The 252,874-nt window shown below is 36.4% G+C and overlaps 12 protein-coding genes across 16 annotated transcripts; 9 read left to right on the forward strand and 3 right to left on the reverse strand.

Moving 5' to 3' along the window:
• The first annotated feature begins 4,296 nt into the window (after positions 1-4,296).
• Positions 4,297-11,677, forward strand: LOC114247140 (protein obstructor-E). The gene is made up of 6 exons (XM_028180003.2): positions 4,297-4,450; positions 7,520-7,674; positions 8,674-8,794; positions 9,563-9,757; positions 9,830-9,905; positions 11,170-11,677. The coding sequence occupies exons 1-6, from the start codon at positions 4,408-4,410 to the stop codon at positions 11,420-11,422; spliced, it is 843 nt and encodes a 280-aa protein (XP_028035804.2). The 5' UTR covers positions 4,297-4,407; the 3' UTR covers positions 11,423-11,677.
• Positions 11,678-14,698: 3,021 nt separating this feature from the next.
• LOC114247141 (protein obstructor-E) lies at positions 14,699-17,055 on the forward strand. The gene is made up of 6 exons (XM_028180004.2): positions 14,699-14,799; positions 14,882-14,991; positions 15,704-15,824; positions 15,916-16,116; positions 16,235-16,310; positions 16,837-17,055. The coding sequence occupies exons 1-6, from the start codon at positions 14,760-14,762 to the stop codon at positions 17,000-17,002; spliced, it is 714 nt and encodes a 237-aa protein (XP_028035805.2). The 5' UTR covers positions 14,699-14,759; the 3' UTR covers positions 17,003-17,055.
• Positions 17,056-19,107: 2,052 nt separating this feature from the next.
• On the forward strand, positions 19,108-23,618 carry LOC114247137 (uncharacterized). 2 transcript variants are annotated; one of them, XR_016324299.1, is made up of 6 exons: positions 19,108-19,272; positions 19,380-20,923; positions 20,998-21,122; positions 21,203-21,394; positions 22,268-22,343; positions 23,455-23,618. XR_016324299.1 is itself a non-coding variant. In XM_028180002.2 (6 exons), the coding sequence occupies exons 1-6, from the start codon at positions 19,215-19,217 to the stop codon at positions 23,600-23,602; spliced, it is 2,139 nt and encodes a 712-aa protein (XP_028035803.2). In that variant the 5' UTR covers positions 19,110-19,214; the 3' UTR covers positions 23,603-23,618. The 2 variants fall into 2 exon arrangements, 1 of the variants encoding a protein (XP_028035803.2); XM_028180002.2 differs by having other exon boundaries at positions 19,110-19,272; positions 20,998-21,118.
• A 918-nt stretch (positions 23,619-24,536) lies between these two features.
• LOC149501440 (uncharacterized) lies at positions 24,537-27,234 on the forward strand. The gene has a single exon (XM_089733076.1). It carries the CDS (start codon positions 24,865-24,867, stop codon positions 26,416-26,418), a length of 1,554 nt encoding a protein of 517 aa, XP_089589202.1. The 5' UTR covers positions 24,537-24,864; the 3' UTR covers positions 26,419-27,234.
• Positions 27,235-30,365: 3,131 nt separating this feature from the next.
• LOC114247182 (uncharacterized) lies at positions 30,366-33,601 on the forward strand. The gene is made up of 2 exons (XM_028180067.2): positions 30,366-31,007; positions 31,092-33,601. Exons 1-2 carry the CDS (start codon positions 30,849-30,851, stop codon positions 32,670-32,672), a joined length of 1,740 nt encoding a protein of 579 aa, XP_028035868.2. The 5' UTR covers positions 30,366-30,848; the 3' UTR covers positions 32,673-33,601.
• Positions 33,602-33,676: 75 nt separating this feature from the next.
• LOC114247144 (peptidyl-prolyl cis-trans isomerase-like 3) lies at positions 33,677-34,685 on the reverse strand. Its single transcript, XM_028180008.2, has 4 exons — positions 34,453-34,685; positions 34,254-34,352; positions 34,058-34,176; positions 33,677-33,874 (listed from the first exon to the last, which is right to left on the reverse strand). The coding sequence occupies exons 1-4, from the start codon at positions 34,591-34,593 to the stop codon at positions 33,748-33,750; spliced, it is 486 nt and encodes a 161-aa protein (XP_028035809.2). The 5' UTR covers positions 34,594-34,685; the 3' UTR covers positions 33,677-33,747.
• A 904-nt stretch (positions 34,686-35,589) lies between these two features.
• On the reverse strand, positions 35,590-52,251 carry Sardh (Sarcosine dehydrogenase). Its single transcript, XM_089733075.1, has 16 exons — positions 52,001-52,251; positions 51,546-51,656; positions 50,609-50,751; positions 50,222-50,434; positions 49,233-49,356; positions 46,671-46,879; positions 45,234-45,417; positions 44,514-44,604; positions 43,043-43,295; positions 41,343-41,462; positions 40,751-40,893; positions 39,881-39,986; positions 39,049-39,197; positions 38,032-38,306; positions 36,898-37,064; positions 35,590-36,386 (listed from the first exon to the last, which is right to left on the reverse strand). Exons 1-16 carry the CDS (start codon positions 52,134-52,136, stop codon positions 36,060-36,062), a joined length of 2,751 nt encoding a protein of 916 aa, XP_089589201.1. The 5' UTR covers positions 52,137-52,251; the 3' UTR covers positions 35,590-36,059.
• A 1,433-nt stretch (positions 52,252-53,684) lies between these two features.
• On the reverse strand, positions 53,685-75,253 carry mtm (phosphatidylinositol-3-phosphate phosphatase). Its single transcript, XM_028180065.2, has 12 exons — positions 74,996-75,253; positions 74,494-74,682; positions 67,807-67,881; positions 67,123-67,308; positions 61,709-61,924; positions 60,728-60,864; positions 59,474-59,599; positions 58,423-58,504; positions 58,160-58,330; positions 57,100-57,307; positions 55,861-56,075; positions 53,685-54,775 (listed from the first exon to the last, which is right to left on the reverse strand). Exons 1-12 carry the CDS (start codon positions 75,119-75,121, stop codon positions 54,629-54,631), a joined length of 1,878 nt encoding a protein of 625 aa, XP_028035866.2. The 5' UTR covers positions 75,122-75,253; the 3' UTR covers positions 53,685-54,628.
• Positions 75,254-75,900: 647 nt separating this feature from the next.
• On the forward strand, positions 75,901-81,097 carry LOC114247176 (uncharacterized). Its single transcript, XM_028180054.2, has 11 exons — positions 75,901-76,564; positions 76,667-76,917; positions 77,464-77,635; positions 77,761-77,938; positions 78,307-78,494; positions 78,585-78,732; positions 78,821-78,998; positions 79,220-79,433; positions 79,508-79,641; positions 79,729-79,818; positions 80,468-81,097. The coding sequence occupies exons 1-11, from the start codon at positions 76,396-76,398 to the stop codon at positions 80,570-80,572; spliced, it is 1,827 nt and encodes a 608-aa protein (XP_028035855.2). The 5' UTR covers positions 75,901-76,395; the 3' UTR covers positions 80,573-81,097.
• Positions 81,098-81,862: 765 nt separating this feature from the next.
• Cip4 (formin-binding protein 1-like Cip4) lies at positions 81,863-134,047 on the forward strand. Of its 4 annotated transcripts, none has more exons than XM_028179987.2 (15): positions 81,863-82,130; positions 113,588-113,703; positions 113,959-114,009; positions 114,935-115,079; positions 117,717-117,868; positions 121,280-121,436; positions 122,634-122,771; positions 124,034-124,240; positions 128,035-128,064; positions 129,414-129,512; positions 129,814-129,907; positions 130,333-130,489; positions 131,249-131,511; positions 132,577-132,749; positions 133,266-134,047. In XM_028179987.2, exons 1-14 carry the CDS (start codon positions 82,107-82,109, stop codon positions 132,744-132,746), a joined length of 1,803 nt encoding a protein of 600 aa, XP_028035788.1. In that variant the 5' UTR covers positions 81,863-82,106; the 3' UTR covers positions 132,747-132,749; positions 133,266-134,047. The 4 variants fall into 4 exon arrangements, with proteins under 4 accessions (XP_028035788.1, XP_028035789.1, XP_028035790.1 ...); XM_028179988.2 differs by having other exon boundaries at positions 128,038-128,064; XM_028179989.2 differs by lacking the exon at positions 128,035-128,064.
• A 7,837-nt stretch (positions 134,048-141,884) lies between these two features.
• Positions 141,885-217,029, forward strand: LOC114247172 (nose resistant to fluoxetine protein 6). Its single transcript, XM_028180046.2, has 13 exons — positions 141,885-142,123; positions 161,802-162,129; positions 177,880-178,061; positions 180,183-180,382; positions 186,183-186,309; positions 189,074-189,146; positions 192,987-193,095; positions 193,628-193,783; positions 194,777-195,265; positions 195,840-196,009; positions 201,534-201,710; positions 210,499-210,695; positions 215,563-217,029. The coding sequence occupies exons 2-13, from the start codon at positions 161,880-161,882 to the stop codon at positions 215,692-215,694; spliced, it is 2,262 nt and encodes a 753-aa protein (XP_028035847.2). The 5' UTR covers positions 141,885-142,123; positions 161,802-161,879; the 3' UTR covers positions 215,695-217,029.
• A 16,659-nt stretch (positions 217,030-233,688) lies between these two features.
• Cyp332a1 (cytochrome P450 CYP332A1) lies at positions 233,689-245,576 on the forward strand. The gene is made up of 8 exons (XM_028179991.2): positions 233,689-234,110; positions 235,371-235,526; positions 239,130-239,314; positions 240,024-240,178; positions 241,033-241,151; positions 242,763-242,868; positions 242,949-243,197; positions 245,301-245,576. Exons 1-8 carry the CDS (start codon positions 233,736-233,738, stop codon positions 245,456-245,458), a joined length of 1,503 nt encoding a protein of 500 aa, XP_028035792.2. The 5' UTR covers positions 233,689-233,735; the 3' UTR covers positions 245,459-245,576.
• The last annotated feature ends 7,298 nt before the right edge of the window (positions 245,577-252,874 follow it).

The raw sequence follows: 252,874 nt of genomic DNA on the forward strand, positions 1-252,874 counted from the left end.
CCTTCTTATTAGATGGCAGCAATGTATAGATAATAATGGTAGATATTTCGATTATATAAATATGTTAAATGAATAAGAAAATGAATTTAAAATGTTTAGTACAAATCGGCAATTTCATACTTTAACCCCTAATATATTACCTAACAAAAAAAACATAGGTAATTATTCCATAGGAGCTGATATTAAAAGCATTTAGGTACATTCTAGAAATTTACAGAAAAACATAGCTCATCATGAATGACCACGCCAACCATTTTGCGATAGCAACTTGTTCAATATTTATCAAGTTACTAAAAATAGCCCTGGTGGTAGGAGGTCTTGTGAGTCCATACGAGTAAGTACCACCGCCCCAACTAATTCAGCAGTGAAGCAGTAATGGGTTTCGGTTTGTGAAAAGTGGGTCAGCCGTTATATTATAAAAACGAAGACTTTTTAGAACTCATGTCTCAAGGTGGGTGGCGGCATTGACGTTGTTGATGTCTATGGGCTCCGGTAACCACTTAACACCAGGTGAGCCGTGAGCTTGTCGAACCATTTACGCAATAAAAAAAATTCACGTCCGCTTAAATCAGAACTAGTAATTCTACATCTGCAAAATTCCAAATTATATTAAAATACCAGACGGTAGCAGACATGAATACAAAAATATAGCGGGCGAGATGATAAGGAAGTCGATCTAACTATGCTAGACCAGTACGTGACGTGCATTAGATATTCAACTACGGTTCTCCGAGACATATATGTATAGGATATGGAATACGAAATAGCAAAATAATTTAATTGTGAGTGAAATTGTTAAGAATCGTGAAGTTTTTAAGCCCTGGACATTTGATTTCCGTTCTAAAAAGTCAAAAACCTGTAATTTCAATATTTTAAATACGGTAACCCCTTTTCAAAAATTCTCTTTATTTAAATATCCTTAAGGAAATATAGAACATAAAGCACATTCTAGCCCAAATATTTCTAAAGATTTCAGCTAGAACAACAATCAAATGGGTTCAGTCATTGTATTATTGATTAATTATTAGCGTGCACAAACACTTAAATAACGGGCAGATACTCTTGGAATTATATGGAGATAGAATAATCAATATTATATAACTAATTCAAATAGAAATAAACGAAAGGTAAACGGTAACAAAATTAAAAAGATGTCCTTGACTTATTTTTTTATTATACGCCATCATAAATTATCATGACGTATACTATAGGTAATTAAAAAATAGTTCATTAATTCGTCCATAACTATGAGAGAAAATTACCTAATTAACATACATATTGTACATTCGGTATCTACAATCCTTGACATTTCAGACATCCCAGAGGCCTTCCTATTATGAATTCAAAAACCATTTTACTATTTTATTAACGCATCCAAGCGTATTTTATGATTTATTATACACATATATATTTTTAGAAACACAAATGGAAATTATTTGACTTTTGACTATAATGTTGACTGACTTTGTTTGATGTGATCAATTTTAAAACTTGTTTTAAATAGGAAATCACTAACGTAACTGGAAATCATGAAATCAAGCAATAACATTTTCGAACAAAAATTCACTGTTCAAAGCGAAATACGGCCATTGAACGAACAATATTACCGCTCCGAATGTCAACCATAGAATGTATCGTTTTTCGGGGTGAGGGGGTGCAAGGAGGCATTTCCAACTTCATCGTAACGGATAGGGGAACTCAAAGACTTAACCGGGAAGGAGGGTTTTTGCTGACAAGTGCCCAAGCGCATTCAAAGGAGTCCTAACAACTCGAGAACACTTTACGAATACATTTGCAAAGGGATTTGAGTCCCGAAACAATTATTATAGTCCGGCGAGAAGTTAAGAGAGCTGATTCTATGCGCTAAGTCTCATTTCGAACTATTCAACGAGCTCGACCAGTACCGACTTTGGCTGTTACTAGCGTTAAAACTAGCACTGATACTAGATTAATTACATTGCCGGTGGTAGGACCTATTGTGAGTTCGCGCGGGTAGGTGCCACCACCCTACATACTTCTGCCGTGAAGCAGTAATGCGTTTCGGTTTGAAGGGTGGGGCAGCCGTTGTAACCATACTGAGACCTTAGAACTTATATCTCAAGATGGGTGGCGCATTTACGTTGTAGATGTCTATGGGCTCCAGTAACCACTTAACATCAGGGTGGCTGTGAGCTCCTCCAACAATTTAAGAAAAAGAAGAAAAAAAAAGGTCCATCAAAACTTGTCTAGGAAATCCATGGTAGCTAATTGCAGCCGCAGGCGGGCCAGGAATGTAGTTAACAGCGGCCACAATAACAATGTTATCGTGCCGCGTCGCTGTCGCGATTGGAATTCTGCCGTTGCCGTCATATACTTACACAAGGGTTCTAAATCGTCGTGAAGTGCCACTACGACTAATCTAAAGAGGCGGGATAATTTGTTGGGTGTTTATGTGGGTGCGGGCCGCATTAGCGAACCCCACACGCACATAAATCACGTCATGTTATAACAAAGGGACATTTTGCTCCGAGTGCAGATCATTGGATAGAGGGCGCAGATAATGAAGGCGGCGCGGTCGCGGACTAAGTAACTTCATGCGAGTTTGAATACAGGGAGGGTGCGTGGACGTCTTTATACTGGGTCATAATCGTTTATTTCACTCTAATGTTATATTGTGGAGAACTACTAATTTAATACATTGTATTCACTGCTACTGAAACGATATGTTCATTTGATTAGAATCAAAAATATGCCACGTAAGCGATTTCACACCAGTACAAAAGGTCAGAACGTGGGCAGAATTGGAATTCAGAACGGAACTGTCTGCTTGCCCTGATGTTTTGCGAATTACTTTATATAAATGTAGTAAATAACTGAAATATTAGTTTTTTTTTTACAATGAACCTTGTTCCACCGAATAAAAACGATAACGGAGCTGCCACTCAGTCAGCACAGACGTTTTCATATGAATATGTGCATACATATAAGTACATATATCTGAAAACTCACAAATATTTATTAAGCAGATTTTTTGCATAAATTTAGTCAAATATATTCATTATGTATGATTATCTATGCCAAATAATTATATATGAGTATGATATTGGATTAGTGGCAATACATTTCAATGATCACGTATGTTGGTACGGCGGGTGACGCGTCATTGTTTTTTCAACCCACGTTTTGTTACTCGAACATATGTTATATCCGTCGACATTTAATCCGGCCAATTGAAGCCTACATCAAACTTCGCTGTCATGTCTCAATGTGCCATATTCGAAACGAGCCCGCTTCTGACCGCCGGCCATCGTTCTCGTCGAACCTGTCGCTTGCGACGAAGGGCTCGACGAGTAAATTAACCCTCAGACACAGCCCACTGAGTTTCTCCCCGGATCTTCTCACAAGGTCGCGTTTCCGATTCGGTGGTAGATTCTGCGAAGCACGGCTCTTGCTAGGGTTCGTGCTAGCATCGTCGTCAGGTTTGAGCCCCGTGAGCTCACCTACTAGTTAAGGTTACGCTGAAATAGCCTCTCAAGGCTCTCAGCTTGGTAGGATAAAAAAAAAGAACTTCTGACCGTCCATAAGTTAAGGTAGTGCACATCTTTAGACGATTCGCCTCACTGAAACACGTTCGTTTCACTCATGCACGCTTCTTAATCAAATCTACAACAAATGCGAGACTTTTCTCTATGTAATTATCTTTAAATGAGGCTTAGAGACTTGTGCTATAAATTCTGCGACATTCGTCAGAGATCGCCGATTTATTCTACAAAAAATCTGCCTCGCTTAAAATTTCAAATCTATCTTAACGGTCATACATTGCTTCAATGGTTCGGCATCGAAAATATCAGTTCTCTTTAGTAGTGGTAGGGCGTCATGTGAGCCTGCAAGGGTAGGTCCACCAACCTGCCTATTTCTGCCAGGAAGCAGTAATGCATTTCGGTTTAAAAAGTGAGGCAGCCGTTATACTATAAAAACTGAGACATAGAACTCATACCTTAAGATGGGTGGCGGTCGTTACTTTGTTGATGTCTATGGGCTCCGGTAATACGTGAGTCGTGAGCTCATCTACCTATGTAAGCAAAAATTTTCACACTTTCCATTAAACACTTCACCCAGTAATTAAAATCCAACGAATTAGCATTAATGTTGCCCTGATTTGATGGATTGATCTCTTCGTAATTACGTAATATGTTACAAATTTAACATGGATTATGCTAGCCCTTTCTAAAAAAATTCCGAGAAAATTCTGAAGCGCGATGCTTTGCAATGTACAGAACTCTGATGTAAGACGAGGTGCGGCCTGAGATGAGTCCGGGTGTCGCAACCCGGTCTTCACCAAGGTCGCTTCTCCCCATCTCTTAAGTAGTGTCATTCATTGTCCGTGCGAAGATCGTTCGAACGTGTCAGTACACCTGTTGTCCAGACATGGAGAGGACTTTTGTGATCTTGACGTGCTTTTGCGCCTTTGGTGAGTTACACATATTTAATAGACAACGGAATCTTTAACGTTTTTCTTCTGTTTTCATTGTGGCATTTAATAATTGTTGTTTGAAAACATCAAATCGATCTTTGATATAAAAACTTTTTTGTACGAGATACAATTTAAAAAAAAAAATTGTATTTCAAATTAGATATAGCTCGTTGAATTTAAAAATAATAATATCCCCGCGGTTTCTAAAAGAGAGCTACACCTGGAAAGAGTGGACGTAAATAGTCAACGTGCTAATTGATAATTTTCATAAATTTGCACTAAATCACAGAAATAAAAAAATTTACGATAAAAACAATTATTATCTAAATAAAATAAATTAACTGTGGTTTATTAGCCGTGGTACAAGTTATGATGTAATAAACATTTTAATGAATCTGTATTCCAATTCAAAACACTTAAGTTTTTCAATGTACTTGTACTTAAGTTTTTCAAGGAACTACGTATTTTATAAATTCACGCTCGACCTGTTACAAACAATGAAAACAATAGTAAAACAATTAAACAATAGCATGTAAAAATTCAAATAAATTAACGAATATATTAGTTCAGTCACGGATGAGACTTGAGAGAAAAAAAAAAAACAACTTCTAGGTCATACCGAATCTCGTTTCTTGGAATTTATTATTTGATTTTATGCGAGTTTTCTGTCTTTTAACTAAGATTAGCTTTAGTACAAACATTACTGATATCTATAAATATTGAGGATAATTTATAAATAATATAATTTATAAATTAAATAAATATTTATAATTTATGCTATCTGCAATAGAATTTCCTTTTTTTTATTTGAAATCCTTGATCGTACATATTTTTTAAAGATTTCCTTTTTCTTCTAATGTAGCTTTGGCCAAAATAGATGGTCTTTTCGGATAGTTGGATAATCAAAAACAGAGAGCAAAAACAAAAACTAGCGCTCTGGGTATTTTATTCTTATTTCGTGTATATTCAGTGCACATAAGAAAGAAGCCTAATTTAGATCCGTTTAATATAGAAAAGTAATAAAAAACTACTTTTCATAAAATTGAGACTAATACCTAATAACAAACGTGTTTACAAAAACTCAATATCTTGAAAGTGTCATTTATTTGTAGCTTAAGCAACAGTTCATATATTTATAGAATGAAGACATTTAAATGCACTTACATACTGTCGTATGTCTCAATTTGTATTGAAAAACCTAGAAAATAATATTCCTCAATGTGCTTTTGACGTACATTTAAAAAACAAAATAAAACATTCTTTAGTCGTTCGCATTTGACCTCCAATATTAAAGGACATCAGAAATGAACATAAAAAAATACTATGCTTATTTAAAATTCCAAGAAGCGTGATATCCTTAAAATATTTGCGTTGGTTATTATAATAGAGGTGCTAAAGGAAAATAGATTTTAAAACACAATGTTGATGCTTAATTTTTCAACTTTATTACCTCGATTCATTATTTATTGATTTTTAATAAAACTACATTGCGGTACTAGAGCATTGTGTGTAATAAAAATAAATAAGTGGTCGAGCAAATCGGACAGTATACAGAAAAAAATCCAGAGCAAAAGTACGATATCTCTACCGAGCTACTGATTAGATTCAATAAGCTTTGTCTTATTGCCTACATGGGTGATTGATTTCTCTCCGGCCGATCTGGCGTTAAATGGTTACCGTAGCCCATGCAAGTCTATCCCGGAACACCAGCAGCCTGGTAGGGCCGCCGTACCGCGCAGACCGGTGTCGTTGGTCGTCGACTATCGCCTCGACGACCCATCGGTCGAGCGTCCTCGGGGTGGCGCCGCGTGTCTGATTGTGGTGTTGACCGCGGGAACCCCCTTACTCTGACCGGGTTCTGACTCCAGGCGGAGATCGGCCGTCGGGTGTCAGAGTGCAGGAGAGTCGTCTAGTGCGGTAGGGCCTTAAAACTCCTTGGGCTCGGGGTCTGCTCCCAACATCAGCAGATCATCAAGTCCCACATACCGCCCCCTAGGCGCGGGGACCTTGCGAAGTTTCGGTTCCTAGCCCGAAAAAAAATCGCCCATGAGAGATAATGTCGATACCTATGATAACGACTGCCCCAGCTTTGAAATCAGAACTCATGAATTTTTCACGACAGAAATAGGCACCATGTTGGTACATACCGGCTTGCAATACTATCAGTAAGTAAAACGTTTACATGTGGTGAAGTTTAAGGCTATTTAAAAAATAGTAGTAGGCAGCGGCTTGGCTGTGCCTTTGGCATTACTGACGTGCATTAGCGATTGGAACCACTCACCCTTAAATGAACTGTAAACTCGTCTACCTACACTGGGAATAAAGGAATGGATACTGTACGACAGTTTTATTGAGCATACTAACGTACTCTATCTACAGAATGTTGGTCTGAAAATAATTTAAACCCTAAAGAATAAACTTCGTCACTCTTCAAAATCTTCTAAAAAGTATTTCACAGTAATGGTTTGCGATAACTCACAAAACCTCATATTAAATTTGATAATGTGATATTATGTAAACTTATTGCGCATAAATCAAATGCCAACATCAAGTATTGAGTTTAAGAACCAATTTGAACTATTATGCAAAACTGCACATGATGACACGTATCACTCGAGACTTCGACTAAATTAATTTGGTCAATACATTTACTATATGATTTCGTTTGTCATGAGTTTTGTAACTCAAATAAAATAAACGACAGGAATAAATACTATTTAACACAAGAACATTCCTCTTTTTATAATTCTGGCACGGCTTCAACAGCTTCTGGCACAACCTCATCTTTTCGTCGTCTGCCATTGATATCGTAAAAGGTAACTAAGGGTTTCACAGAAGAATTTTCAATATCATTCTTTGAGTAATCTACCAACAATTTATAATATCCCGAAGTTCACCACTGGCAGGACATTTTGTGAGTTGGGAGTACCACATCCAGCCAATTACTGTCTGATTGTTTACAGCCATAATACAATGAGACTTAATTTTCGATTTAATGTTACAAGAACCATTTCATACCATATGCATCCTGAGATTCTATAATTTGGTAACTCAAACTTGTTACAGTTTACACGCAAACACAGTACCAACCTTTTGGACAGACAAATCGCTTCCAAAATCAGTACCAGGAACAAGCACCCGTCAGGCCTACTGGACAATGCAGGGAACTGAACGAAAGGTATCCAGTGTCTGGAAGCTGCGACAGATATATTGAATGCATCGTAAGTAATATCGATATTGTATTCAGGTACAATTATTATAGATGTTACTTCAAATTAAACAAGATTTAAATAGGTCAGAATTAGGATTCGAAACAAAAATTAGCATTGAGACAACGATGAAACTCAGCAGCTGAGGAATGTTGCAATTGATTATGCAATTTCGAAAAGGGCACATCTCTGAAAATGTAAAATGTTCAGGAAATGAAAAAAACTGATTATTTTCTAAAGCATGGCAAAATTTAAAATATTAACTTTTTGTAGATATATTTTAGTGTTAATTAGCAATTGAAAATTCTGGAATTATTATAAAATGGGTGTAAGTAAGCCTCAAAACTACATGTATATGAAAAAACGTATTTGACAAAATATACGACATGTGCCCTTTTCGAAATTGCATATTCAATTAATCATGACTAACAAGAAACCATGTACATTTATTCGATTTTCCAAATAAGCACAGATCACAGATGGGTATGGATTAACAGCATAAATGGGCAGATATAATGTTAAATGTTCACCGGAACTCAGAGATATCGCAACGTGATTTCCTCATTGTAATCCAATCGAAGCCACTCACACATTAGATTAACAACTGTAATTCCCATCAAATGAAAAGCACAATTTATTTAAGGCAAAAATAGACAGGGTATCAATACCCGCTAGTTCCCGAAAATGATCAAACTTGGAAAAGAAGTTGAAGAGACCGCGCGGTCGCTTTTTATTTTTTTTTTTATTTTTTATTGCCTTTGTAGGCAGACGGGCATACGGCCCACCTGATGGTGAGTGGTTACCGTCGCCCATGGACTTCAGCAATGCCAGGGGCAGAGCCAAGCCGCTGCCTACCGAGATTTACATTTTTAGATTTTTAGATTTAGATTTAGAGATTAACATTTTTACATTACATTATTAGTTTAGTCTAAAAGACTGTTACCAATAAAGGTCCAACGGCTTCAAAGGACCATGCGCGTGATATTGAAACATGACCTATTTTGCACACAGAATGGAACCGCTGAAGAGAAACTATGCCCCGATGGTCTCCGTTACAATCCCAACGTGAATTTCGATGTATATCCGTGCCAGTACCCTAACGAAGTTCCCTGTCTCGAACGATCCTCGCTACGTGAGTAAAATAACCGATTCTTTAAAGCGCACATATCAGAGATCAACCCTGATATGGTATTTTTCCCTTTGCCCAAAGCCGCAAAGATTTGTCATCGCTGATTTTAAACTTTGTTATTTTAGTACCGGTTTTACACATTGCGATACAGGTCTTGAATACGTAACGTACTGATGACACATATACTCGTGATGAATAGGTTTGTACAGAGCATTCGCTTCTTAATCGACTCATTAGGTACCTACTAAAGCGTGTGAGTATTTCAAAGAGCTCGATAACATTCGATGGCGATGATGCCATTAAATGTAACGATCCGAATTGTACTGTATGTCGGATACCTATGGCTATAATCATACATCCATTCTACCACTTTAGCGCTTCAGGATAATTTGATGGTACGGGCATGCACAATCAAGGCCACCTAAAGGTACCTCTTCGTCGTCATAGTAGTAGCTTATTTAAATCCATACTAATAATATGACCTCATTTCCTATGTAACTGTGTCCTCTATTGTCAGCTCTATTATTGGTAATACGATGGTGAAATTGAAAAGTCATGAGGTTTAAAAACCCCTGTGAAGGTATATTTGATTAGAAAATATTTCTGCACATTGATTTCAGTATTATGGTATCTAACAACCGTTTATAATCAGATTGAGAGTAGTATTGTCCAAAAGATATTTCAGAAACTGATTAGGTGCCTTTTGGAAGCAGTAAAGTAGTAGTAGTAGTACCTATAGTACTCTTTTAACATATTTTAAATATATTCCAGAGCCACCGCAACCGACAGAATTGTGTCCCCATCAATTCGGATACTTCAAATTAGGCGACGCCCGCAATTGCAGCGGATTCAGAAACTGCGTGAACGGTGTAGGCTACGATTTTGTATGTCCCGACGGACTGGCTTTCAATTCTGAGACCTACCGCTGCGAATGGCCTGATGAAGTCGCTGACTGCGATGCTGAAGGTAAGTTCCATTAGATTAAAATAAACGCATTATATAAAAATAAAATATAATCATTTAAAAAATATTTTTCAGCTTTCCTCGGATTCCGTTGCCCCGAAGTACCAATAAGTAGAGAACTTGGTCCCCCAGCCGGATATAGATACTACAGGTATGTTACAAACGCATATGTAGCGATTTTAAAGCAGATATATAAATCTTCGCTCATTAAGCGATAGTGTTATAGACGCCGAGAACAGGTTACCTAATGCCGACCGGTCAGCCGATGTCGTCGGGCGGTTAAATGTCAGAAGATGAGCGGTGACCTTGCTTATATAACCTCGTTATTAGAAATACCAGCAGAGGTTTGCTAACGCATCGTATGTACCAAAGTTACGTGCGCGTGCCAATTTGTTGTTCACAAATTTGTTCTAACAGGCCACTAATGAATGCGTTCGCAATATCTACATTGCTATTGTCGAGTGATAAATTTATATGTAATATTTACAGTATTCGATAAGTATACGCATATGATCGAATACAGTAAAAAAATTGATAGGTAGATAGTAGATATGTATTTTGCATTTACATAAGCCGTTTTCCTCATATTTATGTTTCAATTTTATCTTAGCAAAAACATTGAATACTTTCACTGGATTGACGGTTTGATTGTTTATAAATTTTAACAGTACATTTGGACACCGAAACTTTGTTTTAATTTAATGTAGTCAGAAGTGTTTTACAAATAAAGTCTCCTGCGAAAATTTTCATTACATTCGACGAATTTGTTTTTATAGCTTATTATAATATTATATTGATTGGATGTACGTTAATAGGTTGTTATGATATTGTAACATGTTTTTCTATCAATCAATTTTATACATATTAGCACCTAGCGGAACAGATCCTATGTCCTATGTCTCTCTCGCTGATGCGGACCGATTATTTCAGGTGTTTGTAAGATTTCAATACCGACTGTATATTGTTGCAAATTAAAGAATTTCAATCTACCTTGTGTTGGTAGGTCAAGAAAGACCTGCCACGCACTGGTGGAAATATCTTTGGCACATTTCGACCCATCGCCGCACCAGGTGAAGATTTATGATTTTACTTGCCACAGCTAACTTGAAATAAGCTAAGCTAAGCAATTCACTGGTGGTAGGACCTCTTGTGAGTCCGCACGGGTAGGTACCACCACCCTGCCTATTTCTGCCGTGAAGTAGTAATGCGTTTCGGTGTGAAGGGTGGGGTAGCCGTTGTAACTATAGTGAGACCTTAGAACTTATATCTCAAGGTGTGTGGCGCATTTACGTTGTAGATGTCTACGGGCTCCAGTCACCACTAAATGCTAGGTTGACTGTGAGCTCGTCCACCCATATAAGCAATAAATAAAAATAAAATAGAAAAATAAGCTATTAAAACATTATTTTTTATAGGGCTGAAAACAATTGCCAGAAGTATTTCCTGTGCATCGATGGGCATCCTCGCGTCCTCTATTGCGGTGGTGAGTCCGCATTCGACGATCTAACATCAACATGTGTATCCGCCGATGAAGTAGGAGCATGTCCTGCTGAGCTAAGGGCCGCAGCAGTCCGTGCCAAGGACGACGCAAAACAACTGCTCGCCAAAGAAGTCGAATTCAATGCGTATCAGCTAACACGAAAACCGTCATTAAGCTATAGAAATTAAGTCTTGCACTTGGCACATTAAAATGGTTGGAAATAAGACTATTTCTAAAACACATTTTGTCTAGTCTAATTATTAAGTTACCTATTTTTACAATTTTTTGTAATTAATAACTTCCTGTTTCAATATAATCAAATCTAGAAGCATAGAATAATAATAATGGAATTGTTTATCCAAGTTCATTAAGCAATTTGTTATTAATTATGTCACACAAAGCTATGTAATAAATAACATTAATAAAATACGTTTTGTAGTTAATTTTTATTTTTATTTTTACGTAAATTAAAAATTCCCATACTTTGCTCTATGCCTTTTTAAAATCAGCAGTGAAATGATTCAAGTAATTGGGTTCATGCAAAGATATAAATAAAACTAACGGGCGTGATACCAGTTGTCGGGTGTGATGCCCATCACAAATCCTCAACACGCTCCAAAAATGCAGTAACTTTTTTTTTTATTTTTTATTGCTTAGATGGGTGGACGAGTTCACAGCCCACCTGATGTTAAGTGGTTGCTGGAGCCCATAGACATCCACAACGTAAATGCGCCACCCACCTTGAGATACAAGTTCTAAGGTCTCAAGTATAGTAACGACGGCTGCCCCACCCTTCAAACCGAAACGCATTACTGCTTCACGGCAGAAATAGGCAGGGTGGTGGTACCCACCCGCGCGGACTCACAAGAGGTCCTACCACCAGTAATTACGCAAATTATAATTTTGCGGGTTTCATTTTTATTACACGATGTTATTCCTTCACCGTGGAAGTCAATCGTGAACATTTGTTGAGTACGTATTTCATTTGAAAAATTGGTACCCGCCTGCGGGATTCGAACACCGGTGCATCGCTCAACACGAATGCACCGGACGTCTTATCCGTTAGGCCACGACGACTAAAACTTTTTTAAATTGAATGTGTAGTGGCCCCTTAATATGCCTTACGTACTGGATGCACTAGTAGGTGGAATATCTAGCAAATTTATTTACAAACGAATTCAAGCTGAGTTGGTTTAGACCAATCTTGGAAATCTGCGAGCAAGAAAGTTGCACTAAACTACAAGCCATGTTGCGGTTTTTGCTAGGTTCTTAGTTTATACATACGGCTGGATCGATTTTGACGAGACTTTAACTGATAGGTAGCTGATGATATAAGGAGTAACTTAGGCTACTTTTTTTTAGCAGCTTCGCCCCGCGGCGACAGCCGCGCTTCCACAATAACCGACGACAGTAAGATCGCGGGACTCATTTATCAATAATAAAATTTAATGTTTCCGAAGCGAAGCGAGGGCGGGTCGCTAGATAATAATAATACGGAGGCGCGCGTCAAATTTGTCCATTATATCTATCTCACTGACGCTAGATGAAGCTTTTTAATTTCAAAATAGTCTATTTAAATTTGTAATATTAAATGAATTAGATACGAAACATATTTTGCGGATGTAGGAAGGCAATATCATTATTTACAATGAAAAGATAGTTTGGTAAAGATACGGTACGCCGTGTCGCTTATTGTTATTTAAAACATTGTAATTTGAAACTCAGTGAAACGTAAAGGCTAGGTACACTAAAAAGCGTCATCTATAGGATCTAGCCGCGAGAGAATGGGATAAAGGACTTGGGAAGATTTTACTTCTACCGTATGGGAATTGCATACAATTTTTATGACTATATATGGGCAGGTGAGCTCACGGCCTGCCTAGTGTTATGTAGAACGTAAAAACAACATGACAGCGTAAATCTCGACACTCCTCGGAACCCTTCGTGCTGGCTCACAAGATGCTTTACCTCACCCCGATAGAAGTTAAAGATCTAATCAAAGGCCTACGTCCTCGTAAGGCTCCCAGTTCCGACGGTATATATAACCGCGTTTTTAAACTTCTGTTCGCCCAACTCATCGTGATGTTGGCATCTATTTTCAATGCCGCTATGACGAACTGTATCTTTCCCGCGGTGTGGAAAGAAGCGGACGTTATCGGCATACATAAACCCGGTAAACCCAAAAACCATCCGCCGATTAGCCTCCTCATGTCTCTAGGCAAACTGTATGAGGGTCTGCTCTACAAACGCCTCAGAGACTTCCTCTCATCCAAGGGCATTTTCATCGATGAACAATTTGGATTCCGTGCAAATCACTCATGCGTACTACAGGTGCACAGCCTCACGTAAACGGGCTCACGGAGCACATTCTCGTAGGGCTTTACTGACCAAAACCATTATACACGGGAGCTCTGTACTTCAACGTTGCAAAGGGGTTCGACAAAATCAACGGTACTTCGATAAGGCAATGCGTCATGATAACCACCTTATCATTACCGCCGCTGACTACTCCTCGATTATGATCACGCAGGAGCCAGTCACCGTCAACGCCCTAGATACGTCTTTACGGATCCATCAGAACCAATAAATAACCTTTGCATTAGACGCCTTCAACTCTAACACTAGAAGCAGGCTTAGGGATTCCAGCAACCGTACTCGTCGAACTCAGTAAAGAGTTCGACGTGCAACCTAATCGCCCGCCTACACCAACCCGCTGAGTTTCTCGGCGGATCTTCTCAGCGGGTCGCGATTCCGATCCCGTAGTCGATTCATTCGCGAAGCAACTGCTCTTGAGTTGTTAGGTATCCTTCGCAGGCGCTCAGGCAGCAGTTAGCAAATCCCACCCCTCCTGGAAACTGGAAAGGCCTCCGGGCTACCAATAATCCTTCAATCATAAAAAAAAGAAGTTTTACCACCAGAATTCCGCAAAATATATTTTTTGCGGGTTTGATTTTTGTTACACGATGCTATACGTTCACCGTGGGCTTCGGGCTCTAGTCCTCTTGACTTTTATTTTACCATTCACGATGAGCCTTTCGAAGCTATCAGGGTTTCTGCGTTTTATATAAAAAATAATGCACGACCCAATGAAGACATATGATTGACAGCCGTTTATCATTGGCACACCTCATTCAAAGACCCAAATAAGCTAAGAAAGATTTTGTTCAAGTCCAACATATCGATTTTGTTCATTAATTTTATCGATTCATTCACGTCATGATATACTGAACACTTACTTCTTACCATTTTCTCAAGATTGGAATGACAATTAAACAGCTTCTGTAATGTAACCGCACAAAAAATGCGATCGATTTCATAATGATACAAATACTTACTTACATCTTTAAAAAAACCGCTATTTTGAATTTCCGTAATGTACTAGATAGTTTACTTAATTAAAGTGTAATTAAAAATCGTTTGTTGATGACAATAATTCTGTATAAATTGCGATTTGGCCGTTGCCTATTTAGCATTCGCTTGTAGAGTAGAACTCGTGTCAATACGCTATCTATTCAAAGAAACAGGATGCTCTCCTACATCTACCTCGCCTTGCTGGTAGCTGCAAGTATGTACATTAATTCATTGTATTAATATTGTATTTTCGGTGTCTTTCATGTCTAAGTATTAATTTTCAATACTGTTTACAGGTCATGTCCAATCAACACCCGCTGCTGCTACTGCCCAGAACGTAATCTGCAAAGCCCGCAATGGTTATTACAAATCAGACGCGAATTGTGATACATACATTGAATGTCGGGTAAGAAACTTTCTAACTTTATGTATTACTAGCGACCCGCCCTCGCTTCGCTTCGGAAACATTAAAACACACATGAAACCAAAAAAATAAATAAATAAAAAATAAAAAAAAGTAGCCTATGTTCATCAGGGACAATGTCGGCTTCTAATGGAAAAAGAATTTTTCAAATCGGTCCAGTAGTTTCGGAGCCTATTCGAAACAAACAAACAAACAAATCTTTCCTCTTTATAATATTATTATTATTATTATAGTATAGATAGCGACCCGCCCTCGCTTCGCTTCGGAAACATTAAAACACACATGAAACAAACAAAAAAATTAAAAAAGTAGCCTATGTTCATCAGGGACAATGTCGGCTTCTAATGGAAAAAGAATTTTTCAAATCGGTCCAGTAGTTTTGGAGCCTATTCGAAACAAACAAACAAACAAATCTTTCCTCTTTATAATATTAGTATAGACTAGCGCAGTTTTCAGCTTTTCTGAATTTCAATAAAGGGTCTACTTCTAAAATGTAACTATACTTGAGACCTTAGAACTTGTATCTCAAGGTGGGTGGCGTATTTACGTTGTGGATGTCTATGGGCTCCAGTAACCACTTAACACCAGGTGGGCTGTGAGCTCGTCCACCCATCTAAGCAATAAAAAAAAAATTACATACCAAGCTATTAAGGTGCTAAACCAAATCGAAGTATGAACACGCTTAACTTTTCAGGACTATCAAGCTACTAACATGATATGCCCGGATGGTCTGCACTTTAATCCTAGCGTGGAATGGCCGGCATATCCTTGCGGTTATCCAGTTGAAGTGACATGCGTAGGAAGAGGGAACATCCGTATGTTGTATCAAGCTATTAGTGTAATTTTCTTGGATTTTACTACAATCTAGCCTTTCCACATTTACCGAACTTTTATTAAATATTTCAGAGCCTGCCCAAACAACACCGGATTGCCCGCACCAATATGGCATCTTCCAGCATCCTAACGCTTCGCCAACCAATTGTGGCCAGTACCGAACGTGCGTAGGTGGTCGTGCTTTCGACATGGTATGCCCGCCAGGACTAGCATTCAATCCAGACTTCAGCCGCTGTGACTGGGCCGACCTTGTACCTTCCTGTGATGCTGAAAGTGTGTAATACTTTTCTATTTAACCAATAACTTCCACCATTACAATTCCTATTCAATTTTTATATACTTACTGCTTAAATATTACGATTTACATTAATGCCTTATGATCTTTTTCCAGAATTCTTGGGTTTCACGTGCCCCCCTGCTCCTTTGGATACTATCGGCAATCCTTTGAATAATGTGATAAACTACAAGTAAGTTTTTGTTTTTTTAGTTTACATTTTCGGAAATAGGTGCCTCAAACTCTACGTACCAGGTCCAAGATTCCGTGGTAGGCCCAAGAAACGCTGGTTAGATGTGGTAAAGGCGGATGTGGAGGAGAATAACATCACCCAGAAAGATGCCGAAGACGGGGCAAAGTGGAGGAATTTAAGTAGGAAAACAGACCCTGGCACTAGACCCGGAAAACGCTAGGAAGAAGAAGAAGTTTATAATCCACTAGCTTTACCCGTCCGCTTTGCTGGGCATTTAAAATTAACATTATTATTTCTCACAAAGATTCTCTTCATTAACGCCCCCGCAACTGGTGTAGGGAGTCCAACACTCATATAAATGTTAGCCTATCCATTAACTGCATGTATTTTTACATGGATACCAAGTTTCAAGTCAATCGGATGCATGGTTCAGTAGTTATAACGGAACATCCGTAAAAACCACTGTAGATTTATATATTAGTATAGTTTAAGATAGGCTTTACTTAGTTGTGTAATTTCTTGACAGGTACGAAGGCAACTGCTATTACTTCTTCTCCTGTGAGCAAAATCGGGCTAGATTGCTGTCCTGCGACATCGGTCTTGCATTCGACCCCACGACTGGACTCTGCGTCGACGCAGACAGAGTCCAGTGCAATGCAACGCAAAACACAAATGACAAGAATCATATATGAACTAATTTGAACCTATACGTTGTTTTTTCAAAAATAAAATTACATTCCTCGTACTGTTTTGTTTATTGATTTGCAAAAGTGACGTGCTTAAAATTCCAACGCCAAAATTAAAACATGTTTCTTCAAAGGCATCGATGAGGCAATAGCTTAAGGCCCTCGTGATGTTAATAGTAAGGGGTCTAGTTAATACCATTAAAGATCTAAATCTCCATTGCATTACTTCCAAGCTCACCGAAATATGACCTGCCATTTGTACACAAAATAAGGTAAATTTTATTGGCGAAATTACAGCCCCCTAAATGTGTTTATGATTTGCGTTTTAAAACTACCGCGTTTTTATTGCTTCTCTTACGACATAAATGGGGTTCCATCTTCGTAAAAGATTAGAAATGCAAGAGATTACTTAAGATCAGGTCATCACAAGAAGGGTCAGGCTCTTCGAATTTCATGCCTCTTATCTCTTATCACGATATTTTATCCTTCCTCAAAAGCGATAGGGAGGATAGCTTTTGAGTTTTCTTAAATATTACCAGATCACAAACCGACCATATCCGCCAAATCATTACAAATACCAGTATGTGTCTTATAAAGAAAACTCTGTGCAGAACACCTATCTTCTTTATTTTTTCAACAAAAAAACCTACAATTTTATACAAATTTATTAAATATTTAGGAGAAATTGCCCCAACGAATTTATTAAATCATAGTTGCTGCCAAATAGGTAGGTACGCAATACGTACATCTACATCCTAAGCTACCCACATCATTGAACTTATTTTATCTTATTACATTCATAAACATTGTAACAGTATTTATGGCCAGACTAAGTAGATTTACTGCTAGATGGGTGAACGAGCTCACAGCCCAGCTGCTGTTAAGATTTCACCGAACCCATCGGCATCTACAACTTAAACGCCACCACCCACCTTCGGACATGAGTTCTAAGTCTCAGCTTTTAGAGTACAACGGCTGCCCCACCTTCCAAACCAAGAGGCATTACGGTTACACGGCAGAAATAGACAAGGTGGTACCTGCCCATGCTGCCCGTGGGCTCACAAAATCCCCTACCATCAGCAAACATAAACTGTGACTTAATTTATTTACCCAGGATAGTTAATCCTGAAGCTGTCGTGGCCTAAAGGATAAGACATCCAGTCCATTCGTGTTGAGCGATGCACTGATGTTCGACTCTCACGAGGGTACCAATTTTTCTAATGAAATACGTACTCAACAAAATATGTTCACTATTGACTTCCACGGTGAAGGAATAACATCGTGTAATAAAAATCAGACCCACAAAATTACAATTTGCGTAAATACTGATGGTGGAACCTCTTGTCAGTCCGCGCGAGTAGGTACTACCGCCCTGCCTATTTCTGCCGTGAAGCAGTAATGCGTCTCGGTCTGAAGGGTCGGGCAGCCGTTGTATATATAATGAGATCTTAGAACCTTAGATCTTATTATGGGTGGCGCATTTACGTTGTAGATGTCTATGGGTTCCAGTAACCACTTAACACCAGGTGGGCTGTGAGCACGTCCACCCATCTAAGCAATAATCTAAAAAAAAACATTTTTTTTGAGCCTTTCTCACGAAGTTGGGAATCTGTCTTGGTTGGTAAACTGTTATGTCTCCAGACGGGCGGTGTTTGCTTTGTGGGTTCTGGTAGAAGCTTTATATTAGAAGTGAACTCGAACATATGTTTCAACCTCGAACCTACCGCGTAAAACTAAGTGACGACAGGAACTGCATTTCTCTTAAATACAAAAATGAACATTTTAAGCAAATTTTCTCTAGGCAATTGATATCTAGACTGCGGTGTTTATATAGAGATAATAGAGCAGAAGTGTAGAGTTTGGAAATGAAAAGTAAAGGGTGGGTGACAAAAATAACTCTCAACTGTCAATGTGGCAGTCAATCATTTACTCGGTCTTTGAAGAAGAGAACAAGATTGCGTAAATACAGTGCAACCTTAATATAACGAACTTCAATATAACGACGTCGGCGATAAGCAAATCTTGATTTCTCTTTTCGTCATAAAAATATACAAAACCAACCAAATTCCATTCAACTTGTTATTTATCTATCGATGAATCGATTTAAAAACACATTAAATTAACATTTGTTTAATTATTTTTAACATTAATTATATTACAATTATTTAAAAGGCTTTTCAGTAGCACTCCAACACCAGTTTCATTTTATACGTGAATTATGTTAGAAGTCATGTCAAAATTCAAATTCATTCTTATTCTGCCACTCTTGTACCACGGTAAGAACTTTTAATTCTATTTCTTTTATTTAATGTATCTGTGCCGCTAAAACGCTAATACGGTATATTTATACCATATTATAATGTTTTTATTATGATTATCACAGCAGTAAATGCAGCGGAACAACAGAGCGGCTTACATTACTATGGGACTTCTTACGTTCGGGACCAAAGTCCAAGCATCACTACATCAGAGGCTATCAAATCTGCTTCTCCTCAACCACGATACATTCTGGCACAATCGCGGACGGTATCCAGACCTATTATGATAGATTTTCTCCCAGGAAGACAACAACCTGCGGTTGTAATATCCCGGACAACACCAACAAATGGAATTAATCCCTGGACTCCGCCTTCAGTGACTACCTCTTCAACTCCGCCGCCATATCCGAAATCACCATGGACAATTACAAGTAACGCAGATCCTTCACCATCATTGACAGTTACCAGCAATTCGGAGCTGATTAATTCATATCGACCATGGCAATCAACACAGAGACCATACTTCCCGACGACACCGACACAGACGCACATCATAAATGCAACAATCTCACCCAATTTAATCATAATGTACCCGGGAGCATCAGCGGGAACTTCAATACCACCATTTCTTCCAAGTGGAACAGGAGTGACATCGCACATTACAGGAATAACAGATGGTCAAGCAAGACCCACAGTTCCGCAGCCCATTCAAACTAACTATCCGTACCCTCAATCAAATACATTTCAGACAACAGATAAACCACTGCCCGCATTGGTGTCATCGCAAACTCCTCCTCTTTCTATAGTATCAGTCACAAGGCCTCCTCCAACAACACCGTGGACAATATCTACAACTGTAACTGAACCTCCAACATCCCCTCTGTATACTGGGTCCCAGAAATCAAACGAGCCTGAAACAAGTCCGCCAAATCCTTCGGTAACAGCGCAACAAAACGTTTTGTTTGGACCAGGTCATTTATCGACGAATACATCCGTTCCTGAGCCTCAACCCGAACAAGTACCAATATCGACTTTACCCGGCCTACAACCAAGCCCGATAACAGGACAAACAATTGAACTACAGCCAGATATAAGTTCCAGGCCTGCCTCAATAATACTGCCAGTTCGTCCTACTCCTCAACCAATCCCTAACCCTATATCCCAGCCACAATCAATTCCAATTTCGGAACCGAACTTTGTTTCTGTGCCACAAGGAGAATTACCGTTACCACCACAACATCCACTTTATCCAAACATAACACCGCGACCTGTTCCAGTTCTTATTTCACAGCCAACAGAATTCCTAACGACAACTACTCCTTTATCAGAGCTTCAGCCAGTTTCAGCACAGCCAGCTGTGCCGCCAATAAGCTTTGTGACACAAGAAACTGAAACAAGGCTCGAGCCACATCCAATCCAGATACCTAAACCTAACCCTCAACCGGCACCGGTGCTTTTACCAGTTTCACCACCAACTCCTTATCCAAACATTTGGCCACAACCACCACAGCCCACGCTCTTTCCCGCTCAAAAGCCAATAGATGTACGCCAGCCTCCACCGCCTATGACTTATGCCGCGTCATATCCGAAAACGACTGATTTCGTTTGCAGAGAGGCCTATGGCTATTACCCTGTAACTAATGAATGCGACACTTACATTGAATGCAAGGTAAAGCATGATGTTGATTGAAAATCTCTCAAATAATAGATGTGAGCAGTTTTAAACCGTTTATTATTTTTCAGCAAGGTATAGCCGTCAAACAAAGTTGTCCCGACGGGCTACATTTCAAATCGAGCACGCAATGGCCAGATTATCCGTGCGCATACCCTTCAGACGTTCAATGCACATCGGGGTCCATCAAGCGTTCGTAATTTGATTACTTTTATAGATACCACATACATTTTTCTTCCAAATTTACTAGTCTACAATATAAAATAAATATTTCAGAATACGCAAATCCGACGGCAGAATGCCCACATGAATACGGTTTTTATCCGCTTAAAGAGAGTAATTGCAGCAACTATATCATGTGCCACGAGGGAAAACCAACAATAATGCACTGTCCTTACGGCCTCGCGTTCAACTTCGATAAAAACAGCTGTGACTGGCCCGAGAACGTACCGGCTTGCAATGTTGATGGTAAGTCATTCTAAAGTATCGAATCAAAATAATTTCCTATCACAAATACGTCAAACGCGTTCAACGTTAAGCACAACTTGAAACATTTGGAACAAGATGGAACGAAACCTTTCCCGATGCAGAACACAAAATAAACCACTGATCTAGCTTAAATTCAAAACATTAATCATTTGCTAAGTTAAGAATAAGTAGCTGTCATTTACTAAAAAATTGTGATACCATAAATATTGTGCGCTACCTATATGTATATTTTTATGATAATAAAGATTAATTTTTTTTATTGCTTGGATGGGTGGACGAGCTCACAGCCCACCTGGTGTTATGTGGTTATTGGAGCGCATAGTCATCTACAACGTAAATGCTTCCACCCACCTTGAGATATGAGTTCTAAGGTCTCAGTATAGTTACAACGGCTGCCCCACCCTTCAAACCGAAACGCATTACTGCTTTACGGCAAAAATAGGCAGGGTGATGGTACCTACCCTTGCGGACTCACGCGAGGTCCTACCACCAGTAATTACGCAAATTATAATTTTGCGGGTTTTGATTTTAATTACACGATGCTATTCCTTCACCGTGGAAGTCAATCGTGAACATTTAATACTTACGTATTTTATTAGAAAAATTTATACCCACCTACGGGATTCGAACACCGGTGCATCGGTAGATACAAATGCACCGGACGTCTTATACTTTAGGCCACGACGACTTCATGTGATCATTTTATGAATTTTCAAAACCGCCATATATCCCTAGCCTTTGGAAACGGTTCGAGACATACTGTTGATCAAAATTCTCTTTTAACTTTAGGGCAATTCAATTTTTCGTTGTTATTCCACGTTCGTTCAACAATTGCTTTTTTTATTATTTCAGCGTTCAAAAATTTCACGTGTCCAACTCCACCTATAAACGAAGTCGGCGATCTTTCAGACACCATGCATAAGTACAGGTAAGTTTTCTATCTCAATGCATTCACTCAAAATAAATCACAAAAGCTCACTACTCAATAATACAATGAAACGCAAATAGTATGTATACCATGCGCATCTAACTTTGACATGATAATGCATGAAAATATTAATGTTAACACATCGAATTTAATAGTATGATTCACTAACACAAATATTAGACGCTTACAGCTCTAACACAGCTTAAGATTAACAACTTCAGAGTAAGCAACGGCGGATCCAGGGGGGGGGGGTCATGGGGGTCATGACCCCCCCCTGAGCTAGTTCCAGGACTTGAACTAACTTGGACTAATTGAAGAACATAATGATTTATATATTATCTATTGTTATCAAAATTAAATTATAAGTTCTTAACTTGCCCACGACTATGTGACCCCCTCCTGGCGCCAAAGCTGGATCCGCCCTTGAGAGTAAGTAAGTATAGGGAATCTTTGTGTTTAGTGCGAGTTTTTTAACTTCTCGACCGCGTAAAAGTTAACTTAAATTATTTGTACATAGACACTATGTACCTAATAATTAGGTACATAGTCGCTATCAGCTTATAAATGACATATTACCTACATAAAGTCTACACTAATTCAAAGCGAGTTAAAATATAAGTACAACCTGATTTATTAGTATGAGAGAGCTATGATTTTATTTTATTTGAATACTATATTGATCGACCACTTTTAGCAGGCTCCACATTATGTTTTACCGAATAGAACAAATATATCTGGAATGCATATGTTTAATATTTAATTGAGCTTCGGATACGAATAAGGCATTGCAAAAAGACGATTGCCATATAAAAATAAGATTTTTTTACTGGTGGGTACCACCATCCTGCCTATTTCTGCCGTGAAGCAGTAATGCGTTTCGGCTTGAAGGGTGGGGCAGCCGTTGTAAGTACACTTGAGACCTTAGAACTTTATCTCAAGGTGGGTGGCGGATTTACGTTGTGGATGTCTATGAGCTCCAGTAACCACTTAACACCAGGTAGGCTGTGAGCTCATCCACCCATCTAAGCAATAAAAACAAAAAAAAGGAAAAACAAGTAGAAGAATTAATCGAGAATTTTAATCAAGCTAACAATACCACTATTATTTCTAGGTATGGCAACAGCTGCAGCTTCTACATTGTCTGCCATAGAGGATATCCACGTCTGTTGAGTTGCGATCCCGGCCTATCTTTTGATCAAGAATCGGAATCTTGCATAGATTCTGCTCTTGTACCTAACTGTAACATGGGTCAAAAATAAATTTTGTTTTACTTCATTTTGTAGGATTTTTTTTGCGACACCTTTCGATATATTATAATATTTTTAGTAAATAATACCTATCTTTTGTTTTTGTTTTTATTTACTTTGTCCAAATGGATAGCAAAAAGAAAATAACCTTTAATATAGAATTTTGTAATAAAGGGCCGCATCCGTGTCTATTTTAAGAAAAAGTTAAATTACATTGTATTATTGTGTATTGCCCCCTGTTTGCTTATTGTATTATTTAGAATCTTTTTTAATCAATGCAAATAATTAAACTGGCAATACAAATAGAAATGAATAATTATAGTAATAGAACACAAAGCATCTATAATCAGAATTATTTTCTCTCTGAATTATCTGTTTTGACCTCGCACATCGCTTGAACAACTGATCGCAGCTTAAACAGAACGACAGATTGAAATCATTACAAAAATATAGGTTTTCTTTCAATAAAAACGGATATTGCAAAAAGTCGTCATTTCATTTTTGGATTTCACTTCTTCGCTGTTAGATGTTACAATGATTACGATGATTATAGTAATAAAATTAATACAAAAGTAAACCTGTCACCCGGCATTGTCGATGAAAGTAACGCTTTCATGTCTTATGTTCGATTTGAATAGTTTTTAATACAAAATTACAACCCACCAAAAGTTAAAGCAAAGTTATAAAGTCTGCGGTAGGCAGCGACTTGGCTCTGCCCCTGGCATTGCTGAAGTCCATGGGTGACGGTAACCACTCACCATCAGGTGGGCCGTATGCTCGTCTGCCTACAAGGCAAAAAAATAATAATTTCAGAGCTTTGTATTTTTTGGCTACAGAGCTTTGTATTTTTAACACATATTACTTTTTGAAAAAATAGTGCATGCATATTTTGAACCACCAAATAATACTCAGCCTCCTAGTAAGACTCCTAGTTAGTTCTCATTTTGTTTATTTTTATTTTTTATTTTTTTACTTTATTTATCCTTTCCGCTTTTTGTGTTAATGACTTTGCCTTTTAGGCGGTATTCCCTTTGCCTGCTCAATTCGACCATAGAAACCAAGTAAAAGTTTGTGGTGCTTTTATGATTGGTTGTGAGAGGCGGGAATCTTCAAAAAATTTGGGACGGAACTTGAGAAGAGGGCCAATTAAAAAATTCATATCCTTTTTAATTAATTTAATTTGATATTCTGTAGATATTGTAGCATATTTTAGTTTATAACTGTATATATGTTTAGTTTATAATTGTATATTTTAGTACTTTAGCGTAGATAGTATGGAGTTGGAGGCGGGAACGGATCCCCCGGATCCGAATATTACTGAGGAGACAACTGATACGACTAACTCAAGGTTTAGCCAACCAATATTTTTCTGTGATGAGTTCGACCTTTCCAACGTATCTGAATTTGTCAACGTTAAATCGAAGAAATCCCAAAAAAAGAAACAACTTGTTAATTCTTTTAAACCAAAGATCTCGGACAAACAACTTTCGTTGCGCCCGCTGCAGCAGGCTTTGGCGGGAAATCTTGCAAATAACGTAAATAAGCTTATAGTGCCTCCTCGCCAAATTGTACAGACCTCACCAGAGCCTACTTCAGCGAGTCCTTCTATGACACCATCTGAGACCCCAATGGCTGACTCTGTTTACAGAAAAAAATACACTGAACAGGATCCTGGTCCATATATGGTCCATGTTACTTTAATCTCAGATTCTAATAGTACTACATCACTGCACCCACTTAAATTTGGAAATTTTCTAAAGAAAAGCAATCTTGGTAATATCTTACAGGATGGAATTAAACGAGTAGGTCGTAATCGCCTGGCAATAACTTTTAAAACACATAGTGATGCCAATATTTTCATATCCAACATGTCTATGAATCCATTGTATAATGTAGTGATTCCTACATATAATATATGTAAAATGGGTTTGATAAAGGGTATCCCTCAGGAGTGGACTCATGAGGACATTGTAGACAATCTGCAAATCCCAGAAGGCTATGGACAAATTATCAAATCCCGTAGATTAAACAGGAAGTCTGTCAACTCAGATGGAACTTCATGGATTCCTACTCAAACTGTGGTCTTAACTTTTGACGGACAGTCTCTTCCCTCTAGAGTGTATTCCTTTTTTTCAAGTATTCCAGTTGAACAGTATATTTATCCAACGGTACAATGTTTCAATTGTTGTCGCTTTGGACACACTCGTGTTCAATGCAGGAGCAAACCTAGATGTAATAAATGTGCTGGAGAGCACAGCGGACTGGCTTGTAATACTGAGACTTTTTCTTGTGTTAACTGTAGAGGTGAACATATGGCTACAAACAAATCTTGCCCTGAGTTTAGTAGACAAACAAATATTAAAAAACATATGTCTCAAAACCCCATTTCATACCAAGAAGCCTCTAAATTGTTTCCTATTGTAAAGAAATCATATTCGCAAATAACATCATCTATTCCACTATCTGCCCAAAGTTTAAATGATGTAGATAGTTCAAATTCTGTCTCTTACAAAAAAACTGTTATAAAGAAGCCTAAACAGGCATCTATTTCAAATAAGGGTTATGACAAATCAGAATATAAATCATTGATCCGCAGCATTTTATTTGATGAGTCTCAAGGTAAAGTAGGTTCCGCTTTGCAATCCAAGAAAGAAAAGGATACACAGTTGCCATCTTCTGACACACTAAATAAATTGTTATCCACACTTATAAATATTATTGCTAATTCAGAACTACCAGAACACGTTGCTCTTTCACTTATAAATAATATTTCACTATCAATTTTCAATATTTTTAAATATGGACAGAGTCCTCCAGTGGAACTGTAAAAGCATAGTTCCTAAAAAACATGAAATTATATCTTTAATTAATTCACATAATATTTTTTTACTAGCCATATCAGAAACTTGGTTAGTTCCAGGTTCCAATTTCCGTATGGCCGGTTTTAATATTCTCAGACATGATAGACATGATGGGTATGGTGGCACAGCCCTTTTAATTCGTAATAATCACAGATTTTCTTCTTTGCCAATCCCAGCTTTTAACTCGGATATTTTACAAGCAGTGGCTGCCCGAGTAGGCGAGGTAACATATCTATCTGTGTACATTTCAGAAAAGGATTTATCTGTTCTGCCTATACTAGACAAAATCATTCAATCATTACCCAAACCAATAGTAGTTCTAGGGGATTTCAACGCTCACCACTTCTTATGGGGAGCACCCAACGATGATGGCATGGGAAATGGCTTAATGGAGATAATAAATGATCATAATCTTTGTGTTCTGAATGATGGGTCCCCCACTCGTCGCCCAGTTCCGGGTCAAGCCCCAAGTTATGTTGATATAACACTTAGATCAGCCAGTTTGTCTTCACTGTTAAACTGGGAATGTTTAACGCTGTCCTGTGGCAGTGATCATTATCCCTTATTAATTTCCTTGCCCTCTGGTAAAACAGGCACTTTTAATCCACTACCGCCGTTATTTAAGTTCAGATTAAATAACTATGATTGGGAACTGTTTAGTCAAGAAGTCGAATCGAAAATTATGTCTTTTCCAAGTTTATCTACTCTTGATGATTATAACAACATAAACAAGGCGTATGATAACCTTATTACGGCATACTTAGCAGCTGCAGATAAACATATCCCCAAAAAGAATGTTGCCCATAAGAAAATATCTTCTCCCCCATGGTGGGACAAAGAATGTACAGAAGCTGTCAATAAAAGAAATGATGCAGAAAAACTTAATAAGCAATGTTTGACCATGCATAGTTATTTATTTTATAAAAATGTTGAAGCGGCCACTAAAAGGCTTCTTCGGAAAAAGAAAAAAGAGGGATGGAAAAGATTTTGTTCCAAGCTTTCGCCTGATTCGCCATCCTCCCTAATCTGGAAAAATATAAGAATGTTTAGATCTTCTTTTATAGCCCCATCTAGAAATTATACATCGCAAGAATGGATTAATCCTTTTTTGGACAATATCGCACCCACTATGGTTCCTAAGTTTGACCAATTGCCTTATACATACTCTTATATATCAGATAACTCTAATATTAATAATAACTTAGCGTGTTCATTTTCTTTGCCGGAACTTCAATTAGTTTTGAACCGGTTATCAGACTCCACTCCAGGATGTGATGGTATTCCTTACTCTTTCTTAATTAATTCAAAACCTATAACCCTATCATATTTACTGAATTTAATTAATTCTATAATAGACACTGGTATAATACCTTCTTCCTGGAAACATCAAATTATAATACCTATATTAAAGCCTAACAAAGATTCAAATAATCCTTTATCTTATAGACCTGTAGCGTTATCATCTGTTTTGGTAAAATTAGCAGAACATTTAATTAAACAAAGATTTGAGTGGTACGTAGAACATAACAATCTTTTGCCTTGCTCTCAATATGGGTTCAGAAGAGGTAAAGGTGTGTCCGATAGCCATGCCATTTTTGCATCAGACATTTTTTTGTCTTTTTCGAAATCTGAATCGGTTGTAGGAGCCTTTTTAGATATTCAAAGCGCGTATGATAATGTAAACTTAATTAAATTAAAAGAAAAAATGTCGGATTTAAAATTACCATTAAAATTTATTGATTTCATTTTTAATTTATATACTGGAAGAACTATTTCTTTACATATACCTGGTTTTGAGGATAAAATAAGAAAAGTTTGGAAAGGTATCCCTCAGGGTTCTGTTCTAAGTCCTCTATTATATGACATTTATACTTTCGATCTCCATTTAAGTGTTGATCCTTCCTGTTCCATCTTACAATATGCAGATGATGTCTTAGTTTACTCTGCTAACCGTGATATTAAAATAGCAGCGGAAACTCTTAACGATTCATTAAACAAGTTATCATCCTGGCTCTCTGCCCAAAATCTTTCGTTATCTAAATCTAAAAGTCTCATAGTTGTTTTTACGCGGAAAAGAAAAGTTCCCACCGTAAATATTTTTGTTGATGGAGAACGAATACCAGTGGTTAAAGAGGCGAAATTTCTTGGTCGCATTTTTGATTCTAGTATGAACGGTAACGCTCATATCAACGACATTGTAAGAAAATGTGAGAAAAACATAAATATTATGAGAGCTGTAAGTGGCGTTTGGTGGGGGTCTCATCCTGGTGTACTTAGGTTAATGTATAATGCTTTGGTACGTAGTATATTAGACTTTGGCTCCATAACTTTTTGTCTTGAAAACAAACAACCTCTACATAAATTAGATTTATTACAACATAAAAGTCTCAGGATCGTTATTGGAGCCATGAATAGTACTCCAATAAATGCTTTACAAATAGAATGCTCTGAACCGCCGCTATCTTTGCGTAGACAATACCTTTCTGATAGATTTATATTTAAAATTCAACAATATCATGGACACCCCTTAATTTTGAAACTACAAAATCTTTGTGAAGTTATTAATGGACGAAATGCTTTCTGGCGTAACCGGAAAATCCCTTACTTAGTTTCTAGCTATAGAAGATTTTTAGAACTACGTTGTTCAATTCATAAATTTCAATGCCACTCAACTTTTTCATATGATTACGAGACTTTAATGTTTGTACCCGATATCAAGTTATCAATAGATATCCAAAAAGGATCAAGCTCGGCAAACTCAAAATTAGCCTCCTTTATTAAAAACTTAGAACCTAAATCGGAGGATTTCTATACTGACGCGTCTAAATCCGTTTCCTCGGATGAAAAAAGCGTAGGAGCTGCTTTCTTAAGACTCTCGTCAGGTCATTTTCGTCTTTATAAATATCCACATCTTTCTTCAAACTTTGTTGGAGAAGGCATGGCTGTCCTTGAATGTGTCAAATATATAATTTGCAATAAAATAGAGAATTCATATATATTTTCTGATTCATTGAGCTTTCTTCAGTCTCTTTTATCAAATCCATTTAAAAAGAAACCTCCTTGTCCGCTTTCTCTTGAGGTAAAACTTAAATTAAAAGAATGTCATGATTCAAATTTACGAGTCACATTAGCATGGATTCCTGGCCATTCGGGCATCCAAGGAAATGAATTGGTAGATTATTTAGCTGCTATGGCCGCAAGGCAGGGTAATACATATATTGACAAAGTGTATACTCAAGACCTATTAGAAAAGCCTCGGGAGTATCTTTTAAAAGATTGGAACTCCGAGTGGGAAAAGTCTTGTTTATCAAAAGGTGGACGATATCGTCGTCTTCATATCAAAATTAATTTAAAACCTTGGTTTTCTAAGTTTAATTTCCCAAAAAAAGTAACATCTACCATATCGAGATTAAGATTTGGCCATTGTAGTTTACCCAGTCATTTATCGAGAATTGGTGTCGTTGACTCAGATGCTTGTGAACATTGCAATACCAATGGAAACATCGAACATACATTATTTGAATGTGTTAAATACAAATCCAAACCACTTTATGAATTCCTTATAAAATTTCGTGCTCCTCTCCCTTGTGACTCCTACACTATACTTTCCTTTGTTGATTTCAAATATACTAAAGCTCTTATTTCTTTTCTAACCTTCCATAATATTTTATTATAATATCTTTTCTTCTTTACATTACTATATTTTACTATATGTATATATTGCCCTAGTTCCTCCTATACCGCCTATTTCTAAAGTCCCTGCTCCTATCCCTCTACACTGGAATATCATGGCAACTTGACATTTCAAGATGAAGTTACTATGTCACCTTTGGCTGACTCGACTCTGGCTAAAATAAGCTTCCGAATGAAGTTTGATCGCCATATTGAAGAAAAAAAAAAAAAAAAAATGATTGGTTGTAGCTAGTAGGTAAAACCGTAGAACCAATAGGATAACAGAAACTTAAAAAATGGTAGCAAAAAGAACAATAAAATCATTTTTCTGCGAAAATAGCGCGATTTTGGAATTTTCTCAAAATATCTTTAAATTTAGTGGTACATTAATCCATTATTCTTGTACCTTGCTGTGCCAAAATTGTAAAATCAATGTGTAATCACCATTTACTCTATGCTTAAACAAAGATATTGCAAGCAAATTAACGGAAACAGGCGGCCCCTCCGAGATGTTCCGCTAGCGCAGCCCTGGCGGACATCGTCCCAGTTGTCTCAACGGATCGAACAGCTGCGTAATCGTGAAAACGGACCAAAGTTACACCACATAATAAATATTTTCTTCAATTATAACTGGAAGAACACTAATAAGTGATGATGAGAATAATTTAGTGAAAAGTGGTACATAACTACAAGAATAAGAGCGGCATTCGTGATTTCAATGAAACATGAAAATGGAAGATTCCTTTATTATAGCCAATTTTAATTCTCTGTGTCGCCTTTGCCTCGGTAAAAGTAGACTCGCCATCTCAATATTCGGAGCTGCACCTGATGACATTAATAACGTATCATTGACCTCCAAAATAGCTGAATGTTTTGAGTTACAGGTTGGTTTAGCTAGATTGTATTTAGTGAAGACCTAAGTGCCTAATAATATAATTTAACATACCTATCATTATCCATTCTTGCAGATCGATCCTAATGATGGTTTACCTGGCAGGATTTGTTACAAGTGCTTATTCAAAGTGGACAAGTGTTCAAAATTCAAATTACAATGTATCCAAAGTGAAAACAGACTCAGACAAATCACAAATCGTATAAATGAAGTAGATACTTCAAACTCATCTGAAATTACTAATTACACATACAGCAATTCCCAAGATGAACAGAAACATAAGCCTGAAGATTTTATTGTTGAAGATAGCGTTGTGATGGTGGTTGATCCTAGTCTTGATTATGATTCTTCGGATGATTCTGAAAATGTAGAAACTGTGGAGCAAGAAAATACTGATAGAGGCAATACTCCTGATGCGGATGCAATTCCGGAAACATTTTTCAAGAATGTTTCAATGTGCCAATATTGTGATCAAGCTTTCATTTCACAAGAAAAATGTAAGGAGCATGAACTAAACTATCATGATCCAGACATGCCTTTTAAATGTTATGAATGCAGTTTGGCTTTTGTGGAAAGAAATCAGTATGTACAGCATACGAAACATGTCCATGGAAATGACAAGCCCTATCATTGCCCTGAATGTAATAAATGTTTTGGACGAAGATCTGATTTAAGAAAACATTCTATTGTACATACAGGTATCAGACCTTACCAGTGTCAATTTTGCTTGAAGAGTTTTTCACGTAACACAAACTTGAGCAAACACTTGAGAATACACGCTGGTCACAGACCTCATGTTTGCCCTCTGTGCCCTCGTAGCTTTGTAGCCAAAGGTGACCTACAACGACATGTTCTTGTTCATTCTGGCATGAAGCCTTATTCGTGCAGAAAATGTCCCTCTACATTTGGACGAAGAGATAAGCTCATTAAACATGAACTAAAACATGGAATTGTTGTCACTGAGGATAAACCTGAAGACTATGCCAACAGTGTTAAACAGGATCCAAATGACATTGTTGTCAGTGTCAATCCTTTCAGTAACCTCATGACTTCTCCAACACAAAATTCAGATCCTTCAATCCCTACTTACGAACTTCCTAGTGTTCCTGACCATATTTCTGGGGAAAGTAGTTTTATAAAGATGCAAAAAGATCCCTCCACATCACATAAACAACAAAACTCATCACCAAAAAAGGCTACACCAGTTAAGAACAGACCAAAAAACATAAAATGCCATCACTGCACAAAAAAGTTTTCTTCCCTAGATGCATACAAAACTCATGTTTCAATTGCTCATATGGGATCAAGAGGATTTCAATGTAAAATATGTTTTAAGAAATTTTCCAAAAAAAGGGAGTTAGATCGACATGCTCCAATTCACACTGGAGGTAAACAATTAGCTTGTGACCACTGTGATAAAAAGTTTACTAAAAAAGACAAATTTGATAAACACAAACAGTCACAGGAATGTTTGGTTGTGAATATGCCTTGTATAGAGTGTGGTGTTACCTTTGAAAAGAAAGCTGACTTGGTTGCACATATTAAATCACACTTCAATGATACCTATGATAAGTTACAGATTCCAGATGTTGAGATTAAAGTAGAGAAAGATCCAGAAATACCATGTGATGAAAACTATTATGATTTGGGAACATGAGATTTAGACATAATATTTAGGAAATGTTATTTATTGAAATAGTTTTCTAAAGATAGTTAGTTTAATAGTTAATGGTTACATATTTATTGGTTTTATCAAAATAATGCTAGAATCTTTCTGTTTAAACTACAATACTTTCTTAAATTATGTTTCAAAGTATTACTAAATTAATTCTAATCCTATATTTTTTCTGTTAAAACACACAGTAGTGAGAAAGTATTCATTTAATATAGGAACCATGGTAAGTATCATAAAATAGCCTAGACTAAACAGTTATACTCCCCAATAAACTATGTTATTAATATTCTTGATCTCTTTTGTATAACAGTATGATCATATCGACGCTTGAAAGGCAAAAGTGACTAAGCGACAATGCGTGAACTTTACAGTAGACTAATTTAAAGTTGAAATACCTGAAAACAAAATTTATTTTATCGAATCTAGCTCTAGTAGAATCTAGCTAGTAGCTGTATGATTGAAATGATTTTAATAGACCTAAAAATATATATTTTTTGCGCATTGAATATGATTATTGCCTATCATTTATGTACAAAGCAGTTATTGTCGCTTAGTCACGTTTGCCTTTCAAACATCGATATGGATTAAATAAATAAAGTAGTGTATCTTAAAAGTAAAATGTATGGACGATTTCTAATGTATTGAAACTCAGTACCTAACTAATTGTGTAGTTTGATTTGTAAATATTGCAGTTAATCCAAAGATTTTAGAAAACTAGCTGTAGTTAGTCATACATGTGACATACTCAGATATTAGTTAACTAGTGTGATACATAATAAATAATGTGACTGTTGTTATGAAACACGAAATGATTTGGAACACTAAAGCATTGCACTATTGATCGAGATACATATTCTCTGTAATGTTCACAAAAATCTGAAACTTCTAATAAAATGTTCATTTCCATGTTATCTTTTTTGTTTAATTAGCACCAAACAAGTTATTGAGGTAATTCTTCATTCATTGGCAAAAGGATAAAAAAAACATAGTATGCACATTTGATTTATTTACTTAATAAAAAGTATTCCAGTCTCAATATGCAAGCCTATAGTCTTGATCAACCAGCTAATGGATTTGCATGGATTGTGACAGATGTGATCTTGGCTTCTGTCAGTGGTCTAAAAGATTTGGGGTTTACTGGCATCTTCTCTAAATCATCTAATGCTTCAAAACCATCGATTACCCTAAAACAAAGCAAAAGATTACCTAATTGTTTTACTCATTTATTGATCTGAGTACTTGAACAGAACACATTGTTATAATAGCTAAAAAATATCTTGAAATATTGTGTGTATTTCATTTTAAAAATAATGATTTATAACTCATATTGGTGAATGAATTTATCTCATTCATAAAGTTACACTAACCTTCCATAAATGGTATATTTTAAATCTAGATGAGGTTGTTCTCCATACGTAATGAAAAATTGGCTTCCATTCGTGTTTGGCCCATTATTTGCCATACTAACTACACCTCTTGCGTTATGCTGAAAAAATACTTAGGGATTATGTGTTTGAAATCGTTTTAAATCATGAGTGAAGATTTCAATTTTTTTTTGCAAACCTTGAGTTCATCCTTAAATTCATCTTCAAATTTTCTTCCCCAAATAGACGTACCGCCTTTCCCAGTTCCCGTGGGATCACCAGTTTGTACTATAAATCCCTGAACAAATAGAATTTGCATGGACATTTATTAACTTTACTTCATAACGACCCTTTACTCAATCTTTACAATACTACACTTATAAGATTTATTCAAATACCTTTATATTCCTGTGAAATAAACAACCATTATAGTAATCACTTGCACATAGAGCTAGAAAATTCTCACACGCTTTCGGACATTGCTCGCAATATAATTCAATCTTGATATCTCCGACATCTGTGTGCAAAGTAACTGCCATTGTTTCCAGATTATAACTAATTAATACAATTTTACATAATAAATATTTTGTTTAGGCAGTGTTATTTTTTTAAGTTAATATGGACAACTGACGTTGACGTAAAAAGACATTGACCAGTTGACAGTGACATTATTTGTATCGAATTGAAACGAAGGGGAAATGACTGTAGATTAAAGCATATTATACCTTGTTTCACACTAACATTATAAATGTGAAAATGACTTTGTTAAGCTTTCACGTCTTAACTACTCAGTGATCACCATGAAATTTTGCATATACGATGCTTAAGGGACACAAAAACATAATGGTCAGGATTTGGCATGGCAGTAGATGGCGGATGAACTGACGGCGTTCAGTCTCAAATACGTTGCGAACATCTGCGAGTGTAACGTTTTTGCTGAATCTACCAACGAATCGAAATCGCGACCCACTGATAGGAAACAGATTAGTGAGTTGTCCGCAGGTTAAGTCGCACGAGAACGGTGAACGGTGGTTGGAATGCCTGAAAGTACGGATTGGGAAGATCCAAAATGCCGCGCTTAGGTCGACGGCGGCTGTGCGTTGCCCCGTCATCTGGGTCGGGTAAGCAATTAGAGACGGCCACGATAAGAGGATTTAACATAAACGAACCCACCAGTATTGTACGAAGTTCGCGTTTATAACGCATATCGGAGCGGTAAAATTCTATTAATTATCTAAGCTTAAGACAAAATCTTATTTTTCATTCTTAGAAATTTCTCTTCAATTAGAAATCTTATATCTTTAAACGAGCAATTCTTGTATATAAATATATAATATATAATCTGAATCTCGGAAACGGCTCCAACGATTTTCATAAAATTTAGTATACACGGGATTTCGGGGACGATAAATCGATCTAGCTACGATTTATTTTCAGAAAATGTTGTTTTATTCGTGTTTTCAATAATCAACTTTATCGATAATCAACTTAAACATAAACTTTTTTTTTTATTGAAAGAAAATAGCAAGTAATATACCTAATATCAATATGTAATTCGTATTTAAATATAATTTCTAAAAAACATCGGTCATGCAGGACATTCATAAAAAACGGTCATCCTCCAGTTGCTCTTAAATGCCGAACGGATTCAAATTGATATTCAAATTTGTGGGAAAGAGACAACGTACTCTCATAAAATATTTATGTATATCGGCAGCATAAATCGCCGAAACATATTTCTGAGAAATTGAGTTTTATTTCTTAAGTATTCAGTGTATTCTGCATGGTTTTATTTCTTCAATAAATTTCAATGTGCGCATTGTACATATTTTTCAAAATTATAGTATTTTTCAATCACATTTAAGCCATTTGTTTTTACAAGGTTCGTATTAAGGTTATATTAAATTGTGTTAAAAAAAATATATTTCAAACATCAGTCACAGAACGTTACATTTATTTAAAAAAAAAACATTGTGCAAAGAGTTGTTGGTATGATACGTAGCTATTATTCACTGCCGCCAGCCCGTTCGTTTTGTCCGGCGTGAGGTTCGTGCGTGTTCTCATCCATGCCCTGATCTCCGTAGTTTCCGAGCAGCCTTTGCCCGTGAGGGTCGAAAGGGGATTTGAAGTGAAACGTCGCCTTGTACTTCTGTCCCATCACTTCTATCTCGTAGTTTCCCTCTTTCAAATACTCTTTGGTCACGATCGAGTCTTTGTTCGTAACGTAACCAATCCCTATTGGTTTGTCTAGATAGTGACCGTAGTCTCCGCGTCGCAGGTACCCGACCGGCACGCCGTTTCTGAATATAGCTTCGTGGCCGAACAAAGCAACCTGGAATTCGATTGCGGTGTTAGTCAGTAAATTCGAATAAATTCTATACATATTCCGAACTGTAATAATGTACTATAGTTTAAAATGCGCATTGTTAGCCCCGATATCGGCACCGTATGCTTAGTGCGAGTTTTTTAACGTTCTTGATAGCGTAAAAGTTAGCCCAATTTTATATGCAGTTGCAGCGCCCCTAGCGGCAAACGTACGCAAACAATCCCATTCCATACAAATATGAGCTAACTTTTACGCTATCGAGAACGTTAAAAAACTCGCACTAAGCGTACTGAGCATGCTTCATTCAGTTAACGGAAGAAAGATGGTTCGTTAATTGACACATACAAAAAAAGGTTATTTACCTACAAGTTCACGTAGGCATCATTAAATGCACATTCAACTTCTTTTTGTTTATAGCACTGATATATTATGGATTTAAATATTTTTTTTTTTAAATATTTAAATGTCGGTTGTTTAATTTAAATAAATTGGGTGTTGTATAACTCAGTTTACTTACTTTGTCGTCAAGTGTGAAGTAGCCATATTTCTTAGTTACGCCATTAGCGAGGGCCTTTGTTACGTACTCGTTTCCGATATACTCGCCACCTTTCCTGCAAGTGAAACCAAGGTTCGCCTCGACGGGGTTGTCGTCCGGTCTTAAATCAGCATTCCATAGATGATATCCTGGGAAAAGTTTATTATTTTGGTACATGTAAATATTGACGACACTTTTCAACACAAGTGTACTTTCTGTCTAGTACAAAGTGGGTTTCTGTGGGACATTAAAATTGATCAGTTCAGAGACTATCATTTTTTATTTAACTACAGATGCTTTAAATTATTCTTAACTAACGACCCGCCCTCGCTTCGCTTCGGAAACATTAAATTTTATTATTAAGATAGCTGAGTCCAGCGATGTTAGCCGCGGTTATTGTCGTAACGCTGGTAACGCCGCGAGGCGAAAATAGTCTAAAACAAGTGGCCTAAGTTACTCCTTATATCATCAGCGACCTATCAGTGAAAGTCTCGTCAAAATCGGTTCCAGAGATTAGCCGGAACAAACAGACAGACACACAGACAAAAATTGTAAAAAATGTTATTTTGGTATATGTACCGTATATATATTCATATGCATGTAGTAAAAAGCGGTTATTTCAATATTACAAACAGACACTCCAATTTTATTTATATGTATAGATTAGAAGCTTTTTTTTTCATGTCGCTTTCCTCGTACAACTACGTTCTCCATTCTCATTTTATATTAAGAAAACAAAGGCTACACCGCAATCGATAGCAGTCCGTCGGTCAACAGGACTTAAAATAAATTGATTGCATTGAAGTCAGCGGTTAGGGAACCGGGGTAAATTACCCCAAATGGGGTAAAATGAAATTTTGGGGGGAAAAAATGAAACTTTTGTGGGTAAAAAGTATATATTGAAGTGAAACTTCTTTAGAGTCGTTAAATTTTTAGTTATTGTTTTCTTTTCAAAATTATCATGGGGGCTATAATATGAAAAATACTAAAAAGAAGCGATTTCGTTTTTTTTGTTCTTCGCCATGAGGTAATATCAACTTACACAAAAATATTTTGGGGTAATAATTAAAAAAGTTCCCCGACCGCTGATTTAAGTAACCACTTAAATTCACTCACCCTTTTCAGCACTGAGAGAGGTCAGAGCCCTCCATCCTGCATTAGTCAGGCCTTTCGCTTTCCTCAGAGCCTGGTACACCTGCACAGCGTTCGCGGAGGGGATGTGCAGCTCCCAGCCCAGCTCGCCGGCCCAGGCCACGCGCAGTGCTCGGCAAGTGTAGGTCTTATTCTCGGGGGAATAAGGAGCTTTCGATACGTGGATACTCCGATGCGTGTTAAGAGGGAATGCGTCGTTCGATAGCCCTGCGTCTGTGTAGCGCTGGAGGATTCTTTGGCTAAAATTAAAATATTACCTTTATTCTGGTTTTTTATTTATTTTCCCGACCTATTCTAGTAACCTCGAGGGGTTATACTAGATTCTCCGATTGGGTAGGTGAGTTCACGGACTCTAACCTGAAGACATTGCTAACATTAGCCCTAGCAAGAGCAGTGTTTCGAAGAATCTACCACCGGATCGGAAACGCGACCCACTGAGAAGATCCGGCGAGAAACTCAATGGGCTGTGTCTGAGGGTTAATTTACTCGCTGAACCCTTCGTCGCCAGCGACGGGTTCGACGAGAGCGAGGACCGGTGCTTGGGGTACCTAAAAGCACCGTTAGTTGATCGGGAGGATCCGAAATGACGTGTTTAGGGCGTGTTTTATTAGCTGTCCTCTCGAACTACCCACGTACGAGAAGACATGAGCTTAGTAAAAAAGAATATATTTTTTTTTTATTAAAGTAAAGTTTGATTAAAGTATAATATATGTATATAATCTTTAATTACATCTAACTTTGATTGATTAAAGTTTCATGAGTAATTTTTATAAGTATTATTATAAAAATCAACATCTGGATCGTTGAAAAGAAAAAAAAACGAACGTTAATTTGTAATGTTTAATGATAAATTTAATGTTTTTTTTTTTAATGTTTATCTTTAACTGTGTACCGAAATACAGTGTCAAATCGTCCATCACATTTTAACTTTCTCGGTGAGACTAGGAGTATTATGGGTTCGAGTCGACTCAGAGAACCTACCTGTTAGGTCCTTGTATACTGAGGATACAAAGTTGTTTCGACACATCAGTGATGGTGGCCCTGAGTTTGTGGGTTTGCACGATCCGCCTCAAATGTGCTAACGTGTGGTTCGCGCTGAAACCGCTCGTCACCACGTAGTACCCTCGACCCTAGAATTGACAAAGAAAACAACATTTATTTTTTAACTTTGAACAGTATTTCATTAGGGCGACTCTCGTCAAGTAATTGGACATATTCACGGAAGATATTGTCGTAACTTAAATAACCCAACTTTACCCCAGAGCCATATATATAAAGATTCGATAGAGGAAGAGGTAGAACTAAGAAAAAATGGATGGATTTAAATAAATAAATATTTACTAACAATCACACCACGTTAACTGGTCCCGTGGTAAGTTCGTAAAGAACTTGTGTTACAGGTACCAGATAACGGATATAAATGTAAGATTTTTATTAATAAACATACATCTATTCAATATACATATCCATAACCCTGGAAAAGACATTTTATATTTATCATACAAATATCTTCCATTGGCCGGATTCGAACCCGCGACCCCCTTGTGTAATGACCATGTCACTTACCACTACACCAGACGGCCGATGGATGGCATGAAAGACGATATGTGTAAGAAGGGAGTGAGCGAAGAAATTGTATATGATAGAGGAGTATGGAAAGAGAAAACATGTTGCCCCGACCCCAGGTGACTGGGAGAAGGGCAGGTAAATGATGAGTATGGTAAAGAGCGATTTAGTCCAAAATGCAAGTTACGACATTTCCACTTTTTTCCATCAACATATAACCAGGAGAAGGATGCATGTCTGTACGTACTTTGAATATAGGTTCGTGCAGTTGTCCGCTGCCACCGTCCATAATGCTGACAGTGACATCGGCTTCGACACCGCCTTTGTCATTTAGAAGTAGAGAATACATCACCCTGAAACATCAAACCTAGATGAGGTTAGATAATCTTACAATAATAATGGTTTATTCTGATGAATAAATCAAGAGTTTAATTTGTGTTGAAATTAAATAAAACGAACTGATATGGGATGAAATAGTCTCACTAAAATTGTGGTTATTTACTGAAACATTTTTCATTTCAGCTTTTTAGAAGACCCCGAGAAGCCACGTCGTCCAGTGGCTTTGTTTTCATTTACCCACATTTGTGTACTTTAACAGATGCTATAAAGTTAATGAACCACCCTTATTATATATTTAAGTCTAATTTTTTTTCCTACCTATGCTGATAGCCTTGAGAGGCTATTTCAGCTTCGCCCTAACGTGTGTAGGTGAGCTCACGAGGCTCAAACCGGAGCGTTGCTAGCACTGACCCTAGCTAGAGCAGTGCTTCGCAGAATCTACCACCGGATCGGAAACGCGATCCACTGAGAAGATCCGGCGAGAAACTCAGTGGGCTGTGTCTATGGGTTAATTCGCTCATCGAGCCCTTCCTCTCAAGCGACGGGTTCGACGAGGACGGTGACCGGTGCTTGTGGTACTAGAAATTCCGTCGCCTTAGCAACAGAAGTCAACATAAGTACTTCAGTGCGCCACGTAGGGCACGCGTGGTCTATACGGTAGTCAAAGGGTTAATAGTGCTCAGTGGCGTGCTATCGGAGAGACCTATGTCCAGCAGTGGACTGCTTTAGGCTGATGATGATGATAACTGTCAAAGTGGGTTTACTTATCATAGAGTACCTTTCGTCTCGTTTAGTTAAGTCAGCCGTGAAGGCCAGGTCGGCGGTGCGCTGAGCGTCGGGTCCGGTCAGGTAGAACTTCCCGTAATAAGACATGTTGAACAACGCGGCCTCGTTCCGGCAGGCGAGCGCCTCTTTGCCGATCTACAATATCAACATCTCTATATAAATACCTACGTACAATCTACAATATGAACATCTCTATATGAATACATGAATACAAAACACAGTTAAGAGCTATCTTCTCATGTGTTCTTCGACTTATTAGCTTTTTATATTTGGTTCGTATCCACTGACGAGATTTAGTTTGATCAAATAAAATGTATGTAGTTGTTTTCATCAAAACGCCAATAACGAAGCAAAAAAGGAAATATAACTTATGTAAAGTTCAAAAAGAATCTAAATTTTGTGGTTTCAGTGATTACGGTCGAATTTCAATCGAGGAGCGCACATTACTTGTATTATATTGTTTAAATATACACATATTATTATATAGGTAATAAACACCAAGACAAAACAGACCCCCGGCGCTAATTACTGCACCCCTGAGTCAATTAATCGAGATATAAAACAAAAAAAAAACCTAAGCTTACCAAATCGTGATGCTTCGAGAAACCGAAAGTGTATTCTCCCTTCAAGATGTCTTCGTAGCGTTGGTCGATGTTCCTCGGATAATCGTTGGTACCGCCCCAGTCATACTGCTGAACTCTTATCTGAAAGCGTTCAAATATTCTGTGACTGTGTGCATAGGTAATACACATAAATTGGTTGCTGTGTGTGTGTGTGTGTGTGTGTGTGTGTGTTTGTGTGTGTGTGTGTGTTTGTGTGTGTGTGTGTGTGTGTGTGTGTGTGCGCGTGCGTGCGTGTGAGTGTGTGTTCTTTTTAGTTCCTCTCTTCAAGGCTCTAAAACTGCGATTCTTTAAGACAATTTTTTTATGGAAACTAACGACTTCTTGTAGTGGGTGCCCATAAACTTATATGTTGTTAAAGTTAAGGTATTTAATTACTGTACAACTAAACACAGAAAATAAAAAATCATACTAGTATTTATTTGTTATGGATAAATTGATTAAATTTTATCAATTTGTGGTTTCTGAAAACTAAAAAATTCCTTAGCTAAAAATAAAATATAGAATAGGTAACATGTTACTGCCATCTACACGAGCAATGAGAAACTAACCGAAGCGAAGCCATCTAGTGGTCGACGCCCGTTAACATTTTTGTTGAGTGCTTGAGTTGCTTATCTATAACTAGTTTATGAGTATTATCTATGTCTCTCTTTTCTATTGCAGAAGAATATAAATGATAAGTCTGGCCGTCGTTTCCCTTACTTTGTTTCCTACTAAAGATAATTTGATGTATAAGGTCGTGTTTACTTTAAAACGAAAACAGATATTTCAATTTATGGGTTTCAGTCATTTTATTTTCATAAATCCTTTCCGAACAATAATCACATAGATATCTATAATAAAATCTGGTATAGCTCGATTTCGAATCTCTTATTGTACAAATGTTTACAGTACACTGATGTTTTGATATTTGGGTCTAATCCATAAGGAGAAGAGAGTAACAGAATACGTTGATGTAAACGGCAGATTTGTAAAAACATATTGGGTGCGCAATTAAGATCTCGGTCAATAAATGACGGCAGTAATAAATGATCTAACACACTGAAAACCAGTACTACCAGAGCTCGGATATATGGTAAACCGCTTTGACACATTAGTGATTCTGTTGTTGCGTGTTATATGTGTTTTTTTTTTGCTTAGATGGATGGACGAGCTTACAGCCCACCTGGTGTTAAGTGGTTACTGGCGCCCATAGACATCTACAACGTAAATGCGCCACCCACCTCGAGATATAAGTTCTAAGGTCTCAGTATAGTTACAACGGCTACCCCACCCTTCGAACCGAAACGCATTACTCCTTCACGGCGGAAATAGGCGGGGTGGTGGTAACTACCCGTGCGGACACACTTTATTGTATAACACACATACACACACACACACAAACACATACACAACACACATATACACTCACACGTACGTACTATATTCTTACAGATCGCTCTTCCTGGTTAACTTACTTACCTGGTGACCTAGCACTGAACCACTGACTTTTGTAACACAGGTTTTCCTAGCATAAAAGTCAGGGAATATTGTTATTGTATACCTCATAAAAAAGCCATGTATTTTATTATACTGGTGTTAAGAATTCTTGTACGTGTTTGTTTTTAAGAGGCTTGAATAAAATATTATTATTATTAATGATGATGATGATTACTGAATCTAACCTTTTCCCCGGGTATATAGAAGGCGGGTCTCTCCCAGCCGGCCCTGGCCTGCATGACGGCTCCGTCGTCGACCAGCTCCTGGTGCAGCGCGTCGTGGCTGGCGTCCCTGCCCGCCAGCTTCTCGTCGTTCGGGAAAACGATGTTGTAGTTCCGGACGTACGACTCGTGGCTGCTCTCGCGCATCCAGTGCGCTCTCGACATTTGCGCGGGCGTGAAGCGACGTATGTCAAACGAGAACATGTTGTAGTGCGGCCTGATGGTTTAACACAAAAATGAAAGGCGCCCAAGATATTTAATCGACTTCAAAAAAGTAGGCCGTTCTCGATTCGACTGTTCTTGTATGTGTGCTACCGCGAACCTATCCTCTAAGTCAGTGATAGGCAAAGTAGGGCCCGCGGGTCAACTCTGGCCTGCGGAAGTATTTAATTCGGCCCGCCGAGAGTCCATCCATCCTAAATATTCTAGTCAGCATTTTGGCGCCTAAAATAAAATCTGACGTTTTTAATTGAAAATCTTCAAAGTTTTAATGAAAGCTCCAATTCGTCAGGGGTGTTTTGAGCTTTCATTATCTCATAATTAACTTGCCATTATTATAATTATCTCGGCAGTCTGTCACAGGTATTAGTTTATTTATTGGAAAAAAACATTCTTTTCACCTATCTATCACACGCCTCACGTCTCACACGCCTAACAAGGCGTAAAAGTAAAAGGTATTTTGTTTATTAAAAAGTTTTAATACAAAATGCATTTTTTCTATAATTCTGGCCCTCCTCTAAAATTTATTAAACTTTGTGGCCCGCCATTAAAAATGTTTGCCCACCACTGCTCTAAGTGAAACGATTATGGTTTTTTTTATTTGAAACCGAATGTGTGTCATTGATTTTTTTATTATAATTACTTTATAATTTTATAATTATTAATTCAATTATTAAATATTTTATAAATTATAATTATAATTGACTTCTTTGTTGTATCATTCGTGTATTCATTGTTGTGTGTATAAAGTGTAAAATTAATTGTTATTTAAGTTTATTCATTAGGCCTATTATTTTTTTGTTTTTATACTACATATTTTATTTTTGTTCTGTTTTGATTCATTTTATCAAAACATAATACCGTCACTATGTAAATTCATGAAAAAATAGAATCAGAAATAATACGACACTAAAGGTTATCGTTTTAAAAACAAACAACATGTGAAAATATTGAGAATAAACATTGGTTTAGTTACATTGTCCAATAATTATGTTCATCGTTTTAGATATTTTATTTTATTAGATGGTTGGACGATCTCGCGGTCCGCCCGGTGTTAAGTGAGCACCGGAGCCCATAGACAGCAACAACGTGAAATTAACGCAAAAATAAATAAACTCAAGCTCACAATACGCTTTATCGCTGTTGTTTTTTTTTTTGGAACTCTTTTACTGCGAAAGAAACCTATCATGTGCTATGAAATGTTCTGAGTACCCACCTGCCCTTAGTGATCCATTCCGCCATTTGTATGGCGCAACCAGCGGAAAACATCATGCCGGCCGAATTATATCCGCAGTTGTGGTATAAACCTGCATGTTTATTAACGAAGCATTTTTAGGTGACATTCCAGTCAGCCTAGTAAGCTGACACAAATAAACCCTTTTTTTTACTAAAGAGAATATCGCCCAAATGCCCCCTAATTCTAAGCGGTTTTTTTTTTGCTTAGATGGGTGGACGAGCTCACAGCCCATCTGGTGTTGTGGCTACTGGAGCCCATAGACATCTACAATATAAATGCACCACCCACCTTGAGATATAAGTTCTAAGGTCTCAGTGTAGTTATAACGGCTGCCCCACCCTCAAACCGAAATGCATCACTACTCCACTATCACTATCACAAAACAATTGAGATTACAGTTTGAGGCCAGAGATTGGCCCATCAGGCCGCTTGCTAATACGTACGTACAGTCATAAGTTTCGGTTTGAAGAATACCACACTGATAGTATATAGATGTGGATCCGTGGGGGTAACTACCGCCATCCTACCGATTTAAAGCACTTTGACCACTCTAGTAACCACTTAACGCCAGGTGATCCATCGGCTCGTGCGCTCGTCAAACTCAACTAAATTGCAAACACTCACGTCTTCTTTTTTACAACGATTCTGCCAACGAATGAATAAGTTTTTGGATAACCATCGCTAATGATAATCTCTTACCAAAGACGTTGGTATCTTCTCCCAACAAAGGTTTGTGGTCAGGCGTGAACGACTCTGGACCGCATATCGTACTCTTGATCCCCGTCGTCCCGAGCTTGGGACACAGAGACGTGGCGCTTTGCATATGAACACCGAACACATCCCAGTCCAGTTCGTACAAGTGGAACTGCAGATTGTCTGGTACCTGTAAAAAAAATTGATATTTTTTTATTGCTTAAATTGAGGGACGAGCTCACAGCCCAACTGGTGTTAACTGGTTACCGGAGCCCATAGACATCTACAACGTAAATGCGCCACCCACCTCGAGATATAAGTTCTAAGGTCTCAAGTACAGTTACAACGGCTGCCCCGCCCTTCAAACCGAAACGCATTACTGCTTCACGGCAGAAATAGGCAAGGGGGTGGTCCCTACCCGTGCGGACTCACAAGAGGTCCTACCACCAGTAAGGCTTAATCCAAAATTCTTGTTTTTTGGTAAACGCCAAAAATTTAATTGTACTATTGTAGTCTGTCAGTTTCGATTTTAATACTTTAAGCCTTAAAGCCCATACCTTAAAGTTTAAAGTATGCGCTTGATTTAAAAGAGACGGAAAGTGTGCTTTGTCCTTTTTCAAATTAAAAACTTACTTTTATAATTTGATAGAAAACATGTTTATAAGTCGTCCAAAATACAAAAGTATTTTTTTTTAAATGATTATCTTAAGGCGTTTCATTTCTAAAGGTGCGATAGATACACTCTTTTATTTTTCGTACGACCATAGAGACAAAATCTTTAGGCGTTAGGCATGAGTTATTTGTGAAGCTAAATTAAAATCCTTTTTGATATGCCCAAGCCCAGAGGACATAGTATAGAAAAAATTAAATAGTAGCAGCTCTGTCACATAAAAAATCAGTTAATATATAAAACGGAAACGTACTTAATTACGTTATTAAGAAACAAAATAGGTTATTAACAAACAAAATATGGTAAATGTTTATTGAAAATATTATTTCTTAATTAAGTACGTTTACTTGTACTTGATTAAGAAATATTATTTTCAATAAACATTTACTGTATTTTGTTTGTTAATAACCTATTTTATAATTAATGGTAAAGTTATATTAATTACTTTTTCTTTTAAAACCTTCATTTAACATACAATTATTTATAGGTCAATATTTTATTTAAGGACCGAATACAATGCAAGAATTTTATAAGTATGCTCTAATTTCCTGACCAGTATGAACAGAATAAAAAAAAATGTTAGAACTACATATATGACTGCAGAAGCTAATAAAAATTTTATCGTAAAAATTTAAAGAAAATAAATTGTTAGTTCGGTTTGTTATTTAAATATATCTTTTTTTAATCTATGTACATGCTTAAATGACTGCAGAATCTAATTCTATTCCAATTTTAATTCAAAATTTTATTGTAAGCTACAGCTCTTCTATTACCTGATCTAACATATGTGGGTTTCCCTCGTAACCTCCAACGCTGCAGGTTTCCCCTTGCACTTTTATATATAAGCTCGTGTCATGATCCCTGATGTTGGGTCCACCTCTTATTTCAGGGATAGCTTCGCACACTATATACGCGTGTTTGAAAGGTATCAGTGGCAATGAAGGTACTCCCGCAAACCTGGCTACTCTTGCACCCCAAGCACCTGATGAAAAAAAAATTGTTTTTATAATATACAGGCTCGGGTGGCAATTTTACACGCGGGAGGAAATGTCCAACTTTTCTCCCTTGGTGCACAATGTACTATTTTGATATGCACAAGCCCAGAGGACATAGTATAGAAAAAATTAAATAGTAGCAGCTCTGTCGCATAAAAAAAATTAGTATCAGTTAATATATTAAACGGAAACGTACTTAATTAAGTATTGCTTAGATTGGTGGACGAACTCACAGACCACCTGGAGTTAAGTGGTTACTAGAGCCCATAGACATCTACAACGTAAATGCGCCACCTACCTTGAGATATAAGTTCTAAGGTATGGTTGTCTATGTATGGTTACAAAGGCTGCCCCACCCTTCAAACCGCAACGCATTATTGCTTCGAGGGAGAAATAGGCCGGGTGGTGGTACCTACCCATGCGGACTCACACGAGGTTCTACCATCGTATTTTCGCTATGACTATGGTATTATATGAAAATATCGATTTACTGAACCTATTCACGTGTCAACTATTTTATACTAATGCTACTGTGACAGAAACCTTTGCTAGAGCGCTAAACATGATATAACTCTGATATAAAATTATTATGCCGATAAGCTAACTAACACCGTCATCTGTTAGAAACCTTAGAGTTCACGGGTAATAACAATTCTTTATCATATTTGAAACAAATATTTACAATAAATAAAAATGGTAATTATAAATTGAGATAAACTATCCTATTTCGCAAGTTGGACTAAACTACATACGGACTAAATAATATTAATAATAATAATATTGGTTGTTTCCAAGTAAGTATCAGTTGAATGGAATTTTACTGGTGGTAGGACCTCTTGTGAGTCCGCGCGGGTGGGTACCACCACCCTGCCTATTTCTGCCGTAAAGCAGTAATGCGTTTCGGATTGAAGGGTGGGGCAGCCGTTGTAACTATACTGAGACCTTAGAACTTATATCTCAAGGTGGGTGGCGCATTTACATTGTGGATGTCTATGGGCTCCAGTAACCACTTAACACCAGGTGGGCTGTGAGCTCGTCCACACATCTAAGTTATAAGAAAAAATAAAAAACTAAAAAGAATGTATAGTAACCGGCAAACTTCTTGAGCAAATGACCTTGACTGCGCAGAACCGAATTTTAGATCACTTTGGTGGTGAGGGTGAGGCGCGACGGCAGGGGAAAGCGTATCGAGCGCGTTATTGGTAGATCAGTCGAACCTTGCGTCCCGCACCGCGCCCTCGTTCCGCTTGCTCCCAAAAGTACGCTTGCGTACAGTGAAAAGTCTATCGTTATTAATCGTTAAGTTATTTGTTATAATTGCTTGTTGACTTTGTTGCCATTGCTATTTGTTGAGTGTTTGTTGATTTTTTATAAAAAATACACTATGCCGCGACAAACTGGTGTAGTATTCAAAAGAAAGGGTAGAAAAATTGTGTACGACGTATATTGCTTCATTATAAAACAGGGGAAGAATGATATGGGAAAAAGTAAAATAGACTTCGGAAGCAACAAAAACATCCGTGAGTACTGTTAGGTGCATTATTAACGAAGCTAAAGGCTCTGGCTTGCTCGCCGTGTTTCGGACTCCGGGTAAGAAAAGATCAGGGAAGAAGAAAGTTACCGGAATGGATAGTTTCGTTCAATCTGTAATAAAAATATGTAATCATAATAACTACATAACAAGCAGCGAAACTCCGTACCGTAGAAAGGCTTCGAAAAATTTAAAGAAGATATAAATTTTAATGGCTCGGTATGAAGTTTACGACGAATTATGAAAGAGCTAGGCTTCAGATGGAAAAAACAGAACATAATCGGAAGCTGATAATTGAAAAAAGTTACATTCGATTACTACGAATCGAATATCTTCAAAAAAATAATTAATTATAGACAAAAAAGTAGACCGAACCGACCGAGTTGTAAACTACACCGATGATCCCTATGTCGACTCATCACGATGATAGCAACTCGGGTGATAAAAACAGTGATGATGATGGTCAAGATTATGATAACGAAAAAAAAATTACAAATACCAGCTTCGCTTCAACTGAACCAAGACCTGGCAACAGCTCTAGTTTTGACTTAATAGAAGGAATATCTATTTTACCCCAAGATTAAATTATTACAATTATTAACCTATATTTTTTGTTGATGTTCTCATAAATATATAAATAAATACATATGTTGATTTTAATAATTTAATTGCATTATGACGCAGAGTAAATAATGTTTTTGCACGTGAGTGTACCATGCGCAAACTTACCCCCACTACGTCAACAAATGCTCAAGAAGTTTGCCGGCTATTATAACTTAACTCAAAAATCAATATTTCTACACACTGACCTCCACAGTTCACCACGCATTTGGTCTTAATGAAACCTCGGTCCGTGTGTACCCCGGTTACTTCCTTATTCCCGAGCAGGTTGTGCGAATAATGAACGTCAACAACCGGACAGTCTTCGTAAACCTAAAACATAACTACAATATTAATTTATTTTAAGTTCATCTCGTGACATATTATTATGGCAGTGGGGCGTGGTCGCTAACAGCGGGCCTTGTCACAAGGCTCAAAACTCAAACAGTAATGGAAAGGACAATGCTCGGGGTTGGAAAACCATTATTACTTATATAGACCCAAGGATTGCGAGGTTGAAGTGGCAGTGGGCAGGACACATTTCTCGTAAAATAATATTAACACATGTAATAACCTGTCACTCTTCAAACGAGGCTTGTAGAGAGTACTTAACGGTAGGCATTGCTGACTAGGGAGGAAAAGTTAGACTTTTTTCCCTGTACAGCGTGACGAAAACCGAACTTTCGGCGTAGGTAGGAGAAAAAACTATATACTTCTCCTACCTATGCCGAAATATAGTTTTTTCTCCTACCTACGTCTGCTCTCACGCACCTAAAATTCTCCGCCATTGTTGTGCTCGGGTAATTTGCAATATTGTGTTTAGTGTAAAGTGAAATAAACAAAATGCAATAAAATTTAATACTGAAGTATTAAACAAAGATGAGTTCATCGGTTCTTATTCAATTAGTAGTAGTTTATTTGAAAATTTAAAAAAAAACAGTTAAATTGTTTTTTTATGAGTACGGGGGGGATCCGCCCCCACTACCCCCGGACAGCGCTTCGCCCCTGGACCCGGGTTCGGTACTCCACGAACTTTCGGCTTGGTAGGAGAAAAAATAGTATGTGCACCGCGGGAAAAAAACGCAAGACATCTCATCCCGCGTGTTTGCAATTTTACACGCGGGAGGAAATGTCCTACTTTTCTCCCTTGGTGCACAATGTACCTACTAATACGGTATTCCAAAATATAAATACCTACCTTTGCACCGTTCTTCTTAGCAACTTTGACAAGCGCACTGCAAGCCATCGCCGGATCGATAGTACCGTCTTCCGTTGCGTAAAGAGCCATTTTGAACGCTGATGGGTCCAACAGTGGAAAGATTTTCTGCGCTTCATGAGGGTCCAACACTTCACTGGGGATTCCCATTGCTTTACCCAAAGTATGAAGACGTAAATACTCTTGTGTACGAACCTACATATAGTATTTATTATTTAGTCAGTGGCAGAGAAAAAATAAAAGAGAAATAATTTCAAAAGTATTTAGGTAACAAAGGTACTGGATCCTCTGGTAATAAAGGTAAATTGGGTCTCCGGACCCATCTTAAGCCATCATAATGCATTATTACCTAGTTAAATTTTAACTAACCGTGCTTCTTGATATGAACATGCCTCCATTGTTTATCCATCCGGCGTAATCGTCTACTTCTTTCGCGAGCGCGCTGTATACAGTTCTCGAATCTCGAAGCAATTTTACTTCCAAATCGCACGGTCGAAGGGACCATACCATTCCTATACAAACCCTATATATAATACGTAATTCCTAGTATTCTTTTACTAATATAGGTTCTATCAAAAATGGTATCTAAGCAGAGCAGTTTAATATAAATAGCTGTTTTGTAAAACGTCATTTTTTACATTTGTCTCTAAGCAATTGCGTTTAATAAATGCAGAATTCTAAAGTATTCCTCAATTAAATATATCCTTAATTAAAAAGAAACATTTAAATCTATAGGATTTAAAGCTGTGTGAGAATGAAATAGAATGTTTCTAAATGTTAACTTGGGCATTTTACGTGAATCACAGACATGTCTAATTAATTATAGAGAATTAAAATCTACATATCACATCATAATATCAATTATGATTGTCAATTTATTTATTATTGAACAAGAAATACTAATAAAAAAACAAAGGAACGTTTCACATTGACAAAGAACAAACAAATCTGTTCATCACAGAATATTTGCCCGATGTGGGAATAGAACCCACGACCCTCGGCGCACCAGTCAGGGGCGCGAACTACTGGACCAACCAATCAGTCATGAATATTAAATGCATAATCAAATGAAAATAAAAACGTGAGATTACACCGTTTAAAGTTTTAATTAAATTACTTGTAGCTAAATCGTCGTTTTGTAACAATAAATATTAAAACATTACACAAACTGTCGCTACACACAGCAACATTATCTAAACCACTAAAGCCAATAAAAAATATTGATTTGAATTAAATCATTGTCCTAATTTATACGTCCTTCTATCAATCGTATCGTTACCAATAATAGTAATTTACGAATACGCACCGGCGGTGTGCCATGTCGTTCCGCTTGTTAATTTAGCTCTTTCTAATAAAACTGCATTCACGCCTCGCTTCGATAGCTGGTAGAGCGTGTTACAGCCCGCTATGCCACCCCCTGGAATATTATGACGTCATTAATGTAGATTCAAAGGTTTTTGAAATCGCCTTATCTTCCTGTCCTATAACGCAACCTCTTGAGAAACAAAATTGAACTTCGTACACTATCTGACCGGCAGTTGACATATTTATCGTCCCAATTTGGATAGATCACTTATACACATTATTATTGTCTGAGCATCAAGATCGCGCAATTGTTTAAGTATTTGTATTTTTTTTTTCATTCCAAATTACCTTCCGACTCCCGTTACAATTTGGTTGAGTATTAATGATTTCACATAAAGAAATATCCGTGTGAATATTAATTTAAAACTTAAGTTGATGTCACAAAATTACACTCACCGATAATAACAACATCGGCCGACGACACGACCTCATCTTTGGAGCCGGCGCCACTCGAAAATCGTATCGTATTGGATCGTTTTAGGAAATTACTTGCTCTTACCCTAACGCTGCCGTCTCGTATGACTTTGAACATTTTTTTCGGAACACTAAATCGAATACGCGGTCACTCCCGGCGCGATTGATTGAAGAATGTTTTGTGATGTATTCCCCGAGGGCACAACGAGAGACTGATGGCGGTGTCATCTGCGCTATCTCATGCCTAGCAAGTCAAAGTTCAAATCGATGTAATTTATTTATCGCCCCTCTATGTTTTCGGTTCAAGATTGAACCGGTGATAAGTGGTGGCCAATTGTTTATAAAAAAGCGTTTGACGTAATTATGAAGTTTTAATTAGATTATGTAATATATTAATCCTGTAAATATAGACAATTACTGAGAAGTATTCAACAATTTTTTACGAATTCATTTCTACAAACTAAAGAAAACACACACAATTAAATCAAGACATTTAATAACATATTAATATTTTTCATATTTACACAACTATAAACTTAATAACTAATTACACGTTTGTCACATATTTTGAATAATACGTATTATAAGACGTTTTCAGTGCACTTTTAATTTGTCTAGAGTAAATATTAAAAACATTTAAATTTTTCGATATGAAATACGAGAAAATGACCTAAATAAAAATGTGTTAAAAACTTAAGGGTTTCTGATAACAAAAATACTTTAGTTTAATAATAAATATCTTTAAAATAATGTATACATTTCTTATTATGGATATTTCGAAACGTACCTAGAGTATCGGACGTACAAATTACGTAGGCTGCTAAAGGAGGGAGCCACTTACTACAGTGAAATAATTAATTACTGGTGCAGTGCACTACAAGTCCGTACCATCATCTTGTTTCTGCCACTAAGCAGTCCTGCATTGAGGCTTCAAGGGTTGGGGGCAGCTGCTATACTCTGCTATAATGTACAAGCGAGACCTAATATCTCAGGAAAAGAGGTTGGAATCACATATTTTTGGCTATGGGTTCCGTTAACCGTTTCACACCAGATGGAAGCCCTCCTGGCTGAGCCCGTGCTCGTCCACCTATCTTGGTTAAACTGGAGAGGCCTCCGGACCAACAGTAATCCTTCCTTCATAAAAAAAAACCAGGTGGGACATGAGCACGTTCACTAATCTATACAATAAAAAAATTATGACCAAAAAAAGATATTTTCAATTCTCACAAGTAGTTAATGTGATTAACAATAAATTTAGAATTTATTCTTGCCTTTATGTTCCTTATGACTTAGATGTTTAGAAAATATTAAATAAGGACCGAAATTAATCCGTAAATGTAACGATCAATACCTACGTACATATTTGAATATCAAAATCTCGCTTTTTTTTCAATTCATAAATCCATCCTAAACGTATTTGGTTTGTGACACAATAACTGCTGCTATTGCTGTGCTACTGCTATTTTTATCAATTACGTTTAAGACTTTAATGCTACCGGCTTAAGAATATATTCTTAAGGTTGAAAATCGCATAGCAAAATATTTGTTGACAGCTTGAAGTGTTTGAATTTCGTTTTTATAGAAATCATTAGTAATCATTAAAGATCGTTGTTAGCTCTTTGTTGGCGATGCAATATCGCGAAGTTCCAATATAAGCGAACGTCACATAAAAATATTCTTTTTTACACATTACAACTTAAATATAATATTGATTTTTATTTTCTTTATTTAACAGTGTATTAAATTATTGTAGTGTTTAAATTACTTAACTAAAATAAATGCATAACTCGTTATTTCTATTTAAAGGCAACACTATAATTTATTACAAAAATACACAAAAAAATTATTAAATAAATATTTCATATTTAAAATTATATATTTTAACTTTTACGCTTCAATATGTTTTTTAGACATTGGTGTTGACATTGTTTGAACAATACCACATAGATTAAAAGACTTATCGTTAAGACGGGACGGGAGTTCGGGAGGTGGAGAGGGGTGCGGGAGGGGGGACACGACAGCTGTGTACAATAGTAATCACATAACAAACATATTCAGTTCCTTAGTACTTATTCCTGACAATATTATAAACGGAATATAAAAACAATTGAAATGCTTGCGTGATTTGAATGGCTGTCCATTTTCCGTCTTGACTCATTACTGTTTAACCTCTTCAGGGAAAAAAATTAAAGTACAAAAAACAATAATTTAATTTATTATTTATTACGATTTTGGTCATTCTGTTTTGAAAACAATTCAACAAGTAAAAAAATATATAGTTACTAAAAAACAAATATAGTGATTATTCATTAAAATAAAATACCCACATAAGTGGCCATTTAGCATAGAATGAAACATAGATAATTAAAAATAAAATTAAATGTACACATATTATGTGCCAATGTCCCTGAAGAGGTTAAAAATGTAAAATATGCTTTTACAAAACTATGTGGCAAGGATATTTGTATAAATTTTAATAGAAGTATCCTGGCATTCTTTCGTAGTCTACAGGTGTTTAAGAAATTTCATCCGCAGGTTACCTTCTAGACGTTAGGATTTTTCTAGAACATCTTAAGATGTGAGCGGGGTCCGGTGGGGTTCCCGTGGTGTTCAGACATGGTGCGGGCTGGCGACCCTGGGCGGCGTGAGGCCGCGGCGGTGTTGCTTGGCGGCGTGGTCCCCGGCGGCCGCCGCCACCGCCGCCTCCAGCTGCGCGCGGAGAGCCACCAGCTCACGTGATCTTTGGTATATCGGATCCTGTTCATACATAATACAAGGCGTATCATTTAACCGTGCCTTGCCGTGAAGCAGTAATGCGTTTCGGTTTCAAGGGTGGGGCAGTCGTTGTAACTATACTGAGACCTTAGAACGTATATCCCAAGGTGGGTGGCGCATTTACGTTGTAGATGTCTATGGGCTCCAGTAACCACTTAACACCAGGTGGGCTGTGAGCTCGTCCACCCACCTAAGCAATAAAAAAAACACACAGCGGCTTGGCCCCTGGCATTGCTGAAGTCCATGGGCGACGGTAACCACTCACCATCGGGTGAGCCGTATGCTCGTCTGTCTACTAAGGCAATAAAAAATAATAATAATAAAAACACGCACTTCACAAGGTCCAAATATATTTCTCCAAATGTCATTGTTATACGATTACCAAGCAAAAACTACATTTTGTTCAAAAATAATAGATACCAATAATAATGACATCTAAAAGGGTAATTGGGGTTTTAATTGTGTGGGTGGTATTGTGATAAACACAAAATACAAAATTTTATTTGTAGTGGAATTTAATTTAGAACTTAGATAATTTTTAAACAGTTTTGTGACACAAGTAATTCTTATCCAAGGATAACGCTATGTTCCATTATTTCTGAATAACTCAATTCAACACACGTACAACAACGATCCTCGTTTAGCTAGTAAATAAACAATCATTTAATCCAATAGTAATCACGAACTTTATTACCGATAGGTTATATTATGTACGTGCACCGTTATCCTGCTTAGGACCATCATTCTGTTTATTTAGGCCTCCAAATGGTCATTAATTTAGGTTTGGAGAGTTGGACTACAAGTTATGTATTTGAGTTCCGTAATCTGATATACATATATGTATGTAATATTGCTAAGATGTGTGGGTGGATAAAAAAACTATAATTTACGTAATTAAAAGTTTTAGAAAGTCTTATGGGCCGGCATGCGTAAATACCACCTTCTTTTACTATAAAACTGAGACTTAAAACTATGTGGTTTTATATACCTATATTTCACGAACACAATATACACAAGCGCTCAGAATATTCGTTCCGAATCATAAACCACGAGGATATTATATTTACCTGCTGCCTCATTATTGGGTTCCATCTGCAGTACAGCGCTTTCCACAGTTTGATTACCCTTAATGAAGCGACAGGAACTAGCACGACGGGCGGCCTCGAGTACGGCGAGGAGGGTGATATGGCGCCGGACGTCGAGCCCCAGTAAAGCGCATTCAAATACAAATCTTGACGACTATTTATATACGACCATAGAGATACGGTCTTAGTCTTCACTTCTGAAAAGCAAAATTAACATATTTTAATGACAATCACTACATTAAAACGAGAAAAATGTTTAAGATTTTATTGTTGGAATGACTTAAAGGTCTCGTTACCAGCATATAAAATATTTAAAAAAAAACAGAATATTCCTAATGACATACACAAAAATAATAAGAGACGGTGTTTTACGTTAAAAAAATTGCTGTATATTTTCAAACACTTCCTCTGATAGAGATTGAAATTCACAATTTCAAATCTGACTGAATATGTTTACGTGAGAATTCCAAATCAACGGTTCATTCATTCTTCACAAAAAAAAATATTAAAGCTTCTTTGACAAAGTTGTGGTACAAAACTCGATAAAAAAAATGACGCTGGAAAGCGATCGTAGAACTAATATATATGTATAACTATAGGGTATATAGGTCGGCAAAACAATGAGATACAAAACTTTTACCGCATGTGAACTGCAATTTTATTTCCTAGGATTAGCATAGTAGACCAATCACGACATACATTTTCAAAACTTAAATATTTTATTTATATTTTTTAATACGCTTTTATAAGCTTCAGACGTATTGTTAGTATGTAACGCAATCTTTGAACATGATTTTGACCTCTTCAAAACGTCGGATTAACTCGAAATTTGGGATACTTATTAAGGACCGATGACAATTCAATATTTAAAAACAAAAATAAAAAAAATCGAAATTTAACTACTATAATAGTTTAAAAAAACTACAAAAATACGCTTTTATAGAAAATCCAACTAAAAAATAGAAAATAAATTTTAATAAATTTTATTGTAAAAAAGTGTGGGGTGCTTTTCAGTATATTATCAAAATAACCCTTCTACTCATATCTGTTCATAAAATATTTGTAACTACTGATACCATGCACCCCACGCTTTTTTTACAGTAAAATCATTTTTCTTAATAGAAGCGTATTTTTTTTTAGTTTTTTAAACTATTATTTATTTTTTTAAATTACTTGGTAAGTACCTACATATTCTATATAAAAAATAAAAAAAATAAGTACCTTCCTTTACCCTTTCCCGTTCAGTATTGAACAGGAAGGTTCCGAAGCGACACGAATATAGATGATCGACTATAGTTATTAGGAGTCGTTCTGTGAATTCGAACGCCGTCGGGAACTGCTGCTGCAGCTGCCACACGCAGTCCACCCACTGCACGAACACGGGCGAGCGGTCCGCGTCCGAGTGTCGCTCGTCGCCGTGCCCGATGCGCTATCAAATCAAATTTGTATGCAGTTGAAACAGCGCCTCTAACGGCAAACGTAGACAAACGTTTCAACTGGTTACTCAACTGGTTGGTCAACTCAACGTTACTGGTGGTAGGACCTCTTGTGAGTCCGCGCGGGTAGGTACCACCACCCTGCCTATTTCTGCCGTGAAGCAGTAATGCGTTTCAGTTTGAAGGGTGGGGCAGCCGTTGTAACTATACTTGAGACCTTAGAACTTATATCTCAAGGTGGGTGGCGCATTTACATTGTAGATGTCTATGGGCTCCAGTAACCACTTAAAACCAGGTGGGCTGTGAGCTCGTCCACCCATGTAAGCAATAAAAAAACTGTATCGCCTATTAGATAGTTATTTATGACCTTACGGCTTAGGTCGCTTGCACCTATTGATTACTGCTTCACAGTCATGCTTCCGCAGTACGCCCCTCTCACTGAACTCCTCCCCCTAATTCATAGCTCAATCTCTAAAACGGCGTATTGTGAGCTCGTACTTTTACCACCGAATTATATACAATAATTCCGCCTATAACACGGTAGATTGGTTCATTATAGAAAACGCGTGTAAGGAGTATTTTTCTTGCATAACGCTTTTGTGTGACTCCATATAACGCGTTACATATGCGGTACCTACTTTGGTTTTGTCTAAGTATAATATTGTCAATGTTTTTGCAATTCTAAAAGTAAAAAAAAAACAAATTTGTAAAAAAAAAACTAAAAAATTCTTCATTCACATTCTATGGGCTCCTGTAATGGTCTAGTAATTTGAGATCGGATGATACCCCATCCAAGTTAGTATCATTATGTTCGTACAATAATCGTGTTAGCAAAACAAGCTTACCAATTGAAATTTATGTCCAAAAGATAACCACTCCTTTTCTATTAGAACTTGGAATCCTCGAAGTGTTCTGTAGTAAGGGTCGAGCATTAACATCGACAGCGCCGTCAGTTGAGCCGTGCGGTCCCAGCCATCCGAACAATGCACGAGCACCGACGTCTTATGATTCTCAACCTACAGCAAACGATTTATGTACCATTTTTTTATGCCTTCAATAAGCAAATATTAATAACAAAAAATAATATATTTTATGTTGAATCATTTACCTTATCAACAATACGGACAGCACCAGCCAGAATACATTTGATGTGCTTCAGCCAACAGCTGGCTTCTATTCCGCTGAACCATCTGTAATGTATCAAAAAAATAAAATAATCGATACATCTGAATTGGTTTACAGTTACATGGTGAAAAAGGGTGTAGTATAAACTAGAAATAATTTATATTGTACAGTATCAGCGTCGACTGTTTTGTTCTGTAGCAGAAAGGGGCAAGATGGTACTTCCTGGCGCAAGTGAATGAAAATATTGTTAATGCAAATAGATGATTTGGAATTGAGTGACGTAATGCAAATAGAAGATAGGAATTAAGTGGAAAAGTGGCATACACCTATCTTAAAAGATACTGGTATGCCACTTTCGTGATTAGGATCAATAGCACTACAAACTAATACCTCTGATATTTAAAGATATTGCAGCCATGGTACAGTTTGTGTGAAAAAATAATTATTTGTCACTTATGATTTCATCTTGTACAGAACTTTAACTGTTCTCGTAAAGATAGATAGCGCACTCTTAATATTTTACGATTTCCTTAAGTTTAAGCCCTAGGAGACTGGTAAGTATTTGGGGTTGAATGGTTAAGATCGTTCATGAACATCAGCAATCCCAAGCGTGTGTCTAAGCTAGCACTGCTATCGCTGAGGACACATCAAATCCCATGAAACACTGTGGATAGAAGCACATCAAATTTTTTTTTGCTTAGATGGCTTGTGAGTGCGCTCGCTTGGTGGTACTTACCCGCGCGGACTCATAAGAGGTCCTACCACCAGTAATTACGCAATTTATAATTTTACAGGTTTGATTTTTATTACACGATGTTATTCCTTCGCTGTGGAAGTCAATCGTGAACATTTGTTTAGTACGTATTTCGTTAGAAAATTTGGTACCCGCCTGCGGGATTCGAGCACCGGTGCATCGCTAGATACTAATGCCCGGACGTCTTATCCTTTAGGCCACGACGACTTCAGAGCCGATATTTTATCACAAAATGTAAGCAGGATGAATTCTAAAACTGATTTTAAGTAAAAATAATTACTTGGATTGATCAATCTGTGGAAAACATAATTCCTTTAGTTTCCGCAAGCTTTCTCTCATGACGTGAATGTTATGAATGTCCAAGAACACCAGATCCGCATTCTGATACGCGTCTTCAGACTCGTACCTGTAAACAAATATTAATTTAAACTGATACCAATGCATGAAAACGCATTTAACGTCCGTCTGGTGTAGTGGTAAGTGACATGGTCACTACACAAGGGGTCGCGGGTTCGAATCCCGCCAAGGTAAGATATTTGTATGATAAGTGTAGAAATGTCTTTTCCAGGGTTATGGATGTTTATTAAATATATGTATGTGTATAATAAAAATCTTACATTTATTTCCGTTATCTGGTACCTGTAATACAAGTTCTTTACGAACTTAGTACGGGACCACTTAATGTGGCGTGATTGTTAGTAAATATTTATTTATTTATATTTATTTTTATACTTATTGTACACAAAAAGAAAATACAATAAAAACAGATTTAAAGAATGTCTAAATACCATGTACAAAGGCGAGCTTAACTCATTCATGAGTTTTCTTCCAGCAAACCATTATCAGAGAGAAATACGATGTATAAGAGGGGAATAGTGTACAATATAAGAGCTATTAAAGCATGATTTTTAAACTAAGCATTAAAAAAAATAATCTAATATTTATATTTATTTATATTTATATTTATATATTTAATAAAAAGGACAAAGCTATAGAATTCAAGGTTCTTTTATATTTCTTTAATACGCTGCTCATGTGCTAATCAATATATCAATAAGTAGCAACTTGGCAATCAATATTCGCTCGATTCCGACCACTCTGATGAACCAAAATAAAACTTTCTCGATGAGTTGTCACCACTTCTGACGGGCGATGAAGCGCATCAGTTATTTTTGTTATAATTATTCTGACAATTGAAGTTTTCCCTTACTCGTTATCATTTAATATTGTTAGCAGGTTTTCTCAATATGTTCTATTACTGGAGCACTATCTGCAGGTAGCCTTTGGTATAAATTTTAGTACTTTCAGGATCGACAAACTAATGTTTGTACGACATCGCGCAGTATTATTTTCGAAATGAATAGATAAAATTGAAACACCAAAATGTCGTAAATAATAAACATGAGATTTAACAGCAAAAAAATTAATATATATTTTACCTCGTAAACGATAAGAATAAAAAAAATATTATAATAGTATATAGTACAATAGTATCGAGTATATAGTTTGCCTACGGGAAATATTAAGTACGAACCCTCCTCCTTTGGCTTTATTGGCGACAGCATTAGCAGTGGGACGAGCATCCATGATGAAAAGTTTATGAGCCTGGGCATTTGCATCCATAATTAGTTGAATGTACCTTTCATCTTCACGACTTCGCTTGCCGCTTACCTAAAAATGTATTAGTAGTCAACATAGAGACCCCGGCAAAAGTTTAAAATTATACAGGGTATTGTCTGATCCATGTTTTTATATAATATTTGGTATCAATATATTGCACATTTAGAATTGAAGTGGCTTAATCCAAAAGCTCTTATTTTTTGGTAAACAACAAAAATTTAATTGAAGAATTGTAATTCTTCAGTTTCGATTTTATTACTTTAAGCCTTGTAAGCATTGGTTTAAAAGCGACGAAAACTGTATTTTGTCATTTTCTAGACTAAAACATAAATTTAATTTTTAATTTAACAAATTTAGTTTTATAATCAAAAAAATTACATGTTTATAAGTAGTTCAAAGTACGAAACTACTTTCTTAAAAGTTTTAGTTAAGCCATTTCAATTCTAAAGGTGCGATATGAAGCTTCACACGTTACATAAATCAAAATAGCCATTATGGATTTCAAACAGCTTAGAAAGTAGCATTGAATGAGCTGATAAACGCCGACGCCAGTACGCATTGGCACATTCTAATCTGAGTCATTACTTTGATAGAACATACTGCAAATATGGAAGAACAGTGTCACTGTACAACATATCCTCATTTTACCAAATCTGATATTTTTAAAATACCCGTTTACTAGTTTGCATTTTGTGACACTTATTTTTGTACTTCCTGATTATTTGAGCTTATATAGTCATAAGCAAAGATTTTTAAATAAAAACCAAATTATACTGCATTTATTTTTAGATAAGTGACGTCATCATCATCATCAAAAGCCCACAGACTATCACGGCAAGGCAATGGCCTTACCTAAGATTCACCGTAAGTGATTTTATAAATTTAATTAACTTACCCCAACTAACGGTTGACTGCACCTGGTTATTGTAGCTTGGGAGTTAGGATGAATCCAGGATAGTACAGGAATGCGGCCACGTGATCTAAATGTTGCCACTGATCGTAGTAGATCATCATCAGCTGCAGAAGGAACTGCCCATATAGACGGATAGCTATCACACACTTCATACTTATCGTTTATTCGTGTTATGCGCCACATGTCATTGCTTACACCCTGAAATATATAGATGTATTTTTGATGTGCTCAGCATATTAATTGGTTTGTAGGGATTGTCTCTCTGATATTCCCTACGGCCCACCACATTTGGTGATTATAAGGAATATGAAAACCTCAGACTGTGGTAAATTGAGTGGCCTATATTCCTGATGGCACCAGTCTAATAAGCTATTAGTACACAGAAATGTTGCAGGCGTCACTATGAAAGCTATAGACCTTGAGACATAAAATCCAACTCAAAACCCTTACGCCTAACTGGCCAACTATGTGCCAATATATCCTAAAATCAGCTTAAATCTGCCAATAAAAAAATATTAGTTTAAGCATGAGCCTTTCTGAACTGCCTGTACAGCATGCTTTTTGGCTCCACAAATTATTTAACTGTACATTCCTCAGGACTGTCAGCTATATGAGCTGATTGATGAAGATTTTCATTTACTTCATTTTACTAGATACTTCAAGATTTCTACTAGGCTGCACTAAAAGTATCGGGAATGGAATATTTCCACTGTTCCTGTTGTGGCGGACTGTCATATTAAAATATTTTTAATTGAAAACTCCTTGGTTTTAAAAATCGAATACCATTTATTTATTTAAAAAAAGATTCTCGGTCTTGTCACGAGGTTTTGTCAAACTTGTTTAGTCGTTGAGAAAATGGAATTGACTCGAGAAAATTCAAGAGCGATGATTTATTATGACTTTCGAAGTGGTTTAACACAAAAACAGTGTGTTGGCCGGATGATTTCTGCATTTGGTGATGAAGCCCCATCCAAAACCACAATTTATCGCTGGTTTGCTGAGTTTCAACGTGGACGTGTCAAGCTCAGTGATGATCCACGTCAAGGTCGTCCAAAAACTGCAGTCACCCAAGAAAACGTTGATGCTGTGCGTAAGCTGATTGAGGAAGATCGACATGTGACATACCGCGAAATTCAGGCAACTTTAGACATTGGCATGAGTCAAATACAAATAATCTTGCATGAACAATTAGGTGTAAAAAAGTTGTTTTCCCGATGAATACCGCATTCGCTCTGTGAAGAGCAAAAAGCGGCTCGCGTTACTTGGTGCGTCAGAACTCTCGAAAGATTCCACGCAGGATCCTCAAATGCTGTATACAACATTGTATCAGGTGACGAATCCTGGATATACGCGTACGAACCCGAAACAAAAAACCAGTCACGAGTTTGGGTGTTCGAAAATGAGTTAAAGCCAACAAAAAGTGTTCGTTCACGGAGTGTTGCAAAAAAAATGGTGGCCACGTTTATCTCCAAAACCGGCCATGTTACGACTATCCCTCTTGAGGGACAAAGAACGGTTAGTACAGAATGGTATGCTAGCATTTGTTTGCCACAGGTCGTTTCTGAACTCCGTAAAGACAACTGCAACCGCCGCATCATCCTCCAGTACGACAATGCGAGTTCTCACACCGCGCACAGAACAAAAGAGTTTTTAGAGCAAGAAAACATAGAATTATTAGACCATCCGCCGTACAGCCCCGACCTAAGCCCTAATGATTTCTATACTTTCCCTAAAATAAAGAATAAATTGCGTGGACAGAGATTTTCATCACCTGAAGAAGCTGTGGACGCTAGGAGTGGGTGATATAAATCGTATATAGATTCAATATATATATATCGCAGCAATATCGTTGAATCCGATATCGCCCCGCACGAAATCTATATATCGATATCAGCCGATACACGATATTGCTCGATGTGATGCGCATCGCCATATCGTACCGATTCGTGAATCGAAATCTATATTTCGATATCAGCCGATACACGATATTGCTCGATGTGATGCGCATCGGCATATCGTACCGATTCGTTAATATCAGCAATATTCGTTTGGTTCGTATCGAATCGGCCAGAGTGAGTGAGCGCACGATAGGGATATCATGTGATGAATGAAACAGAAACAGGCATTATCCATACAATTGTAAACCTTATATTTAAGTCCATATGTCTGTAGATTATTCTTAGCGTATCAGCAGGATACAATTAAGGAAAGAAGTTTCAACTTTCGACCCTAACTTGAATGCAGTATAGCCTATTTGCATCGTTGAATTTAATTTCACGCGCTTTGACCTTGAACTAGAATAAAATTTTTGGACAAGTGTTTATAAATACTTAAAAGTTTTTTGTGTTTGATTTTTAAAGTACACATTTTTCTATTTTTAGTTGAATCCAAATAATTGAGTTTATTTCTTGTGTTTGTATTAAACTTTTGAAATCTACACTCTTTTGGTATATTTTGTAATTTTAAATTAAGACACAAAATACTAAAAACTGAAAATAATGTAGCCAGTCCTAAGCCTGGTAAAAGCATGAAGGAAAGTTTTTTTGATATTTTTATTTTCATGTTCTTTTTATTACTTTAAGATCATATTATAAATTGATATCAGAAAACCAACCGTATAACGTTGACTTAAATCTATATCTACTACGATATTATATCAGCGTATCGTTTCAAATCTCAAATATCATGAATCGAGAAAATCTACTAGCATCCATCAATATATAGATTCAGAAAATATATAGATTCAATATCCGATATTGATCCTCGATATATAGATACGATTCGATACGCGGCAAAACCGATATTACCCACTCCTAGTGGACGCCTACAAAACGGCCATTTTGGAGACCCCAACTTCCGAATGGAATGGTTGCTTCAATGATTGGTTCCATCGTATGGAAAAATGTGTCAAATTTCGCGGAGAATACTTCGAAAAGCAATAAATACATTTTTAAATAGTAATTCAAATTCAAATTCAAATTCAAATTCAAAATCATTTATTTCAACTTGGATGTCATCAAAAACACACTTGTTGAATGTCAAAATGTAAAAGAAAATGTTAACTCTACCACCAGTTCCAAAAAAAGCCACAGTCCTGAGAAGAACCGGCGAAACAAACTCAGCGGGCTTTTTTTTTTTTTTGTATTTTCTCAACTATTTTCTTTTTTTTTTAAACAAGAAAACATATTTACAGTATACAAAAAAACAAGTCAAAAAAATACAATTCAAATAAATAATAATAATAATGAAAAATGAAAAGGCCAGGAGCGAACGCCTCATTCCCACGTAGTGCCATCTAGTAAAAAATCCTTAACTGTATAATATGCCTTGTTGCACAAACGTTCCTTGACAGTTTTCTTAAATCTATGAACAGGTAGTAGTTGAACGTTTTGTGGGATCTTGTTGAAAAGCTGTACACCCAGCCCCCTGAAAGAGTTGCTTATTTTCTTAATTCGAGCCGCCGGCAACGCAAGCCTATGTTTGTTCCTAGTGTTCACATTATGCAAATCGCAGACTCTGGGGAATTCTACAATGTTTTTACGCACGTACAATAAATTTTCAAAAATGTATTGGGACGCTAAAGTTAGAATTTTGATTTCCTTAAACTTGTCCCTCAAGGATTCCCTCGGGTGCATATAATAAATAGCACGAATAGCCCTCTTCTGCAGGATGAAAATCGTTTCGACATCGGCAGCATTGCCCCATAGCAAAATGCCATAGGACATAACACTATGAAAATAACTGAAATAAACTAGACGTGCCGTATCTTCATCAGTATACGTTCGTATTTTTTTTACCGCAAACGCTGCAGAACTAAGTCTATTCGCTAACTTGCATATGTGAGGACCCCACTGCAGCCTGGAATCAACTGTTATACCAAGAAAAACTGTCGAATCAACAAGCTCCAGTGTCTCTCCACTTACAATGATATTAGTGTCTACTTGTCTAACATTAGGTGTGGTAAATTTTATACATTTTGTTTTTTTGTTATTTAATAACAGATTATTAACACTAAACCAATGTACCACGCGCGAGATAGCATCATTCACATCGTCATAATCTTCCAATTGTCGTTTAATTTTAAACAATAAGGATGTATCATCAGCGAATAATACGACCTCGTGACGGGTTTCAATAAACTTTGGTAAATCATTGATATACACAAGAAATAAGAAGGGACCCAATATGGAACCCTGAGGAACACCCATATTAAGTAAGACACCGGAAGATCTCTTTCCTTTAACGTCTACCTTTTGGATTCTTCCGGATAAATAAGATTTAATAAGTTCTAATGAAACGCCCCTAATACCATAATGGTGTAATTTCCTCAACAATGTATTATGCTCAACACAATCAAAAGCTTTAGATAAGTCGCAGAATACCCCAAGGGCATTATGCGATTCCTCCCAAGCCTGAAAAATATTTTTAATAAGATCTACACTTGCATCAATAGTCGAACGGCCTCTAGTGAATCCATATTGTTTGTTATGAAGCAGGTTATTGGAATAGAAATGGTTCAAAAGCTGTTCCAAAATAATTTTTTCAAAAATTTTACTCAAAGTTGGTAGTACTGAAATGGGTCTAAAGTTAGTGGGGTCAAAAGTACTACCAGATTTAAACAGAGGTATTATTTTACTATATTTCATTAGATCAGGAAACACACCACTATCAATACAGTCATTAAATATTGTAGCAAGGTAAGGTGCGATTATATCAATAATGGATTTTATAACCTTAATTGATATTCCCCATAAATCACCAGTTTTTTTAATATTAATGAGCTTGAAATTATCAATTATGTCCTTTATAGCAATATTTGTGAACTTAAAGTTAACACTGCATTTATCAACATGATCTTGCAGTAATGATTCGGCGACGGTAGGAGATGAAATTAAAGATTTTGTAGTAGAAGCTGGGATATCAGCAAAGTAGCGCTCAAAAGCACTGGCCACTTCTTGATGAGAAGTTATTATTTTATCATTGATTTTCAAAATTGATTCAGCATTGCTGTTTCTGACATTCCCAGTCTCCCTATTAATGATATTCCAAGTCATTTTAATTTTGTCAGGTGCATTTTTTATAAGTATATTAATATATAATTATATTTTTATAAGGTGCATAATGTTGTGTCACTTCGTTAATTCCCGAAATTTTCAGTGCCGCCCTCGTATTCTTCATGATTTCCTATTCCACTATGATTTCTTATGTATGATCCAGTCAGATGAATCAGATGAGTCAGTCCATTATTTTTTTGTTTCTGTGTAATTCTATATTATTTTACCCTATTGACTGAACTCTTGAGTTTACCAACTTGTCTTGGTGAAGATAGAAAGACCTACCAGTTATCCTTCAGTTTAAAAAAAAACATACATATTATTTAACTTTAAATATCATACCATTCGTCTCAGCTCAGCAATGGGTTCATACACATGCCAACCATCTTCAGGGAAACTTTCGGAATAACTGAATGCAAACATCGGAAGTCGGTGTGACAGAGGAAAAGCTAGCTGCTGCAGTTTTTCAAATATACCACGACGTGAATGATTCTCTTGTCTGTGTGCAAATCTTAAGTTCCTCATATCCTATAAAATTAATATTAAAATCATGTATTTTTTCATGATTTTAATGATGTTTATTATACTATGTAATTATATAAATTAATATTTGCTCTATTTATATATAAATTTCTGGTTTTGGTTCCAAATTTGATGAACTGAATCCCAAAATCAGTTTTACCATCGTGAAAAAATATAGAGGGGTGAACGGCTATTTGGTTTAAGTAACATTTCGCTTAATAAGCGACATTTCGACATATTTGTAAATAAAGGTCCATTATATTCAGTATTAGCATCAACAATTCGATGTTTTTAATTGAACTTCAATTAAGTTTACCCCATCCTAATAGCTGAAGTAGTTATTTTATTAAAATAGTTTTCCCAAATTATAAACTTTAAACGGCTCTCCTGTAATGTTGCAAAATGGCACTTAAGCCTACCAGCCTTTCACCCCTTGATATAACTTGTTCTTGGTTATGAGATAAAACATACTCTTCACTTTAATTTAAATCAAGTAATAGTTACCTTACAAAAAATTTCTATTCCGTATGAGTTTTCACCTTTGGAAGAAGCACCACCAACTTTTTCAATTCGAGAAACCTATAACAAGCAATATATTTTTGTTTGATTTTGATCAAATATAATGTTTAGATCATGATATGTTTAATGTTGTTCCTTCATTGTTGTTCCTGAGTATGTATCTGCTTTTGGATAAATTCTCATAATTCAGGTTTTTTTTGTTCAGTTTTGACAAATTTATTACTTGGATCAGAAATTTTACTCTATCATACAGTTAGTTCCCCAACAGGGTCATACTAGCCTGCTATAAATATCTAAGCAGCACACACACTAAAGAAGCCATTTTTTGCAAATTAATGACTTCATTTTGATTTGTATTTGGACTGTGTAGGTATCAGGATTGTGTAGGGTTCATATCAATTTCACCAAAAAGCCTTGTACACCAAAATAGCTTATGGATAGTTTTCTCAACCAGGATTGTGTAGGTACCATATCAATTTCACGGCAGTAGGCAGCGGCTTGGCTCTGCCCCTGGCATTGCTGAAGTCCATGGGCGACGGTAACCACTCACCATCAGGTTGGCCGTATGCTCGACTGACTACAAAGGCATTAAAAAAAAAAAAAAGCAGGTGTTCAAGACACCAAAATTTCTTATGAATAGTTGTCTCACATGCCTCACCGTTAACACTGGAGAGACATCTGCATCATTAAATAGCCTGTTACCAATGTGTACAATTTTATTATAGTATACCAAGAGGTCCTTTAATTAAAACAAATGAGGATAAGTTTTTTTTTTTTTTTTTTCCTTTCTTTCTGGCTTTTGTTACTTAGATTAAAGTACAATTTTGCCAACGTCGGGTAGTGGAGGTATCAACATAATTATGCTAGGACATTTACATAACATTTACAGGCATGAACTGAAAATAGAGTTACCTATTTAGTTTTACAATTTTTGTATTTAACAGTTAGTAGGAACTACAATTTTATATTATTAGTGTCTATGAAAGAAGCAAGCGAGTAGACTACCTTTTTACTGGGGAATGTTAATAGGAAGTTCATGTTGATGGGGAAGGGGATTATGTTTTTTAATAAAGTATATAGGGAATCACAATTATTGTTAAGAATGCAGTTGAAAAATATATGATCCACCGTACCTTCCTCGGATCCACAGTCGCATATTGCTGTATTTCTTACTTTGAATTTGTACAGCTGGACAGGAGAGCAAACGTGACCCAGTCGCATTCTGATAAGAATGCTAGTGGTACTTTTGTTAAGATTTCTGTACTTAAAAAACCATGGGGAATGGGGTATTGATGGTTGGATTATAGAATACTTATACTTAAAAGATTCCCATTCTATGCTCCAGTCACGGAATAAAGTTTTCTTAGCAATACTTAATATATCAGTCATTGTATTATAAAAAAAAATGTTATCACCATGCAATGTAGCCTTTTTTGCCAAATCATCTGCATACTCATTTCCTTTAATGCCGACATGAGCAGGAACCCATGCTAGTTCAACAATGATATTACTGTTATGGCATCTAAGAAGGCATTCCTTTATTTTACAAATAATATGGTTATGGATGCAAGTTTTAAAAGGGTGACCGGAAATGGCCTGTAAGGCACTTAGAGAGTCTGTAAATATTACTGAAGGGTTGATTGATTTTTCCAGAATATGAGTAATGCAGCTTAGAATAGCTATACATTCTCCACTAAAAACACTTGCCTCGACAGGTAATTTATGTAAACTCCAAACTTTAGTGGTTGCATTAAGAAAAGCAGCGCCCACATTGCTATTCGAATTCAATTTTGATGCATCAGTGTAAAATGTATACCAGCCAGGCCATTTCTCATTAACAGTATTTAAGAAATTAGAGTTAATATCAAAGTTTTCATCTAAGCCAATATCTTGTACAATTTTAGGGACGTGGCAGAGAGCATTGAACGCTGTCTCATAAATTGGTAGCACATCAGATTGTACAGCTGGTGCTGAGAGGCATGTTATTTTTTCTAAGCTTCTAAGAAGGCAGGGCCAATTTTTATTTCTCCAATATTTTGAGTGCATGTAGGTTTTGAGTGAAATGAGTTTAGTAAGTACGAGGTTAGACTTTATGTGGGATACTTTGAATAAGAAGCGATCTGCTAGGTATTGACGTCTTAAATGTAAAGGTGGATCAACACTTTCGACCTGCAATGCACGATTGGGAGACGATTTCATGGCCCCCAAAACAACCCGCAGGGCTTTTACTTGTATTTTATCCAAACGTGATAAAGTTTTTTTATCGCATGGTTCTAACATAATTGAGCCAAAGTCTAATATACTGCGTATTAAAGCGTTATATAGTAGTTTCTGAGAGTATGGGTGGGCCCCCCACCAAGTTCCCGAGAGAGTCCTCAATAAGTTTATATTCTTTTCACATTTGTCAACTACCGTATCGACATGAGCTGTCCATTTAAGATGCGAGTCTAGAGTTAAACCGAGGAACCTAACAGTATTACAGATAGGAATAAACTCATCTCTGTATTTTACTGTGACAGGTGGGATATTTTTTTTCCTTGAGAATATAGCTACAGAGCTTTTGTGGGCTGAGATTTCCAAACCATGTTCTTCTATCCAGGTTCCGATAGATATCAGGCATTTGGTTAAAACAGATGCTGCCACAGGAATGCTCTTATGAGATGTGTAGATGCACATGTCATCAGCGTATTGGATCATTTGGCAATTACCTGTTAGTTTTCTGTGAATATCATGAGTGAAGATATTAAATAGTATCGGGCTTAATACTGACCCTTGGGGTAGGCCTTTCCAAACGTTCCTTCTATCTGTAAGTGATCCGTTGAGGAGTAGATGAATCTTACGATCATTTAACATATTGCATATAAATTGTACCAACTTGCAAGGTAAACTCAGCTGTAGCAGCTTGCTTCTGAGTACTGAAATTGGGACGTTATCATATGCAGCGGAAATATCGATAAAAGCAGCTACAACAGAAGCATTCGAAGAGAAGGCACCACGAATATCAGTGGTCAAAATAGAGTGGCAGTCTGTAACACTTTTACCTTTACGGAATCCAAATTGTACAGGTGGTAATATTTTTTGGTTTTCCATATACCAGTCTAGTCTATTTTTAATTAAATGTTCTGCTGTTTTACTTATAGTAGAAGAGAGAGCTATGGGTCTATATGAAGTATGTTCATTAGGGTCTTTGTGTTGTTTCAAAACAGGGATAATAATTTGGTCTTTCCAAGAACTAGGAACAGAGCCTAAGCAGTACATGTGGTTGATGAGAGAGAGAAAATATTTAAGTGGTTTCGTTGGGGAGCGTTTCAAAAAGGAATAAGGGATGCCATCAAGTCCAGGAGCCGTATCCGGTAACTTTTGGAGGATAAATAATAACTCCTGGAAAGAAAACGGCTCGGAGAGCACGTCATCTTGAGGTCTGGTAATTTGGAAGGATGAGTTTCCAAGAGAAGGGGGTGCATAAGGAGGTGCGAGTTTATTGAGGAAATCGTATTTCCATTCATCGACATTAGAATTTGGCGATTGCGTTGTATTTTTAGCCGATCTATATCGCTTCACAGACTTCCAAACTGTCGAGGAAGGGGTACGCGGGGAGACGTTCTTACAAAAGTCCCTCCAACTCAGGGCCTTTTTCTTAGAAAATTCACGCTTACAGCGTGCTTGTGTTCTTCGCAGGTTAATAAAATTATCTAAGGTCATTGAATTTACAAATGTGGCTTCCAGAGAACGTCGAAGTTTAACTAAATCTGAACATTCATGGTCCCACCAAGGAGGTGAGGGTAATTTATTTGATGCCCTTTTTATGGGTATTGATTGAATTCCTGCCTCATGGAGTGTTGCAATAAATTGATTATAACATGTTTCGACATTGCTGAAATTTACAACTGGTAACTGTTCGATTCCTAAGTTTAAGCAATGGCTAAAAAAATCCCAGTCAGCATTAGCAAGGTTATATCTGACATGTGTTGAAGGTACAGTATATGGGCTGCCCCTAATTCTACCAGGAAAAGATACAATTATGGGGGCGTGATCACTGCCATAGGTGCAACATTCTATATTCCATGAAAGTAAGGAACCGAGTGAACTAGAGCAGAATGAGAGATCAATAGCGGAAGGCTTCTGAATCGGTGAGGTCCTACGGGTAGGCCTACCGTCATTTAGGATGACGAGATCGCAATCGTCTGTCATTTCTATTAGTTTCTTCCCCGGTGCATCAGAAGATATGGAACCCCAGATACGGTGATGACAGTTAAAATCACCTAAAATTATTTTAGGCGAAGGAAGAGTGTCTAATGCTATCTTCAGATTGTTTATAGTGGAAACCAAAGGATGTGGTAGATAGATGCTTATAATAGTAATCCATGATGAATTTATATAGATCTTTGCGGCAACGATGTATCCATTTTCTACAGGTGGACTGGAGAGTCTGACATACTCGATGCTAGTTTTAATGAGTAGCGCTGCTCCATCCCATCCCTCGTGCCTGTCGTGTCTCAAACAAGCATATCTTGGGACAGTGAATCTTGTGGAGGGCTTAAGCCATGTCTCAGAAAGAGCTATAGCTATGGGATTATATTTATTAATAAGGTATAAAAGATCGCTTTTATTCCGCGTTACACTCCTCGTATTCCATTGAAGTATCTGGTCCATTAATGTGTAGTAAAAGTTGATTTAACAGATTCATTTTTTCGGCAACGTTGGACGGTAAAGACAAAGTTTTTGATGTAATATTAGTAAGATTAAACAGTAAAGAGTCCAAAAGCTCTATGACTTTTGAAATAGCTATATCAGGAGGAGTGGAATTATGGGCTTTTTTTTGAACTAGCGCACAGCCATTTTGGGGTGTTGGAATTGTAAAACTGTGAATGAGTTCAGAATGGGTTTTTTGGTCGTAACCTGACTGTAGTTGAGTTTTGGGTCTGGGTTTCAGAAAGACGGTCTTTTTGTAAGAAATGGGGTGGGTGTTATCTTGTGTAGCTTGGTCTAACAGGTTTAGATGGTGACGAGAAGGGGGTTGTTTTACTACGTCAGCATAAGGTCGTCTGATGGGTGCTAAGCGTTTTGAGGCTTCTTGGAATGATATGTTTTCGGCGGACATAAGTGATTTAATTTGATATTGTCGCATGTATTCCGGGCACGTTTTGTCAAGGGCTGAGTGATTAGCATGACAAAAGGCGCAACACATAGCATCGGGAGCGACATTGCATGTCTCTGCAGGATGGTCCTCTGAACACTTGTGGCACCGAATTTTCGACCTACATTGAACTTGTACATGTCCATACCTACAGCATTTGTAACATTGGACTACCGGATATTTATAAGATTCGACAACAAGGCTATTATGGAACAGAAAGGTGTTATGAGGTAATTTTTGACCATCAAAAGTTAAGACAACAGTTTCGCTGGGTCTCCACTCCGTGGTACCTTCTGAGCGAACTTTGTAATTCAGACGTCTTGCCTTGATTACTTTTCCGTAACCATGCGGTGTTTCAATAAACTCCGTTATTTCTTCATTTGAAAGTTCCGTACATATTCCTCTAACAATTCCAATACGAGTAATATTGAAAGTGGGTATAAATGCTTTATAGCCTTTCTCTTTTAACAGGGAGTAGTTATGAAAATCATTTGCTCCCTGGGCTGTAGAAAATTCTATCGATACACGGTTTCTACCAATCCGCTTAATACCACCGTTTTTCAGAGATTGTACTTTATTCTTATATAAAAATTGTCCGAATTTAACTGGGTGGAGGGAAACCGGTGATGCCGGATCTTCGGTTACTCTAGAAACATGAACTATATAAGGTCCCTGATCTGTGTCGGCATATGGTCTATAGTACGAATTTAATCCACTTTTAGTGGATGCATTTTTAAAAGTATCAATTTTGGAGAGTTTTTTGGAAGCCAGCTCATCTGCATTGTTATCATATGGTTTACGTTTTCGGGGGGTACTTGTAACTAGGTCAACTGACATGGTTTCATTATAATTAGATGGTGAGGGTAGGTTGTCAATATCAGACTGGGCACTTAACGTTGAATATGATGGTGAATTAACAGAACCGTTTTCTAAACTAATATCTATGCCTGGGTCAGGCGGTTCATTAGGTACAGAATCCATGACAAATATTTATCTCTATGTGTAACTCATAGAAATAAAAATTTGTTTTCAATTTGTATTAAAAACAATTCTGTACAGTAGACTTACTTACTAAATATTATTTAAAAAATATATATTTACAACTTACTGACACCGTTGATTAAACAAAACAGACAAAGAAACACAAACATGCAACAAAAACTATAAAACAACAGGTATAAAAAGAAAGAATACAAAAAAAAAGAATATTAAAAGAAAAAGATATTCGTTAGCAACAAATACGTGATACCCGCACTGACGCTGTCTATCGAATCGAGGATAAGTTAATTGCACCATTCATTTTTATAAGGCCATTCTTAGTTGTTGATAATCTGTGTTGATTAATAAAATGTTGATTTAGGATATACATAAAGGGTATGAATAATTATATTTCTAATGCTTTTATAACAGAATCTTTGCAGACCAGTTCCATTGCCTCCATTTCTTATAGAACTATTTCTCATTTAAACAAGCTAGGAAACAAGGCAGATTACTTTTGTATAAAATATAAAATATAAATATAAAATAATACTCACAACCCCCAGTGGCACACTCAATGTACCTAGAGTAGCACTAGGATCAGTTGGTCTAAAGTGAAGTTGATAGTTTGTCACTTTCAGGACTCCCCTCGTTGGTCCACTGTATGGGCACAAATAAGTTACATCACGAGCTACACTTGTAACCTTTTCACCATCCAACAGCTGTATATCTCCGAGGACATGGGGCTAGAAAGAAAATTAAATATTTTATTTTCAATTAGGTTTATTAAATATTTCTTTCTTTTCTAATTTTTTTAATACTAGCCTTAAAGAGCTCAGAATGAAACTTTTGACTATGAATTTGATTAACAAACAAGCAGACATGTATAGCTCTAGATTTACTGAAAGCGGTACGACAGTCTCTTTGAGTAGCCATTCTGAGATTACAAACAATTATCCTCAGAAGGTGAACCTAAACTAAAACTGAGTTAAAACTGCAGGAAATAACGGCCTGCAATAAAATTCAATAAGAATAAATTAATCGTTTTAGGAAACTTACGGAGTCCTGTCCGTGTTTAGAATTCAATGAACTTGATTTAGAATCAGAATCCAATGAATCAGAACTTGCATTCTTGGATAGCGAAAAGTCGGAACTTAATAGTTCTGAACTGTTATGTTTATCCATTATTGAATAACAATATATTTTATTGTCTAGTACCAATATAAAGAGAAGAATTTTGACAAAATAAAGTTTAAAATATGTCTAAAGATTCAATTCACTATTCAGCGAACTTCATTTTTTTAACGCGTTCCAGTTCCTGCTGTCATTATTTCAATCTTTAGCATTTAATGCCGGATTTACACGCAAGTCCGAAGCCTCAAGCATCTGCAAACAAGCAAAGCTGAAGTTGTTTTGCTTGGGATGAATTTATTGTTGATGACTCGGAAATCTTTCCAGCCTCGCCAGTTTGGATGAGCGAACAAGGGCACGCCAGAAAGCGTAGGGTTTGCTATTTGCCTAAGAGCCTACGAAAAAAATATACCAGCACAAGTTAAATTGCTTCTCGATTATCTTAACTGCCGAATCGGAGCAATGACTCGCGGAGAAAATTTGGTGAGGGGTGATGCTATGGGTTAAGTAGTAAGTACCCCGTAGAATCCTTCGATGAGTTCAACAAGTTCATTGATCTGTTTTTTGGCGGCAGGAAACAGCTAGTGTTAAAAATAGATGCTACGAAGCTCTGCTCTTGCTAGGGCTAGTGTTAGCAACATCCTCAGGTTGGAGCCCAGTGATCTCACCTAATCCCCCGGTCACGCTGACATAGCAGCTTAGTTAGCAGCGGCCACATTAACTTACAGTTATGGTCGAGGCCTAAAGTGTCGTAAATATATTTCACATACCAGGATACTTCAATGACTTACCTACAGGAGCGGTACTGTAGAGCTTTGAGAGCGTCTATGTGAGTAAGGGCCGCATGAACGAACCACATTCACATAGGGCAAATACTGCCATGGACGAAAGAAAGTCTGATCGCAGACTAAGTAGGTTTCGGTGGAGTGCGAATCGTAAGCCTAAACAAAGTTGTGCTAAAACAAAGTGTTTTATTAATTTCCTAATGTCATCAGGCTGTTTGAAGCGGTACAGGAAGTCCTCTACCACTATTCGTTTTGATAGCCTGTCTAATATTCAAGGTAACCTAGGATCCAAGGTGTTGGACCGGGTTATAAACTAAAACTGAGTGATATTCCAACAAAATATATTACTATTTCCGTTACTAAGTAACTAAAAGTTATTTTATTTATTTTTTTACTCAATTTAATTTTAATAACAGTTAATAAACACTAAAATCAATATACAGATCAGTATGTTATGTTGGCAATGTGAGAATTGATTTAACATTCTGAGAAACAAATGGTTGCCTCGGAACTCCACTAAAAAAATTAAAAAATTGCAATACAATGTTGAATTTACCAGAAAGTATCAGTAGAAGCACCTATTTTACTTATATGCAAAGTGAAAATTTAGAGCCAGCAAGAAAATTAAAATCAGAAAATTTTGATTGGGATGCTCAACATCCAAAATCCTTAGTTTCTATTTGCATTACTAAGTTAGCAGAGAGTTGGATTGGTGAGTATAACAATAAGCAAAATGAGATTTATGATTTTTGAAAATTCAAAAAAAACCGAGCACCTGCAATATGTTATATATTGTGATATTTATTTTTCACAGGCTATCCGAAACTTGAGGAGCTCATAGCGAAAGACCGAGAATTGTTTTTACAGGTTTTAGATACCAATGTACCGCTGCAAATTTTAGCTGATAATATAAAAAGCAATATGTTTTGGAGAAAATGTTATTATTCCAAATGGATTGAGGCGCCCCTCGTATCCAAAGATAAGAAATGGATAAATATATTCATGGAAAAATATTATTCGGATATATTAGAAAATTTGAATCCTCGTCATTATGATCCAGAAAAGGTTAACTGTTGAGGGAGTTCATATAGAGTCCCATCTTTATTTCGCCGTAAAGTCGTGTTTTAATTGTAATTAACACCACAGTTGAAACAATATAAATTTTATTGATGTAGCGGCATAAACAATTCTAGCTAATTATATTATATTAGTTATTTAACACATTATAAATTATTTTTTATGTTTTAAATATTTGGCGGTAAAAAGGTCCCGTGTCACAGACTATATTCTTTTTCCCACATCTCGTGCGTTCCGGCTTACGCATCATAAAAATGTGCGTTCATAAACGCCACACTGTTTTTGAAAACTTCGTTTTGCACAGTAGTCAATATTTGACTACAATCACCTTAAGTTTTAGATTTATTATACGTATTACATATTTTCTTTTGTTTTGTTCTTCTTCTTCTTGAAAAAGTAGAAAAAGATCACCCAGGAGACGCCACTGATGCCTCGGGGTATCCCACTGGGTCGGAACGAAGCCGGCCGATTACAGACCGAATTTTATGAAATATATAAATTAAATGTAATGAAATATAATAAATAAATTTGCAGATAACTACACTAGTGAAACTTTGTGGACCTTATATACAAACACTTTCTATTAGAAGTCTAATTCCTTCGGATATTCCAATTCAAAGAATCACGTCACCGGAGATGGCAGATTTAGTTACAAGTCAAAGAAAAACTGAGACTAAAGTTCTACAAAAAAATAAAATCTGTAGAGGTATATTTGTATAACTTTGAATAATTTTAACGCCAATAAATTTTATTGATCGTAAGGTGTGCTACCACCCCACTCTACTCCGCTCGCCTGTCTGCTTATACCAAGACTTTGATTTTCATTCACAGATCATATTTCATTACACGCAGCTTTAGGAAGTTTGATAAATTTAGTAGAATTGCATATTACATATCAATTAAAGGCAACTGGAACTGATTATCGATGTGATCAATTTCAATTTACTAATAATGATGCAAAGAATCTTTCTCGTGGTTTGGAAAAATGTGCACTGTTGAGAATTCTCAGGTAATTTTGTTTAGCTTAAGTATTTACCTATATCTGTATGAAGTTATTTATATATATCATAAACCACTAATGAAGGCATAACGCTGTTTTCTCTAAAGTAATGAAAATACTTATTCCATAGCTTATTTAGCATTATTTTCATTCAATTATTTCCATGCGTGTTGATGATAAAATGATAAAATCGTCGAGCTCGAACGGCCAAAAACTTTAACTAAACCGTATAAAGACTTCCAGGTGCATTTGTCGTGTACAAACAAGTTACTAACAATTACTTTAAATGGTTGAAATAATACATTGAAGCCATTTTCCCATTTAAAGAACAAACTTTTTTTGGGAAAATAAACAAAGTCTAACATTTTATTTTCTAGAATTACAAGGACTGATATGAATTGTCAAAAAGTCAAATATATCTTGCGAGGTCTCTCCGAAAAAGAGCATTTGGAAACATTAGATTTTGGTCACTGTAAAATTGGCGACGACGGTGCAGCTTCAATCGCAAAATTCATTACAAGAAGTGACAATCTCAGAAATTTGAAGATAGCTGATAACATATTTGGTAATATTTGTATCGGTTTCAGTAGATCTAACTTAAAAATTAAAGGTAAAATTAACGTTGTTGTTATAATCTATTTACGTCTTCTTTAAGGTCCATTTGGTGCTGAAAGTATAGCCCATGCACTCAATAATTCTGGTTGCGGAATTCGAAGCTTAGATCTAAGCTTAAATACTAATTTAGGATCTGAAGGGATAGCACATATCGCTGTGTCGATAGCGAGAGGATGTAGTCTAACGGAGTATCATTTCACAATTATTCTGATAATTTTTTTAAAGTAATTTTTATCAAAATGTTCTGTGTTTTTAAAAACATTCTTAATATTTTAGATTGAATATATCTGGTTGTGGCATCAAGCCTGGGCCTTTAAAGAAGGCACCAATTGGAGTTTGGTCTGCAACAAGTGCAGAAAATCCACCAACATGCGGAGACTTACTGGCCCGAGCAATAGGTTTGGTAAAAACGCCTTTAAGGTCTTTGGATATTAGCGTGAACAATATTGGGACGGTAAATATATAAAAAAATTTTTAAAACCTCTTCAGTTTTTATACTGCCAGAAAACTATTATCCACTGAAATCCAACCTTGAAACAAAATCATTACAATCATAATCGGAAAATATAGCATGAAAATTAGACAGTGCTATAAATTTTGACACAATATATTAATTCGTTTTCCTGAATTGTATACAATCACCTTTACTATTTGTGTTTTATCTCTGATTTACAGCCGAGTGACAACACTCTCTCGAACGCTATTTGTCTAAGTTATATTACGGACGTTAATTTAAAAAGATCGGGTATGGTACCTCTATCAATGGCTATAGCTGAATCAGCAGCAGCAGCTCAGAGACTACGAAAAGAGGCCGAAAAGGGTATAAAATTCAGAAGAAGCGCTGGCAGGGTCTTACAAGCTCGGAGAGTTGCAAAAGGAATGAATATTGGTGAGGACTAAAGTCTGACCAGTTAAACATACTAGATAAATGTATGGTTAGCCATGTCAATTAAATTTTTACAGATGCGGATCCCATTTTGCTAGCTCAACAATTATCAGCTCGACCTTCTATAGTATCAGTAGCTTCAGAAGAAGGAGTTTACAATATTCAAACACAGCCCTTGCCTACAGACTTTGGCTTTGTTCCTGCGTTCAAGGTAATTTCAAGTCGTTAATTTTCTTAGCTTGTTATTTTTAACATTAAATTTAAATGGCACATAAGGTTTCCACATCATTACTTTCAGAGTCCGTTGCCATCTTCTCGTGCTTCGTCCATAACAGGGCCACCAACATCACGACGTTCAAGTCATCATATTATTTTAGAACCAGTGAAGGTAATTTAATAAATTAATGAACAATTTAATAATCGACGTTCATTAAGATAATCATACAAAGACTGTACGGTCTCCTTTTAACTAACATCAACATTTTTTTATTTATTGCTTAGATAGGTGGAGGATTCACGGCCTGCCTGGTGTTGTGATGCCAAATAGCAACTGCCGGAGTCCATAGACATCTACAACATAAATGCCGCTACCCATCTTGAGACATATGTTCTCAGGTCTCAGTTTTTACAGAAAAACAGCTGCCCCTCTCTTCAAACTGAAACTACCGCCTTACGGCAGTAAAAGGCAGGGGGTTGGTACCTGCCCTCACGGACTCACAACAGGTCCTATCATCAGCAATTAGGCAAATTATAATTTTCCGGGTTTGATTTTTATTACACGATGCTATTCCTTCACCATGGAAGTTAATCGTGAACATTACTTGAGTACGTATTTCATTAGAAAAATTGGTACCCGCCTGAGATTCGAATACCGGTGCATCGCTCAATACGAATGCACTGGACATCTTATCCTTTAGGCCACGACGACTACAAACTATTTAAAGGCAGAAGGCTCTCCATAATAAATCAAATCATGTTTTTATATAGTTCTGTGTAAAATTTTTAATTGTTATGATTGAATATTGGTAATATTTCAGGAAGTGCGACGTACTGCTTTAATTCGACGTGGGTCTGATGGATCTTTATTACAGCCACGTAGTAACGAGGATAACGAAAGACATATCAAGATTTTTGTGTCATAAAACTGTATAGAAGTCTACCGAGTCAATTTTCATTACAGGAAATTATCATCCGGTATGACATGTACCGGAATCTATAAATTGGCTCTATACCCTAGATTATTATGTTTCCTGTATTCCTATTTTTCTTCGAATTGGAAAACAATTATAGATTGGTTAAAATCATCGCTATCGTCATTTATTGATGAAATCAAACCTGCTATCATATCAACGAACTTTTTATTGTTAACTTTTTATTGTTGTGCAATTAACAAAACAATATAAAGTAGTGTCTGCCATTTTTAAACAGGATATTTAATTGTTGCTTTCAATAACTTAAATGATATTTTACATTATTAAAATTCATTTTTAGAATATAAGTTCAAAATATGAATTAAATAAGTTTAAATTGAAATTTTCACCAAAATATCCTATATTAGATTGTAGGGCAAGACTATTCATTAGTTATTGTGTTCCAAATAAAAGCCTATTTGTATTACATATTTGCATAGCAATAAATCGCTTAAATCCTTTAATAAAACCAAAAAAGGCTTTACGTGTTCATTCAAAACCGATCCAGGCGATCAGTTTGCTTGGTGTGAGTTTTTTAACGTTATTAATAGCGTAAAAGTTAACTCATATTAAATGGAGGTGGAACGTTTGCCTACGTTCGTTGGTCCAACTGCATGCAAATTTAAATTATCTTTTACGCTATGGAGATCTTTAAAAAACTCGCACTAAGTACACAGGTAACGTCGAACTCAAGAGAGAGAGAAGAGTTTGACAAGTGAACTAACCCACAGACAGCCCACTGAGTTTCTCGTCGGATCTTCCCAGTGGGTCGCGATTTCGATCTGGTAATAGATTCTGGGAGGCACTCCACTTGATAGGGCTGGTGTTAGCAAATTTTCTCAGGTTGAGCCCGTGAGCTCACCTACCTATCCACGAGAAGCTGGAATAGCCCCTTAGGGTACCAGCGAATACGTAGGGAGAAAGTACTTGTACAAAAAGGTGATGATTTATGTTTATGAAAATATAAAATTAGGTTAGTAAATTTTCATCTTTTATTGACCAAACCGTGAACTGAAAATTTGTTTACGATCATAGGAAATACGCTAAATACTAGCTAAGTTTACGATTATATTGATATAAAGTTTATAAAACAGATGCGGACTACTACTTTAGGTTCGCCATTGTGTCGCAGTGCGTCACTGCTATTGGTTTTAGTGCTGCCCTCTATAATTTATAGATCCGTCTCAACTCAAGTCATGGCATGACAATAAATTGATTCAATCTTTTCGCCTCCGTTCTAGTCTTGCTGTCAACTTTAGGTGCTTATGGTGTAAGTCCTGCAAACTGCCAGTCTTTCGAACGAATGAAATGTCACGTCAGTCAGCCATGTTTATTCTTGTGGAATGTGTTTCGAAATGGTGGTAGTGATTAAAAAAATATTATTTGTGGAATTTGTTCTGTAATTTTTTGTGTTTACCACTATTGTGTGTCAGTGAAGCTTCAATGTGTTTTTTGGTGTATGTGAAGTAATTTTGCTGCCACTAAGATGAGTTGGGGTGTTGAGCTTTGGGTAAGTTGCGAACAAAGTTTCATGTCAATTAAAATAATGTTAGTTTTTAGAAACACATAAAATATCAGAACGTTTAAATTATAGAAAATTAATTAAATTGACCGAAGAAAATCACCGAAATATTTCTAATTTCAAACACTAGTTAAACCCGATTTGCAATATTGTAAAACTTTTTAAAGTAGAATTAGGGCCATCGCTCATAAAATTACCACAAGTGACAAATCAAACCCCATACTAAGAAAAAAAACCTATTTAATTTGTGAACCTAATAAAACAAAATACAAAACTGGTATAGAAAACATCACGACGTAAGTTAACATGCTGGGCAATAAATATAAACTTGAATTAGAATATTCTAAATCTGTACATAAGGTATCTTAGGTACAAAAAAAAATTAAGTTCAAATTTAAATAAGCAAAACAATGTTTTCATTTCTTATCTTGACTTTATATGCGATGATTATAGTATTCATTTAACATGAAACTAGTTATCAGCTGAGTAACATATTATCTGTTGATAAGTTGCATTACAGTGTATAAATACTTACGGTATGACTCATTATTTACTATTTTTCTATCTAGGTACATTCAACAAATCCTCTATAATTTATATTGCAATTAGATTTAATTAAAAGATTAATCAGTTTTAGGCTTCATCCTCAAGTTATTATGCTTTACTATTATCCGACTAACTGACAACTAAAATTAAAAGATAACAAATTCATAAAAATACTAAATACTCACATTTCATGCTGTATACTACTTTGATGTATATATTGAATGAATGTATGTACCGATGTAAAGGAAACATTCAATAAAATTTACATTTTTTAATTGGATATTTTTGTATACAGGTTGTACTAGTAAGAAGACCAACTCAATAGTAATATCAATGATAATAGTAAGCATACCTTCAAGCAAAGTCATTTAGTTTAAGTTTGCCAGATTTTAACAAGTACTATTCATAAAATCCAGTTGTTAAGGAATTTACCAAGCAGTAGCTTTTTTCATTCAAGCCTATTCAACAAGACTGATAAGAATGCTGGTTTGATAAGTAATAATAAATAATAAATAAATATTTACTAACAATCAGACCACCTTAACTGGTCCTGTGGTGAGTTCGTAAAGAACTCGTGTTACAGGTACCAGATAACGGAAATAAATGTAATATTTTTGTTATACACATACATATATTTAATATACATTGATAACCCTGGAAAAGACATTTTTATATTTATCATACAAATATTTATGCTGGTTATTGTTAAGGAATTAGATTCTGTATTTGAGGTGATGTACAATACATATAACACACTCTTTCCAAATCTTCGGGCCCAAGCAGCGCTTATTTGAGTGTCAGTGGAAGATCCTAGATGCGCCATATCACGTTATTTTGGATCCTCCCGATCCACTAACTGTGCTTTTAGGTACCTCAAGCACCGGTCATCGTTTGTCGTCGAATCCGTCGCTTTCGACGAAGGGCTCTACGAGTAAATTAACCCACAGACACAACCCACTGAGTTTCTCGCTGGATCTTCTCAGTGGGTCGCGTTTCCGATCCGGTGGTAGATTCTGCGAAGCACGGTTGTTGCTAGAGTTCGTGTTAGCAACGTCGTCAGGTTTGAGCCCCGTGAGCTCACTTACTAGCTCGACGAATCTAGAATAACCCCTCGAGGTTACTAGAATAGGTGGGGGGAAAAAAACGCCATTTCAGCTTCTAGTCTACGAAGCGACTTTCGTAGCCTGAGATGTGGAACCCAGTAGATGGTCTCGCCTGTGCTGTCGAGTAGCATGTGTAGCACTCGTCTGCTTTTATGCCAGCTCCGAACAGAGGACAGTCAGAAATACACCCAATCTGAACATATAATTATTGTTTGCCAATGATTGCAGCAAATAATTCTCAGTTGTCGTCGAATAAGACGAGATATCTCACCGGCTAACTCTGGTTTTATTTCCGCTAGGACCGCACTCGTTTGTCGGCAATCTATTAGTTGAGTCCAATAAATAAGCTGTTTTTATAAGTCTCAGTAGTGCTCTCAATTATTTCATGGGTTCACAATGGGTTTAGAACTTATTATTCTGGCGTCAGTCTATAGGCCAGAACATCAGTTCAATCACTTTTGACCCACTATCTGAAGGCAGAAATTACTTTAAAATTGCATACTTTCATTATTGTCCGATGACATTAGTGAATGATATTTGTAAGATGGATGTTAAAATCCAGTTCTTGTTGGACTTCTTCGTACTCATAGCCGTGTGATGACCGCTTGCAACGTTACGATTCATTTTCGTATATTCAAAATCCACTTAATGCATATAACAAACTTACTAAACAAAATCTCTCTAGAAGAAACTGTCTTCTAGAAAGAGATTTTCTTAGTTCGATCTTGCTTGCACGGTTTTCCCGCATTTCACTGAATACCTATGTGATTATGTAGATTAGAATGAATATGTTTATTGGTAGGTCAAACACATAAAATTCCTTAGTGTCTATTAAAAATGTGCTTTTTAAAATATATACATTGACAAGGTCACGATTTCCACGCCCAGCACATTGCGGATAATGTGTTTCTAAGAGAAATTTCGTAGAAACAATTTCTCTTTTTAGTTAGTAGCACACGCCGTCATTACTTGTGTACATATATTATACGTCTGTTTTATCTCATTTTGTGATTTCTGTAATGGTCGTTATATCAAAGTACATTGACCCGTCGCACAAATGTAATAAAAATAATAATTATTGCAGTGTTTTTATTTTTTATTATACAACAGATAAGGAAAGAATATGAACAGATTTTATGATTCGAAATACGTGGCGTGCCCCACAATTCCATTCGCCTGGAATAAGAAATGTCATCGGATAATACCAAGGTGGTGATGAGAGGAAGGCAATTATAATAAAACAAGCCTGGAATTATAAGTCGCCACCGCAAACCCAACAAGTATTACTAATCGTCTTACCCTGGTTTACTCTAATAGGCCACACACACTCTAGTAAGCATATATGTAGTTTCACTAAAATCAGTGAAACTAAACGCAACAAACAGAAAAATAAAGAAAAAAATTAATAATTTTCCCCACGTAGGTATAATAATCTTGTATTAAATGTTTTCAATGTAAAAATACACTGTTACGTTTTTATAATAGTATACTTATAAATACAATAAATAGTTCATAATTAGAAGAGCAGGTGTTACACAACTCGATCACAGTGCTAGCCCTGAACTAGATCGAATCGTTTAGCAACACAGCTTAAATAGCGGTCACAATGGTTAAACATAATATCTGATTTAAAAAGTACTCACTACAATTTAACGCGTTCAATAAAAATAAACACGAACGGTTAATAAATATGAAGTACACTAATAATAAATATACGGTATTACGATTGGCTAGCATTTTTCGTATATGTGTGGAATGAAAAAAATTTAATACGCGATACAAATTGATATTGGAAATCTAAAAAAAAAAAAACGTGTGGCACCCGGAGACTGCCGCGGTAAAGCTATTGCATAGCATTTTTTATCAACTTATGCAATTATAAATCGACAATAATAATTTAATATTAAAACAACAATAAAATAAGACAACGCTATATTTATAAACATTAACAAAAGCAAAACATTAACTGTCCTCTTCACACTCATAACATAGACCGCGCGAGGGAGAGATGGGCAGACTTTTCAATGTGCATGCGGCAGTACGACGTCACGCCGCGCGCTTATTCACAAACACTACACAAGCGCAACGTGTGAATGTGTTGAACGCGAGCTACATAGTAGGCGTAGTGGGGGTGTCAGGTTATTTTCGTTACGGAATTTCTTGATTCAGTCGCCGCGCTTTAAGCCCGCGATAAAAGCTATGCAATAGCTTAAAAAGTTCATCAAAAAGCCAGCGCCCAGTGCAGACCTGTTTCTTTTAGTTCAATTCATTCTTATAAATGTACTGATTTAATAATATTTCGTAAATTTTGTGGGTACACATATATTTGGAAATAGCAAGCGCTGCGTTTCTTCTCGATTCTTCTCAGTAGTGAAACTGCATTCTGTATTGATGGTTAAGTTCGAATTAGAACCGCTTGTGAAGGTCTACTTGAATAAAAGAGCGATTTGATTTTTATTTCGATACCTGTCGATTGCATTCGAGAATAACGGGTGTGCATAGTTGGAATGCGTTATTACTCCGCCGCCGATGCGAGGTCTCAACACGCACTAACATCAGTTCTCAAGACTTAAGTAAGAAAATAAAGCGAGGATGTTTTCTATAACGAATGCTTGGTAAAAAAACCAAAGAACTAGTACTCTCTCGAGCAGGTCTTGTTTTGTACCAGTTCTGTTGGAAGTTCATATTCTGTTCGAAGACCGAATCGTTAATTATCGCAGGTTCATCGCATCACAGGTCTGCTGGCCAGAATTGCCGAATTTTACCTATAATTTAAATGCATTTGTGATCGCGACAAATCTAAAGACAACATCCAAATTCAAATCAAATGATGTAATAGTTGTATGTCATGATGTCCTCAGTTGGCTTTACGCTTGAATGGATTCTATTGGTACACAACGTTACTGGAGCATAATCTGAAAGTGTCTAGAATATTTGCGAAATGTACTCTTTTAATTCTTATCTCGTTTGTTTGTCCTTTAGATTGCCGCGATGTATACTTTTTGATGAAGCTTTATCATATAATCGCCGTGTTATATCTGTGATATGTCCTGAATCATTTCATGAGAAAGACGGTAGTATTATTTATATATAGATAGATGTAATAAATTCACTTTTTTCTATAGAAAAAGAACCACTTACTATCATCAATATTGATACAATTTATTTATCGATAAAGACAACACAACTAAAGCACTACAATATTGAATAATCTAAAACTAAATAAATCTATTCTGACTAGGAAAGAAACGTAAACATCACGTATTTAAGAGCTATAATGAATGAACGAGTTTACGGCCCACTTTTTTTAGCCCTGAGGAATCCGTTTACAGATTCCCGGTCGAGGGGGGTGTTATGTGGTTACTGGAGCCCATAGATATCAGAACGTGAATGTTACCACCCACCTTGAGACATGAAGTCGACCTCCCAATTGAATTGTAGAACGGTGTCCCACCTTCGAAATCGGATTGTATGACTTTTTTGCGGTACAAATAAACAAGACGGTCGTACCTAAACACTATTAAATATAACAACACAATAAATACTGATAGGTGAATTAGTTTCGTTCATAATTGATCTTTGTTTATACATTAACACGAAAATTCTTAGAACTAGCCAGTTTATTACCAATGCGCAAAGAACTAGTAGTGCTGCGTTTGAAAATAGAATTCTTTTATAGTTCAAAGATTTATAATGAGTCTACTTGTCGTCTGTTCTAAAAATTTCATTCGGCCAATTAAAAAAATCATGAATTGAACACGTGAATTTTTTCACAGCATGATTTTTTATCGCTGTGGCCTTAGTCCGCAACCAGTATTCCAATCGACTTCGTTCGGGGTATCAAGATGAGGCTCCGTCTCGTGCAACTGCATATAACTGGTTTAACACATTGAAGTACGGTCGCATCAGTCTCACTGGTGATGGGAATGAGAGCCACCTTGCATTTGCGAATATCGAAGACGAAGGGTGGAGTAGCCGTTGTGCTATCAAAATTGACACCTTAGAACACATATCTCAGGGTAAGTGGCGGCATTTACGTTGTAGATGTCTGTGGGCTCCGGAAGCCACTTAACACCAAGTGGGTTGTGAGCTCGTTCAGCTATCTAAGCAATAAAAAATAAAATAAAAATAAAATGGATGATGCTACCTGGATTTATTTAAGTCGCAGTGGGCTTTTTCTTCTAAAGAATTACCAACAAAAGCGAAAAGAGGACGGAGTGTGGGGATGAACATGATAGCCTCATTTTATTCGGACGAACGGGTCAATTTGACATGATTGTGCTGGAAAATAAGAAAACCATCACTTTAGTGTGGTATACTGATATTTGTTTACTTGATGCTTTGAAAAAAGTTCAAAAGCTGCTTCCTCGCAGTAAGGTCCCCTTGCATCACAACTAGGCGTTGACGCACTGAGTCAGATGAACTACCGATTTCTATAAATCTTCTAGAGATTAATTATTCTGTTATCCGCTAGATAGGTCAAACCTCGCGACTAGCGATTTTTATTTTCGAAATTTATTCGAAAATAAAAGAAAAACTTGGAAAAGCTAAAGAAGAGTGGGCTCCTTCATACTTATTGGCTTGATCGTATGCAACTAGTACGAATGAAATTATTTCGAAAACCAATAAATGAATAGATAGTTGCTGCTTTTTATTATTTTTATTATAAACTTTCAGTATCATCCTGGTAGTTTCGGGTTAAAGATATTCTTTATACTCAAAAGAATTCAATTTGCAATTTGCCAATTCCATTCCAATGCATAACTTGTGCAATGCATAACAATGCAAAATACATTGGAATGCATATACAAATATGGGCACCCAAAATATTATGATTTTTTTATTTTTATTGCTTAGATGGGTGGACGAGCTCACAGCCCACCTGATGTTAAGTGGTTACTGGAGCCCATAGACATCCACAACGTAAATGCGCCATCCACCTTGAGATACAAGTTCTAAGGTCTCAAGTATAGTAACGACGGCTGCCCCACCCTTCAAACCGAAACGCATTACTGCTTCACGGCAGAAATAGGCAGGGTGGTGGTACCCACCCGCGCGGACTCACAAGAGGTCCTACCACCAGTAAAAAGTATGAACAAGTGGAAAGTAATGGTGTATTAAATCACAGTAATAATTAGTTGGCATAAAACTCAATTCGGATATCAGGGGCGAGCCCATTTTGCACTATGCTTAATTACGTAATTGGAAGTTTAGTTTGAATCACCTTGAGGTGTGACCTATCGGTTTTTCCATCAATATCAACCGCACCTCTGAGCTTTGTTTCTAAATTACATTGTTGTTCAAGGTTCTTGTGTTGGTATCACTAATATTCATAGGGTTGTTTTTGTGATTGGTGTTCGTAAAGCCGTTTAGGTATTTGCGTGTAGGTATTTCATTACAACGTTTTTTTGAGATGTAGGCGCGCCGAGCATATTTAGCGACTGGTGGCAGGTCCAGTTGTTGGTATAAAACGTAGAACCGGTTCGACCAGATCGCAGGACCGCGCCAAATAATGGTAAACATTCTGAGACTGAAGCAGGCAAAATACAATTTTAAAATGTTATCAATAAGATTTAATTTAAATTAACGAATGAATCTCCAGCTTTACTGAGCTGTTTTAAAATCAAGTCTTTGGAGTCGTGTTATTTTTGAATTCACTGAACGCTCTACCGTATCAGTAGTGGTCGTTGTAGCATCGGGGTTTTTGGATTTGTTACGCAAATTAATTCGGTAGCTACTCTTCTTATATTTGTATGAAACGTTCGAAATGAAAAGTGGATAACAGTATTAAAGAAATAACATCGTGTAATAAAAATGAAACCCGCAAAATTATAATTTGCGTAATTACTGGTGGTAGGACCTCTTGTGAGTCCGCGCGGGTAGGTACCACCGCCCTGCCTATTTCTGCCGTGAAACAGTAATGCGTTTCGGTTTGAAGGGTGGGGCAGTCGTTGTAACTATACTTGAGACCTTAGAACTTATATCTCAAGGTGGGTGGCGCATTTACGTTGTGGATGTCTATGGGCTCCAGTAACCACTTAACACCAGGTGGGCTGTGAGCTCGTCCACCCATTAAAGCAATAAAAATAAAAAAATTAAATGTTAAAATATATGCGACGAAGCGACGATTTAATGATTAAACTGAAAAACGCTTTGTTTTATAAATATTGGTCGATTCTATAGTATTGATAAAGAAGTTTTGCACAATCTTTATTTTTGGTGAAACAAAGCATGCTTATTACGAAATAAGTGAGAGTAAAATGCAAATTTAACGAGATGTTTGTCGATATCGCTTGTCTACGTATAAAGATAGAACGAAAGTGTAGCGGCGACGTAGGAATTAAAACAATCTGTACCTATTCAATTTTCTCTTTATAAACTAAATAAATGTTACACTTCGCCAAATACCAGACTAAACAACACAGCAACTTTTCGGTCGCAAGCCAGATCGTCAAGTCTACGACGTAATTAATTAATCTGTTAATGGTACAGCCTCATAACGTTCTCACACGACAAACAATTAGGCATGAATATAAACTGCCTCGTGAGTGTGGTGCTTTGAAAAAAATAACACAAGCACCGCACGAGTTCTGATGAAATGCTTTGAGCAATTACCTGTGGTGCAATTACACAAAACCCGTACGTACGTACGCGCTGGTTCATTCACATTACTTCCATGCACAAATATCATACAAAGAGCTCTAAGATTTAGAGATTTATTAAATCAGACAAAAAAAAAAGAAAAATATACAGGTATGAATTTCCCCTGTGTCAATTTTTTATTATTTAGTTATTATTTTTCAACATCATATAGAAATAACCAGTATGAATCTTTCGAAAATAAAATTACGTCATACCGGATTTGAGCTCTTATATAGAATGAGACTTTTTGGTTTGTCGCGTGAAAGTTTTTCAATTTAGTTTATTAGCGTTTTATATTCCGACTGAATTAGTAGTAGGTACAGTGGTTAACGCCCCTGACCAATGAGTCGAGAGTCGTGGGTTCGGCTCCCATATCGGACAAACATTTGTTTGCTCTCTACCTGGATTTTTAAAACTATGTTGAAAAATAAACGTATTTAAACGTATAAAAGTTTGTATATCAGCCGCTGGTTTCAAATGTACAAGGAATGCTAACTTGAGCCCACCTGATTGTATCTAATTTGTCTGTTTATTATTTATTAATTATTTTTAGATCCAAATTATGTAAAAATATTAACGGATAACTTTATATAGTTTTATTTATCTTTATTGTATTTTATTTTATTTTTATTGCTTAGATGGGTGGACGAGCTCACAGCCCACCTTCTGTTAAGTGGTTACTGGAGCCCATAGACATCCACAACGTAAATGCGCCACCCACCTTGAGATATAAGTTCTAAGGTTTCAAGTATAGTTACAACGGCTGCCCCACCCTTCAAACCGAAACGCATTACTGCTTCACGACAGAAATAGGCAGGGTGGTGGTACCCACCCGCGCGGACTCTCAAGAGGTCCTACCACCAGTAAAAGTTATCTAAGCAATTTCACTTTCATTCGATATAACTCTTGTATTGAGAAGATAGGCTTGGAATTTATCAAAATACATTATTAAATCTAAACACATTATAAAGGAAACAGAGGATTATATTATATTCAAGAGTTTTTTACTTGTTTTCTAATGATCACAGATCCAATTTCTTGATGCATCGCAATGGCTGTTTGCGGTTAACAGAGCTACTAGAATATAGTTACAGCTAAACCACACGAGATTACTATAATATTCAACAGGCAATAAAATAGTTTATATCGTGACTATATTAAAAAAATCTTGAGCTAGTTTACGTTACGGTCATAACGATAAACAGAAATGGCAGAGCCGTTGGAAAAGTGGATATAAAATGTGGTTATCGGGTGTGTAACATGTTCGTGTGGGGAGATACAAGTGAGCGTGTACTAGTGTGCTGGATTTCTCCGGCCGGCACGTGTTGCCCGCCGCATACACGGAAGCGTGCCTCTCATCAATAGGAAATTTCATTTGCCAGAACTCAGTTCTGTTTACATACGGTAACTGCTTCACTGTTCAAGTTCGAGGTCATTCACTCGACTCAGATTGTGTAACGTAATTTACGTCTTAACGAACTGAAAATAAAAGTATGCCTCACCCCAATGAGTAATATAGTTTATCATAGTGGTTAGTGTATTGTTATTATCACTTCGTACCGGCTACCTCGATTCCGCGTTGCCAATAAAAAAAATATGCAATAAATATGCTAACTAATGTTTTTTGCTGTTGTTTCAGGTGAGTAGGTACATCTGTTACGTAATTCATCGCATGTGCTCTGCATCAGGTAACGATCAGTTTATCATCATCACTTACGTAATGTGCACATGATCATTGTTAGCATTTGTCAATGAAAAGGCCATGTAATCCATGTTTTGATTTTCTCACTACCAAAATACATCAATTGTTTTGTAGTAAGGATGAATAATGTATATGAAGTAGCTTAAATGCTAGAGGAGCTTATGGCCTATCTGATGATGTAAGTGTTTATCAAAGACAATAGACACATCAGCGTGAAAGCCATCACTCTTGAGATATTAGGTTGGAAGTGTCAGGGAATAACTATTCTGTGATCTAATAAATAGTTCATTATTTTAGATCCTCTGGTCTGAAAACATTCATACGATATTTGGCTTATCAATTTATCCTAAATCACAATACTTTTGTACGTTATCGAAAAGTCAAAAATTTATCTTATCTAACGTCAATCAAACCGATGGTGAGGGTCGACCCCATACTCGTTATTCATGTTTACCCAGCCATTAGCCTCTGCACTGTTGGATCGATTTCCTGTTCCAGTCCTATATACTAAGTGCTGTTTTGAAATTTGGAAATTTGCAAAAGAACTGTAAAATACCGGTAAACTAATTTAGAAAAAGTTTAAGTGCTAATCCGAAATAATAGTTACGTACTCCTCTGAAATTATTTGGTATACATGGATTTTTATTTTTATTTTTTATTGCTACGATGTGTGGACGAGCTCACAGCCCACCTGGTGTTAAGTGGTTACTGGAGCCCATAGACATCTACAACGTAAATGCGCCACACACCTTGAGATATAGTTCTAAGGTATATGGATATAATATTTAGGTTATAATATGTAGTTGCAATTGTATTTTAAATAACATTTGAAATAATAATACGTATTGAATTTGAACGTGTTATTTGTTGTCTTTAATAAAATTATGGAAACCTACGTATAATCTCAACAAAATGTTGCCCGTTATCAGTTATTTTATTTAAATCAGTAGGAAAAAAAACGCAACGACTTGTTAATTGTAATTATAAAATGTGTGAGTATAAAATGTTTTGTCAGATGGTCGGTATATTCCATAAAACCAAGGACAAACCAATACTGTACACTCGCAGCACGTACTGATTACTTCAAACGAGTTATGACGCTTCATTCGTATTCTTTGTATTTGCAACAGCGACGACCATAAAGATACTATCAACAAAAATGAAGAAATAACAGAAGCCTTTAAAGTTTGAAGCGTCATGCCTAGTACAAGCATTTTATTATGGTTCTAATAATATATCTAGTATGTTTAGTGAAACAAACTTTACTAGTACATATATATTAAAATATACTCATGGAGGTTCCTCTAGAATCAACTATAAAATGTGAAAAGAATCTTTTTGCGTGAAATTTCATTAACCAACAACGCCTCAACATGTTTTATACCGCATAAATTTTATGAAATGTGTTGAACTTGTTCGAGACTCGTATTGAATCAAGGTCATTAGAATTTTAGGCCTACAACTCTCTAAAAAAAGTCAATCGCCGACAAAGATTTAAAAACGTGTCTCTAATAAGAAAATTGAATTCAATTAATTTTAATTTATTCCTTTTGATAAATGCATAATTGTTGAATTAATAGATATCGTGAGAGTGGTCGTTGCTTGTTCACCTGTCGGCGAAAGTGTCGAATGAGGTAAAGACATTCGAGCTGTCCCTCGGGCCTCACTTGCGAGCAAGTAGGTGATGCGGTGCGTTCCACATCTCTACACTTTACTTTTGTACATCGTAACGCTTTCTTATAAAGTAATTTTATTATTTACAGTTACGTTTGGCGGATTAGGCTGTAACTAAAAAGTCGTCGTGGCCTAAAGGATAAGACGTCTGGTGCATTCGTGTTGAGCGATGCACCGGTGTTCGAATGCCAGGCGGGCACCAATTTTTCTGATGAAATACGTACTCAACGAATGTTGACGATTGAACGATTTCACGGTGAAGGAATAACATCGTGTAATAAAAAGCAAACCCGCAAATTTTAGTTTGCGTAATTACTGGTGGTAGGACCTCTTGTGAGCCCGCGCGGGTAGGTACCACCACCCTGCCTATTTGTGCCATGAAGCATTAATTCGTACGATTCCGATCCGGTAGTAGATTCATTCGCGAAGCAATTGCTCTTGAGTTGTTAGGTCTCATTCGGAGGCGCTCGGGCAGCTGTTAGTAAATCCCACCCCTCCTGGCTGAGCCTTTGCTCGCCCACCTGTCCTGGTGAAACTGGAAAGGCCTTCGGGCCACCAGTAATCTTTCAATCATAAAAAAAAGTAATGTGTTCCGGTTTGAAGGGTGGGGCAGCCGTTGTAATTATACTTGAGATCTTAGAACTTATATCTCAAGGTGGATGGCGTATTTACGTCGTAGATGTCTATGGGCTCCAGTAACCACTTAACACCAGGTGGGCTGTGAGCGCGTCCACCCATATAAGTCCACCCACTAAACAAGAAACCAACGTTTTAACATGCCCACTTCCTTAATGTTTAATGCGAGTTAAGTATGTGATGTATGTACGTATATCACTAATACGAGTGAGTCTTAGTGAAAGGTTTCGTTCACAGCTGCACTCTGCTCGGAAGACAGTAAAACATGATAATAAAATCAATCAAACATCATGACGTTCTCCGTCCGTTCACAATTTATTTAATAGTTGCTCACGCCACTTGATTGTGGTGACAACAGTACATTGTATTCATATGTAACTTTTGGCAATATGGATATTTTTTTTTATATGGGATTGTGTCTATTAAAATTTTAGACGAGCATGAGGTACATATGTTAATCTGTCAAGTCCGTTATTGGTAGTTTGAATGTGATAAACAATCGCCACATGTACAGTAACAAGTACTTATGAGAATTAATCATGGTGCTCGGTAGTCGGTGTGATCGCGCACATTCCGCGTGAGAATTTGCCGTCGACCGATGTTACCGCTTCAATTATATGTATGTTGTACGTCCATTCGCACAACTGTTTCATAGCGAGCAGTATCTCAAGGTTTAATTGTGAAAGGAAAACGCTAGTTTTGTTTTTAGATATATTTTTTTTAATTTTTTTATTGCTCAGATGGGTGGACGAGCTCACAGCCCACCTGCTGTTAAGTGGTTACTGGAGCCCATAGACATCTACAACGTGAATGCGCCACCCACCTCGAGATGTAAGTTCTAAGGTCTCAAGTATAGTAACAGCGGGTTCGCCACCCTTCAGACCGAAACGCATTACTGCTTCACGGCGTATTTCAGATTTTGTCGTAAATACTATGAAATTAATTCAAGTCTAAAATACTCGATATTTTTAAATAGTCACAAGTTCCGATTTGTAGGGCGGTACATCCAGAATGACATACACCTGAGACTTTGACATCATGTCCAAAGATGGATGCTAGAATTTACGTTGTGATTTCTACGGTCTCCGATAACGAACACAGGGTTGACCGCAAAAAGAAAGAATTAAATCTAAATAATACATATGTCATTGACAGCAATGAACGCGTCGCGTGCTCATAACGAACATTCACTGCGTACAGTGGCCCTTAATTTAAGCCGAGTTTATTTAGTGCTGCTCATATTTCTGGGGTGAAACTGGAAGGAAGTCGAACTTGATTTAGAGGAATGATTCATGCCGATTACTAATCACGTACCTTGGCTCTTGCATCGGCGTAATATGAACCGATGAAGGTTTTATAAACTGAAACGGTTTTAATTCTCGTATAAAGCTGTGCCGATGTTTTGTTGTGTTTATTTTTACAACGCACCGCTGAACTGTAGTAGTATACAGTGTACGGATATATCGCGTGAAACGTTAATCGGGTGGGTTAACGTACTCTTTAGCCGATCTGTTGTATTATATCTGATTCTACCCGATTATTTATTTCCACTTTGTATGAGAACGCGGTTGATGATTTAATTGTTATTACTGGCGGTCACATGGAGAGTGATTGATTTGAAGATATAGCCTTCGCGAATGAACATGTTGTTATTATTATCACTCGTGGATAATATTTTGGATTCTAAATACGTACGATATTTATATTGATTTAAAGTAACATTGTAGCTGTTTTACTTGTGATATACAATAAATTACGAAAAAGGGCCTGAAATTTTGTAATTTTCTTGATAGATACTTGTTATTTGTTTAGTAGTTTTTTACTGGTGGTAACTGTAAAAAGCACTGTGTGATCGTCATGGGTTCACAATAAAATTATTTTTACTGGTCGTAGGACATCTTGTGTGTCCGCACGGGTAGGTACCGCTACCCCGCCTATTTTTACCGTGAAGCAGCAATGCGTTTCGGTTTGAAGGGTGGGGTAGCCGTTGTAATTATACTGAGACCTCAAAACTTATATCTCAAGGTGGGTGGCGCATTTACGTTGTAGATGTCTATGGCCTCCAGTGACCACTTAACACCAGGTGGGCTGTGAGCTCGTCCACCAATCCAAGCAATAATAAAAAAATAATTGTAGATGGTCTTGCAATATTAAGAGCTGCTTGACTTAGAAGTATGTAGATACTCAGAGTTAAATAAAATTTGGTGGTATGTATATATAATTTTAGCTGCTCTCCAGTTGTTTTATTCTGACCACTTGAAATACCAAACGTTTTTGGTTGATCAGTCATCATGCATAATATGGGCGCCGCTGAAACCCAAAAATAGCCGCTCGAACGAGTTTTCGGCAAACACTAACGTCAGAGAGTGGGCCATTTGGACAATGTAACACAGAATCTATGAACGTATACTGTATACATACACACGCTTAATCGCTTTAAATTTATAGAAAATAAACAAGTTGTAAAAAGCGGATAGCGTGCACGAGTGTATACATCGACCCCCGTGACCGCTGCCATTACACCTGCAGCGATGTCCCGGCTTCCCTGACCGGTCCCGTGTTCACTCCACTGTGAAATTATGCACATCTGCTGTCTACGGCATTTTTTTTTGTAACTCACGGAATATCCACAAGACTATGTTGATTCGGCACTTGGTAATTCAAATTTTATTTTAATTTTTTGTACTGTTTAAAACCTGAAAGAAAAGCATGGTTTAATAGAATTAGTAATTATAACAAAAGTCTATTGTTAGTATGAACGCTATGAAGATTTGCGCGTCATTTCCTGAGATTTGCACCGGTTTAAACTGATTACATATGTATTACAAGTGGTAGGACGTCTTGTGAATCCGCACGGGTAGGTACCACGACCCTGCCTATTTATGCCGTGAAGCAGTAATGCTTTTCGGTTTGAAGGGTGAGGCAGCCGTTATACTGAACGGAGACCTTAGAACTCATATCTGGGTGGCGGCATTTACGTTGTAGATATTATATATGTGCTCCGGTAAACACTTCACACCAGGTGGGCCGTGAGCTCGTCTGCTTAAATAAGCAAAAAAAAAAGTCATAAAGATAACATTGAATTATTTAAATATCAAAAGTATCCAAATAATTATTAACAATAATTAACAATACAAATATTAATTGTAGAATTCTAATTTAAAAAAAAAGCAATTGAAACAAATATGGGACCCACACTGAAATTTAAATGATAATATCATTCACTTTGAGACATGAGTTCTTTTGAGTAAAACAACAAATCCAGATTTGTTTTCAGAAACAGTTTTAATATAATTACCATAACATAAATAATGTTATTGTGTTTGTAAATATTGTTTGTCGATTGATTATTTCGTATGGATAAATGCGTTGTAATTGCCTCGGTCACATTCAAGAGCCAAGAACAGTGGATCCTTTTGAATGATGGAACGCCCGGCGCCACTTTGACGTAACCTTGCGTAGGTATATGTTGTACGATCATGGACTAACTTTGAAGTGAGGCGTACTGAATTATTAAGCGCACATCACTAATAATAGCGAGATTTGAAAATAAATAAATAATTTATTTATTTGTTTGTTACTGGTGGTAGGACCTCTTGTGAGTCCGCACGAGTAGGAACCACCACCCTGCCTATTTGTGCCGTGAAGCATTAATGCGTTTCGGTTTGAAGGGTGGGGCAGCCGTTGTAACTACATATACTGAGAGCTTAGAACTTGGTGGGTGGCGCATTTATGTTGTAGATGTCTATGGGCTCCAGTAACCACTTAACACCAGGTGGGCTGTGACTCGTCCACCCATCAAAGCAATAATTTTTTTTGCATGAAATTCGAATTTTATTTTTGAACAGAAACATGAGCTCTAAAAATCCGTTGGTTTATGCACAAAGTGAGGCTCCTGAACTATTATATCGATTCCAGGTAAACGGTTTATATTTGTTTTCTCGAAACTTCGCGCATAAACCGAACGTTTGCTCCCCAACAATGCGGCTTACATTTTTCCACGAGAAAGCGGAAACACGCGTGTCTGAACAATTGTTCGCCGCTCGTGCTGAGCCACATTCTGCACTCGGTTTGTATATTATTCTAGAACCATAGAAACGTAAACTTAAACTATCAACATACCGTATACGGTCGTCAGCCAACGAGACGAGAACATGTTTATTGCGGTTGTGTATTTAAAACAAACCATACGATATATCTAGTGAGGTATTCGGATGAGGGTGACGTAATTTAGAACTCAAATATTCATCAGTGATAGAACAATAAACAATAGCGTCTTATGCGTTGTAAATGTCGAGAGTCGGGCTACGTTCCGACCAGTGTTGGAATAAAACGTTTGAAGAATTCGAAGTGCCCGATTCAATCGTACCATTTACCTACACACCCTAAAGTTCTATACGAAGGGGGTCTCGCCTTCTTGGGGTTACGTAATCCAATCATAGAGTTTTAGTGGCGTCCTTGCATTCTAGTGGTCTGTATAACATTTTCTTAAATCTGATATTTTTTCAAGTTTCTTCGTCAAAAATCATTAATTGTTCGGTTTCGTCTGCTTAAAAAATATTGTTAAAATTAACATAATGCACCTTGCATTGTTGTAATATGAGTTGTACGATCTTAATAGCAGGAAAGAAGCCCTTTTGTGTTTTAACAATGAGCAATAGAATGACAAAAAAGTTTATCCAGGCCTGGCACAATGCGCCCGCGGCCGTCTGCGTCCGTCCTCTGAATATTTACGTCATTTGTAATATAATATTAAGTATTACTAAATACATTATACTAGTGGTCCCGCAGTAGTCGAAATTCGACTATAATTAATTGAAATGATAAGTTTGAACATTATTATAGTTCTATTATCACATTTCTATAATCACAGATTTCGCCAAAACTACACGCATAGATAAATAATATTGAAGACAAACAATATTAATCTATTTTCAATTTGACCACAGACTTTAAGCAATAACAAAACTTTGAAAATAAACTAAGAGTATGTGTGCACGTGTGTGTGTGTTAAATATATGGTAGGGTGTGTGATGTTTTTTTTATTGTTTTAATGATTTTTTTATGTATAATTTTAAAAAATATTAGCATTCTGCACTCCTTTTCTATATTCTCTATAACTGTGAGAAATTTCATATTCCTCCGTCCGCGCAATTTTTGTGAAAAGGGATACAAAGTGTTTGCTTCACGTATTAATATATTATAGATAATTAAAAGTTTTCACAAAAAAAAACTATATTTGTTGACCATCAATTTTAGTTTCATTTTCATTCAGACGTTTTGAGTTAAATCATCTCTAATATTAATTGACTAACAGAATATAGTTTCTTATGTAACAAATTCGCTCTGGTACAGTTTTCAAGTGTTTCAACCCAAGGTGCTGCGGTCCGTTGCTATCGTGTGCGACTTTCACAACTCCAACCGCTTTGATATTGAAAGGCCTTGTCTAGTTGTGTGCACGATATGACAATAAACATTAATATTATTGTTTCCCATATTCGAATCAATGCGTTTTACGGGTAAACAAGGCGCAGAAATAATATTACTTGCTATAAGATCAGCGCCGCAGTACCGATTGTCTCGGTACTGTTAGGCATTGCTGAGCCGGTAACCGTTTCCAAGCCTCGTTATTTTTCTTTTATTTTTGATTTTTTTTTTTGTAAATTTATGTTTGGAATAAATGTTTATTATTATTATTATTTATTTATATTTATTTAAAATCTTATTAATTACACAATATTTTTTTAAAAATATATTAAAAATACAATTTTTTTAAAACACTATATAAAAATAGATTGCCGCTGATGGCGGTGTCTACGACACAAGCCACCAGTGGCTAGGACTCCAGAGTGAGAAACCTCCTCACAATGCGTGCAGTATCGAGCATAACTGCTTTCTGTATTAGGCCCTTATTATTATTATTATTATTATATATTTCGGTATCTCAATCATTTACTGTATCACAGCTAAAATAATAAACCGTCCTGATACTTTCTATCAAACTAAGAATGTTCAACTACAAATGATTTAATAGTCCTCGATTACATATTATTATTTGAATTGCTCTGTGAATTCGTGTTCTTTGAAATATTTGAAATAGATAAATCTGAATTTATTACCGATACGATTCTTTACACATGTGCTTGCGAAATGCTTGGAACAAGTTGCACACTGGATACTTCTCGTGTACCGTTTAATTATACGTTATTGCATAATTGCGCGGTTAAGTAACGTGTGCCCGTCCAGAACGTCGATACCATAAAAATTACATTATGCTTCTTTGCATAAACGTGAACAAAATAAACACAAAGACACACGGTGAAAGTATTCGAAGTAATGGCGGTAAAAAAAAATATCGTACGTGCTTTAATAGTTTTACGAAGGTTTGAGACAGACCGTCACGAGAAGGCCGAACTGACACGTTTCGCCTAGCTGATTTTAGATTTCATAATGCGAACCGTGAAATTGATTGTTAACTAAACAGCAGTTACTGGTGGTAGGACCTCTTGTGAGTCCGCGCGGGTGGGTACCATCACCCTGCCTATTTCTGCCGTGAAGCAGTAATGCGTTTCGGTTTGAAGGGTGGGGCAGCCGTTGTAACTATACTGGAGACCTTAGAACTTGTATCTCAAGGTGGGTGGCGCATTTTCGTTGTGGATTTCTATGGGCCCCAGTAACCACTTAACACCAGGTGGGCTGTGAGCTCGTCCACCCATCTAAGCAATAAAAATAAATAAAAAAAAGTTGGTTTAATTACAAGTTCGTTATACGTAAGGTTAATAATATCTAGTAGGGAAACCATATACTCGAAGCGATATCCGTTCGTTCGGTGATTTTAGTTTTTTTTTTTTAGTACGCATTCGAGTACATTTGAGACCTATAAAATCAAAGGCAGCTTTTTTTTTTTTTTTTTATTGCCCTTGTAGGCAGACGAGCATACGGCCCACCTGATGGTGAGTGGTTACCGTCGCCCATGGACTTCAGCAATGCCAGGGGCAGAGCCAAGCCGCTGCCTACCGCTTAATACTCTCCACAAGCCTCGTTTGAAGAAGGACATGTCATAGCGCTCGGGAAACACCGTGGAGGGGAGCTCATTCCATAGCCGGATGGTACGTGGCAAAAAAGACCTCTGGAAACGCACTGTGGATGACCGCAGTGGCTCCAGGTAGTATGGATGAACTCTACTCCGGTGGCGGGCGGTGCGATGGTAAAAACGAGATGCCGGTATCATCTCGAACAATTCCTCAGAGCACTCCCCATGGAACATACGGTACAAAATGCAGAGGGAACCGAAGTCCCTCCGCAGACCCAGAGGTTCCAAACGATCTAGCTAAATCCAAGTCTGTCAAATATTTAGGTAAACTACAAAAATCGGCGCTAAGCACATCATTACGGATCCTCACGATCCATCGAAGTACTGCTCTTGCTAGGGCCAGTGTTAGCAACACTCCCGGTTTGAGAAACTGAAATAACTTTTTTCGAATAGCTACGATATTCTTTATTTTAAAGCAGACTTATAAAGATTGAGAATATTACTAATAATCTGAATTTTAAACGATAAAACTTCGTTTTTTAGTACTTAGTGCAGAGTAAAAATAAAATATTTGAACTGAATTTGTTAGAGATTTAGCTGCATTTGTTATAACATGAAAACACGAAAGCGTGTTCAACTAACTAAACAAGATAGTGCCATTGTTAATCCATTTTACGACATTAAGGCGTTTAGCTAAGCCTTTGATTTTATAGGCCTCATTTATTCTTCTTGTATTATTTCCACAACCATAACACGGCCCAGCTTAGGTCGTTGAATCTAGACAACTTAAGTTTCAAGATTTTATCTCGTCATGACCTATACCTATTTTGAAATACCCCGCTCAAACAAATTTGATCCCAAGAATACGAGTTTTCATTTAATTACCATTAAGAGCAATAGAAAATACTGTTTATCCAGTGCTTAATATTCACGTTAAGTTACGACCTACGACAATCTGCTTCAATAAAAGTAATTTGCTAGTAATATAAATTCATTAAATACACACACACACACATATATTCATGCATTAATTCAGTTTTTTTTAATGAACAAATTAAACATATACCGCGTCACGACACGTACTACAAGTAAAAATAGTTGTTTGCATTGCATGACAAAACATTTAATTTATATTTTGTGAGTGAAGATGAAAGTTATATTGTTACGTATGTGCGAGTATGTTCGTATCGTATGACGTGCCTTGCATCGAATTGCTAAGAAATTTGAAAGCGTTCATCCGAATGAAAGTAGTTTGTGGACATTTTCGATATATGTATGTCGTATTATTGAAACTTTTGAAAAATATACGCTCATAATTGGTACTTATAAAAAGTGTTTGATTCTGACACCAATCTTTTAATCTCGCCTAAACATTAGCAATAAACAATATTTAGAAGAAGACTTGAAATAACTTATCGACTAATCCATTTTCAACGGATGACTTTCAAGTTCATTACAACGCACTTTGTCATCCAATAGGTGAACGACTGAAACCTATTTTAGAATCAAAATGATATTTATTTGTGTCTGGGCGGCCGTCTCACCGGAGGCGGGCGGACCGCGTGCTGAGTCACAGGGTGACGCCGGCAGGGGTGCACACCCCGACGGCACGTAACGTCACTGCGAATGGTGACTCATTACTAGGCGATATAGAATTCGGACAAAAATAATCCCTTATCGGAACGGAAATCAAAAAACTTGCGAAACATTCGACAGGTATTAAGGCTATTTAGACACTGTCTTTAATATCAGATAGTACACATGAGAATGTCAGTTTATTTTGTTAGATTTTTTCGAGTTGTGGACAAATAAAATAGTCTTCACGTTATTGCTTTCCGCGTTTCCGACTTTTAGAATACTCCACAGTTTTCGTAGACGACGATTAAGGTAATAAAAGGTAATAACGTCGAAATTTGTTTCATTAATGCATGAATGAGCCCATGCCCATCTGGTGTTAAAAGATTACCGGAATCTATAGCCGCCACAAAAAATTGCCATGAAACCTTGGAGCAGAAATAGCCATGATGGTGGTATAAAGTGCTATACAGTACGACCTATACTTACTACCAGTAACATGGCAATTTCATTAAACTTGTGTGTCTGATTTTTATTACACGATGTTATTCCTTCATCGCGAAGGTTGATCGCGAACACCTGCTTCGTGTTTCCTCAGAAAAATGGCACCTGCCTGTGGGATTTGGTTACCGGCACATTCGCATCGTTTGATACGAGTTAATCCTTAAGATCATAAAAACTTTAGATGATGTTTGAGTACTCTGCTCATGTATTAAAAAAAAATGAAATGACAATAATTACACGTTTCTTTGCATATCGATAGATATCAGTATGTTGAGATCAGTAATGCAGTTTGGTTTGATTTTTGGTTTCAACTTCACTATGCGATGTTCCACGATGTTAGATAGGCACATCTCATGTATAAAAAAAATAAAAATACAAAATTTAATATCATATATCCCCAAAGTGCTTTAAGTAATACAAAAAATAATATATTAAAATAAAAATAATTCACTCACAATACAATAAGATACTTAACTATTTTTTGTGTTCTATTTGAAGTCTCTGAACATTCAACAAGATTCGGTTGTTATTAAGTTCACAATCTGAATTGGAATGCAGTTGTTTAGAATTAAGCCGTACAAGAATTCGAAACGTTCCATGAGTACTTGTGTGCTACTGTTTAAAGGGCGAATATTACATTATTTAAGTTTCTATTGACCTTTCACGTGCGTTTGTGTTGTAATATAATTATTTAATAAAATCGTAAATTACGTACGCTAAAAAATATACTGTTCTTGTCTATAATTTTATGATACACGTTTACTGAGATCACGACTCAGCTGATTGCAACTGTCTACCTTGAGAGAAGATTGAAGACACCTTTATACATCAATTATTCTATCAATTCAGAACGTATTATTAGTTGACGGCTGATATCGGTACCTTGATGATGGTACCTATCCGTTAAATGGCTATTGGGCCACTTGTGGTCCAGGTAGAGGTTAAGGGTACCAGGTCTCGAGGAAGATCGCATATGATGTGGACTAATCAGAAAAAAAGCGGCGGTAAATGACTCATCATCACTACACGAATGCACAAGGAGGGCGACCGTCAGAGTATTGGCATGCTGTGAAGCTTACACCAACTTCTAAAGTGATGACCACGACCACTATGTCAATACCGACAAAGACCGTGAATAAAAGGACTTCTCCCCAAAAATCGTATTATTGTCTCCTAATTTGGTAATTACGCCCGTGAAGCGAAGGATGCACTTATTTTGATTCATGATGTCATCGCCATTAAATCTTCGATCCACTGCGTCATTTTACAACTAATTTTAATACTTTTTTCTGAAAAGGGTATAAGATGTTGTGTAAAAAGTAATGTGCACACTCAAAGAGTATCTATACATCCCTATTGAAATTGGATAGCTCCATTAAAGCATGTTACTCGGGTGTCTTATTAGAGACAGTATTAGTCTGTTTCATGATTCGTATATGTCGGTAATTTCACTTAACTGAGCGACATAATGAAAGGGTTCTCAGTGGGAATTATATTTATGGATTATCCGATTTTTTTAGGGTTTTAACTAAGTTTTAAACTTTAAATCTAAGAAAAACAACGGGTAAGTTTTACGCATTTGTTAGAATTGCTCGTATTGCGCTTCTAAGTTCTCATACCAATATCAGAGGCTACCGTAAATCATTATTTATAAGCATATACCTCAGAACATAATTGTGCCTTGTCGTCACTGGAATCTCCATGATTTACTTTTATTTTTAAATGTAAAATATATTTAAACGTTTATAAATATAAATAGATGTGTAATGTATGTCAATAAGTTATTGTATTCGATCCGAGTTTAATTCGAGTTATTGTGCTTATTACCACATTCAAATATACTGTAATGAACTTAATTGATATATTTATAAAAGCTATTACTGTCTATATAAATATATAAAAATGAATTGCTGTTCGTTAGTCTCGCTAAAACTCGAGAACGGCTGGACCGATTTGGCTAATTTTGGTCTTGAATGATTTGTGGAAGTCCAGAGAAGGTTTAAAAGGTAAATAAATATGAAAATGCTCGGAATAAAATAAAATATAACTATTTTGTTTTTCCTTTGATGTGTCCCCCGTCGAACGGATTCCTTGTTTGTTTATTTTATACAAAAGTTTAGGTCTTTTATTTATCGATTGAGGCACTAGGTACGAAGTCTGCCGGGTCAGCTAGTATTACTATAAAAACCTCATTCAAGAGAATCACTAATAGGCACTTAGGCTACCAAAGAATAGGTAGGGAAAAAAATTGATATATTACTATAAAATCTATTACTTTAAAGAGAATCCAAGGCTCAGATGTAAACCGTATTTTCTCACAACAATAGCGTTTGTCTGTTCTGTGATCGAAACATGTATTGTGTCAACGAAACTGTCTTTCCACGATGACGTTAGAAGGTGACCAAACCAACCGCAGACACGCAATACTAAATACCGTGAAAACATTAAGCCTCGTCTATCGGGCCTTAATGTGACACAGATAGTTAAAACTCATTTACTAATACGTTCGTAAATTAGTTCATAGTCTGTCATAACGTGCTTCTGAAAAATGTAAGGCAATACACGAATGTCATTCAAATTTCTCATACCATTAAAAGTAGTTGTTATTCAATAAAAGTAGAACCACTAGCTCTCTCTTAAATCTATCGTATACTCTTCTTTGTCACATGGCTAATTTCCCTTTTTGGGCGGGGGGTCCGACTAGTTCGTCGAATGACATTATCTGAGATGTCTCTCATTTATAGTGTCGGCTCTAACCGCTAGATTGACCTAGTTGGTTTTACTATGGAATGAATGCGATATGAATATTACAGTTTAGGTACCTAACGTAATATAATAAATAGCGCTAGAAACGCGACTTGTCCTCTTATTTAGGAATTGTTTTACGTTTTATTCGACGAAATTCGACTATAATTAATTGGAATTGTAAGTTTGTACACTATTATGATTGTATTTTATACTTCTATAATCACAAATTTCGCCAAGGCTAGTCTATAAAAAAATATTAATAATGACAAACAATATTTAATCTATTCCACTGAAGTAGGAAACCTATGGAAATGAAACGTCAACAAAAAAGTCGTGCCACTGTGACGTCATCTGGCCACAAAACATGGCGGTTTTAGTGCTGCCCAGAAGATTTTAATGTTAGTAGGTTTTATCGATAAACGTTCTTGGCTCATTTTATTTTAAATATTGTTGAGTGAATGTATTTGTAGAATTTATACTTTAATAGGAAGTAAGTATATTGTTATGTGCAAAGATGATGTGATTTAGATATTATGTGAAATCTAAGACGAGTTGGTGCTTCAAATTTGCCAAGTAAACGATATGACGATTTTTTAAATTTGCTATACTGATTTTATAAAGTTGTCGTTTGCCGCAAAACATAAAGATATGGCGTAGTACAGTGCCATCTGCCCATTTCTAGCATGCTGAATGTTATCGTATTTTGAGTACGTGTTTTTCTTAGACTATTACAATCTATTTTAATTGTTTTGCTGACTCTAAAGTCCGTAACACACTACCGCAGCGCACCTCAAGGAAGGTACGCCGCACCATTTGAATCACTCTCACTTGAGAGTGATTCAAATTTTAAACTTATCAAGGGACCGCCTGATAAAAAAAAACACAAGAACATTTATTCGTTAATAAAATTACAAACGTTATTCCTTGTGACTTCCTCTCTAAAATCACTTAATTATTAAATATTTAACCAGTTGACAATAGTGTTATAAAACTATTTTATTTAAATAGTTCCGACGACTTTCTTGAGATCCTATAAAATATGTTTTAATTATTATTTTTGTATGTTTTAAGCATGATAAAATAAGAAATTTTATATAAGCAATCATATTAAATCGATATCAAAGTCAATAAATAATGTACAACCCAAAACAGACGGCCGAACTGACGTGCCAATGACATTTGGCGCGCTAAACATGGCGGATTTTCGGCCTCATTAGACGGAGACGGAGACATTTACGTATATTCATGTTTCATTTTATGTACGCACTGAAATACTGTTATATTGTTTTCCTGCGAGTTAAAGTGCTGAGTAAGAACGAGATAGATATATGTTTATGTATGTGCCTTCAAAATGGGTGCTATTTATATAAGCAATTGTACGTATAGAACAATATGTCGTGTCCCTACTATATAGGTCTATGATCTATTCTCAATTTGACCACAGACGTCAAGATTAAAAGTTTGACAATAAATAGCATGCATGCGTGTGTGCGTCAAATACATGGTATGTAGTGTGTGTATTGTTTTCTTTATTGACTTAATGTATCTTTTATGCATTATTTAAAAAAAATATTAGCATTGTGCACTTCTTCTCTATATTCTCTATAAGTGTAGAAAATTTCATACTCCTCGTTCGTTTTCGTAATTTTCGTAAAAAGGGATACAAAGTTTTTGCTTCACGTATTAATATATAGATGTCGCGATTTTGTTTCGAAGCGACATGTGAAATATATTATCTTATCTTATGGAAACGTTGAAGCTATTGTCTCATTAGTTAATGATGACTAACAAGTGTTAATCAGCAAAGGACGGGCGTTCCTCCGTCGTGACTCAGAACAAACGGACATTCGATCAAACAAATCGCTTTCGACGAATGAGACGCTGTTCCGGTATGACTGACGACTGCACGGTGCATTTGTGCCAATATGATTTCAAAATTGCATGGCGGAAGTTAAAATTTAACGTCAATATTACGTTCTAAACAAATTTAAATAAGGTTTTTTTTTATAATTGAACGATTACTGGTAGCCCGGAGGCCTTTCTGGTTTCACCAGGACAGGTGGGCGAGCAAAGGCTCAGCCAGGTGGGGATTAAATAACGTATATTTGCTATGTTCGCACGGAATCCGTGAACATTTAAAGTTTTGATTCACTGAACTAGAACGTGAAGAATGATCACCATTTGAGTAGAAATTTGCACTTATAATCTTCAAATCTAATCTTTAAATCTTATAAGCCGCTTTTAGGCGTGTTCTGAAGAAAAAAAAACTTACTTCGTTTATTGTCAGTTAAACCTGTTGTTTGTGACATTGGCATTCAAGTGAGATGTTAAGTTAGATAGAATGCAAGGTCATTTGCTATACCTGTTTGCATCACAATTATGAGGTATAGTCTGAGTTATAGGAAGAGAATTGTAAAACTGCTTAGTTTGGTCAAAGCGCTGGCCAGCCAATATATAGCTAAACATTACTCTCATAGGATAAGACGCCCGATTTACTCTTTATGTCAAAAATCAAATTCCCCCAAAAAAGTAAAAGAAATATCTAAGGAAATATGTTAACGTCACGCAGGAACCTCGTGCAAAGAAAATTAAATCCGCAAATATTAAACAATACAATTATTACAATTGAAAGGTCAATTACGAAGTGGGGACCGGTATTTACCTTATAATAAAAGAAAAAGTTTCATATCATCTAGTAGTAGACAACGGTATTGATCAGTGGTAAGATCCATACATAGGTGGATCCATCCACGCTTACAACTAATCATGAAATATGTAAAACACAATATATTAAATTTATTTTTGACTGTTGGAAAATATATATTAATAAATAATAATGGTGTGTCACCGCCAAAGTGATAACTTCGTTAAGGAAACAATAATCGGTGTCGCATGTATTATATGTGCATATGTACGTACTGATGATGGACGCTATGCAATCTGTTTTCATTCTACCACTCAAATTGTAACTGTAATTTTTCAATTTAATTTTGACACCACATTTCGATATAAACATTTTAAGTTCTCATTTTATTGTGTATATCCGTTCCATAAATCGGTGTGTGGTATATACACAGATAATTTTTCATTACGACGATTTCTCAAGAAGATCGTATTTACCTTTTTACTTCTATGTCAATAATAATCATCCTCGATCCGCTAGACAGTGTGTTCTCATTGTGCGGAATATTTGATTATCACATGGATACGCGACAGTTACTGATTGTTGACTATAGCTTTGGCATGCGAATACCGTGGCTCGCACCTTCACAGGTTCAGTGACACACATCGGGTGCCAAATAAATGCGGTCGTGATTCACGACACACTTAAACACATAAATACAAACACGATAGGTAAATAAATTTGAAAACACCTCTCAAGGCTTTTTCTTTTATTGTTGAGGCAGGTTGAGTTAGTGCTTATTGTTTAGTTCCCAAAAATTTAAGTACATATATTCAATAATCATATTACATCAATCATTTATTTATATGACATCTTAACGTTACAAGTTTGTTTCCACTTCATTTGACATTTTGCCGGTAGGCAGCGGCTTGGCTCCGCCCCTGGCATTGCTGAAGTCCATGAGCGACGGTAACCACTCACCATCAGGTGGGCCGTATGCTCGTCTGCCTACAAGGGCAATAAAAAAAAAAAAATGACCTTTTGCAAATCGAAAATGTTCTCTTTAAAGTATATTGTTGGTTATTCATGTGAATTTGTCTTATGATACGTATGTACACAATAATACAATCGAGTTGTTTTACCAAATCGATATGTCGCGATACTTTTTTCGAATAGTCACGTATCGATTATAATAACATGCATCTGGATTCCAATAATTAGCCAAGGCAACAGGGACCCGTACACGTGTCGGTAACCGAGCTATCCGTGATCTGCATACTGATGATGCACTGAACGCAATGTGTACGCATTCCTCAGCATTGGCGCCTCCCATAGCGCACACGTTTTAGACCATAATAAATGGATGTTCTAATAATGATTAATTGTAATTATTTATTAACACCAACACCTTTTATTAACATGTGTAAAATCAAGTATTAAATTATTATTTTTTATTGCTTAGATGGGTGAACGAGCTCACAGTCCACTTGGTGTTAAGTGGTTACTGGAGCCCATGGGCACATACGACGTAAATGTGGCACCCACCTTGAGATATAAGTTCTAAGGTCTCAAGTATAGTTACAACGGCTGCCCCACCCTCCAAACCGAAACGCATTACTGCTTCACGGTAGAAATAGGCGGGGTGATGGTACCTACCCGCGCGGACTCACAAGAGTTCCTACCACCAGTAAAAATAATTTTATTGTGAACCCATGACGATCACACAGTGTTTAAAATAGTCCTATTCATGCACTTTTCTGCACAAGCTCCCCCTTCGTTGACTTGTCTAACAGGATAAGTTAATGACTCCGAGAATAGCGCGTCAGGTTTAATATTTCGCTGAATAATTGCAACTCGCGAGTCGAGTCTGCCGTTCCTTAACCGCTTTGTAAATGAGCTAAGTCGTCCCGTTTCCAGTTCTCCCACGTCCAGTCGGAGTCGAACGTCGAGTCGCTCTCACATTGCCAACACGCTACCTCGCCACACCAGACGGGTTATCGAACCAGGCCACGACACTACCACCTCATCCGAACACTTGTTAATTTATATCTATCTCTCTCTTTTAATCTTGCTTCGTAATTTTTAATGTATAGTACAGTGTGATTAGCAATTGTTATTAAAAGAACATTGCATTTTACTAAGCGCAAGACATTTCTACCGCACTCGTACAGTGGTTTACAAAAGCTTTTTTGTAATCAAATTCTTTTACGAACGTTGAGCTATTCATTGTTGACGTGAGATGTAATAGCGAAACTTCAATGACATGCTTCCAGCGACAACGGTATATTACCGAGTCCACACATCGTTCAGAAATAATATCTATCTCTATTCAACACATACATCTCGGTTTTGTAAATTAATAGTCCCGTTATATAGCACGATAAATTTGCAAAATATCGTATGTTAAAATTTAAAATTTAGCTACCTATAAATCTCACTACTTCATTCGTTCCTAATAGTAGTATCCACTTCAAAAGTCCTTATGCCGATTTCCCAATCTAATTCCTAACATTTCTAAGAAGTGACGTCAGCCCGACCTTGTCGGTCGCCAAACAGTAAGGATACATTTTGTTTGGGACAGAACTGCATTTAGTAGAATCAAGTAAAAAATTCGATATTATTTGAAGTCGTACTACTAAATTTAATCTGTAAAATAAACTATCTCTTATCTAACTGTGAAAATGATATAATTTTGTCCATGAACCCACGCCGTGCGTTCAAAGTATCGCACACTACTACGGTACATTGACCATCTTCTTTATTGTCCCATTTTGCTTTTATTCATTCATCAACATTCATTCAAACGGGTTGTTGTCCATTTGTACAATTCAAAAAATTAACGTGACCGTAATACAATTAATTTGAATTCTCTCTCAATTAGTTCTTTTTTTGGCATATTGCACACGACAAACATAATATTTCGAATAACATTGTATCGATATTTTTCGACGACATCCAATGTTCAACATAATCGAGACAAATACGTTGTTGTTAATGGCAAAATTAATTATTATTATCGCATCCGTTCGTGGCCAGAATTTTTTTGTGACTAATTGTGACTAGCAAAACAAGGATAGATAAAATAGAACAAAAGCTTCTGTTAAATAAATATTTTCATTAAAGTAATGATTTTAAAAAGTTTGAATTAAAAGTGAACTAAATTTAAATAGACTTGATTACTTTACGTTTTTTGGAGAATTGGTGTTTAGTGATTTTTATTTTATGAATATTTTTACATAACCGCTAGCGATCAATTTTAAAATACCTTCGCCTAGGAATATGCGTGTAAAGGCATTGTAAAGTCGTTGCCCTGCCAGCCACTCGTTGAAAATTCAAGGGCGGATGACTGCGGAATTGCGTGCGCATCAAGCATGCAATCACAGCTACCGACTATTTCATCGTATGACTGTGGGAACGAAAGGTTTTTTCGCTACCTCTCATGATGTAGACGTAAATGTAACGTCCATTAACTCTATGGGAATGTTAAAAAATCTACGTGTTAAATGAAATCTCCACGCATCGCGTTAAATGGGAAAATAGCCTAATTTGCCAAACAATTAAAATATGTGCTTGTTAACGATTTTATAAGTTGATCTTAATGAATGAAGGTTAATGTAGTCGCGTCATAATTACCAGCAATGTACAAACTTTTTAGTACGTAACGGTCATATATTACGTGATGATAAACCAGTAAATTTAAATTACTTATATGCAGCATATCTAAAATATACTAGATGCATTCAAACCAGCTCTGTTAAAGTGTTTATATACTTCGTATATGCGATGGTATATTTATCGAACCAGTCAGTTTTCCGCTGAGATGACCTCATATCGCTAACCATTTCCTCTTGCTCTCATAATGATTAAACTGTTCTACTCTATCAAATTGCCAGGTTCTAAGTACGGAAAGGGTTTTTTTTTGTTTTGAGGTATCATTTTGGCCAGCACGAAATTCATGTACTTTTTATTACAATTTCCCATTATCTTTATGTATCTCACTGAGTATACTTAAAATTCTAAAAACATTTTATAAAGCTTTAATGTAGAGTATACGAAACGGATAGAAACAATAAAATTAACGAATTTAAATTCAGTGGTCAGTACAAACAGGCTTATTACTAGGGCATCCCACATACTATACGCTGTGACCATCATTTAATGTCAGACATAACCCACTTGTTGAAATGGCTCTATCTCTCTCGCCACCTATCTATTGCACGTCGGTGCTACTGGGTCAGAATGCTTTTAAATTTTAACTCAAGCGCGAATGCACAGAGAAGAACAGATATATTATTATACTAGCTAACCCGGCAGACTTCGTAGTGCCTCAATCGATAAATAAACAACCTAAACTTTTGTATAAAATAAACTTAGATCAAACCAAAGGAATCCGTCCGACGGGGGACACAACAAAGAAAAAACAAAATTGTTAAATTTATTTATTTCTGATCATTTTCATATTTATATACCTTTTAAACCTTCTATGGGCTTCCACAAATAATTTAAGACTAAAATTAACCAAATCGATCCAGCCGTTCTCGAGTTTTAGCGAGACTAACGAACAGCAATTCATTTTTATATATATAGATTATAAACATACGAGAATTAATTTGCATCTTACAATAGTGAATTATAATAAAACTGTATTTTCTTTTTCAGGATCAATATGATAACTTAGCCGCCCATACGCACAAAGGAATCGAGTTTTTAGATAAATATGGAAACTTCGTCAAGGAGAGGTGCGCTATAGAACTAGAATATGCAGGAAAACTCAGGTCAGTATAAATATTCATCACGTTATGTTATCCTCCTAATAATAATAATATGTTAAGTAATGCATGTTATATAAACTTAATAATGGAGTCACGAGAAAGTTTAACAAGGAGCAAAGAACTGGTTGCACCAGTTTGATTATAAGAACAAAAAAAAACTGTCACTTTTACTATGCAAATAATATACATATTATACAAGTTAGTTTTCGATTAAATGATTGCATGTACTATCTATTATAATTGATTTTGACATTGCAGGAGGCTTGTCAAAAATTATCAACCAAAAAGGAAAGAAGAAGATGAATACCAGTGAGTAATCGATATAAGAATAAAATAATGTGATTATTGGGATTATGTGTTAGAAGCTTGAAAAAAGTGATTCTAGTATCTAATTAATGTAGCTGATGCCGTTGTCTTCATGCCCCGATCATCGTTCTCGTCGAACCCGTCGCTTGCGACGAAGGGTTCGGCGAGTAAATTAACCCACAGACAGTCCACTGAGTTTCTCGCCGGATCTTGTCAGTGGATCGCGTTTCCGATCCGGTGGTAGATTCTGCGAAGCACGGCTCTTGCTAGGGTTCGTGCTAGCAACATCGTCAGGTTTAAGCCCCGTGAGCTCACTAGTCCGGTGACGCTGATATGGTCTCTCTCTAGACCATCAGCTTAGGTCGGTTTTTCTATTAACTGTATTGCCTAGCTGTTAAGCGGCGACATCCCAAAGACTCCCCAATGTATGCCTACTGCCCACTTTGAGTGATTAGTTAAAATCTCAATCGAATTGATACAATGGTTGTGGAACACACTACTGCTTCACGGTAGTAAGATGCTGTTACCGTACCGTATAAAGAGAAGAAGAATAGGTAAAAAACTTTCCTTTCTAAGATTAGAAATATTGCTGCCAGAACCGGATGACAGGAAGTAGCAGAAATATCCCGATCACGAAGCGCCCACGATCTTCGTTTAGAATATGACTAATAGGAATACATTTCATTCTTTTCATCTGGATTTTTACATCTGACGTTTGCCATGGTTAACAAGATGTACAAAAATAACCAAAAAACTTTCAGTTGCTGCAGACTTTAACTCATTTTTTGTTAAAATGGGTAATTCGCATTTTAAGAAATTTGATTAGAAAATAATTCTGCTGATGAACAAATAATATGTTTACGTCCTGAGAAACGGAAATGTATTCGAGTAATAAAATCAAAAGCTTTTATTCGTGTTACGTTTTTAGGTATACAGCATGTAAAGCATTTAAACAGTTACTGCAAGAGTTAGGCGATTTCGCAGGACAACGGGAAGTTGTCGCGGAAAATCTTCAATCAAATGTAGTCCGAGAGTTGCACCTGCTCGCCAAAGAATTGCGAGAGGAAAGAAAGGTTTGTTTATAATTTTCATTCACTAGTTCTAAACATGTTTAACGTTTTGAAGCAATTGATTGCACTCCGTTTTGACTTTTTTTTTCTTTTTTTTTTTTTTTTTTGTCAGGAGGAAATCGCCAGACTCCCACCCTCCACTGGGGATGGAGGGTGGGGCATGTCGGAGTCGAACCGACTAAAACCTCCTGTCGCTCAACAACCAACGTCCAACCCTCGCATGAGACAGAACTCATGAAAAGGCAAGGGGAGGAGAGTGAAGCGTTTAGTGCGGAGCACATCTCTCCCATCACCCTCCCCCTCGGGACGCCGGGCCAGCGATCGTCGGCGCCACGACCACCAGCCCTCTCGGTCGGCAGGCTGTCCGAAGCCCGCCTAGATGGCGCCGGTTTGAATAGGTTATCCTACGAAATACCCCGCTGGGTCAGAACCAGCGTGGGTCGAGGATAGCCGGCCTTCCATCACCCGGATGCTCTTGCGTAAAACGCGTGCAGAGCAGCTTGCACGTCGTCTTCTTAGGCCCCCTTCGCCGGGCCCCAGACCGACATATGAGGGGGACCCGAAACACTTAGAGGGCCAGGGCTAGGGCGAGATCCGCCTCCCTGGCCCCCGCTCGACGGCGACGGGCTTGTGCGTCTCTCACGCGCCCCGCCGCCTCCTTCTGCGAGATGGTGCACTCGCAGAAGTCGAGCATCGCCTTCCACGACTCGTCGTTGCCGAGCATCGATGCCACAACACTCGGCAACGACAAGTCGTTTCCTATTTTTGCGATTATTATGTTTCCGTTTTGACTAGTATAGTTTTAGTGCTGTATTATCTATATCTATACCAATATATTATAAATCTACAGTGGTTTTTACGGATATTCCGTTATAACTACTGAACCATGCATCCCATTGACTTGAAACTTGGTATCCATGTAAAAATACATGTACTTAATGGATAGGCTAATATTTATATGAGTGTTGGACTCCCTACACCAGATGCGGGGGTGTTAATTATGAGAATCTTTGTAGGGGTGAGAAATAATAATGTTAATTTTAAATGCCCAGCGAAGCGGACGGGTACAGCTAGTAGTTTAATAGAAACAAACAAAGCTTCAATATTAGCGAATAAACTTTACGATTTTCTAATTATATACACGAGACAGTGAAAATATTGAATGATTTTTGTCCGCAACCATTACTCTAACTAGCAAATTTAAAATAAACACATAAGTTGAACATTGTAAACGACAGTAAGTTGGTTAATAAAATACGACCACGATTCATTGAACTAACATTGCTTTGTGGTTGGCACGATAGTTTCTTGGAAATATTGATTAATACAAAACGTTATGATGTTTCTCTGTAAACAGTCAAGAGTGGACATGAACTCGCCTATTCCGTACGTGTCATGCTTGAACCCAACTACATTGTAATTTCAGATAAACTGCACAATTGCACTAAGCTAAAACTAAAATAATTTTGCGTTTCGAATTATAATTAATAATTTTGATTTATTATTTCCTCGCTCCGAATAATCAAAGAAATGTCTATCAGCGTCACATTTCATTATGAGACCCACATACATTTATTTTTAAATCTATAAATCTTGTAAATGGAATGCAAACAAGTTTCTTAAGATATGCCGTTATTTGCATCGCGTTTGAGAATTTGTTCTGTGTATTTCTTTTTATTGCTCGATTATATAATGTATCATCAAAAATGTTTTTTTAATTATCTGGCCAGCAGTTTTTTGTCTGTGCTCCTCGCGTTAACGTAAGTAGGCTATACAAGGGTCTTTCAACCACCGCGTCACATTGGTGTGTTGCAAGCCCCTGTCAAGGATATCACGAGGTTTACAAATACGATATTTTTATCTAGAGTGACACCCCCGAATTTGCATTTCTTGTATGTAAGTATGGTAATGCGTCGCTGAACAAAAAATATTATGAGGTTATAAGATGTGAAGCCAATCAATGTCCAGTAAAAGAAATTGATTAAAAAAAGAAAGTATTGCCAAAATACGAACAGCTATAATTCTTCGGTCACAGGTCTAATAAGATGTCTGGGTGAATAATAAATGTCAGATTTACGGTTGATGTCGTGCTTATCTTGTTTAATTTTTTAGTTGGACATTTCAAATACTTTAAAGTTTTCCGGGTCACGGAAGGTAAAATTGATTGCTTTTAAAAATCGACACCAATAAATCAGTTAACTGAATGATAAATATATTGAATTACTTATTTTCATTTATTTTTTTAATTGGTGAAATTCTTCAATAGTTGAACATGACATAAATTTCAAATTAAAGAAAAATATTTAAACTCATTTTAATTTAGAATAATTATATATAAAAAATCTACAGTGGTTTTTACGGATGTTCCGTTATAACTACTGAACCATGCATCCAATTGACTTGAAACTTGGTATCCATGTAGAAAATACATGTACTTAATGGATAGGCTAAAATTTATATGAGTGTTGGATTCCCTACACCAGTTGCGGGAGCGTTAATGATGAGAATTTGTTGTTAAACTTAAAAAATGTTAATTTTAAATGCCCAGCAAAGCGGACGGGTACAGCTAGTAAATTCATAAAAATCTAAAGAAATCTGATATTATTTTTTAAATAATAAAATAAGTTTCGTTTCTTCCAGCAACATTTAAACGAAGGAGCAAAACAAATGGGAGTTCTGAACACTTCGATAGGTTCACTGGAACGAGCCAGGCGAGCGTACGAACGTGCGGCGAGGGAGTCGGAAAGAGCACTCGAGACCTTCCAAAAGGCAGACGCTGACCTCAATCTAAGGTGATTATCTAATAATACTGGCTCTCCCAATATTTCTCTCGACATTTTAAACATCTTGAACGTTTTATTTTATTTATTAGTTGTACAGCTCTTTTAAAGTTGTAGTTAATAATATCAAAGATACGCTGTTTTTGCCATTTGAATATTTGATAAACAGATATGGTCTCAAATGATTTCCACAAGATTTGAACATGATAACGTGTTAAATTGATCGAATTTTATGTAGCATTAATTAAATTTATTATTGTACTTAAAAATAAATTCACTATATTTTTATTTGTGAAAACACGAAATTTTTCGATGTTCATTCCAGGACATAAATAAAATTTAACGTGAACATTTGCAGTAAATGGCAACACTCGTATATTTGAAGCATACGTTATACAATCCAAATGGCACACATGAGAAGTTCTATACGTATATTTTTATACTTTATTATAAAGGCTTTGAAAATCTTGAAAAGTTTACTACTTAATTGCTGATCAGTGGTCACCGTCCCTGAAGGACGAACAAGCCGATGTCTACTTAAAATTAATACAGTTTACGATTTGATTCAGCTGGGATTCCTGATCGCGTTAACTTCATAGTTGAGTAACATTATACATACTTGGGTACATTTAGTGTTGGCGTCTGCACGTGAACTGTCTACTTAACAGGCGTCGTGCGTCTACAATACATCACGACTGACAGTGCCTTTGTCTTGAACATGACGATATGGAGTTAATGCATAATGAACTTTATAAACGTTATAACGTATGCCAATGTTAAAAGGCAAATTTATTTCAATTTCATATTATAAGGAATAGTCTGTCTAGCTAATGAGAAAAAGATATAGGTAACCCTTTTCTTCCCCTTATTCGTTGCGATGCCCATGGATCCAGTGGCAACTTATTGCCAGGTGGGCGGTGAGGTCATCTGCTTATGCCATGTGGTTTAAAAAGTATAGTGGTTATATCGATTTCCCAATCCAATTATTACTGGTATTTCCAGACATTGAGGTCAGGGTTGGCTGATTGAAAAACTAAAATCAAAGTAAATGGATATCATTGTATGTGGAACTCCCTTAAAGAATTAATTATACAGAGAAAAACAAAATATTCGTGACTATGTTTTATTGGGATGTGAATTATTTATACCCGTATTCCAAGAGAAGTCCCCATGGTATAACGTGTACCTTACTATAGATCTGATGAATCGTGTCCTATACTCGATATTCTGATTTTTTTTATAACGCCTAGACGCGTGAATAAGTTACGGTATTCCATCTGGTGTTAAGTGGTTAATACAGATCACAACGTCAATACCGCCCAACTTGAGACTTGCTCTATTTGCGTGTTCAAAATCATGTTAGGGTCACCAGTTTGGGAGGTTTAATGACAAAGTGAAAATCTTCTACCGACCTGGTTGAAATTGTTGGGTAGACCGATGATCCGAATGTTGTTGTTCGTAACTTGTATATATAAAAGCTTATCTTAAAAATGTTGTAAGCGAGATTCAGGTATCTGTCAAATATCTTGTGTACTATGATGGCTCCCGATACAGTCAATGTCTCGACTTCTATTTCATCAATTTAGTAATTGCGCATATAGTTTCATTTTCATTACATTGTTATTCCTTCATCGTGGCAGCCATTCGTGAACACGTATTAACTACGTGATTCATTACAAGAATTGGTACTTCTAATTAGTAAAAAGTCGTTGTGGTTTAAAGGATAAGACGCGGGCTTCGTATCGAGTGATGCGACTGTCCATGTTCAAATCCCGCAGTCTTACTATGAGTATGCACATTCTTAGATGAAATGATTCACGAACTCGTGATTTTTTATTACGACTTTACGGGAATGTGCTAAAAAATTTACTGCGAACATTAAAACATTGGTCTTTTCCTTATGTGAATAAAAATATCATTACAAAATAAAATTATTTTTCCTTAGAGTTTTAAAGCGCTATTTTTTATAAACCTAACCTAGCTCTATTATATTTGTTTGTCACAAATATATGAGTGTGCTTTTAATTCCTACGAAAGCAGCCAGGTATATGGGCTACCCGATTGTTAGAACAACATTGTCGATTTCCATTGGTAATAAGCCGGGAACGAATCTAATCTGCTGCATAACGAAGTGTTTTCGGGAGTACTTACAACTTGAAAGTCTAATAAAGGCGTTTTATTGGTTGCGTTTGTTTATTTTTTCCTTCCTAAACTGATAGCCTTAGGGGCTATTTTAGCGTAACCGTGGCTAGTAGTGAGCTCACGGGGCTCAAACCTGATGACGTTGCTAACACGAACCCTAGCAAGAGCCGTGCTTCGCAGAATCTACCACCGGATCGGAAACGCGACCCACTGAGAAGTTCCGGCGAGAAACTCAGTGGGCTGTGTCTGAGAGTTAATTTACTCGTTGAGCCCTTCGTCGCAAGCAAAGCTCGCTCGTCTGTCATTGGAAATTACTAAATCTATATATTAATACGTGAAGCAAAAACTTTGTACTCCTTTTTACGAAAATTGCGCGGATGTAGGAATATAAAATTTCCCACACTTATAGAGAATATAGAGAAGGAGTGCAGAATTCTAATACCCTTTTAAAAGTACGCATAAAAAAACAATTAAATCAATAAAAGAAACATTACACACACTAAAATGTGTTTGACACTCACACGCATATAGACTCTTTTATTTATTGTTAAAGTCTGTGGGCAAATTGAGAACAGATTAATATTATTTCTCTTGGCAAAATCTATGATTATAGAAGTATAAATAGTCTTTGACAATAGAATCATAATAATGTTCAAACTTATAATTTCAATTAATTATAGTCGAATTTCGACTACTGGGGGACCACTAGTAATCATTCAAATAGCAAATCTGAATAAAAATATCTTTCATAATATGTCAACCAGTCTATCTGGATATCGATCGGTGGAAACGAGTTTAGGTCTCTGGTCACGTAGTGCTTCTACCACTTTCCTTTCGTCAGTCCGTAATACGAGTATGTAGTTCACATATTTTCTTACTAACTCCCCGACACCCATCTTGAGTGTATGTTGCAAAACGTTTTGTTGTTTTAATCCGACACAATCACTCGTTCCCATTTGAGGAAGCAGCCGTTGTAGTAACTTTGATTGTGGATAGATTGGACGTGGATTCTGCAATTTGATGCTCTTTACAAATGCATATTCCGCATTTTTTTTATTACTGAACGACTTCATGGCCCCCTGGTGTGAAGTGGTTGATGTAGCCATTAGATGTTAACAACCTAAATCCGCCACCCCCCTTGTGATATGACTTCGAAGTCACAATTTAATAATAGTACAACGACTGCCTTTATCTTGAAACTGAAACGCATTAATTAGTGCTTCACGGCAGAACACGTCCTACCACTAGCGATTTGACAGGATCAACAAATTTTCTTTCCAGTCGGGCAGAGTTGGAGAAGCAAAAAGCGAACATGAAACTCAGGAGTCAGGCGTGCGAAGATGCGAAACAGGAGTACCTAGAACAGCTTCGCAAAACGAACGAAGCCCAGAGGCAACACTACGAGCAGAGATTACCGCACGTGTTCAAACAGTTGCAAGTACGTGTAATGCAAGCCTTCATTTTGTGCATAAACTTTTATGTATATAGGCGAAGATACAACGTTTTATTACGTTTTTCCCTTCCGTTTGTCATCCGATTTTCTTCTTTTTTGTATTAAATTGCTATTAACGGGCTCTCATGTTATATATATACATTTAAAAGCTTAAATACTTTTCCGTATCTTTATGAGAAATGGTTTTAGCAACTAAATAGCAACAAAAAAGCTACAAATATTGCATAATTTCATATTGAATTTTGCTGATTTGACGCTGCTACCTTGATAGCGCTGAAAACATGTCGCGATGCCTTCAGTCAGAGCAGATGAACCGAGAGTGCTTTATATTACATTATATATGCGATTTATATTACATATGAATATGTTAAAATATTCTTATGTGCCTATTTAATTTGATCGTTATTTTATTGAAGATCCGTGACCATTTCAAAGTTCATTATGCAAACATAAAGTTACCGCCTTAAATTATTTAAGTCCATATAAAAAAAACCTATGAAAAAATAGTTCACGAAGTTTCGTTTGCACGTGAGCATAACATTATAGTATCAATGTCGCGCATCAGTCTCTTCGACATTAATATGCATAAGGTGAAATGATATCTCAGAAATTCAGATGATGATGTTTTTGCACTAGTTCACATGACTTTTTAACGTGTCGCGGGTTTTTTTTTTTGAGAGAACTCAAATATTTTAATGTGTATAAATATTATGAGCCATCGCTTCGTGTCCTATCTGACGAAGTCAAACCTGAGTATCTCCCGTTCACAGACAACTACATACATTTTGTTACATCTAGGAACTGTTTGAAATTGGGATACAATAAATATAATCCATTATTGAAATCCTAGCCAAATTCGGTTATTGTATGTAAATAATCGACGGTGGCTACGCTTACATTCTCCAGAATGCATCGTTATTTAGTGTGCACTCTGGCCGAACGCCAACTAGGTCGGGTAGACAGATACGATTTTAAAATGCCTATAATTGTGATATGTGACGTAACCTGCTTTCGGAAATGTTGAAATTCGACTAATTTAAAAAAAAAAGAAAAAAGAAGCATTGATGTATTTTTTTACAACGCCCGAATTTATGGAAATTGCCCAATATATTTATTTTTTCGTCGTAGGTAGAATTTGTTTTTTTGTTGTTGTTTATTCTATATTCAATTTCTTCGCAACAGGACTTGGACGAGAAACGAATAAAGAATATTAAGAACTTTATGTTAAGTTCAGTGGATGTCGAAAGGAAAGTTTTCCCGATCATCATTCAGTGCTTTGACGGGATGGAACTGGCCGCAAATAGTATTAATGAAAAAGAGGTAATTTAAAAAAAAATAACACAAATCTTATGAAAAGTTTTAAACTAGTTTTAGTGAAATTATATATAATATATGTATGTACTGTGAATTTTATTAACATATTTTATTCAAAGCCATTCACTTTTCGCATTCTTCAAACCGGACGTGGCGGGTTACTAAGCGATTTGTTTCTTAAATATCTTTTTTTACAATCTAAAAATATTTTAATGTTAAATATATTGTATAATATTTGTAATAAAATAACAATCCGTATTTACAACAATAACGAGTTTTGAGTTTTGAATTTTCCTGTTGATATCACACTTGCGGTGATATGATCAGGAAGATTCATGCCCTTGGTTGCAACATGGTAAATGCTTTATAATTAAAATATAAATATTAAAAATGCATCTGTACTACTGATTTGATTGTAACACAACTTTTGGTACAGTTATCGACACTTTAGGGCTTAGCCGCTACACCCGCTCCTGCCAACCGAAAGGTTAACAGTCGCCGTCGTCTAACACACGTAATTCCGGATCCTCTCGATCCACTATCAGTGCTTTTAGGTACACCAAGCACCGGTTACCGTTCTCGCCAAATCCTTCGTCGAATACGACGAAATTAACCCTTTGCCAAAGCCCACTGAGTTTCCCGCCGGATCTTCTCAGCGGGTCGCGTTACCGATCCGGCGGTAGATTCCGTCAGTCATCTAGTATAACCCTTCGAGATTACTAGAATAGATAGGAAAAAGGCCTAGTTTCATCAACGCTCAATAGATGTCGTACGAGTCGTTTTTTTAAATTTTATATTATGGCCACGGTATTTGTGTCATTAATTAACTTGTTAGGTTACGCTGACATAGCCTCTCAAGGCTAGCACCAACTTAGGTAGGGAAAAATAATAATTATAATAAACTAGCTGACCCGGCAGACTCGAATTTTAGCGAGACTAACGAAAAGCAATTCATTTTTATATATATAGATATAAACTGATAGTTTACTGGTGGTAGGACCTCTTGTGAGTCCGCACGGGTAGGTACCACCACCCGCCTATTTCTGCCGTGAAGCAGTAATACGTTTCGGTTTGAAGGGTGGGGCAGCCGTTGTAACTATACTTGAGACCTTAGAACTTATATCTCAAGGTGGGTGGCGCATTTACGTTGTAGTTGTCTATGGGCTCCAGTAACCACTTAACACCAGGTAGGCTGTGAGCTCGTGCACTCACCTAAGCAATAAAAAAAATAGAGGCTTAACGATTTAAGTTACTCTCTTCGTTTCCAGGACACAAAATTAGTTATAGACAGGTACAAGTCTGGTTTCGTTCCGCCCGAAGACTTCCAGTTCGAGTTGGCTTCCGGGGCAGACACAACAGACTCGGCGTCGACCCATCACCAGCCGCACAACCACCTGACGGCGTCCCGGGGGACCGTATCCGGGAACAAGCTAAAGAAACGCGGCGGTCTACTCTCCATATTCAGTTCAAATAAGGTGAGGCTATAGAGTGGAGTGGAATGGTCCTGGAATACTTGAGACCTTAGAACTTATATCTCAACGTGGGTGGCGCATTTATGTTGTCGATGTCTATGGGCTCCAGTAACCACTTAACACCAGGTGGGCTGTGAGCTCGTCCACCCATCTAAGCAATAAAAAAAAAAGAATGGTTTGGAACGAGCCGAAAATATAATAACAGCATTGAATTAAAATAATCGACATTGTTTTCAGATGATTTAATTTCGGTATTAATGCAATCATTCCCAGAATTATGGTTTATGCATAGCTATAGATATAGAGCGGTGGATAGTTAACGCGAAAAAAAAAAGTTATGAAACGCGGAATTGCGACTTTCATAGCGTGGATTTAAATAGTACTAAATTCAAAATTACAATCTTCAACTCGGATTTTTTTTATTTTGTCGTCCGACCAGGCAGACTAGCATATGGTCTACCTGATGGTAAGTGGTTACCGCTCATGGACTTCAGCAATCTCAGGGGCAGCCCCAAGTCGCTGCCTACCGCTTTTTTGACTCGGATTACTCATTGATGAATGACATATTATTATCTACCACTGGTCAGTTCCAAAAAAACCGCAGTAGGGCTGGACCGATGACAAAAACTATGGTGTCTTCTTTTCTTTTCTTTTTTAAGCAAATATTGTATTTTTTATAGCACAATTACAATTATTATTCCAAAACAATTGAAGAACGCTTTGGCACGTGACTCTATTTCGTTGAAGGTCGTTTCCTTCATGATACTTGTTGCTCAAAGGAAGGAAGGTTTTTTTTTCCTACCTGTGCTGAAAGCCTTGAGAGGCTATCTTATCACCTTGACGTATAGGTGAGCTCACGGGGCTCAAATCGAGTGTTGCTAACACTGGCTCTAGCAAGAGCAGTGCTTCGTAGAATCTACCACCGGATCGGAAACGCGACCCATTGAGAAGATCTGGCGAGAAACTCAGTGGGCTGTGTCTATGTGTTAATGGGAAGGAATAATGCGGAAGCGTCCTTGCATGCATTTTTAATTTTAATTCCGATCAAAGAATTTTTTATTCGTTAGTTAGTAGTTCGTTCTCGTTTCGCCTTGGAAAAACATTTCTGCACACCCTGTATAAACAGTTGGCAGTGCCGTCACCGACCTTCAGTTGTGAGTTCGAAGTCATTGGTTCAGTATAAAATCGCCAATTCGGATAGTTTTCAAACTAGTATAAAATACCAAACTAAACAGAATACCTATCAAAATATGGATTATTCTGTTAAAATAATAAAGTAATGAACACTTTTGTGCCGACTAGTACTTAGGTAATTGTAGCCATAGTAATTATAAGTGCAAAAGTGTTTTTGTGGTTTGACCCTCTTTCAAGAACCAACGTTGGTACATTAGTTTCGAAATACAAATTATATGCGGATGAAACTATTTCGCACTCCTAGTATAAAATAGAAAAAAGAACTACTGCTTAAGAATTTCGATAGTAAAATTGTTATCCTCAAATAATTATACGCCTCTTAAGAATTTTCTGTTTGAGATACTAACCGATCGTAATTAAGTTAGAGATTTTTTCTTTATTTAATTATAAAGGTTGCTTGATGGTTTATGCTTTTAGAGCTTCGTCATGTTATTATCTATTATATTCATTTGGGTATGCACGTATACGTATATATAATAGTATATTTATAGTACATTTTTTAAGGAATTTTATGACCTGGTAACTAAGACCTTTTAGGCCAGTCTTATTTTAATTTATATTCTTATTTTTACGAAAAATGAGAATGTGAAGTGAAATGAAGATGATTAATTTGAGACATTAATCAACTGGGATGAAATAAAATGAAATGAGATGGGATGAAATATAATATAATCTCAGTAAAATGGTGGTCATTTACTGAGATTTTTTAGTGGACTTTTTGGAGGATTCCGTGAAGTTACGTCCAGCGACTTTGTTTTTTTTTTCACACATTTGTGCACTTTCACAGATATTAAACAGTTAATAAATCACCGTCATTACAAATTTAAACGTGAAGAAACACTAAATATACAAAATAGAACAAATCACACAACTTCACTCCTCGCGGTACCGCCAAAAAGTCCAGCTATAGTACAGTAAAGTAAATCCTAACAGATTACAGTACAATACAATCTCAGTTGCAGACGCTAATCCATCTTATTGGTCTGTGTAAATAAATCATATGAAATTTATTTTTGTTACCAGTCTCAGTCTACCATCAAACTTGAAACACAAACCTCAACAATCTCAAATTTTTTTTTAGCAATCGAACGGCATACTTTTTATATTATATGTTACATTATTCATACAAGTTATGGTTTTACATGGGTTTGTTTACATTTGACCGACTCGGTGGTGCAATAGTTAGCGGATCTGACTGTGGCGCTGAGGGTCGTGGGTTCGATTCCCACATCTGGTAAACATTGTTTGATGTATAGGTTTGTTTGCTTTTTCTCTGGGTGCTAATTATCTATACATGTATATATGTAATCTCTGGGACCGGATGACCCTGCGTGATTTGTTTCCAGCTGCTATTATTGTCACATGGAATTTTAATTTATTAATACAACGTACCGGGTTTACGTGGAGGTACTAATTATGTTTTTTTTTTTCTTTATTTCAATCCCCGTACAATTCCTACCTCTAACACGGGTACAACACACGTTACAACGTATCGGTATGACGCGCTGCGGGCGGCTACGTTACTGATCTAATGGAAAACGTAAGTCGTCTCCGTCGATTGAATAGCACGAGCATGATGACTCACAAACTCACAATAAGATTGATTACGTACACCTAAACATCCTTGTTATATAAATCATACATTGGTGTTTCATTATCCTTGATAACTTAGCAAACACGATTTGTTTTTGTTTTACTGTAAATACTACGTAACCTAGACAAACATAACTGACAAGCTTTAGTCTTTATAAAGTAAATCAATAATCTAATAAATAGTAAAGTTGTAAATCACGGACACCCAAAGTCTTACTGTAACAACCACATTCTTAACACATTTTTTCCTTGTAAAGTAATTATAACTATATACCTACTTAAAAACTTCTTCGTTTTGAGTTTGAAATATTAGATGACTTTGAGAATAGCTGGTCTAAACGTACGATATAAATACGTATATAGGTCCAAATGTTACGTAGTCTTAAACGAATAGAAATACTGGAATAAAGTCTGCAAGTAAAAAAAAACAGATTCGAAAAATACCTACTGCAGAATTTTATGTCATCAACAATAAGGGGTTTTCCTTTACTAATTAATAACTATAGTTTTTTTTTCTTTTTTTGTTTTTTTTTTTTGCAATTAAAATAATATATATTCTGAATATAAGTATTGTATTTTATGCCTTTGTTTATTTAATTTTATCTTGCTGTGTGCATATTATCTATTGATAGTGTCGCTTTAATGAATATCGCCTTGGTGTTGCGCTATCATTTCAATTTAATACTTCGACTGTGATCATAATATTCTAAGTACAGCTTGAAACGATGTCGGAAAACGGAAAATGTATTTTTTTAATGTTATAATTTAAGTAAAAGCTTTTAATAAAAAAAATCCCTATTAAATTTTCTTACGTATGAGTTGAGAGTATATTATTTTTTATGAAAGCGAATTTTATTATTTAAAGTTTTTTTTTTTTTAAAAATCGTTTTATATTTCCGACATCGGGTATTCACTGTACGTATACTCGTATCCTCTCATTTTGCCTAAGCCTAATATTTTTTGTTTGCCTCTCCTGCGCCTCGCTCCGCCGTCCTAACGATCTACCGTAGAAGATTGTCGAGGCGTGCAACTCTATAAAGGTCAGTCTTCGTTGGCGTGTTGATCTCTTGTGTTTCTGATTGTATTTTGTATTGACAAGAAACCAAAACATTCGGGTCTCAAATGAAATGTTTAGGTGAGTTTAATCTGATCGTAAAATCGTAATTTTGATTGTCTCTTTAAAATTAATATCGATAATTAAATTAACGTTAATCAGAAACGAATAAAGAATGACACGACTGTTTGTTGCTTTTATGGAGGGCAGAGGTAAGGAGAATCGTCTCATATGGGAGGAGCTTGAAAAAGTGTCCCACTTTCAGCACTAAATAACAGTTCAAAAATCCTCCAGAATGGCGCTAGCATAGGCACAGGGTATGATATGAATTAAGCAGTTGTTAACTGATTGAAGTATGCTGAGTTAGGAAATTTAATATATTTAATGACTAGAGTAGTTAGTGACAATATAAAATAAAAGACCTCACATGTTTACGTAGTCCAAACTAATTTCGTCAATATAACTTAAAATTATTGCTTTGGTAAAACGTGGAGACATCGATTGCATTTTCTTATTAGCTTTAAATATTAAATACTTTTTGTGATTTTGTAGTGCTTACAGTTCTTTCGTCCTTTTTTATTTCTCTATCTTATTCTAATAACTTTCAGCGCCTTTTTTAAAATTTACCCGGTTGCGACTCTAGTGCCACCCTTATTTAGCAGATTTTAACGGACACTTTTTTACATACAGACGGTTTTCCTTACCTCTATACTCCATAGTTGCTTTGTGTTGCTTGGTTTTACCGCAGGGCTGCCACGGCTTTGATTGTTATAGCGCACTACAGAATATTGATGTTCGTATACGTATTTTTTTTTGTCTTTTTAATTGTAACTACTATCTAACTAATTGTCTACCCGTCTATATTATATATTGTATATAATATTATATAATACAACAATAAAGATGTGCTATATTGTGTTCTTCGATGTGAACGAAATGACGATAAAATAAATAAGAAAACGTCTATAGATTAAGTGAGCGACGTTAAAACCTTTGGTACGATGCCTAGTTTAGTTTTAGTTTATACTTCACGGGGTCATACTAAGATATGTTTGTGTTAACGTATTAATAATTTCAGATATAGTACAATATAAATACTCAAATACAGTGTACATTTTCTTAATTGATATCGGCTAAGGCGTGTTGATTTATACAAAAAAATTACTACAAGAGCGCTAATCTACTCTTGTTTTGTAAAAGCGCGTATGAGCTACACGTGTGTTGTTCCTTTTTTTTTTAGATTAGCGTTGGTATGAGGTTGCACTGTGCACGTTTCATTGGTTCTGTTTGAACACTTGCACTAATATTATTATTTTTTCATTTTGAATATTTCAGAACAACATGTCTACGGATGGAAAGGAGGACTATTCAGATTTGCCACCGAATCAAAAGAAAAAGAAACTTCAAGCTAAAGTACAAGAACTCAGTAAACAGGTACACGAAATGTTAATAGGGCCACCCGCTTTGATATTCTCAATGAATATTCTATACTAACGAAATAAAGTAAGAAGGAAAGGAAAATAGTATGTAACTACAAGGAATCTAATTTTGTGAACTGCCCCTATCTTTTGGCTTAATAAATTGAACATTACTAATTCTTTCCTCTCTGCCCTTTAATAATAATAATGCCTGTAATATCACGAATAACATTCTCGAATCGTTTTGAAAGTTTTTGCATAGTGACGTCATAATTTTGTGAACCACAAAAGTTTTAATGATTGAAAATAAAATTTAGGTTGCGCAAGAACAAGCCGCAATGGAAGGTCTTATGAAAATGAAAGGAGTGTACGAAATGAGCCCCGCGTTGGGTGATCCAATGACTGTAGAAGGTAATATACTAAAGTTGATCTAATGAAATTCCATTCGCGACATATTTAAATAGATTGTGGCGAAGTAAGAAATAATGACTATTTAATTTACTGCTTTGCTAGTTTTGTCATGAAAATATGTAGGAGTTACTATAACATGTGTTAAACTCATAAATAAATATGTTCCCGTTTTTTGCGTACATATGCAATACAATTAAATTACAATCGCAAGAGATTAAACAAATAATTTAAATGATGAGCCGCTGTTTTGATATAACATTTTATTTTATCATTATTGTGCCCATGTAGGCAAACAAGTCCAGAGCCCATTTGATGGTGAGTGGTTACTGATGGTGTTTAATGAACGCCAGCAATGCCAACGCCATAGCCAAGTCGCTGCCTGCCGCCTCACCGGATAATGTCGCTCATGAGATCACAATTTGTAGGTCAACTTAACGAATGCTGCGATAAATTGAAGAAACTTCGCTCGCAACTGAACAAGTTCGAGGAGCTCTTAGCCGAAGCGAACAGTCAAGTGAACGCGGCTAACTCATTACATCCCGTCGCCAAGACTAATGGCGCGCCGCCCACGCAGGCTACAAGGTAAACGATACGGACGCCTTTTTTTTTTTGTCGTAGGCGTACGAGCATACGGCCTACCTTATGGTGAGTGACTACCGTCGCCCATAGACGTCAGCAATGCCAGGGGCAAAGCGAAGCCGCTGCCTACCGTTAAGTACTCTCCACAAGCCTCGTTTAAAGAAGGATATGTCATAGCGCTCGGGAAACCCCGTGGAGCCTATTCTAAAGCCAGAAATAAATAAAATATAAACAGTATTTATTATCAACAATTTTAGTGCTGAGCTGAGAGTTTCACTTACTTTGCAGATATTGCTAAAGGATTCTTGAAAAAAGTACCTGATGAAAAACTTTAATTTTAACATTAAATTTATGTAATGATAATTGATTGGAATTTGTTTCAATCGAATAAGCAAAATAATTTGTTTTCATTATCTAATAGAAAAAAAGTGACGTTTTGTGAGACGTCATTTTTATTTAGACAACACACACTCGACGCATTTACTGACTTTATTTGTATTAAGCCCATTGGATTCGCACATTCCCTGCGTACTTTATGCACACATTATATCTTGTCACGATAGGCAATATCACGAGCACAGATATTTTAATACATTAGATTTTAAAGAAAAAACGTAACCTGTAAAGTCAAACAAAGTTGAGCATGAAATAGCATAATGTATGATTACTATTCATCGTTAGAAAATTGCAGCTTTTATTCTAAAAATAATTATACTGTGTAGCAAAGTCGATTTGCAATAATTGTACTGTTGTTTGTTCCAGTATCGGTTCGAACAGCGAGTCCCTGTCCCGTTCGGCGTCGGAGTCATCTGTGAGTACGGGCACGGGCACGGGCGGAGGGGCGGGGGTGCGCGCGGCGGGGGGCTCGCCCGAGTCCGGCCTGGGCGGAGAGCTCGCCGCCGCACATACTGACCACGCCAATGGCGAACACGACCAGGACGACCGCGAGTCCGACCTCGACTACTACTACTGCGAGCCCGATCTGCAACCCGTCGGCTACTGTAAGGCGCTTTATGCCTTCGAAGGTGAGCGTTGCCGTACATACACAACACCATACCAATTCCGAATCCTGATCACGCAGGAGCCAGTCACCGTCGACGCCCTAGACACGTCCTTACGGATCCATCAGATCCAATAACCTTTGCATTAGACGCCTTCAACTCTAACACTAGGAGCAGTTGCTCCTGGCTGAGCCTTTGCTCACCCAGCTGATCTGGTGAGATTGGAAAGGCCTCCGGGCCACCAGTGATCCTACAAATCTTAAAAAACTATACCAATTTTTATTTTTTATTGTGGGATTTTATGACCTGGTAACCAAGACCTTTAGGTCAAGTCTTATTTTAATGATGAAAATGATAATATGAAGTGAAATGAAATGAAGTTGATTAATATGAAACATAGCATGAAATGAAAATGTGATGAGATGATATGGGATGAAAAAATGGTAAAAGTAAAAAATTGTGGTCATTTACTGAGAATTTTTCAGTGGACTTTTTGGAGGATCCCGAGAATTCCCACATTTGTGCGCTTTCAGTTGTCCTATTCCGTCAATTGTCATACTAAACAGCTAATAAACCACCGTTATTACGCATTTAAACCTGAAGGAACACTAAAAAGACAAAAAAATATATGAAAAAACTGAAATTCAACTAAAAAATTAAAAATAAATAATAGTTGAAAAAACTAAAAACCACGCTTTATATAAAATTAAACTAAAAATAGAAAATCATTTTTTAAGAAGTTAAATTGAAAATAGTGTAAAAAAATATTTCTATTATTAGTTCAATTAATTTTTTTTTTTTCAATTTTATAAATTAAATATATTTTTTAAGATTTTTTTAATATTGAATTGTCATCGGTCCCCGATAAATCTACAAAGTTTGAAGGAAATCTGGCCATTTAAAGTGGGTCAAAATCGCGTCTAAAGGAGTCAGTTACAAACATACATACAAGTGAAGTTAATATAAAGCGTGTAATAAAACAGATCACACAACTTCACTCCTCGCGTTTCCGCCATAAAGTCCCCACCATACCAACACTGTTCTATAAGCAAACATAGCGGCGCTCACAAGCCAGTGTTGGTTGTTTAGGTATCGGCAGCGGGTCCACGATGCGGATGGAGTGCGGCGAGCAGCTGCTGGTGCTGGAGACGGACGCGGGGGACGGCTGGACGCGCGTGCGCCGCAACCGCACCCGCGAGGAGGGGTTCGTGCCCACAACGTACATCGCGACCACGCTCTACTCCGACGCGCAACACTAGCCGGTGAATAACATACACTCTACTTACATTTTTGTTATCAGTGTTGCCAGCATTTTGAATTCTCTCCCACTAAGACGTACAATCCATTCCACTAAAAAACCACTAATTCGCTCTGGTAGATTATATTAAAAACACTAGCGACCCGCCCTCGCTTCGCTTCGGGAACATTACATTTTATTATTGATAGGCGAAGCCCGCCATGTTGCACGCGATACGACAATAACTGCGGGTGACGCCGCGGGGTGAAGCTAGTCTAAAAAAAAGTAGCCTAAGTTACTCCTTATATTATCAGCTACCTATTAGTGAAAGTTTCATCAAAATCGGTTCAGCCGTTCTAGAGATTAGCCGGAACAAACAGACAGACAGGCAAAAATTGTAAAAAATGTTTGGTGTATTTACCGTGTATATTTAACATAACTACATACTAACTTTTACGCTATTGAGAACGTTAGAAAACTCGCACTAAGCACACTGTAGGCTCTAGTGATCCGTTAGTATGATGTGTTATGATGTTTCCAGGGACAGCAGCGCGCCCGAGTCAGATGACGTCACGCCGCCCTGGACACTTCACCGCGCCGGGAGAGCAAAAAGCCTTCTCTAATTATAACGTTCTCGTGGCCTATAATATAATAACACATATTATTGCTATAATTTATCGTAATGAAAATGTTAGCATTATTTTTTTATCGTGCCCTTTGTATTCCAATATGTAACGGCGCCGAATAAGGACGTGAATGGACTAAAATCATAATAACATTCCATGATCTATTTATTGTGTATATTGTTGGTTATATGACATACATATTTTTCATGTATGATATATATACCGTATTAGGGTAATGTTAATTGTAATGTGTAACTCTCGTCTAGATTTTCATTGTGCCAGCCCTTTTTACATGTTAAGGTAATCTTTTGTACTTACGAATAGTTATTTTTGTTTATGTTTTTTTTTTTTATGTGATTCATCCTATGAAATTATAGCAAAAATAGTATGAAATGAACTCAAATGTGAAATGTAAAATATTTAAACTAATGTTGCTTATGTGAAACTATAGGACTTCATAAACTGACTTGAAAATGAGTATTGTAATATCCGATGTCACATAAAATAATTGTATAATGCTTATGTTATTACTAAATTTACGATTCTAGTTGTTAATGCTAGCTAAATGTCGCAATTAGCTAATGCTATTTTCTGAATATATGCTGTATGCGAGGAACGTATAGTTAATGTATTTATAAGTGGGGAAGGATGAATGAACGTGTATAATTTTTCTATAAAATAAAACTGTAAGAAGACATTTCGATTTTTATTTTTAAAGCTACAGAAGGGAAATCCGTCGCGTAGATTTATCCGCGTCGCTGGGCGTTAAAAGGTAATTAAAAAATCGTTTTTTATGTATTTGAACTGACCAAATAAAAAGACAAGTTGCATTAACTGTTTTTTATACATAATGAGTTTTCGGAGCTTTGGAACGTGCCCGTTCCAAAAACATTGTCTAAGAGTTTTTATTGTGATTACTATATCGATACTTTGATAGTAGGTATTATAATGAACTTACAAAACGGCGATAAACTATTAAAAATATGAACAGAAAACGTATTTACTATAATAGCTAATATGTTTCACTGTCCCCAGTATATAAATATGAACAGAATTTGCTAGTCCGCTTGTAAAAACGAGATTGACGAAATCATCTCATACAATTCCTTGTAGCACTCCCCAGGGCCCTGAAACTGTCATAGGTACTTCAAGACAAATGTTTTTTGTATGGAAACTAGCGACATCTTGTAGCGGATGCCTCTAAACTTATATGTTGTTAAAGTTAAGGTATTTAATTAGGGCATAACTAAACAGAGAAAATAAAATAAAAAATCGTACAAGTCTTTATTTTTTATAGGCAAATTGATTCAATTTCATCAATTTATAGTTTCTGAAAATTTACAAAATCCTTGATTAAAAATAAAATATAGGATAGGTAATATGTTACCGCCATCTACAGGAGCAATGAGAAACTAATCGAAGCGAAGTATCTAGTAGCCGACGCCCGTAAACATTTTTGTTGAGTGCTTGAGTTGTTTATCTAACTAATTTATGTGGCACTCCCCATGGAACACACGAACAAAACAGAAAGGAGAACCAAAGATAACTTTACGCTGTTTAGAAAACGGGATTATCGATAAATCTAACGTTCCTCTTCTGTATGGAGACGAATGGAAGTAGCTTCTATTTTAGGAACCCCGACTTAGTACTCCACACGAGGCTGAAAGTGTGCTTTACGGCATAAGTCTGTCCAAGCCTGAAGCTTTGCTCTTTCGAGTTCTCCCAACGTTTTAGTTGCCAACTATGCTGTACGTGCCAACAGGTTCGACAATGAACACGCCGCCACGCTCACGCCAAAACACCGACCCCATGAATTCTAACATCTTCGGAAGGTTTCGAGATGCTCCTTGAAATGCGGGTCCATGACATAAGTACCTTTTGCAATGAACGCGTAAACCTGTTTGGCACATTCCGACTCAGGACAACGGCACCTAATCTCTCGTAAGTGTCCTAAAAATAGACTAAGGATTATTGTTTTTATTGCTTAAATGGGTGGACGAGCTCACAGCCCACCTGGTGTTAAGTGGTTACTGGAGCTCATAGACATTTACAACGTACGCCACCCACCGCCACCCTCGCCATCCACCTTGAGATATAAGTCCTAAGGTCTCAAGTATAGATACAACGGCTGCCCCACCCTTCAAACCGAAACGCATTACTGCTTCACGGCAGAAATAGGTGGGGTGGCGGTACCCACGCGCGCGGACGCACAAGAGGTTCTTCTACCAGTAATATATTATTTGACCAGTAGATATTTGACCGGCGAATGAATAACAACTTCTGTGAGTATTAATCACACCAACATTACTACGAGCGCCTACTATAATGTATGTACGTGTGGTAGAACATATTGTGGCCTCGCTAGGGTAGGATAAGTATCTTAAGGTAGCGGCCAAAACGCTAGTTCGCCAAAGCGGCGCGACACGATAATCCTCTTATCATGGCCGCCCCTGAGCGAACAAACCCATAGACACAGCCAACTGAGTTTCTCGCCGGATTTTCTCAGTGGGTCGCAATTCCGATCCGATGGTAGATTCTACGAAGCTTTGAACTTGCTAAGGCTAGTGTTAGCAAATTCTCTCACGTTGAGCCCGTGAGCTCACCTACTCGTAATGGCGTACCTGGAATAGCCCCTTCGGCTTCTAGCGAAAAGTTAAGGGAAAAAAGTAAGATAACCACTCAGCCTGTTTCTACTGTAAATCCGGTTGTGCATTCCGGTTCGTAGGATATTACAGTTGCTCAGCAATAGAATCGAGACTTTAATTCCATGTCTCATGGTAAATAAAAAAATGTGCGTTTCGAGAACCACATCAAGAACAAAATTCTTTCTAGAAAAAATCCATTATCTTTGTTCACTGATCGAATCTTCATAGTCGTATGTACACACATATACGCTCATACGTAATGGACTCATAAATAAATAAAAGAGAGAAAGTAAGTGAGAAATTTGCATGGACGGTTTTTGACGGTTTTTAACGGTTTTTCGTTACGTGACGTTTTTATCAGCTAATCTGGGCAACGCAGGCTTTGAAGAATTCATCCCAAAAACAAATGTAAATAATCTAGATATAAACGAAATATGTAGATAATAACTATTAGATTGGATCTGCTTATTTTAGCTACTGAGATACGCAGGTACTGAGCCGGAAAGCCGCTTGAACAGTAGGTACGCATTATGCTTGTCCAAAGTAAGCATTTTAAGATCAGGCGTAAAAATACCCTTCGACAGTAGCATGCTTGCATTGAATTGCATTACATTTACAAGAATTTCTGATGTTCCTTTCTAAAAGTCAACTAGGGCAACCTTGTGGAATTAATAACTTCATTATTATTAAGCTAAGTGACGGAATAAAATTACAATCGTGATGACAATAAATAGGACATGGTTAGAAACGACTTTATTTTTAATTAAGATCACCTATAAAAATATTTACATTTTTCTGAAATGTATCACGCTTTTGTGAGAAAACAATTTTCAACTAACGAAATGTTCACGAAAATATTTGAAAATAAATTGATAACATTAAATTCCACGAAATGAATGGAGCCGAATATTAGTTTCGTTCAGACTAACCGAGAGAACTTTGTTTTATGTTTCAAGGGATGTCTGAGGGTCTCAAAAATTTTAAATACAAACTGGACGAGCTCTGATCTGGAAAATTTCAAAAAGTTTAGAACATGAGTTTCAAGTTTAAGCGTTACGTAAGTAATACGAAATTCTAGGATCTTGTATTATATCAATAGAATATTCTAGAGAGTAAGTTTATCAACACTTTCACTCAAGTTTAACTGTGCACTTTTACACATGACTAAGCAAATTTGTAAACACGTATTTCCGAGTTCAAATCCGGCTATGTTACAAAGTTGAAAGAAAATGTACGACGGTAAAAAAGTAAAACTTAATGACTTTTGTGTGGAGCATATTCTCCAGTATGTATCCAGACTAAACGATACATATTTAAAATTCAAGAGCAACATTTTCTTTAATTTTCAAATACATCTGAAAATCTCAGCGACTTTTTTAGTTTAAAGATCTAAGTGCAACAAGTAATTTAAAAATAAACACTTTTTTATGGCTTAATCTGTTAGTTTCCAGGCCATTTCACTACTGTGATAAATTAAATTTAAAAGATTATATAAACATAAACTTTTAAAATTATTAGATAGATACGAGGTTGTGTGTATATATCTTTAAAGATAATATCTTTGTTTAAAGATATGATATATACAGCAATATACACAACCTCTTATTTAACAATATTTACTTATCCTCATTGCTCATTATGTCTATTTGACTTTGCTAAAAAAAAAGTATAATTTGTGGTTCGCATGAGAGTCGAGGCAGTTAGTTACATTACGTTCGTTGCTCCATTGGCCGAGTGCTGCGCCTTCCGTGTCATGCCACGCAACTATTACATAATTCACTAAGCATGTTGTATGATGGGATTAAATACTCTCGTTCATTGCTTGATTCGAATCAATTTACAGTACGTTTCATTGTTCAAAATGAACAATGTACATAGCTTGCGTAGGAATCCTCCTTTTGACGAAAGTGTGGGCTTCGTTTTATGTCTTAAGTTAAACGGGTTTTGCAGGAAATGCGGGCCGAACGCACGATCCCGAGATCGGGGATTGAGCAAAGCTTTGAATGACTTTCGTTCTCGACTAGAATCGTCATTTATCGGCATCAATCACATTTAAATTAAAATTCCAAATATTTTTATTTTAATGCGCATTTACACCCTCCCTAATTAAAGTAAATGTACCTTGTGTTCGCAATAAGACTGGTTGAAATATTGAGATAAACATTTAGCATTACCTAATAGCATTTAGCATCTGTTTAATTTAAATATCAACTATGAGACAAGGCATTGCGTATGACGCTTTTTTTAGCCTATCACTATCTATAAACATCATAAAATTAGTCACCCAAACTAAATATATAAGGTCGAATTATAAATAGTATTGTATACAACTGTCCTAACTTTTGAATAGGAACGATCTGCAGCAGTTGCTCTCGCTGAGTTGAGAGACGTTCAGGCACTTGTTAGCAAACCCCTCCTCAAGTGAGTAAACCCTCGAGCTCGCCTGCCCGCTCTAATCCGTTGTGACTCATGTTAGGTACGTAGATAGGTACGTATTTACTTGGAAGAATTGTAGCTGCATTTGAACCCCGACATAGCTGCATCGATCGACACGAATACAAATATACAGACTACATACATATCTAAGTTACAATTAGTTACAATTAAGTTACAAATTATAATTTGCGTAATTACTGGCGGTAGGACATCTTGTGAGTCCGCGCTGGGGGGGTACCACCACCCTGCTTATTTCTGCCGTGAAGCAGTAATGCGTTTCGGTTTGAAGGGTGGGGCAGCCCTTGTAACTACCTATATACTTGAGACCTTACAATTTATATCTGAAGGTGGGTGGCGCATTTACGTTGTGGATGTCTATGGGTTCCAGTAACCACTTAACACCAGGTGGGCTGTGAGCTCGTCCACCCATCTAAGCAATAAAAAAAGTGAATATTGAAAAGAAACACAACATATGAAACATTAATTTGAATCAACGAGATTGAAATGTTTGCGAGAGAATAGTCTAAAATTGTACAATAGAAACACTGGTTCGTACATGTAATTAAGTATGTAAAACACGCTAAACAAACTAACATCTCATACGCGATTATGTAAAACACTTAACTGTTTATGTAATTGCTGATTGCTTGTAGGATTACATTTCTTTTTGTTAATGCATGTTCTATTGTTAATGGATGTTCTATTGTTATAGTGTATGCATGTTAGATATCGTTATGCTAGATATCCCAAAAGATATTGATGCCGCATTATTGACTGACCAATGAATGATTATGTCTGTAAAAGTCAACAATTTAATGTTACTAGTGGTCCCGCAGTAGTCTAAATTCGACTATAATTAATTCGAATTGTTAGTTTGTACACTATTATGATTGTATTTTATAGTTCAATAATCACAAATTTCGCCAAGGCTACACTATAAAAAAATATTAATAAAGACAAACATTAATTAATCTATTCTCAATTTGACCACAGACGTCAAGAACAAAAGTTTGACAATAAATAGTATACATGCGTGTGTGCGTCAAATACATGGTATTTACTGTGTGTAATGTTTTCTTTATTGATTGAAAGTATATCTTATGCATTATTTAAAAAAAAAAATACCATTGTGCACTTCTTCTCTATATTCTCTATAAATTTAGAAAATTTCATACTCCTCCGTCCGCGCAATTTTAGTAAAAAGGGATACAAAGTTTTTGTTTCACGTATTAATATATAGATAAAAGATTATACCACCATATCAAGAGTATTAGATCTCCCTTTTTCTTATTTGAATCTAATTTGACTAATTAAGATTCATTTCATTGTTTATTATATTAGAAATAATGTTATTTTTGTAGTATTTTCTTTGGCCTTCGCGAGTCGTAGACTTAAGACTTAAAACTATTTTAATGGCTTAATGTCGCGTTTATTATTGTCATTCTTCATATTTCCAACGTTTCCAATATTTTACAGTTCTCGTGGTCACAAATGAATCAAGTAGGTTCATTACTGGTGGGAGGACCTATTGTTAGTCCGCACGGGTAGGTACCACAGCCCTGCCTATTTCTACCGTGAAGCAGTAACGCGTTTCGGTTTGAAGGGTGGGGTCGCAGTTGTACAGTAAAAACTGAGACTTAGAACTCATGTCTCAAGGTAGGTGGCGGCATTTACGCTGTAGATGTCTATGGGATCCAGTAACCGCTTAATGCCTGGTGGGCCGTGAGCGCGTCCACCTATCGAAGCAATAAAAAAAAATATATATATTTTTATTTTTTGGATGTGAACGTTTAGAGTAATAGAATGATATCGCCTGCGTCTGAGCATATTATCAATTATTAATGCAAAAATAATAATTCTGCTTACAGCATAATATTAATAGACCAAACCGTCGCCCGTTTGCCCCTTAAAAGGTTAATAAAAATAAAGTTGCCCATTTGGCACCTCTTGGTCAATGTACGATATTGGCCAGACATAAAAAATTCAAACACGTTTCGGTTATCAAAGCTACTGAAATATTTACAACGAAAATAACTGCTTTTCCTTTTCGGGAAAAGGTTATTATTGAACCTTTACATTCCTTTCTAACAGTCTTCTCCTCACGTATTACGAAGGATCTCAAATCAACGGCCATTTTCTCCGACATATTTCTGCTTCCTATTTCTTCCTATCTTTTGTTCGAAGTCTAGGACGTTCCAATGTAATAGAGATTACATTGTCATGTATCAAGGTGAATGGCGAAACTCATGTTTATACTCAATATGTAATAAGCATCGGAGGTCATAAAGGTCCGATGCTTGGTTAAAAACAGATGAACTTTGAATTCATGTGCACTTATATACCCAAAATTTTGTATGAGCTTTGAACAAACTATAAAATACATTTTCCCTTCCTACAAATACTAAATCAAGGTTTAAATCACGAAGGGAATATTATAAAATATTAAAACCGAATTCCTAATATCTGGAACGAGGGCGGATTCATTGAATATTCCGCTGTGATTCAGTTGCTTTGCGACCGCAAACATTCCACCTCCGGATCTGGGCTCTCAACATGGAATTAATTCAAGACTCAGATAAAGAATTCTTATTATTCAGGTTGAATTCGAGGTATTCGAAAAATCTCTCCTTTCTAATTGGTATTTTATAAAGGTTACAAGGTTTGATTTCCTTTTTGTTTTTTTTTTACAGCCGCCAAACCCTAAACGCTGGCGTCAGCTATGATAGCATTCTAACTAATATGGCGCAGTGGAATGGTGTATTTGCTTAAGACGTTGAATACTAAGGGTCGGTAATTTGTCAGAGTTAAATATTGGGCGCTCGCACTGTCATTGCGCTACGCATTATTATTCTAGTCTCTTTCATTCAGTTAAGGCAAAACTCAACGACGCTTAATTAATTTTATTGTAAATAAGGGATGTCGCTTGAAATTTCATTTTATGTCAGTAAATTGTTAAATCTATAGTAACTATACGTGAAGCAAAAACTTTGTACTCCTTTTCACGAAAATTGCGCGGACGGAGGAGTATGAAATTTCCCACACTTATATAGATATTATAGGGAGTGCAGAGTGCCAATTTTTTTTTTAAATTACACATAATAAATACATTACGCACACTACCATGTATTTGACACACACATGCATATATATTTATTGTTAAAATCTGTAGTCAACTCAATTTCACTAGATAGATTAATATTGTTTGTCTTGATTATTATTTGTCTATAGTGTAGCATTGGCGAAATCTGTGATTATAGAGTTGTAGTCTTTGACAATAGAACCATAATAATGTTCAAACTTATAGTTTCAATGAATTAAAGTCGAATTTCGACTACTGAAAGGCCACTAGTATACATAAATTCGGCTGGTGATTTAAATTATTTTATATCATACACGCATTTCGCTGTATAGGAGTAATGAAGGCGAGTAAGATTTAGGTAATGTGGATGCTAACTTTCATGTCACTGCTGGTGGTGGAATGGCACTGGCAGTGTTTGTACGACCACCGACTCCGGCGCAGCGCGCGACCTACTGCCCGGCCACTACACCGTCCATCGCGTTCAATAACTGTTTTCGTTTAGATGTCATCTCTCGGTATATTTTAATAGTAAATTGAACAAGTGAAGATCAGCTTTTGATCAAAGTGGTGTAATTGTAGTAGTCGTCAGTGAGAAAATAGATTACAATAACAGGTAATTTTTTTTTTGTAAAAATTTTAAATTTATGCAAAATATTTGTGGTCCGTATCAGCCTACACTATTCAAACTAGTTAATAATAAATTAATTATTTGAAATAAATAATGACATTACTTTGAAGTAATTAAATATATTTAATCTTGTACGTATTTAAACACCTACAAAAAATTAAATTTATATAAAGTTAAAGGCAGTTAATAATAATTAATTTGTTAATGTTTCGAAAAATAGCTTTGAATAAATTTTAACTGTCGTGTCAACTACACGAAAATAGTTTGGGGTTATGGAAACGCTCGGAAAATTGTAAAGTTATTGAAGTGAATAAAATGAAGACGAGATTTTAACAATATATTAATTTTATCTGCAATTTGAGAGCATAAAAATGTACAGCACTAAAATTTATTCAACATAATCAATTAAATACTTTACTCAAAAATAATTTAGTTAAAATATGCAATCGTGTGTGTAGTGATTATGAAAAGCTTAATTGATGTAACTTTTGATGCCAATATTTTCTTATACAATGTGTGTGATTTGATTATTATTTTTACAAAGAACATAAATGAATTAAATGATAATTTAGCTGATACTTGCAAAACAAAAATATGATATTTTTAATATTTAAAGAAACAAGATAAGACGCTTGTTTCGTTGGATTCTCAGATCTTTATTAAGAGTATACGATAGTTTTTAACTAGTTTTTTTGAAATAAAATACTACATTGTTTATTGTTGTTTAACACTTTTACATTTAACAATCCTTTATCTTAAAATATCACATGTGTTCCATCAAATAGATCGATCTATGCAAATGAATGTCGCTTAAGCGATTTCATTGCAACGTTTCATTACAATATTGATCCAGTAACATTCAGAAATTTAAGCCGGCTGAAGTAATTAAGACTCTAAGTGCATGTCGGCTTTCAACCAAACTTGGTTGACAGGCAAACGAACATGAGGGAATAATGGAAGGAGCTCGTTTGTCGTATGTCACCAAACATATTCATGTAGTTACGTGCGTTAATGTGTTTCGGGAATATTGCTCAAAACTCTGTATACATTTAGAAAGGAAAGTGTAGGCTTACTATTCACCTACATTAGCTCGTTAGTATTAATTTAAATGCTAAATAGTTTTGATAATACATACATAACGTCAAGCTTAAGTTATTAAGTGGTTTCATATTGAAATAAGTAAGTTATATGAGTAAAAATTAGCTGATGCATGGACTCTCGATACGAAAAGCATGGGGAGGCCACCATTTGTTTTAGATTGAGGGTTAGAAAAACTCATTTACTAAAACTATAATTATTTACATTTGCCTCAGTCATAAATTACAGAACACAAGAGTTTGTTAACAAATTAACGAATGTCAACTATGTATTTATCAATTCATCGCAAATAGGTTAATTAGAATTAACAAAACAACAATTAGCAAATTGATGCGTAACACGTTTAAATAAACGAATACATTATAAATTTAGTAACTCAAATAATATTGTACGCAGCATTTTAGGATTGACCAATTGTGACGCTCACGCATTATAAAATATCGGTAGTGTTTATTATCATGACCGCGTTAATTACAACCGCGAAATACTCGTACAAGCAATCATATTGCAACCGAGTATTGCGTAAATCGAAAGAAAACATTCGCGCCCGGTTGCCGCACGATTCCGATACTAATACGCCTTAAATGTATAATAGGAAAATATCTGCTTGAGGTCTCTTGTGTTGCTCGACAATCGGTTAAAGTCGTAAAGTAATGTTGACATTTACAGAATCGATGAGTCGCCGATAACAGGAGGTCCGGCGCGTATGAACTTTCACCGTTTCTTGGTTTTGCCTCCGCGCCGAGATGTCGGAGATTGCATCACGTTATTTATGTCACCATGAATCCGTATGCGCAATTCACCTTAGAATGTAACGTTGTATGAAATCAAGTGTATTCTCGTGTTGTTTCGCAATTGTGGATTTTGATGATGCGAAGAATAGAAACTGTCGTTAATTCGGTTCAGGAACGAAATTAAAAATCGATTTTGAAATCAATACAAAAAAAAATCAAGGTTTTAAAAGGTAGATTAGTATCATTTTCTAAAATATAACGACGCTAGTTTCTTTTAAATGACCGTCAAAATGACCTCTTATTTCAATGTGCGGCGTTATTCTCGTCCTATTGTGTGACCTCTAGTAACCCCTTAATACTAGGCTAAGAGAGCACTCGTCTGATTGTCTGCGGCAGTAAAAAAAATAATATTTAGTTTATATCATACAATTATTTATTGTCGTCGGTCACATATCGATAGTCTTGTTTCGATCCGTTGTGTTTAGAATGTGAATACTGAGACTGGGTAATACGCCAATAACGAGTTTGGATTGAATTTTATTACGTAAATATTTATGGTATTCACGAGAAAAGAGTTTTCTTTTACTTTTTACTGTAGTTTTCTTTTTACTGGTGGTAGGACCTCTTGTGAGTCCGCACGGGTGGGTACCACCACTCTGCCTAATTCTGCCGTGAAGCAGTAATGCGTTTCGGTTTGAAGGGTGGGGCAGCCAGCAGATCTTAGAACTTATATCTCAAGGTGGGTGGCGGCATTTACGTTGTAGATGTCTATGGGCTCCGGTAACCACTTAACACCAGGTGGGCTGTGAGCTCGCCCACCGATATATGCTAGTATTCCACGAACAGAAACTTTAAACTGACTCCAGCATTTCGTATCGAAGCTTATAAACTCACGACAGCAGTTTCTATGCACAATAGACTCCATAACTTTATAATTCAAACTTCACTTTGTATAGGCCTCGTTGAAAGGAATGCGACGTAGTTGATTAATGATTTGGTTCTGTTGTGTTTCTTACCTCATTTTTTGCATTATTATGCTTATGTCAGACGGTAGTCAAAACAGTTTTATTCAATTGAAAACTTACGAAGCTACGGCCCACTCGATGGTAGATGGTTACCGTTTTTATTAGATATCAGCTCTATTAGGCAATTAGGAATTCATTTCTTTATCATGCTCTGGGAGTACTCTGAGGAATTGTTTGAGATGATCCCCTCATCTCCTTTTTATCATCGCACCTCCTGCCATCGCAGCAGAGCTCATTCATATTATCTGGAACCGCTGCGTTCATCGACAGTGCGTTTCCAGAGGTATTTTTGCCACGTACCATCCGGCTATGGAATGAGCTTCCCTCCACGGTGTTTCCCGAGCGCTATGACATGTCCCTCTTCAAACGAGGCTTGTGGAGAGTATTAAGCGGTAGGCAGCGGCTTGGCTCTACCCTTGGCATTGCTGAAGTCCATGGGCGACGGTAATCACTCACTATCAGATGGGCCGTATGGTCGTTTGCCTACAAGGGTAATAAAAAAAATCATCGCTTTTGCTAGAGCAGTCGTGGCCGTCATTCAGTATCATTGCTGTGGGCAGATGCTATGCGCCTCACGACCAATCACCACTTCTTCCGGTTTGCGGTGAGCCTGGTACACTCATTTGGAAATTAATAATTAACTACAGGTCTAATATGTACTTATGAGCATCAGACCCTGTTGACCATTGTAATAAGTAAAGTAAACAAGAAATTTTACCATAAATAGCGAGCACAATACCGCCGCACACTTGCATCTCCATTGTATTGTTCCGTGAGGCTCGATAAAAATATAATATTCACCCTGGGAAATCTATAGTAGCTACCCCGTTTTCGCAGCCAAGCGTTATTTAAAACTTATTTTTATGCTAAGTAGTACACTTAATTCAATGAAGTTCGAATTCTTTTGTTTTTAAAAAGGTCCTTGAAAATTTCACATGCAAATTTCAGTGTTCACATTTACTTAATTACTCTTACTTTATTATGAAAATAACTAAATGGTACAATAATAGTCGAATTTAATGCTTAATTTACATAATTAACGAACAACAAAAGCACAAGATGACTAAGTTTAATAAGGAAAAACAACTATAATGAGCTACTTCAATGGCGAATACAACAATAGTATAAAATAAGAACAAAATCATTAAAAAAAAGTTTCAAATGATCCAGGAGAGTCTGAATCCTACTTATCCGACTGTCATGAAAAATGTTTCTGTGCGTGTATAATATAAACATGTAGTATGCATATTAAATATCATCAAGATACGTTGAACGTGTAAAATAATGGAATTAGATGATCTAAAGTGTAGGCTGCTAATTAACGACCTTTTAAATGCAGATAGACTTGAAAGGATTCTGATGGGCGATATATATACCGATACCATCCATCCATCCATCCATGGCGATACCATCCATCTATTACGATACATTTACTGTTAATTAGACTGCTAATCAGGTTTAGGTATGCAATATATAATTGAGATATAGATAGGCCTTACATCTTTTTTTTTAATTCCGGTAACCATGCTTACGTTGCACGGAATTATGTCTAACCGCGATTTGAAATAATTTTTTTTAAAACCCATTCACCCTTCTTGAGATTATTAATAAGGGTTCATCTTATTAATAATTTCCTTCCTATATCATTTTTTATCTTTAGTTATCTAATTAATTCAAAAGCTATAATATGTATAGGAACTCGAGTGAAGCGTCATTTTCACCTATATGACATTAAGGATTAAGGTCAGAAGCAATTTATATGATTCTGTTTCTGAATTTATTTAATTAATACTTCATCTATTGAAGCAGAAATAAATTAATCTTAGTGTTATGTATAAAGTCAACTCGAGATTAAATTTAGTAAAAACTCGTTCGTCTACGTATTGCACCGTTAAGTCTTATCTCAGTAGGTATAATACGTGAAGCAAAAACTCTGTATCCCTTTTTACGAAAATTGCGGGGACGGAGGAGTATGAAATTTTGCACACTTATAGTGAATATGGAGAAGAAGTGCACAATGCTAATATTTTTTTTAAATAATGCATAAAAGATGCATTAAATCAATAAAGAAAACATTACACACACTACATACCATGTATTTGACGCACACACGCATGCATACTATTTATTGTCAAACTTTTGTACTTGACGTCTGTGGTCAAATTGAGAATAGATTAAATATTGTTTGTCTTTATTTAAAAAAAAATATAGTGTAGCCTTGGCAAAATTTGTGATTAAAGAAGTATAAAATACAATCATAATAGTGTACAAACTTACAATTATAGTCGAATTTCGACTACTGCGGGACCTCTAGTCTCAGTAGGTATTCATATTATTTACATCACTACTAATAATAAATTTATGTATCTGTATTTGTGTATGGATTTTGAATAATATGATTTGTTATTGATGATATTTTCGCCTCAGTAGTGTTTCCCTTGGAAGAAAGCAAATTCACGAGCTTCAAATGTACATTAGTCAGCAGCTTGGCTCTGCCCCTGGCATTGCTGACGTCCACGAGCGACGGTAACCACGCACTATCAGATGAGCCGTATGCGCGGCTGCCTATACGGGTAATAAAAAGAAACATTGACCTTAGTTCTAATGTTGCCAGTCCAAAGCTACACGCTTATTATAAAGTAATTTTCAAAGTGGATATCCTTATTATAGCACCCTGATTCACTTATTAGCTGGTCAACTCTTACAATAAACTTTGTCTGGCACGTTGAAAGCAATATTAGAGATATTTTCTTCAAATTCTTGTTGATAAAATGACAAAAGATTTGATGGAAAAAATATTTATATCGTCAATCATCCAAAATGTCACGAACGACACTTAAATAAAATCCATGCTGAAATGTCCGTTGGCTCGGACAATATACTGTCATAATATTGTTCTAGAGTTTTATAACTGAACAGAAAAATATGGGTATTTTGTTTTATTGACTTACTTGATCAATAAAGAGGACAGAGAAATATATTCTTCCGGGAATACAATTTTTACGGACGTGAAATCTAGAAAAGTGAATGTTTCCAGGAAATGTGGATAACCACAATATGAACCAGCTATTGCTGTTTCTTTGCTAACATTTTTAGTCACAAACTTTTTTTCTGATAATAATAAATGAATACGTTATTTCAAATATGTGACTTAAATACATTTAATGAACAGAAGAAGTAAACATTTTCCTGATTTAATTAACAGTTCCTTGTCTCATACTTCTGTAATGTTGGCAATGAAGTTAAACTACTAATAAATCATTAATTTAATGTTCAACTGTATCCTTATAAATGGAATGGTGGCATTGCTGAAGTCCATGGGTGACGGTAACCACTCATCATCAGGTGGGCCGTATGCTCGTCTGCCTACAAGGGCAATAAATAAATCAAAAGAGTAGGACCTCCACTGAATGTGAGGTGAGAACGTAGGAGGTCACATCGGGATTGGTTTCCAAATTACAATTTCACTAAATTCTTAGTGTCCTCGAGAACCGATTGAAATGGTCCCGTCATTTCAATTATATCATTACACCAACGCAAAGCTCACGTATACTAACTAGAATCACGATGCCAATCCACAAGCCATTTTCAGAGATCTTATTTTCCAAGTATCATCCTCTCAATTTCTCTTGAGCGCTATGACATTTCCTTCTTCAAACAATGCTGTATCCGAATTCTAAGCAGTGGGCAGTGGCTCAGCCCGTTTGAGCATCCCTGATCACTATTAACTATCTGGTGGGCTGTGTACTCGTCCACCTACAAAAAGTTTATTCAAAGATTCGTTCTTAACGCTAAAAAATGGCTTTTCGCTTTCAGAAATGGCAAATTGATAGAACGGTGTTTCGTGATTGTGTAATCAATCAATTTGGTAATGTTGACTTACAGCAGACCCTCTCTGTAAAATTTAGGCTTGTCTCGCAAATCCCATTTATTGTTGTCGATCCAAGGAAATAAAATTACATTTGTGTAATGGATACTATTAAATTTGTTAATAAATAATTGAATTTTGAATGAGCGCTGAGGAATCCGCCATCTTATAAATAAAGATTTTAGGTCAATTGTATTTCGTTTATTTTGAAAGTTAATTTGTAGTTTTAACGATTATTAAAATTAGATATGGTATTTATTGCCCATAATTAGGCTGTCGTTGTTTGTTAGATTGTAGGTAGGAAGATTATTATATCCTTTTTAAATAAAACAGTAAGAGTTCATAAAAAAAATGATTGCCTTAGTAGACATATGGACATAGAGCTGACATGATGGTAAGTGGTTACCGTCGGTCGTGGACGTCAGCAATGCCAGGAAATGCTAGACAGACACATGCAGGCCTCGTTTGAAGTAGGATATGTCAAAAAAATTATATATTTTTTTCAAAAAATAAACACATAAAACGGTACGAATTGACTCATTCTAAAAAAAATGCCGTCACGGGCATTCCAGATTCACATCAAATCGAGAATATAGACAAGTCAGAATCTGTCGACACGGAAGGGAGCAAAGCAATGCTGTTCCGTGCGCAGGACTGGATTTAATTAAAACGACATGTCTCCTCCATTCCTCTCGTATATTACACACGTGTACGTCGGTATTTGCTTTGTTAGGACAATCCACAGAATTGAACACCTTTATATATTAGTCGACTATTATCAAAGCCGGCAATGTTTTGGACAATTATTGGTAAATCAGAAAAACTAATTATTGACTTTGTATTCCATTGGCAGTCACAAAACTCTTCTGAACGACATCTTAGATAAATATCAGCTTAAGTATTAACCTTTATTTAATGCAGGTTTTGAACCGTATTCTTTGAAGGAGACGATTATATTCAAATCAATCTGTATTGACATATCAATAACATTTTTTTGTCCAAATGCACAGATTGCCACCTTTGATAATAGACGACTCATATATGTTACCGGCAATATGTATAATACGGTATTCTGTACAATATCTAGGCAATGCATAGAATACCTAAAACATTAAGGTAATTAATGTATGAAATATTTTTCATTTTATACTTTACCTAGGCATTCTATACAATACCGAATGCGCTGCCGGCAATGTGTGTAAAAGACGATAGGAAGGGGGAGTGCTTAAATTGTCACAATAGTTCTTCATGTACAAATAAATAAATATCTTTTACTTACTGTATTCTGAGAAGCCAGTAGATCTATATCTATCTAGAATATTTCATACATTACCTTAACGTTTTAGGTATTGTATAGAATACCTGAATTATACAGATTGTCGGTAACATATATAAATAATACGCGACATGAAGCTAGAGAGAGCAATAATAGAATTTATTTTCTAAATGGATAGAAGATTATTTCTTTCGAAGTAATAAAAAATACTCTCACATTATAAGATTTATATCAAGGCGCGATGACCGCATATTGCAAAGTGAGCCTCGGGCTTATTTTACTTTGTAGACAACAATTAATAATATATTCGCTAAAATGAAAAGAAAATAATATCCTTATTTTTCATCAAAACCATTTAGACGTTAAAATTCGTCTTCCCCGTATTTAATAAGGAGGGACGGTGAACGGACATCAAAGACGAGGTATAAGAGAGATTAGCGGATAGAAAGAGGCCTCTTGAAGTCGCGTTATTCGTAGGTATTATTATTACATCAGTGACGTAATTGTTAGATAAGACACGAGCCTCAACCAAACCATCAAAAACTATATACATTCATTATTTCCTACATGACGATAACATGATTTACTTAAATGAGTTATTAAGAAGAACGAGATTGTTTCTCATCAATTATTGCATTATCCAAAGTTGAAAGTTATTTTGTGTCGTAAAAAGTTGTTGGAATTGACCTAACACACTGTCCAAGGAAAATGAAATGTGTTTTGCGCTAAATCTACTTTGAGCCAACAACGGCTTAAACTATTAAATTTGAGGTCCAATACAATAAATACCGAACGACATATTTAAATTAATTTATGTAAATGAAGTAAATATTTTGGCATTTTCTGACATATTCCGTTCTAGATTACACGTACCTTTATTTCCCCTCAACGCAATATGTACAAATGAATATTTATGTTGATTACATAGAACGTATATTAAGAAATTTGAAATATTATTATGTATTACGAAATCAAGGATTTGGTTTCATATGTTGATTTCCAAGTATAATTAATTAATCAACACTCATCTATGATAAATACAAAATGCCCTCGTCACAGCCCGTAATTTAAAACCGTTATTTTTTTTAAACAGAAAACTTACACTCTTTTTCAATTACAAAGTCCCATGAGACAGATGTTATTATTATGTTATTGTGTGTGTGAATTAATTGTATAATGATTTAGTTTGATTGTGTATTTTTTAAATGATGTTTATGATGAACAAAAAATGATTATTATTTCAAATTATGCGAAACGTGAAAAGTTACGTTCTAAGAAGTGCCAAAAGGGACTTCGTAATTGGAATCTTTACTAATATATAAAACTACAGTGGTTTTTACGGATGTTCCATTATAACTACTAAGCCATGCATCCGATTGACTTGAAACTTGGTATCCACGTAGAAAATACATGTACTTAATGGATAGGCTAATATTTATATGAGTGTTGGATTCCCTAATAATAATGTTAATTTTAAATGCTCAGCGAAGCGGGCGAGGACGGCTAGTACAGTACAAAAATAGACATCTTTATGGTCAAAGTAACCCTCTTCATGCTTTTGATAAAAAGACAAACATATTTTAGGAATCCAGTGTAGAAAAAATTTTATGTAGATGTTATGCCCGCGGGCAAATTTGTGGTAAGAAATATGTATGATTGATTATGTTTCAAATAATGTTTAACTTATGGGTAACTAAATAAGTAGCCCTATGTAGTCAGCCGTTTTTGCGTAATAATCTAGTTAAGCGAGCCAATAGAAATCACAACACTAATGCCGCCATCTACCTTGAGACATAAGTCTCAATTATACAGTATAACAGCTGTCGAACTTATAGACGCTAAACTTATTTTATGGTAGGCAGCGGCTTGGCTCTGCCCCTGGCATTGCTGACGTCCATGAGCGACGGTGACCACTTACCATCAGGTGGGCCGTATGCTCGTCTGCGTACAAAGGCAATAAAAAAAATATATATATATTCATTATTCCGAAAATTATTATTATGTTCTCATAGTGTTGGAATAGAATTTGATGGGTCCGTAGTAGTACCGAATGCGAGCCAGATGCGACTGATTCAATAAAATAGCGATTCTACGCGAACAAAGAGAATGCAATTTGGGACAAACGTGACGGCAATACCATGTGCTGTATAATCGTAAGAATAGAGTGCCACGATGCAAACGATTTTATTTTATACATAGACTAGCGACACGCCCTCGCTTCTCTTCGGAAACTGTAATTTATTATTGATTTTCCCACTATTTAATGGATGTTATTATACATATAAACCTTCCTCTTCAATCACTCTATCTATTAAAAAAACAGCATCAAAATCCGTTGCGTAGTTTTAAAGATTTAAGCATACATAGGGATATAGGGACAGAGAAAGCGACTTTGTTTTATGCTATGTAGTGATTGTGGCTATAAAGATTTATAGCTGTACGAACATATTTTGGCACGCATACCAAATATAGGTAGGTACGAGAGTTTATTAACCCTAAGAAAAATAAAGTGCTAGGACATATCCTTCTTCAAACTTCTGCGAGTCCCACATGTCGCCGAAAGAGGTGGCGAAATGGGAAAGGGAGATAGATCTCTTCTTCTCGACGCCGTGTCGCCGCCGCGAGGCGGGGTTGGAAGGAGGCAGTCGCCTAACCGATGATGGTTACAGGACGATCTGAAGAGGTCGAAGCTGCACCGCATGCTACTGTCACTCCAGCGCGTCAGCACCAGGAGAATGGGCCGATCAGCGACGGTTACCTAAGCTGCTGGATGTACTATGGAACAGCAACCCGCTCGGCGGTGTATAGCATTCCGACTCGGCAGTTTGGGTCTGACCCAGCAGCGTTTCCCTGAACACCAGCTGTACCGCCTGGTCGGCCTAGGCGCGGGAACCTCATGCATGACACTCAGACTATTGCCCGAATAAAAAAAATATTTTTTGCCGAATAAAAAACATAATTAATAAATTAAGTTTCAACCAGACTTTTTGTCTATTTGACATCGCCTTTGTGCATGTTTGTTCACATTTAATGAACTAATTTGGTTGTAGTTTCATCAATATTTTTAAAAAACACGGTCTATTCCGAGACTTCTTGATTTTAGAGAATTGCAATGAATACTTTATTCGTTCAAGTCACTCCGAATAATCCATCAAACTAATTAAATTTTCAGGACTAAATTGAGTTTTGTAGTATTATATTACTCGTAAACTAAGTTTCAATCGGGATCTAATAGGAAATAACTGCTTGGATTAAGAACGTCGGCTATTAGGTAGGTTGTGAACGACTTAATTGTCAGAATCGATAAATTTGAATATCGAAACCCCTCCCGATATTGGATCGGTGATCGCATTATTTGAGTTTAGTTTGAGAACGGATTTATCGGTCACTGGCAGAAAACTTACTTACATCAGCATCACTACTACATCATTTACTTACATCAGCATTATTATCAGCATTCTAGATTTGAGACGGAAAGCGACAAATAGCGACGTAGCTTCACAATACTTTCAAACAAACAAACCTATTATGAGATATATGACAGTCGTTGTGTGTATATATATAAAGGCTGGACCGATTTCGATAAAAATTATAAGTAATTTTCAAATTGGCCTAGCGGGTGATCCTGTTAAGTTTGATAGCGATCGGATCAAAGTCAAATCAAAGATCGGACGGGTTTGATTAACAAAAGATATAAAACTCCACGCAACGTACATATATCCTCTATATTCTACATATACGTATATACATATATCCTCTAACATCATGTCAGTTCATTTAATTAGGAATAGTAGAAAAAATAGTATTAAAAATAATTAACCGTAAATAAGGTTAGAAAGGACAGAAATAACCGCTCAAAATGTCTTTTCAAATTTTTTGTTAGATTCCAGCCTTTCGTTCTACGTTTTTTGTGAGTTTTTGTTGACTTTTATCCCGTTATATATCCGCCGCACCACGTTACTCAAAAGAAAGATAATTAAAGTCATGTACTAAAAATGAGTCTGTATTTTTTTGATTCAAACATTTCGGATTATAGCACTTCATATGAAACTTGCACGAAATGAAATTTGATTTAGAAAACATGGTTTGCGACTTTAGAAAAACTTTTTTTTCTCGTTCTGGAATTAGGAATGCCTTACTACTATTTTTCCTTTGTGTATAATAGTTTTCAACAATTTCGAGATAAAAGCAGCGCTATTTAAGGATTTTAAAAAATCTTAACTATTATAACAGAATTGATATCTAACTAATATTAAAATTTTGGGAGAAAAAAAGATGAACAAAAAAAGACGTGAATCGAGTACTTAAAAAAAAGTCCGCGACAGCGTATGTCTCTATTTTAAAATTGACTCACTATATAACCCTTTTTATGCAAACCAAATCTGTTCTAATATAAAACATTGTTTGTGAAGGTGTTATTATAAAGATGATATTAATCCTTATCCAAATAAATGCGTTATTCATTACAAGTAATTATTCATTCGCAATTTTAAAATAACATGGCAGCAAAATAATGATCAAGCGCGTAATATTGATGTACAAGGCACCGGCCGGCAGGTGCGCTGTGGCACAGAATAAGAAGAATTATAAGAAACACCCAAATCACTTCAAGATAGGCTCTGAAAATTGTAGATTTTTCTCGATTTCTCCAGGATTCCATCATCAGATCCTGATCCTGATTATTACAGGACCGTTCGGGAAGTCTACCCTTTCGAAAAAAAAAAAGAATTATCAGAATCGGTTCAAGTATTCTCGAGATATCGGTGAACAGACATAGATAAAAAAATGGTGGTCGAATTGTTAACTTTATCTTCTAAAATCGGTTAAAAATCGTGAATTTGGTACTTTAAATAGCTCCTTAACATTCTACTATTCAAAAATATTTTCATTTTTTACGTAATTGAAGTCGCGGGCAAAAGCTAATAATAAAATAAAATAAATTGAAAGTTCAATGAATACATTCATCACAAGCGGCTTCAAAATGTTATCAACTTAATAACAGATAGACTTAAGGGAATTTATGTTTTCGATCATTCCCTAAATTTTGTTGATCTTATTCTTTGACTAGACTCAACAAAAATCCACCTATCAGTAAATGAGCCCACATTGCAACTTAAAATCATTTTAAACTCACAATCCCAAACAAAAACAACGTTATATGTTTTAAGAGCAAATTGCACAATACATTAAACATACAGTCTTCCAAATAAAATTGAGTGACAAAGGAATCTTGTAAGTACCTATATAATATAAAGCCTTTTTATTTCTTGTAACCAATAATTAACAATTCATATAATACATAAAAACATTTTTTACAAATTACTTATTTGCAAGAACCTCTCCTCTTGTGAAGGTCTCCTCCAGCGAAAACCAATGTTCCCTATTTTGGGCCACTTGTATCCAGTTTGGGCCCGCTGTCCTTGTGATGTCATCCTGCTATCTTGTGCAAGGTCTACCTCTGTGTATATTTCCCACTGGACCGCTTCACAAAGTAACTCTTTTGGTCCAGCTTCCATCTTGTAGCCTCGCCATGTGGCCCACCCATTTCCATTTCAGTCTTTGGGCATGGTTTAGAGCGTTGGTGGCTTTTGACATATTTCTTATTTTTGTGTGTCTTATTTTGTCTTTTATTTATATTCAGCATACATAAAGGAATCTTGTAAAAACATTTAAATCTATTTGTGATAAAATTATCTGTACAGTCGGGTAAACTTTACATACGTGACACGAAATTTAGGTCAGCCGAACATTTCAAACACGCATTGCATCAAACCGCAATCACGAAGGCATGCCACAAAGCTACCAATGTTCCCATGATTAACAACCACATTCGCGCTTTTGCTACGGCCATTATATAATCTGTTACACAGATACATAGCAGGTTCATTGAGTTTTATGACTTGAAATACCATTGTATTATTAAAATTGACAAAACAAATGTGTACAAAAGTTAGAATCGGCGAACGGGAGCATTTCACATCTTCTCGAATCAACCACCTGTAGTTCTATCTACGGTTGATACGGCGAGACTTGAGCAAGGAAAAATCAGACTATATAGACTAGATGTTCAGCACTGAAAAACACCCAGGAAAAGAAGTGGCTTGGTCATCTGATACAAAAAAAAAACCCGGCAGAAAAATATATTCCACTACAAAGTTGCGACTCACGGTTCTCTATACTTTATAAATGAATGTATTAATTTTACTTATTACGTAAAATTCGTAATAATCTTCATAACTTAATAACAGACGTAACGTATAAATTCTTAAATTAGTCACGGCGGCGTATGAACTAGTTTTCGTTAATTAGGCGTTAGAATCAAAGTTATGTTTATTTAAGATTATAATATATAAGATAATATATTATAACTTTCGTTTTAAGAGGAACATTATCCTAAGAATTATGATAATAATATAGGTATAATACAAAATGTTAGCGGTAATGTTTATAATAGTCATAATATTACCTATTCGTCGTGGAAACAGTGTTGATACGCATTCTCTGGAACCACAAAGCTAGCTCACGTTTTCGAAATCATTTTAGGCAAGTTTCTCCCAGCTCTAGATTGATGTGTACGCACGCGGTATTTCCTTTTTTTTTTTTTTTTTTTTTTTTTTTTTTTTTTTTTTTTTTTTCTACCTATATTGATAGCCTTGAGAGGCTATTTCAGCTTCACCCTAACGTGTGTAGGTGAGCTCACGGGGCTCAAACCGGAGAGTTGCTAACACTGACCCTAGCAAGAGCAGTGCTTCGCAGAATCTACCACCGGATCGGAAACGCGACCCACTGAGAAGATCCGGCGAGAAACTCAGTGGGCTGTGTCTAGGGGTTAATTCGCTCGTCGAGCCCTTCGTCGCAAGCGACGGGTTCGACGAGGACGGTGACCGGTGCTTGTGGTGCCTAAAAGCACAGTTAATGGATCGGGAGGATCCGTAATGACGTGCTTTGGGCGACGTCGACTGTTTACCATTCGATCTACAGGATCGGGTATGTAGTTTCCAGCGGCCACGACAAGAGGGTTCTCATGTCGTGCCGCCTTCTCGAAATGGCGCAATGATGCCGACTGTAGATACTTACTGACAGAGTCTAGCTCCAGGTCATCGTGGAGATCCACGTTCCTCAGGAACCATGGTGCTCCGACGGCTATCCTGCAGAATCGGGATTGAATAACCTGAAGGGGCTTCAAGTTGGTGCGGGCTGCGTGAGCGAACACTACGCTTGCATACGTCATAACGGTGCGTATGCAAGTTTTGTAGAGAGTTACCTTATTACGGAGGGACAGTTTGCTTCGCTTGCAAAGCATAGGGTAGAGACGTCCTAATATGAAGGCGGCACGGTCGCGTACCGTTTTAATATGGGGACGGAATGTCATCCCTCTGTCGAGGGTGACGCCTAGGTATTTGACCTGCGAGGCCCACGGTATGGGCTGGCCAAAGAGAGTAACGGGGCTAACGGCGGAGGTGTTTGCGCGCCTATTAGGGAGTGGGATGCTCGAAGTGGTATTCGGAGGGCGACCCCTTTTGAAGAGCACCGCTGTGCTTTTCGTGGGGTTGATGTCGATGCGCCACTTCCGGAACCACTGTCCCATGGTGGCTACTGCGATCTGGAGTTGCCGATGTAGCAACGACATCTTCCTACACGAGTAGTAGATAGCCGTGTCATCGGCGAAGAGCGCTAGATGGGTCTCCGGAGACCGCGGTATATCATTGATATACAAACTAAATAATAACGGGGAGAGCGCGGAGCCTTGCGGGACTCCGGCAGTCAGATGACGGGGCGGTATTTCCTGAAGACTACTGTAAGTTCTCAGCGGAGACCGCTATTTTGCTATTCCCCTGGTCTTATTGATGACCACGAGCCACGAAAACCTCTTGCTGTCATTTAGTGCTTAGGCTTTACGTCAATTTAATTTTGTTTGGAAAAAATAACTGTATTTATATTTCTAAAGTATTCATTCACATGAAAATGAGTAGACAGACGTGTTATATCCAGATTAATTGCAACTTAAGTCTAGGTAAAATTGCTTTTTAAAGGAGACGGAAAATCGTGGGCCAAAAATGTAATAACTTGGAATGTACTTTGCTCAATAAAAGTACGAAATCAATTTTACAACAACAATAAATTATTTAGCAAGAGAGAATAAATGGAATTCTGAATAGGAGCCGGCTGCACATAAAAAGCCAGTGAATGCAGTGTAATTACTCTTTGTCTTCGTTATTTGCTGTCTTTGTGTTATTAACAAACGTTCTCCGACCGAAAATCTTTTGTCTTTCGACCGCACCGTCTTCAATTCTTAGCTTCATCAGCACACAAGAAACATAGACCTATATTAGTCTCTTGAAATTTCAATTTTATGCGCAGAATTTCTACATTTCTTCACAGAAGTCGCTGAACTTTACTTAATTTAGAAAAAAAACTTTTTAAAATAAATTTACTCTTCGGACTATCTTATTTGAATATTTTTCGTTGAAAGCTAAAATTAAATTTCTATAGGCACATAGAGTTATTATGAAATAATCTTATCATATGTTTTATTATGTAATCATTATAGATGGATTATTCATAATGATAATTAATCAAAAGATTACTTTAAATCATCGCGTTATTTACAATCATTTAGAAATTTGATTTAAATATTGATAAACATGTTCATATTCATTAAAGCTGAACATAAACAATTACATGTTAAATATAATTGCTTATTATTATTAGTAAATTCTTTATTTCAGATAATAATCCATATAAATGTTAGTAACAGTTATTTCTTAAAAATAAGTTAGTAAGGACACTGTAATAAAAGAAAACAACAACATACATACTACATAAGATTGCAATAGCTGCATTACGAGAAAATTTTGTGGACTTCTCTGCAATTATTCAGAAAAGGTCCATCTAACCTAGAGAATATCATGGCCAGGATGCTCAACCTTGAAAATCGATTTGCAAGTCACAAAATCATGAATTCATTAAAAACGACAAATTTATTAAAGCTAGTCTATCTATTAAAGTCTAATAGCAATTGTAAAGTAACAAAAAAAAATTATACTAATCATAAATAACGTTAGTGGTATATTGAAACGCGTGGGTACAAATGCAAACAAAATATTCACACAAAGCAATATATTTTGTTTTTTTAATTATCCTTAAAATATTAATTAAGATTACGAGCTTTCAAATTATAATGAAAGATGATTATTATACGCTCTGACTTACATTCTGCATTAAATGTTACGTTAGACTATTAAAGTTTAACAGAGCCTTTTGAAAATGGTCATTTAGAAGATTTACGGAGAAAATATTAAGCTTACAGAAAATCGTTATGTTCTTTGTTGCTGAGAGTTGTGACGCCTCCATTCTCGACTCTTGCCTACATGATGGTTCGCCATCTTGTGTTATCAAAGAAAATAATCACATTATATCAATATAAACGATCGTAAATTAGATGTAAACATAGATGAATTTGTATAATAATACTACTAGCTGTTGCCCGCGACTTCGTCCGCGTAGAATAGTTCACAAATAATGCTTTATTTTAGAACAAATTTGGTTAGCATAAAAAAAGTTATAGTGAGCCAACCTTAACATTTAGAATATGTCTAAATGTTAAGCTGTCTAAGTCTATGCTGTCGCGGACTTTTTAAGTCTTTTAAAGGGGAACAATTCTGTCATACATTATTTTAGCGAAACTTTAACCGTTTCTGCAGCGCACGCAGCGGAAGCTCTCAAAAGGGAAAAAACCCGATATTGAAACATTCTTTATTGGTGCTCCTCAATAAATGGGCTATCTAATACCGAAAGAATTTTTCAAATCGGATCAGTAGTTCCTGAGATTAGCGCGTTCAAACAAACAAATTCTTCAGCTTTATAATATTAGTATAGATAAATTTAACATATTGCAATTTAAAGAATTAATTTTAGATGCGTTGTTTCTTTACCCTGAGACAGAAGAAAGCCCTCCCTAGATTGGAGCTGTTGAATTTTTACCGTTTATCTTTAATTTTGTGACGTGTCATCGACGTAGACACTTCATCTAACTAGTATACCTACATACTCGTATATGATGGTTAAATGTGTCGCTTTTTTCCATGTTATTATATCTTTTATACTATTTTTGTACTTTTTTATGTTATTTTCCAGATAAAATGGAATTCCTTTTCAACAAATCTATATAATATATAAAAATGAATTGCTGTTCGTTAGTCTCGCTAAAACTCGAGAACGGCTGGACCGATTTGGCTAATTTTGGTCTTGAATTATTCGTGGAAGTCCAGAGAAGGTTTCAAAGGTAGATAAATATGAAATGCTCGTAGTTATATAAAAACAAACAATTTTTTTTCCCTTTTATATGTCCCCCGTCGGACAGATTCATTTGGTTTGTTTTAAGTTTGTTTTATACAAAAGTTTAGGTCTTTTATTTATCGATTGAGGCATTACGAAGTCTGCCGTGTCAGCTAGTAGTATATAAATAAGTATTTCGTTTTGCGTTAAAATAAATTTAACTTGAATTATGAACGAACAAGAATACCTACAGTAGTAGCGTACAAATCGAATTGTGTTGTTAATATAGATCAGTGAACAAGTTGAGGGTCGGTTTTTCAAAGCCTAACGTAAATTACATTTTCTCTGTAGAAGGAAAGGTTGTAAATTTAATCAACGTATCAAAAAATGTTTCGAGTCAGATAAATCCAAATATCCAAAATAAACATTTACTATTTGTGTTCAAAGTGAGTAGAATATTCTGTATAAACTATAATCGTATTATTTAGAAAGCACGAATGTATTTCTTTATCGTACTAATATTCGGAAGATTCGGAAGAGTATGTAATTATTCACTAATTTATATAGATATAAAAAGTTTTTTATTTATTTTTATTGCTTAGATGGATGGACGAGCTCACAGCCCACCTGGTGTTAAGTGGTTACTGGAGCCCATAGACATCTACAACGTAGATGCGCCACCCACCTCGAGATATAAGTTCTAAGATCTCAGTATAGTTACAACGGCTACCCCACCCTTCGGACCGAAACGCATTACTGCTTCACGGCGGAAATAGGCGGGGTGGTGGTACCTACCCGTGCGGACTCCCAAGAGGTCCTACCACCAGTGAAAATGTATGAATGAATGTATATAGCGTAACGTTAACTTCTATCAAATATGCACTAGATTCAAATATCACATGACCTATTTCCAGCTAAAGCCAAGCTTTTTTTTTTTTTTTTTATTGCTTAGATGGGTGGACGAGCTCACAGCCCACCTGGTGTTAAGTGGTTACTGGAGCCCATAGACATCCACAGCGTAAATGCGCCACCCACCTTGAGATACAAGTTCTAAGGTCTCAAGTATAGTTACAACGGCTGCCCCACCTTTCAAACCGAAACGCATTACTGCTTCACGGCAGAAATAGGCAGTAAACTAAGCCTTACGCTTAGAAGTCTAAACTAATGCACTAGATTCGGTCTTTGATATCTCAACTGACATTTTAAAAAATGCACTTCACAAACTCATGGTGCAATGAGATACGCTTGTTTAATTTAGAGTGATCTTCAAAAATCCTCGACAGAAGTGATTTAAAACAGTAATTACGACATTCATAATTCACATTTTCACGAACCGTTTGGACATTAATGAAACTCTAATGACAAAGTTTTTATTTTGTTCCAGATATTAACTGCGGAATGGTGTACTAGTGGATTTTTCGGCGTACTAACGACGACTTAAGTGTAGTATTCATCATTCAAAATGTGTTCAAATAAACATAGAACTATGTTTACTGTTATGGTTATTATGCTAGTCAGTGTTGTGAGTGCAAACGTTAATATGACTAATGAAATCACCGGACAATCACGGATGGCTTGGATTAAGAGTCTTTTCGACCACCACTCCTGGTCTGAAATTCTCAACGGCAACATTACTCTGCCAACAGCCTGCGAGAAAGACCTTCAAACTTATCTCACTGCTCTACAAGACGGACAACTTTGGGCTTCCAAAAGTAAGTAGTTTCTTAATATTATTTAAACTTAAATTTATAATATTCTTAAATTACTGGTCATAGGATCTCTTGTGCGTTCGCACGGGTAGGTACCACCACCCCGCCTATTTCTGCCGTGAAGCAGTGATGCGTTTCGGTTTGAAGGGTAGGGCAGCCGTTGTAACTATACTGAGATCTTAGAACTTATATCTCAAGGTGGGTGGCGCATTTACGTTATAGATGTCTATGGGCTCCAGTAACAACTTAACACCAGATGGGCTGTGAGCTCGTCCACCCATTTAAGCAAAAATAATAATAATAATAGATAAATAATGTTAAGGCGAAAGGCGATTGCATGCAGCAGAGATGCGAATGTTGCGATGGATGTGTGGAGTAACGAGAATGGATAGAATACGGAATGAATATGTTAGAGGAAGTCTGAAAGTGGCACCTGTGACAGAGAAGCTGAGGAGTGCGCGTTTGGGATGGTATGGACATGTGATGAGACGAAATGAAAATGAGGTTGGTAAGAGAGTGTTAACTATGAATGTGGAAGGATATAGAGGAAGAGGTAGACCTAAGAAGAAATGGATGGATTGCGTGAAAAACGATATGGGTAAGAGGGGAGTGAGCGAAGAAATGGTATATGATAGAAGAGTATGGAAGGAGAAAACATGTTGCGCCGACCCCAGGTGACTGGGAGAAGGGCAGGAAATGATGATGATGAGATAAATAATGTTAAACTAAATAAGAATCATTATCGATTTTAACGATGTCATCGCTTTAATAGCGCTGTAAATTAATTTAGTAATGTGTACTGAAGCCGCAACGCACGTACACAAATCCAAACCAACGGGTTACGTATTATAATCATTACGCTATTTTTGTAGTACGATCTTTCTTACGTTTACATTATATTATGTAAGTAGGCGATGTAGCAATAAAATCGTAGGCAGTCCGCGCGGCGGCCGTTCTCAAGAGGATCGTAACTCAAATATTCATCTGGTGTTGTTGGCTGCCCCAAGGTTGCGTTGATTGTAACCTCAGGCAGAAAACATTAATAAACAATGTAGCCAGTTAGTGTATTTAGTTATTCAATATAGTGCAACAATAGTGATAATAAATAAATAGGTGTTATTATCGAAGTTCAGTTAGAACTAGATTTGCAGTTTCTGTTTGAAAATTTGAAAAGCATACAACTTTAAGATCGCCGATATTCTTTAGCAACCTCAAGTTAAAATATATTTTTGATTAGAGATTTGAGAATTAAGCTGTCGAAAGCGAGATTCCTTAACAAACTTGAACATGATTAATGTGAAATTAGGTGTGCCTTTTAACGTTACATAGCATTTGTTACTTTGAAAAAAAAAAAATACGCTTTTGTACTCAACTATCTTAATTGTCATTATTGAAACAAGTATAGGTTAATTTTCTTTACTTGTGTTAATTGGAGAACAAGGCCTGTTTGTGTATTCAGCTCTTATCAATTATATCTGTTTATCATTTAATTTTATTGTTACGGGCAGCACGATACCGGTGGCTTGATGCTTCGTTGATTCTACCTTGGTAATTAATATTATGAAACATTAACTATTTTCTTGATGAATGAACTCCCCTCCACGGTGTCTTCCGAGCGCTATGACATTCCTTCTTCAAACGAGGCTTGCGGAGAGTACTTAATGGTAGGCAGCGACTTGGCTCTACCCCTGGCATTGCTGCCGTCCATGAGCGACGGTGACGACTTACCATCAGGTAGGCCGTGTCTGCCTACAAAGGCAATAAAAAAAAGAATCGCTTTCGATGTACACAACTTTGGAAATGTTTATTTAAATCGATATCGACTTGATATCGATCGATAATCGATTATATAGTACGAAAATAGTTTTGTTTATTAAAACCTATGGCATCACACGTTGTAAATATATATGTAATTCAAATATCTCATTAAGTTCAAAGTAAAGAATTTATCAAGAAGAATTAAATACAACAATGCAATCAATCCCCTGGTTACAACCTACTAAGTTTGTTCAGATTTTTTGAGTTACATATTATCAGTTTTAATTATTAAATTTGCATGGAAACCCTATACTTTCTCGTTCAAGACTCAGCAGCATGCAAATTATCGGCCTAATACTCATGCAGTAACAAACGGAATAAGGAAAGTATTTTGTCGCATTAAGTACGTCAACCGAGGAAAGATTTCAACGCAATATACCACAGTAAATGAAGCTAAATGAGTGTGCTCAAATGAATGAATGGTCCCGGCACTTACGGACCAGCCGACCTATTCATTGCGCTTTTGTAGAAGCCCCAAACATTGAGAGACTTTTCCCTTCAATAACGTAGTATGAACTTTCCAATACTCGAAAAATATTGGTTTCTAAAGAAACTTAAGTAATCTTCATTTTCTTTCATTGAGCCGAGTCATGCTTTATCTATAATATATAAATCAGTGGTGTGGTAATGGATTTTACGGATGTTCCGTTATAACTACTGAACCGTGCATCCATCCGATTGACTTGAAACTTGGTATCCATGTAGAAAATACATGTACTTAATGGATAGTCCAACACTCCTAATATGAGTCAACACTCCTAATACGAGTGTTGGACTCCCTAATAATAATGTTAATTTTAAATGCCCAGCGAAGCGGGCAAGTACGGCTAGTATACCCATAAAGCCATTTAAGTTGTAGTTTGTTTTTAGCGTCCACTCTGGGTATTTGGATCTTCGAACTTCTAGATCTACAGAGGTACTTCGATCCTTTATTGTTATGTAGCGTATGTTAAATGGGAAGTGCTCTGAGGAATTATTTTGCAACTTACCATTGCTTTGGAATGAAGTTTCCACCGCGGTGTTTCTTGACCGCTATAACATGTCCTTCCTTAGAGCTAAATTTATGGAAAATACTTAGGTGGTAGGCAGCGCTTGGCCTGGCATTCTTAACTGAATGTCAGTGGTTAAGTGGTGGCCCATCTAGGCTGTATGCTCGTTTTACTAGTAAGGCAATAAAAACGATTCGACTGTTTTTGTGCCAATGGTAGGACTTGTTGTAAGCCAATCGAGTGGGAACAATTAGTTTAATTTTAAGTGCAGGAAAACCGCATCAAAGCCTTCGAGAGCTCATATCTGAAGGTGGCCAGTTGCATTCGCGTAACTACTTACAATCAGATGATCCACGAGGTCGTTTGTCCATATTAGATAATTAGAAATGGTGTAACTCTCCTTTTTAATATGCTTTTATTAGCTTCAGATATAATGTATGTATGTAATCTTTGAACATGATTTTGACCCCCTTCAAAACGTCGGATTAACTCGAAATTTGGTATAAGTACTTAAAAAGAACCGATGAAAACTCTATTTAAAAAAAAAAAAAAGTTGAAATTCAACTAAAAAATTCATAAAAATAAATAGTAGTTTAAAAAAACTATTTATACAAAATAAAAGCATATTTTGTTAGTATTTTTACAATAAAATCATTTTAAGCAAAACACCATTGAATTTCATAAGACACATGAAATATTCACATAAATTTGTATTCGAAACGTCACAAATACCAAACTAAAAAAGTAAGCGTTGACAGATATCACAAAGTTACGATAAATGGACTAAGGCACAACGAAAAAAAAAAAAAGAAACGTACTGGGAATAATAACCTTTGTATCCTGAACTTTACGCCGGAAAGCACATGAAATGTTCGCAGAAGTTTTCGCCCTGTGATGTAGGTCGGTCTTTTAGTGTGCTTTTAAAAGTGAACCAACACCGAAACACAAGTTAACGTAATATTTGTATTTACATTACGTTACGTACGTAGTTTACTGTGTTCACATTTGGATGCCTCTCAAAACGTACACCTATATATCGACGCTTGAAAGACAAACGTGACTAAGCGACAATGCGTGAACTTTACAGTAGACTAATTTATAGTTGAAATACCTGAAAACAAAATTTATTTTAACGAATCTAGTTGTAGTAGAATCTAGCTAGTAGCTGTAGGATAGGAAAGATTTTAATAGACCTAGAAATATTTTTTTGCGCGTCGAATATGGTTATTGCCTATCATTTATGTACAAAGCAGTTATTGTCGCTTAGTCACGTTTGCCTTTCAAGCGTCTAGATGTATATAATATGTATAGCTATCAAGAGATTACTTGGGGCTGGCATTTTGTTGAAATCACGGTGTTATAGACATGAAGAAGCTTATGTCTCTATGTCTATACTATGCGAATATATTTTATGACTTTATTATTATACTAGCCGTACTCGCCCGCTTCGCTGGGCATTTAAAATTAGCATTATTATTTATTGTCATTATTATTAGGGAGTTCAACACTCATATCAATATTAGCCTATCCATTAAGTACGTGTATTTTCTACATGGATACCACGTTTCAAGTCAATCGGATGCATGGTCCAGTAGTTATAACGGAACATCCGTAAAAACCACTGTAGATTTATATATTACTAGCTGACCGGAAACTCACGGAAGTTTCGGGGAAAATTTATAATGGAAAAAATATCATGCTGGACAATAATGTAATACTTTATCTCATTAGAATGATACAGGACCTACCCTATTTATTTAAAAATTCAAACCCGGTCCGCATTGTTGTCTAATCTTTGATTTGGCATTGATCTAATCGCTGTGGAAATCAGAGGATCACCCGATGAAGATTTCCTGAAAAAATATTTGTAATCGGTCCAGCCGCTTCGGATTATATACACACATACACACATACATACATACATACAGTTTTAATTACTTACATTAGATTAAAAAAATAATATTTATGTTAAACTATAAATCATACTAAGCATTTACGTAATTTAGAACTTTGCGTAAACCTTTTGTGTATTATCAATGAACTTCCCTTTCTGAAATACCCTACTCATAAACAATAGCCTTGAAGATATAACTTGCTGTTGAACTCCGAACAGAAAAGCTTCCGTTATATTTGTTCTCTTCCAACTTCACATTTACTTTGCTCACAAAGTGACAAAGCGATTAAAAATTTCATACTTTTTTCTCAGATTATACGTGAAAAAACAATTTGTGACGAACGCTAACATTCTAATAATAATTTGAATTTTTCTTCTTTTTTATTTATTGCTTAGATGGGTAGGCGAGCTCACAGCCCACCTGGTGTTGGGTGGTTTTTTTATTTTTTTTATTGCCTTTGTAGGCAGACGAGCATACGGCCCACCTGATGGTGAGTGGTTACCGTCGCCCATGGACTTTAGCAATGCCAAGGGCAGAGCCAAGCCGCTGCCTACCGGTTACTGGAGTCCTTAGACATTTACAACGTAAATGCGCCACCCACCTTGAGATGTAAGTTCTAAGGTCTCAGTAAATCTCATTGTACTGTACGAACGTACTATGTCACTGTACGAAGATTGTCCCACCCTTCAAGCCGAAACGTATTTATTACTGCTTCACGGCAGAAATAGGCTGGGTGGTGGTACCTACCCGTGCGGACTCACAAGAGGTCCTACCACCAGTAATTACGCAAATTGTAATTTTGCGAATTTGTACGCACTGTGTTATTTATTATATATATTAACTTGTATATATTTTTTATTATTATATTTATGTATTAGACACATATACTGTCAAATTTTAGGTTTCATAATTGCTTCCGCAACGCATTCCACGGGATTATTGTGCGGCGAAGACATTTAATACATCATAATCGGGCACAGTCTATTTCAATGTTTACTCATAGATTAATTTAAATTCAATTTGCCCTAGATTTCTTTATTTAATTAAGATGATCACGTTCATAAGTTGAAGTATTCACAGGCAGGGCTATCTTTTCTTGTTTGTACCACGCTAATGGCGCGACTATGAAAACTGTTATCAAAAAAATCCGCGCATGTTATATTTATGGTTAATTTCGCATTTTCTAGTACACTCGATAAGACTTTAGAATTTAACAGATATGTAGATTGTTCTGTAATTTGAAATCGAAAACGCAATTATGGATAAATTCAATAATTCCATTTCAATATAATAGCTCTTTATGTGAGTATGGCATTATCGTTAAGGCCCACTTGGTGTTAAATGGTTATTAAATCCATTAATTATACAACGTAAATGTCACTACTCACCTTGAGAGATGACGTCCAGGTTTTAATTATATTGTTTAATGGGCGTCTCATCCTTTAAAACTTGAAGTCGCCGTGGCCTAAAGGATAAGACGTCCGGTCCATTCGTATCTAGCGATGCACCAACCATTGTTCGAATCCCGGTGGCGAGTACCAATTTTTTTAATGAAATATAATACGTACTTAACAAATATTCCCGATTGACTTCCACGGTGAAGGAATAACATCGTGTAGTAAAAATCGAACCCGCAAAATTATAATTTGCGTAAGTAATTACTGGCGGTAGGACGTCTTGGGAGTCCACACGGGTACCACCACCCTGCCTATTTCTGCCGTGAAGCAGTAATGCGTTACGGCTGGAATAATGGGGTAGCCGTTGTAAGTATAGTGAGACCTTAGAATTCATTGGTGGTGGTATTTACGTTGTAGATGTCTATGGGCTCCGATAACCACTTAACACCAGGTGGACCGCGAGCTCGTCCACCCGCATAAGCAATAAAAACGGCAACAGCAATAAAGACGAGGGCACTCGTCATTATTAATACTATTATTTAAAGGGTCCTTAACACAATTTAAATTTTTAATGTATTCGAATTTACGAATTATTGGACCCAGGAAAAAGAAAGATAAATCACTTTTAAAATGTGATGTAACCCAATTTACTAAATTCCGAACAGAACATGTATACGCTGTAACGAATTCGTCAATAGAAAATACGAACCTTTTATCCTATACTATGCCTCAGGCCTTGTGAAATTCTCCGGAATATTGCTAGAATTTTCCTTGACATGTACATCGCTGACGTCAGAATTAATGTCATTTTAATCAATGTACGTCATGTAACGGTGTCCTCATTTAGATGTAAAATTATAGCCCGTGACAAATCAAAATGATTAATTTGAATTTAACTCCTACGTATTAGTGGTAGATATAAATTTATATTATACTAGAGGTCCTGCAGTAGTCGAAATTCGACTATAATTAATTGGAATTGTAAGTTTGTACACTATTATGATTGTATTTTATACTTCTAGAACCACAAATTTCGCCAAGGCTACTCTATAAAAAAATATTAATAATGACAAACAATATTTAATCTATTCTCAATTTGACCACAGACGTCAAGAACAAAAGTTTGACAATAAATATTAAATAGTATGCATGCGTGTGTGCGTCAAATACATGGTATGTAGTGTATGTAATGTTTTCTTTATTGATTTAATGTATCTTTTATGCATTATTTAAAAAAAAAATTAGCATTGTGCACTTCTTCTCTATATTCTCTATAAGTGTGGAAAATTTCATACTCCTCCGTCCGCGCAATTTTCGTAAAAAGGGATACAAAGTTGCTTCACGTATTAATATTAAAATAATAAACGCGAGCTATATAATATATAGATATCTCAGCATTTTCATTATTAGGTTTTAGTAGTTGTTACATGTTAAACGATTGCAATCGATTTAATGGTCTGTTGATTTTCATAAAAGTTATTCAAATATTAAGAATAATTAAAACAGTTTTTACGGCTTCCTACGAACGTAAGCTATAGTATTCGAAATATCGAAAATAATATCGAGGGGTAAAAGGCCATTTGGTTCAAGCAACATTTTTGCGACGTCACACGAGAGACATTTAGTTAAAAAAAATTAGAAAAAATATCGTAACAAAAAAACTTCTTTAGCTATTCGAATGAGATAAATTTAATTGAAGTTCAATTAACTTTCACTCCTCGATATAATGATAATAAAAAAAGCGAGATTAAATCTTGAAATTAGTTACAATTATGTCTCAGACTTGAAAAATATTTTAAGAATAAATTCATCAGTGTTCGTTTTTCTCGTTCTCAATTCAATCCTAATTCTCTGTTAAATCAAGAATATCTTCAAAAAAAAAAACCCATTTCTTGATTCAGACAATAGTATTTCTTTTATTCCGATGGTTATAATTGGATGCAGCTATGCGAAAACAATCTTGCTTCATGATCGTCACCTTCTTGTGCGCGTGACCGCATCGCCCGCGTTGCGCAAAAGATACCTTATACCTACCTCATGTAGGACAAGTGCAGACTTAAAAGACGTTTTAAAAATTTCACAGTCCAATTAGTGTTGTAATGCAAAGTAATTTTTATTACGGGCTAACTTCGATGACCAGATTACTAGAGATGGCCATTCCAACAGCGGGAGGTCTCAAAAAACGACAAATAGTGTTTTTTAATTGCTTATATGGGTGAACGAGATCACGGCCCACCTGGTCTTAAGTGGAGCACATAGTCATCGACAGTCTATATGCCACCATCTACCTTGAAACATGAGTTCTAAGGTCTCAGTTTTTATAGTACAACGGTTACCCCACCCTTCAAACCGAAACGCAATGCTACTTCACGGCAGAAATGGGCAGGGCGGTGGTGCCTACCCGTGCGGACTCACAAGAGGTCCTACCACCAGTAGCAAATAACAACATGTCAATGAAATAGAATGAACGGAAAATAATTTAATGAATGGATTGCGTTTTACACAAATATAATTATAACCTGCCCATAAATTTATAACCTGAATAAACATGTAGATTACTTTTTATCAGCACACTCACATAAATTGTGATCGGTCGTGTGCGAATTTAGTAAAGTATAAACTAATTGTGTAGGACCTATCGACAACGAACACGGTGCAATCAAGGACTGACATGTGAAATCGGAAGTCCATGCAGTTATCCGGTATTACTCCCAGATACCTGGCCTACCAAGACTGATGGTGTCTATCACCCAACTCAAAGAAAAATGTTCTATAATTGATAATTTTCACAGGGATTGCATGAAAGTATTTAGTTGACTCAGTTCTAAAACATACAAGTTGTTGTCGGGCGAGTTCTCGAGTACTGAAGTATTCTTGTCGAACTGGCTCTAGTCTGTGACATAATCTGTGTATCTCAATCAGTTACGTGCCGACTCGTGTGACTGGTGTGGTAAATATTTTGATGTAATCAACGTCATTGGGACATAACCATTTCACTGGGCTACGTATTAACATAGCTCAGCTGCGAAGATTGAAACTGATATCAAAATATCATTTTGGCAAATGAACAGACATGCTACAAGCAATATATCGAGGTGTGAAAGACTATTTGGTTCAAGCAACATTTTTGTAACTTTACAGAAGGGGGCCATTAAAGTAAAAATTTTGAAAAAAATATCATGACAAAAAAACTTTTTTTTTTGGTTTGGAGGAAATCGCCGGACTTCCGCCCTTCCCTGAGGATGAAGGGCGGGGCATGTCGGAGTCGAACTAACTAAAACCTCCTGTCGCTCAACAACCCGCGTCCGAACCTCGCATGAGACAGAACTCATGAAAAGGCAAAGGGGGAAAGTGAAGCGCTTAGTGCGGAGCACATCTCTTCCATCACCCTCCCCCTCGGGACGCCGGACCGGCGGTCGTCGGCGCCACGACCACCAGCCCTCTCGGTCGGCAGGCTATCCGGACCCCGCCTAGATGGCGCCGGTTACAATGGGTTATCCTACGGAATACCCCGCTAGGCTAGAACCAGCGTGGGTCGAGGATAGGTGGCCTTCCATCACCCGGATGCTCTTGCGTAAAACGCGTGCAGAGCAGCTTGCACGTCGTCTTCTTAGGCCCCCTTCCAGCTATTTAAATGGGGTAAACATTATTATTGAAGTTCAATTAAAAACATCGAATTGTTAATACTAATCCCAAATAAATCGACCGTTTAATTACAAAGATACATATCGCATATGAAGCGAAATGTCACTTACGAGTATACCAAATAGAGCAAAAACGCGGCAAAAAGGTTTTTAGATATCTTAACAACATGTCCATATTACATAACTTTTTTATGTGTCTAGGAACTACTAAGTGATTCTTCAGTAGCAAGTGTTGCACATTGGTTTTGGCACATGTTTGATGCTGTGGATCTTATGGCAAAAATAATATTTTCAAACCATTACTACGCTTCTTGCTAAATAAAGAACATACTTACTGTTGAGAAATTAAATCAAAATATTTTGTTATGAATAGATTAGACCCTTGGGATACCATTTCTGCAAAAAGATGAAAATCGCGAAAATTGCAATTAATTACGCAAAAAAATTTCAAAATAACAAAAAACCGATCCAGGTCACCAAATACATTTAAAACATATTTTTTGAACAAGAATTACTTAAGTATTTTTAAGATTCATGATGTGATGACAGTGACCATGTAACGTCTATTGTGAACACGAGCACGTTGCTATGAAAATGGGTTATCAGAATTAAAAACCAAAATTATTAAAAACATGCCCACAAATAACTAAGTTAAAAAAACCTTTGATGGCGAACGAAGTGGTCAAAATATAAAAAATATTAAAAGCGTGTGAAAGATATAGCGAAATACTAATCATCTTTGACTCTTCCTTGAACATGCATCACAAGATTAGGTCGTTCACTCCGCACACGTCATTAATGTTTTGAGCTGTTTAAGCGGCATTTCTATCGCCATGGAACTTGTATTCCATAATTACTCATATTTTTATCGTGTCCATATTGATGAAAAAGATACAAAAGTAGGAAAACAATACATCAATAAACAAATGACCGAATTTGTACATAAAAATTCCATATTTTTAAGATAACATTCATTTGAATTAAGAATTTATTGCCAGCCATACATAAATTACGTTTCAAATGACCATTATTGTAAGAAGGCAACTTCATAGGTATTCATTCACCTACTATTATTATTCGTTGTCAAAAAGTTATCAATTTTAGTGACGTTCTTTGTTTTTCGCAAAATAATGTAAGCGATTAAATAAAACACAAACACAATTTATTTAATGAAAATGAAATCATTTCGCACAATTTCACTCAAGAGAGCTAGCCGGTTCACGAAGCCTATCCGGCGGCTACTCCAACTTCCAATTCAGTTTCGTATAACAATAACGGGATCAATTTAATTCTATAATTGGATTGGTACACGGTATCTTTGACATTCAGGCGTTCTGAATAATGATGCCTATCGGAAGCGGATTAATTCATCAACATGGAAATAGTCATTCGCTACAACATAGAAAGTTCCTAATCACTCATTGGAATTTGACAACAAATGTACTGCGTTGTTGATTAGCAATCAAGCATCAAGCGAACTGTTTGGACGCATTAAATGTTGCATCAATAATTCAATAGCTGTAACTCAATGAATGGAGCAACGTGATTAGCCAATTAACTACTTTTCCATATACAACATGCAGGATATTGCTTAAAATTTCAAAATGCATACTCACTACATACGCTTTTCCGTATTCATTCTCGATAGAAGTACAGCAATCGTCCTATAGGGTTGATTTAATTGCAACTAAAATTTACACGCGTGTTCTGATCTCTGAGCTGTTGCTTTTAAATTGCTTGTCGAACATTCTCGTCTGACGAATGCTTTTGGATGTTGAGGCTCAACGATTAACTTTAATTCACTTTGAGTTTTTTTTTTTTTTATTGCTTAGATTGGTGGACGAGCTCACAGCCCACCTGGTGTTAAGTGGTTACTGGAGCCCATCCACAACGTAAATGTGCCACCCACCTTGAGATACAAGTTCTAAGGTCTCAAGTATAGTTACAACGGCTGCCCCACCCTTCAAACCGAAACGCATTACTGCTTCACGGCAGAAATAGGCAGGGTGGTGGTACCCACCCGCGCGGACTCACAAGAGGTCCTACCACCAGTAATTACGCAAATTATAATTTTGCGGGTTTCATTTTTATTACACGATGTTATTCCTTCACCGTGGAAGTCAATCGTGAACATTTGATGAGTACGTATTTCATTAGAAAAATTGGTACCGGCCTGCGGGATTCGAACACCGGTGCATCGCTTCAACACGAATGCACCGGACGTCTTATCCGTTAGGCCACGACGACTACATTTGGACCATGTGTGTCGATCGCGTACTCTGAGTACGTTATTGATACGATTCCATCGTCTCCTTTCTGTAATATTGGGGAGGAGTTTTTATCTATTACCTGTACATACAGTATGCTTTCAGAGATAATTCCTGTAATGGGTTTTATTGGGTATTATTACAATTCTAAGAAATGCTCTTCTTTAAATGAGGTTTACAGCGGTAGGTAGCGTACCTATATGCATCGGCGGTAGAGACTATCTGATAGGCTTTAATGTCGTTTATCGTTCACGACATAAAAGTATTTTTGTTTTGCATTACCGTTTTTCTTTGGCTTTTTGTAAGAAATACAGGCTCAGTTCAAATTAGATACGAAATAATGTGTATATATTTTTTTCTATTTGTTCGTTTCCGAAATATCCAAACGCAATAAGTAGAAAAAGAAGGGGTAATCATAAAAATAAAACAAAAGCTTCCCTATAGCGGCTATTAGATTAGACCCCTATGACTCCTGAATACTAAAAAGCGGACGGACCTGAATAATTAAACGAACAGAGATATAAGTGTAGGCAATGTTAAAATTACGTCTCTCGAAGAAATCGTAAGTGTATAACCATTAAACTGACCACGAAATGGGTCGATGACCGACCGTGACTGCGGTGAGCGAAAGCTGCGACGCGACCGTCAGACTCGGAAATAAACACAAGCTAAATGCTAATCTCAAATCATTTAATGTATTATGAATATATATCTTATATCTTTAAACGAACAATTCTTGTATATATATAATCAGAATCTCGGAAACGGCTCCAAAGATTTTCATAAAATTTAGTATACAGGGGTTTCGGGGGCAATAAATCGATCTAGCTAAGATTTATTTTCGGAAATTGTTGTTTTATTCGTGTTTTCAATAATCAACTTTATTGATAATCAACTTAAATATAAACTTTTTTTTATGGAAAGAAATATCAATGTGTAATTCGTATTTAAATATAATTTCTAAAAAACACAATTTATCAAAAAAATATAAAATACTGAGCAAAGCTCGGTCATCCTCTAGTTTTTATTAATTTGATTACGTAACAGATAAAAGTATCCGATTGCTATATGGTGCTAAATGGTTCGAACCTACCCTTCAAGCCACAATATTTGCATTATTCATTACTTTTATAATCTCTGTTCCACAAACAAATAAATGTGGAGTGGAAAAAGCGATCGTCGCTCAAGAAGTGAACTTCCAAGATATTTTTCAATGCATATTGCTTTCTTTAGTTTCTTTTTAAAACGAATGTGGACATTGACAAGGGTTACGAAGAATACATGAGCGGCCTTTTCATGCAATAGATGAATTGTACGGATGGCTTGCCTTCGGAGGCTTAGACGGACTTACAAAGAGATTACCGAGCACGGTCTGAACGCACGGATTCTTTATATAAACAAAGCTTCAAAGCTGTATACGGTTTAAGAACTCGTGTAGGATCCCGTGAAGGACGAATGTCAAAAGAAAAAAAAAGAAAAATTGATCCCGACTTCTAAATTATTTTTCATCAATTTTTATTGTTTTCTTTATACCTTTGTTATGTTGTACATAAGAGGCTTGTGTTCTTAAATTCTAAATGTTCTGTGAGATTTTTTAAAGTTTTAATTATTTACATAGTTTACTAATATAAAACTATCTAATAAAAACCCAAGTGTGTTTTAATCTTCTTCATAAATATAAAAAGGCATTTTATATCACTTATATTAATTTTTCTTCTCACATCAGTCATAAATGAACCGTCAATGTGGAATATAGAAAACTTTTCTGGGACTATGAAAGATTTGACAGAAATTAGGTCGAAAGGAAAATAATATAGTGTGGGTAATAATTGAACAGAAATCAAACATAGAATTTAATTCGACAATAAAAAAGGATACATTCCGTAATATAGAAAACACACTCCGTACATTTTAGATGAATAAAATCCCGAGGACAGACTACGTGAAGGGTCTAGATTCGTGTCGCCTTAGGGTTTCACGAGCGTGTATTGTGACATTTCTAAAAATGTAAAAGCGAATTGTTTTGGCACAACCCTTCTTGTTGTACATAATGTAGTAAGTAGTATCATATCGGATTCTTTACTGACGGCCTTCACGTTCCAGCTCACCTTGTAACCAAAAATACTTTTACCTTTCCATTATTATTGGGTTTTGACTAATACCTCAGACGTATATCCAAATTTATATTGAATGTGAACGTGTGGAATGATAATCTTTATTAATTTAAATCTTCTTCTAAGTTAAAGATGACGTGGCGTTCAAGAGAGGGCCACAGAAATTATATCGTGAATACGTGAATCGTTTCTCCCCACCTTTGAAGAGAACGACTGGTCATTCAAACTAAAACGTATGATTGATTCTGAAACTTTACAATTTATCAACTTATTTAAAAAAAAAAAGGATCAACGTTAAATCTCTTGAAAGATCATAAACAAATTTGCTTTCCAGCAAATTAAGCCCGGGTGTTAACCGTTTCTCTTAACCAGTCTACGTCCAATGATCCGGGTCGTGTTTGGGTCTTCGTGTACACGAATATATTTATCCTGATCCGTGAATACTCGGCCGGATGAACTGACGAATATTAATCTCGACGAACTACGTTATTTTCTAATAAAACTTGAGCTCCTTTAGAAAACTTATTATCTCCCTCCAACGTTTTCGCTCGCTGAAATTCAGTGAGTGATATTGTATAATAAATCTTGCTCGTAATTTTTGGAACTTTTGAAATGTCATCAAGTTTCTCGCTATAACGAATTAACCAAGTGATCCGAATTTTGTGTTCATTTTATTTATCATTGTTGATGTCATTTTTTATGGGCATGTCGTTATCCATGTTGTTGTTGACTTTAAAAGTTTGTTTTAAAAATCCCTTTTCAACATTTACCTATTCGTAAATATACGAAATAATCTATGTTAATTTATCGGGACAAAATAGTTCTCATTTTAGCTACGACAAACAGCTCTGTGATAACAGACAGTGTAACGTAACATGAAATATAAGATAACAGTCAGCATTTAGTATTTGTGAGTCCGGGCGCGTTCTTTCGGGAAATACGAATTCGCCTTTTTGCGGCTGTTTCCTCTCATCAGCGATAACGTTAATGGTTTATGTTAACGTTTCAATTGTTAATGGTTAATAAGAGTTTTGGACAAAAGGCAAATAATGTGCTTCGGTATTTTTTTTCGTAATAGCGATATGTTTGGGAGATAATAATAAAATCAAGGTGGGCAATTTTGTTTTGTGGACGTTTGTTTCCCGGCTTAGAATTTACCGACCCATGTTTTCCGATTGTCGTAAAAAACTACTAAAAGACTTCTTCTGGCTACCATCTTTTACTTACAATTCTAGCAACTCAATAACTGTATCCCTACTATTTAAAACTATGTCGCCGGCGCTCTACTAGTTTCGCGTATTAATGAATTTCTTGTTGTAAAAATTTTGATCTTCTACCAATTTTTTGTTGGTAATGTAAAAATTCATGCGTTTATAGATTAAAATTACTAAAAAGAGGCTTGTACATAATATGATAATTGGTAGTAAAAAAAAAGGAATAGTTAGAATTTTATGTAGGGAGCTTATAAAATATTATTATACTGTTTCTTCAAATAAACTGAATAAATAAAAGTAGTGAACTGTTATGTGAAACATTAATTAATAACATTAGTATGTTATACGCTGACCAAATGGCAGCTTTAATGACAATGTTAGCTTTAATTCATAATTAAATATTTTAAAATTTCAGTATTCGACGCGTCAGGACAGTACGGACCGAATCTACTATTCGGGAACGAGTATTGGCTGGGGTCGTTGAACGCTTGCACCGAGCTCAACAAGAAACAGTACTATGAGCAAACTCCTCCATTCGCAACCACATTTTACGTTGCGAAAATCAATGTCACCGTCGACAACTTTCATCTGCCGCAGGTAATTGTGAATAATTTAAAACAATTACAGTTACGTCTACCCTCAGAGGAGTCGGGAATCTAATGAAATATACGAGTTTCTTAGAAAAAAACAATCAAGGCTTTTTAGAGATGGATGAAGTAAGCGACCAAGAATAGGAAACAAGTTTAGTAACAAATATTTTCATTATTAAACTGAAAATGGGATGAAAATGAACGGAGCTATTTGTGGTTCTACTTGAATTGCGTTCGTAAAAGGAAGTAACGTCAAAAGATAAAAAAAAAAATTAAAAAAAAACAAAGCTTAGATTAAATTTTTGAAAAAAAATTTAGTTCAAATGGTCACATTATACCTATATGTACATAGGACCTAGATTTACTGGTGGTAGGTCGGTGAGATAGTTAGTTAGCTGGTGGGGCGCAAGTCCGCACGACTATGTACCACAACTCTTCCTATTTCTGCCGCGAATTAACTACACGTGCCGGTTCGAAGGGCGTAACAGACTTTATACAATACATTTGAAACACAGACCTCATGTCTTAAGTTAGTTAGCGGCATTCATCGATGAAATCCGGTAAACGCTTTACATCAAGTAGGTCGTGTGCTCGTTGACCTATCTACGGAAAAAATCTCATTTATCATAGTGTTGATGTTTAAGTTGAGACACAAAAACATATTATAACTATTTTAAACTTTCGCGACTATTTACATCACATACCCGTTTTTTTTTCAACGGGTTCTTATCTTGCAACAGCACAAATATCTGTAACTATACTTGAGACCTTAGAACTTATATCTCAAGGTGGGTGGCGCATTTACGTTGTGGATGTCTATAGGCTCCAGTAACAACTTTACACCAGGTGGGCTGTGAACTCGTCCACCCATCTAAGAAATAAATAAAAAAACTAAATAAATGAACATCGTAGTAAGAACTGGTTAAATAATAGTGCGCGTATCAAAACCATGATTTCGAAACTAAAAACAAATACAGGCCGTTTTCCAATTACAGCACAAGAGCGCATTATGTATCATCTGTAATTGGAAATTACAGAGCATAATGCGACTCAGTGACGCACAATGCCGAATTATGCTGAAGCTTAGTTGAGCATTATGCCGCATAATGCGCTCTTGTGCTGTAATTGGAAAACGGCCACATTCAAAATAGTCTCACGCTATAAATAAATTTAAACGCCACGACATTCGTTATGAAGCCGTTAGTCCCGAATAGTTTTGAGTTCGCAAAAAAAGGTAATATGTTTTCAGGGCAAATAGAATTCGATTAACGCACGTCAAAAACTCTAATATAGAAGTTTTAGTGGCCGACTACATGGCAAAAGTTCCACCCTATTCGTGTAAATGGAGTGAAACATTCGAATTCCGATCGTTGTTTTTTTTTTCTTTTCGATTTCTTTCAACTTTTCATTATATCAATTTGAGAACGTATTTTTACAGTGAATTCAATTTCCTTTCGACTTCACGGTCGAACGCAACATTGAACAGTTTGAAATGTTTACACCAAAGTTAAGTTGTGTTATTTAAAATCGTTCCAGTTTTCCACTTACGTATTTTTTTTTTTATTTTACCACAGGAAAATGCAGTAATATATCATTTAACGTTTAGTACCTTTGCATTTTTTTTATTGCCCTTGTAGGCAGACGAGCATACGGCCCACCTGATGGTGAGTGCTTACCGTAGCCTATGGACTTCAGCAATGCCAGGGATAGAACCAAGCCGCTGTCTACCGCTTAATACTCTCCACAAGCCTCGATTGAAGAAGGACATGTCATAGCGCTCGGGAAACACCGTGGAGGAGAGCTCATTCCATAGCCGGATGGTACGTGGCATAAAAGACCTCTGGAAATGCACTGTATATGACCGCAGTAGCTCGAGGTAGTATGGATGAACTCTACTCCGGTGGCGGGCGATGCGATGATAAAAACGAGATGCCAGTATCATCTCGAACAATTCCTCAGAGCACTCCCCATGGAACATACGGTACAAAATACAGAGGGAACCGAAGTCCCTCCGCAGACCCAGAGGTTCCAGAGGCATTAAAATGTAGAGTAGTAATTTATAATGAGCGATTATATTACCGATGTTTTTTGTTTGTTTTTAATTGACACTTCATTTTTCTGTGCACAGAGCAGATCGATGCTGTTAGGAGAATGTGTGCCAGCATCCTGCAGTGGTGATGCCCTGGGCGTCTTACTACAAGCGTCGGAACAGGCTACTGTGGCGAAAGCTTCAGCTTTGGGAGTCTCAGCCAGTCTCGTTACGCTAATAGTCAGACCGGTGCCGGGCGGATATGACGTATACTCCGACATCAAGTTTCAAATACTAGGGTATGTACAATTACTGGTCGTGAGGCGGCATTCATGGTAGGGGCCAACGAACCTAATGTTAGGCAAAACTGTTTTGATAACACAGCTGCTAGAGTTTGTAATGAGTTTCTTAGTATTCTAGAAGGTTCTAGTATTTTATTCATTGCGTTTAAAGCATGCATCCCATTTCATGGTGAGTTGTTAACATGTCCCATGGACACGAGCGATACCGTTGGCACAGCCAAGCTATAGTCCACTGCCTCAAGCTATTTTCAAACTCCGCTCGAAGAAGAATATGTCACGGCAGTCAAACCAGATTAGTTTTGCAACTAAAACTAAAATGGCCGTAAATAGGTTAAAAAAAATCAAGTATGTATATTAATTTTATTGTCGTTAATATTTGTTGTAGGTTTTCCTAAACAATATAACTTCCCTAATATGTTTCTGGCAATAACGTTACATTGTTTTCCACAATATTTACTAAATAGGACAAATAATTATTCCTGAAATTTCAAACATATGTACAACTAATAATTTAAGTATCACGTAATTTATACTCGTACATGCTCGTATCAGGTATTAGCAGAAAAATTGCATACTAAGCTATGCAATTTTTCTCTTAACGTCAAATATTATATTCCTTTTATTAAATGCCCGACAGAGTAGACTGCCGAGTACTTACCAATAGTTTTCTATTTGAAAGGAGCATCGGAGCAGAGAAATTTATTGAAATTCATTCATGCAAGCACAAGCGTTGTTTGCTCGCTTTATGAATGTAAAGTTAATATTATAATATAAATACGTTTAGTTAGTAAAGTAATAAAAGTAAATAATAATAAATCCTTCTTTTAATTTCAAACAACCTTACAAAAAAGATTTTCTTAAAAGCTACCAATATAAAACTTGTTCTTTTTTTTCTTTTTTTTATTGCTTAGATGGATGGACGAGCTCACAGCCCACCTGGTGTTAAGTGGTTACTGAAGCCCATAGACATCTACAACGTAAATACGCTATCCACCTTGAGATATAAGTTCTAAGGTCTCAGTATAGTTACAACGGCTGCCCCACCCTTCAAACCGAAACGCATTACTGCTTCACGGCAGAAATAGGCAGGACCGTGGTATGTACCCGCGCGGACTCACAATAGGTTCTATCACTAGTAAAATGGAACCCTACTTCGTATAAGACTTCCTACAGCTTACTCCATTTTTCCCTATGCTTTGCTTTGCTTCTCCATTCTTTTCTTACTGTTATTGCTATTATTTCATCGATCTGCTCCTTAGATGGCTTCTTTTTCTTTTGCCTATCAGTCCTTCCCATGCTGTTGTTTGTAATGTCTATCTTTTGTCCGTGTATCTCTAATAAGCTAATAAACGAACACATATTTGTATCATCATCAACTGCCCAACTGCAGGGCAGACGCTCCCTGCCACACAGGGCAGGTGTGATGTAAAGCAGGACGAGAATAAGGGGGGGGGGGGTACTGTTCGTAGCGTGTACGGCTACACTACATCGACAAAATATAAATACATATATATAATACGATGGGCCGGTTTGGTGACGGCATGATGCCCGCGGAGGAATCACCCCGGCGCCGGCTGCTGTCCTCTGCTTCCTAATGCTAATGCTATCCTAATATATATATTCCCTTATATCTAACTACAAACTAACTAAGCTAGGTTTTTTTTATTTATTGCTTAGATGGGTGGACCAGCTCACGGCCTAACTGATGTTAAGAAGCAATCGGAGCTTATAGACATCTCAACGTGAATGCACCCACAAGGGATCTAGATGTGCAGTCGCTCGAGGAGTTCATCCGGAGGCTAGCTCGTAATCTTTACGAGCGGGCTGACGGTGGATCCCACGAGCATCTCCGCAATTTAGCTCTCTTGCACGCCAGACCACCTGATGGTCGGGCGCTACCAAGGGAGCTACTAGAACCCCCTGCTATGGCAAGATAGTCGGCTTAACCGGAGTGATATGGGAGTGCTCATAATGAGTGCCCCCATGGGACTGAGCTGTCCACACTCGTCATTTCCCCGATTCTGTTGGGGTGCCCCCCTATGGGGACCCATTGCACCACCCTCGTGGGTGTAAAATTTAGAAGTAAAATTTTATTTAGATAAATAAAAGTATTTTATTATTGATGTTATATTTGCTAGGTAGTAGCTACAAATCTTCAGTTTTTTGAAAACTTAACTGTTCTTTTTTAAAATGTCATTATAGTCATTAATCGCATATTCCATATTCTCAAAAAAAAAAAAAAAAGTAGCTATTCTATTCAGTATAGTAGTGCTCTACAGAATTCAGGAGGCAAATAAATACGTACAAAGCAAATGCGTTAGCTGTAGCTGTATAATGTGATCAGTGTATAACTAACCGCTATTAATTCTGTAACAGTCTGTGATGCTCGTAATAATTATTACATTATGTACGGAGATAATGTGGTTCTTCAAACCGCAACACAGTTAGTACGTACATTAATCTCGCTGCTCCTAACGCCTGTCTCTGACGTCACAGTAAGTAATCAAATGAACAGACAGATGACTCTTTAAACGCCTGAAATACTTTACTAAATTATAAGAAGTAAACTAAACAAGTCAAGCGACTTCTAGCTAGAGAGGACAAACGAAAAAAGAAAATTAATATTTGGAGTTGTTCAGGTCTTTTGTTCTGTGTTTCAATAATCATTCGTTGCCTTAAAACAAAGCAACGAAACGGTAGGCAGCGGCTTGGTTCTGCCCCTGGTATTGCTGAAGTCCATGGGCGACGGTAACCACTCACCATCAGGTGGGCCGTGTACCAGTATGCCTGCAAGGGCAATAAAAAAAAAAAGTTAAAAGTGATTTCACAAAAGACAATGTTAAAGCTATTGCTTTTGCTAAGCGATGTATGTAAACACAATCTTCATCTTCATGTACTTATCCCATATAATATGCGGTCGGCGGAGCATACCCTCTTATCATGCTGCACAGGTATTTGGCACGAGTTTGAATATGTAAATACAATATTATCTAAAACTCAAAGCGGACGTCTTATATAGATGATTGATCGATGGTGATTATTGATTGATGATATGATTGTAAGTGGTTACCGTCCATGATGGACGTCAGTAATGCTAGGGGTACAGCCAAACCACTGCCCACCTAGTATAGTTATATTTGTCAAATCATCATTCATTCACTCAATCATTCATTCAATTGCATTTTTGTGACATTTGTTTTTCTCAAAAATAATTGATAAAATAACTAATTTAAAGGCACAATACAGGCTTGTTTTTAATATATTTATCTGAAAAAAACAAGTTCACAGTCCTACATTAACTAACGTGCATAAGCAGTGCGTCCTAATTCTTTATCGTTACTTACGATAATGAACTGGGTAAGCCAGACGCCAACGGAGCCGATCCAAAGCGAAAACAAATAATATATAAACGCTTTTAGATAACATGCATTATTTCAATTAATGCAAATAGAATACATATATAAATTGTCCATTAATGAAAGTACACCTGGCCAAACTGAAAAAACAAGCAAAGATGGACAATTCAAATTACTAGATCTTGTTTTGTTTTAGAAACTGTATCATAATACAGTTTACTAGCTGTACCCGTCCGCTTCGCTTGGCATTTAAAATTAACATTATTATTTCGCACCCCCTCAAAGATTCTCATCATTAATACCCCCGCAACTAGTGTAGGGAGTCCAACACTCATATAAATATAAGCCTATCCATTAACTACATGTATTTTCTACATGGATACCAGATTTCACGTCAATCGGATGCATGGTTCAGTAGTTATAACGGAACATCCGTAAAAACCACTGTAGATTTATATATTAGTATAGAAGTATAGATAATTGTAATGACATTACAAAAATAATTCACTAATCGACTGATTGACTGTTCCCTGTAAGAAAATTCATTAGGTACGCCGATATTGCATACTCATTAATCATATTGATTGTACACCGTCGGTCGCATAGTCAATTTGAATATTTTCATTCCATTATTTTTTAATAATTTTTTTTGCTTAGATGGTTAAACGAGCTCACGGCCCACCTGGTGTTAAGTGGTTACCGGAGCCCGTGGACATCTACAACGTAAATGTCGCCACCCACTTTGAGATATGAGTTCTAAGATCTCATCGCATAAATGCCATGTATTCCTAGACAACACTTATTCAAACTATGATGTATTTTAAATTGTCGTGATTTACGTTGATTTATTTATTTTTATTTTATTTATTTATACTTATTGTACACAAAAAGAAAATACAATAAAAACAGATTTAAAGAATGTCTAAATACTATGTACAAAGGCGAGCTTAACTCATTCATGAGTTTTCTTCCAGCAAACCATTATCAGAGAGAAATACGATGTATAAGAGGGGAATAGTGTACAATATAAGAGCTATTAAAGCATGATTTTTAAACTAAGCATTAAAAAAAAAATCTAATATTAAATGAAAAATACATAATATAAATAAAAATACATAAAACATTGATTGATTCTTCGTTCTGATTCCCAATAAAATTCCAATTTGAATAATTTCACGAGTTAATGATTGCATTGAGATAGCGTCCAAGGGATAATTTATTTGCTTGGTGATTTGTAAACAGACATAATAAAATATGCAGATGATATTGAAATAACAATAATGTATTCGAATAAGAAACTTGACCTATAATAATGTTTATGCAACAAATCTACCGAAATCTAGCGTGCGAACTGTGGCGCTTCAAACCGGAAAGATGAGGCTATTAGATCATCTCTGCAAGGCTGTGGTGTCAGATACAGATTGTTTCGAGTCTAGTCGTAATAGTTCAATTAACTATTTAAGCTTAACGTCCCGCAATTATTTTCGACTTATTATCTATGCTAACATTATAAAGAGGAAAGATTTGTTTGTTTGTATTGAATAGGCACCGAAATTACTGAACCGAATTGAAGAATTCTTTCACTGTTTGGAAGCTACACATAGGCTATAATAATATTTTTTGAAAAAAATTAGGGATCCTTACTAAAACCCCAATAATGTATTATTATAACCTAAGGTGTAAAAAAATTACCTAAAATATTCTTTACATCGCGTGCCCTGCGAAAACTATTCATGATAGAATAAAATGATGTACTACGTCTTTATAAAAGATATTATTATTTACAAAAAGTGTCGCAACAGCATATGTCTAACTATTATAGTTATGCCACAATAAGTGTTCTAGTATTTTTTTAAATAAAACAACGTCAAATATCTTTGAAATTTTTTAATTTTAAAGATCCGAGCGAAGCCGGAGCTGGCCGCTAGTAATCGATAAACTTATTATATCTTCTGATAGGAATTAAATGTGACTGAGTTAAAACGATTTCTTACTTTAATAATCGCTAACATAGTTAATGTCAGTAAGCGGCGCGGAACCTGACAAGTTTGACTAGTAGTTAATAAATAATCATCAAATTATTACATTTTTAACTGGATTATTCAATCTAGTTTGTTAGTCATGTAACTCTAAATAATTTTTCTGATTTTATGTCTCTGTGTAATTCTAAGCATAAATATAAATCATCAATTATCATCATTCTCCTGTCCTTCTCTTAGTCACCTAGGGTCGGCGCAACATGTTTTTTCCTTCCTTACTCCACTATCATATACCATTTCTTCGCTCACTCCCCTATTACACATATCGTCTTTCACGCAATCTATCCATTTCTCCTTAGGTCTACCTCTTCCTCTCATCAGCAATTATGTTTAGCTTAAAAATTGAATCAGTAATTTAATTGTATTTTTAATTTTCTAAAATATCGTTTGTCTTTTATACAGATCGGTGACCTTGGCAGTCTGTGTACTGATGTTGGTGGGTTCATTCTACGAGGGGTACTTGGAGAGAAGATATCGGATGATCAAAGCTACTAAGGATCTAGAACTGGCGCAAGATAATCATAAGCCTGTTGGTACTCTCTTACATTTATCTTAAATAATCCATATTTTCAATAACTTTAGGTATTATGAATTTAGTTTTAAAATGTTGTTGACATTGTAATATACTAGCAAATTGTGTGTCATCAAACAAAAATAATTCCGTAATGGTTAAAGCAAAAAATTCTCGGTTTGGTCATAAGAATCGTTGAGCAATATAAATGCCTATTTGTTTGAGCAGGATAAAGGCAGCGAGCCTCCAAACCGTTAGGGGTGGGAGCTATCACGCAATTCACCGGCTCACTGATCTTTTCAATTCATATCGTTTCACAGCGCGTCCTTTAAATTGATATTAACGGCTTAAAAATACAATACAAACAAAATGATTTTTTACATTTTTATGATACGAAGTGATACGTGTTCTGTTCAGTTGGTTTAATATTATCGCCGGTCCCAGATTTTGACTCTGACGTCATTAATGGAATCTCGTGTTGGAACCCAATAAAAAGTGCTTATATTCCATCATCCATATGTAACGTAATTACGACTTGACCTCGGCCAAATAACCGATTAAAATAATTAACAGCAACTGTACATACAAATCCACTTCTTTGTTCTACTCCACATCTACTGGCTTTTATGTAAAGGCCCGTCAATCAACATAGGAATTAGAATAGGTAATAAAAACACCTGCTGTGTGTTTTATATTAGAGGACTGGACAGCTCTCATTTCAAAATACTTCGATGAAAGCAACTTCATTACGCGTGACGTCATTTGAGGCCAAAATCAATGAGCGATCAACAGTGGATTACACAAATAACGGACAATGGTTAGCCGAAATTGCGTCATGATTACTGTTCAGCTTAACGTAAAATAAGTATTAGATTGTTTCAATTTTCTTTCCCATATAATCTATACTTATAGCATCTATCATTATTAATACGAAAGTGAGTTTGTTTTTTTGTTTGTTTATTACGCTTTCAAATCTTAACTAATCAACCGATCATCATCACCAAACAGTTTGTAAGGTGAACAAAAAACAAATAGAGTGTTTTTCATCCAATAAAAGTACCATTCCAGAGGGATAGATTTTTTTCTAAAGGATCGAAGACGCTGATAAAAGCTGATATAATTTCAGAAAATGTATTTGAATCAAAATAAGATCGCTTAAAAACTACTTTAGATTGTGGTCAGTGTCTGATTACCTATTGTAAAGCCTCTTAAATGAACTTTCACATATTATGTATGTAATGATGTTAACAAAAAAATTCAGAGAGACGGGATCTACCTTGACATTTTAAAATTCATCTCAATAAAAAGAGAATTCTGTTAAGGGGTACTATAATACAGTCTACACGAGCCGGTGAAAATAGAACTACGTCATGGCTATTTCAATAATGATTCGAATGTTTTTTATTTATTTATTTTTTATTAGTACAGATGGATATACATCTTAGCCTTCCACCTGATGTTTAATAGTCACTGGAATTTACGAACTTTGAAATGTCAGACTCGCCCCCATTTGGATACACGAGGCCTTTCACTTGACATAAAAAATTAGTACCTACGTTCAGGTTTCAGAAGTAGATCACGGTCGCATGAATGAAAGTTCAAATATGATATTCTAGGAATGAGGAAAAGTGAACTGATAACAGGCACTTAAATATGTACTAAAGCAAATTCTTAACTTATGAAACATTTTATTAATTAAATCACTTGAATTTTAAATTTAGTTATTAGTGGAGGGTGACCGTATTGTAAGTGTGCACGGATAGATACCATCCTGCCTATTTTTGCACGAAGCAGTCATGCTTTTCGCTTTGATACAATCAGTTATACAATCGACTGCATGTCTCAAGATGGGTGGTGACATTCACGTTGTGATATCTTTTTGTTCCTGTAACCTCTTAAGACCAGTCGGGTCGTGTCCTCGTTCTCCCGTCTACGCAATAAAACATAGCTTACAATAAATTATAACTTACAAGATAGCTCAAAACAAATTCAATTACATTTCAATATGAATATGTCTAACCGTTTTCGTTAAAAATATCGAGGGGTGAATATCTAAGGCTTGGTTTAGGAAACATTTCGCTTAATACGCGACAGCTATCTTTGTAATTAAAGGTGCGTTTTATTTGGTATTAGTATTAACAGCTCGATGTTTTGTATTGAATTTCAACTAAGTTTACTCTTCTTTTTTTATTGCTTAGATGGGTGGACGAACTCACAACCCACCTGTTGTTAAGTGGTTACTGGACCCCATCGACATCTACAACATAAATGCGCCACCCACCTTGAGATATAAGTTTTCAAACCGAAACGCATTACTGCTTCACGGCAGAAATAGGCAGAGTAGTGGTAACCACCCGTGCAGACTCACAAGAGGTCCTACCACCAGTACAATGAAATAGCTGAAAAAATATTTTTCTTATGATATTTTTTTCAAATTTTAAGCTTTAAATGGCTCTCCTGTAAAGTTGAAAAAACGTCGCTTAAACTAAATTGCCTTTCAACCCTCGATATGATCATTCCTGTCACCTGTCCTGGTGAAACTGGAAAGGTCTCCAAGCCACCAGTAATTCTTCAATCACCAAAGAAAAAAAAATGATAATGCAATATATATTCTAATATCCAAAATTGAACCACAGTCATCAATTAATTAATTAACTAAATTATTCGAACGTGATCTTTATTTTCATGACTGTAATGAGATCAAAAGATTATGATATATCGTAACACAGAGACATCGTTAACCATTATGATCCAAGTATTAAGCCGTAACAATATTGTACAGGGCAATAACGCCGTGCAAAGCAGTGAGAAAACTCGTAACAATGGAGACAAAGACCTTCGCAGGGAAACATGTGGTGAGTGCAATCTTCTCACATATTAATAAAAGATTCATCAACGAACAATTGTATAGGATCTATTATACAATATTGATTGGAAACACGAACGCTATTTCCTCACCACATCTGTATATTAGACATATTTCTTTCCAAATGTTTTCGAATTTAATCTTTTAGGGTTTTAGTGACTTACTTACGTGTTATGCATTATCTTTCTCATTAATATTTTGTATATAAAATGATATATTTAATCTATCAATTCATAAAAACTTGTACCTAACATTTTCTACACAAACCCATTGGTTATTTTCTCAGTTAGTGATTCTTATATAAATTCTTGTCTTCCTTGTTATATCTATACCTTTCATCACACAGTATTTCTTTTGAATTATCTTTCTCTAGTTGTAGCTTTCACACTTCCTAAATATTGCATGTCATCTTCCAAATATGAACATTGATCAGCATTAATGTTAAAATAACACTAAGTTTTTGGAGTTCTAGCATTAACATGTACAAATTCAATAATTAATTGATGGTGTTTAGATAAAGTTGATCACCGATGACCGCCCCGGGACTTGGCAAATAATATAATAACAATTAGTGAAGAATTTTTTTTAACTTAAAAACGAAATTACTGAGACAAGTCTGTTGTGGATACCGCTTGATAAACATTCTGTTTTGTTGTATGAAGAATGTGGATAACGAAATGAATGTGGGAACCTACCTGGAAACTTCGAATAACTTGCACAAAGTTGTCTTATTTAAGTTAGTTTGAATTCTGTCCTGTGTAGGTGCCATGTTCATTGTTTTAGTAGAACGAACTGGTATAACAGCGAATTCAAGCAATATTTCAATACAATATTATGGAACTGTTTGGCATGAGGCAAAGAGATGTTATTTCTTCGAAACTGTTCACCACTACTGTTAGATTATGTTTAGCATTGGACATCTAAAGGTTGATGATAAACTATTTTTATAAAAAATCTTAACTTTTTAATGAAAGACACAAATAATCAATCATAAGTCTGCGACCGTGCCGCGTTTATTCTCGGCAGACTCTATCTACCCTGTGATCTGTAAGCGGATAATCCCGGTTTTGCAGGTTAACCGATGTAGCTTCGTAGTTCGTGAGGAACGTCGACTTACACGACGACCTAGGGCCTCGGATCGATCCAAAAACACTTGAAGTCAGCGTCGGAGCATTACTTCGATATGGAAATGCGTCATGATAATCGCTTTATCGTTGCCAACGCTGACTACTCCCCGAATCCTAATCACGCAGAAACCAGTCACCGTCGACGCTCTAAATATGTCCTTACGGATCCATCAGATCCAATAACTCTTGCATTAGACGCCTTCAGGTCTAACGCTAGGAGCAGGCTTAGGGACCCCGGTAGCCGTACTTGCCGAACTCGGCAAAGAGCTCGACGGGCAACTTAACTCACGCATCAGCTCGCTGAGTTTCTCGCCGGATCTTCACAGCGGGTCGCGATTCCGATCCGGTAGTAGATTCATTCGCGAAGCAGCTGCCTTTGAGTCACTAGGTCTCCTTCGGAGGCGCTCAGGCAGCTGCTAGTTAATCTTAGAAAAGGCCTCCGGGACACCAGTATAATCCTTCAATCATAAAAAAATTAATCAATTGAACTTCAACAAGTATCAGATTAAAGAAAAAATAGCTCTAAAAATGCTTCTTTTTAATTAGTCATTCAAGTCTCCCATTTTAGTTTCTGAAGATGCTATAATTATTATAAAAAATAATTATAAATACAAATCTGTTTTTGGAACAAAAGATTAAAAGAAATAGAATCTTCTTAATATTACACTACATACAAATCTATATTTTTATCTATTGTTACAATACAACTTCGACCTCATATCTCAAAATGTGGCGATATTTACCTTGGACTCAGTTATGAGTTCACTAGCTGTGCCCGTCCGCTTTGCTGGGCATTTAAAATTAACATTATTATTTCTAACCCCCATAAAGATTCTCATCATTAACGCCCCCGCAACTGGTGTAGGGAGTCGAACACTCATATAAATATTAGCCTATCCATTAAGTACATGTATTTTCTACATGGATACCAAGTTTCAAGTCAATCGGATGCACGATTTGTAGTTATAACGGAACATCCGTAACAATCACTGTAGATATTAGTATATATGTAATCATCTGTCAACTTTAGCTAAGAAAACAAAAGAAAACATAATGCGATGTTTTTTTTTTAATGTTCATTAAGTTGAGTAGATTCCCAAATACCTGTAGTCCATTCGGATCAGTACAAATTTGATTTTATTTCATCTATGTGAATTCATAATGTAATGTGCAAAGTACAATACAGTGTGTAGGAGCTCAGTTAATACCGCCTAGTGTGTAAGAGGCTCGCTGTGAGCCCCTGAGGCAGTTTCACACGTAATTCACTTAATGAATGTGATATTAGGAACACGAGCGCCTTCCTAAGAGTCTCGTAACTTTCATTTATGTTCAAACAGGATTCAAATTAAAATAAGAATATATTATTATCTGAAAAAATATAGAGTTAGGAAGTAATTTAAATTCGATATGGAATTTACATGAAAGCGTTTAATTTAAAATTTCGAAAAATTAAAAAACATTATGAAATTAATGCTCCAAGTTGAACATGGGCTTCAATTATTGTTGTCTTTAATGGACCGATTTCGGATGAATATTCACTTTGTAAAACAACTTTAGTGATGTAATAAGGAACAAGTTTTGTACTGGTGGTAGGACCTCTTGTGAGTCCGCGCGGGTGGGTACCACCACCCTGCCTATTTCTGCCGTGAAGCAGTAATGCGTTTCGGTTGGAAGGGTGGGGCAGCCGTTGTAACTATACTTGAGACCTTAGAACTTATATCTCAAGGTGGGTGGCGCATTTGCGTGATGTCTATGGGCTCCAGTAACCACTTAACACCAGGTTGGCTGTGAGCTCGTCCACCAGTCTAAGCAATATAAAAAAAAAAGTTAATCTTTACTGTCATAACTACACTCAAGTAGCTTCTACAAAGTAAAGTTTATGACAACACGCGCAAAGTTAGTGCACTGCGGTTTTTCTTTTTGTCATGCCATAAAGATTATTCTGCAGAATATTTGTACTTTTTGCTAACATCAGGCAAAGTTTCCACGGTAGTTTTGTAATTACCGTGTTATCGCCACTTGAAAGATAATAATAGTCTTTGGTTCCGCCGTTCAGAAGTTAAATGCGAATTTATCTTAGCAGTAAGATGTACTTTTTCGTGGATTTTGAATTTGTTCTATCTACCGTCGTAGTGTGAGTAAGACGCCCGATTTACTCCTATCGATTGATGCGACTGTACTGGCTTAGCAACCACAAAATACTAGGGTTAACAGCATAAATGACTTTCAGGATGACGGAATTAAATATAAAACAAAAAAATTAAATTTTTACTGATTTACCCTGATATAGCATGAGATTATCCTGCTGTTTTCTGCTGCAATGCAGTCATGTGTTCCGTTCTTACCATACAGTCAGCTGTTATTTTGGACAAATGAGATTTTGTCCTCATGTGGCTCCGATTAATCATCCAATGGGTCGCATAAAGAACTAAGCAACAAACAAATCAAAATTAAAAAGATCTTCACCTTGCCCTTATCCCAAATTATGTACCAGTCGCATATCGATGACCGGTCGGCACAGCGTGTCCTTTTTTCCATTTAGGCCTATCATACATCATCTCTGCACTCACACACTCTCGCATGTCCTCTTTCAGAAAGCTCATCTAAGATTCTTTAGGGTGCCCTCTCCTCACATTACCGTCTATTTAGAACACAACATAGAAAAAAAATGGATTAAATTTTGTTTTCATATCTTTTGACAGGTGTATGTTCGGAGGTATTGTTATCCTTCTCGATACTATCGAACGGTCGTACGATCCTGAGCACGGACACCCCTAGCGACGGCGCTCTCACGTGTCTTCATGGAATGAGGTTAGCGCGTCCTTAATTATATATTTCATATTTAACGCACTTTTTTTTATTGCTTTGATGGATGAGCTCACGGCCCATCTGGTATAGACATCTACAACGTAAATGCCGCCACCCACCTTGAGACATGAGTTGTAAGGTCTCACCTTTTTTAACAGAATGGCTATCCCACTCTTCAAACCGAAACGCATTGGTGCTTCACGGTAGAAATAGGAGAGGTGGTGGTGCCTACCCGTGCGGACTCATAAGAGGTCCTACCACTTACTATTACTGAATTTTACTGAAAACAAACTACTAAATAGTAAAAAGAATATTGTGGAACACGCAAAAGTATCGTTTGTAAAAATAATGTCCTCCATTATACTAGACTATAGGTCTCACAACTGAGATCCAAGCGAAAATATAAGTTTTACTGTATATTTGATTAATGCAAGCTAAGCAGACGCAAATGTCTTTAAATTAATTCGCCAAATTACTGGGATCCCTGTGTTCGCGTTGAGACGTGATTAACACCGGTTAATTTATAACATTCTAGGTTCATGTCGGTGTTATGGGTGATAATGGTTCACACTTACCTGACAATATTCTATGTGGCTGACAACAAGGCGATGCGTGTCATCACAGAACGAAGTTTCTGGTATCAGTCCGTTGGGAACGCCTCTTATTGCGTCGACACCTTCTTCGTTATCAGGTATTCTATCTATTTTAGGATCCAATCCAATCACACTAAGCCCTGATTTAAAACCTCATTAATTTATTTATATTATTTTTACTTTATTTAAGTTTTTTTTTTAAACCATAACCTTTTGTTAGTAAGAATTACTTATAATCTATGTTAGTGACTTAAAAAAAGAAAAAAAAAATCTAACACAAACATTTTATATCATTCCTTTTTTTTTCCTCCAAGTGCCTGCTGCAAAGGCTATTAATCAGCAGTCCCTCGATATGATTTTCAGAAGACTGTTGCCACTATCTCTGACTCGACGCAATAACGATGCACTTCTCTTCCGCGTTATTGCAAAGAAGTCATCGGTGTGAGATGTCATGTGGTTAATCACAGTTCGTTTTAATGCTCCAAGTAATACACAATTAATCATTCTTAATTTTGATCCCAATCTCTTTTAGCATATGGTTAGTTTTGTGTGTAAAACATTGTATTATATCTTCCGGTACATAGTTCATGTGCTGTGAAGGAAAATCGTGACCGACCTCCATCCAACACTATTACGGTAATACATTTCAGCGCACTTGGGGTAAAATACAAAGCCTTCTATAACGACATAAAGTGGATTACAATGTAGTTAGAAATTGACCCCGCCTTTCGTTCTCTTGAATAGAATTTATTAGGCGTAGTACATTGAAAAAAAATTAATTTACAAATTATATGAAGAAAGGAAGAAAAAATGACTTATAATAATAATAACTGGGAATAAATAGTACACGGTCATCCCCAATTTAGAATTCCGTGTAATGGGTACCAGAGTCTGATAACCATACTTATATATATTTAAACGTATAAATATATAGATAATAAACAACAATGCAAAGAGCAAACAAACCAGTTCAGCACACAACGCTTACCCGACGTGGGAATCGAAACCACGACCCTCGGCGCAACATTTAGGATCGCTAACTACTGCACCACCGAGTCCTAGTCTTTATGGAATTATTATTTTCGTTTCAGTGGGATACTTGTCACGATTCTATTTTTGCGGACAGAAGAGAAAAAGTCAAAGCTGAAACCAATCGTGGAAGATAAACAGGACATCAACAAAAACATGAACGGGTTCACGAGCCCCGCGCTCTCCATTTCAGTGATCAGCCAAGACACATTCATAACTGAATCAAAGACTCAATCGTACACCAAAGAGGAAATATTTAAAATGATAAAATCCTTTATGATTTTATTATCGTATCGCGTGGTTAGACTCACACCAGCCTACGCCTTCGTGATCGGCGTGAATGAAATCGCTTTAAGGTACACCCACGATCACACAGTGTTCGAGCCGGCGATCTTCGACCATATCACCTGCGACAACTGGTGGTGGAGGAACCTATTGTACATCAACAATTTGTATCCACAGCGAGAGATGTGCATGGTCTGGTCGTGGTACATGGCCAATGACACACAGTTCTATGTCGTCGGGATCATATTGCTGCTCATTTCTGTTAAGTATGTATTTTTTTACATTATTTATGTAATGTAACGACCTCTTAGTTTCCAAAGCTACTCTATTCCTCGTAAGTTATTATTCTCGACAACCACATTTTATTCAATTAGGCTCCCCTAATTGGTGGAGACGGCAATTAGCCGATTGTTGAGAACAAAACTATTCCCACAAAAGTATTACTTACTAGCGACCCGCCCTCACTTCGCTTCGGAACCATTAAATTTTATTATTGATAGGCGAGTCCTGCCATGTTGCGCGCGGTACGAAAATAACTGCGGGTGACGCCTCGGGGCGAAGCTAGTCTAAAAATGTAGCCTAAGTTACTCCTTATATCATCAGCTACCTGTTACTGAAAGTCTCATCAAAATCGGTCAAGCCGTTCCAGAGATTAGCCGGAACTAACAGACAGACAGACAGACAGACAAAAATTTGTAAAAAATGTTATTTTGGTGTATGTACCGTATATATATTCATATGCATGTAGTAAATTGAATTATTTCAGCGGTTATTTCAATATTACAAACAGACCCTAATTTTATTTATATGTATAGATTATTATTTTTTTGTTTGTTTCAGACATCCGAAAATCGCGTTCGGGTCATTAGGCGTGATCATGTTGAGTTCTTGGGCGACGACCATCTATATATCTGTTTGGCTACAGTACAAAGCGAGGATACAGGAGCCCTTTGAAATGTTCGACCCTTTATACGATAAGCCCTGGTCAAGGATCGGACCGTATTTAGTCGGTAAGCGGATAAAAACTAATCTAACATTTACAAACCTCACGTAGACTATTCTATGACCGTTCCGAAAGCGTACTGCGGTCGTATAAAGCTTGGTTCGCTATAAATAAACCGGCCATTAAATAGTTGAGATTTTAATACGGATGTAGTGCTTTTTTTGTGAGGATATATTCCCCGTAAATATGTGTCTCTAGCGTAATTTAAACCTGTTATTTTAATAAACTCTTTAATTGCTTCTCTAATACTATTAGCAATGTAATTTGAAATGTACGAAATGCGTGGTCAAATGCTAATAACTCTTGCATTAAACGCCTTCAGCTCTAACACTCTGAGCACATCATCCCGCTGAGCTTCTCGCCGGATCTTCTCAGCTGATCGCGATTCCGATCCGGTAGTAGATTCATTCGCGAAGAAGCTGCTCTTGAGTTGTTAGGTCTCCTTGGGAGGCGCTCGGGCAGCTGTTAGCAAATCCCACCCCTCCTGGCTGAGCCTTTGCTCGCCCACCTTTCTTGGTGAAACTGGAAAGGCCTCCAGGCCACCAGCAATTCTTCAATCATAAAGAAAGAAAATACTACAAAACTGAGGCTTAGAACATGAGTTCTAAAGATAGGTGACAGCGTTGTTAATGTAAATGGGCCTCAGTAGCTCAACAGCAGGTAGGCCGTAAGCTCGTTCATCAGTTGAAACAATAAAAATAGCTCTTTAAATTTTATAACTAGCAGTGTAATTCTATATATATATATATATATATAGATACGAAATGCGTGAATTATTACAGAGTTAATTGAATTCTATTTCGGGATTAAGACGAAACCTTAGCTTGGCAATTCCTTTTTATTTCTTCTAAATATATATTGGACCTTTGTTCTTTCAAACATATAGACAGATTATATTTCTATTTTTAGTTAGTTATACAAGTATACCCATACCTTATAATTATACCATGTACCTACATGCGTCGGAGAAGCCACAATTATTAACACCATCGTCAGACATCGTAGGGGCGAAGGGAGACTTCTCTTGAAAATGAATGACAGTTCTTAGGACGGAGGCGCCGCTCTTCAAGTAGGCTGGATGGTATGTGCGACTGTGATGGCGTCTACACGCCTCTATCGGCTAGGCTCTGTCGTAGCACGAAGTTAGCCGGGATCTCTCGGGAATCGTGCTGCATTTCGTTTAGCTACCAAACTAATGACCGCCTCCGACATATATTGTAATAGCAATGTTTTGTTTATATTACATTGAACTTTTTTTTCTAACTTACATTGTAGATCGCGGACAATATTTAAATAATTGCAACACAATTTTGAAAAACACAGATGACTATTTAAAAACCATAAAAATAGAATAATATGTATTATTACATAACCATATACTGTATGTTACTGATATGAAAAAAAAGAAAAGAAAAAACAACGTTAAATAAGTCATGTTAATTCTCGTTTATTGTTCCCCTGTGCGATGCTAACTGTTCCCGGCCGCCCGATCCCGTAATCCTATCTGTCCGGGAATCGGTTTAACTCCATTATTGGGTTTTGTCACTTCACGTTTCGTTGGACTCGAAAAAACATTCAAAGGTAATAAAACTTTTTAGGGACAAATACGTTATCACATAATTCTGCTAAATAAATTTCCGCCCTGCCTATTTCTGCCGTGAAACAGTAATGTGTTTCGGTTTGAAGGGTGGGGCAGCCGTTGTAACTATACTGAGATCTTAGAACTTATGTCTCAAGGTGGGTGGCGCATTTACATTGTAGATGTCTATGGGCTCTAGAAACCACTTAACACCAAGTCGTCGTGGCCTAAAGGATAAGACGTCCGGTGCATTCGTATCGAGCGATGCACTGGTGTTCGAATCTCGCTGGCGGGTACCAATTTTTCTAATGAAATACGTACTCAACAAATGTTCACGATTGACTTCCACGGTGAAGGAATAACATCGTGCAATAAAAATCAAACCCGCAAAATTATAATTTGCGTAATTACTGGTGGTAGGACCTCTTGTGAGTCCGCACGGGTAGGTACCACCGCCCCGCCTATTTCTGCCGTGAAGCAGTAATGCGTTTCGGTTTGAAGGGTGGGGCAGCCGTTGTGACTATACTGAGACCTTAGAACTATATCTCAAGGTGTGTGGCGCATTTACGTTGTAGATGTCTATGGGCTCCAGTAACCACTTAACACCAGGTGGGCTGTGAGCTCGTCCACACATCTAAGCAATAAAAAAAAAAAAAAAAAGGTGGGCTGTGTGAGCTCGTCCATCCATCTAAGCAATAAAAAAAAATATATATATATATGCTTCTGCTACTTATTATTTAGTTGTATTTAGGAACACTGTGAAATTTGATTCAATTTGAATTTGAAACATACAAGTTAAATTTTTCTGTACATTACAAACATAATATTTTTTTTTTTATTTATTATCAACGATCATTTGATAATAATCCCTTTTTTTTTTTATTGGTTAGATGAGTGGACGAGCTCACAGCCCACCTGGTGTTAAGTGGTTACTGGAGCCCATAGACATCTACAACGTAGACGCGCCACCCACCTTGAAATACAAGTTCTAAAGTCTCAGTATAGTTACAACGGCTGCCCCACCCTTCAAACCGAAACGCATTACTGCTTCACGGCAGAAATAGGCAGGGCGGTGGTACCTATCCGCGCGGACTCACAAGTGGTCCTACCACCAGTAGAATATTTGATAATAATCAAATATTTAAGTCCGCTTGGCCCGTGCAATCACAACTCTTAAATTTGAATTTAATACTCTCTATATTTCCTCGTTAAAAGAGTCTCTATTAAGACCGGACTTGTTATGAACGAGATGTAGGTAGGTAGGAAAGTTATCAAAACGAATCGAGAGCCATACACGACATTCTGCTGAGCGAAATTAAAACAAGAGGTGTTCTTTCTCTCCAAATTGGATGCTATAGAAAAGTTTTTCAAAGGGCACTTTATTACTCCCTTTGAAAAACTTTTCAGTACATGCTCAGGTTCGATTGTTAAAATTCGAGCTGTATTTTTCCTTGTTAAATAGAGCGACTTGAAAAATAATATTATATTAGAGTCTATTAAGTTTATTAGTAAGCTTTTTACTATCCTCATTTAGGCTAGCTTCAATATTTTTTTTAATATTATCAAATAACGTTATTTTAGACTTTTGTTATTCTCGCTTTGTTTGGAATTGTGAACAAACAAAGCATTGCCATTTTCTTCGGTTCTTGTTAGTAATCGTAGACATAATTAAAACTATTTTTGCGTTTGGTTTGTTGGCTCCGACGTATTGAAGACTACAGTTTTCGTGGTTACAGACGACTATGATGTTATTTGAATATCGTGCTAACTACCGCCTTTTTCTATAATAAATATTCTTGATATATTTATTTACGTTCTTTTTCATACGAACACAATGTCGGAATTAATAAAATTAAAATATATAAATGCGAGATAAACACTCACTTGTACAATTTTAAATTAAGTATTGCCATTTACGAATAGGCTGTCAGAGTTAGCTTTGTTAATTTATGAAACCCGAAACTTACAAAATGTATCGATATGTATCGATGTATGTATCGATTTTAAAGATTCATAAATAAGATCGGTAAAATTTACATTTCAAATTTTACAATATTTTAAGGATAGTCAAATCAAATATCTCCCTGAATTCAACATGACGTTGAATTCCGAGACACCCTCCCGGTATGAAATTGAATACGTGACGTAATCATCCGAATTTACCTTTCGGCAATTCAATTGATCTGTAAATCAATATCTTACTTGTTCGATACGATTGTCGCTTTTACAGTAAATTTAAATTTAGACTAAATCCGAATAACTATTTTTATAATAACACTTCGATTAATACCGAAATTGATTTATGGCTTACTTTCCAAACAATTTGCCTTTTATCAGTATTTTGGTATTGAATCACATTGAGCCACTCCTATAAAAACAATAACAAGGAACTTACTGTTGTAAACAAATAAAATGGCGGAGTTTATGTGAAACAAAACTTTGAGCCCAAAACTTTGGTTGGAATGCGATGCGAATGATTCAATCTTTCTTCCCCATGTCATTAAACTTGAAGAATAAGTCGATATGGATGAAGAATACAGAAAACAATAATAACAAATAAAGCATTACAATAGCACCAACTTATTGAATATTATACGTCATACGACCCTATAGGCCATATAAGTGTATCTCAATGTTCAAAATTCGGAATTGTCACATCACTTATTGTAGATTTTTGTATTTAAAAAAACTTTTTCATTCAAATTCATGATGTTAGAAACTGCTCTCAGTGAAATTATACTACATTTATATTGACCTAAAACTTCTATAATTCAGTATTTATAAATACAAATATGCTAAATAGAGATTTAAATGATTTAATAATAAATGTTGAAACGTATACAACTTTGTCCTCTTTTTAAGCATATTTCGCGTACGAAGAGTATTAAATTTAGCATAATTTATACATACGAATAAATTAAAAATATATTATACACATCAGTTTTAAATCTATTAGTACTGTTCACAAAATTTATATTATTTGTTCTTAAATATAATTTCAGTATAAACAACGAATTACGTGCACTTAAAAATATTCTTAGGCAAACAAAGAACTCTATCACGGGCCTTTGGAAATTGGAATCGCACGAGAAGCGTCTCTTTTACGTTCATATCGATCCTTTTGAAAGAGTTCTCGTAACGTTTCAGCTCCTCTCCGTAGGTCAGGGTGCCGCTCGTAAAAACCCTCTGAAAAAAAAACCGAATGGACGACTCGAGTATTCGATAACAAGTCGTTGGAATGTTTCAACTCGACGTTGTCATTTCAACGATCTCTCGTTTTGTCGTGGACGGTGAATTTTGAAGGACGTAATCAGAATAACTCGGTTTCGCTTCGGCCTATAACGTAAATGAGTTTAAATCAATTTCAGGCGATTTTGTTTGAAGATCGACTCGGGTCGTTATACTAATCTACGGCTTTTTGTCTCAAGGCCGCATTTGAGATGTGATTTCCGATAACCTCAGATACGACTAAAAAATACATTCTAACTGGTATCAGAAATTACGTGTAAAATTTAAAATTCTAAACCACATCTACCTAATCTATACATATAAATAAAATTAGAGTGTCTGTTTGTAGTATTGAAATAACCACCTTTTACTACATGCATATGAATATATATACGGTACATACACCAAAATAACATTTTTTACAATTTTTGTCTGTCTGTCTGTCTGTTTGTTCCGGCTAATCTTTGGAACGACTGGACCGATTTTGATGAGACTTTCACTAATAGATAGCTGATGATATAAGGAGTAACTTAGGCTACTTTTTTTAGACTAGCTTCGCCCCGCGGCGTCACCCGCAGCTATTGTCGTAGCGCGCACAACATGGTGGTCTTCGCCTATCAATAATAAAATTTAATGTTTGCGAAGCGAAGCGAGGGCGGGTCGCTAATTATGTATAAAATTTGAAAGGAACATTGATAACCATAACGAACATTATAACGTATAGGTATGATAGTGGGCTGGTACCTGCACAAGACTAGATGTCAGAAGCGGATCCCTTACTGGCTGGTGGCGTTGGGCTGGCCGAGCGCCCTCGCCATCATCGCCTGTCTCATCTTCAGCATGGTCGACGGGTACTTCGACGTGTGGCCCACTGCCTTCTACATCAGCATTGGACATACCGGTACGCACTTATTCTTAAATTATTTATTCATACAATGTAATTATGTAAAGTCGTCCTGGCCTAAAAGATAAGACGTCCGGTACATTCGTGTTGAAGCGATGCACCGGTGTTCGAATCCCGCAGGCGGGTACCAATTTTTCTAATGAAATACGTACTCAACAAATGTTCACGATTGAATGTGATGTTGAATGAAATGTTCCACGGTGAAGGAATAACATTGTGTAATAAAAGTGAAACCCGCAAAATTATAATTTGCGTTATTACTGGTAGGACCTGTTGTGAGTCCGCGAGGGTAGGTACCATCGCCTTGCCTATTTCTGCCGTGAAGCAGTAATGCGTTTCGGTTTATAGGGTGGGGTAGCCGTTGTAACTATACTGAGACCTTACAACTTATATCTCAAGGTGAGTGGCGCATTTACGTTGTAGATGTCTATAGGCTCCAGTAACCACTTAACACCAGGTGGGCTGTGAGCTCGTCCACCCACCTAAGCAATAAAAAAAATATATATATAAAATGAAATGTAACAAGAGTGGAATGACGGCTTGCTTAACGCTCTAAATATTAATAAAATTCTATATGAATTTGACGACATTTATACTACTTGGAAAAATTCAGAGTAAGAATGCACTATTGCAAATCTTGGGTAGAATCACAATAAAAAAATATCACATTTTAATATAATATAAATAGTGTTACCTATAAAATGTTTGGTCGCTAATAAACATTACAATAAATAAATTAAACTAGCCACAACTGTAATATCCAAACAGGATCTACAAATCATAACATTTATCTATTTATGATTTTATTAAGTCTTAATTATTTCAAGTACAAACCCATACATTTTGTTACATCCCACACACAATGAAGCCGTCGTGGCCTAAAGGATAAGACGTCCGGTTCATTCGTGTTGAGCGATACACCGATGTTCGAATCTCAAGCGGGTACCAATTTTTCTAATGAAATACGTCGCACTCAACAAATGTTCACGATTGACTTCCACGGTGAAGGAATAACGTCATGTAATAAAAACCAAATTTGCGTAATTACTGGTGATAGGACCTCTTGTGGGTCCGCGCGGGTAGGTACCACCACCCTGCCTATTTCTGCCGTGAAGCAGTAATGCGTTTCGGTTTGAAGGGTGGGGCAGCCGTTGTAACTATACTTGAAACTTTAGAACTTATGTCTCAAGGTGGGTGGCGCATTTACGTTGTAAATTTCTATGGGCTCCAGTAACCAACTTAACACCAGGTGGGCTGTGAACTCGTCCAACCATCTAAACAATAAAAAAAAAGAAAACGTTCCGCGGCTTATACAATATAACTGAAAGATATACCTCGTGTCTCAAATGATCGGTAGTCACGCTATGATGTCTTTGGGCTCCAATAACTACTTAAGGTAAGGTGGATTGAGATGCCACAAGAATTAAAAAAAAGACGATGCGGGTGCAACTGGTGCACGTGAAAAAATTGAAACTTCTTTTGCAGTGTGCGGTATTGTGGTTTTCTTCGTTTTTAATCCTCTAATCAAACTTATCTTAAAATAGGGAATGCTGCATGTAAGAGAAACGACCAAGCTCGCTTTGTCAATTCCCTCTCTCCACGGTCGAGTGGTTCGCGAGACGTTCTGTCTATTTTCTCACTCTCGCTCTTCCTAAATTGTATCTTTTCTCTCTAGCCGTAACGAATCTGTCGCGAGTTAAATTTTACTCTCAACGCGCCTAAAAAAGTTTCACTTTAATATGTAATATGATTACATTAATTAGAGACCTAAACATGCTAATATAAGAGTTCAGTATAATGATGATGAAACTAGAACTCAATTAAATCAAAAACTTTCTCAGGAGGTTATGTCACTGAGCCCCGATAGTTTCTAAGTTTAGTTGCTCTTTATACTAACAAATATTTATAATAAACAGTTTTTCATTTCATAAATTATGATGAAAACGAATAGATGTGTAACACATGTTTGCAATAACGATGTCACCCTCAAAACGAAGCTGACTGAAAGACACATCTAGAAAAAAAAACATTTTCTTTACGTAACCAATTTTCTTGGCGTAAAAATAATCAAATCTTCCCTCCGAAGTTCATCTTTAGAAAATAACAATAACCGATGAAAAGGCAAATTGTTTCATCCCGACTGCAATCTCGCCCGTCTGCTAACAAATTGTAAGAGATTTCGCGCATATTACGGAATTTGTCGAAATTGAGACCGTGGAAAATGCACCTGCGTCTCACCATGTACCTACTTACAAGACTCTCGTATACGTTTAATCCGACGCTTTAAAAACGTCTTATTCACGTTCGTATTTTATTATACACAATGCCAAGATCGCTGGGTGTATTTACGTGTTGTGTACAGACATATTGTTAGTGTTTAAGCCCATTTAACGTTCTAGTTGAGATCGGCGGAACAATTTTTTTTTTACTTCCAATAACTAATAAGGAACCGAACACTGAAAACTATAACACACAAAATACATAAGTTGAACGTGTGTAGAAAATGGATGTTAAAGTTAGTTACAACTAGTGTCCGCCCACTAATCGTAATTCGACCTAAATCACCTTAAGGTTTATATGTATTAATTTATGTACATTTTTATTGTAATGGTTGGAAATATCTAATTATTTTCTATTTTATCATAACACAAGCGGCACGCTCCAGCTCCGCTCGGGTCTTTAACAAAAATTTCAACGATATTTAATTTTGACGTTGTTGTATTTAAAAAAATAAAAGAACACTTATTGCGGCATAACTATAATAGTTAGACATATGCTGTTATCGCGACTCTTTTTGTAAATAATAATGTGTTCTACAAAGTCGTAGTACATTATTTTATTCTATCATCAATAGTTTTCGCAGGGCACGCGATGTAAAGAATATTTTAGGTAATTTTTTTATACCTTGGGTTACATTATTGGAGTTTTAGTAAGGATCTCTAATTATTTATAAAAAAGATTATAGCCTATATCACTCGAGAATAGTGTAGCTTCCAAACAGTGAAAGAATTTTTCAAATCGGTTCAGTAGTTTCGGAGCCTATTCAATACAAACAAACAAACAAATCTTTTCTCTTTAAATATTAAGTATAGACAATGCCAAGATCGCTGGCTCACGTCCTTACGGATCCATCAGATCCAATAACCTTTGCACTAGACGCCTTCAGCTCTAGGAGCAGGCTTAGGGACCTCGGTAACCGTACTCGTCGAACTCGACAAAGAGTTCGCCGTGCAACCTAACCCATGAATCAGCTCGCTGAGTTTCTCGCCGGATCTTCTCAGCGGGTCGCGATTCCGATCCGGTAGTAGATTCATTCGCGAAGCAGCTACTCTTGAGTTGTTAGGTCTCCTTCGGAGGCGCTCGGGTAGCTGTTAGCAAATCCCACCCCTCCTGGCTGAGCCTTTGCTCGCCCACCTGTCCTGGTGAAACTGGAAAGGCCTCCGGGCCACCAGTAATCCATCAATCATAAAAAAAAAAAAAAAAAAAAGATCGCTGGGTGTACGTACGTATTACGTACCGACATATTCTAAATGTTTGACCCCATTTAACATTTTAGTTGAGATCGACGGAACTATTTTTTTTTTACTTCCAATAGCACATAAGAAACCGAACCCCGAAAACTATAACACACAAAATACATAAGTTGAACGTGTGTAGAAAATAGATGTTAAAGTTTGTTCCAACTAGTGTCCGCCCACCTTAATCGCCTTAAGATTTATATTATATATATTATTTTTTATATTTATATATTATTTATATTTATATATTATTAATTTAGGTACTTTTTTTTGTAATGGTAGGAAATATCTAATTTTTTTCTTTTTTTTAATTATAACACTAGCTCGTCGACTAGCTAATTCAGAAAATAATAATGAAAATAGAATTTAACAAATAAAAAAGTTATTGATCTAATGACAAACCTATTTATATATATATATGTATATAAAAGTATCTAAGTCGAGTCTATTCACGTTGCTTTTTCATCGTGTTGCCGCGTGCGTGTCTTGGATGGGGCGTGCAACAGAATTAATTGTGAATAAGAAGTTTTAGAAGATGCAAACAAGTAATGGGGTTAACGCACTGTTGTTACTACCCACATTTTAGATAGCGCTTTACTTAATCAACTAACGCTAACATAATAATCTATAAGTGACAGTTTTTCCTTTGTAATGACTAGAACCATAATTCTGCAACTTATCCGACAGATAGGGTTAAAATAATTGGATGCATACTAGTCAATATTTTGTCGAAAATACGTGTACATAAAATGAAATGATGTAGTATGCGGTGAGCTGCAACACATGTGTTTCGGCGTCATGTCCTGGGAGTCTCCGAATACATTAAACATGAGCGTCTTGGTACTAAATCTTCGAATGCAGCGTTTCCCCCTCTGGAATAGCCTCCATAATTCCTATTAAAGCCTCGTGTAGATACGTGCAACGGCTGAATAAATCGGATTCTGAATGTTGTTTAAATCGGCTGATAAGTCAAGAGCTTTAATGAAAACATTTCGAACGAGTATACGCTTATATGCAGTCTAAATATCAAATAATATATCTTATTCCTTGTACTAAGCTCACATCCAAATTTAAAATTACTTCAGATAATTATTTATTTCTTCTTAACCTTTTGAGTTAGCGTATAGTTTCTTGTGTCAAATGTAAGCGGAGAAGCAAAGTAAACATTCTTAGTAGGCTCGTAGTAACTAAGTAGGCTTGTCGTGTATTTTATTAAATTTATCCAACGGCACTTGTTCTGAAATCAATTAATTATTCCTATATGACCCGCCAGGGATTATTAACAGGTCACAAAATAAATATGAAACACGCGTAGACGGCGACTTCGCAATTTCATTGATATAACTAGTCAGGTCATAAGTATTGTCACACAGTAAAAACTTTTCTTTTAGAATGCTGGCCACAAAAAAGTTTATTGAATTCGAATTTCGAATTGTTCATGAAAATAAAAATGTATACTTCTAGAATTTTACTCATTTTTTAATATGGAGTGGACGCTTAAAGAAGACCGTGTTGCAGTTATTGCGTTGCATCGTTGCGGTTACGCGCCAATTCAAATTTTTAACATACTGTAAAATTTTAATATAACCAAAATATTCGTATATCGTACCATCAAACGATACAATGAAGACTCTAGTGTAGATGACAGGTCAAGAAGTGGTCGCCCTCGGTCTGTTAGGACTCCAGCAGTGATAAAAGCTGTGAAGGCGCGAATTCAAAGAAATCCCAAACGTAAGCAGAAACTGTTGACCCTTCAGATGGGGTTAAGCAGAACCACGGTGAAAAGGGTGTTAAATGAAGACTTAGGCCTTCGGGCATATCGAAAAAAACAGGACATCGTTTGAATGCTCGTCTAATGGACCTGAGACTGAAGAGATGCCGCGCTTTGTTGAAGCGGTACGCGGGAAAAAAATATCGGGAAATTCTTTTTTCGGATGAAAAATTTTTTACCGTAGAAGAGAGCTACAACAAACAAAATTATAAGGTGTACGCACACAGTAGTGAAGAAGCGAGCAACCGTATTCCGCGTGTCCAACGAGATCATTTTCCATCCTCGCTCATGGTATGGTTGGGAGTTTCTTATTGGGGCTTAACAGAGGTACATTTTTGTGAGAAAGGTGTAAAAACGAATGCAGTTGTGTATCAAAATACAGTCCTGACGAACCTTGTGGAACCTGTTTCTCATACCATGTTCAATAACAGGCACTGGGTATTCCAACAAGATTCGGCGCCAGCTCATAGAGCGAAGAGCACACAAGACTGGCTGGCGGCGCGTGAAATCGACTTCATCCGGCACGAAGACTGGCCCTCCTCCAGTCCAGATTTGAATCCGTTAGATTACAAGATATGGCAACACTTGGAGGAAAAGGCGTGCTCAAAGCCTCATCACAATTTGGAGTCACTCAAGAAATCCTTGATTAAGGCAGCCGCCGATATTGACATGGATCTCGTTCGTGCTGCGATAGACGACTGGCCGCGCAGATTGAAGGCCTGTATTCAAAATCACGAAGGTCATTTTGAATAAACTTTAGTGTCATAAGAATCTATGTTTTGTTAAGTTCATTTTGGTATATGAATGGTTACATAATGAATAAACTTGTTTCAATTATTTTACATTAAACATGTGACAGAATTTATGACCTGACTAGGTACAAACGTATTAGACAACATTTATAAAAGTAGCTGATGCTTTGAAATGCGTGGATTGCTATTGAGAAAATAAAAAAAATTGTATTAACATTAAATTCTTATCAATTTACGTGACCAATAAACGACTGTCGACTGGGGAAAAGTGACAGAAAGTCTATACACTTCACATAAAGTCACTTTTCGCGAGCTACAAATGATTTTCTTGTGTCGAACTACGAGATAAACTGTCACTCAAATTGCCTACAGATATTCGGCGCTCGGTACATAACTTCGATTTATGTGTTGCTACCAAGGTTACATGTAAAATAAATAAATAAGCCTTTATTGCTGTTAGAGTTTAACTTATTTAACTAAACATAAAATTATAACAATAGAGGTAAGAAAACTATAAAATTAACTTATACTAAAACATATCTCGGCATTCGGCTTATCTCTTCTCTTAACAGCTTGTCTTTCGACAAAGGCCTCCTCTAAGGATTTCCATTTGCTTCTGTCCTTTGCTGTACGTAACCATCCTGGCCCAGCTACTTGCTTCAAGTCGTCTTCCCATCGCTTCGGCTGTCTTCCTCTGATTCTTTTGTTTTCTCTAGGGTACAATTCCGTTATTATTCTGGTCCATTTTTCTTTCTTTTCTCTCATCATATGTCCCGTCCAGCGCCATTTTAATTTTCTGCATATTGATTGAACTTTTCCAAATTTAGTCTCTCCTTTGATCTTTTTTAGTTCTATTTTATCCCTTCTTCTTACTCCCAATACGCTTCTCTCTATCCCATTCTGACATATATTCAATTTGTTTTGTTGTTTTTCAGTTAAGGCCCATGTCTGGCATCCGTATGTAAGACATGGCAGTATGCAAACATTGAAGACTTTTGTTTCTCTGCCATAGGCATTTCCTTATTTTTCATTACTTCACTCAATGACCAAAATTTCTTCCAAGTGTTAGCTTGGTACAGGTTACATGTACTGTAGAATAAATACCCTTTTAGATTTATCGTGCAGAAGCTTTTTTTTGTTGCTTAGATGGGTGGACGAGCTCACAGCCCACCCGGTGTTAAGTGGTTACTGGAGCCAATAGACATCTACAACTTAAATGCGCTACCCACCTTGAGATATAAGTTCTAAGATCTCAGTTACAACGGCTGCCCTACCCTTTAGACCGAAACGCATAAAAGCTCCTGCGTAATTCGTCTAATTTTCCATTTAAGAAAAAAGTTTGCCGTAATTTGCCTTTTTTGTCGCATTTCTCTATTAAGTATACAAAATGTAATGGAAGTTGGTGCCGAAACCGGACCCGTAATCATAATATATAATTTAACTTTAGTAATGATCTCATAACATAAAACAATAGTAATTTGCTGATTCAAGCTCACCTACTTTCCTTTAAGTAATTAAGTTTAAGTAATAACCTCGTGTGGCCGCATTGTAAAACGTACCAATCTTGGAGGTCAACGATTTTACGTACTAGTTACTAACAATCTAGTGAATGTAATGAAAAAAATTATTATTTCTAATTATGTTCTTTTCATTCTTTAGGCATTTTTTTGCGGTTTTAATACAGTGTTTTTTTGCTGTTTAATCAGCATAGTTGAGTTGAGTTACCTTATATGATGGCGTGTTGTCATCACTACCCATTGACATCGGTTACCGTGTGTTGCTCACCATAAAGTATTTTCTCTAAACGTCGTTCAAAGAGGGACACCTCACTCTAATTTCTTAGTTTTCTAAAAATGATACTTTTACAAAAATCCGAATGGTCTCTTAATCATTTAAAACAAAAGCATCCCAAAACTTTTTGCATTTATAGGATAAAAACAAATTACATTTTTTTTATGCTTAGATTAGGTTACCGGAGCCCATATATACCTTTAATACAACGTAAATGCCGCCACCCACATTAGGACAAGAGTTCTAAGGTCTCAATTTTAACAGTACAACGGCTGCCCCACCCTTTAAATCGAAACGAATTACTGCTTCACGGCAGAAACAGACAGGACGGTGGTACCTACCCGTGCGGACTTACAAGGCGTCCTACCACCAGTAAACATTAAAAAATAAATATTTAATTTGTAAAGGGAACATCATGTAAATGCAACCTCAATCATAGTTTGAAACTTCATTAAGAATTTCTTGTGTTGTTATTGATCTACAAATTTTTTTTATTGCTTACATAGGTGGACGAGCTCACAGCCCATCTGGTATTAAGTGGTTACTGGAGCCCATAGACATGTACAACGTAAATACGCCACCCACCTAGAGATATAAGTTCTAAGGTCTCAAGAATAGTTACAGCGGCTGCTCCACCCTTCAAACCGAAACGCATTACTGCTTCACGGCAGAAATAGGCAGGATGGTGGTACCTACCAGCGCGGACTCACAAGAGGTCCTACCAGTAATTACGAAAATTAAAATTTTGCGGGTTTGATTTTTATTACACGACGTTATTCCTTCACCGTCGAAGTCAATCGTGAACATTTGTCGAGTACGTATTTCATTAGAAAAATTGGTACTCGCCTGCGGGATTCGAACACCGGTGCATCGCTCAACACGAATGCACCGGACGTCTTATCCTTTAGGCGACGACGACTTCAAAATTACTAACTGTTGTGTTGTTACTCCAGCATGGGGGGTAGCTATAGCGTGGGTGGCTGTCTCATGCTGCAGTGGATACGGTGGTCTCGTGAACTCGGCGCTGTCGTACCGCGGACTACTGCCGCTGAGTCGGCTCACGTACTGCGCATACCTCGTGCATCCAACCATCATGATGTACACATCCTTCTTACTCGACGGACCATTTCACATGGAAAACTCTACCGTTGTGAGTATTCTAATTTTTTTTATCATGTAGATACTGTAATGTGTGTGTGTGTGTGTGTGTGTGCTATAAGCTCTTTGACAGTGATTTTAATTTTGGAACAATAGGTCGAGTTGATATGAAATTTTATATACTAGTGGTCCCGCAGTATTCGAAATTCGACTATAATTAACTGAAATTATAAGTTTGAACATTATTAAGGATCTTATTGTCAAAGATTAATAAACTTCCATAATCACAGATTTCGATTACACTATAGACAAATAAATATAAAGATAAACAATACCTATTTAACCTATTCTCAATTTGACCACAGACTAAAATAAAGCAGTGACAAAAGTTTGACAATAAACAAAGAATTTAAATATGTGTGTGTATGTCGAATACATTACACGTTAGTGTGTGTAATGTTTTTTTATTGATTTAATGTATTATTAATGCATATTTAAAAAATATATTAGTATTCTGCACTCCTTCTCTGTATTCTCTATAAGTGTGGGAAATTTCATACTCCTCCGCCCGCGCAATTTTCGTAAAAAGGAGTACAAAGTTTCTGCTTCACGTATTAATAAATAGATATGCATGTGGTGGCATTGGAATACCAAGTAATATGGTTTTGTACTTAAAAAAAGCGCACCGGGCACTAAATAGTTCATTGCGAAACTAGTGAAATTCAACTTGGCTATGAAACTTAAAAGCACTGAAAATTACACAAGTTTCTTAAACTGCTGTTAAACCTAACTACCGATTAAAAGTATAAGTTATTTCGTGGGTAAGACGTTCACTTCTATATAGTTATGTTCAATAAAACATCACTTCTAATTAACATTACTGATACGTTATAGGTTTCAAATGCTCCTAAATTTTAATTAGAATTATCCATAATGAAGAAAGGTCATATATTGGGAGACAGTAATTAATATAAACATTATTACAATCCTTGTAATTTATATGTGCCTATCGCTGTCGTAACATTCAAATCTAAAATACGAAAAGCTTATTTTTAACAATTTATTTCGTTCAACGTAATCCGATAGTATCGCTTCCAAACAAAAAGTCAACGTTATTAAAACAAAGGTTTATCGATTTGAGTCGGAATTCAGGATGAGATTAAATCGCGGCCGTGTCTTATTGCGGCAATAAATTTCACACGGCGACAACCCAACTTACACCCGAAAATAAACGCCAAGACCGAACCTTGGCAAACGTGCAAATTATATATAAACATCAGTGTAACCTTTGTAAACATATTTTTGGATAATTTAATTGGAATACGGACTATGTGTTCCCTTTGGCTTTGTGTCCAGGGAGAGGCGACGAGCGGTTTCACCCGCTTTAAATAATAATGTAATTCAGAGAGAATGAAACACGTTACATTTTGCCGGGATAAAGAGTCGCTCGTGACACTCTCTGGTTCATGAATATAGGACAAAGTTTCTAAAGAGCTCCCTTAAAAGAATCTATACTAATATTATAAAGCTGAAGAGCTTGTTTGTTTCAACGCGCTAATCTCAGGAACTACTGGTACGGTTTGAAGAATTCTTTCAGTGTTCAATTAGATAGCCTATTTATCGAGGAAGGCTATAGGCTATATAACATCACGCTAAGACCAATGCAAGCGGAGCACCAATAAAGAATGTTTCAAAATCAGGGTTTTTTCCCTTTTGAGAGCTTCCACTGTGTGCGCTGTGGAAACGGTTAAAGCGTCGCTAAAATAATGTATGACAGTATTGTTCCCCTTTAAAAGATCTAAAAAAAAGTCCAGTACAGCATATGTCTAAGGTTGGCTATATGTTAAGGTTGGCTCTCTCTATAACGTTTTTTATGTTAACCAAATTTGTTCTAAAATAAAGCATTATTTGTGAAGGTGTTTTTATAAAGATGATATTCTACGTAAATGAAGAGGCGGGTAAATTAAGCGTAATGCCAAACTAACTATTCCACGTGAACGAAGTCGCGGGCAAAAGCTAGTACTTTAATAATTGTCGTATTTAGAGCCCGTGCGGGTACGTACCAGCATCCAGGATAATTCTGCCGCGAAGCAATCATACGTTTCGCTTAAAAGAAGATTACTAACGACTTTAATTTTCTTCATACTATTCAGACCTCAACTTGATGTCTCAAGGTGAGTGGCGGTATTCACGTCTATATACTCCAGTGCCGCTTAGTATCTGATAGGCCATGAAAATATCCATCCTTCTAAATGAAAAATGTATCTTTAAAAGCCGATAAAGTACAAAAGTAAATACGAAGTGTTTAATTAACACATTAGCAATGCGATGTCTGAATCTGGATTGTGCCTTAAACGCGCTGCTTTTATTCTGAAATACAATGCTCGGCAATTAGCGCTGCGCCACTGCGATGTTGAGCGTGAGATTATCCGTTAAAACCGCGACTTAGTGAGAGATCTTAAAGTCTCTTACTCTATCTTATAAAGCCTGTTCACACGTACGGCCAACTAATAAGTGGGAAAGAGATAGAATCGGATAAAATTCCTACCGCTGTATCAAATTTAGTTATCGTTCGATTGACACAAGCACATACATCTCGTGATCAAATGTTTATCGTAAATCAATGACATTGCAAATCTCGTTATCTTACTTTTATTGTTATTTTTCTATATAACACTACAATACGTTTATGATATTCTGCAGTCATTACATCTTAAAATTATTTATACTACGGTTAAACCCGTTCTTCTAATATTAAAAATACAAACATCGGTTTCATATTATCCCAATGGATTTGTAATGGCCTTTGACCTTTTCTTTGGAGATTTCTTTTGAATATCGTTACAGCCTCGGAGCCGTATTGAATTAGGCCTAAATGGTTTTTCTATTAGTTCGAGTCTTGTTTAAGACATCAAAAATATACGAACCTACGTCAAATATTGTTAAAGGGTAAAAACAAATAGACCAAAACCGTATAACAGTAGTCTCGATATCACTAAAGGTGTATCTATTTGTCATTCGAAGACGTACAATATTTTCATCATTTTACCAAAATTACTGTGAAACCGAATCTCTGATAATTGTTATTTCGTGTTTGGAATTTGATTAGGTATCATAAGTTAACTATAACAATTAGTTATTAGTTAAGACTAATAAACTTGCTGTTTCAAATAAACAATTTCATATATCAGGCCTTCAGAAATATTTGTTAAGTTCTCAGTATAAATTTTGGATCGTCTTTATAGCAACTTGCTACACGTAATTGGGGTAGTTTCCCCTAAACAAGGTTCGACTCGAACTACAGAAGTATTTCCTTTTGAACTTCGATCATCAATCAAGTTAGCCGGGTTGTCATTGTGAAGCAAATATTCCGGTTTTACAGAGAAACACGTAAGGGCTTTGAGAACGGATTCCAAGAATCATTTGGATGAATCCGATGTGACCGTTTCCTTGACTTACGTAACGCCCGACTGTTGGCTCAAGTTTGAGGAAAACCCGACCTTTCTAACTCGTTTCCCACGACGACGAACACGTACCTGTGTATTAGCACACGCTCCGGTGCATAATTACAAGCAGTTGCCCGACTAACTTACTGCTAACGTCGCGTAATTCCTTTGCCAGCCGCGCGACTGTTTAATGGGGCTAATTACAAATCGCTACCAATTCTATTTTCACGCCTACGTCTTACTAGATAAATGAAAATACGTAAGTACATATATAAAAGGGAAAGTGTATTCATATCGCGTACCGAAATTTCCGTTCTATTACGAGATCTAATACGACTTAAATTAGATTAGATTAGTGAACGTGAAAATAGTAAAAAAGTATTCGAAACGACAGAAATATTATAATGATTATATATATGTCGTAGGCGGGGCGCCAGGGATGGCTAAGCGGTAGTTTCGTCATCACTCGTATTCGATTGAACTCAGTTTAGTAAATAAAACTTTTCAATAATAGTTAGTGAAACTCAACACACACAACTTTCACAATGACAGGATAAACCGACAGTTTCGTTGCACATACCGACAGACCGACTGACTGACTGACTGACTGAGACGGACGGAATCACTGTCTGACACGAATTCCACGACTCTGTCCACGTACCGCCATTTTATAACTGTGGCGTTACGGAGTCTACCCTTCATTTTGTGATATTTATCAAAACAACATTTCATAATTTAAAATAATAATCAAAACCACCGTCTTAATATTACTAAAAGTCGTCAACCACGACACGGCCATTCTGTCACTTTGACGTTTGTGTATCGTTGATATTCCGAACTATTGACCCGGATGCGACATATACATATATATAAAATTAGAGTGTCTGTTTGTAGTATTGAAATAAGCGCTTTTTACTACATGCAAATGAATATATATACGGTACATACATCAAAATAACATTTTTTACAATTTTTGTCTGTCTGTCTGTCTGTTTGTTCCGGCTAATCTTTGGAACGACTGGACCGATTTTGATGAGACTTTCACTAATAGATAGCTGATGATATAAGGAGTAACTTAGGCTACTTTTTTTAGACTAGCTTCGCCCCGCGGCGTCACCCGTTACCGCGCGCAACATGGCGGGCTTCACCTATCAATAATAAAATTTAATGTTTCCGAAGCGAAACGAGGGTGGATCGCTAGTCAATAATAAAATTTAATGTTTCCGAAGCGTAGGGAGGGCGGGTCGCTAGTAATTACTAAACGCGAGATTATACCCTAAAAGTAGTTTTTTGCAGAAACCCGAAGAGAATGCATTATTATAAGACATTATTCAGTCGATTTCTAAGAAAACAGATTTTTATTATTATTCACTTCGATTAAAAAAAGAAATACGCGTTTGGTTTGCGGCACTAATCTATAGAGCGGCGGTAAATGATTCTGATCAAATAATTATTAAATGTATATGATTGCAGTTGGCGGTTTATGCGGGGTATGCGGTAATGGCCTTCTTAGCGTCGTTAGCTATTTCAATCGCGTTCGAGGCGCCGGCCGTCAGACTACTCAAGATCCTCAGCGGCGAGACAAGGAGAATGAAGAACCACTGAAAACACCTCCGATATACATATACTGTAGGCTATGTTATATTACAACGTTTAATCTGTAACTTAGTTAACTAGCAACCGCATAAATTCGTGTAAATATTTTGACTGAGTTTCTCGCCGGATCTTCTCAGTGGGTCGCGTTTCCGATCCGGTGGTAGATTCTGTGAAGTGCTTCTCTTCACAGCTAGCAAGAGCAGTGCTGCTCTTCGCCGATGACACGGCCATCTACTACTCGTGTAGGAAGAAGGCGTTGCTTCATCGGCGACTTCAGACCGCAGCTACCACCATGGGAGAGCAGTGCTGCTCTTGCTAGGATCAGTGTTAGCATCACTCCGGTTTGAGCCCCGCGAGCTCATCTACTAGTTAATGTTACGCTGAAATAGCCTATCAAGGCTATCAGCTTAGGTAGGAAAAAAAAGTGTAGTGACGACATAGATATTTTTATGTACTTCATCGCGTACCGTTGTAATTTTGAAATCTGAACTTATTACACGCTTCATTCCTGATGATCGTTACTTTTAAAGTTTACTTAATATTATATTCAGAACCCGTGCCTCTTGTAGTTTCACACGACACTCAAAACTCCTCATAAGTCACCGTATGAGCTCACGTTCTGTCAAATAGTTTTGGATTCGAAATCGCTGTTTGGAAGTAGTTTCTGGAAAGGTTTTACCGAGCGCTAGACTGAAATGTCTGTCGGCTTATAGAATAAGACGACGTATGTATTGATTTTTTTGTGCAATAATAATCTTGTATAATTTACGAACGTATCTGTATGAAACATTAATTAATTCAATCGAAGCTATTTGATTTGGTATTACCGAGCCCAGCTTACAAGTGTGCATGGTGCTTGAGAAACAACTCCCCTCCGTGGGTCGCAGACCTCATTGACCCAGTTATACTCGTACACAACTACCAACCGCACTTTTTAATCATATATTCAACTGAGCTGCTACTTTTATGTTCGTGAAAACAAGTGAACCATATAACTTAACTCAGTCATTAAAATGTACGTTGTGCTGATATTAAAACCCTTTGCACGCGGGTTTTAGAGTTGCGAAATTGATGAATTTTGACGAATATGTAATAAATAAATACTCTCAATCGTTCACCTTATTTTTACTTTCAATGATTATCTTAATTTGCATTAGTAAAAAATACTCATAATTATTAGTGTCCTGTGAAAAATATTTAGGTAATCTTGTGTTATGAAAGATTTGTGAACAATAGTACCTACTTTTAAAATATAGTTACCTCATATCTGTATTGTGAATGACATTCATCACAAATATTCTACATAAGATAAATTTAAAAAATAAACAAAGAAGACAAAGAAAATTATAACTTTCATTTATAATTCGAAAATAGGTTATTGTCCTCGTATTTAAAGATTATTTTTTTATCACTTAGATGTGTGGACGAGCTCACAGCCCACCTGGTTGTTAAGTGGCTACTGGAGCTCATAGACATCTACAACGGAAATGCGCCACCCACCCTGAGATGCGTGTTGTAAGGTCTCAGTTTTTACAGTACAACGGCTGTCCCGTCCTTCAAACCGAAACGCATTACGCATCACGGCAGAAATAGGCAGGGTGGTGATACCTACCCGTGCGGACTCACATAACGTCTTACCACCAGTAAAAAGGTGGTGTCAAATAATGATAATGATAGTATGTAGATCATTGATTCAATCAGTATTAGAAGTGATTCAAACGACGTTCAATAAATAAGCAATATAATCGAATGAGATATTGTAATTTGTTCGTTTGTATAACAAATTAACTACGTGAGACGGTTTGCGCCCGTGCCTTATTGTTTATTTTCTTTATTGACGTTGCAGATTGAACAAGGCGTATGCCGTTTCCGCCGCCCGTGGACAACGGCAATGTCCGGAACAAAGATAAACCGCTGTGTATCGTAACAGCGCTGAGGGAACTCTGTCGTTAAAATTAAATTATGTTTGATTTTGTTGATTTTAGAGAACTATGAACAGCTGATGCGTCAAGTCTCCAATCTTCGTGTTTCATATGAATAAACTAAAACGATTAGCTAACCCATAGACACAGCCCGCTGAGTTTCTCGCCGGATCTTCTCAGTGGGTCGCGTTTCCGATCCGGATTTAGATTTTTTTTTTGCTTAGATGGGTGGACGAGCTCACAGCTCACCTGGTGTTAAGCGGTTACTGGAGCCCATAGACATTCACAACGTAAACGCGCCACCCACCTTGAGATATAAGTTCTAAGATCTCAAGTATAGTTACGTCTCGAGTATAGTTAGTTCTGCGAAGCACTGCTCTTGCTAGGGCCAGTGTTAGCAACACTTCCGGTTTGAGCCTCGTAACCTCACCTACATGTTAGGGTGAAGCTAAGATAGCCTCTCAAGGCTATCGGTATAGGAACGGAAAAAAAGAAAAGCTAACAACAGAACGTTTTTGACGTTGATATCCATTATACGCCCTTCATGCGGCCCATGATCAGAGGCGCTGGCAGGACATTGCAAGGAGTAAAATCATGTCGAAGCATAATGGTCACGACCCTCAGCAGTGAGGAAACAACGCAAGGAGGAGGAGATCCATTATATATACTCGTAATTATCGATTGTATACGAGATTGCCTTATATCTTCCATAAACACAAACACAGACGATCTATCTGCCGCTACCACTAATCCGTTGTTACATTTACGCCAGTTAAAATGCCCTTTATAATCCCAAGCTCCTATTCAGATTAATAAGGCCACACTCTCGTATGTACCCTATTGTTATACGCAAAATTCTGTGTGAGTGATTTTATCAACTAAAACATTTACCATATTACACAAATTGTAGTATTGTTAACGTATTCTCACAACAAAACCCCGTTCAGAAAATTTTGTATTATGTCGTCGAGTCGTCGTGGCCTAAAGGATGTCGTCCGGTACATTCGTGTTAAGTGATGCACCGGTGCTCGAATCCTAGGCGGGTACCAATGTTTCTAATGAAATACGTACTCAACAAATGTTAACGATTGACTTCCACGGTGAAGGAATAACATCGTGTAATAAAAATGAAACCCGCAAATTTATAATTTGCGTAATGTCGTTTGTCGTCCACCCAACTAAGCAATAAAAAAAAGATCTCCAAGCTACTGCAAATACAACTACTTTTCACGATTTAATTTCACGTTTTTATTGTCGCTGTATTGTTTCGAACTTTTTGAATATTTTACGTTGCTGGAGTAGACGGGTTCTTGAGTGGAGACTGCAGTGGCAAACGTCACGTGGAACACTCTCCATGTAGGTGGTGCGATGACCTTCGAAAGATGACCTCTAAGGGGTGAATTAGGAAAGCCGAAGATCGGACTCAGTGTGGATTGGGAGAGGCCTATGTCCAGCAGTGGACAACTTTGGGCCGATGATGTTGATAATGAATATTTTACAGCCTTCATAGTCACGGACAAATCGACCCTATCGTCATTTCTTTTATTCTATTGTACATGGAACGTCGGAAATAATATAATGAGTTTAAAAACCGCAAGCTTGAATTAAATCGCTATGTCAATAGTTTTGAGCTACAAATAATGAGGGAAACTTTAAATAATAGCTACAATATTTTAACTTCAACACAAACGCTATCTGGCTTAAACTAGAATTCTAGTAACTTCGTAGGTGGCTTCTGGTGATATACATAGAATTTACGAAATCTTTTTTTAAAATTATTTCCTGAACACGCTTAGGTACACATGTAATTTTTCTTGGAAACTTTTGAATGAATCTCAGATTTTTTTCGTGTGCTACATAAGTGTATCTACATACACAAACAAGACTGTAATAAGAAAAGGGAATCGAAACAATCGCAAAGTACTATTGGAGTCGAAAACAAAAGGCGGTTCGAAGCAATCAAACGTGCCGTGAACTTACATGGCGAGCTAAAAGGAGTTTGAAACTTCACAATTCACAAGTCGAAGGACACGACTCCCTACTTCGAAATTTAATCAAGAGGAATTGTGATATAGAATTGTAGACTCCAGAGATTTACTAGCATTTTTTCTTTTTTTAGTAATAGCTCAATTCGACATCTAACTTATCCTGTACGTATTAAATGTATGTAAAACACAGGGAACGGTTTCTGATTAACTTCGAGAGCTCTCACGGGTCGAGGCTCGTGAATTAAAATGCAGATCACGTACGTACTTAGGTCTGTACGGTCTGTGATGTTAACGAGCATTTTATTTCCTTAGTTCAGTCAAAAATGTGGTTTCCATTCGTAATGTCATCACTGTTCCCGAGCGAGAATTAAGAGAGAATTCATTTTGATTTTATACCAGAGAACAGCGTAGTAATAGACTCATCTATATAATAAGTATAGATTATAAAAATGAATCGCTGTTCGTTAGTCTCGCTAAAACTCGAGAACGGCTAGACAGATTTGGCTAATTTTGGTCTTGAATTTTTGTGGAAGTCTAGAGAGGGCTTAAAAGGTAGATAAATATGAAAATGCTCGGAATTAAATAAAAATAACATTTTGTTTTCTCTTTGATGTGTCCCCCGTCGGACGAATTCCTTTTGTTTGTTTTAAGTTTATTTTATACAAAAGTTTGGGTCTTTTATTTATTGATTGAGGCACTACGAAGTCTGCCGGGTCCGCTAGTTTTAAATAATTATAGAAATGCGAGATTTTTTATCATATGGCGTTTTGAGGTTTTTTAAATCGATAGATGTAGGAGCTCTGACGCCGTTCAGTATGATAGGTAGATGAAATCGTAAGTTTTCTAATAGTGGTTGAACGCCTTCGAAGAAGTTTGACGCCTTCTTAGGCTCGAGGACCGCTGCTTCGTAAATTTCAACCCTCTAAGGATCCAGCGAGAATCTCACCGGGCTGGTGCAATGGGCTAAGTATCAAATCAAACTATACGACGAGTTCAATGAGTGCGATGACCTGTATTGCTGCATTAGAATTCATCATCGGAGCAGGGTTCATCCATATCATCTGGAACCGCTGCGTTCATCGACAGTGCGTTTCCAGAGGTCTTTTTTGCCACGTACCATCCGACTATGAGCTCCCGTCCACGGTGTTTCCCGAGCGTTATGACATGTCCTTCTTCAAACGAGGCTTGTGGAGAGTAGTAAGCGGTAGGCAGCGGCTTGGCTCTGCCCCTGGCATTGCTGAAATCCATGGGCGACGGTAACCACTCACCATCAGGTGGGACGTATGCTCGTCTGTCTGTCAGGGCAATAAAAAAATAATAATAACAATAATCTAATAACCCCTAGAGTGGATCTGGTGGATCCATCAGCACATCTCTGGAGATAAATGGTGGAGCAGTACCGGAAAACATTTGCTCCACTCGAAACGCCTCGCCTTGCCTCCAGTCATGGGTTCTGCTTCATTCAAGGATGTTATGTGGGTTGTTGTACGATCACGCCACGCAAAACAGTAGATACCTTTACGAATTCTAATTCAATGTAACTCCTCCTCCTTGCGTCGATAATCCTCAGTGCTGAGGGTCGTGGCTTCCTCTAATAACTTTCTCCTGCATTATCTTGCGCCATTCCTGCCTGTCCTCGGCTGTGTGGATAGCAACGTGTCTGTGCCTTATTCCGCATACCTTGCCTGTTACCAGCAGCTTTTCCAGATTGTCACCTCTCTTTCTGGCGATATGTCCAAAGAACTTGAAACTCCTCCGCGCGCATGTAGTGCTGAGGCGTATTGGAATCTTGAGCTCGGTAAGAATGGATTCGTTGGTTCTGTGTTCTGTCCAAGGAATCCCGAGCATTTTCCTCCAGCACCGCATCTCAAACGCGTCGATGCGGTGGCGGTCGGCTTTCTTGAGTGTCCAAGTCTCTGCGCCGTAGAGAAAAATGGAAACGACAAGGGAGGTGATGAGCTGCTTTTTGGTATTCCTCGAGATGTTTCTGTCCGCCCAAACACGGTTCATTTGGGACATAGCTCTCTTTGCCATACCAATTCGCCTTCTGATGTCCTTTTCGGAGGATCCATTACTAGCTATGACGGAGCCCAGATAAATGAAATCCTCAACGACTTCCAGGTTTAGCTTATTGGTCATAGTGAGAGAATGGCTGCGATCGACCACCATAACTTTGGTCTTTGCTCTGTTTATGAGAAGCCCCATTTCTCTGCTGGTTCGTTCCAATTTACCCAGCAGGATGCACATGTAACAGTCCTTATTAATTCAGGTATTTTTTATTGGGTAAATCATGAGCCCAAACGGGTCGGTGTGGAAATAAGACACTTGAAGCTTTCACCTAATGTCTCAAGTTGGGTAGTGTCACTCAGTTTTCCGCTTCTACGTGCTTTGGGAAATAATACCCACAGATGGGCCGTATGGCTACTTCATCAGTCTAGTGCCATAAAATAAAATTTAAGTTTTTCTATTTCCACCACAGGTTTTCGATGGGTCAGCTATGTACCTATGTACAAAAGACATATATACAATAGCTTTATTTAATCTTTAATCAAACTACAAAAGAGCCACATTTATACGCTTTAAAGATATTTTTTTTTCATTTAACGGCGTGAAGAATATTTTTCTTGAACGAGTTCTTTAAGATAAAGTGCCGAGCGAAGAGCGGCGCTGGTTAACTCGAAGATCTACTAATTGCTCGGCCGATTCAGCTGAAAAAAGCGCTCTGACTGTTAATTAAAGACATTTCTGCCCCTTAATGAAAGCGCGAGTCGTTTCATAAAAGAGATCGATATCTTCACATCTCCATGATTCTCGTCAATTTGAAATTTTTAATCAATATTAAATATTTTAAAGATACCTCGAAGCTAGTTTTAAAAAACAGTTAACTTATCACATGCACTAACACATCGAACCAGGTATCGGATCTAGTTGAGGCAATGGTACTATAGCATTGAAGTAAAATTATTACTGATACGCCGGTAAGAGTAGCGCCATCTATCGCTGAATAGTCGAACGAATATCGAAGGATCTAGTAGCACTTAGAACGCTCGAGAAGTACAACGCCATCTATTGTCAGATAGCGGAAACACAACACTAGAGATGTGTTGAACATTCTCGATAATTCTAGGGATGTGGTATCGACTATAAAAGCGTTGCAGGGATGGGGGAATTAATCGAAGCGAAACAGCGAACGGATCACCTGAAGCGAAGCGAAAGAAGCTAATTGAGAATGTTAAAGTGTAGTGAAGAGTTTAAGTGGTCTAAGTGCTAATACGGTGTTAACTTGTAATTCGGTAGAATTTTATTTATCCCGAATCTCAGCGCGTAACATTACATTTTGTTGTCACGTTTCTAGTTAAATTTAAAATGTTTTACCAGTACTAAATATCGGGAATATCCCCTTGGCTACCAACGATAAGGCAGAGGAAACAAACTAAAATATCTAGGTATTTTTTTAAAATCAGATGATTAGATAGACGTTCTATGAAATGATGCAATAAAATGTCGTGAATTAAAAAAAATGTAGATGTTAAGACATTAATAAATTTTCCTTTGCCTCACCAGTCAAGTAATTAATATCGATGTTCTCAGAAACTAATGTTGTGTGAATTTGCGAAAGTTTTCCAATAAATTAGTGAAGGATAAGTCACGTCGTTTGCGGCTGTATCACGACCCTCGCCCAATCACGTCGACAACTACTATTCTAGTTACATCGAATCAATAACCCGCTCGCAATAAAGTTACATTATGGTCGAATACAATCTGCTAAATAAAAATAACATACTATCATCTCGTTCTGAAAAGGAAATATCTTTTTGATAAAAGATGGGATTAGAATAATGACAAGAATCCTGATAAAATATTTAATCATAAGTCGCACGCAATTGTATTCGAAGATCGCAGCATAAAATACTTTTTTACATAAAACATAAAACGCATAATCATGTCCTTCAATATTATTATATAATCTGATAATTTATAATATATTCCTATTTTTTCTCTATATTTCAGTACGTCCATAAGTCAAGCAAATACCATAATATATTTCATTGGCGTAAATATGTCTGAACAGTTCGAAGCATTGTTACATCATTTTATCGTTAGGTTTGATTTTGGTGGGAGATGTTACGTATTTATACTGGTGGTAGGACCTCTTTTGAGTCCGCGCGGGTGGGTACCACCGCCCTACCTATTTCTGCCGTCAAGCAGTAATGCGTTTCGGTTTGAAGGGTGGGGCAGCCGTTGTAACTATACTTGAGACCTTAGAACTTATATCTCATAGGTTGGTGGCGCATTTACGTTGTGGATGTCTATGGGCTCCAGTAACCACCAGGTGGGCTGTGAGCTCGTTCACTCATTTTAGCAATAAAAAAATAAAAAAATATATTATTTGGTTTTAAAGTTGCTTCTGTCATTTGGACACTAACTACTAAAATTACGCGGCATGGATTTAATTTTTTAATTTTAGAAAAACAGACGTTATCTTATATTAGGTATTAGTTGTAAAGGTTATTATTAAGAATTACTGTTAAACATATAATATCATACAAAAACAGATAAATGACTATGATATATGCATGTGATACGAGAAAGCGTAAAAAACAAAAAGTTTCATAGTTGTAATAATTGCACACAGAGTATGAGTCTACCAAAGGTTTGTAGCAGTGAAATAGCTTTAAAGTCAAAGGACGATAAAAGTAATAAAACAAAACAAAACCCAGATTGGCCCATAGATACGCTGTGTAATGAGTTCTCAGTCGCCTCCGGGCCTTTACGGGTTTGCCGAATAATATCGCTCTGTTCAAATAAATTCCAAAATATCTTTACATTATCAAATTATGCCGACCGAAAAGAACAATCCCTTTAGGATTGAATTGAAAGGAAACAAGTTAATTTAACTTAAATTAAATTATAAAAAAAACCCTACTTATAACAGCAATCTAGATATACAGTTTTCACTGGATTTTTACTGGTGATAGAACCTCTTGTGAGTCCGCACGGGTAGGTTACACCGCCCTGCCTATTTCTGCCGTGAAGCAGTAATGCGTTTCGATTTGAAGGGTAGGGCAGCCGTAGTAACTATACTGAGACCTTAGAACTTAGTGAACTTACATCTCAAGGTGGGTGGCGCATTTACGTTGTAGATGTCTATTGGCTCCAGTAACCACTTAACACCAGGTGGGCTGTGAGCTCGTCCACCCATCAAAGCAATAAATAAAAACATGTTGAAAACTAATGTAAAAGCAGAAAAAATGGAAATATCATTTATCGACTACCGTTAAATGGAAAAACTTTGGCATATTTTTTGTGAAGCAAACGTTTATATGAGAGAGATTGATGACAGTTTGATTAAATTTTCTTTTGAAAATTTATTTTGTGAACGGTTTTTAAATCAAAAATTAAAACTTAAACACATTATAATATCTATAAATACATAATGTGATAATAATTTGTGTGTACATTTCATGTCGTAAGTCTTTGAAAATCTCGTTGAATGCTTTTGACAATGGTACCACTGGGTCTGTGATTAGATTCCTGGTTGAAGAGTATTTTTGTTAAAGATGTCATTTCTATCGCCGGATCTAAGGAACATTTTATATGATATAATGAACGGAAGATCTTCCGTCATTGCTCGATAGACCGACTATCCGAGTGCTATTTAGACCTTGTATGCAAAGTCACCTTAAAAATGTCGTTACCGCGATTCTGGTTCAAATTAAATATCTTCCATGTCTGTGTATCTATCAATTGCTTCCACTAGAAATGTACTTAGTCCAATTTTAGTTAATTTAAACTTCATTCTGGGCTGATGACATAATATGGTAAAATACTATTTATTCTCTTACATAAAAATATTTATCAGTTTTCGGGTAAGATGTTTTTGTTCGATGTATTTTGCTTTAATCGATCTAACGTTTTCGTTAGATTGCTTAAAACATAGATACATTTCGTAGTTCTTTGAAAATCTTAGAATCAATTGCTATAGTTAGTATACAAATCATGACATAAATTGTCCCGCATTCCTACAGAACATTATTCAGCAGAGAACACAGTCGGAGCTGTCAACGTCAAAATCATTAATAACTAGATTATTTACAAAGCGATGAAACGCCATCAATCTGACTCTAACAGCTCGTAAGCGTAACGGAAGATCTTACCACCACAAGCTTAGTTATTCGAGAGTTATAATTTGATCCGCAAAAATTTAACGCCTAAACCATCGCTTTACTTTGCAATACTACTTTTAATCATTCATTTTAGACTGTTATTTAACTCAATTTTTAATCACGTAACAAACTAAGAGAATACTACCGCCTCATTTTCGTTTTTATGTCAGGTGAGATTTCCATTTTATTTCTCTGATTCTAGGTCCTTCACAGTTTACGGGTCTTAAAATGCCCAAATAACATTACGTAAACCAGGACAAGGCTGTAGCAAAGGCGATGGTTGTCGAGAAAAATATATTTTACAATAAAATAGAGATGAGATTTTTAAGGCGTAAAAAAAAGGTATCATGGTGCATTAAAACCAGAGCGGAAACTTTATTTAAGCTTAATTCTCTTCTGCCGTAGCCCCGACGTCGCTAATAGTTGATTGTGACGCAGCATAATTTATGAGCATTAAGGAAGACCGCGTAAAATTGATGATAAACTATGTCGTTTTACTTAGGGACAGACATCATGCTCACTATCTAACCCATTAAGTAGGAACAAGCGGTACAATCAGGGAGGAAATCGTAGGGCGCAGGTCATCGAGCTCCTTATCTGATGGTCCCCTTGTCACGCCCAATGTTCTCACCGCTACCTTCGATAAAATTAGAACATTAACCACCGCACGCACAAGATAGCTAACTCGTACTAACTTGTAACTAATCAGATATCGTTTAAAAGCATTTATCTTATAACTTTAAACGAGCAATTCTTGTATATTAATATACATATAATCTGAATCTCGGACACGGCTCTAATACTATTTTTCTTAATTGAGGGCAACTAACCGCTTTAAAGACACAACAAGATGGCGTTATCAAAAAAAAAACCGAGCAAAGCTCGGTCATCATCTAGTTTATTTTATATCTTATTTTTGCTTCTAATACAAAAAGTGTTTAAAATACAAGATCACTCTCGCGTCTGTTGGTAGAAATTTTGTAGGTAAATATAATTGTATTATATAACAGTGTATATAATTGTAGGTAAATATTTCATGTCTGGAACCAGTTACAGTAAGTCTAGCGCAACGAAACAAATTTCGATTTTGTCAGACAAATTTAAATCATAATTAATTAAAGTTTCGAACTGCATCACTTTGAAATTATTTGCTTCGAGAAAACCTACACATACTTTTATTTTTAGTTAAAAAAAAATTTGACATGTCTAGAAATCTTCGTTTATTTTCGAACGAAAATTGAGAGATCATACTCAGTTTATGGGAAAACTTAAACGAAAATCAACGGCTTGATTATCAATACAAATTCTTAAATTAATTTAATGTAATTCAACCTGACGCACTGTAACTAATTTAATCAAACAAACGCTTTAAGAATGCTCTATCATCAATGTTCAAACTTTATCCACGAAAGCAACAGCGAATTTTTGATAAAGCGAAAATACGATACCTCTTTCCCGTTTAGATGATTGATTTGCTTTCATGTTTTTGCCTTTTGATCAATCCCAATGATTGAGTTTGTTCCAGTGGTTTTATTTTAATTATTAAAAGAAAGATCTTTATGTATATAATGGATATTTTGACGCTTTGATTATTTTCCGTACAACGTAAATACGCCACCCACCTTGAGATATAATTTCTAAGGTCTCAAGTATAGTTACAACGGCTGCCCCACCCTTCAAACTCAAACGCTGCTTCACGGCAGAAATAGGCTTGCGAAATGCTTTACATTGCGAAGAAATGTCTTACTGTTCAATAACAGTGTGTTTACGTTCTAAACATGTTTACTATTAGTAACTCCAACGTTTCTTGATCAAGTCTACGCGCTGCTGCTCTATGTAGATGTACATATGAAATTCCGTTGAAACCAGCAAAATGGAGCTTTTTTTTATTGCAGACGAGCCCACATGATGGTTAGTGGTTACCGTCGCCCATGGACTTCAGCAATTCCAGGGGCAGAGCTATGCCGCTGCCTACAAACTGCTTTAAGCGGACCCATCTAAAATGTATTGCAGAATTATCTTACGCCACGACTCACACACTTAGACGGACAGGTGAATAGTATGTGAAAACGGATACATAATGTATTTCTCTTAAGCAATCTCAACGTACACGTTACGTTTTCAACAAACAACCATAAATTAGGAAAAATCCCGACGATCTCGCGTGGCTATGAAATATGGACCCAGCTCACGAGACTGCTGCTCGAAAGACGTAATAATTGATTTATTATTTACTGGAAAACATTATGTCGTAAACCATCCCTGATAAATTTCGAAGAAAATTTTCGTGAACGATGCTCTGTCGCGATAATTTAGCCTGAATTGTTCGAAAGCTGCTTTATTTATTAAAACGAAAACTGGACGAAGCCAAAACAAATTAGACTTCGAAAAGTATTTGTATTCGGGGACATTTTTTTGCGCAATTATAAAGATTAATGAATAGGAGATTAATTAATTGCTGCAATTTGTATGGAAGTTGAATGTGGCCGTGCCGCCGGTTTAAATAATAAAGCTAGTGACGAGACTCGTTTTCATTTAAAACTATTTAACATACGAACAAAAGTGAGATTTAAATTTCACCACTTACCCTAAAGTTTCGGGTAGCTACGCAGATTAAAATTTAATTTTTAAATGTTAATAAATATTTAGGTAGCACGTATTCTGTACAACTTCTGGAATACATCTGTATTTTTAAAGCGTACATTTCGTAAACCTAAAATCTTGTCTTAAGTTTTAACGAGGACATATTTTTTTTTCTATGGCAAGCAATCAATATTATCCTGGACGTTTGTTTTTGATCTTTTTTTTACTTTAATTTGTTTACCTAAATTATATTTTTTTAATATGAAGCTAATTAGAATATATGTCCACTCATCTTAATATAATCTTTAAAACGTTAGCGATTGATACACGCACTTTTCAAAATATGATGGCGCGTATGCTATACTTTCTAAATGAGATCATCAACCATAATCGAGTGTATTAAGGTTGGTAATAGACTTCGGCCAGTCTTGAGACCTAATGAGGTTGGAAGCGTTCCTTACCAACCACGTTTGTGGAGATTATCGAGTTTTATGATCCAGTGCTTAGTCTTGTAGGAAAAACCATTCTTGTTTATGAACAAGTATGTATTATTAACAGGCTTTAACATCTTCTCAAAAATCGTATCTTGTTCTACCTGGGTCGGTTTTCCCACCTTTGTTTTGCAAAAATACTGCTCAGTCACTCCTTGACAGTCCACCAAACCACCACCGAAACTGATGTTATGTATGAGACAAGTTGATGCTATGTATGAAATTAATTTCTGTCCCTCGAGGCAGTGATGGATTTAGACTTGATGCCGCCCTAGGACCTGCTTATCGCGCGACCCTTAATGTTGGAATAAATTTTATTATTTTTCATCTAATATTTTTATTTTAAACTAGCTGACCCGGTAGACTTCGTAGTGCCTCAATCGATAAATAAAAGAACTAAACTTTTGTATAAAATAAACTTAAAACAAACAAAAGGAATCCGTCCGACGGGGGATATATCAAAGGAAAATCAAAATTATTATTTTTGTTTAATTCCGAACATTTTCGTATCTATCTACCTTTTAAACCTTCTCTGGGCTTCTACAAATAATTCAAGACCAAAATTAGCCAAATCGGTCCAGCAGTTTTCGAGTTTTAGCGAGACTAACGAACAGCAATTCATTTATATATATATATATAGAAGATAGAAGATTTAAAATAAGTATATATTTTTTTTATAAAAAAATAATTTGAACTCATTTTCAAAGAAGCCTGTCCTTACTTTTTTCGTCTCTAAAATCGTGCCGCCCGGGCCTCACGGACATAAATCTATCACTGCCTGTGTACGCTTTGAGTATAAACTCGCTTACTTTAATTTGCTAAAAAGTTCCTCCATAGAAGAAAAAAAACTGATCGGTCATTTTCTTTTCTGTAACCCTTGATTGTGTATCCCCAAACAGTTGTTTAAATTTAGCCACCGTTATATATTTTCAAATAACACATTTAGAAGGTGTAAGTCATCTTTAAAATAATACATATGATTTCTTCAGATTTTTTGTTTCATTACCGTGATCGCCTTTTAGTACGCCTTTGTAGTATTCGTATAGTAATACTATACTAGACTGACGACCAGGTTGTTATCTATCACAAACAGAAGATATTTCATTTTATCTATCAGTACAGTACCTACCTAAGTCATTTAATACTACAATAAGATTTAACGAATATTTAGTGAGAAAATGAGGAATCAACATCAATAGGATGCTTTGTTATTTTTGTGTTTTTTTTGGCACACGAGAATGGCAGTTTCCAAATTCAAATGTGTTTTTTTTAAACATTGTTTATGCTAGTTTATATATATATTACATAATAATATATAATCTAAATACCGTGTCCCGCTAATTATAGTTTTCGGTAAGAATTGTTCTTTTTCTCTTTCATTGACTTCCACGTTGAAGGAATAACATAGTGTAATAAAAGTGAAACCCGCAAAATTTTTGCGTAATTACTGGTGGTAGGACCTCTGTGAATCCACACAGGTAGGTCCGCACCCTGCCTATTTCTGTCGTGAAGCACTAATGCGTTTCGGTTGGAAGGGTGGGGAAGCCGTTGTAACTATACTGAGACCTTAGAACTTACATCTCAAGGTGAGTGGCGCATTTACGTTGTACATGTCTATGGATTCCAGTAACCACTTAACACCAGGTGGGCTGTGAGCTCGTACGCCCATCTAAGCAATAAAAAAAATACCCCGCTTAGGAAGCCGTGTTAAAAAATTTAAAAGCTTTTCGATATTTATCTACTAGCATATTGAAAAACGAACATCGGTCAACTTTCTCCCGTATACCGCACGACAAACGATTGCAATCTGAATGAACTGTTTAAATATTAAAAATTAAAGTGAATGACCTCTTTTATGTTTGAAATTAAATTTAATCTACCCAGTGCTCGTTTGTTTTAAACATAGTACTGACTATGTTTTAGTGGTAACCGTATCGTATAACCTTTTTTTTTTATTGCTTAGATTGGTAGACGAGCTCACAGCCCACCTGGTGTTAAGTGGTTACTGGAGCCCATGGACATCTACAACGTAAATGCGCCACCCACCTTAAGATATAAGTTCTAAGATCTCAGTATAGTTACAACGGCTGCTCCACCCTTCAAACCGAAACGCATTACTGCTTCACGGCAGAAATAGGCTGGGCGGTGGTACCTACCCGCGCGGACTCACAAGAGGTCCTACCACCAATAATCAATTCATTTTTAACCTATTGTATCTATGCATTCATTTTACTAGACGAAAAAAAATATAATTGATTGATTTTCATGATAATCACAATAAAAATATATTTAAATATGTGTTTTTGTAAACACTCCCTTGTTTTTCTTCAGAAATAATTTTCTCTTTTGTTATTTTTAATGTCAATATCCGAATCCCTTGTTCTTTTTAAGCAGATGACGAGGGGAAATTGAAAAACTTCGATAACAGAATTAAAATAAACAAAATATTTATTCTATTGGAAATATTTTGACTTGTGAAGGAACAAAAACTCAGTAGTAATGTTCATGATATTTCGAATAAATTGAAAAATTACAGATTTCATAGACCTCACAACTTAAATGTCACTACAAGACATGAGGCTGATGTCACAATAGTTTTCTAAAAATGGCATTAATTACGACGGAAATGTGTGCCTGAACGCAGTAGCAATAGTATCAATCACTATCCGTGTCATTGTCATTGTCCGTGTTTTATTTGACTGGCGTAAATAGCCAGATAAAGTTTACCATCCATCCATCTGACAGTAGACGGTCATCGGAGCCCATATAAAATACATGATCTTCCACTTACGACCTACTTACTGCCTTCATCAAACGAGACTTGTGGAAAGCGCTTAACAGTAGGTAGCAGTTTGGCTCTGCCCCTGGCATTGCTGTCGTCTATGGGCGACGGTAACCACTCACCATCAGGTGGGCCATATGCTCGTCTGCCAACAATGATAAAAAAATAAAAAAAAATAAAAACTTAAAGACTCAGTGGTCATATTTAAGTGGTCTGTTGTATAATTGCATGCAATAATAGCTATCGATGAATTTAGAAGAAACTAAACCGACCCTTCTAAAATTTTAAAAAATATATGAAATTACAGAATACATAAGATGCTCTTCGTTTTTTAAAAAAAAAGAGACTTTTTGTACTTCTAAATCAAAGGCACGGTTTACTGGTGGTAGGACCTCTTGTGAGTCCGCGCGGGTAGGTACCACCACCCTGCCTATTTCTGCCGTGAAGCAGTAATGCGTTTCGGTTTGAAGGGTGGGGCAGCCGTTGTCAGAAGGGTCAGACCCTTAGAACTTATATCTCAAGGTGGGTGGCGCATTTGCGTTGTAGTAGATGTCTATGGGCTCCAGTAACCACTTCACACCAAGTGGGCTGTGAGCTCGTCCACCCATCTAAGCAATAAAAAAAAAAAAAAAAAAAAAAGGCAATGGCAAACTTTATTTTTTGTGCGAATGTCCATTCAACTACGTTATTCTTCTCACTACACTTCTAATCACATCCACGCGTTTTGCGTTTTAGATATAAACAAATTTGTCACAAAACTATTTAGCAAAATAATATTGTTTGAATAAATAAGAAAACGTTCACATTGAATTGTAAAGCTAAGTAAGTCATGAAAAAGCAAAACAAAGGAAGAACAACTTTGAAAATCGCGTATTAATTTCGTTTTTTTTTTTTTTTTTTGTGTTCGTTCTACTGTAATACGCCTCTGCCTGGCGTACCATTAAATAAAGTTCGCTTTTCTCCGCCTTCGAACGGCTACGATATTTAAATATCCGGTAGCCGGGCGAAATTGCAAGTAAAACGATTAACAGTGTATCGTCGACAAGAATAATACCTATACAATTTCGTTTCAATTGCGGTGTTCTCGTAAAACATTGCCGCATCTTTCGACAACGACTCGCTTATAATTCAATTTCCACGGTTCTTGGTTCTAGCGGAAAAGCTTATTTCTCCGAAGAAAAATATCGTATTCTCAGTCCTATTTTTGTTGCTTCCGTAACAAATTACACGGCTCTGTTTAATACTTCGAAATGGACGAACAATTTTAATGACACAATAATGCTATTAGTTAAATTTATAATTTCGTCAGTTTTCAATTCAATTCAGCATGAATTGCATCAATGAAGCAGTAATGCGTTTCGGTTTGAAGGGTGGGGCAGCCGTTGTAGCTGTACTGAGACCTTAGAACTTATATCTCAAGATGCGTGGCGCATTTACGTTGTAGATGTCTATGGGCTCCAGTTACCACTTAACACCAGGAGGGCTGTGAGCACGTCCACTCATCTAAGCAATAAAATAAAAATAAACAATTTTTCCTAATTACGACTGATTAATTTTGTTAAAATTTTGGACACTATTATGTGTATTCAACTACTACTAACTTACTAATGTAAAGTGTGTATATTCAAACCTACAGTACCTTATCATTAATATCTAAAGAGAAAAAACTCAAATCTAGTACATATCAGTCAATATCCCATAATCCAAGATTTCGATGATTAGGTAATGGTCGATGTAAGCTCTTATAGTAATAACTATTGACAAGAAGATACTAGGTATTATTACTTGTACTATATGTTTCAATCACTGAGTATCCCGATGTAGTTGCAGACATTGCCTCTTTAATTTCCTGCCACGTCCATCTAACGAGTCCCTGCGTGTTATTTACTTTGGAACTTACGCTGAAATCTTAAAAATAATTATTATGTGCACACTTTTTTCCTGATTCAATCCGATCTAAACATATCTCGCACAATGTCTGTTCACTTCATCGAGTTCTGGTTTTTTGTTTCGATTTTTGTGTATCCAGTAACCTCGTATGTGTATTCGTGACTAAAACGCTTATCTTGTTTATTTCTCATGGAACGAGACCATTGAAGTTGTAAAACGCCAGCAAAATGGACGTGTCCGGTCCTCTGCAATTATTTCTTATATTCATTATTTTTTGTTTAACAGCAATTTACTTGTTGTTCAATCGGAATTATCAATACTGGGAGAAACGGGGTGTGCCTTACGAAAAGCCGTTCTTCTTGTTCGGAAATTTGTCTTTTATCCTGAGGAAAAGCTTTTGGGACTATTTCTACGAACTAAGCAAGAGGCATACGGGTGACTATGTTGGAATATTTTTGGGATTCAAACCGACCCTTATGGTACAGACTCCAGAAATAGCGCGTCGTATCCTGGTCAAAGACAATGCCCATTTCAACAACCGATACTGTTATTCTTCGTACGGCGTGGATCCACTGGGCTCCTTAAATTTGTTTACAGTGAAGGTAATTATTGAATTTTAATGTATATAACGCTTAAGTTCTTATGTTCTTATTCCAATATAAATGAGATCTAAATATACATAATTATGCTTTGAAAACATTGCATTCCCTTACGTACGTACATTTAATATATTTATTTATGCTTTGCTTGTGTATTATGTAGTATATGGTATGTTCATTATTCTCCGATAATCTATACATATAAATAAAATTGGAGTGTCTGTTTGTAATATTGAAATAACCGCTTTTTACTACATGCATATGAATATATATATGGTACATACACTAAAATAATTTTTTTTTCCATTTTTTGTCTGTCTGTCTATCTGTCTGTGTGTCTGTCTGTCTGTTTGTTCCGGCTAATCTCTGGAACGGCTGGACCGATTTTCACGGGACTTTCACTGACAGGTAGCTGATGATATAAGGAGTAACTTAGGCTACTTCTTTTAGACTAGCTTCTCCGCGCGGTGCCACCCGCGGAACGACAATAACCGCGGGTAACATCGCGGGCTCAACTATCTATACATAATATAAATTTAATGTTTCCGAAGCGAAGCGAGGGCGGGTCGCTAGTAATAAATATATAGTAAATTGTCTTTTCTGATAACAGTATGTGCACATGTAATGGATTATTTTGATTTCATTTAGGCCACTACCAAAATCTTGGATATATTAATCTTTTGTAAAGGCATTATGAGAACGATGATAAGACTACAATTTCTTGATCATTACCAAAATTAATAATTAAAATCGTGACTAATACTACTAATAATTTTTTTTTTTTTAAATAAGTAATAGATTTGTTTTGTTTATTTATTTAACGTTCGAATTGTCAACAAAGTATTAAGAACAAATTAACAAGTACTCTAACATTAGTAAATGACAACAACTGTGTTGTAACAATCATAATTTTGTAACAAACATCATTTTACTTGAACGACGTTACAATAACACGTAAACAAGGCGTTCAACGTGTCTTTTTTTTTTTTATTGCTTAGATGGGTGGACGAGCTCACAGCCCACCTGGTGTTAAGTGGTTACTGGAGCACATAGACATCCACAACGTAAATGCGCCACCCACCTTGAGATACAAGTTCTAAGGTCTCAAGTATAGTTACAACGGCTGCCCCACCTTTCAAACCGAAACGCATTACTGCTTCACGGCAGAAATAGGCAGGGTGGTGGTACCCACCCGCGCGGACTCACAAGAGGTCCTACCACCAGTAATATCTATCTATAATCTATAATAATATTGTTGTGTAGAATCCGAAATGGAGCAATATCAGACATGAGCTATCTCCGATGTTCACTTCCTTACGACTGAAGACGATATGTGAACTGATGAACGTTAACGCTAAAGAGCTTGTATTGAAAATCCAGCGAGATTACATTGATAATAATGAAGACGTCAACTTGAAGGTCAGTAACATCAATCATTACTTTGAGCATTAAAACTACACGGAACTGATGTATTTGTGCTGTATTCGTTACAGTATTATGTGAAGAAGCAGAAAAAAAAACTGTAAAAAAAAATCGCATTTAAATACAAAACGTAATATGATATATATGTTTGATGTAAGAATTTTTACACTTACACTCTGCTCGAACTCGTCTATTACTATGAGATTTGACGAGCGAACTGACCCATAGACACAGCCCACTGAGTTTCTCGACAGATCTTTTCAGTGGGTCACGATTCCGATCCAATCGTAGATATTGAGAAGCACTGCTCTCGCTAAGGCTGGTGTTAGCAAATTCTCTTAGGTTATTCTTAGGGTTCGTGAGCTTCCGTGCGTACGAAGTTTGAATAGCCCCTTTAGCATTCGCATTTAAATACAAAATGTAACATAAGTATATGATGTAAGACTTCTTACACTTACACTTTGCTCCGAACTCGTCTATCACTACGAGAATTCGACGAGCGAACTGACCCATCCACTGAATTTCTCGACGGATCTTTTCAGTGGGTCACGATTCCGATCCAATGGTAGATATTGAGAAACACTGCTCTCGCTAAGGCTGGTGTTAGCAAATTCTCTTAGGTTATTTTTAGAGCCCGTGAGCTTCCGTGCGTACGAAGCTGGAATAGCCCCTTAAAGTTATTACCTAACAGGTAAACTGCATATAATGTATGTGGCTTTGTATTGTGCCATACGCAATTTAAGACACAGTTATAATGTGTATGAAACGCACAAGATTTGCCTTCTCAAGGCTACATAAATAATTTTATTTTACCTTGTACATAAAGTGCTTACTCAAAAAAAAGCTTAACGTTTTTCTCTCCCTTGCCTGAGGAATGTTATATCCGACTCTCGTGCGCCTCACAAGTAATGCCGAGGATACTTGACAAGATAGCTTAAATAAATTTGCTAACATTTTTATTGCCACCCTAAAATCATTAAAAACCACCATCGCCCGCGGGTTAAAGACCACTTAACGTTCTTCGCTTTCCGTTGCGGGCTCACGATAAAATTTGCTAATTTAAAATAAATAATATAATGCATGGTATAAGTAGTTATAACTATTTTATGAACAGATATGAGTAGAAGGGTTATTTTGATAATATACCCCACGCTTTTTTACAATAAAATCATTTTTTCTTACACTATTTTTATTTCAAATTTATTAAAATTTCTTTTCTATTTTTTAGTTGGATTTTCTACTTTTATAGAAAATCCAACTAACTATTTTGTTAGTTTTTTTAAACTATTATTTATTTTTCATTTTTTAGTTGAATTTCAATTTTTTCATAATTTTTTTTAAACATTGAATTGTCCTCGGGTCCTTAATAAGTATACCAAATTTCGAGTTAATCCGACATTTTGAAAAGGAGGTCAAAATCATGTTCAAAGATTCCATTACAAACATACATACAAACGTCTGAAACTAATAAAAGCGTATTAATAACAGATATTTATGATCAGTATAGCAAAATAACAATATTTATAACGTTTGTATTGAGTTCATTTTTGGGCTTTATGCATGAGTCGATTAGCTCACGGATCCCATTGGCAAACGTTTGTCGAAGCCCATAAATATCACCAACGTTCTGGCTCATAATGAAGTCCGCGTCTCCATTGTAATGTGCAAAGCCGGTTCTGCTTGTGACAATAGAGTGATAGAAACGAACAAAATCGTTGTACCCATCCGTACTGCCTCGCAATGTCACTCATACAAAATCATAAAATTTGCGGGTTACATTTCTATTACACGATCTTGATCTTTTATTGTGAACTTCATTCGTGAATACATAATATTGAATACATAATTTCCTTTAAACAATGCTATTATAAGTCGATGCAGCATTTTAAATCCGGTACTATGACTAGACTACTCGTATATATATATGCACTATGACTACATGAATAACCACTGTCCACGTTTCAATAATAAATCTTATATGAAAAAAATTTAATACGTGGCCGCTGGCGTTATGTTATTGATTAACTCTTGATTTGAGCTTCGCAAGGTTGTTATTTAAACAAATACAAAAAAAGTGGAAAGCATACGTGCATTAAATATTGTTATTATTAATTTAATAGACGATGACCGAGCTTTGCTCGTTTTTCTTTTTTTTTGATAACGCCATCTTGTTGTGTCTTTAAAGCGGTTAGTTGCCCTCAATTAAGAAAAATAGTATTATTATTCGCTTAAAGGTATAAGATACAACAATAGGGAAAACACTGCTTATTTATTACACTTCCTCATTCACACCGACCGCAACATATTTACGACTGATCAGTCATATTGAGGAATGTTAACGTTAATAGTCAACGACTTATTGGAAGAATGTATTACATAAGAATCAGTAACAGTGTTATTACAAATAATATAAGTAAATATAATAGTCTTTTTTTGTTTTGAACAAACAGCACTTTAAAGTGTGTCTGTTCCGAATCTGAATTTTTATTTATGTACACCAGAAATAAGTAGCCCTTGGCAAAAACATTAAATGTGTTAAGGGATTGCTACGTAATTAAAATAAATCGGGAATTACTGAAATTACTGGACCTCTTGTGAATGCGCGCGGGTAGGCACCACCACCCTGCCTATTTCTGTCGTGAAGCAGTAATGCGCTTCGGTTTGAAGGGTGGGGCAGCCGATGTAACACTCTATACTTGAGACCTTAGAACTTATATCTCAAGGTGGGTGGCGCATTTACTTTGCAGATGTCTATGGGCTCCAGTTACCACTTAACACCAGGTGGGCTGTGAGCTCGTCCACCCATCTAAGTAATAAATAAAAAAAACCTACACAATTACATTTTGCTCATCAATTCTGCTTGAACTAAGTTCACCGCAATAGCGTCATAATATGCAACCGAAGAATAAATAGTAAAGCAATAAAACAACATACAAATGTCCGATAAATCAACCATTTAAACGGCGAAGAGCTAAACACTAATCACAACGTATGCCGTCATGTGTAATTCTGTAATAGTGTACAATCTGTGATTAGTTTGCCGTGTCATCTGTCTTTAATTTTGATTGAGGTTCACGAAACATATAAACCAACAAAAACTAAAGGTCAACCTATTACAATACTTTAACAATATTAGCGTTGCGACTAGAAGTATTCCATAATATACACACGAGTAATCTTATTAAATTTAGGTTATCTTTTATTCATGTTTTAATAAAATAGTGGGTAATAATTACATAATATTAGAGTAGTATTTAACGCATTATTCTCTGCATTAATAGAGACTAGACTGAGAAAAAGCACTTTAGGCATTATCTATACTAATATATAAATCTACAGTGGTTTTTACGGATGTTCCGTTATAACTACTGAACCATGTATCCGATTGACTTGAAACTTGGTATCCATCTAGAAAATACATGTATTTAATGGATAGGCTAATATTTATATGAGTGTTGGACTCCTTCATAATGATGACAATAAATAATAATGTTAATTTTAAATGCCCAGCGAAGTGGGCGAGTACGGCTAGTCCGTCCCAATAATAGCTTTGCATGAACTTTGACTGTTAACAACATCTTACAATTTATTCGTCGCCAGGAACTGTTCTCAATGTACACATCGGATACTGTAGGTTATACAGTATTTGGTCTCCGCGTGAGTGCACTCAATGATCCGTCCTCGCCTCTCTGGTTCATCACTAACCACATGGTCAAGTGGGACTTTTGGCGCGGCTTCGAATTCACAGCCATCTTCTTTGTTCCTGCACTAGCTCGTTTCTTAAGGTAAAACTGTTTTTCCTTGTTTTCTGCAATCGAAAAAATCATACAAGGAAAATCCCAGAGGTACATTTTGTTATTATAATAATTATACCTTCAGCGAAAACTTGTTTAAGACACTGGTTTTACCGCAACCATAAATGATGTGACGTTCCATCGAATGGCAATTGGATATCAAAACTCATCCACATCCCAAAGTGAAAGTCATGGCGTCCAACTTGAAACATGAGGTTAAATTCTCTTTGTAAAACTGTTCCGCTATTCTAACTAAAAACCTAACTGGTGGTAGGACCTCTTATGAGTCCGCACGGGTAGGTACCACCGCCCTGCCTATTTCAGTCGTGAAGCAGTAATGCGTTTCGGTTTGAAGGGTGGGACAGCCGTTGTAACTATACTTGAGACCTTACAACTTATATCTCGAGATGGGTGACGCATTCACGTTATAGATGTGTATGGGCTCCAGTAACCCCTTAACATCAGGTGGGCTATGAGCTCGTCCACACATCTAAGCAAGAAAAAAATTTAAAAAAGACGAACCAATTCTTTGCCAAAAATACACAAGATGGAGGTACCTACGTCCCCTGAGCTAATTACATTAATTAGTTTATTTTTAAATGTGACGTAATTACAGCTTAACAGCTATAATTACGTCACATTTAAAAATAAACAGCTATAATTACGTCACATTTAAAAATAAACTAACTGCCGCTTTTAGGTTAAAATTCTTTTCACAACCGGCTACTGAATATATTATGAGACTATTCCGGACCGTTGTCGATGAACGCAAAAAGACGAACCAGAACACCGATAAGGACCTTGTTAACCATTTGCTGAAGCTGAAAGAAAATTTGAAGCTTGGAGCTGATATAAGTTAGTAAATGATAGCTTGATTGTTTTAAAGTTTCATTTCGTAGAAATATGGATCATTTATTCATTTATTTATATGTAATAAAATCATCATAGTAGAGTTTGTGAAGAGTAGTTTATCAGACAATCACGTTACTAACATTTTATTGTAATTTGTGCTTAGAAACAACATACAACAAAGAATCTGTAATGAAATAGCTGTGTACTAACTAAGTAATTCTAAAATTTTAAACGATAATTTATTTCAGTGATGATGCTATCAATTGCAACTTGTAATATTTAAATTCTAAACATTTCAAACAATACAGTATTTAATGTTTCTATTGCAAAATCATTTTCTTGGTACAACATTAATTATTGTGTTATCTTTGATGTGAGGTAATAAGATTTTTTGCATTTTTTAATTACTTATTAATATAGATGCATTGAATAAATTATAAATTCTGACTACACACTTACAATTTGTCTCAACAAACATTTCCTCTTAAAATATTGTTATTTAATTACTTAATGTAGGTATTTAAATTTAATGGCGTTTAAGCAATTTTGATAAGGAATTTCAGTTTCTTGCTACAGAGATCTTATGTTACAAAATAAGACACCAACTTTGGGTAAATAATTTATGGGTAACTTTAGCGACTTAGTAACGAAGGGTCCATAATTTTTTGTACTTGTCCTTACCCACATAAATGTCTAGTTATTAATTTAAAGTTCAGCAAGTGTATACTATTGAGCTAACCTACTACCAATATTTAACAAAAAACATGCTTTTTTGGCTTAACTTTCTCGTAAAACTAATTCAAAAGCTTGTTTTTTAATTTGTGGTACAAATTTTAAATGAATGTGTTTTTTTTCAGAGCTCGCTGACGAGATAATGATGGCGCAAGCAGCTGTATTCATTTTAGGTTCCATAGAAACATCATCATCAACTCTGTCTTACTGTCTGCACGAGTTAGCGTACCATCCCGAAGAACAGGTAACACACAAACTTCAAATTACCAAATGAACAACTAACTCACTCTGTTTGTACATATCATTGATGTACATATATTTTTGAAAGAAACAAATATTCCTTTTATGACATTTACAATTCTTTCTAAAACAAATGCTAGACAGTTTTATAAAACACGCGTTTGCTGTCAGAATAGCAAAACATTTACAAGAAGAGACTCTTGATATTTACGAGAGAGCATTAGGCAAATGACGCGACTTGCACAATGGAGGTCGATAGCAGGCCTTGTAATGGCTGCCATCAATGTTTAGGCGCCACATGTGCACGTTTACTTATAGCAGGATCCAATGCTTAAAATTCCATCCCCGTTATTCTGATATTATTCTATATTACTAAATTATACGCATGCTATTTAATACTCTTTTCACAACTCGGGTAATACCTAAATTGATACGTGTGGACTACGATTGATTTCAATGTCATGCAAGCCGATAAATAAAAAATAGTAACAAAATTTCGTACCCCGTTTCACACAGACTGTGATCGAAAATGTATAAATTAATGAAATATATATTCTTTATGGTTATTTGAAGGCTGTTAAATAGTTCGAAATTCTATAATATTTGTTCACTCTTATTAGGGTACTGATATATTAAATATGCATTGACATGTGCAGCTTTGCAGACTGACAGCGAAGTGATGGATTGCGTAGTACTTTTGAATCCTATTTTGAAATTATTTTAATAACTAGGGACATCTGGTCACGCTGAGATCTTAGAACTTATATCTCAAATCTCAATACGTTGTAGTTTACTCTCTCGTTGTACTCTCTCCTTACGTTGTAGATGTATATGGGCTCCAGTAACCACTTAACACCAGGTGGGCTGTGAGCTCGTCCAACCATCTAAGAAATAAATAAAAAACATTTCGCTGTAACTTTTACGAGTATAAACTAAAATACCTATGTCTATTTCCAGACAGTACTCGCGCGCCAAACTTTATTTATATTTATATACATACATAAATGACAAGATAAAAAATGTAATAAATACTTCAATGAAAACTGTTAACCGCTCATTAGCACTGGTATACATAACTATTCAATTAAACTCAGATATTGTTTACAATTTTTATCTCTATCTGTTGCCGTTCAATATATACAGAAAATAATGTAAAAAATAACTTTTTAGTCTATTCGCGATATAAATCGATGCTTTGAAAAGTGCTACATTGAAGACATTTCAAGTTTTTTTTAATTTTTAAATTCATTCATAACTGTTTTAAGAGTTAGCACTATTTTTTAATAATAATTATTATATTATAATACATTGTGTATTAATTGTACGTATATTTACGGATATATGTATGTATGTATATAATGTATGTGTATATGTATGTGTACATATATGTATTTTACTGGATTGGTACACCGCGCGTAGTTCGTTTTCAAATGATTCTTGTCCACCTGATGGTTGTCTGGAAGAGATCGCTCTTAGCGATAAGACCGCCAATTGTACTTTTTTGTATTTAATGTATCGCACTGTTTATTTGTTTTTTGGTGTACAATAAAGAATACTCTCTCTCTCTCTCTCTCTCTCTCACTAGTCATCTAATTAATTCTAAATTAAATTTTAGCAAAAACTGTTTGAGGAAGTGGACGACGCAATAAAGGAGACCGGAAAAGAAATTCTAGACTACGAAAATTTACAAGAACTCAAATATCTAAGCGCTTGCATTATTGGTGAGTATCAATAGATGTGTGACGACGACGTTGATAGTTTACTCAAACAAGCCTTTCTAACGGAGCTACGTATCTTTCAGAAACTTTGCGCAAATATCCTCCGGTGCCGCACATAGATAGAGTTTGTAACAAAACATACAAACTAAACGATGAATTAACAATAGAAGAGGATATACCGGTGTTCGTGAATGTGCTGGCGATCCATCGCAACGAGAAATACTACCCTGAGCCGGACCAATGGCGTCCTGAGAGAATGATCGGGGTCACTGACAATGACAATTTGCAGTACACGTTCCTGCCCTTCGGAGACGGTCCACGTTTTTGCATAGGTACGTGAAGATGTCTAAAAGGCCTTAATATAATACACTAGCTTTTGCCCGCGACTTCGTCCGCGTGGAATAGTTCACAGATAATACTTTATTTTAGAACTAATTTGGTTAGCATGAAAAACGTTATAGTGAGCTAGCCTTAACATATAGTCATGCTGTCGCAGACTTTTTTAGATCTTTTAAAGGGGAACAATTCTGTCATACATTATTTTAGCGAAACTTTAACCGTTTCTGCAGCGCACGCAGCAGAAGCTCTCAAAAGGGAAAAAGACCCGATTTTGAAACATTCTTTATTGGTGCTCCGCTTGTATTGGTCTTAGCGTGATGTTATATAGCCTTCCTCAATAAATGGGCTATCTAACGCTGAAATATTTTTTTCAAATCGGACCAGTAATTCCTGAGATTAGCGCGTTCAAACAAAAAAAACACTTCAGCTTTATAATATTTGTATAGATAACATTTCACAAATTCAGATTCAGATATAACAAACGCTATTAATATTCTATGGAAAGCTGAATAGTATTAATTATTTATTAGAAGGTGTAGAAGGTAACCTGGGTATATTAATCAGGTGCAGCTCTATTCCGCCTGAACAAACACTCGCATACCTATTGTATGTAGGGTACGCAACTACACACAAGCCCGCGTTCCGTGTAATGTATGTTTGCGATCTATCAAGTTGAGCGGTATTAGATGGAGCCGGATCAGCTCTCAGGGGGAACGTCCAATAACGATAATCTTCTATACACCTTCGACTATTCGGCAATGGAGCGTCCATTAAGCACTTCTCACCTCGTAGGCGGAAAAGATTCCAAATATGTCAAATATTGAGTTGATAATTGATAATATTGATATTGACTGGTGGTAGGACCTCTTGTGAGTCCGCACGGGTAGGTACCATCACCCTGCCTATTTCTGCCGTGAAGCAGTGATGCGTTTCGGTTTGAAGGGTGGGGCAGTCGTTATAACTATACTGAGACTTTAGAACTCATATCTCAAGGTGGACTTAACATCAGGTGGGCTCTGAGCTCGTCTACTCATCTAAGCAATAAAAAATAAAAAATTGAAAATTGATTAAGTAACTGAAGATTGGACGTACACGTGTTCTATAAACACACTTAACTTTTATAACTAACTATCTTTATGACATTGAAAACAGCATCAAAATTCGTTCATCAGTTGAGAAGTAGCAAATAACACACCAAAAAAAGTGCATTGTATCTAAGTCTTAAACTGTGTGTGGATTGTAAGTTTTACAAAACGCTGAAAGTAATTCTCGTAGTTTGAATTTCATGAAGCTACAAGCAACAGGAGTGCCTATTGAAAAATTATTTTATTTTGTAAAATATACTGTGGTATTTTGTTAAGAATTTTATAATTTCAAAACGGATAAGCTGAGAACGAGGGGTCAACAAGGTAGAATCCGCGCATTAACCCTACAAGACGCACTCCATCGAACAGAAACCGGACTGACAAATAAAAAATTCACATCTCATTCCTTAAGCCACGTATAATAAACACTTACATTGTTCTAGAATTCTTATTTTCACTTAAAGGTCACTAAAAATTAATAAAATACGATAAATGAATTTCCTATAATATTTGTTATTGCTATGATATCCAGACTAGCATACGAATCTGACGGTGATTGATCACCGTGGCTCATGGATGTTAGCAATATGATAAGAATGTATCTCGCTGCTAAGTCGCAGTTAATAATCAGTTTGACGGTTATCTATCTATCTATCTATCTCTATATATAAAAGTGAATTGCTGTTCGTTAGTCTCGCTAAAACTCGAGAACGGCTGGACCGATTTGGCTAATTTTGGTCTTGAATTATTCGTGGAAGTCCAGAGAAGGTTTAAAAGGTGAACAAATATGAAAATGCTCGGAATTATATAAAAACAAACAATTTTGTTTTTCCTTTGAGTCGTCCTCGTGTTTGTTTTAATTTTATTTTATACAAAAGCTTAGGTCTTTTCTTTATCGATTAAGGCACCACGAAATCTGCCGGGTCAGCTAGTTTAATAATAAAAAACTCACATGCGATTTTAATAAAATGCCTTTTGGATATTCCAATTTATGTTTTAATTGTTTTTCAGGAAAACGTTACGGTTTGTTGCAAATGAGGGCCGCCATTGCCCAGATGATTCATAAATATAAATTCGAAGCTGCGGAACCACACAGCACTCCGAGCGACCCCTACAGCGTCATCCTGTCACCTAAATCAGGTGGCCGTATTAAATTCGTACCGCGATAATAATTATGTAGCATTTCATTTCAGAAAAACGAAATGTTTTTATTATTATCACTTATTATTTTGGATCTTTGTAATATGATAACAAGTTTGTAATAAACTATAATCTCAGCATCGGCGATTGCTTTTGTTTTTATTTCTTGAAACCTGTTCAAACATTAATGCTCATATTAATTTTCGTTGTTGATCGAGGGAAAAAAATCTTAGAACATTTTAAGTCTGCGGAATATTTCAAGTGCACTCATTTCACTACGGAAACTCTTATTTAGTTATTTATCTTTCTCCATAAGAGTACAATGACGCACTTAATTCTTAAGGGATACTCTACCTAGCCGTCAACCAAGGATGGTATAGAGTTCTGTGGTCCCTTTAAAAAAAGTAATAATATTCCAATATGATACATACACACATACACAGACACGCGCGCACTCACGCACACACACACACGCACACACCCACGTACACATAAACTTAAAAAGTCTCAAAAAATACTTTAATCACAAAAATGTTCCATAAGTTAAAAGTAGTTTTAGTTATGTCTAGACTGGCGAATATCGATAAAAATACAATATGTTCACCATTATACATATAATTCGTTCAATTTTATAATGAATATGTAGAAATCACTTACGTGGCACTCGGTACTTGTACTTTTATTGTTGCGCAAATCGACAAGTAACCTTTTCCTTGTAGCTAGAAAATCAGCATTCTATTTCCATATGGTTTTCCCCTTTATTATTGTATCGAATGAAGCATCGTTTATCGCATTTCATGTACAGAAACAAAATGTATGTGCAGCAGTTAATATTTCACGTATCTGTTTTCATGAACCTAACTTTAATCTAAGTTTTTTTTTTATATTTCATTGATGGGTGGATGAGCTCCCGGCTTGTATAGTATTGAGTGATTACCGGAGACCATAGACATGAACAACATAAATCCAGCCACCCACCTTTTTTTTATTACCCTTGTAGGCAGACGAGCGTACGGCCCACCTAATGGTGAGTGATTACCGTCGCCCATGGACTTCAGCAATTTTTTTTTTTTTTTTATTGCTTAGCTGTGTGGACGAGCTCACAGCCCACCTGATGTTAAGTGGTTACTGGAGCCCATAGACATCTACAACGTAAATGCGCCACACACCTTGAGATATAGTTCTAAGGTCTCAGTATAGTCACAACGGCTGACCCACCCTTCAAACCGAAACGCATTACTGCTTCACGGCAGAAATAGGCGGGGCGGTGGTACCTACCCGTGCGGACTCACAAGAGGTCCTACCACCAGTAATTACGCAAATTATAATTTTGCGGGTTTCATTTTTATTACACGATGTTATTCCTTCACCGTGGAAGTCAATCGTGAACATTTGTTGAGTACGTATTTCATTAGAAAAATTGGTACCCGCCTGCGGGATTCGAACACCGGTGCATCGCTTCAACACGAATGCACCGGACGTCTTATCCGTTAGGCCACGACGACCACAACACAGCAATTCCAGGGGCAAAGCCAAGCCGCCTTCAGAAATGAGTTCTAAGTATTCGTTTTTACAGTACAACGGCTGCCAGCGAAACGTCTTACTACTTCACGGCAAAAATACGCAAAACTTTATAAAAAAATATTAAACAAATAATTAATTCCTCGAAAATAAGAATATTAGTAACACCTTTATTCTTATTTTATGATGAAAATTGCATTTTGTGACTTGACAGCGTTCACTTTATTATAAATTTCTTGCTTAGCCTTTGATTGGATAAACTGAAATTATACTGTGTCTCTAGGGGTCACGAAATAGTGATGTGCTACCCAGAATGCAAGCGAATGACCGCAATGACCACTCGTAAAAGTTACGCCATATTGTGATTATGGCTTTCTATGACCAGTTTCTATTTTAATGGGCGTAGAAGCGCCTAGGGTGGCATTCATTTTAAGATTTTTTATTTAACAATACGTAATCTATAAGCCCGTAGAGCTGAGGAATCGATTTAATTCATATATATTATGTATTTTGTTACTGTCGAAAATTTGGAATAGCCCCTTAGGCTACCAATGATTGGATAGGAAAAGGGTCGAAACTTTGGAGTTCCTTGAGGCAATAGCTTTGGATGTGCGATTTAAGAATTCTTAAGTCAAAACAATTTCTTTATAAGTTCGATTCAAATTTATAATTAATTTCCTTCTCCATTTACAATATCATTTTGCATATACCTCTTTAATTTAGTAATATCTGTTTAACTAATTACACATACATATATTTGTATGTTTTAGATTAACTATTTAGATCGTCGTGGCCTAAAGGATAAGACGTCCGGTGTATTCGTATGTAGCGATGCACCGGTGTTCGAATCCCGCAGGCGGGTACCAATTTTTCTAGTGAAATACGTACTCAACAAATGTTCACGATTGACTTCCGCGGTGAAGGAATAACATCGTGTAATAAAAATCAAACCCGCAAAATTATAATTTGCGTAATCACTAGTGGTAGGACCTCTTGGGAGTCCGCACGGGTAGGTACCGCCACCCCGCCTATTTCCGCCGTGAAGCAGTAATGCGTTTCGGTTCGAAGGGTGGGGTAGCCGTTGAAACTACACTGAGACCGTAGAACAGTGGCGCATTTACGTTGTAAATGTCTATGGGTTCCAGTAACCACTTAACACCAGGTGGGCTGTGAGCTCGTCCACCCATCTAAGTAATAAAAATAAATAAAAAATTAAAAGATATAAACGATTACTGCGTTCTATTAATTTTGTAATTGGACATGCGTCTTTTATACGAGCATACGTTACTGAAAATTATGGAAGAAAATTAGTGAAATGATAAAATGTTAAAAAAAAAATAGTGTGTGTGTCCGCTCCGACGCACGACTGGAGTTTACTGGATATAAAAAATTAAACGAAACAATACGAGAAATAGTTCTATATTACGACAACACGATACACTACAGATTATTAACAAATTAACGAGACACAAAACAAACGACTAACAAATATATGAAAATACAATAATGAGAGAAACGCGCGATCAGTACGAGGCTTTGTGGCGGACTGCCGGCGCAGCAGCCCGGCGTCACCTGCGATAACGCGGCCGCGCGTTGGCTCCTGATTGGCGCGCGCACGCATCACGCAATCAGGAGCCAATCAGGCGCATAACGCATTTCGTGTGACATGCTAGTACGATTTTGATTGGCGCGCGCACGCATCACGCAATCAGGAGCCAATCAGGCGCATAACGCATTTCGTGTGACATGCTAGTACGATTTTGATTGGCGCGCGCACGCATCACGCAATCAGGAGCCAATCAGGCGCATAACGCATTTCGTGTGACATGCTAGTACGATTTTGGTCCCCATAATTTTCATACCCCGGGCCTATATATGTAAATCGATTCTAAAGGAGTAAACTCCAAAAAAAAACAAGAATTTTCATTGAAGTTTGCATCACACCTAAGTCTTTTTTGGCTCGATATTTCTTCGAAGTTTTCTACACGAGCCTTACATGTGAACGATGCATTTATTATTCAAATTGAAGTTGAGCTCAACTTAAACACAATAGGTACAAAACCCAAGATTGAAGAGTGACTTGCCGGAGGGACTTGAGCGCTTTTCGTGCTAAGAGTGATTTTGCATTATTAATGTAAGTGCTATGAGCGTGTACCAAACACCAAGAGCGTTTCGCTAAAAAGAAAAACCTTAAATGATTAAACCTACTTGCTTACCATCAAATTTATACTGGCGATAGCACGTCTTGTAAGCCCACACGGATGGGTACCCACCAGCCAGCCTATTTCTGCCGTGAAGCAGTAAGCTTGAAGACTGCCGTTGTACTGTAAAAACGAAGACCTTAGAACTCATATATCAAGGTGGGTAGCGGCATTCACGTTGTAGATATACCTATATATGTACCCCGGTCACTAGTTAACATCAGTTTTTCGAGCTTTTCCATCCAAATAAACAATAAAAAAGGGACTGATTTTTCAACACTCAAACTTTTTTATTGTAAGTCATGGTAGTGTAGTCCACGACTTAATTGGATTCCATCGCTCGTGGTAACAATTAAGACAGTGTACAGCTAAGCTTACGATGCTCGGCAGTGATGAGTCCTGGCAGGCGATGCTCGACCTCTGCAAGTCCACTATCTCGCAGAAGGAGGCGGCGGAATGGGAGAGGGAAAGCTCTTCTCCCCTCTCGGCGCCGCCGAGCTGGGGTTGAGAGGAGGGCGTTCGTCCAGCTCCGGCCCCTGTGAGGAGGCAGTCTCCTCCCGGTGATGGTTACGGGGCGACCTGAGGGGGTTGAGATTGCGCCGCACGCTACCGTCACTCTAGCGCGCTGGCACCAGAAGGACGGGACGACGCGTCGGCGGCTGCGGCCTGTGATGCGGTCCGCGTTATCGTCGTCGCTGTTGTCACCGAACATATTATGGGAGAGCAACCCGGTCGGCGGTGTATTGCGTACTTAACATCTGGTTCAAAGTATAATAAAGCATGGTTCCGCGAAAACGCTGAAAAGGATAGCTAATTGCAGAGCCTCATAGCAGGTGATAAGAATGATATCTGGAAGATATGGATTGATTTTTATTACACGATGTTATTCCTTCACCGTGGAAGTCAATCGTGAACATTTGTTGAGTACGTATTGTATAAGAAAAATTGGTACCCGCCTGCGGGATTCGAACACCGCTGCATCGTTCAACACGTATGCACCGGACGTCTTATCCTTTAGGCCACGATGACTTCAAACAGAATATCTCTGTTCCGGAGGCTGGTATTACGAGGAAATAGTAGCAGCATCATTATAGTAGCTATTGAGTAGGGCGCACCCCTTTAAACATAAAGTACAAAACGCAAAGATCTAAAGTACTTATCTACATAAATTTGAGGGATAGATCGATTATCGACAACCCGAAGTTCTCTTCAACGTGGAATCAATTAGTACTTAGGCCGTGATAGCCTACAGCTGACAGATATAAGAGAAATAGTGCGAAATCGAATTTACTTCGTGGAACATAAGTCTTTGGCTTGGCGTAAATTGACGCTTTACTGTGCTTAAAGTACCAAAGTCGTTGGAAGTCAGTTTCACTTTACATCTAGTTTGAATAGCACTCGAAATTGACCCTAAAGATCTTAATACTTCCGGAAGTTTACGATGAGACTGCTGAAAACTATGCTTTGGGGCGAACTCTGATTTCCAATATATCGAACATTCCCCATACTATCATCCGCATAGTAAAAGCATTTGATAGCAGACATTTTCAGATTTCATTAATAAAATGAAACGCATCAATGACACCGACATCGAGGGGTAAAAGGCAATTTGGTTTAAACGATATTATTGCAAGTTTACAGGAGAGCCATTTAAAGTTTAAAATTTGGAAAAAATATCATTACCAAAAACCTTCCAAATTCTTCAGCTATTTCAAGAGAATAAGCTTAATTGAATTTCAATTAAAAACATCGAACGATTGATACTAATACCAAATAAAAAGCACCTTTAATTACGAAAGATAAATTTTGCGTATTAAGCGAAACTAGAGGTCCCGCAGTAGTCGAAATTCGACTATAATGAATTAGAATTGTAAGTTTGTACATTATTATGATTGTATTTTATACTTCTAAAATCACAAATTTCGCCAAGACTATAAAAAATATTAACAAAGACAAACAATATTTAATCTATTCTCAATTTGAAAACAGACGTCAAGAACAAAAGTTTGACAGTAAATAGTATGCATGCGTGTGTTCGTCAAATACATGGTGTGTAGTGTGTGTAATGTTTTGTTTATTGATTTAATGTATCTTTTATGCATTATTTTAAAAAATATTAGCATTGCGCACTCCCTCTCAATATTCTCTATAAGTGTGGAAAATTTCATAATCCTCCGTCCGCGCAATTTTCGTAAAAAGGGATACAAAGTCTTTGCTTCACGTATTAATATATAGGTATAGATGTCGCTTAAACCAAATAGCCTTTCACCCCTCGAATTATTAATAACCGTCACTAGAAGCTGTCATTTGAAAAATTTCAACAAGTTAACAGATTAAATAGGTATTAGTTATATGAGAAATAAATTAAATTAATTCACTTTGATACGTTAGAATTTAGTTCATTGACAATTTATATGTACTTTGTGACACTTTTCATTTTGAAATAAAGGTACATACATACATAGTACAAACCTTTGATGGTACCTATCGGTACAGGATCACAATATGGCCCGCCATTAGATAAAGAAAGAATCGCTATATCTATGACCTTAAGGCAGAATCCATTACTAAAATGCCTCCCACATCATGACGCTAGATTTGGCAAATAATACCGTAAAGTACTTAATCACGAAAATGTTATACCTAAAAAAAACAAAAAGGTCGAGCAAATCGGATCTTTCACCATTACTTTTTTATCTTTATCACCTCTGTTATCGTAAAAAGGCCTCTGACCTATTTAGGTTCTAATGCAAAATGAAAGAGTTACTATTACTACACATACCTACTACATGAAAACCATAATAAAATGTAACTACTGGTGGTAGGACCTCTTGTGAGTCCGCGCGGGTGGGTACCACCGCCCTGCCTATTTCTGCCGTGAAGCAGTAATGCGTTTCGGTTTGAAGGGTGAGGCAGCCGTTGTAACTATACTTGAGACCTTAGAACACCAGGTGGGCTGTGAGCTCGTCCACCCATCTAAGCAATAAAAAAATAATTAAAAAAACATAATTCAAACCAGAATTCATCGTTAAGCAGATTAATATGAAATCTGAATACATTATTAATAGCGAAATACTGATTCGTGGCCGCACTTAACTGGCTAAATTATTATAATTTTTTTATCTCTACCTATTTGCTGGTAGCATAAGGGTCTATTTCAACTTCGCGTTTACGTAAATGAGCACACGTGCTCAACTTGAGAGACTTTGCTAATACTAACAAGAGCAGTGCTTTGCAGAATCTACCACCGGAACGGAATTCTAAATTAATATAATTTTTGGTTTTATTTTTAAAGAATCGATTGCGCCTATGGAACGTTAATGGAAGCAGAACCCCACCAGACGAACGAATTACGTATAGAAACATTCGACATAAACAAATCGTATTTTCGCATTAAAAGTGTACAATTTCCAAAAATATTTCAAATTGAGTTAATATGCGGAATCATTTGATATCACCAGTATTTTTCTCATAAATACTGTCAAAAGAGCGTAGTTTAGTTTTAGTTTTTTTTTTTTTTTAGTTTACCTACGTTTTGACTACTATTAACAAAATTAATACATAATTCTATCTTACTTTAAAAGACAGATAATGTAACTGGTAAAAAATAAATGTTGCAAAGATGTTTAATATTAAAAATATCACATGTTAAACTTTTAAAACACTCTCCTGTAAAATTAGTAAGTTTTGATATTATACAGTTTTAATGCGAGAAGACGAAAT

The sequence above is a fragment of the Bombyx mandarina genome, chromosome 15 (genome assembly GCF_030267445.1).
Source record: "Bombyx mandarina strain Sakado chromosome 15, ASM3026744v2".
Classification (NCBI taxonomy): Eukaryota; Metazoa; Arthropoda; class Insecta; order Lepidoptera; family Bombycidae; genus Bombyx; species Bombyx mandarina.

Excerpts from the sequence above, each read along its gene's own strand:
- LOC114247140 (XM_028180003.2), top strand. The coding sequence starts at position 4,408 with ATGGAGAGGACTTTTGTGATCTTGACGTGCTTTTGCGCCTTTG. Across the intron at positions 4,451-7,519 it reads GACGTGCTTTTGCGCCTTTG|TTTACACGCAAACACAGTAC; the intron begins GTGAGTTACACA and ends AACTTGTTACAG. Across the intron at positions 7,675-8,673 it reads ACAGATATATTGAATGCATC|AATGGAACCGCTGAAGAGAA; the intron begins GTAAGTAATATC and ends TTTTGCACACAG.
- LOC114247141 (XM_028180004.2), top strand. The coding sequence starts at position 14,760 with ATGCTCTCCTACATCTACCTCGCCTTGCTGGTAGCTGCAA. Across the intron at positions 14,800-14,881 it reads CGCCTTGCTGGTAGCTGCAA|GTCATGTCCAATCAACACCC; the intron begins GTATGTACATTA and ends TACTGTTTACAG. Across the intron at positions 16,311-16,836 it reads AATAATGTGATAAACTACAA|GTACGAAGGCAACTGCTATT; the intron begins GTAAGTTTTTGT and ends ATTTCTTGACAG.
- LOC114247137 (XM_028180002.2), top strand. The coding sequence starts at position 19,215 with ATGTTAGAAGTCATGTCAAAATTCAAATTCATTCTTATTCTGCCACTC. Across the intron at positions 19,273-19,379 it reads TCTGCCACTCTTGTACCACG|CAGTAAATGCAGCGGAACAA; the intron begins GTAAGAACTTTT and ends TGATTATCACAG. Across the intron at positions 22,344-23,454 it reads GACACCATGCATAAGTACAG|GTATGGCAACAGCTGCAGCT; the intron begins GTAAGTTTTCTA and ends TATTATTTCTAG.
- LOC149501440 (XM_089733076.1), top strand. The coding sequence starts at position 24,865 with ATGGAGTTGGAGGCGGGAACGGATCCCCCGGATCCGAATATTACTGAG.
- LOC114247182 (XM_028180067.2), top strand. The coding sequence starts at position 30,849 with ATGAAAATGGAAGATTCCTTTATTATAGCCAATTTTAATTCTCTGTGT. Across the intron at positions 31,008-31,091 it reads CTGAATGTTTTGAGTTACAG|ATCGATCCTAATGATGGTTT; the intron begins GTTGGTTTAGCT and ends CCATTCTTGCAG.
- LOC114247144 (XM_028180008.2), bottom strand. The coding sequence starts at position 34,593 with ATGGCAGTTACTTTGCACACAGATGTCGGAGATATCAAGATTGAATTA. Across the intron at positions 34,353-34,452 it reads TATTTCACAGGAATATAAAG|GGATTTATAGTACAAACTGG; the intron begins GTATTTGAATAA and ends CTATTTGTTCAG. Across the intron at positions 33,875-34,057 it reads AAATATACCATTTATGGAAG|GGTAATCGATGGTTTTGAAG; the intron begins GTTAGTGTAACT and ends GCTTTGTTTTAG.
- Sardh (XM_089733075.1), bottom strand. The coding sequence starts at position 52,136 with ATGTTCAAAGTCATACGAGACGGCAGCGTTAGGGTAAGAGCAAGTAAT. Across the intron at positions 44,605-45,233 it reads AGAAGATACCAACGTCTTTG|GTTTATACCACAACTGCGGA; the intron begins GTAAGAGATTAT and ends ATAAACATGCAG. Across the intron at positions 40,894-41,342 it reads TCTCGAAGCATCACGATTTG|ATCGGCAAAGAGGCGCTCGC; the intron begins GTAAGCTTAGGT and ends TTGATATTGTAG.
- mtm (XM_028180065.2), bottom strand. The coding sequence starts at position 75,121 with ATGGATAAACATAACAGTTCAGAACTATTAAGTTCCGACTTTTCGCTA. Across the intron at positions 58,331-58,422 it reads CTGTCCGTATTGTTGATAAG|GTTGAGAATCATAAGACGTC; the intron begins GTAAATGATTCA and ends CGTTTGCTGTAG. Across the intron at positions 56,076-57,099 it reads ACGGGAAAGGGTAAAGGAAG|AAGTGAAGACTAAGACCGTA; the intron begins GTACTTATTTTT and ends TTTGCTTTTCAG.
- LOC114247176 (XM_028180054.2), top strand. The coding sequence starts at position 76,396 with ATGTTGAATTTACCAGAAAGTATCAGTAGAAGCACCTATTTTACTTAT. Across the intron at positions 78,495-78,584 it reads GATAGCTGATAACATATTTG|GTCCATTTGGTGCTGAAAGT; the intron begins GTAATATTTGTA and ends GTCTTCTTTAAG. Across the intron at positions 78,999-79,219 it reads GCGTGAACAATATTGGGACG|CCGAGTGACAACACTCTCTC; the intron begins GTAAATATATAA and ends TCTGATTTACAG.
- Cip4 (XM_028179987.2), top strand. The coding sequence starts at position 82,107 with ATGAGTTGGGGTGTTGAGCTTTGG. Across the intron at positions 128,065-129,413 it reads AGGCGTGCAACTCTATAAAG|AACAACATGTCTACGGATGG; the intron begins GTCAGTCTTCGT and ends TGAATATTTCAG. Across the intron at positions 130,490-131,248 it reads CCGCCCACGCAGGCTACAAG|TATCGGTTCGAACAGCGAGT; the intron begins GTAAACGATACG and ends TGTTTGTTCCAG.
- LOC114247172 (XM_028180046.2), top strand. The coding sequence starts at position 161,880 with ATGTGTTCAAATAAACATAGAACTATGTTTACTGTTATGGTTATTATG. Across the intron at positions 186,310-189,073 it reads CGCAAGATAATCATAAGCCT|GGCAATAACGCCGTGCAAAG; the intron begins GTTGGTACTCTC and ends AATATTGTACAG. Across the intron at positions 210,696-215,562 it reads ACATGGAAAACTCTACCGTT|TTGGCGGTTTATGCGGGGTA; the intron begins GTGAGTATTCTA and ends ATATGATTGCAG.
- Cyp332a1 (XM_028179991.2), top strand. The coding sequence starts at position 233,736 with ATGGACGTGTCCGGTCCTCTGCAATTATTTCTTATATTCATTATTTTT. Across the intron at positions 234,111-235,370 it reads TAAATTTGTTTACAGTGAAG|AATCCGAAATGGAGCAATAT; the intron begins GTAATTATTGAA and ends ATTGTTGTGTAG. Across the intron at positions 241,152-242,762 it reads CGTACCATCCCGAAGAACAG|CAAAAACTGTTTGAGGAAGT; the intron begins GTAACACACAAA and ends ATTAAATTTTAG.